The 288,358-nt window shown below is 46.0% G+C and overlaps 3 protein-coding genes, 3 long non-coding RNA genes and 2 pseudogenes across 13 annotated transcripts; 6 read left to right on the top strand and 2 right to left on the bottom strand.

Moving 5' to 3' along the window:
* Positions 1-24,023: 24,023 nt before the first annotated feature.
* LOC137349283 (zinc finger protein 235-like) lies at positions 24,024-28,287 on the bottom strand. 4 transcript variants are annotated; one of them, XM_068014822.1, is made up of 2 exons: positions 27,923-28,287; positions 24,024-26,389 (listed from the first exon to the last, which is right to left on the bottom strand). In XM_068014822.1, the coding sequence occupies exon 2, from the start codon at positions 26,033-26,035 to the stop codon at positions 25,193-25,195; it is 843 nt and encodes a 280-aa protein (XP_067870923.1). In that variant the 5' UTR covers positions 26,036-26,389; positions 27,923-28,287; the 3' UTR covers positions 24,024-25,192. The 4 variants fall into 4 exon arrangements, with proteins under 4 accessions (XP_067870923.1, XP_067870921.1, XP_067870922.1 ...); XM_068014820.1 differs by having other exon boundaries at positions 24,024-27,081; XM_068014821.1 differs by having other exon boundaries at positions 27,270-28,287.
* Positions 28,288-28,604: 317 nt separating this feature from the next.
* LOC137349313 (uncharacterized) lies at positions 28,605-32,265 on the top strand. The gene is made up of 2 exons (XR_010969323.1): positions 28,605-28,843; positions 30,971-32,265. It is a non-coding gene; the product is annotated as an uncharacterized lncRNA (long non-coding RNA).
* Positions 32,266-44,241: 11,976 nt separating this feature from the next.
* Positions 44,242-226,433, bottom strand: LOC137349297 (zinc finger protein 585A-like; annotated as a pseudogene).
* On the top strand, positions 84,806-92,788 carry LOC137349322 (uncharacterized). The gene is made up of 3 exons (XR_010969336.1): positions 84,806-85,047; positions 85,426-85,549; positions 89,283-92,788. It is a non-coding gene; the product is annotated as an uncharacterized lncRNA (long non-coding RNA).
* LOC137349286 (zinc finger protein 551-like) lies at positions 137,349-167,425 on the top strand. 5 transcript variants are annotated; one of them, XM_068014827.1, is made up of 3 exons: positions 137,349-137,402; positions 141,149-141,273; positions 150,914-153,922. In XM_068014827.1, exon 3 carries the CDS (start codon positions 151,666-151,668, stop codon positions 152,470-152,472), a length of 807 nt encoding a protein of 268 aa, XP_067870928.1. In that variant the 5' UTR covers positions 137,349-137,402; positions 141,149-141,273; positions 150,914-151,665; the 3' UTR covers positions 152,473-153,922. The 5 variants fall into 5 exon arrangements, 4 of the variants coding, with proteins under 4 accessions (XP_067870928.1, XP_067870926.1, XP_067870927.1 ...); XR_010969307.1 differs by lacking the exon at positions 150,914-153,922 and adding an exon at positions 165,861-167,425 and having other exon boundaries at positions 137,355-137,904; XM_068014825.1 differs by having other exon boundaries at positions 137,355-137,904.
* On the top strand, positions 183,829-189,542 carry LOC137349326 (uncharacterized). Its single transcript, XR_010969341.1, has 3 exons — positions 183,829-183,996; positions 187,701-187,846; positions 189,246-189,542. It is a non-coding gene; the product is annotated as an uncharacterized lncRNA (long non-coding RNA).
* A 19,183-nt stretch (positions 226,434-245,616) lies between the features above and the next one.
* Positions 245,617-252,684, top strand: LOC137349288 (zinc finger protein 436-like). Its single transcript, XM_068014830.1, has 2 exons — positions 245,617-245,823; positions 250,374-252,684. Exon 2 carries the CDS (start codon positions 250,672-250,674, stop codon positions 251,224-251,226), a length of 555 nt encoding a protein of 184 aa, XP_067870931.1. The 5' UTR covers positions 245,617-245,823; positions 250,374-250,671; the 3' UTR covers positions 251,227-252,684.
* Positions 252,685-257,709: 5,025 nt separating this feature from the next.
* On the top strand, positions 257,710-278,035 carry LOC137348749 (zinc finger protein 585A-like; annotated as a pseudogene).
* The last annotated feature ends 10,323 nt before the right edge of the window (positions 278,036-288,358 follow it).

Below are 288,358 nucleotides of genomic sequence, written 5' to 3' on the forward strand. Positions count from 1 at the left end.
ATCATAGCCAGCCCATCCACTATCTCTGCACCTATTCCCTTTTAGAACCCGAGGGTGTAGATAGACCATCAGGTCCTGAGAGTTTGTCGGATTTTAGTCTTGAATTTCTCCAGTAATTTTTCTCAGCTGATATTAATGACCTTAATTTTCTTGATCTTATTAGCCCCCAGGTTACCCTCTATTTCTGGTAATTAACTTGTGTCTTCTACTGTGAAGACAGACACAAAATATTTGTTCAATGTCTCTGCCATTTCCTCATTCCCCATGATAATTTTGGCTGATTCTGCTACTAAGGGACCAGTGTTTACTTTAGCCTTCCTTTTTATATGTGTGTAAAAGCTCTGACAATCTGTTTTTATATTGCTGGCTAGTTTACTCTCATGTTCGATTTTTTACCCATACCATAAATTTTTGGTGGCCCTTTGCTGGTTTCTAAATCACTCCCAATCCTCACACTTACTACTATTCTTTGCAACATTATAGTCTCTTCTTTTAATCTAATACTATCCGTAACCTCCCTAGTGAGCCACGGATGGATTTTTCTCACTGAGTTTTTGTTTTTCAATGGAATGTTTTTTTGTTGAACATTTTGAATTGTTTTAAAAATGTTTCCCACTGTTTATTTACAGCCAGACCTTTTAGTCTGTTTAGTCAATCAACCTTAGCCAGTTCTCTCCTCATACCTGCATAATTGGCTTTGTTTAAGTGTAAGATTCTTGTTTGTGATTGGAGTATGTCGTTTTCAACTTAAAGTGAAATTCAGTTGTACTCTGATCACTATTTGCCAGTGGATCTTTCACTCTGACATTACTCTGCCTCATTGCACAACACTAGATCTAAAATACCTTTATGCCTAGTTGGTTCCACGACATATTGCTCCAGAAAACTGTCATGAAAGCTTTCTACAAACTCATCTTCCAGACCACCTTTACCAATTTGATTGGTCCAGTCCATATGAAGATTAAATCTGCCGCAATCATTACATTGCCTTTGTTACAAACTCCAATAACTTCTTGTTTAATGTTCTGTCGAACAGTATAACTACTGTTCGGGGGCCTATAAACTCCTCCCACCAGTGTTTTCTGACCCTTATTATTCCTAATCTCTACCCCTGATTCTACTTCCTGATTTTCTGAGCCAAGATTCTTTCTCATTAATGTCCTTTACGACCAGGGCTACCCATCTTCCTTTTCCATTCTGCCTGTCTTTGAAACATCGTGTACCCTGGAATATTTATTTCCCAGCCTTGGTCACATAGTGCGGCGCAGTGGTTAGCACTGCAGCCTCGCAGCTCCAGCGACCTGGGTTCAATTCTGGGTACTGCCTGTGTGGGGGTTGCAAGTTCTCCCTGTGTCTGTGTGGGTTTCCTCCGGGTGCTCCGGTTTCCTCCCACATGCCAAAGACTTGCATGTTGATAGGTTAATTGGCCATTATAAATTGCCCCTAGTATAGGTAGGTGGTAGGGAAATATAGGGACAGGTGGGGATGTGGTAGGAATATAGGATTAGTATAAATGGGTGGTTGATGGTCGGCACTGACTCGGTGGGCCGAAGGGCCTGTTTCAGTGCTGTATCTCTAAACTAACCAGATCTCTGTAATGGTGATTAGATCTAAACCATTTATCTCTATTTATGCCACTAGTTCATCTATCTTATTGCGGATGCTCCGCGCATTCAGAAAAGTGACTTCAATTTTATTTTATTATGACAATTCCCTGCATGGACCTTACTCTCTGATACACTATGAATGTTAAACTCTCTGTCCCTTCCTGTCCCACTCAGCTTGTCTTTACCCACATCGATATACTTTTCTATTGCCTCAACTTTTATCTTTGGATTTCTAAGTCTTTCACCCAAACCCTCCTCCTCTGTTAGTTCAAAGCCATTTTTCCCGACTCTGACCATGTTTACTGCTGCACTCCGATGTTTGTACACTCTGTCCCTTCCTGTCACACCTTGGTTACCATTACCTATATCGCTACCCTGCACTATTGCCTTGTCCTTCCTCTAACATTTCAAATCTCCCCTCATGGTAACCGACACCACCCCCTTCCTCACCTCACTATATAGTTTAAAGCCCTCTCTACAGCCCTAGCTATACAACTCAACAGGCCTCCAGTCCCAGCATGGTTCAGGTGACGACCTTCGCAACGGTAGAACTCCCTCTGAATCAAAATCTTTGAGCCATGCATTCAACTCTCTGACCTTATTAACCCTAAGCCAATTTGCTGGTGGCTCAGGTACTAATCCAGAGATTATCAGCTTTGTGGTTTTCCTGTTTAATTTCATCCCCAGCTGCAGCAGAACCTCTTTCTTAGTCCTACCTATGTCAATGGTACCTACATGTACCACGACAACTGGATCCTTCCCCTCCCGCTCCAAGTTTCTCTCCAGCCCTGAGAAGATGTCTTTAACCCTGGCTCTGGGCAGGCAACACAGCCTTCGGGACTTATGCTCTCGGCTATCTATCGCCCTAACTATACTGTCCCCTACTACAACTACAGTCCCTTTCACTCCTCCCCCCACCCCGCCCCGTTGACTTGAATGGCCCCCTACACCACAGTGCTGTGGTCAGTTTGCTCATCCACCTTGCAGTCCTTGCTCTCGTCCATACCAGCTGCAAGAACCTTGAACCAATTGGACAATTGCAGGGACGAATGCTCCTACAGTGCTACCTTCTGGATCCCCATACCTGCCTCACTCACAGTCACACCCTCCTGTCCCTGACCACGGACCAAGTCTGAAGTACCGAGCCTCAGGGGTGTGACTGCCTCCTGAAAGTCCAGGTGACTTTCCCCTTCGCTGATGTGTCTCAGAGTCTGAATCTCAGACTCCAGCTCAACAACTCTGAGCTGAAGTTCCTCGAGCTACATCCACCAGCTCCCACCAGCTACAACTGCAACACATCACCTGACCTGCCATCGCTATTGTGTTTTATTTAACTAATTTGCTTTCAGGTTTAGAAACATAACTGATAATTTATAGTTATATAGCTTTCGTGCAGAGAGATCGACCGCTGACCTGCTGTTCTCCCTTCGTCAGATACAGGAGAAATGCCGTGAACAACAGATGCCCCTCTACATTGCTTTCATTGATCTCACCAAAGCCTTTGACCTCGTCAGCAGACGTGGTCTCTTCAGACTACTAGAAAAGATTGGATGCCCACCAAAGCTACGAAGTATCATCACCTCATTCCATGACAATATGAAAGGCACAATTCAACATGGTGGCTCCTCCTCAGAGCCCTTTCCTATCCTGAGTGGCGTGAAACAGGGCTGTGTTCTCGCACTCACACTTTTTGGTATTTTCTTCTCCCTGCTGCTTTCACATGCGTTCAAGTCCTCTGAAGAAGGAATTTTCCTCCACACATGATCAGGGGGCAGGTTGTTCAACCTTGCCCGTCTAAGAGCGAAGTCCAAAGTACGGAAAGTCCTCATCAGGGAACTCCTCTTTGCTGACGATGCTGCTTTAACATCTCACACTGAAGAGTGCCTGCAGAGTCTCATCGACAGGTTTGCGGCTGCCTGCAACAAATTTGGCCTAACCATCAGCCTCAAGAAAACAAACATCATGGGGCAGGATGTCAGAAATGCTCCATCCATCAATATTGGCGACCACGCTCTGGAAGTGGTTCAAGAGTTCACCTACCTAGGCTCAACTATCACCAGTAACCTGTCTCTAGATGCAGAAATCAACAAGCGCATGGGAAAGGCTTCCACTGCTATGTCCAGACTGGCCAAGAGAGTGTGGGAAAATGGTGCACAGACACGGAACACAAAAGTCCGAGTGTATCAGGCCTGTGTCCTCAGTACCTTGCTCTACGGCAGCGAGGCCTGGACAACGTATGTCAGCCAAGAGCGACGTCTCAATTCATTCCATCTTCGCTGCCTCCGGAGAATACTTGGCATCAGGTGGCAGGACCGTATCTCCAACACAGAAGTCCTCGAGGCGGCCAACATCCCCAGCTTGTACACACTACTGAGTCAGTGGCGCTTGAGATGGCTTGGCCATGTGAGCCGCATGGAAGATGGCAGGATCCCCAAAGACACATTGTACAGCGAGCTCGCCACTGGTATCAGACCCACCGGCCGTCCATGTCTCCGCTATAAAGACGTCTGCATACGCGACATGAAATCCTGTGACATTGATCACAAGTCGTGGGAGTCAGTTGCCAGCGTTCGCCAGAGCTGGCGGACAGCCATAAAGACAGGGCTAAATTGTGGCGAGTCGAAGAGACTTAGTAGTTGGCAGGAAAAAAGACAGAGGCGCAAGGGGAGAGCCAACTGTGCAACAGCCCCGACAAACAAATTTCTCTGCAGCACCTGTGGAAGAGCCTGTCACTCTAGAATTGGCCTTTATAGCCACTCCAGGCGCTGCTTCACAAACCACTGACCACCTCCAGGCACGTATCCATTGTCTCTCGAGATAAGGAGGCCCAAAAGAAAAATATTAAGCAATTTAATTAGTTAACCTACAAATTTAATACATATATCTCCCCAGTACCAGTCTAAACTACTGCCCCCATTTAGAAAGGGAAAAAAACTTCAAACTGACCAATCACCTACCTCATCAAACTGATGCCTCTGGACTTCAGCTCTCACTGTCTCCAGCTCCCTCTCTTGGATCACTGCTTGTTCTGTAAAAGACCAGAACAGCATCTCCTCCCTCACTGCACCAAATTCCCCACACTTAAGCACTCAGTCCAGCAGAACTTTGTGTTACTTATTTTGTGCATTAGCAAAACCTCCTGTATTTATACTAGCTAGAATTCCAGAGACCCAAGTCAGGCCCTGCTGTCTAGGGAACCAGTTCTAACTAGCTACCTAAGGAACAAACTGAGTGGCTGAAACAAGCAAGCAGCTTGTTTACCACTAAGACTGAAAAAACTACAATTTAATGCTAAAGTTAAATGCTAAATGCAAACTTGACTACACTTTAGAAAGAGATCAAACCTTGAAGTTCCCACACTTACCAAATTCCTGGCTAAGCACTCTGTCTCGCAGCACTCAACTGAGCAGAACTTGGTGCTACTAATGGTTCTGTTTCTTTAATCCAAAGGCCGAGAGTTCGAATGCTACCATGATAATTTGAGAATTGGAAGTCAAAATCTGGAAATAAAAAAGCTGGTTATCAGTAGAAGTGACCATGAAGCTGCTGGACTGCCTAAGAACGTGTATTTATATAGCACCTTTCCCGACCTCAGGGCGTTCCAAAGCGCTTTACAGCCAATTAAGCATCTTTAAAATGTGTTTTCACTCTTGTAATGTAGGATCACGTGGGCAGCCCAAACTCTGCACAGCAAGATCCCACAAACAGCAAAGGGATAAAGGACCAGATAGTCCATTTTTCACAATTGGCGTAAAATTGGTTCGTTAATGCCCCTCGAGAGATGGAAACCTGCCGACCTTACCCGGTCTGGGGCTGGATAGGTGACTGAGGTCTTACACTAACATGGTTGACTATTAACTGCCCCTGAAGTGGCCAAACGAGCTACTCAGTCGTATGAAACCAGTTCAAGGAGGCGGCTGCGCACCACCAGCACTTTTTCAAGGAGGGACTAGGTTCAGGGTAATAAATACCAGCTTTGCCAGTGATGCCCACATACCAAGAATGAATTAGTAAAAACTTGCAGCCAATCCTTTCCTCAAAGGGACTGGTGGAAAATCTGAAGCTCACCCACTGGAGACACCAAAACCCATCAAAGACCAGTCATTATCAACCAGGTTTTCTCGCACCCATTGCCTTCCCCTCAGAGGCTGACATTAAAATCTCTGTGTTTCAGTGTTTGTGGTGGCCTCCCCTGGTAAGAGGCCGGCCTGCCTGCCGCCTCCCACTCGAGCCCCAGGCTCTCTCCGCGGCCTTGCTCCTGGCTGTTCAGCTCGATGCTCCACCTGTGCCCGCGCAGCCATGGTAGCGCCGACGACCGTTAACCGATTCCCGCCCAAACTTCCCGAGGCGGCAAAAAACATCCTCTGCGCGCCTCTACAATCCCGGTCGGGGGTAAAATGTCAGACCCCGCCCCCATCGTCATCTTTGTTAGGAGCAGACCTACTTTAATGTTGATAGTTAGGTGAAATGAAGTGCTACTGCCCCATAAAATATAAGAACAATACACAACATTGCTTGTTTTGTATAAACATTATTTACATTTTACAAGCTGGGATGAACATCATTTGCAGTTATTTTGGGGAAAAATATTATGCAGGTATATTTTAATCTTAATGTTAGTTTACTTGTACCGCTTTGTCTCCCCTTACAAAGATGCCGACATCTCTCAGCCTGTCCCTGGACTTTCAATGGCGGGGCTAATACCCAACATTCAACGTGGTATTGAATGTGCCCTATTCACACTGCACGAGCCCAGCGGGCAGGCGCAGTGCTGGATCGTAGCTGGAGCATGCGCAATGTTACATTGATCGGAGGTGTCCGACGGCTGGAGGCGCTTTTGTGGGCATGTAAGAGTCGGCGGATTGCAGTGAATCACAGCATTACCGGAGGGTGGGCGTTGCGGCTTCAGAAACACCTGGGCTAGGCTACAAGCCCAGACTAAAAACCTCCAGGTCTCGCGCGCGTTTGCAGCTCCAGGGCCTGTTCCTGTGAACACGGGTTAACGGCCGCCATCTTGATTGAGCGGGAAGATGGGCGCATGCGCGGCCGTCTTGGTGACGCCACAGAGAGTGGGCGGGGCTTCAGGGTCCCAGTGACCAGGAGAGAAAATCATTGACTCATTGATTTGATTCTCACTCTGCACACAGGGTCTGGAGAACTGAACCCAGCCAGACTAGAGGGAGGGAGAAAACTGGCAATGGAGGAAAGAAATGTGCAATAGGTTTGGATTTCAGCACAGGGAGGAGGGAGACTGTGTGGGATGGGGATTTACAGCTTTGGGGGAACAAGAGAAGAAAAAATGTTACACACAAGCTCGAATTGTCTGTTCTGAATTTCTATCCTGTAACTTACAGTGATGACTTTTGAAAGCTCTTTTTACAGGATATTAGAAGGGGAGGATTTGCAGATAGGAGAGTCAAATCAAACATCACATCAAGATCTGACAGAGTCATGCGATTCATCAGGACCTGACTATCATCAGCCTTTGAATGCGGAAGGAGAAATGTTTGTTTGTTCTGTCTGTGGGAAATGATTTCAAACATCAGTGTGACTGGAAACACACCAAGACACACACACCCGAATGAGAGCTTTAACCAGTTACACAGCCTGGAAAAACATCACACCATTTACAGCGGAGAGAAACCATACACGTATTCTATGTATAGACGAAACTTCAACTGATCATCCAACATGGAGAAACACAAGAACACCTGTAGCACCACAAAACCCTGGAAATGTGGGGACTGTGAGAAGGGATTCAGTTGCCCAACCCTGCTGGAAATTCATCGGCGTACTCGCTGGGGAGAGGCCATTCACCTGCTCTGTATGTGGGAAGGGATGTGCTTCTTCATCCCACCTCACTACACACCAACTTGTTCATTCTGATGTGAGACCTTTGAAATGTTTTAATTGTGAGAAGAGCTTTAAAAGCAACAATGATCTGCTGAGACATCAACACACTCACACTGGGGAGTGGCCGTTCATCTGCTCTGTGTGTGGGACGGCATTTAAGCAATCGTCCAACCTTCTTGCACACCAGAGAGTGCACACTGGAGAGTGACCATTCACCTGCTCCGAGTGTGGGAAGGGATTCACTGAAGAATCCAACCTTCTGAGACACCAGTGAGTTCACACTGGGGAGAGGCTGTCAACCTGCTCCGTGTGGGAGAAGGGATTCACTCAGTCATCCCACATGCTGTCACGCCAGCGAGTTCACAAGTGACTGCAAGGGTTGAATTCTGTTATTGCTGTTAATCACATCCAGGACTGAACCATCTTCATTCTGACAGATTAGTTTTGTTTCTGCTGATAAACTCCAGTAGGAGTTATTAATGTTCTGGATATATGTCAAATAAATCTTCAAGGGATTTCTTCAAGGGAGGGAGACTAATTGATCAGCAAGGATCGAAATTTCTTGGTGCAGCAGCCTCGACGGGCTGAATGGCCTACTCCAGTTCCAATGTAGTTTCTTCCCAGACTCCCCCCACTCTCTAACTCTGCTCAAGTACTGCTTTCCTGTTGAAGTGCCTTTTCCCCAGTTCTCCCATGACTTTCCATTCATCAGCTGTGTTTGAGCCCAAGTTTATTGAGGACATGGGAACAGGAAACGGCCATTCAGCCCTTTGAGCCTGTTCTGCCATTCAATGAGATCATGGCTGATCTGCAAACTAACTCGTGTACCCAGATGTTATTTTAGTACCATCTTCCCCAGTCTGTTGTAATGTGATTTTAAAAACAACTATCATCTACACTGCACCTTTAAGGTAGCAAAGCACCCCAAGGCACATCTCAGAAACTTAAACTGACAAGTCAGACAAAAATTGACACTGAACTAAAGAAGGGTAATTAGGAGGGCTGACTAAAAACTTGGTCAAAGACGTAGTTTTTTAGAAGGGTCTTAAAGGAGGAGAGATGTGGACTGGCAGAGAGGTACAGGGAGGGAGTTCCAAAGCTTAGGGCTGGTGGCTGAAGGCACATCCAATGGGACGGAGAGAGTGACTGTTTCCAATGTCAGTTAGCACGAGGGCCAGGAAGGGAAGTTGGTTGATCAGTTTAGTGGGAATGGGGGTGAGAGAGAAGGAGGTGGGTCTCATGGATAAGATGAGCTTGGAGAGGACATGATGGGAGAGAAACTAGACAAAGACACAAGTTCAGGGCAAGGAGAGAAGGAACCTGGGGGATGTTTGCTTTGGTGGAGAAGAGGAGGATGCAGCTGAATGGATGGTCTCAGGGTTAGTGACAAAGAAATCCACGAGCCCCTGCACACACACTTTGCCTTTGTCCCAAGACAGCTTTGTTATTTAATCTCTCCTGCCCTTTGCCTTATCACACACCTTCCCTTTTGTTCTCTCCACCCTCCCCCCAACCCCCGACCACTTGCTTAAAACCTAATTATTTTCTAACCTTTGCCAGTTCTGATGAAAGGTCACAGAGCTGAAACGTTAACTCTGCTTCTGCCTCTGCAGATGCTGCCTGACCTGCTGAGTATCTCCAGCAGTTTCTGTTTTTATTTTAGCTCCTTACACTTGTTTGAGGTCAGGAGAGAGTGTTTTAGGGAGATGTTAGTGGAGAAATGAAGCTGGGGTTATCTTTGCTTTCAGGAATGATCCTGAAATAGTGAGCAGCTTTGGCAGAGGAGAGCAGGGTCAGATAGAGCTTGATGTGTGGTGCAGCTGTCTCTGGCAGTGAATTCTTAAACCAATTGTACACCAGATATGTTCACATCGGAGTTACTTAGACTTGAGGAAGCGAAGATGAGAAATTGACAAGGGTGGGAGAGAGTCAGGGTTTTACTGAGAGCAAAGGCATCAGAGGTTGAGGGAGTGATTGAACAGAGCGCCAGTTGTAGTATTGTGACAAATAGACAGCCAATGGCGAGACAGTTGAGAGTTTGAAAGAGCAGTTGGAAGTGACTTGGGGAGAGTTTTTTCCAGGGTGGACGGAGAAGGAAGGGGAATGAGAGGGATGAGGGACACAAGGAAGTGAACAGAGATGGCCTTGTCTGTGATTAAGCGAATGACAAGGTCGAGATAATATTTGGGGTTTTCTGCTTTTCACTGATTTCCTGTGTTTTTGTCAAAGAAAAGAAAAGCTGATATATTTGGATAAACCTAAATGACCAAAATAAACACTGGAAATTATCAAAATTTAATAGTAAAATTTTTTACCAATACTCAATTGATCCTCGTGCTTTTTCTCAATGTTGGTTTCAACATTCTGGATATCATTAACAGTGTGACCTTCCATGAGGACTGGAGGATAGTAACTGGAGCTTGATAGAAATAATTCGATCCAGATCAATGGCCTCAGTTGTACAGAATGTGTTTGCTTTAAAGTCAATAATATTGCAGTTGTCTCCAGCAGTAGTTGAACTGCCCCATATACCACATCCAGGCCCGGAGTTTCCTCAGCATTTTCACACAGAGAGACTGCAGTCTGGACACAAACAATTTCCAAAGCTTTGAAGATGGTGTAGACTTGGGTGGAAGTGAGATTGCACTGACGAGAGGAAACTCCAGGCCCGAGTCTCAGACTGCACTCTTGAAATAAGCTGGGTATTTTTATAACTCCATCACTGAGGTCACTTTCCAGTTTGCAACGTGAGAATCAGAACCCACTGAACTGAATGTTTTTAATGTAAGATTTTCTTTTAATGCTGATTATTGCAGTGGGGAATGGTTCTGAATTGGTTACAATCAAATATCAAATCAAACTGTTATTTCTGTAATGTCACAGTGACCAACTGTAAGTTAGACGTGGTTTGTTAATAGTAAAGAGAAGAATTCTCCAGGGATCTCATCTGGGTCCCTGGTGTTTGGACAATTCATTTCAAAGTGTGAAATACAGAACAGGGAGTTTCCAGTAATCTGAAATTTACTGATTGGACCAAACTGTAGTTCGGGGACCAGCATAGGGGAATCAGAGTGACTTAACTGATGGATAGATTCATCTATTAACATGGACTGAACAGTCAATGTGAAATATATAAATACAAGAAAGAATTGAATTGAAGAAAAGATGGTTTAGGATCGGTCTGATCCCATTCTTGTACAACACAACACAGTGAGACAGCTTCAAGAGTCTTCTCCGCCCTCAGGTAATGTAACTGTCAACTCTGACTTGGAGTTGATGAAGTGTCTGTAAGGCTTTGCAAAACTGTCATATATCTTAAGATTTTCAGAAGGAAAAAGACAGGAATTTTAATCCGTGTTAACTTCAGGAAACACCTGCTCTGATCACAGTTTCCAAGTCACATGCACAGAGGCCACAGCAGTCATGTGACCGGATTTACCTGTTCTTCACCCTCCGTCCCCCTCCCTCCAATTTCACACTGACACTCCTTCCCCCTCCCTCCAATTTCACACTGACACTCCTTCCCCCTCCCTCCAATTTCACACTGACACTCCTTCCCACTCCCTCCAATTTCACACTGACACTTCTCCCCCCCTCCAATTTCACACTGACACTCCTTCCCCCCCTCCAATTTCACACTGACACTCCTTCCCCCCCTCCAATTTCACACTGACACTCCTTCCCCCTCCCTCCAATTTCACACTGACGCTATAAAGGCCAATTCTAGAGTGACAGGCTCTTCCACAGGTGCTGCAGAGAAATTTGTTTGTCAGGGCTGTTACACAGTTGGCTCTCCCCTTGCGCCTCTGTCTTTTTTCCTGCCAACTACTAAGTCTCTTTGACTCGCCACACTTTAGCCCCTCCAAAAGAGCTGGAAAATTGGCGGCTGTTAACCCCGGGCCTGTCACTGGGAGAAGCCCCGCAGCTAAAGGTCTGTTCAGGTCAGGAAAAAAAATGCCACCAGAAGCCGAAAGAACCACATCTGACCCGAGCCCGACCCGGCCCAAGTCCTTCCAGTTTTTTCCCACCCCTGAGCCGACCCGAACCCAACCAATCCCAACCTGACCACTGGAATGTTCACTTTACCTACCTTCCAAATCCGTTTTTCACTTTTTCAGTTTGTGCAGATAAGCAACAAAAACTGTAATTGGACTTGAAAGGTTGTTTAAAAAGATGAAGATTGGAGCCATGAAGTCAGTGATTGTTTGGTCACGGGTTAAACAGAAACCCATGGAGATGTGCCCAGACAGGTTGTCCCACACTGTATTGCTTAAAATAAACACAGCAATTGCCCGAAGGCTCAGAAAATATCATTATACATCACCTAGACTCCTGCTTTACAGGTTGAAATACTCGCTGCAAGTTAATCCAGTGAACAGCTGAGATGCAAAGACGAGGAAGGTCCTGAGTGATTAATTGTTATAAAATATACAGTATTTATATAAAAAAATATACAATGATCACTGTCAGGACTCTAATCGACACATGTACAGTAATGTGGCACAACCTGTCTGGGCACAACTCCATGGGTTTCTGTTTAACTCGTGACCAAACAATCACCGACTTAGTGGCTCCAATCTTCATCTACTAGTGTGTGTGTCTGACCCGGACCCAACCCGAGCCAGAAAGCTGGACCCGGAAGAGCCACCCGATCCGAACCGGACACGTCGTCGGGTCCCGTTGGGTTGGGCAGCAGGCCTTTAGAAGGGACACTGACCTGAAGCGTTAACCCTGCTTCTCTCTCCACAGATGCTGCCAGACCTGCTGAGTATTTCCAGAATTCTTGCTTTTATTTCGGATTTCCAGCATCCGCAGTATTTTGCTTTTAGCAGCAGCTGCCACCCTGCTCGGTGCAAAAGTGCCACCTAGTGGTTGCGTTGACAGCAAACACGGCCCTATTTTAATGCAAGGAGTCTTACTAGTAAGGCAGATGATTTGAGGGTGTTGATTAGCACATGGTAATATGATATCATTGCTATCACAGAGACATGGTTGAGGGAAGGGCAGGACTGGCAGCTCAATATTCCAGGGTATAAAATCTTCAGGCATGACAGGGGAGGGTGTAAAAGAGGAGGTGGCATTGCACTATTGATCAAAGAGTCAATTACTGCAGTAAGGAGGGATGTTATCTTAGAAGGTTCCTCAAATGAGGCCATATGGGTAGAACTTAAAAATAAAAAGGTGGCAATCGCTTGACTGGGAGTGTACTACAGGCCTCCAAATAGTCAGGGAGAGATAGAAGAGCAGATATGTAGGCAAATCTCAGAGAGGTGTAAAAATAATAGGATAATAATAGTAGGGGATTTCAACTTCCCCAATATCAACTGGGTTAGTATTCGTGCAAAAGGCTTACAGGGGGCAGAATTCTTAAAGTGCATCCAAGAGAGCTTTTTGAGCCAGTACGTAGAAAGTCCTATAAGGGGTGGTACTGTATCTAATCCTAGGGAATGAAGCCAGACAAGTGGCAGAAGTGTCAGTGGGGGAGCATTTCGGGGATAGTGAACATAACTCTGTAGGATTTAACGCAGTTATGGAAAAGGACAAAGAGGGACCGGAAATAAAGGTACTGAATTGGGGGAAGGCCGATTTCAATATGATAAAACAGGATCTGGCCAAAGTGGACTGGGAGCAGCTGCTTGTAAGAAAGTCTACATCAGTCCATTGGGAGTCATTCAAAAAGGAAATAGTGAGAGTTCAGGGCCAACATGTTCCTGTAAAGGTGAAGGGTAGGACCAACAAGTCCAGGGAGCCCTGGATGTCAAGGGATATAGAGGATTGGATAAGGAAAAAAAAAGGAGGCTTATGGCAGATTCAGAGTGCTGAAAACAGCGGAGGCACAAGAGGAATATCGAAAGTGTTGGGAGGTACTTAATAAAGTAATTAGGAGAGCAAAAGGGACATGAAAAAACACTGGCAGGCAATATAAAGGAAAATCTCACAGCGTTTTTAAGTATATTAAGGACAAGAGGATAACCAGGGAAATAGAAGAACCCATTAGGGACCAAAGTGGCAATGTGTGTGTGGAGCCGGAGGACATAGGTGAGGTTTTAAATGATTACTTTTCATCTGTGTTCACTATGGAGAAGGACGATGTAGGTGCAGAGATCAGGGAGGGGATTGTGATATACTTGAACAAATTAGCATTGAAAGGGAGGAAGCATCAGCTGTTTTACTGGGCTCAAAAGTGGATAAATCCCCAGGCCCAGACGAGATGCATCCCAGGCTGTTATGTGAGGCAAGGGAGGAGATAGCAGGGGCTTTGACACAAATTTTCAAATCCTCTCTGGTCACAGGAAAGGTACCAGAGGACTGGAGGACAGTGAATGTGGTACCATTATTCAAGAAGGGTAGCAGTGATAAACCAGGTAATTACAGGCCAGTGAGTCCAACATCAGTGGTAGGGAAAATATTGGAAAAAATTCTGAGGGACAGGATTAATCTCCACTTGGAGAGGCAGGGATTAATCAGGGATAGTCAGCATGGCTTATTCAGGGGGAGATCATGTCTAACAAACTTGATTGAATTTTTCGAGGAGTTGACTAGATATGTGGATGAGGGTAAAGCAGTTGATGTAGTCTACATGGACGTCAGTAAGGCTTTTGATAAGGTCCCGCATGGGAAATTGGTTAAGAAAGTAAGAGTCCATGGGATCTAGGGCATTTTGGCAAATTGGATCCAAAATTGGCTTAGTGACAGGAGGCAGAGGGTGATGGTTGAGGGTTGTTTTTGCGAGTGGAAGCCTGTGACCAGTGGTGTACCACAGGGATCGGTGCTGGGACCCTTGCTGTTTGCAGTGGAGATCAATGATTTAGACGTGAATATAGGAGGTATGATCAGTAAGTTGGCAGATGACACGAAAATTGGTGGTGTTGTAAATAGTGAGGAGGAAAGCCTTTGATTACAGGATGATATAGACGGGCTAGTAAGATGGGCGGAGCAGTGGCAAATGGAATTTAATCCTGAGAAGTGTGAGGTGATGCACTTTGGGAGGACTAACAAGGCAAGGGGATATACAATGGATGGTAGGACCCTAGGAAGTACACAGGGTCAGAGGGACCTTAGTGTACTTGTCCATAGATCACTGAAGGCAGCAGCACAGGTAGATAAGATGGTTAGAAAGGCATATGGGATACTTGCCTTTATTAGCCGAGGCACAGAATATAAGAGCAGGGAGGTTATGATGGAGCTGTATAAAATGCTAGTTAGGCCACAGCTGGAGTACTGTGTACAGTTCTGGGCACCACACTGTAGGAAGGATGTGATTGCACTGGAGAGGGTGCAGAGGAGATTCACCAGGATGTTGCCTGGGCTGGAGCATTTCAGCTATGAAGAGAGACTGGATAGGCTCGGGTTGTTTTCCTTAGAGCAGAGACGGCTGAGGGGGACCTGATTGAGGTATACAAAATTATGAGGGACATTGAGAGGATAGATAGGAAGAAACTATTTCCCTTAGCGGAGGGGTCAATAACCAGGGGGCATTGATTTAAGGTAAGGGGCAGGAGGTTTAGAGGGGATTTGAGGGAAAACTTTTTTACCCAGAGGGTGGTTGGAATCTGGAACACATTGGCCGAAGAGGTGGTAGAAACAGGAACCCTCACGACGTTTAAGTAGTATTGAGATGAGCACTTGAAACACCATAGCATACAAGGCTACGGGCCAAATGCTGGAAAATGTGATTAGAACGGATAGGTGCTTGATGACTGGCACAGACACGATGGGCCAAAGGGCCTGTTTCTGTGGTGTATAACTCTATGACTCCATGACACAGAGCAGATGAATGGCCTCTGCCTCGTGTGAATGAGCTGGTGTGTGAGTAAGTGGGATGAATGAGGAAATCCCTTCGCACTCTCAGCACAGGTGAATGGCCTCTCTCCAGTGTGAACTCGTTGGTGGGCTAGCAGGTTCGATGAACGGCTGAATCTGTTCCCACACTCAGTGCAGGTGAAAGCCTCTCCCCAGTGTGTGTGCGTTGGTGTGTCACCGTTTCAAGGTCTTCTCACATTCAGAACATTTGAAAGGTCTCGTGTCATTAGGAGTGCTCTGGTCTGTCAGCAGAGAGGATGAGCAAATGAATCCCTTCTCACATACAAAGCAGGTGAATGGTGTCTGCCCTGTGTGAGTGCGTTGGTGTACAGTGAGGTCAGATGATTGCCTGAACTCAGTCCTGCAGTGAGAGCACATGAACAGTCTCTCGTCAGTGTTAACACGCTGATGGAACATCAATTCCCTGGAACTTTTATAGCAATTCCCGAAGTCCAGACATTTAAAAGGTCTCTTGTCAGCGTAAACTTGCTGGTGTTTCTGTAGGGTGGATGAATGAGTAAATCCCTTCCCACACGTGGAGCAGGTGAATGGCCTCTCCCCAGTGTGACTGCATCAATGAATTTCCAGCTGGGAAGTGTAACTGAATCCCTTCCCACAGTCCCCACATTTCCAGGGTTTCTCCGTGGTGCCAGTGTCCTTGTGTCTCTCCAGGTTGGATGATCAGTTGAAGCCTCGTCCACACACAGAACCTGTCTATGATTTCTCCTGACTGTCAATGGTGCATGATTTCTTCTGACTGTGTGACTGGTTTAAGCTCTTTCCACAGTCAGTGCACTGGAACACTTTCACTCAGGTGTGTGTGTCTCGGTGCTTTTCCAGTCACACTGATGTTTGAAATCTTTTCCCACAGACAGAACAGACAAACATTTCTCCTTCCACATTCAAATAATGATGGCATTCAGGTTCTGATGAAATCGAGTGACTCTGCCAGGTCTTCACACGATGCTTGGTTTGAGTTTCCCGCCTGCAAATCCTCCCCTTCTAAAGTCCTGTAAAAGGAGTTTACAAAAGACATCACTGTAAGTACAAAATAGAAATTCAGAACAGACAATTCTAGTTTGTCAGGAACATTCTTCCCTCTCTTGTCTCCCCAAACGTTTGGTCCAATCAAACTAAAATAAGCCAAAATAAGCAACAAAGTCCCAACAATAGCAAAGGGAACCTTCCTAATTCGACCAGAATGTTGTCACCAGTGTCTATGAAATACTCCATACCCTGGGGTACTCACTGGTCATGGAGGATATCAAGTGTTCACTCTCTCCATGGCCACTGGGTCTCAGAGAAGACCACAGAAGACAGGTTGGCAGTCAAAGTGACCCCACCCACCCCCCCCCACCCCACCCCACATCCACCCCCCCCACCCCCCCCACATCCACCCCCCCACCCCCACCCCCCCACATCCACCCCCCCCACCCCCACCCACCCCCCCCCCAATCTTCTGTGATCGGATTGTAATGAAATTATTGAATAACGCATACAGAAACCCAAGTGCATGGGCCCTCTGCAATCATTGAGTCCTGAATGTGATTAATAACAACTTTAGATATATTTTTCTGAGAGGGATTACGAAGAAGCCTCTCTGGACTGATTCTACGGTTGTCTTATAATACTGTGATACTTGACAGAGTAGATGCTGGGAAGATGTTTCCCCTGGCAGGTGAGTTTAGAACTAGAGGTCAAAGTCTTAGCAAAAGAGTTCAGCCATTTAGAGATTTTTTTTCACCAAAAGGATTAACACTCTGTACCCCAAAGGGCTGTGGATACTCAGTCACTAAGTGTAGTCAACACAGAAATTAATAGATACGTAGATACTAAGGGCATCAAGGAATATGCGGATAGTGCGAGAAGGTGATGTTGAGGTAGAAGATCAGCCATGATCTTATTGAGTGGCAGAACAGACTCTTAGGGGTGTGTAGACTACTCCTGCTCCTATTTATCTTTCTACGTTCCTTTCTTGAAGGTGCTGATGCTGGCTGGGATACAGAGTAAAGCTTCTTCTATACTGTATCTGCAAACACTCCCATGGCAGGTACAACACAGGTTAGATACAGAGTAAATCTCCCTCTACACTGTCCCCATCAAACACTCCCAGGACAGGTACAGCACGGGGTTAGATACTGAGTAAAGCATAAACATTCTCAAAACAGACTAAGACAGAGGGGGAATAAAGACTCAGGCACAGCACCAACTTTGAAAAGCTGGACTCCTATGCAGGCAAACATGAACTGAAGCAGTGTTGTGACGATCATGATGTTTTTAAAAAATGAGTCAGATGCACTGCCAGCCTGTAATGAGCAGTGCTCAGGGAGGTTCGTTACTAAGCAATGCAGCGATCCCATAAAGAAACGACTTTCAGCCCAGCTGGTTCTCTCCTTGACCCTTTAAAGGTGGAGAGCTGGGACATCCTGTCTCCAAACACATCCCACCCTGTTCATACTGAGAATCCCAGGGTGGAGAGCTGGGACATCCTGTCTCAAAACACATCCCACTCTGTTCATACTGAGAATCCCAGGGTGGAGAGCTGGGACATCCTGTCTCAAAACACATCCCACCCTGTTCATACTGAGAATCCCAGGGTGGAGAACTGGGACATCCTGTTTCAAAACACATCCCACCCTGTTCATATTGAGAATCCCAGGGTGGAGAGCTGGGACATCCTGTCTCAAAACACATCCCACTCTGTTCATACTGAGAATCCCAGGGTGGAGAGCTGGGACATCCTGTCTCAAAACACATCCCACTCTGTTCATACTGAGAATCCCAGGGTGGAGAGCTGGGACATCCTGTCTCAAAACACATCCCACTCTGTTCATACTGAGAATCCCAGGGTGGAGAACTGGGACATCCTGTTTCAAAACACATCCCACCCTGTTCATATTGAGAATCCCAGGGTGGAGAGCTGGGACATCCTGTCTCAAAACACATCCCACTCTGTTCATACTGAGAATCCCAGGGTGGAGAGCTGGGACATCCTGTATAAAAACACATCCCACCCTGTTCATACTGAGAATCCCAGCGTGGAGAGCTGGGACATCCTGTCTCAAAACACATCCCACCCTGTTCATATTGAGAATCCCAGGGTGGAGAGCTGGGACATCCTGTCTCAAAACACATCCCACTCTGTTCATACTGAGAATCCCAGGGTGGAGAGCTGGGACATCCTGTCTCAAAACACATCCCACCCTGTTCACGCTGAGAATCCGAGGGTGGAGAGCTGGGACATCCTGTCTCAAAACACATCCCACCCTGTTCATACTGAGAATCCCAGGGTGGAGAGCTGGGACATCCTGTCTCAAAACACATCCCGCTCTGTTCATACTGAGAATCCCAGGGTGGAGAGCTGGGACATCCTGTATAAAAACACATCCCACCCTGTTCATACTGAGAATCCCAGGGTGGAGAGCTGGGACATCCAGTCTCAAAACACATCCCACCCTGTTCATACTGAGAATCCCAGCGTGGAGAGCTGGGACATCCTGTCTCAAAACACATCCCACCCTGTTCATACTGAGAATCCCAGGGTGGAGAGCTGGGACATCCTGTCTCAAAACAGATCCCACCCTGTTCATACAGAGAATCCCAGGGTGGAGGACTGGGACATCCCGTCTCAAAACACACCCCACCCTGTTCATACTGAGAATCCCAGGGTGGAGAGCTGGGACATCCTGTCTCAAAACAGATCCCACCCTGTTCATACGGAGAATCCCAGGGTGGAGGGCTGGGACATCCTGTCTCAAAACACATCCCACTCTGTTCATACTGAGAATCCCAGGGGTAGAACCAAGGCCTGGAGTATGGAACAAAACCAAGGGGGGAAAGCGGAGGAACAATAGCGAATAAATCAAGGAATAGGGACTGTGAGAGTCCAGGCTTCAGTTTTAGAACCTGTAGACTTCAGGAGGGGAAGACTGAGTTCAGTAGATTTAAGATTCAGGGAGGGACAAGGTGTAGACGGGGTGACTCATGTGGACTCCAGCACTGTGAGGATGTCGGGGGAGGGCGATTGTGTCGGGCTGTGTATTAGAGGCGTCAGAGAGACAAGAGAGGAATGATCAGAGGAGAAATTACTACAGCAGTGTCTATAAATGAGAGACAAGAGGATGAGGGTTAGAGTGGACCATGGACAGTCTGTTAAACTGTCTGTTTGCTGTGACCAGTTTTTTTCCTGTTAAAAATAGCCTCCTGCAGCCCGGTGACACAAACAAGCCATTAAACTGCACCATTGTCCTTTGGTCTGGTGAGGTATCCCTTGGTGAAACATCGGCTGTTGTTAAAGCCTTTCATTCTGACACACTTACGGTGTGAAATGAGCTGCAGAACTGCCGACACCATCTGTTTAATGGAGACGTTTTCCTTTGCCGATCAGATTGCTCATTGAATTTGATCATGGAGATATTGGACAGGAAGCACACAGTACGGACATTACACTGTAGCTGGGATATGTGAGAATGTTACAGTGAAGCTTTCAGGCACTTTATTAAACACACACAAAGCAGAAGCACATTAGAGGCAGTGTCGAGCCTCCGGAGAGTCCGATCCCTTTACAGCCAGTATTTACAGGAGCTGGAACTTGGAAAAGAGTCTAATTGAAATCAGGGATATATTTGTTTCACACAAACCAACCTCCCAAAATTACTGACTTAGTTCCCTTTCATTTACAGAAACTCCGGCTGCCCAGCCCAGGTGATTGACGGGAGTTCCGACCAAAAGAAGAGCAGGAATGGACTGAAGGCGCGACCAGGTGGTTGTTCCTTCAACCAATCGGAGTGAATGAGGGGGCGGAGCCTGCAGCACAGAGTGGGCGGGGCTGAGCCCAGATCGCCCTCATTGGCTGAAACTCTGCATCATTTTGAGAGCTGATTTCTCTCAGATTCCAGGAGCAAACTGGCCCTTTTCTGTTGTGGCTTTAAACAGATAAAACCCTGTGGATGTGGAGCAAACATTTCAAACATTTGTGAGTGAAATGGTTTCATTCAGGACAGACAGCAGGGATTATTTCAGGGAATATCATTGAGTAGTGAGAAAGGAAATGCAGTGCATGTTGTGTAGATGGATTGTCAAAAGGTGTTTCATAAGGTGCCAGACAGGAGGCTTGTTGATAAAATTAAAACTCATGGTATTAAATCGACTGTGTCAGTGTAGATAGGAAGTTGGAGGGACTGAGGACAGAACATAGAAACAGTCCATTCAGACCCTCGAGTGCTGTACCATTCTGTTAAATCATTCCTGATCTGCACCTGAACTCCATTTTCCCACCTTGATCCATTTCCTTTGATGTCTTTACTGAACAAGATTCTCTCGATTCGTGTCTTAAGAATTTCAATTGATCCCCAGCATCCACAGCACTTTGGGGAGATTGGTCCAGATTTTCATGACCTTCCGTGTGAACAAGTTGTTTATAATTTAACTTAAAGCTCGAATATTGAAATTGCACCTCCATGTTCTGGATTTCCCAGCAGAGAAAATAGTTTTTCTGTATCTACCTTGACAAGCAACTTTGTCATTTTAAAGTCCTCCATTACATCACACTGAACCTTCACAATTCAATGAAATACAAGCCAAGTTTCTGCAGCTTGTTTTCATAATTTAACCCGTTTCGCCCTGGTGAATCTGTGCTGGACCACTTCCAAGGCCAATATATCATTCCTCAGGTTTGGTGCCAAAATGGAATACAGTTCCTGCTGGAAAATAAATGTTCTTCTATACAGATTGTGTTTCAAACAATGAATTCATGACTTATGCAGGAATCAGGGGCACAATCAAGTTACCCTGAGAGAATGCATGCAGCTGGACAGGTCGCTGAACTCAATTCTGAGCACAGCAAGTTCAATCCAGCAAAACCAGAATGAACAGGATGATAAGGTGGAAAAAGAAGCAGATGTGATAGATCACCATTAACCACAATGCAAATTGAATTGGAATAAACATTGGACCAGCTTGATTGGGATTCAGAATGCATCATCAATAATAAAGTGACACAGATGGTATAAGGGCAATGGAAATACTGGACAGAGATGGGGAAGGTTTGATTGGGAGAGGATGAGACAGGTGTGAGATAGGATAAATAAGGATGTGGTTTCTAAAGTTTGGGAGATGATACATAAGGTGGTTTCTGCAGGTTGATGGATAGATAAGGATGTGAATTTTGCAGTTTGGGAGAAGATAAATAAGGGGCTCGATTCTTGACATTGGGAGGGGATAGATAAGGATGTGGTATCTGCAGTTTGGGAGAGGATTGAGTTCCGAAGAAGGGTCACTGACCCGAAACGTTAACTCTGCTTCTCTTTCCACAGATGCTGCCAGACCTGCTGAGTGATTCCAGCATTTCTTGTTTTTGTTTGTGATTTCTGCAGTTTGGGAGAGGATAGATAAGGATGTGGTTTCTGCAGTTTGGGAGAGGATAGATAAGGACGTGGTTTCTGCTACTTCTGCACTCTCACAAGGAGTATTTCGATGATGTAAGTGCCAACATTAAGCTGTGGAAGATAAAGTCAAGACCTTATTTGTACTGAAGTGGATATACAAATGAAGGTAAATATTCATTAAGTGACATGATATTTTTCAGTGTTTATTAATAAAAAAATGACTCTTAACATTCCTTTCTCTGTCCGAACCTGACTCCAGACAATCCCGGTGAGTGGAGATGGCTCTCCAACTCATAATGGATGCATATCAGGCAGGATAGGTGTATCTGGTGGGTGAGGCTCTTTATCCACATTGTGAGAGTTGTGGAAGCTGATCAAACTCTCCCAGTTAAAGACTGACCAATAGATTCGCTGGAGTCAAATGGTTCCAGCCATTGCAGGAGTGTTAAACAACCTTTGAATCCTTCCACTAATTCACACTCTTCTTCCCTTCGTGCACATTATATCAGACATTTGATGTGAATGTATTTTAAACATGATTTTAAAAAATCACAAATGATAGGAGTTCAGCTACACAAACCTTTAAAAATGGGAGGACAAGTCACAAAGTGGTTAAAAAGCACATAGGATGCGAGGTTTTATAATTCGGGATGCAGAGTACAAAAGGACAGAGCTCATGTAAACCTGTACAAATCATTGGTTAGGCTGCAGTTAGAATATTGGGTCAAGTTTTGGGATCTTACACCAGGCAGGATGTCAAGGCCATGGAGAGGGTGCAGAAGAGATTCACTGAGATGATACCAGGGAAGAGAGGCTTTAGTTATCAGGAGAGATTAGAGGAACTGGGACAAAAACAAGAAATGCTGGATTCACTCAGCAGGTCTGGCAGCATCTGTGGAAAGAGAAGCAGAGTTAACGTTTCGGGTCAGTGACCCTTCTTCGGAACTGACCCGAAACGTTAACTCTGCTTCTCTTTCCACAGATGCTGCCAGACCTGCTGAGTGAATCCAGCATTTCTTGTTTTTGTTTCAGATTTCCAGCATCCGCAGTATTTTGCTTTTATTTTAGAGGAACTGGGGCTCCTTTCATTAGAACAATGGGTCATTGGAGATCTGAGGGAGGGATTTAAAATTTCATCAGGTAAATGAGGGAAAAACTATTTCCACCAGTTGGTGAGTCAGTAATTAGAGGACATCAAATTCAAATCATCACCAAAAGACTCAGACCCAGGGATGAAATATTGAGCAGAATGCACAAAAATATCCGGGACACTCACTGTCCCTCCAAGTCTATGTTCGGGGGAGAAACTGACGGGTTTCTCTTTTCTCTGGGTTCAACATTGTTCCCAAAGGCGATGGATGTCAGGGCTGGGGGAATGAGGAATTCTGAGCACTGAGTGTCTGCTAGAAGCATTCTCCAGTCAGATACTGCACAGGTTAGATACAGAGTAATGCTCCCTCTGCACTGTCCCATTAAACACTCCCAGGGCAGGTGCACAGGTGTGTTACCAAAACCCTCCCTGGATACTAACTAAGACTGGGAGAGGCACTGGGGAATGTATGGGGAGCTGGGACTTGTCCATGAAAATATCCAAAGTCAGAGAACTGAAATAATAAGTCATGAAGAGGTGGTTGAATTCCCATTGCTAAGTCAGTCAGTTGTGGGTTCAGATCTACCTCCAGAAACTTGATGACAAACTCTACACTGATATTCTGATGCAGTACTGATGGAGCACTCCACTGTCAGACGTCCAGCCTTTCAGTTGAAACCTCATCTGCCCTCTCAGGTGGATGTAAAAGATCCCATGAAGTTATTTCAAAGAGCAGGAGAGTTCTCCCTGGTGTCTCGTTTTATCCCTCAAACGCATCACTAAACAGATTACCTGGCCAGACGCACATTTCAGTCTGTGGGAGCTTGCTGTGCACAATTTGGCTCCAGCATCTCCGACATTGAGGTTATTTTGATGTGTAGTCACTGCTGCATTGTCTGTAAAACACTTTGGGACGTTCTGAAGTTGTGCAAGATGCTACCTGAATATAATTCTTCCTTCAACAAAGGAGAAAAAGCCCAAAAATGGAACAGTTGGGAACATGACTTCAACCAATCTCCTCCTATCTGATGGATATAGGCAACATTTCTCTTTTTAATCAAGTCTTTCTCACTGTTAACCCTGGTCCTGAAAAGACTGTGACCAATATGGGTGATGTAGTAATTAAGGAAAACTTTATTAAGAAATAACAAGTTATACTGAACAAGCTTTACAGCTCACACAGTTGCACTTTCTGATTGAGTTTTGGTTGCAGACGACGAAAAGACGCTTTCTCAATCTGCCTGGTCTCTGCTGGTTTTTCACGTGCTAGAATTCTTTGACTTCTGTGGATCTTCTCGGGAAGCTGCACGACGAGGCATCGCGGACCCAGACTTTTAAGCCATTCTGGCCATCGGGCCACCTTCTGCTTGGCCTGATGGTTGGTTCAGACCCTGTGGTGTCAGTTGCCAGCCGACTCTAATTGGAACTTAAGTGAGAGCTTCTTCATATACTTACTGGCGGGTATCCTATAAAGAGCTCTACTCATTTTAGTTATTATCTCCTGATGCTGACAATATGGAATTTGGACAGAAACTGTTAGCTTTAAGCTGGTGAACGTGATCAGTTCACAATGCCTTCGTGCGATATATCTGCATTACAGTGAGTTACAGAAAATGATTTAAGCATTTTTAAAGCTACATGATTAAGACAGACACAAGTTAATACATTTATAACTCAATCAAGATTTAGGATTAATTGTGACTGATAACATTTAATACATTAGTGTAAAATATAAAGTATTCATTAATATGTTGGTATCAGACTAAAGGATAAAGTCAAGCTAATTCTAACCACCCTAAAACTATCTACAAAGACGCCAAGGACTTGAACACTGTGGGCTGAATTTTATGGGCCCCCGCGGAGCGTGAAGGGAATCGGGGTCCCATAAAATTGCGTTGGGGATTGGAGACGGCAGAGGAGTCCAACGCCGCATGGAGACATCTGGCGGCCTCCTAGAGGGATCAGGGTCAGGGGCTGGTCCCTCCTTTTGGGGGTAATGGATAATATATAGCTGCCAACCTCCTCCCCTCCCACATCGCCACCGGGGCCTGCCTGAATGCAGTACTGGCAGTGGTCACCACTCCCAGTGGCGCTGCCGGTACTGCAGAGCTGCCAATCTTGGAGACGGGAGCGCGTCCCTTAAAGGGGTGGCGTTCCCGATGGCTTGCAGGTAAATGGCTTCCCGCCATGGAATTGCAACGGGGTCTGACACAGGGCCGAGGCAGAGTTTCCCCCACCTTCCAGCCCAGCACCAGGACCCCCGTCGCCAGAACAAAATTCAGCCCTGTGTGTTTGACGCAAAGCTGGTTTATTGGACATTTATCCAGAATATTAATCCCTGTAACTGGGCTGGAGTTTGTCAACTGAAATAAAAACCCAGCTCTCACAATGAACATTGGTCCGTCTTGCATGTGATTAACAGCAGCAATAACAGCAGAATCCAACCCCAGCTGTCACTTGTGAACTCGCTGGTGCGTCTGCAGGGTGAACGAACATGTGAATCTCCTCTCACACACTGAGCAGGTGAACGGCCTCTCCCCAGTGTGAATGCGCTGGTGTCTCAGCAGGTCGGATGAACGTGTGAATCTCTTCCCGCAAACGGAGCAGATGAATGGCTTCTCCCCACTGTGAGTGCGTTGGTGTCTCATCAGATCATTTCTGCTTTTGAAGCTCTTCTCACAGTCAGAACATTTGAATGGTCTCTTATCGGTGTGAACAAATTTGTGTTCCCTGAGCTGGGATGACCATGTGAATCTCTTCCCACACACAGGGCAGGCAAAAGGTTTCTCCCCAGTGTGAATGCGCTGGTGACCCAGAAGGTGAGATGAATTAGTGAATCGCTTTCCACACTCAGTGCAGGTGAACGGTCTCTCCCCAGTGTGACCCCGTAGGTGTCTCAGATGGTGGGATGTTTTAATAAATCCTTTCCCACACAAGGAACAGACGAATGGTTTCTCCCCGGTGTGAATACGTTTGTGGTCAGTGAGGTGGGAAGAACAAGTGTATCCCTTCCCACACACTGAGCAGATGAATGGCCTCTCCCCAGTGTGAATACGTTGGTGTTCAATAAGGGTGGATGACTGACTGAAGCTCTTCCCACACTGAGAGCAGCTGAATGGCTTCTCCCCAGTGTGAACTCGCTGGTGTGATGCGAGGCTGGATGGCCAAGTGAAACCCTTCCCACACACGGAGCAGGTAAAGGGCCTCTCCCCAGTGTGACCACGTCGATGGGTTTCCAGTTCAGACGGACATTTGAATCCCTTTCCACAGTCCCCACATTTCCATGGTTTCTCCATGGTGTGGGTGTCCTTGTGTCTCTCCAGATTGGATGATCAGTTGAAGCCTTGTCCACACACACAACACGTGTACAGATTTTCCCCGCTGTGAATGGCGTTATGTTTTTTCAGGCTGTGTAACTGGTTAAAGTTCTTTCCAGTCAGTCACTGGAACACTCACTCGGTTGTGTGTGTCTTGGTGATTTTCCAGTCACGCTGATGTTTGAAATCTTTTCCCACAGAGAGAACAGACAAACATTTCTCCTTTCACATTCAAAGTCTGACAATCAGATCCTGATGAATCGAGTGACTGCCAGGTCTTGACATGATGTTTAGTTTAAGTTTCCAGTCTGCAAATCCTTCCCTTCTAAGCCCCTGTAAAAGGAGTTTACAAAAGTCATCACTGTCAGTCCAGGATAAAATTCACAATATTCTCTTCTCCTGACCGAGGACGACCATGCATGCGCCCTGCTGCACATTGTCCTGAGGTAACACTTCTTAAAACTCTGATCAAGCTTTTGGTCATCTGCCCTAATATCACCTTATGAGGCTCAGTGTCAAATGTTGCTTTATAAACACTCCTGTGAAACACCTTGGAACATTTTATTACATTAAAGGTGCTATATAAATAAAAGTTGTTGTTAACTTGGACATATATCACCATTCCTTCATTATCAAAGGGTGAAAATCCTGTAACTCCATCCCTAACACCATTGTGGGAGCACCTTCACCACACGGACTGCAGTGGTTCAAGAAGAAGGCCCACCATCACCACCTCAATGGGTAGCTGGGGATTGGCAATATTTGCTGGTCTGGCTAGTGATGCCCATATCCCAGGAATGAAGTAAAAAAAAAAAAATCAATATCTGTAAAATGGATTAAAAGCCTCTACTGAAATACTTATGAAAACGATGTTCTTTTACATTGAATGGTTGGTGTCCAATTAGCAACCTCATCTCCCCTGGAATCGACCTCCTTTGACAGTCTCAATTGTTGAGCCCGACTGGACTCAAAGGTCAGCGGGGTTAAAACCAGCAGCTGCTCCTCCATCTCCACTCCAGCTCAAACTGATGCAACAAAAAAGACCAACACAGGAGGTCAGGGACCGACTTCCACATCCAACACCCACCCTGATACAAACCGGCTCTGAATTGGTCCGTCTGTGTTTCTCAATTCAATTCTGTGAGCAATCCTGCAATAAAGCTACAGCAAAATACTGCAGATGCTGGAAATCTGAAATAAATGGAGAAAATACCAGTAATACTCAGCATGTCTGGCAGCATCTGTGGAGAGAGAGACAGCGTTCATGTTTCAGACACATTGAGCCGCCGGAGCCCGCAGCCTGGAACTCCCTGGAGTGGGTGATGGAGGAAGAATGAGGAGAGGCAATATAGTTCAACATTCGCAGCAACCTACAATCCATCTACATTACCGGGATAGGGAGACAGAGTTTAGAAACACTCAGCAACACGACTCCAGTAGAACATCCCAGGAAGAAAAGGGGGAGCAGTGTGTGTACCTGCCCTGATATCCCCCTCCCCAGGCCTGTCAATCAAACCCTTCCCCACTCCTCCCAGTCCACAGCTCAGCCTTGCAGCTTGCTGCACCTTGAGCCAGCTCTGCCCAGGTGTGGCCCAGTCCAAGGGGAATCTTTGTAGAACTAGGAAATGGGGGAGGGGGGACCTCCTGCCCTGTGCTGTGTCCCAAATGGTTCCTCCCCTCCCCCAGGCCCCTTTATAACTGAACTAAGCTTCCTTTAAAGTTTTGCCCTTTGATGTTTCAGTCTGTTGATCCATATTCCTCCAAAAGTGCTGGAAATCTGGCGGCCGTTAATCCAAGCCTGTCATCGGTAGAAGCCCCGCAGCTAACGCCCCGCTCGGTGCAAACACAGGACCGGGAGCTTCTTACTGGGGGTGTTGAGGCCTACACCGGGTGTTTCTGAAGCCTCGAGGACCATCCATCGCTGCTCACCGACTGCAACTACAATTAACAATGCGCAAGCTCGAGGTAATGCTCACAACTGCGCCTGCTCCAAATGCTGGCTTTGAAGGGCGCCTGCGCATTGGTTTCCACCGCCGAGAATGTTGGGTAAGGCCCTGCTCCCTTTGATGTTGAATAATAGGAGAAGCAGGAGGGAGCACGGCCGGCAATTCAGCGGGCAACTGAACGCAGCAACTGAAGCGACGATCGAGGGAGGTAGCGGGGACCTGAATACGGCGAGTGAGGCGGCGATGCCGGCCGTTTGGGTTTAATTTGGTTTATTGTGGCATTGAGCAGCGCCATCTTTATTACTGGCAGCTGCAGACAGTGACGTTTCAGTCAGTGAGGCTGCATTTGCGCATGTGCCAGTGGTGCACCCCCCCTCGTGGTTACGTTGCCAGCAAACGCATCCTTAATATATGTTGGCTCTTTTATACTATCGTATTTTTCTGAGTATGAAACATAAGCTTTCTGTTCCTTCTATTACGGATAAATGGCAGACTATCCTGCCCAGAATGCTCGGCGCGAAAGAATACGGCCTATCTCCATCAGAAGGGTCGCAACGCGCAAGCGCAGGAAGGCCCCGCCCTCCGCTTGTCTGTGCAGAGCATACGTCGTGCGGCTCCAGGAAGCTGAGCGGGGCCGAGCGCAGTCTCAGCAACACCGAGTCTCAGCGGTCCTCAGGCCCCCAATCAGAGCCGGCGGACGTGTGGCGAGGGCTCTGGGGGGAAGGGGGAGGGAGAGGGCACCATTAAAGTGATGGTGCAGTGTCTCCCTCATCCGAGCCGCCGCTTCCCAGTTTCCTCCCTCTTTTCCACTGAGTCAGGAAGCCTGTGAGTTAATTGGCTAGTAAGTATTGTAGCTTTGTTTCCCTTTCTTCAAAGTTAGGAAGTTAGTCCAATGAGCTGGAAATTATACATTCCAGTTTTCATCAGAATATGGGGAGCTTCCCGAGATTTAAGTGACACCTGGAGATGAGATGCTGTCAACAATAAGGAAAGCGGAAGAGGATGGAGTCAGTCAGTTAGTGTTACTTCAGATATTGTGTTGCCAGGATCTTGTAACCTGATGATGTACAAATAAATAGCTGATTAGGCATTGGAAATTCTTTGATGCAGGATATGTGAACTTTAACACTTGAGGCAAGGCGATATCTCGCAAAGTTTGGAAAAAGCTGCAACGTGTTGTTGGATGCTAGGGACGGAGCACCTCATGGTATGGGATTTTTCCCTCCGCTACTTTGACGCATTAGCTGGGTTCAAATAACAGGGGAAGGAATGTCTTTGGGATCATAGAAATGCATGGAAGGAGGCCATTTGGCCCATCGTGTCCACGCCGGTCCAGCCGAATCCCACTTTCCAGCTCTTGGTCCATTGCTCTTGGTTACGGCACATCGAGTGAATATCCAAGTAATTTTTAAATGTTATGAGGGTATCTGCCTCTGCCACCCTCCCAGGCAGTGAGTTCTAGATAGACATATGGATGAAAATGGAATAGTGTAGGTCAGATGGTTTCACAGGTCGGCGCAACATCGAGGGCCGAAGGGCCTGTACTGCGCTGTAATGTTCTAATTCTCACTACCCTCTGGGTGAAACCATTTCCCTTCGAATCCCCTCTAAGCTCCTACCTCCTATTATAAATCTATGACCCCTGGTTATAGACCCCTCAACCAAAGGCAATAGGGCCTTCCCATCCACTCTATCTAGACCCCTGATAATTTTATACACTTCAATTAGGTCACCCCTCGGTCTCCTCTGTTCCAAAGAAAACAGCCCTAATCTATCCAATCATTCCTCATAACTAAAATGCTCCAGACCTGACAATATCCTCGTAAATCTCCTCTGTACTCTCTCTAATGCAATCGCGTCTTTTCTATAATGTGGTGCATGCAGTATCCAGCTGTGTCCTAACCAGTGTTTTATACGGTTCCAGAATAACCTCCCTGCTCTTATATTCTGTGCCTTGGTTAATAAAGGCAAGTATCCTGTATGCCTTCTTAACCACCTTCTCAACCTGCACAACCACCTTCAGGGGTTTGTGGACAAGCACACTAAGGTCCCTCTGTCCCTCTATACTTCTCAGTGTCCTACCATATATATTGCTTATTCCCTTGACTTGTTAGCTGTCCCCAAATGCATTACCTCACACTTCTCTGGATTGAATTCCATTTGCCTCTGTTCTGCCCACCTGACTGGTCCATTGATATCTTCCTGCAATCTACAGCTTTCTTCTTCATTATCAACCACACGGTCAATTTTTGTATCATTTGCAAACTTCTTATACCCCCTACAATCCAATTCAAGTTATTGATATATACCACAAAAAGCACCCTACTGAACCCCACTAACAACAGCCTTCCAGTCACAGAAACACCATAGACCATTACCCTTTGCTTCCTGCCTCTGAGCCAATTCTGACTCCAGCTTGCCAGTTTGCCTTGGATCCCATGGGCTTTTACTTTTATAATCAGTCTGCCTTGTGAGACCTTATCAAAAACCTTGGTTATACTTTAGCCCCACTCTCCTAATCTTTGACCACTCAGTGTGGAGAGGGATGGGTAAGTCGGAGGATCTTCTCCTGGACCTGCTCTTGAGCCTGGTTAAAACAGCAATGTGTAGTTCCAGGTTGTGCGGGGTCTATGGTGGGGGTGGGGGGGGGTCACTCTGGATGCCAGCCTCTCTCCCTTGGTTTTGTCTGGGTGGCCCTTGAGAGGGAGCACGCTTGATAGCTTCTGTGACTGGTGAGCACTTCAGGATATAGAGTGTCTCATAGACACTGGTAACAACATTCTGGTTTAGTTGGGAAGGTTCCCTTTGCTTCTGTTGTGACTTTGTGTTGATTTTAGCTTTTATTTTGAATGGACCTCATGTTTTGAGAGAACGAGAGATGAAAGAATGTTCCATAGAAACTAGAATTGTCTGTTCTGAATTTCTATCCTGGACTGACAGTGATGACTTTTGTAAACTCCTTTTACAGGGTATTGGAAGGGAAGGATTTGCAGATGGGAAACACAAACCAAACATCACATCACGATCTGAGAGTCACTCTATTTATCAGGATCTGAATATCATCGGCCTTTGAATGTGGAAGGAGAAATGTTTGTCTGTTCTGTCTGTGGGAAAGATTTCAAACATCAGTGTGACTGGAAAAGCACCGAGACACACACACACCTGAGTGAGAGTGTTCCAGTGACTGACTGTGGAAAGAGCTTTAACCAGTTACACAGCCTGAAAAAACATCACCATTCACTACAGGGAGAAATTGTACACGTGTGCGGACGAGGCTTCAACTGATCGTCCAACCTGGAGAAACACAAGGACACCCGCACCACGGAGAAATCATGGAAATGTGGTGACTGTGGGAAGGGATTCAATCATCCCATCAGAACTGGAAACTCATCGATGCAATCACAGTGGGGAGAGGCCCTTCACCTACTCCGAGTGTGGGAAGGGATTCAGTCGATCATCCAACCTCACTGAGCACCAACCTGTTCACACAGATAAGAGACCATTTAAATGTTCCAGCTGTGAGGAGAGCTTTAAAAGCAGAAATGATCTGCTGAAACACCAGTGAATTCACACTGGGGAGAAGCCGTTCACCTGCTCCATGTGTGAGAAGCGATTCACTCAGTCAACCCACTCGCTGCAACACCAGTGAGTTCACAAGTGACTTCAGGGCTTGTATTCTGCTGTTATTGCTGCTGTTAATCACATCCAGGACTGAACCATGTTTACTCTGACAGCTGGGGTTTATTTCAGTTCATGTTAATCCCTGTAACTGTGCTGGAGTTTATTAACATTCTGGATATATGTCAAATAAATCAGCTTTGCATCAAACACACAGTGTTGGCGTCCTTGTTTCCTCTAAGGTATGAGGAGACTGATGTTCTGTTACTGTCTCTTCAATTTTTGGGCTTTTTCTCCTTTATTAATGGAAGACTTGTATTTGTAAAGTGCCTTTCATAACATCAGGATGTTCCAGAGTGTTTTACAGGAAATGAATTTCTTTTGATGTTTACTCAGTGCTGTTGTCAGCTGTGACTCAGTGGGTAACACTCTCACCTCTAAGTCAGAAGGTTGTGGGTTCAAGTTTTCTCCAAAACTTGAGCACAAAAATCAATCTCCAGGGACTTGAACCCACAAACTTCTGACTGAGAGGTGACAATGGTAACAACTGAGTCACAGTCAGGGTTCATTTCTGTTGATGTGAACTGGTGTTAGGATCACTGGACCTTGTAACATGATTATATCTTATAGATTGTGATTTTTTTTTTTAAAGTACACGATGGAATCCAGGGGGTCAGCTGACCTCACCTCCACTCTGTAAAAGATTACCAGGACAACAGAGGGAACAGATCAAAGAGTGTTTTCTGAAGAACAGAGACGACAGCACTAACACCTGATGAACAATGGGTTTCACCCTCCCAGACTTTTGGATTGTAAAATAAGGAGTCAGCTATTGAGAACATGTAAATGAACCGGCAGGTGGTAACACCTGGGGGCAATGGAAAGGCTGAGTAGCCTTGTGAAACTAGACTTCTGGTCTTTGTACTTTGGAGAAGAACAATCAACTATTGAATTCTAGGACCAGATAAATTCAACCGACTTTCTGGAGTAAAACAGGCTGTAAGGAATGAACCATCACGTTATGGCTTCAAGCAGGGTGTAAGAAGAGAATCCATCGGGGTGAGGCCTCAAGGGAAACTGTAAGAGAAGGCACCCAGAAGGGGCAGCTGGAGAGAGAGAGAGAGCGAGCGAGCGCCTGCTATCTGAAGATGTACAGCGAAAGGCTGTTGTGACGGAAACCACACCTGCCAAATGGAAACGTGCTAATTTTGTCAGATGGAACACTACTTGAACCCTTTTGCTGGACATTGCACAGAATTTGTTTTTAAAAAAGACCAGAGAATTGAACAGCTGGAACATGGCTGCACATTTGCATTCTGGGAGACAATTGAATAGAGAGACAATGGAAATGCTCACTGATTTTAACAAGACCGGTCTGGGCAATCATAACATCAACCTCTGTCTAAGAGCCAGAACTCCACACCCCACCGAGTGTGACTGGAGAACTTTGAGAATCCACAACCATCGCAGACGATAATGTTTCAAACAAAGAGCTGGTCACATGACTTACCTGCTGGCCCGACTGGGAACTGTTTGAATTGTGCCTCACAGAAAGGTTTGGGCAGATTACAATTTGCAGACAAAAGAGAAGAAAGGTCTCTCCCTGTCTCTCTCTCTCAAGCAAAGTCTCAGTGACCCACAGAAGCAGCTTAAACCTCAAGACGGGGGACCCCATTCACCTTTCTGGTACCAGAGAAGCAAGTTTGAAAGTGTGCACTGGGCCCCGGTGAGAACACCAACCAAGCACTTTATATCAAAACTGAAAGACAGTAACTGAATTCTATTTATTGCAAACCCTACTTAAACCTCCCCCTTTAATTATTTCACCCCGTCTGTATCTATTTGCGTGTGTGCTTATCTGGCATGGTTGAGTCACGTATTCTTAGTAATTTTAACCAAGTTAGAGTATTAAGGCGAATAAACTTACATCTTCCTTGTTTAAACCTAAGAAAAGCTGTCTGATTTGTTCATTTGAAATCACAATTAGAGAATTGTGAGCAAAGACTCACTGAGGTGGAGCTTAAAAACATTGTGTTTTAAAAGTTAAACCCTCTTACAGCCAAACCAGGAAAAGGGCGAAAGGGGAGCCTGAGACCCCTTCCTCACCCAGTCGTAACAGAAATTTTGAGACTAGCATCCGGATTGGACCTACAGACAAACGAGAAATTGGAAGTGGGAAGTCAAATTGATCCCAATCAGAAAAGAGAAAAGATTTCACTACGGGTTCCCTTGTGGTTGTGTGTGCTAGAATACGAACACGTCCGTGACTGAAGCCAGTACACCCCCAAGCCAGGGTGAAGTAACTTGGCATAAGTTAAAGGCACTATCTATAGAGGAGTTGAGGAATATGGCTGAGCAGTGTGGGATCACTTTCCGCGCCAAAGCTAGAAAGTTGGAACTCCTAAGACTAACGGGCAACCATTTTTCCCTCTCATCTGAAGAATCAGGGGCAGGGTTAGAATTCAAGTCAGACAGTGTAATATTGGCAAAGATACAATTGGAACAGAGGAAACTTGAATTCGAAGAGAGAGAGAGAGAACCTTCTGGAGGGAACAGGAGGAAAGAGAGCTGAGGCGGCTTGAGTTAGCTAGGGGGTGACAGAGTAACCCCAGTGAAAGCATGGAGAATACAAGTAATGCGGGGCTGTATGCTGAGTTTTTAAAATTATCCCAATTGATTCCAAAATTCAATGAGGGAGACGTGAGGCTTTTTTTTTTGTATTTTGAGAAACTTGCAAGGCAGTTAAAATGACCAACTGAGAACTGCTACAAAGTAAGCTAACAGGAAACACCAATGATATTTATTCCCTGTTGCCGGATGAGAGTTCATCAAATTATGAATGGACAAAAAATGCTATCCTTGGGGCAGATGAGCTCTCTCCCCCTCTCCATAAAGACCCATGTGGAGGAACAAAAAGTACATAGAGTGAGGCAAGCCGCAGTTCTGGCTGATGAGTTTGCTCTCATATACAAGTCGGTTCCCCAGGGGAAAACCTTTCCGAGTCACCCGCCACAAATCCAAAAAGGACAAAGGGTGGGAAGGTGATAGGAGCCCAAGCAGAACTTGGAGAGAAAGAAAATTTGGACACACAGGGGGCCCTCCTCCAGCCAAAAAAGATAGTACTGAAAGTAGGAGTGAGACCCGGAGGCCTGTGTGCTTCAATTGTAATAAGGCAGGTCATCTAAGAGCTAACTGCTGAAAATTATGGGGAAAGCCTGTAGGGTTAACCAGGGCACACCTGCTCAGTGAAATTGAAGGGACCCTGATGGAAAACACAACTGAGAAGTACAGCAGCAATAAGACCCAGAAAAAATACTTCTGCGGGTGCAGGAAAATTTAATAGGATATTTGAAGGCTATCAGGAATTTAGCATCTAAAGGGAGAGTAACCCCATACTCCTCGAGTGGGGCAAACAAGCCCATAGTAACCTTCAGGGAAATAGGGGCCACGAGATCCCTTTTGCTGGGAAAAAGCCTGACCTTTCCCCCAAAGTGTGCAGTAAATGCCAGAATGATATTTGAGGGCAGTGTATGCCTGTACCTTTACACTGCGTGCACTTGGAGTGCGACCTAGTTTCGGGACTAGTGACCATAGGGATTGCCCCTAGTTTGCCAGTGGATGGGGTTAACCTGGTCCTAGGTAATAATCTGGCAGAGGCGAAGGTGGTAGCTTCCCCAGTAGTGATAGAGAGACTGAAGGAGGTCAGAGAAACAGGGCAGTGGCAGGACACGGTCCGCTGAAGTTCCCCTGAATGTGTAGTGAATCGGACCATAACCAAACCAGCTCTCCCAGAGGAGACTGTATCAGCATTACAGACAGATGACCATGAGGTCTGTCTGTCTGTCTGAAACTTTTTCTGAAAAGTTAGAGAACCCAGGGAATGGATTAAATGAACCTTCCCTAGTTGAGGCTTAGTGAGCCGACCCAGTATTGGAAAAATTAGCACAGGCTGCCCAGTCTGAAATTGAAGCAGAGGGAGTCCCTGATTGCTATTATTTAAAGAATGAGGTACTGATGAGGAAATGGAGTTCTCCTCACAGACTTGACAGAGAGTGCACAGTGGTTTACCAGTTAGTGGTGCCACAGAGGTACCGGAGGGAAATATTAAGAATGGCCCATGAGATTACAGTGACTGTACATGTCAGTATACAAAGAACCAAAGCCCGCATAAGACGGTAGTTTGACTGGCCAAAACTCCACAAAGATGTGATGGAGTACTGCAAGAGTTGCCACATGTGCCAGGTTGAGGGGAAACCACAACCGGCAGTGAAATCTGCACCCCTAAGTCCTGTATCGGCTTTTGGGAAATCCTCCAGCAGCGGTCTGGTGAATTGTAAGGGATCCCTGTCAAGAACAAAAAGGGACAGAGAGGCATGGGGCTGGCAAAAGTTTAGAGAGGAAAGGGGTAAAAGGGACAAAGAGGGCAGGTTAAAGGCGGTCCGGGAGGATTCCCAAATGATAACCCCTACTGTCCGGTCAGCCAACCTCGAAATGTTGGAAAAATTAGACCCTGCATCCCCCTATGTAAAGGCAGACACCAGAAGCATCCCACCAGGATTTCGAACAGCATTTACAGAAACCTTCAGGGGCAAAGAAAATCCTCAGAAGGGCAGAGAAACTGTGAGGGTGATGCCTCGCCTAGTCGGAGTGCCACAGGGAGGTGCAGTAGAATCTGGCCAAATACCTGCAAGCAGAAACATCCCAGAGGATAAAAGGGAAGATTAGCGAAGAATCCGCCCCCACAGACATGAGAAAAGGGATCCAACAATACCCTGAAGTGAGCAGCACGTGGATGACTCACCAGGGAACTGAAAGGGAGGTGGATCCACCCACTGCCGCCTCCCGTAATCAGAGCTCCAACCCAGAGTTAATTAAATCAAACCATCCCGAGACAATAATAGAAATGTGCAATAAAAACAAGAAAGTGCTGGAACCACTCAGCAGGTCTGGCAGCATCTGTGGAAAGAGAAGCAGAGTTAACGTTTCGGGTCAGTGACCCTTCTTTGGAACTGACAAATATTAGAAATGTCACAGGTTATCAGCAAGTGAGGTGGGGGTGGGGAAAGAGATAACAAAGGAGAAGGTGTAGATTGGACAAGGCCACGTAGCTGACCAAAAGGTCATGGAGCAAAGGCAAACAATATGTTAATGGTGTGTTGAAAGACAAAGCATTAGTACAGATAAGGTATTAATGGACTGAATATTGAACAGCAGCTAGTGCAAACATGAAAAAAATAGAAATGTGCAAACTGCAAACCTCCCCAAAAATCACATATTTATTGGGATGCCCATTTCCAATGTGTTGCAGGCTGATAGTGAAGAAACTTTACACCCCTTGGGCAACACATAACTATCTCAGACCCATCTCAACAAAAGGGGCAGTTTAAAGCAGCACTGCTACAAAGGAAAGACAGGCTGTAACAATTCAGAATGAATGAGAGAAATGCATATGTGTTTTCCTGTACTTTCTCTTCCTTCTAATTTATAATGAAATGCTCCCCGAATGTAGTATTTCATTCGGTGAGAGGTGGAGGTGTGATGGAAACCACACCTGCCAAATGAAAAAACATATTAATTTCGTCATATGGAACACTATTTGAACTTCTTACTGGACATTGAACATAACTTGTTTAAAAAGACCACAACGCTGAATAGCTAAAACATGGTTGTACATTTGCATTCCGAGAGACAGTTGCATGGAGAGACAATGGAAGTGCTCACTGATACAATTAATTTCGAGTCGGGGTGATATTTACAGCATGGACGGAGGCTATTCGGTCCATCGAGTCCATGTCAGCTCTCCACAAAGCTATGCAGTCAGTTCCACCCCTTGGCTCGATTCCTGTAGCCCTCCAAGTCTATTTCTCTCAGTTGGCCATCCAGCTTCCTCTTGAAGTCATTGATCATTTCCACTTCCACCATGAGATGGGTTTTGCCAATAGTGGTGATCAAAAGATATTGAGAGCCACTGACTTTGTAAGAGACAAACCTCCACTCCACCACTGAGTGTGACTGGAGAACTTTTGAAATCAACAATCCTCGCAGACTAAGCTGTTTCAAACAAAGAGCTGGTCACACGACTAACCTGGGGACTTCTTGAATTGTGCGTCACAGAAAGATTTGGGGCAGACTGCAACTGAACTCAAAGGAGAAAGCACCGCTCCTTCTCCGTCTCTGTCTCTCTCTCTCTCAGCAAAATTCCAGGGGACTATGGAAGCAGCTTAAGCCTCAAGACAGAGGACCTCTTCAGCCTTCTGGTACCAGTGAAACAAGTTTGAAAGTGTGCATTGGGCCCCAGCAAGAACTACAAGACTGCAACTCCAATCAAAGACTTTACAGCAAAACTAAAGACAGTAATTGAATTCCAGCTACTACTCCAAACTATCCCTCTTTAATTCTTTTCTCCTCCTCTGTCTTTATTTATCTCGTATGCATGCTAGCATGGTTGCGTTGCATATTCTCAGTAATTTTAATTGAATTATAGTGATAAGGTTAATAAATTTACATGTTTCTTGTTTCAACCTAAGAAAACCTATCTGATTGGTTTATTTACAATTACAGAGAGCAGTGAGCAAGGACTCACTGAGGTGTCAAACCAGGAAAGCAGCCAGAGGGAAGCCTGAGGCCCCTTCCTCACCCGGACGTAACAGAAGGAAAATATTGTTTTTTGAAAAGTATGGGAGATCCAGCCCATTGAACTGGAAGGAATTTGAGACTTTTAACAGCAAAGGATTTTATCATCAAAAAGGACTGCATAATTTATCAGTGTTCTGTGAGAAAGTCAAGTATTGAATAAGTAAAGATTTGATTGTAATTTGGGGTGTCAGCTATTTACAAAGTGTATTTGGGGATTTCTTTTAGTTTAGTTGTTCTAATAAAGGACTTAAAATGTGAAATCTTGTGTATTTTGTCATATTGTTCTGGGGTTCATATCTCATATTTTTCACGTTGACGATCTCTCTGAGGTCCTGACAACTGGAAAGTAGGATTAAGCTGGATGCCTCTTTTTCAGCTGGCACAGACACAATGGGCTGAATGGCCTCCTCCTGTGCTGTAAATTTTCTGTTTCTATTCTGAGAGTTGGGGTTTGTTTCTGCTGATATGAATAACCCTGTAATTTGGCTGGAGTTTAATATTCTGAATAAATTTCAAATAAATCAGCTGTTTTAAGCACACTGTTGTAGATTTTTGTCTTTCCCACCTGAGTGTTTAGCATCACCTGGCTGGAGCTCAGAAAGGACAATCTGGGGGGAGGATCGTACGGCAGGAACAGAACTTCAGTCTGAACACAGTCCTTCAGGATCACACTGAGAGGGACAAACGGCACTTTGGTCTTTCTCGTCTCTCTTCACTGACAGCAAAGTCCCCGTGTGGGTTAATCCTGAGGCCTGTAAGAAATATGTCCCAGCCACACTCTTCCATGGTTCAGAGATCCTGGGCACGGAACAGAAGGCTCCTTTACAACTGTGTTTAGAGTCAGGAAGAACAACGGTGAATGCTGGAAACGTGCTGTCAAATCAGAGATTGGTGTAAAACTGTGATCTGTTCCTGACTGAAAGTGAAACAGCAGGTTTAAGTTTCCAGTCTGAAAATGACTGTGGTAATTATTGTGCAAAGGTTTAACATGTTTGGGTGATAGTCCCGAGTCTACCATGTTAAGGCAGGTATTAACTCATTTAAAATGCTCCTGTTGAAAATGAATTCTGCCTGGTAGCTGCTGGTACAATTATACAACAGTCACTTAATCTGCAGATAAAGAGGGATCTGCAGTGCATTTCCAGGAATTCCCTGCTGATGTTTTAGTGTTAGACAGCAGGATACACAACCTGGAACATCCATAGGAGATGTGATCCTGACAGTTATTCTGGGATCACGCCCGCTGTGAAACTCCACCACTGATCCTGCTGAAGATTGCAGACTCTGAGGTTTTCTTCATTCTTTCCTGGGATGTAAATGTAGTTGACAAACTCGCATTTTTTTCCATCCCTAATTGCCCTTGAGAAGGTGGTGGTGAGCTGCCTTCTTGAACTGCTGCAGTCCATGTGGTATAGATACACCCACAGTGCTGTCAGGAAGGGAGTTCCAAGTTTTTGACCCAGTGACAGTGAAGGAATGGTGATATAGTTCCATGTCAGGATGTTGTGTGGCTTGGAGGGGAACTTGCAGGTGATGGTTTTTCCATGCATCAATTGCTGTTGTCCTTCTAAGTGGTACAGGTTGCAGTTTTGGAGAGTGCTGTCAGAGGGGGCTTGGTGAGTTGCTGCAGTGCATCTTGTGTATGGTACACACTGCTGCCATTGTGCGCCAGTGGTGAATGGGGTGTGAATCAAGTGGGCTGCTTTGTCCTGGATGGTGTCGAGCTTCTTGAGTGTTGTTAGAGCTGCACCCATCCAGGCAAGTGGAGAGTATTCCATCACACTCCTGACTTGTGCCTTGTCGATGGTGGACAGACTTTTGGGAGTCAGGAGGTGAGTTACTCGCAACAGAATTCCCAGCCTGTGACTTGCTCTTATAGCCACAGTATTTGTACGGCTGGTTCAGTTAATTCTCTGGTCAATGGTAACCCCCAGGAGGTTGAGGGTGGGGGATTTATTGATGGTAATGCCATTGAAAGTCAAGAAGATGGTTTGATTCTCTCTTGTCGGAGATGGTCATTGCCTGGCACTTGTGTGGCAAGAATGTTACTTGGGAGTGGGACCTCCAGGAGTGGAATTTAAGAAAGCTGGGTTTCAGTATTCTGACAAATACATAGAAACATAGAAAATAGGAGCAGGAGTAGGCCATTCGGGCCTTCGAGCCTGTTCCACCATTTATTATGATCATGGCTGATCATCCAACTCAGTAGCCTGTTTCTGCTTTCGCCCCATACCCTTTGATCCCTTTAGACCCAAGAGCTATATCTAACACCTTCTTGAAAACATACAAGGTTTTGGCCTCAACAGCTTTCTGTGGTAGCGAATTCCACAGGCTCACCACTCTCTGGGTGAAGAAATTTCTCCTCATCTCAGTCCTGAAAGGTTTACCCCGTATCCTTAGACTATGACCCCTGGTCCTGGACTCCCCCACCATCGGGAACATCCTTCCTCTTTCTACCCTGTCAAGTCCTGTTAGAATTTTATAGGTTTCTATGAGATCCCCCCTCACTCTTCTGAACTCCAGAGAATATAATCGTAACCGACTCAAACTCTCTTCATACGTCAGTCCCACCATCCCAAGAATCAATCTGGTAAACCTTCGCTGCACTCCCTCAATAGCAAGAACATCCTTCCTCAGATAAGGAGACCAAAACTGCACACAATATTCCAGGTGTTGCCTCACCAAGGCTGTATAATTGCAGCAAGACATCCCTGCTCCTGTACTCGAATCCTCTCACTATGAAGGCCAACATACCATTTGCCTTTTTTACCACCTGTTCCACCTGCATACTTACCTTCAGTGACTGGTGTACGAGAACACCCAGGTCTCGTTGCATATTCCCCTCTCTCAGTTTATAGCCATTCAGATAATAATCTGCCGTCCTGTTTTGCTACCAAAGTGGATAACCTCACATTTATTCACATTATACTGCTTCTGCCATGCATTAGCCCACTCACTCAACTTGTCCCAATCACCCTGAAGCCTCTCTGCATCCTCCTCACAACTCACCCTCACACCCAGTTTTGTGTCATCTGCAAATTTAGTTCCCTCATCTGAATCATTAACGTATATTGTGAATAGCTGGGGTCCTGGCATTGATCCCTGCGGTACCCCACTAGTCACTGCCTGCCATTCAGAAAAAGACCCATTTATCCCTACTATTTGTTTCCTGTCCGCTAACCAATTTTCTATCCATCGCAATACACTACCCCCAATTTCATGTGCTTTAATTTTACATGCTAATCTCTTATGTGGGATTTTGTCAAAAGCCTTCTGAAAGTCCAACTACACCACATCCACTGGCTCCCCCTCATCAACTCTACTCGTTACATCCTCGAAGAATTCTAGTAGATTCGTCAAGCAAGATTTCCCTTTCATAAATCCATGCTGACTCTGCCCGATTCTACCACTGTTCTCCAAGTGCTCTGCTATAAAATCTTTAATAATGGACTCTAGAATTTTCCCCACTACCGATGTCAGGCTGACTGGTCTATAATTCCCTGCTTTCTCTCTACCTCCCTTTTTAAATAGTGGGGTTACATTAGCTACCCTCCAATCTGTAGGAACTGTTCCAGAGTCTATAGAATCTTGGAAGCTGACCACCAATGCTTCCACTATTTCTAGGGCCACATCCTTAAGTACTCTGGGATGCATACCGTCAGGCCCTGGGGATTTATCGGCTTTCAATCCCATCAATTTCCCCAACACCATTTCTCTACTAATACTGATTTCCTTCAGTTCCTCTCTCTCACTAAGCCCTGTATTCCCCAACATTTCTGGTATGATATTTGTGTCCTCCTTTGTGAAGACAGAACCAAAGTATGCATTTAGTTGATCAGCCATTGCCTTATTCCCCATAATAAATTCCCCTGTTCCTGATTGTAAGGGACCTACAGATTTGTCTTCACCAATCTTTTTCTTTTCACATACCTTTAGAAACTTTTCCAGTCAGTTTTTATGTTCCCCGCAAGTTTGCTCTCGTACTCTATTTTCCCCTTCTTAATCCCTTGGTCCTCCTTTGCTGAATTCTAAACTGCTCCCAATCCTCAGGTCTGTTGTTTTTCCTGGCGAATTTATATGCCTCTTCCTTGGATCTAATGCTATCTCTAATTTCCCTTGTAAGCCATGGTTTGGCTACGTTTCCCGTTTTACTTTTGCGCCAGACAGGGATAAACAATTGTTGCAGTTCATCCATGCGCTCTTTAAATGTTTGCCATTGCCTATGCACCGTCATCCCTTTAAGTAACGTTTCCCAATCCGTCATGGCCAACTCACGCCTCATACCTTCGTAGTTTCCTTTACTAAGATTCAGGACCCTAGTCTCAGAATCAACTACGTCACTCTCCATCTTGATGAAGAATTCTATCATATTATGGTTGCTCATCCCCAAGGGGTCTCGCACCACTAGATTGCCAATTATTCCTCTCTCATTACACAATACCCAGTCTAGGATGGCCTGTCCTCTTGTTGGTTCCTCAACGTATTGGTCCAGAAAACCATCCCACATACACTCCAAGAATTCCTCCTCTACGGTATTGTGACTAATTTGATTTGCCCAATCTATATGCAGATTAAATTCACCCATAATTATAGATGTTCCTTTATTGCATGCATCTCTAATTTCCTGTTTAATGCCATTCCCAGCATCACCACTACAGTTTGGGGGTCTATATGCAACCCCCACTAACGTTTTATGCCCCTTAGTGTTTCTCAGCTCTACCCATACAGATTCCACATCGTCAGAGCTAATATCTTTCCTCACTATTGTGTTAATTTCCTCTTTAACCAACAATGCAACTCCACCGCCTTTTGATTTTCATCTGTCCTTCCTAAATACTGAATACTCCTGGATGTTCATTTCCCATCCCTGGTCACCTTGCAACCATGTCTTCGTAATCCTGACTCTATCATACCCGTTTACATCTATTTGCGTGATTAATTCATCCACTTTATTGTGAATGCTCCGCGCGTTGAGGCAGAAAGCCTTAAGGCTTGTCTTTTTAACATTACTTGCCCTCTTCTCACTATTTTTCATTGTGTCCCTGTTTGATTCTGGCCCTTGATTTCTCTGCCTATCACTTTTCTTATTCCCCTTACTGTCTTTAGTTCTTGTCATTGATTCCCCCCACCCCGACTGCTTGCAAAGGTTCCCATCCCCCTGCCATTTTAGTTTAAACCCTCCCCAACCACTCTAGCAAATACTCCCCCTAGGACATCAGTCCCGGTCCTGCCCAGGTGTAACCTGTCCAGTTTGTACTGGTCCCACCTCCCCCAAAACATGGTGAGGAACCAGAGGAATCCTTACTAAGGAACTGTCTGGGGTTTTACTTGTCAGCTTAGATCTAGGGATGAATGTTGCCTGGCTCCCTGAACTGTCTTAAACTGAACCCAGTTTAGAACAAGATGGATTCTGTTTCTAGGAGAATAGGGACAAATATCACTGCCAATTGAGGGAGACAAAAGAAGCCATCAGAGAGAAAAGAAAATGGTGCAAAATTCATCCAATCCGATCAGCATATCCTTCCATTCCTTTCTCCCTCATGTACTCATCTAGCTTCTCCCTAAATGTATCTCTGCTGTTCACCTCAACTACTCCCTGTGGTAGCATGTTCCACATTCTTCCCTCTCTTTGAGTAAAGAAGTTTCTCCTGAATTCCCTATTGGAGTTATTGGTGATTATCTGTCTGTCCTTGTTCCAGCCACATGTTGAGATTTGGATGGTTCCCACTGTTCAACTCCCACCTGACTACAGCAAGTGTGTTTTGTTATTAGGGTTGAACCCCTTTGTCTTTTATTTGTCAGATAAACGGACAGCGACAGGTTTTCTTGTAGGTTTAAAACAGAAAATCAAGTATTTATTGATCAAAAAAATAAAAGCAAAATACTGCAGATGCTGGAAATCTGAAATAAAAACACAGGAAATGCTGGAAATACTCAGCAGGTCTGGCAGCATCCGTGGAGAGGTCAGGTCAGGTGACCCTAAATGTTAACTCTGCTTCTCTCTGCACAGATGCTGCCAGACCTGCTGAGTATTTCCAGCATTTCTTGATCTTATTTATTGATCACGATGCCTTAACCCCAAATTGTCACATTTGCATCCCCTGACGCATTTGCTTGCACACGCACACAAACAAGAACATAAATCAGAAATGAAAAAGAGGTAAGTATAATAAGTTGGGGGGTGGGGGGAGGGGGGGCTGCAAGTGGCAAGGTAAACTTGTTGAATTCTCTTGGAGGTCAAGTTCTCATTTGCAGACCTGAGGCTTTTTTTGTAGCTGTCTCTCTTGGTTAAAATTTCAGTTGGAGACAGTGAGTCACTTCTACTTCATTGCTGTATAAATTGTAGACGTAGAATTGTAAAGCAGGGCGCTTCCCTTCTGGTTTACTGGAGACAAGCTTCTTGGATGCTGCTTTCTGGGTGTCTCTTTCTCTCTCTCTCTAGACTGCCTTTTAAGGTAAGGATGTGTTGCATCTCACCTCCTGGTAGGAAACAATTTGGTCTGTTTTCCCCATGGTGCTTGCACAATGGCCTAGGACGTGGCTACTTCACACCCTCTTCATTTCAGAAGAACCCATTCAATACTGGAATATTTTAGGACGGGTGCAATTCACAACACTTAGCTTTGAAGATTTGCCTTTGTCCCTGTCAGACTGTTTGAATATACAAAAGCCAAGTCTTTTTACCCTGGTGGCCATTTTGGAGCACATTGTTCACTTTTTAAAAGTATAGCTGAAAACAGAGACATTTTAATCGAATCTTTTCATCTTGCACTCGTCAAGACAATTCACAAGAATAGCAGTGTAAGGAAAACAACAAATTTATACCGTATGGGAAGAGATTGCTGATTGGTAGAGGCGTTGCCATAGAGAATGCACCAGTTATTGGTGACTGACAGTTAACTGCCAAGCTTCGTTTGAAATTTAACCAGGTAGCTTGACTCTGATTGGTCAAGGCATTGCCCTGAGGAACAAACCAGTGAATGGCTGTCACTTATTTTGTTTAGCTGAAACAGGCACCATGTGTATACATGTTCTTTCTGTCTGCAAAGAGCAGGACCCTGTGTATTAATATATGACACCTTCCCAAATTGATATGCCTGCAGGTTTATTTCTCTCAACTGCCCATCCAATTTCCTTTTGACATCATTCACCATATCCCCTACCACCACCCTTGTTGGCCGTGAGTTCCAGGTTATTACCAGTCATTGTGTAAAGAAGTTCTTCATCACATCCCTCTCTGTATCTCTTGCCCAAAACCTTAATCTGTGTCCCCTAGTCCTTGTACCATCAGCTAATGGGAACAGCTTTTCTTTGTCTACCTTATTTAAGTCTGTCGTAATCTTGTACACCTCAATCAAATCTCCCCTCAATCTGCTTTGCTCTAAGTGACCTGTCACTTCTGTGTAAACAACTTCTCCAGGTGTCTGAAGTTCTCTGTTGTTTATTGAGCTTGAAGTCAGGTGGTTTCCCAGAAAGACTTGCTGTTGTTGCTTGAAGTCAGGTGGTTTCCCAGAAAGACTTGCTGTTGTTGCTTGAAGTCAGGTGGTTTCCCAGAAAGACTTGCTGTTGTTGCTTGAAGTCAGGTGGTTTCCCAGAAAGACTTGCTGTTGTTGCTTGAAGTCAAGTGGTTTTCCGGAAAGGCTTGTTTTCCTCACAAGGCCTCTCAGTGCCCCTTTTAAAAAACATTTCCAGGGACTGTTTTGACAAAGTCCAGTGGCCTTTACATGACCCCCTCTGAAAAGCCCGAAGTTTAACATTTCTTCATTCTTTCAAAAACAAATCCTCAAAAAACGTATCTAACAAAATACAGAGGCACTTTCGTAACACGTGGGCAGTAGAGTTTTGCATGATCTCAAGTTTACAGACGGTAGAATGTGGAAGGCCAGCCAGATGTGCACTGGAATAGTCACATCTGGAGGTAACAAATACATGGATGAGGGTTTTAGCAGAAGATGAGCTGAGACAAGGGCAGAGCCAGACAACATACAGAGGTGGAAACAGACCGTCTTAGTGTTGGCACGGATTTGTGGTCGGAAGCTCATCTTGGGGTCAAATAGGGCTCCAAACATCTGGTTTAGTCTCAGACAGCTGTCAGGAAGAGGGATGGAGTTGGAGGCTAGGAAATGGATTCTGGAGTGAAGACTGAAGACAATGGCTTCAGTCTTCCCAATATTTAATTGGAGGAACTTTCTGCTCATCCACCACTGGATATCAGACAAGCAGTGTGATAATTTAGTCAAGAGAGGTGGTGGTGAGATACAGCTTGGTGTAAATCTGAAAACTAACTGTGTTTTCAGAGGGACAGCATGTAGATGAGAAATAGGAGGAGGCCAAGGATAGATCCTTGGAGGAGACCAGAGGTAACTGTGCAGGAGTGGGAAGAGAAGCCATTGCAGGTGATACACTGGTTATGATTAGATAAGAATGGAACCAGGAGGGTGCAGTCCCACCCAGCTGGATAACAGTGGAGAGGTGTTGGAGGAGGATGGTGTGGTCAATGTATCAGAGACTGCAGACAGGTCGAGAAGGATGAGGAGGGATAGTTGACCTTTGTCTCAGTTACATAGGATGTCATTTGTCACTTTGATAAGAGCTGTTTCTGTCCCGTGGCAGGGCGGAAACCTGATTGGAGGGATTCAAACACGAAGTTCTGGGAAAGATAGACTTGGATCTGGGAAGCAAAAACATTTAAGGATAAAAGCAAAACACAATGGAGGTGCTGGAAATCTGAAATAAAAACAGAACGTGCTGGAAATACTCAGTGTGTCAATCAGCACCTGTGGAAAGAGGAACAGAATTCATGGACTTTGGAGAGAACAGGGAGGTTGGAGATGGGTCTTTAGTTTGCAAAGACAGTGGGGTTAAGGATTTTTTTCTTGAGGATGGGTACCTGAAGAGTGAGAACCGTTAACAATATCAGCGAACATGGGGAAGCTGGCTGGTCAGCAGTTTAGTGGGAATAGGGTCGAGTGAGCAGGAGGGGGGTCTCATGGACAAGATGAGCTCAGAGAAGGCAGGAGGAGAGATAGGAGAGAAACTAGAGGAAGATGTGGGTTCAGGGCTCGGGTAGGGGGGATCATTAGAGGCAGTTTGACGTGGTGGGCTAGTGGAAGAGAGGAAAGCAGCAGAGGGAACTCTGATAAGTTCTGATGAACAGTCACTGACTTGAAACGTTAACTCTGCTTCTCTCTCCACAGATGCTGCCAGACCTGCTGAATATTTCCAGCACTTTCTATTTTTACCCCAATGAACGTAGTTCAATTTTGGATGTGATTAACAGGGGAATCCAACCATTGTTACTGTTACTTGTGAACTCGCTGGTGTTTCAGCAGGTGGGATGACCGAGTGAATCCCTTCCCACACTCTGAGCAGATGAATGGCCTCTCCCCAGTGTGAACTCGCTGGTGTGTCAGCAGGTGGGATAGCTGAGTGAATCCCTTCCCACACTCTGAGCAGATGAATGGCCTCTCCCCAGTGTGAACTCGCTGGTGTGTCAGCAGGTGGGATAGCTGAGTGAATCCCTTCCCACACTCTGAACAGGTGAACGGCCTCTCCCCAGTGTGAACTCGCTGGTGTGTCAGCAAGGCAGATGAAGTAGCGAATCCCTTCCCACACTCTGAGCAGGTGAACGGCCTCTCCCCAGTGTGAACTCGCTGGTGTCTCAGTAGGTTGGATGAATCAGTGAATCTTTTCCCACACACGGAGCAGGTGAACGGCCTCTCCCCAGTGTGAACTCGCTGGTGTGTCAGCAGGGGGGATGAGTGAGTGAATCCTTTCCCACACTCAAAGCAGGTGAATGGCCTCTCCCCGGTATGAACTCGCTGGTGTGTCAGAAGGCTGGATAACTGAGTGAATCCCTTCCCACACTCTAAGCAGATGAATGGTCTCTCCCCAGTGTGAAGTCGCTGATGTGTCAGAAGGCTGGATAACTGAGTGAATCCCTTCCCACACTCGAAGCAGATGAATGGTCTCTCCCCAGTGTGAACTCGCTGGTGTGTCAGCAGGTGGGATGACTGAGTGAATCCCTTCCCACACTCTGGGCAGGTGAACGGCCTTTCCCCAGTGTGAATGCGCTGGTGTATCAGCAGGTCGGATGAAGTAGTGAATCCCTTCCCACATTCTATGCAGGTGAATGGCCTCTCCCCAGTGTGAACTCGTTGGTGTGCCAGTAGCTTGGATGACCGAGTGAATCCCTTCCCACACTCTGAGCAGATGAATGGCCTCTCCCCAGTGTGAACTCGCTGGTGTCTCAGCAGGTTGGAAGAAGCAGTGAATCCCATCCCACACTCTGAGCTGGTGAAAGGCCTCTCCTCGGTGTGAATACTCTGATGTACAATGAGTTCAGATGATTGCTTGAACCCACTTTCACAATGAGAACACCTGAATGGTCTCTCGTCAGTGTCAACATGTTGATGGATCATCCGCTCAGCAGAACTTTTATAGCAATTCCCACAGAATGGATATTTAAAAGGTTTCTTGTCCGTGAACTCGCTGATGTCTCAGAATGAATCAGTAAATCCCTTCCCACACTCAGAGCAGGTGAACGGCCTCTCTGGGGTGTAACTGCATTGATGAGTTTCCAGCTCAACTGGATAATTCAATCCCTTTCCACAGTCCTGATATTTACATGGTTTCTTCCCCAGTGTGACTGTGCTTGTGTTTTGACAGGCCGGATGATTGGCTGAAACCTCATCCACACACAGAACACGTGTACAGTTTCTCTCCACTGTGATCGGTGTTTTTTCCTTTCACGTTCCAACTCCGGTGATATTCGGGTTACGATAAACTGGGCGACTCCTTCAGATCCTGATCTGACATTTGCTTTGCATTTCACGGCTGCAATTCCTCCCCTTCTAAAACCCTGTGAAATTGGTTCAAAACAGAAAAAAAGTGTGTGAGAGAACCCACAAAAACACAAAGACAGGTTGTGAAATGGAGCTGAATGAATCTGGTAATTTATGGGGCCAGCACTAAGAAAAAGTGACCATGAAAGCTGCTGGATTGATGTACAACCCCAACTGGTTCATTAATGTCCTTCAGGGAAGGGAACCAAGACTCTGCCCTCATTCAGAGAGAGAGGGGCAGGGAGAGGAGAGGGATTTTATATATATAGAATTCAATCAGTACTTTGACAGAACCTCCCAAACCCTCAACTTCCATCATCTAGAAGGACCAGGGTAGCAGGTGTATGTGAACACCATCACCTCCAAGTTCCCTTCCAAGTCACACACCATCCTGACTTGTCTGACATCCAGTACTGGATGAACAGAAATTTCCTCCAATTAAATATTGGGAAGTCTGAAGCCATTGTCTTCAGTTCTTGTTACAAACTCCACTCCCTAACCACCAACTCTGTCCCTCTCCCTGGCAACTGTCTGAGGCTAAACCAGACCATTCATAACCTTGGTGTCTATTTGACCCCGAGATGAGCTTCCGACTGCATATCAGTGCCATCACTCAGACTGCTTATTTCCACCTCAGTAACATCACCAGACTTCACCACTGCCTCAGCTCATCTGCCTCTGAAACTTACATCCATGTATTTGTTACCTCTCAACTTGACTATTCTAACACACTCCTGGCCGGCCTCCCACATTCTACCCTCTGTAAACTTGAGATCATCCAAAACTCTGCTGCCTGTGTCCTTACTCGGACCAAGTCCTGTTCACCCATCACCACTGTGCTCACTGACCTACACAGGCTCCCAGTTAAACAGCACCTCAATTTTAAAATCCTCATCCTTGTTTTCAACTCCCTCCATTCCCTCGCCCCTCACTATCTCTATAATCTCCTCCAGTCCTACAACCCTCCGAGAGATCAGGGATCATCTAATTCTGGCATCTTGAACATCCCTGATTTTCATTGCTCCATCACTGGTGGCCGTGCCTTCAGCTGCCAAGGTCATAACCTTTGGAAATCCCTCCCTAATCCTCTCCGCCTCTCTACCTCAACTTCCCTGATTCAGACACTGATTAAAACCCACCTCTATCAAGCTTTTGGTCATCTGCCCTAATATCTCCTTACGTGGCTCAGTGTCAAATGTTACTTTATAAACACTCCTGTGAAACACCTTGGAACATTTTATTACATTAAAGATGCTATATAAATACAAGTTGATGTTAACTTGGACATTTATCACTGTTCCTTCTTCACTGGGTGAAAATCCTGTAACTCCTTCCCTAACACCATTGTGGGAGCACCTTCACCACACGGACTGCAGTGGTTCAAGAAGAAGGTCCACCATCACCTTCTCAATGGGCAACAGGGGATTGGTAATATATGTTGGTCTTGCTAGTGACACCCATATCCCAAGAATGAAGTAACAACAAAATATGTATATGTAAAATGGATTAAAAGCCTCTACAGAAATACTTGTTACTGAAACAATACTATTTGACATTGAGTGGTTGGTGTCCGTTTAGCAACCTCAACTCCCCTGGAATCTACATCCCTTGACAGTCTGACACTGGAAATTGCCGGGCCCGACTGGGCTCAAAAGTTCACCCCAGGAGCTTCTCCTCCATCTCCACTCCAGATCAAACTGATGTAACAAAAAAGACCTAAACAGGAGGTCAGGGACCGATTTCCACATCCAAACCAGATTTGAATTGGTCCGTGTGTTTCTCGACTCAGTTCTGTCAGCAATGTCTGCAAAGAAGCAAAAGCAAAATACTGTGGATGCTGGAAATCTGAAAGAAAAGGAGAAAATACTAGAAATTCTCAGCAGGTCACGCAGCATCTGTCGAGAGAGAAACAGAGTTAATGTTTCAGGCGCGTCGGAGTGGGAGAAGGAGGAAGAATGAGGAGAGGCAATATAGTCCAACGCTCACAGCAATCTACAATCCACCGACATTACCAGATAGGGAGACAGAGTTTAGAAACACTCAGCAACACGACTCCAGTGAAACATCCCAGGAGGAAAAGGGGGAGCAGTGTGTGTACCTGCCCTGATATCCCCCTCCCTAGGCCTGTCAGTCAAACCCCCCACTCCTCCCAGTCCACAGCTCAGCCGAGCAGCTTCCTGCACCTTGAGCCAGCCCTGCCCAGGTGTGGCCCAGTCCAAGGGGAGTCTTTGTGGAACCAGGGAGTGGGGGAGGGGGGACTTCCTGCCCAGTGCTGTGTCCCAAATGGTTCCTCCCCCAGGCCCCTTTATAACTGAGCTCAGTTTCCTTTAAAGTTTTGTCCTTTGATGTTACAGTTTATTAATCTTGAATTCCTCCAAAAGAGCTGGAAATCTGGCGGCCGTTAACCCCGGGCCTGTCACCGGGAGAATCCCCGCAGCTGCCGCCCCACTCTGTGCAAACGTGGGACCAGGAGCTTCTTATTGGGGTTGTTGAGGCCGACACCGGGTGTTTCTGAAGCCTCTCCGCTTAACTGCCAGCTCCATTCCTCTCCTGCACTTGACAGTTTCTCACCCACTGCGGATCCAACATGACTGCCTCTGTCCACCGGCACTACGCATGATCCAGTCACTGCCCGGCACCAGGCCTGCGCGGAGGCTCCTGTGGTGAGGATAGGGTACATTCTGACCCCCGGGGAATGCTGGGTAACAGCTCTGCCATTGAAAGGCCATATTGTGAATAGGAAATGTTGCCCGGGGTATATGAATCCGCTCCTTGCAGGATCCTCCTTCCATTTCCTGTAAATTTTCTCTAACTCCTTCCCAGAAGCACGATATAGTTCCCCTGGTCCTCACCTTCCACCCCACCAGCCTCTACATTTAACACATCATCCTCCATAATTTCCCACACTTCCAGTGTGATGCCACCACCAAACACACCTTCCCCTTCCCTTGCAGTATTCCGGAGGGACCATTCCCTCTGCGACACCCAGGTCACCATTCACTGTCATACGCACAGAATCATACCTGACAGACAATGTCCCAGACACTGCCATCACCATCCCCGGGTATGTCCTGTCCCACCGGCAGGACAGACCCACCAGAGGTGGCGGTACAGTGGTATACAGTCGGGAGGGAGTTGCCCTGGGAGTCCTCAACATCGACTCCGGACCCCATGAAGTCTCATGGCATCAGATCACACATGGACAAGGAAACCTCCCGCTGATTGCCACCTACCGCCCTCCCTCAGCTGATGAGTCAGTACTCCTCCATGTTGAATAGCCCCATGTTGGGGGAAGCACTGAGGGTGGCAAGGGCACAGAATGTACTCTGGGTGGGGGTCCTCAATGTCCAACACCAAGAGTGGCTCAGTAGCACCACTACTGACCGAGCTGGCCGAGTCCTAAAGGACATATCTGCTAGACTGGGTATGCGGCAGGTGGTGAGTGAACCAACAAGAGGGGAAAACATACTTGACCTCATCCTCACCAATCTGCCTGCCGCAGGTGCATCTGTCCATGACAGTATTGGTAGGAGTGACCACCGCACAGTCGTTGTGGAGACGAAGTCTCGCCTTCACATTGAGGATACCGTCCATTGTGTTGTGTGGCACTACCACCGTGCTAAATGGGATAGATTTCGAACAGATCTAGCAATGCAAAACTGGGCATCCATGAGGCGCTGTGGGCCATCAGCAGCAGCAGAATTGTACTCAACCACAATCTGTAACCTCATGGCCCAGCATATCCCCCACTCTACCATTACCATCAAGCCAGGAGACCAACCCTGGTTCAATGAAGAGTGCAGGAGGGCATGCCAGGAGCAGCACCAGGCATACCTCAAAAAAAGGTGTAAACCTGGTGAAGCTGCAACACAAGACTATCTGCATGCCAAACTGTGTAAGCAGCATGTGACAGACAGAGCTAAGTGATCCCATAACCAACGGATCAGATCGAAGCTCTGCAGTCCTGCCACATCCAGCCATGAATGGTGGTGGACAATTAAACAACTAACTGGAGGAGGCGGCTCCACAAATAGCCCCATCCTCAATGATGGGGGAGCCCAGCACATCAGTGCGAAAGAAAAGGCTGAAGCATTTGCAACAATCTTCAGCCAAAAGTGCCGAGTTGATGATCCATCTCGGCCTCCTCCTGAAGTCCCCAGCATCACAGATGCCAGACTTCAGCCAATTCGATTCACTCCGCGTGATATCAAGAAATGACTGTGGCACTGGATACTGCAAAGGCTGTGGGCCCTGATAATATTCCGGCAATAGTACTGAAAACCTGTGCTCCAGAATGTGCCGCACCCCTAGCCAAGCTGTTCCAGTATAGCTACAACACTGACATCTACCCTGCAATGTGGAAAATTGCCCGGGTATGTCCTGTACACAAAAAGCAAGATAAGTCCAACCCAGCCAATTACCGCCCCATTAGCCTACTCTCAATCATCAGTAAAGTGATGGAAGGTGTCATCAACAGTGCCATCAAGCAGCACATGCTTATCAATAACCTGCTCAGTGACGCTCAGTTTGGGTGCCGCCAGGGCCACTCAGCTCCTGACCTCTTTACAGCCTTGGTTCAAACATGGACAAAAGAGCCGAACTCAAGAGGTGAGGTGAGAGTGACTGCCCTTGACATCAAGGCAGCATTTGACCGAGTATGGCATCAAGGAGCCCTAGCAAAACTGAAGTCAACGGGAATCAGGGGAAAACCCTCCGCTGGTTGGAGTCATACCTAGTGCAAAGGAAGATGGTTGTGTGTGTTGGAGGTCAATCATCTGAGCTCCAGGACATCACTGCAGGAGTTCCTCAGAGTAGTGTCCTCGGCCCAACCATCTTCAGCTGCTTCATCAATGACCTTCCTTCGATCATAAGGTCAGAAGTGGGGATTTTCGCGGATGATTGCACAATGTTCAGCACCATTAGTGACTCCTCAAATACTGAAGCAGTCCGTGTAGAAATGTAGCAAGACCTGGGCAATATCCAGGCTTGGGCTGATAAGTGGCAAATAACATTCGCTCCACACAAGTGCCACGAAATGACCATCACCGACAAGAGAGAATATAACCATCTCCCATTGACATTCAATGGCATTGCCATCGCTGAATCCCCCACTATCAACATCCTAGGGGTCACCATTGACCAGAAACTGAACTGCAGTAGCCATATAAATACCATGGCTACAAGAGCAGGTCAGAGGCTAGGAATCCTGTGGCGAGTAACTTACCTCCTGACTCCCCAAAGCCTGTCCACCATCTACAAGGCACAAGTCAGGAGTGTGATGGAATACTCTCTACTTGCCTGGATGTGTGCAGCTCCAACAACACTCAAGAAGCTCGACACCATCCAGGACAAAGCAGCCTGCTTGATTGGCACCCCATCTACAAACATTCACTCCTTCCACCACCGACGCACAGTGGCAGCAGTGTGTACCATCTCCAGGATGCACTGCAGCAACGCACCAAGGCTCCTTAGACAGCACCTTCCAAACCCGCAACCTCTACCAACTAGAAGGACAAGGGCAGCAAATGCATTGGAACACCACCACCTGCAAGTTCCCCTCCAAGTCACACACCATCCTGACTTGGAACTAACGCCGTTCCTTCACTGTCGCTGGGTCAAAATCCTGGAACTCCCTTCCTAACAGCACTGTGGGTCTACCTACCCCAAATGGACTGCAGTGGTTCAAGAAGGCAGCTCACCACCACTTTCTGAAGGGCAATTAGGGATGGGCAATAAATGCTGGCCTAGCCAGCAATGCCACATCCCATGAATGAATTTCAAAAAGTCTGAACGTCTATCACATCCAACCACCCCCCCCCACTCCTTCCCATACAAGCACAGGAGATGTAACACCTGCCCTTTTACCTCCTCCCTTCTCACTGTCCAAGGCCCCAAACACTTCCTCAAGATGAAACAGCAATTTCCTTGTTCTCCTTTCAAGTTAGTATACTGTATTCACTGCTAATGTTGCAGTCTCCTTTAAAAAGGGGAGATAAAAGCATATTAGGTGACCGCTTTGCAGAACCTCTCTGTTCAAACTGCAAGCGTGACCCTGAGCTTCTGATCACCCAACATTTATAATTTTCCACCTTGCTCCCAAACTAACTTCTCTGTCCTCAGCCTCCTACACTGTACTAACAAAGTTCAACTGAAGCTTGAGGAACAGCACCTCAGCTTTCGATTCGGCACTTTACAGCCTTCCAGACTCAACACTGAGTTCAACAATTTCAGATCATAATCACCACAGTTTTTCAAAGAGCAGTTGTTGGGAATGGTTCTGCTATTCACATTTAAACCTCATCTGGACACATCATCTATTTACTAGTACCATTACCATCTGCTTTTGCCTTGTGCCATTCTCCCTTTGCCAGTCTCTTCTGTTCTTTCCTCTCCCTCTTTACTTGCTTAAAACCTGTGACATCATCTCTAACTTTTTCTAGTTCTGACGAAAGGACCATGATCTGAAACACTAACTCTGTTTTTCTCTTCACAGATGCTGCCTGACCTGCTGAGTATTTCCAGCATGTTTTTATTTCAGATTTCCGTCATCTGCAGTATTTTATTTTTGGTTTAAAGATTAGTTCTGAGTTACAAGGGGCCTAAATCTGGGGCCCTTCTGTTGCAATGGTGTAGGATGTAAACAGTAACCTTAACAGTAACACTTACCAGCACCTTGAGGAGAGATGGTGAAATAGCCCCGAATGCACAGTGAGAATAAAATCAATGTCTGTAAATCTTTTCCTTCTAATACCCTGTGAAAGCAGTTTACAAAAGTCATCACTGTTAGTACAGGATAGAAATTCAGAAGAGACAAACATTTCTCTTGATTTGAGTTTGCCTGGTGTAAATCCTCCCTTTCAAATACTCTGTAAAGGCAGTTTATAAAAGTCATCATTGTCAGTACAGGATAGAAATTCAGAACAGACAATTCTAGTTTCTGTGAAAGATTTTATCCTCTCTTGTTCTCCCAAAGATGTAAATCCCCGTCCAACACACTCTCCCTCCTCCCTGTACTGAAATTCAAACCCATGGCACCATCTGCACCATTTCTTTCCTCCACTTCCAGTTTTCTCCCTCCCTCTCCTCTGACTGGGTTCAGTTCTCCAGCCCCTGTATGCAGACTGAGAATCAAATCAATGACTCAAAGATTTCCTCTCCTGCTCACAGGCCCCTTGAAGCCCCGCCCACTGTGTCGTCACCAAGATGGCGACGCATGCGCTCTGCTCCCTGCTCAAGCAAGATGGCGGCCCACCAAACGCCTTCCTCTCCAAAGAGGTGGCCATTAACCTAGGCCTGCTCCCGGGAAAAAGCCCCGGAACTGCAAACGGAGAATCTGGAGCTTCTATCCGGGATTTACAACCTGCACCAACTGTTTCGGAAGCCTCCCCACACACCCACCAGCTCCATCCCTCCCCTGCGCCCCGCCACCTCTCACCTGCTGTAGAAGGACCTCCAACACTTGCACTGATCTGATCACAGTGACACTGCGCATGCTCCAGATGCAGGCCCGTACTGCGCCTGCGCTTGGGGCGCCTGTAGCGGGAATAGGGCATATTCACTTCCGCCGGGAATTCTGGGTTTTATTTCAGGTTTCCAGCCGCTGCAGTATTTTGCTTTTATTACTATGCTGGGTAGCAAACCTGCCATTGAAACTTCTCACTAGGGAACAGCAAATGATTTTCTGCGATCAAATTGAGTGGAAACTAACAAATTACTCATACAGAAAATCAATTGCATTGGTGCTCTTTGATTGTTGAGCCGTGGATGTGATTAATAACAGCTTTGGATATACTTGCCTGAGAGGGAGTGCAATGAAGTCTCACTAGGCTGATTCTCTGACTGTCTGATGAGAAGCGATTGAGTACACTAGGCCTCTATTCTATCGAGTTTTCAAGAATTCGATGTGATCTCATTGAAGTAATCATGCCACACACAGCAACATGTCATTTTTCAAATGCTTAGACAGAAACATTTCGTAGCATATTTTAATTAAGATTACATCTGCCACAGAGTAATTTATAGCATAGGAGTCCATGCAGCCCATCAAGTCCATGCCAGCTCTCAACAGATCTATGCTGTCAGTTCTACTCCAAGATTCGATCCCTGTAGCCCTGCAAGTCTACTTCTCCCCAGTGGTCATCCAACTTCCTCTTGAAGCCATTGATTTTCACCACCCTTGTGGGCAGTGAGTTCCAGGTCATCACCCGCTGCATAAAAAAGTGCTTCCTCATGGAGAGATAGAGAAAAAGAGGGAGAGATAGAGAAAAAGAGAGAGAGAAATGAATAGGGAGTGAAAGAGAGATTGAGAAAGAACATTCAAATATGAACGTATGAATTAGGAGCAGGAGTAGGCCATTCAGCCCCTTGGGCCTGCTCCGCCATTCGATAAGATCATGGCTGAACTGGTTGTGGTCTCAACTCCATTTTCCTGTCTGCTCCCCATAACCCTTGACTCCCTTGTCAATCAAGAATCTATCTAACTCAGTATATAAAAACTCCAGTGGATTCAGGCCCAATCTGTCCAACCACAGCTCCAGCGACCCGGGTTCAGTCCTGGGTACTGCCTGTGTGGAGTTTGCAAGGTCTCCCTGTGACCATGTGAGTTTCCACCGGGTGTGCCAGTTTCCTCCCACAGCCAAAGACTTGCAGGTTGATAGGTAAATTGGCCATGGTAAATTGCCCCTAGTGTAGGTAGGTGGTAGGAGAATCGTGGGGATGTGGTAGGGAATATAGGATTAATGTAGGATTAGTATAAATGGGTGGTTGTTGGTCGGCACAGACTCGGTGGGCCAAAGGGCCTGTTTCAGTGCTGTATCTCTCTATGATTCTAACATTTCCTCATAAGATAACCCCTTCATCCCAGGAATCAGTCCAAACTGCTTCTAATGCAATTATATCCTTTCTTAAGTAAGGAAACCAAAACAGTATACAGTACTCCAGATGTGGTCTCACAAATGCCCGGTATAACTGTAGTAAAACTTCCCTACTTTTACATTCCATTCTCCTTACAATAAACTGCAACATTCCATTTGCCTTCTTAATCACTTGCTGTACCTGCATACTAGCTTTTTGTGAATTATGTACCCGAACACCCAGGTCCCTCTGTACTGCAGAGTTTTGCAATTTGTCTCCATTTAAATAACATACTGCTTTTCTATTTTTCCTGCCAAAGTGTAAAAGTTCACATTTTCTCACATTATACTCCATTGGCCAAATTTTTGCCCACTCGCTTAACCTATCTCTATCCCTTTGTGGACTCTTTATGTCCTCTTCACAATTTACTCTCCTACCTATTATTGTGACATCAGCTAATTTAGCAATCATAAATTCAGTCGCTTCACCAAGTCATTGAGATTGATTGTAAATAATTGAGGCCCCAGCACTGGTCTTTGTGGTACTCCACTAGTTACAGCTTGCCAATCTGAAAATGACCCATTTAAACCTACTCTCTGTTTCCTGTTAGCTAACCAATCCTCTATCCATGCTCATATGTTTCCCCCTACACTATGTGCTCTTATATTGTGTAGTAGCCTTTGATGAGGCACCTTATTAAATGCCTTCTGGAAATCAAAGTACACCACATCTATAGGTTCCCCTTTATCCAGCTTGCTAGTTGCTTCCTCAAAGAACTCTAATAAATTGGTCAAACACGAATTCCCTTCCACAAGACCATGCTTACTCTGCCTGAACACATTAAGAGTTTCTAAGTGCCCTGCTATAACTTCCTTAATAATGGATTCTAGCATTTTCCCTATGACAGCTGTTAGGCTAACTAACCCCTATTTTCCTGCTTTCTATCTTCCCCCCATCCACCACCTTTCTTGAATAGAGAAATTGCATTCACTATTTTCCAATCTGATGGGACCTTTACAGAATCTAAGGAATTTTGGAAAATTACAACTGTGGAAGTGAGCAGAAAGGCATGGCACTATGCTTAATGGGAAATATAGCCAAGTTAGGAATAGTAGCTTTGCTGAGCTTTGATTTTAAGTGGCAGAAACCACAATGAAATAGTTAAAAGTAAAGGCAGAGTGTGTGAGACTGTAAAGACTAGCCGACACTGGTAATTGCAAAGACATCTGTTCTTTATGGCCTGATTGTGTGACTCCCTGTGGTTTGGAACAAATGGACTCCTGTGAATCAAATGATGTCCATCCCTGTGTGAGTGATAAGGAGTGCTAGGCCCCTCTTATCTTCATGAACTGCCACTACTTGTAGCTGCAGACTGCACGAAACACTCAGGAATGCAAACCTAATAGAGATAGCAGGATGCAGAACTCATGATCCATGTAGGGAGTGAGACCAGCATGGTTATTGATGATTCCTATGCTCTTGCTAATTAGCTTGCTTGTCCGCTTTGTTTTATCTTGCTGGTACAAAACAATATTTTATTAGTAACAAGTATGTATTGAGAATGGAGTGTATTGTAACCTCAGTAACAGATGTACTGCATGTCACCACGTGGGTGAAGTCGAATTGTACCGCACTGATTGGTTAAACAAGGAGGTGTAGCATGAATCTTAATGTATAAACAGTAGTACCTGTATCACAAACTTCACTTACTCTGGGGGGGGGACCCGACAGACTCTGGTGGAGTCAGTGCCGCTGTTCTCAGAGTAAGTCCACCGGCGACTGCGCAAATAAAGTAATTGATTTTACCTACACATCCGACTCGGTATATTTACTGAACCAGACTGAAGGCAAAAAGAACTCAGATTTACACAACCAATGCATCTATTATTTCAGCAGCTACTTCTTTTAAGACCCTCGGATGCATCAGGTCCTCAGGACTTGTCAGCTTTACTTCTAATAGTTTTCTCAGGAACCTTTCCCTGGCGATTGTAATTGTTTTAAGTTCCTCCCTCCATTTCACCTCCTTATTTACAAGGATTTCTGGGATGTTATTTGTGTCTTCTACAGTGAAGACAGATAGAAAATATCTATTCAACGCTTCTGCCATTTCCTTATTTCCCATTATTAATTTCCCAGACTCTCTCTCTAGAGGACCAATGCCCACTTTAGTTATTCTTTTCCTTTATAAATACTTATAGAAACTCTGACTATCCATTTTTATATTTCTAGCTAGTTTTCTCTCAAACTCTAATTTCTCCCTCCTTATTATTTTTTCATCATTCTTTGCTGTTTTGTAAATTTATTTATTTATTTAGAGATACAGCACTGAAACAGGCCCTTCGGCCCACCGAGTCTGTGCCGACCATCAACCACCCATTTATACTAGTCCTACATTAATCCCATATCCCTACCACATCCCCTCAATTCCCCTACCACCTACCTACACTAGGGGAAATTTACAATGGCCAATTTACCTATCAACCTGCAAGTCTTTGGCTGTGGGAGGAAACCGGAGCACCCGGCAAAAACCGACACGGTCACAGGGAGAACTTGCAAACTCCGCACAGGCAGTACCCAGAATCGAACCTGGGTTGTTGGAGCTGTGAGGCTGCGGTGTTAACCACTGCGCCGCCCAAATTCTGTCCAATCTTCTGACCTACCTGATTTCCCAGTTCACTTCCTATCCTTGTAATTGCCTTTATTTATGTTTAAAATACTAGTCTTAGACGCACATTTCTCACCACAAACTGAATGTGATATTCAATAATGTTATGATCACTGCTACCGAGAGGCTCCCTTACTATGAGGTCATTAATTAATCCTGTCTCATTGCACATTACAAGGTTTAGAATAGCCTGCAGTCTGGTTGGCTCTAGAATGTACTGCTGTAAGAAATTGTCCCAAATACACTCTATCAACTCATCTTCCAGGCTACCTTTGCCAATCTGATTTGTCCAATCAATATCAAGATTAAAATCACCCATGATTACTACAGTGACTTTCTTACAGGCCCACATTTTTTCTTCCTGTATACTCTGTCCTACAGTGTTAGACGGCCTATAAACTACTCCCACAAATGACTTCTTACCTATGCTATTTCTTATGTCTACCTAAACTGATTCTGCATCTTGATCTTTAGAACTAAGGTCATCCCTCATTATTGTATTAATGACAGAACACAAAAGTCCAAGTGTATCAAGCCTGTGTCCTCAGTACCTTGCTCTACGGCAGCGAGGCCTGGACAACGTACATCAGCCAAAAGTGACGTCTCAATTCATTCCATCTTCACTGCCTCCGGAAAATCCTTGGCATCAGGTGGCAGGACCGTATCTCCAACACAGAAGTCCTCGAGGCGGCCAACATCCCCAGCATATACACCCTGCTGAGCCAGCGGCGCCTGAGATGGCTTGGCCATGTGAGCCGCGTGGAAGATGGCAGGATCCCCAAGGACACATTGTACAGCGAGCTCGTCGCTGGTGCCAGACCCACCGGCCGTCCATGTCTCCGCTTTAAAGATGTCTGCAAACGTGACATGAAGTCCTGTCACATTGATCACAAGTCGTGGGAGTCAGTTGCCAGCGATCGCCAGAGCTGGTGGGCAACCATAAAGGCGGGGCTAAAGAGTTCTGCGTCGAAGAGACTTAGCAGTTGGCAGGAAAAAAGACAGAAGTGCAAGGAGAGAGCCAACTGTGTAACAGCCCCGACAACCAATTTTATCTGCAGCACCTGTGGAAGAGCCTGTCACTCTAGAATTGGCCTTTATAGCCACTCCAGGCGCTGCTCCACAAACCACTGACCACCTCCAGGCGCTTACCCATTGTCTCTCGAGACAAGGAGGCCAAAGAAAGAAAGAGAAAGAAATTAACAGAGCTATCCCACCATCTTCTCCTAGCTTCCTGTCCTTCTGAAATGTTAAATATCCTTGAATATTCAGGTCCCAGCCTGGGTCACCTTGCTGCCATGTCTCTGTAATGGCTATCTGGTCATACATATTTATTTCTATTTGTGCTGACAATTTATTCATTTTGTCATGAATGTTGTATACATTCAAATACAGAGCCTTTAGTTCTGTCTTTTTCCTGTTTTTGCAAACTCTGGCCTTATCTGCTGGTGCACTTCTAAGTTTGTGATCTCTGTCCCTTCCTGCCATGCTCTGATTATCATTACCTTATTGCTACCTTGCTCTCTTGCCTTCTCCTCTCCCTCTCAATTATCACATCTTCCCTCGCTTGATCCCTTGTCCCCACTATTTAGTTTAAAGCCATCTCTACTGCCCTAGTGATATGACTCGCCAGAACACTAGTCTCAGTACGGTTCAGGTGCAGACATCTCAGTGGTACAGCTCCCACTTTCCCCAGTACTGGTGCCAGTGCCCCATGAATCGAAACCTATTTCCCCCACACCAATCTTTGAGCCACACATGCATCTCTCTAATCTTATTTACCAAATTTGCTTAATCAAGAGATTATTACCTCTGTGGTTCTGTGTTTTTTTTTTACTTTAGCCCCTAGCTGCTCATACTCCATTCGGATAACCACTTTCTTAGTCCTATCTATATCATTGGTACCTACGTGGACCACAGCAACTGAATCATCCCCCTCCCATTACAAGTTCCTCTCCAGCCCTGAGCAGGTGTCCCAAACTCTGGCACTGGGCAGGCAACACAGCCTTCTGGACTCTGGCTCTTAGCTTCAGAGAAATGTGTCTATCGTCCTGACAATACTGTCTCCTGTTACCACTACATTCCTATTTACTCCACCCACTTGAATGGCTTCCTATACCAGAGAGCCATGGTCAGTTTGTTCATCCACCCTGTAGCACCTGCTCTCATCCAAACAAGCTGAAACAGCACTGTGGGAGTACCCGGACTACATTGGTTCAAGAAGGCAGCTCACCACCACCTTCTCAAGGGCATTTAGGGATGGGCAACAAATGCTGGGATCTTGCTGTGCACAAATTGCCTTCAGCATTTCCGACTTAGCAACAATGCCTGTGTTTCAAATATTAATAAATTGTCTCATGCCACCTTGTCAGGAGGTCTTTCACAAAGTTTGTTATAATTCCTGAATAATGCTTGTGTTTTAGGCGGTGAGATGAATTTTGAGGTTTAACTGCAATGTGCAGCAGCCATTTTAGCTCATTTTACGGAGTTTCTTATTGTGGATCTCTCTAGCTATCTATCTCTATCTTTCTTTCAATGGGAAAAACAGGAGAGGGACATAGAGAGAGAAGGGAGAGAGTGAGGGAAAAAGTGGGAGGGACTGCAAAACAGAAGGGCAGGATGATGCAGAGAGACAGGACCTGGGGGTCTCCAGTGTGTCATCACTGCCCAGCTCCCAGTCTGTGGACTAAATCGCCTCAGTCACATTCTTCCAGAAGGTCTTATTTTAAAAATTAAATCCTGGGACGGTGATTTTAAAAGGTCTCCTGAAGGAATCAGCAGCTTCTTCCCACTGTAACATTGAATGTAGAAAACACCAATCCTGGGCTGAGTGGGTACGGGGACAGTAAAGAGGAGAGGGATGGGGATTCACCAGTGTTTGTGTTTTTACAATGAGGCATCAACAGATGGTGAGACACAGAGAGAAATAGAGGGAGAGAGAGAGATTGAAATAACAAGTTAAACACAGAGGGAGAGAGACAGGCTCTGGGGGTCTCCAGTGTTTAGTGACTGCCCAGCTCCCAGCCTGTGTAGAAAACCACCCTCACCCCCTTTCCAAAGGTCTGATGTGTAAAGATAAATCCTAGGACAATGATAAGGAATTAGCACCTTAACGTCAGTTTTAAAGAGAGTTGAGCAGCTTCTGGACAGACTGGGGCCTGGTCATGTCACTGTCCCCCTGTAGATTCACTGAAAGATGCAGCAAATGTTCTCAACAATGGCCTTGTATGGATAAGTTCACACATCATCAAAAAGCAGCTCCCTGGAATGTTTCTGGTCAAAAGCAGCCATGGTACCTGGATTAACATGACAATGGGCAAGATCTCCACACCTAATAGGTTCTCTCACATTATAAATCTGTTCCCTCTTTCCAGTCCCTGGGTTTATAGTGGGGGATGTGTAAATGATGCTGAGATTGTCCATGTTAGTGAGTGACAGAGAGAAAAGGAGCCCTGGGCTATTGATGTGTCTTCTATTTTAAAAAGTCTTTGCTTTGTTTTCATCAATGTTTCATTTCTCTCTCGCCAGGAGATTTTTCGAAGCTGTAACATGTCGATGCAGAGAGACAGTGTGTGTTTTGACAAGAGGAATCATTGGACAAGAGCTTCCTTCAGTGGTGAATAATAATAAAAATAAAAACAAGAAATGCTGGAAATACTCAGCAGGTCAGGCAGCATCTGTGGAGAGAGAAGCAGAGTTAACGCTTTAGGTCTGTGAACTTTCACCACCTCCTTTCAGTTCTGATGAAAGGTCACTGACCTGAAACGTTAACTCTGCTTCTCTCTCCACAGATGCTGCCTGACCGGGTGAGTATTTCCAGAATTTCTTGATTTTATTTCAGATTTCCAGCATCTGCAGTATTTTGCTTTTATTATAATAATAAAGATATATGTTTCTCTGTGTCACTCATTCTTACCTACAGAAAAAAAGTCTTGTGTTTTAGGGGGTTTGAGATATTTTTTACAACAAGGTGGAGGGGGAGGGGGGCTCAGAAACACAAAGGTTGAGAACCGCTGCTCCAGAGCACCCAATGTAACCTGCATATTTCACCCTCTCTATCTCTTCCTGCAACTTTATCTCTGCACCTCCCTCGCTCTCAGTCTCTCTATGTCTGCTTTTATATCTCAGTATCTTTCTTTAAATCCCTATCTGTTGTCATGGGAGTTTCCATTTTTGTATTGAAACTTGAGAATCTATATTTTTTTCAAAATACTTAAAAGGATTGCAGTTACATTGAATCATCTGAAGGTCAACAGAAGGTTGCCTAGTAAACAACTCTTTTAACTGGAAGGTACCTGTTTGCAAGGAACACAGCAGGGAGATTGTGTGCTGACCTCAAGAGCTAGTTGCTTAATGACAGACCACGATTTATGGCGATTGGGATTTAATGCTGAACAGTTTCTGTTTCATTTTTAAACTGTTAAAAAGCCAGTGTGTGTTTGGTTAGACAGAAAGAGGTTTGCCAGCAGGAGAAGACAACTAATATCTCTCTCTCTCTTTGAAGAATCCCTGCTCTTGAAAAGCAAAACCCTGAATGCTTGCAGAAATCTTGCATTTTTAAAAGGACTTTTGCATCAAATGTGTAACAGAGAACTGATACCTATACTCAGCAGGTCTGGCAGCATCTGTGGAGAGAGAAGCAGAGTTAATGTTTCAGGTCAGTGACCCTTCATCAGAACTGAAAGGAGGTGGTGAAAGGTCACAGACCTAAAACGTTAACTCTGCTGCTCTCTCCACTGATGCTGCCTGACCTGCAGAGTATTTCCAGTACTTCCTCTTTTTATTTCAGATTTCCAGCATCTGCAGTATTTTCCTTTTATTATACCTGTTGTTGCACACCTGATGAAAGACCTGTGTGACGCCTGCTGCAGTTGAATTTCCTTGAACGCCTACACAAAAGAGACGCTTCATCAACCTTGCCTGGAAAGAATCTGAGTGGCACCCAACTATTCAACTATGGGACAGCTCGCCAAACCAAAGGACTTCCTTCTGTATCTTTTCAGTAAAAGATTTATTTTCCTTTTATACCTTTCAGAGAGCTGTAAACAAAAAATATCTTTTTTTCCCAGAGAACCAGTTTTTGGATGAATGTGAGTGTACGTGAGGGCTAAGGTAAATAATACAGGGCTTTAATATTTCGATTTTAATATCTATTTACTTCATGATTGGTTAAGTCTTAGTTATAATAAATGGATAACTTTGTTGTTTATTAAAGAGACCTGGTGGTGTTTTATTCTGGGGACAAACAGAGTATTTAATTGGCTATTTCAGTAAGTGGGAAAACTTATTGACGTGTTGTGACCTGTGGAGAAGCGGGACTGAATTAACAGTGCACCCCTCCCACCTCGATAGTAACACTGTGCATCGCCATCTCTCGACATCCTTTATATCTCTGACTGTTTAAAAGTTAAAGATAGCATCAAACTTAAAGAAAAAAACATATAATTATGCAAAAGTGGGTGGCAAGTCAGAAGATTGGACAAAATATAAAAAATAGCAAAGAATGACTAAAAGATTAATAAGGAGAGGAAAATTAGAGTATGAGAAAAAGCTAGCAAGAAATATAAAAACAAATAGTAAGAGTTTCTATAGATATTTAAAAAAGAAAAGAGTTAACAAAGTGAGCAATGGTCCTAAAGAAAGTGAGTCTGGGATATTAATAATGGAAAATAAGGAGACGGTAGATGAATTAACAGGTATTGTGCATCAGTGTTCATTATAGAAGATACAGGTAACATCCCAGAATTAGCTGTAAGTCAATGAGGTGAGAGAGACTGCCCTTGACATCAAAGCAGCATTTTACCGAGTATGGCATCAAGGAGCCCGAGCAAAACTGAAGTCAATGGGAATCAGGGGGAAAACCCTCCGCTGGTTGGAGTCATACCTAGTGCAAAGGAAGATGGTTGTGGTTGTTGGAGGTCAATCATCTGAGCTCCAGGACATCACTGCAGGAGTTCCTCAGGATAGCGTCCTAGGCCCAACCATCTTCAGCTGCTTCATTAATGACCTTCCTTCAATCATAAGGTCAGAAGTGAGGATGTTCGCTGATGATTGCACAATGTTCAGCACCATTCGTGACTCCTCAGATACTGAAGCAGTCTGTGTAGAAATGCAGCAAGACCTGGACAATATCCAGGCTTGGGCTGATAAGTGACAAGTAACATTCGCGCCACACAAGTGCCAGGCAATGAACATTTTGATAGTAAATAAATAAATAGGTTGATAGGTAAATTGGCCATTATAAATTGCCCCCAGTATAGGTAGGTGGTAGGGGAATTGAGGGAAGGTGGGGATGTGAGAGGGATTAATGTAGGATTAGTATAAATGGGTGGTTGATGGTCAGCACAGACTCGGTGGGCCAAAGAGCCTGTTTCAGTGCTGTATCTCTAAATAAAAATAAAACAATAAATAAAATCTCCAACAAGAGAGAATCTAACCATCTCCCCTTGACATTCAATGGCATTACCATTGCTGAATCCCCCACGATCAACATCCTAGGGGCTAACATTGACCAGAAACTGAACTGGAGTAGCCATATAAATACCGTGGCTACGAGAGCAGGTCAGAGGCTAGTAACTCACCTCCTGGCTCCCCAAAGCCTGTCCACCATCTACAAGACACATGTCAGGAGTGTGATGGAATACTCTCCATTTGCCTGGATGGGTGCAGCTCCAACAACACTCAAGAAGCTCGACACCATCGAGGACAAAGCAGCCCGCTTGATTGGCACCCCATCCACAAGCATTCACTCCCTCCACCACTGACTGACGCACAGTGGCAGCAGTGTGTACCCTCAGTTTCCTGGCTCCGGGGCCTTTCCGCACCTGTGCATTGCGAGCCCAATGATGGCGATAGGCCGTATTCACCTTCGCCTAGCATTCTGGGCAGAGTTGTCCGCCATTTATCTGTAATACAATGGAGAGGAAGTTCATATTTCATACAAAGCAAAATACAATGGGAAAAAACAGTTAAAATTATATTAAAGACGCTTTTGTTGGCAACGCAATCACTGGGGTGGCGCACTACTGGCATATGCGTAAATGCAGCCTCACCGACTGGAATGTCATTGACTGCGAAGTCGCGGACAGCTGCGAGTAATAAAGATGGCACTGCTCAATTTGACACAAAACAACAACTCTCGCGCGTTATGCGATGACTCATCTACGCATGCGTGTAACAGACCTGGCAATTTACACGATGACATCATCCGCGCAAGCGCCAAACCATCCTGGCAATGCGGAACGCATCGCACGCACAGAGAGCAGGAGCCCGTCTGCGCAGGTTGGCGCAATTGGGTGACGTCACCGGCCAACTGCGTTGTCAAGAATCACTTTGTGTTAATAAAGCCCGGGGCTCACAGGCTGCAGACACACCGAGTGCGGAGCCAGGAGACAAGCTAAACAGCGAGATCACAACAAACAACAAGATCAACCCCCAGCTGCGGCTTCCACCACTTCCCTCCGGCCCCAATCTCAACAAAGAGCCGAGAGCAGAGACGGTCCCAAAATCCAGGAGAGGCAGGGAGCGTCTCTAAATGGAGGAGAAATGGAGACTGGTCAGGGAGTGTCTCTAAATGGAAGGGAAATGGGGACTGGGCAGGGAACGTGTGAAATGGGGAATGGTTAGGGCGATTCTGTAAATGGACAAAGTGGAGGCTCGTCAGGGAGTGGCTCTAAATGAAGGAGAAATGGCTGTTCAGGGAGTATCTGTAAATGGAGGAGAAAGGGAGACTGGGTAGGAAGCATCTGAAATGGAGGAGAAATGGTGACTGGTCAGGTGGTGTCTTTAAATAGTGGTCAAATGGGGACTCCTCGGGGAGTGTCTGTAAATGGAGGAGAAATGGGGAGTGGGGTAGTGGGTGGGTGGGGAAGCTTCAGAAACACCCGGTGTAGACGGAATCCTGTTTAAGAACCTCCAGTTATCACATTTGCAACTGTGGAACTTTCTCTTGGTAACAGGCCCAGGTTAACGGCCACCATTCCGGTAAAGGAGCGGAAAGTACAATTTGCGGCAATCTTGGCACAGGAAGACCGAGAGGGCGAGGCCTCAGTCCCTGTTCCCAACTGTTCCTAACGCCCAGGACAGAAAACCATTGGAGTCACTTGTGTGTCCAGAGGGGACAGTGACTGGAGCCTGTGAAATGTGGATACTGGATCTGGACAGAGGCAAATGTATCAGATCCACAGCAGGTGAGTGACCGCTGAGTGCAGGAGAGGAATGGAGCCGGCAGGGAGGCTTCAGAAACACACGGTGCAGGCCTCAACACCCCCAACAAGATGCTCCCAAGCAGGGCGGCAGCTGCGGGGCTTCTCCATTCCTACAGTGCGGTGACCAGAACTGCGTGCAGTATCCAGCTGTGTCCTAACCAGTGTTTTATACATTTCCAGCATAACCTCCCTGCTCTTATATTCTGTGCCTCGGTTAATAAAGGCAAGTGTCCCATATGCCTTCTTAACCACCTTATCTACCTGCTCAGCCACCTTCAGGGATCGATGGACATGCACTCCAAGGTGTCTCTGTTCCTCTATACTTCTCCGTATCCTCCCATTTATTGTGCGTTCTCTTGCCTTGGTCATTTTCCCAAATAGATTACCTCACACTTCTCCGGATTGAATTCCATTTACCATTGTTCTGCCCTCCTGACTAGTCCATTGATATCTTCCTGCAGTCTACAGCTTTCTTCTTCGTTATCAACCACACGGTCAATTTTTGTATCACCTGCAAACTTCTTACTCATACCCATTAAAGTCCAAATCATTGATATATACCACAAAAAGCGAGGGACCTCGTACTGAGCTTTGCAGAACCCCACTGAAAACAGCCTCCACTCACAAACAAAACCATCAGCCATTACCCTTTGCTTCCTGCCTCTGAGCCAATTTTGACTCCAACTTGCCACTTTGCCTTGGACTTTTACTTTTATGATGAATTAACCATGTAAACCTTTGGTTACACTTTAGCCCCACTCTCCTAATCTTTGGTCGCTCAGTGTGGAGGGGGGTGGGTAAGTTGGATGATCTTCTCCTGGACCTGCTCTTGGGCCTGGTTGAAACAGCGATGTTTAGGTCCAGGATGTGCAGGGACTGTGTTGGGGATGAGGGTGTCTCTGTGCCTGCTGGTCTCTGTTTCGTGGTCTTGTCCATGCCCGGATGGCCCAGGAGAGGGAGCTCGCTTGATATCTTCTGTGTTTGGGTTGTACAGAGGGTCTCATAGACACTGGTAACAACATTCTGGTTGAGTTCGGACGGTTCCCTTTGCTTTTGTTGGGACCTTGTTGCTTATTTTGGCTTCTTTTAGTTTGAATGGACCATATGTTTGGGGAGAACAAGAGAGGAAAGAATGTTCCATAGAAACTAGAATTGTCTGTTCTGAATTTCTATCCTGGACTGACAGTGATGACTTTTGTAAACTCCTTTTACAGGCTTTTAGAAGGGGAGGATTTACAGATGGGAAACTCAAAGTAAACATCATGTCACACAATTCATCAGGATCTGAATATCATCGGCCTTTGAATGTGGAAGGAGAAATGTTTGTCTGTTCTGACTGTGGGAAAAGATTTCAAACATCAGTGTGACTGGAAAAGGAGTGAGACACACACACACCCGAGTGAGAGTGTTCCAGTGACTGACTGTGGAAAGAGCTTTAACCAGTTACACAGCCTGAAAAAACATCTCCATTCACAGCGGGGAGAAACCATACACGTGTTCTGTGTGTGGACGAGGCCTCAACTGATCATCCAACCGGGAGAGACACAAGGACACCCGCACCATGGAGAAACTGTGGAAGTGCGACGACTGTGGGAAGAGGTTCAATTACTCATCAGAACTGGAAATTCATCAACGCAGTCACACTGGGGAGAGGCCGTTCACCTGCTCCAGGTGTGGGAAGGGATTCACTTGGTCATGCAACCTGCTGACACACCGGAAAGTTCACACTGCAGAGAGACCTTTTAAATGTCAAAACTGTGAGAATTGCTATAATTCTGCTGAACTGATATCCCATCAACGTGGTCACACTGACGAGAGACCATTCAGGTGTTCTCACTGTGGGACTGGGTTCAAGTAATCATCTGATCTCACTGTACACCAGCGTATTCACACTGGGGAGAGGCCGTTCACCTGCTCTGTGTGTGGGAAGGGATTCACTCGGTCTTGCACCCTGCTGAGACACCGACACATTCACACTGGGGAGAGGCCATACACCTGCTCTGTGTGTGGGAAGGGATTCACTCGGTCTTGCACCCTGCTGAAACACCAGCGAGAGGCCATACACCTGCTCCGAGTGTGGGAAGGGATTCACTGATTCATCCGCCCTGCTGAAACACCAGCGAGTTCACACTGGGGAGAGGCCATTCACCTGCTCAGTGTGTGGAAAAGGATTTTTCAGTCATCCAACCTGTTGAAACACCAACGAGTTCACAAGTGACTGCAGGGATTGGATTCTGCTGTTATTGCTGCTGTTAATCACATCCAGGACTGGACCATGTTGGGATTTATTTCAGTTTCTAATCCTGGGCTGGAGTTTACTATTCTGGATATATATCAAATAAATCAGTTTTGCATCAAACAGAGTGTTTGAGTATTTGATTTCTCTAAGATAAGACAGGATGTCCTGTTACTGACTGTACCATTTTTGGGCCTTTTCTTCTCTGTTTATGGATGACTTGTATTTGGATAGTGCCTTTGATGACTTCAGGATGTCCCAGAGTGTTTTACAGCTAATAAAGTTCTTTTGATGTTTACACAGTGCTGTTGGCAGCTGTGGCTCAGTGGGTTGTGTTTCCTACATTATAACAGTGACGACACTTCAAAAGAACTTCATTGGCTGTAAAATGCTTTAGAATATCCTGAGGTCATGAAAGGCGCTATAAAAATGCAAGTCCTTCTTTTAATGTCTGAAATACAGCAGAAGAATTGTGCACAGCAAAGTCCCACAAACAGAAAGTTGGCTACGACCACATAATCTTTTCCTAGTGTCACACACACGAGAGGTGCAATGATATAAATTATGGACCAAATCTGAAGAGTTATAAAAACTGATTTAGTCTTTTAAAAAATGGACCTTTCTTTAAAAAGTGAACAATGCTCCAAAATGCTGCTGAAGGAAAAAGACTTGGACTCTGTATATTCAAACTGTCTGACAGAGACAAAGGACAATCTTCAAAGCTAAGAGGTGTCAATTGCAACCATCCTAGAATATTCCAGAATTGAATGGGTTCTTCTGAAACAAAGAAGGTGTGAAGTAGCCACGTCCTGGGCCATTGTGCGATCACCACTGGGGAGAGACCAAAGCGTCTCCTACCCGGAGGTGAGAAGTAATACAGCTTTACCTTAAAAAGCAGCCGAGAGAGAGACACCTGAGAAAAAAGAAGGCAGAATCCAGAAGCTTGTTTCCATCAAACCAGAAAGCACATGCCCTGCTGCAGAATTCTGTATCTACGCTATACAGCAGTGAACTAGAAGTGATCCACTGACTTCAACTGAACTTTCAACCAAGAGAGAAATCTAAACACACCTCAGGCCTGGAACCAATGAGAACTGGATTTCCAAGAGAATTCAACAGGTTTACCATGACCTCCCCCGAAATCTACCCCCCCTCCACTTATAATTGCTTTGCCCTTTTGCCCTCTCTATCTGTCTCTTGTGTCTGTGTGTGTGTGAATGCGTGAGTGAATGTGGTGACGACAATTTCAGGATAAGGTGTATAGATCAATAAACAATTGATTTTCTGTTTTAAAACCAACAAGAAATCCTGTCACTGTCTGTTTATTTGACAAATAAAACACCAAGGGGCTAAACCCTTATAACAAAACACACTTGCTGTGGTCAGGTGGGAGTTGAACAGTGGGAACCAACCAAATTTCACCACATGGCCGTAACATTAGTGATGTGGTTTGAAGGATAAATATTGACAGCAAACTGAGGAGAACACCTCTGCTCTTCAAAATAACTTAATGGGATCATTTGTGTCCATCTGAGAGGACAGATGAGATCTTGGTTGAAGGTGTCATGTGAAAGACAGGACCTCTGACAGTGCAGTGTTCCCTCAGTGCTGCAGTGGAATATCAGCCTCGATTTTGTGCTCAATACTCTGGATGTGGATTTGAACCCACAATCTACTGACTCAGAGATGAGAATGTAACCACTGAGCCACGACTAACACCTCATCATTACTCTCGATTATTTTAGTTCTCAGATCTTCGGTTATTCTCATGGCCAGGTCCCAGCTCCCTGTATATTGCAGAGTGCCTCTCCTAGGCTTGGTATCCAGGGAAGGTATTGGTAACATACACATGTATCTGTCCTTGGAGTGTTTGATGGGACAGTATAGAGGGAGATTTACTCTATATCTAACCCATGCTGTATCTGACTGGAGAGTGCTTGAAGCAGACACACAGTGCTCTGAAAGTCTCATTCCTGGGCACTGACATCAATAAGAATAACACTGAACCCAAAGATAAGAGAAACCCATCAGTTTCTCTCCTGGACACACTTCCAGAGGGACAGTGAGTGTCCAGGACATTTTTGTACATTCTGCTCGATATTTCCTCCCTGGGTCTGAGTCGTTTGGTGATGGTTTGAATTTGATGTCCTCCAGTTACTGACACGGAACACAAAAGTCCGAGTGTATCAAGCCTGTGTTCTCAGTACCTTGCTCTATGGCAGCGAGGCCTGGACAACGTATGTCAGCCAAGAGCGACGTCTCAATTCATTCCATCTTCGCTGCCTCCGGAGAATACTTGGCATCAGGTGGCAGGACCGTATCTCCAACACAGAAGTCCTCGAGGCGGCCAACATCCCCAGCTTATACACACTACTGAGTCAGCGGCGCTTGAGATGGCTTGGCCATGTGAGCCGCATGGAAGATGGCAGGATCCCCAAAGACACATTGTACAGGGAGCTCGCCACTGGTATCAGACCCACCGGCCGTCCATGTCTCCGCTTTAAAGACGTCTGCAAACGCGACATGACGTCCTGTGACATTGATCACAAGTCGTGGGAGTCAGTTGCCAGCGATCGCCAGAGCTGGCGGGCAGCCATAAAGGCAGGGCTAAAGTGTGGCAAGTCGAAGAGACTTAGCAGTTGGCAGGAAAAAAGACAAAAGCGCAAGGGGAGAGCCAACTGTGCAACAGCCCCGACAAACAAATTTCTCTGCAGCACCTGTGGAAGAGAATTCTAGAATTGGCCTTTATAGCCACTCCAGGCGCTGCTTCACAAACCACTGACCACCTCCAGGCGCTTACCCATTATCTCTCGAGACAAGGAGGCCAAAGAAAGAGAACAGTTACTGACCTACCGATTAGTGGAAATAGTTTTTCCTCATTTATCTGATGAAATTTGTAGCCCTCCCTCTGATCTCCAATCACCCTTTGTTCTAATGAAAAGAGCCCCAGTTTCTCTAATCTCTCCTGATAACTAAAGCCTCTCTTCTCATCTCAGTGAATCTCTTCTGCACCCTCTCCATGGCCTTGACATCCTTCCTGGTGTAAGACACCTAAAACTTGACCCAATATTCTAACTGCAGCCTAACCATGTTAAAACAAATTTCTCTGCAGCACCTGTGGAAGAGCCTGTCACTCCAGAATTGGCCTTTATAGCCACTCCAGGCGCTGCTTCACAAACCACTGACCACCTCCAGGCGCGTATCCATTGTCTCTCGAGATAAGGAGGCCCAAAAGAAAGCCTAACCAATGATTTGTACAGGTTTACATGACCTTTGTCCTTTTGTATTCTACATCCTGAATTATAAAACCTAACATCCCATGTGTTTTTTAACCACTTTATCAACTTGTCCTCCTACTTTTAAAGGTTTGTTTCTCTGAACCCCTTGTAGGTTTGAGATATTAACATAACATGGCTAAATTACATTGACATCAAGTGTCTGATATAATGTGTATTATGGGTTAGAGAAGTTTAGTCTGAGTTAGAAACTCAAAACAGGCGCTTCACTGCAGACAGGTTGTCATGGCAACAATGAAGGCATTTAATTCCAGAGAATCAGCTCATTGGAAACTCTAATCAGATCGGGGGAAAGTACAGAGTTTGTCTGTTATTAACCACAATATAAACTGAAACCAGATTGAATAATACAATAGATTATAATGTGTGAAGTTTACGGGTCTAATTGTAAAACTACAAGAAATAACAGAATTAACAGTAGTCAGGGTAGTTTAGGGATAATGAGAAAATTACTGAAGAAAGGTAACTGCTGGGAACCAGGGAAAGTGTCCTTGTAAGTCACAGATTAGAGACGTTCCAGCTGTCTTTTCCTCACTTCCTGACAAAACCCAGCAGAGAAGACAAAGAAGAGTCAGGTGCCAGAGCTGGATCACTGCAGGGTATAAAAGTGAGGGGATACTGATGTAAGGGGGCAGTCGGGACTGGAGACACCGGAGATCAAGCTCAGGGTGCCCGAGGTTCCATCCAGGGGTTTGACCTCATGTAAGTGACTGTGGACATGCAGGACTTGCAGGTTTTGTTTGATGGATCAATATAAGATACAGTAGAGGACAGAGAATCTGCTCATCTTATATTTCTTAGTAAGTATTGAAGATGCTGCCACTAGACTTCTGGACCTATTAATAATGTGGATATCACTCACAAAGCCCAGCGTTTATTGTTCATCCCTTTGAGATGGTGGTGGTGAGCTGCCTTGTTAATCCATTGCAGTACACCTACAGTGCTGTTCAGAAGGGAGTTCCAGGATATGAGAGAAACTACAGAAAGATGTGGGTTCAGGTCTCGGGTTACGGGAAATTTAGAGGCAGCTTGACCTGGTGGACTAGTGGAAGGGAGGGAAGCAGCAGAGGCAGATACTCTCAATCAGAGTGACAAAGACCAACATGAGCTCCTCATACTTGTTGTTGGAGGTGAGGATGGAGGAGACGGAGAGGGAGAACACTTCAAAAGGAACTAACTTGTGTCACAGATATTAAAAAGACTTGACACACAGTGTGGTTAACACAAAACTGATTTATTTGACTTTTCTCCAGAATATTAACCCCTATAACTGGGCTGGAGTTTATTATCAGCAGAAACAGACCCCAATGAACATAGTTCAGTCTTGGATGTGGTTAACAGGAGAATCCAACCAGTGTAGTTAGTTGTGAACTTGCAGGTGTGTTCGCAGGGTAGTTGACTGAGTGAATCCCTTTCCAAACATTCACAGCAGGTGAACGGCCCCTCCCCAGTGTGAACTCGCTGGTGTCTCAGCAGGGTGGTTGACTGAGTGAATCCCTTCCCACATTCTGAGCAGGCGAACGGCCTCTCCCCAGTGTGAGTGTGCCGATGAGTTTCTAGCTGGGATGGGTAATTGAATCCCTTGCCACAGTCCCCACATTTCCAAGGCTTCTCCCCAGTGTGACTGCACTTGTGTTTCGACAGGTCAGATGATCGGCTGAAACCTCGTCCACACACAGAACACGTGCACAGTTTCTCCCCACTGTGATCGCTGATTTCTCCTTCCATGGTCAAAATTCTCTGATATTCAGGTTATGATAAATTGGGCGACTGTCCGATCCTGATGTGATGTTGGTTTGAGTTTCCGACTGTAAATCATCTCCTTCAAATTCCCTGTGAAATTGTTTCAACACGGAAAAAAGGGAGTGTGAGAGAACCAACAAAACGGGGTTGTGAAATGGAGCTGAATGAATCTGGGAATTTATGGGGCCAGCATTAGGAAAAAGTGACCATGAAAACTGCTGAATTGTTGTAAAAACACAACTGATGTCCATCAGTGAAGGGAACACACCATCCAGTCTGAGCTTACACAAGACTCTGGCCTCAATGGGGGGCAGAGACAGACAGAGAGGGAGAGACAGAGAGACAAAGAGACAGACAGAGAGACAAAGAGACAGACAGACAAAGAGACAGACAGACAAAGAGACAGACAGATGCAAGCAGCAGGGGGGACAAAGGAGAGGGATTTTCTGTCTTTACAACTCAACCAGAACTCCCAAACCCTCAACTTCCATCATCCAGAAGGACCAGGGTCGCAGGTGTGTGTGAACACCATCACCTCCAAGTTCCCCTCTAAGTCGCACACCGTTTTGACTTGTCTGACATCCAGTATTGGATGAGCAGAAATTTCCTTCATTTAAACACTGGGAAGTCTGAAGCCATTGTCTTCTGTCCCTGCTGCAAACTCCACTCTCTAGCCATCGACTCCATCCCTCTCCCTGCAAAGCATCTGAGGTTAAACCAACTGCTCATAACCTTGGTGTCATATTTGACTGCGTTGAGTTTCTGACCATGTATTCGCACATCGCCAAGACCACACTGGCTCTCGGTTAAGCAGCACTTCAATTTGAAAACAATGATCCTTGTTTTCAAATCCCTCCATCCCCTCGCCCCTCACTATCTCTATAATCTCCTCCAGCCCAACAACCTTCCGAGAGATCAGGGTTCATCTAATTCTGGCATCTTGAGCATCCCTGATTTTCATTGCTCCATCACTGGTGGCCGTGCCTTCAGTTGGCAAGACTATAATCTTGGAAATCCCTCCCTAATCCTCTCTACCTCACTTTCCTCATTAAAGAACAATATAGCACAGGAACAGGCCATTCGGCCCTCCAAGCCTGCGCCGATCTTGATGCCTGCCTAAACTAAAACCTTCTGCACTTCCGGGGTCCGTATCCCTCTATTCCCTTCCTATTCATTTATTTGATAAGATGCCTCTTAAACGTCGCTATCGTACCTGCTTCCACCACCTCCCCCGGCAGCAAGTTCCAGGCACTCACCACCCTCTGTGTAAAGAACTTGCCTCGCACATCCCCTCTAAACTTTGCCCCTCGCACCTTAAACCTATGTCCCCGAGTAACTGACTCTTCCACCCTGGGAAAAAGCTTCTGACTATCCACTCCTCAATCTTCAGCCAGAAGTGCAGAGTTGATGATCCATCTCGGCCTCCTCCTGAAGTCCCCAGCATCACAGATGCCAGACTTCAGCCAATTCGATTCACTCCACGTGATATAAAGAAACGACTGAAGGCACTGGATACTGCAAAAGCTATGGGCCCTGACAATATTCCGGCAATAGCACTGAAGACCTGTGCTCCAGAACTTGCCATGCCCCTAGCCAAGCTGTTCCAGTACAGCTACAACACTGGCATCTACCCTGCAATGTGGAACATTGCCCAGGTATGTCCTGTACACAAAAAGCAGGACAAGTCCAACCCGGCCAATTACCGCCCCATCAGTCTACTCTCAATCATCAGTAAAGTGATGGAAGGTGTCATCAACAGTGCCATCAAGCGGCACTTGCTTAGCAATAACCTGCTCAGTGACGCTCAGTTTGGGTTCCGCCAGGGCCACTCAGATCCTGACCTCATTACGGCCTTGGTTCAAACATGGACAAAAGGGCTGAACTCAAGAGGTGAGGTGAGAGTGACCGCCCTTGACATCAAGGCAGCATTTGACCCAGTATGGCATCAAGGAGCCCGAGCAAAACTAAGGTCAATGGGAATCAGGGGGAAAACCCTCCGCTGGCTGGAGTCATACCTGGCACAAAGGAAGATGGTTGTGGTTGCTGGAGGTCAATCATCTGAGCTTCAGGACATCACTGCAGGAGTTCCTCAGGGTAGTGTTCTAGGCCCAACCATCTTCAGCTGCTTCATCAATGACCTTCCTTCAATCATAAGGTCAGAGTGGGGATGTTCGCGGATGATTGCACAATGTTCAGCACCATTCGTGACTCTTCAGATACTGAAGCAGTCCGTGTAGAAATGCAGCAAGACCTGGACAATATCCGGGCTTGGGCTGATAAGTGGCAAGTAACATTCGCGCCACACAAGTGCCAGGCACAGTGGCACAGTGGTTAGCACCGCAGCCTCACAGCTCCAGGTACCCGGGTTCAATTCTGGGTACTCTATGTGTGGAGTTTGCAAGTTCTCCCTGTGAACGCGTGGGTTTTCGCCGGGTGCTCCGGTTTCCTCCCACCGCCAAAGACTTGCAGGTTGATAGGTAAATTGGCCATTGTAAATTGCCCCTAGTGTAGGTAGGTGGTAGGGAATATGGGATTGCTGTAGGGTTAGTATAAATGGGTGGTTCTTGGTCGGCACAGACTCGGTGGGCCGAAGGGCCTGTTTCAGTGCTGTATCTGTAAATAAATAAATAAAGAGAGAATCTAACCATCTCCCCATGACATTCAATGGCATTACCATCGCTGAATCCCCCACTATCAACATCCTAGGGGTTACCATTGACCAGAAACTGAACTGGAGTAGCCATATAAATACCGTGGCTACAAGAGCAGGTCAGAGGGTAGGAATCCTGAGGTGAGTAACTCCCCTCCTGACTCCCCAAAGCCTGTCCACCATCTCCAAGGCACAAGTCAGGAGTGTGATGGAATACTCTCCACTTGCCTGGATGGGTGCAGCTCCAACAACACTCAAGAAGCTCGACACCATCCAAGACAAAGCAGCCCGCTTGATTGGCAACCCATCTACAAACATTCACTCCCTCCACCACCGACGCACAGTGGCAGCAGTGTGTACCATCTACAAGATGCACTGCACCAAGGCTGCTTAGACAGCACCTTCCAAACCCGCGACCTCTACCAACTAGAAGGACAAGGGCAGCAAGTACATGGGAACACCACCACCTGCAAGTTCCCCTCCAAGTCACACACCATCCTGACTTGGAACTATATCGCCGTTCCTTCACTGTCGCTGGGTCAAAATCCTGGAACTCCCTTCCTAACAGCACTGTGGGTGTACCTACCCCACATAGACTGCAGCGGTTTAAGAAGGCAGCTCACCACCACCTTCTCAAGGGGAATTAGGGATGGGCAATAAATGCTGGCCTGGCCAGCGTCGCCCACATCCCATGAATGAATAAAAAAAAACTCTGTCCATGCCGCTTATAACTTTGTAAACCTCTATCATGTCGCCCCTCCACCTCCGTCGTTCCAGTGAAAACAATCCAAGTTTATCCAACCTCTCTTCATAGCTAATGCCCTCCAGACCAGGCAACATCCTGGTAAACCTCTTCTGTACCCTCTCCAAAGCCTCCACGTCCTTCTGGTAGTGTGGCGACCAGAATTGCACGCAATATTCTAAGTGTGGCCTAACTAAGGTTCTGTACAGCTTCAGCATGACTTGCCAATTTTTATACTCTATGCCGCGACCGATGAAGGCAAGTATGCCGTATGCCTTCTTGACTACCTTATCCACATGTGTTGCCACTTTCAGTGACCTGTGGACCTGTACGCCCAGATCTCTCTGCCTGTCAATATTCCTAAGGGTTCTGTCATTTACTGTATACCTCCCACCTGTGTTAGACCTTCCAAAATGCATTACCTCACATTTGTCCAGATTAAACTCCATCTGCCATTTCTCTGCCCAAGTCTCCAACCGATCTATATCCTGCTGTATCCTCTGACAATCCTCATCAATATCCGCAACTCCACCAACCTTTGTGTCGTCCGCAAACTTAAGAATCAGACCAGCTACATTTTCCTCCAAATCATTTATATATACTACAAACAGCAAAGGTCCCAGCACTGATCCCTGTGGAACACCACAAGTCACAGCCCTCCATTCAGAAAAGCATCCTTCCACTGCTACTCTCTGTCTTCTATGACTGAACAAGATCTGTATCCATCTTGCCAGCTCACCTCTGATCCCGTGTGACTTCACCTTTTGTACCAGTCTGCCATGAGGGACCTTGTCAAAATGAAGTCCATATAGACAACATCCACTGCCCTTCCTTCATCAATCATCTTCGTCACTTCCTCAAAAAACTCAATCAAGTTAGTGAGACACTACCTCCCCTTCACAAAACCATGCTGCCTCTCGCTAATAAGTTCATTTGTTTCCAAGTGGGAGTAAACCCTGTCCCGAAGAATCCTCTCTAATAATTTCTCTACCACTGACGTAAGGCTCACCGGCCTATAATTTCCTGGATTATCCTTGCTACCCTTCTTAAACAAAGGAACAACATTGTCTATTCTCCAGTCCTCTGGGACCTCACCTGTAGCCAATTAGGATACAAAGATTTCTGTCAAGGCCCCAGCAATTTCTTCCCTTGCCTCCCTCAGTATTCTGGGGTAGATCCCATCAGGCCCTGGGGACTTATCTACCTTAATGCTTTGCAAGACGCCCAACACCTCCTCCTTTTTGATAACGACATGACCCAGACTATCTACACTCCCTTCCCTAGACTCATCATCCACAAAGTCCTTCTCTTTGGTGAATACTGATGCCAAAGTACATATTTAGTACCTTGCCCATTTCCTCTGGCTCCACACATAGATTACCTCCTCTGTCCTTGAGTGGGCCAACCCTTTCCCTGGTTACCCTCTTGCTCTTTATATACGTATAAAAAGCCTTGGGATTCTCCTTAATCCTGTTTGCCAATGACTTTTCATGACCCCTTTTAGCCCTCCTGACTCCTTGCTTAAGTTCCTTCCTACTTTCTTTATATTAAGACACTTCTTAAAACCTGGAGGTGGGTCATTGAATATTTTGAAGGCCAAGGTAGATAGATTCTTGTTAGGCAAGGGAATCAAAGGTTATCGGGGTCGATGAGAGTGTGGAATTCGAGACACAAACAGATCAGACATGATCTTATTGAATGGCGGAGCAGGCTAGAGGGGCCGAATGGCCTACTACTGCTCCTAATTCGTGTGTACCTCTTTGACCAAGCTTTTGCTCATCTGCCCTAATATCTCTATGTGGCTCCGTGTGAAATGTTGCTTTATAACACTGCTGTGAAACACCTTGTATTTATATAACACCTTTAATGCATCAAAGTATTTCAAGTTGCTGATGTTGATGTGGACATGAATAAGCGTTCGTTCATCATCACTGGATGAAAATCCTGTAACTCCTTCCCGAATATCATTGTGGGAGCACCTTCACTACACCGACTTCATCACCTAAAATCATAGCATCATAGAATGGTTACAGTACAGAAGGAGACCATTCGGCCCATCATGTCTGTGCCTGATCTCTGTAAGTGATACTCAGCAAGCTCCACTGTCCTGCCTTTTCCAAAGAGCCCAGCAAATCTCTGCTCTTCAGATAATTACTCAAATCCCTTTCGAAAGCCAGTATTGAGTCTTCCTCCACCACACTCTCATGCAGTGACGTCCAGATCCTAACCACTCACTGCGTAAAAAGATTTTCACTCATCTCGACATTGGAAAGCGAGTTGCACTCAGGGGACTCCTGTACTGCATGCCTGATCCTCTTTGACTGTCAAGTGGTCACCCACTGCCTCTCTCCTGCTCACTCTTAAGCTGTGGGGTGACCACATCCATAAACATACTATCTACATAACTCTCAGCCTTACAGGAGATCCGCAGTGACACCAGTTGCTGCTCAAGCTCTGAAACCCAGAAGTCAAGCTGCTCCAGCTGACAATACTTTCTACACGTGCAGTTATCCAGGTCACAAGAAGTTTACTGGAGTTCCCACATGGAACAGGATGAGCATCTAACGGGACTGAGGTGCCCTGCCATTACTCTATTCATTAGACTATTAACTACTTCCATTCTGCTGACATCACTTTATTTTATAGGGAGGTTATTTTAAATAATACACAAGACTTACTTCACCTTAAGCTGACTTAAACATAAGTAATTTAAATAATGCCAAACTTAAAAACATATCAGGCAATTTACTGAAGTCCTTCGTTTAGCCCAAAGCCCGAACTTACAGAAATAAAGTCAATGGTAATACTCACCGACCAAACACTTAAATGTTGTATTGTAACATCACTTGTTATTTTTTCGCTGAATGCATGTTGTCATCAGTCAGATGCCCAGGGTCCTGCAAAAGGAGTTAGAAAAGCCATCACTGTCAGTCCAGGATAGAAATTCACAACATTCTCTCCTCCTGCTTCCTAACCCAGGATGACCATGCGTGCGCCCCGCTGCACATCGCCCTGAGGAGAGGCAATGTAGTCCAACACTCACAGCAACCTACAATCCACCTACATTAGCTGGATAGGGAGACAGAGTTTAGAAACACTCAGCAACACGACTCCAGTAAAAGATCCCAGGAGGAAAAGGCGGAGCAGTGTGTGTTCTTCTTTTGGGCCTCCTTATCTCGAGAGACAATGGATACGCGCCTGGAGGTGGTCAGTGGTTTGTGAAGCAGCGCCTGGAGTGGCTATAAAGGCCAATTCTGGAGTGACAGGCTCTTCCACAGGTGCTGCAGAGAAATTTGTTTGTCGGGGCTGTTGCACAGTTGGCTCTCCCCTTGCGCCTCTGTCTTTTTTCCTGCCAACTACTAAGTCTCTTCGACTCGCCACAATTTAGCCCTGTCTTTATGGCTGCCCGCCAGCTCTGGAGAATGCTGGCAACTGACTCCCACGACTTGTGATCAATGTCACACGATTTCATGTCGCGTTTGCAGACGTCTTTATAGCGGAGACATGGACGGCCGGTGGGTCTGATACCAGTGGCGAGCTCGCTGTACAATGTGTCTTTGGGGATCCTGCCATCTTCCATGCGGCTCACATGGCCAAGCCATCTCAAGCGCCGCTGACTCAGTAGTGTGTATAAGCTGGGGGTGTTGGCCGCTTCAAGGACTTCTGTGTTGGAGATACAGTCCTGCCACCTGATGCCAAGTATTCTCCGAAGGCAGCGAAGATGGAATGAATTGAGACATCGCTCTTGGCTGGCATACGTTGTCCAGGCCTCGCTGCCATAGAGCAAGGTACTGAGGACACAGGCCTGATACACTCGGACTTTTGTGTTCCGTGTCAGTGCGCCATTTTCCCACACTCTCTTGGCCAGTCTGGACATAGCAGTGGAAGCCTTTCCCATGCGCTTGTTGATTTCTGCATCTAGAGACAGGTTACTGGTGATAGTTGAGCCTAGGTAGGTGAACTCTTGAACCACTTCCAGAGCGTGGTCGCCAATATTGATAGATGGAGCATTTCTGACGTCCTGCCCCAAGATGTTCGTTTTCTTGAGGCTGATGGTTAGGCCAAATTCATTGCAGGCAGCCGCAAACCTGTCGATGAGACTCTGCAGGCACTCTTCAGTGTGAGATGTTAAAGCAACATCGTCAGCAAAGAGGAGTTCTCTGATGAGGACTTTCCGTACTTTGGACTTCGCTCTTAGACGGGCAAGGTTGAACAACCTGCCCCCTGATCTTGTGTGGAGGAAAATTCCTTCTTCAGAGGATTTGAACGCATGTGAAAGCAGCAGGGAGAAGAAAATCCCAAAAAGTGTGGGTGCGAGAACACAGCCCTGTTTCACACCACTCAGGATAGGAAAGGGCTCTGATGAGGAGCCACCATGTTGAATTGTGCCTTTCATATTGTCATGGAATGAGGTGATGATACTTAGTAGCTTTGGTGGACATCCGATCTTTTCTAGTAGTCTGAAGAGACCACGTCTGCTGACGAGGTCAAAGGCTTTGGTGAGATCAATGAAAGCAATGTAGAGGGGCATCTGTTGTTCACGGCATTTCTCCTGCATCTGACGAAGGGAGAACAGCATGTCAATGGTCGATCTCTCTGCACGAAAGCCACACTGTGCCTCAGGGTAGACGCGCTCGGCCAGCTTCTGGAGCCTGTTCAGAGCGACTCGAGCAAAGACTTTCCCCACTATGCTGAGCAGGGAGATTCCATGGTAGTTGTTGCAGTCACCGCGGTCACCTTTGTTTTTATAGAGGGTGATGATATTGGCATCGCGCATGTCCTGGGGTACTGCTCCCTCGTCCCAGCACAGGCAAAGCAGTTCATGTAGTGCTGAGAGTATAGCAGGCTTGGCACTCTTGATTATTTCAGGGGTAATGCTGTCCTTCCCAGGGGCTTTTCCGCTGGCTAGGGAATCAATGGCATCACTGAGTTCCGATTTGGTTGGCTGTATGTCCAGCTCATCCATGACTGGTAGAGGCTGGGCTGCATTGAGGGCAGAGGCGGAGCAGTGTGTGTACCTGCCCTGATATCCCCCTCCCCAGGCCTGTCAGTCAACCCCCACCCCCACCCCCACACTCCCACTCCTCCCACTCCACAGCTCAGCCGAGCAGACCGGACTCGCTGTGGGTCCTGCAAGCAAGTCGGAGCGAGTGAGGGGCGGGGCGACGGCGCCCTCCACGCCCGCCCCCTCTTGCTATTGGTCAGGACCTTCCGCCAATCACCCGGACATTGCGGTCAGAGGTCGCGTCATTGTGTTCGGAGCATGCGCACTGCGGAACAGGTTTGTTTCGATCTGCTCGCTGCCTGGTCCCACAAAGACTCCCCTTGGACTGGGCAACACCTGGGCAGGGCTGGCTCAAGGTGCAGGAAGCTGCTAGGCTGAGCTGTGGACTGGGAGGAGTGGGGGGTTTGACTGACAGGCCTGGGGAGGGGGATATCAGGGCAGGTACACACACTGCTCCCCCTTTTCCTCCTGGGATCTTTTACTGGAGTCGTGTTGGTGAGAGTTTCTAAACTCTGTCTCCCTATCTGGTAATGTCGGTGGATTGTAGGTTGCTGTGAGTATTGAACTATATTGCCTTTCCTCATTCTTCCACTCCTCCTTAGACAGCACCTTCCGAACCCGCGACCTCTTCCACCTTAAGGAGCATAGATTTAAAGTGATTGGTAGAAAGATTCAAGGGAAGATGAGGATGGTCAGTGTCTGGAACTAACTACCAGAAAGGGTAGTAGAGACTGAAACCCTCAACTCATTTGAAAGGTGGCTGGATATGCACCTCAGGTGCTGTAACCTGCAGGGCTATGGACCAAATGCTGGAAGGTGGAATTAGGCTGGGTGGCTCATTTTTCAGTCGACACAGACACGATGGGCCAAGTGGCCTCTTTCTGTATCATAAACTTTCTATGACTCATGATTCTCTAAACTCCTTTTACAGGGGCTAAGAAAGGGAGAATCTGCAGATGGGGAAACTCAAACCAAACATCACATCAAGATCTGACAGAGTCACTCCATTCATCAGGACCTGAATATCATCGACCTTTGAATGTGGAAGGAAAAAGGTTGGTCTGTTCTGTCTGTGGGAAAAGATTTTAGGTATCCGTGTGACTGGAAAAGCACTGAGGTACACAAAGCCCTGGTTAGACCACACCTGCAGTATTGTGTTCAGGTTTGAGGACCCTATCTTAGGAAGGATATATTGGCCTTGGAGGGAGTGCAGTATAGATTTACCTGAATGATATTTGGACCCCAAGGGTTAAACTATGAGGAGAGATTACACAAATGAGTCTTAGAGTCGTTACGACAGACAAGGAGGCCATTCATCCATCGATTGCATGCCAGCTCTCTGTAGAGCAATCCAGTCAGTCCCATTCCCCCCGCTCTATCCCCGTCGTCCTGCATGTTTATTTCCCTCAAATGCCCATCTAATTTCCCATTGAAATCATTGATGCTCTCAGCTTCTACCCCTCGTAGGCAGCGAGTTCCAGGTCATTAACACTTACTGTGGAAAAAAAAAGTTCTTCCTCGCATTCCTTAATCTGTGTCCCCGAGACCTTCTACCATCAGATAATGGGAAAAGCTTTTCTTTGTCTACCTTGTCTAAACCTGTCATAACCTTGTACACCTCGATCAGATCTCCCCTCAATCTCCTTTACTCCAAGGAGAACAACCCCAGCTTCTCCAGCCGAACCTTGTAGCTAAATTCCCTCATCCCTGGAACCATTCTGGTAAATCTCCTCTGCACCCTCTCAAGGACCCTCACATCCTTCCTAAAGTGTGATGACCAGAACTGGACACAGTACTCTAGTTGTGGCTGAGCCAGAGATTTATAAAGATTCAGCATAACTTCCTGCTTTGCATTCAGTACCTCTATTTATGAAGTCCAAGATACCAAATGCTTTGTCACCTACTCAATATGTCCTGCCATCTTCAATAATCTGTTCACCTGAACCCCCGGGTCCCTCTGTCACTGCACACTCTTTATAACAATCATTAAGTGTATATTGCCTTGCTCTGTCCCCTCTGCCTGAATGCATCACCTCTCTACGAGGGTTGTATTCCCTGGAATTTAGAAGATTAAGGGGTGATTTGATCAAAGTTTTCATGTTTTTATTTGGAACTGATCGGGTAGATGGAGAGAAACTATTTCCGTTAGTTGGGGAATCCAGTATTCGGGGCACAGTCTAAAACCTAGAGTCAGACCTTGCATTGTACTCCATCTGCTCATTTTCCCCACTTACTTAACTATCTGTTTCCCTTTTGCAGACACTTTGTTTCCTCCTCACAACGTGCTTTCCTACCTACATTTGTATCGTCAGCAAGTTTGACTATAATCCACTCTGTCCCTTTATCCATGTCATTAATATAGTTCAGAAGTAGTTGAGACCCCAGCACTCATCCCTGTGACACTCCACTAGTTACAGTTTACCAATCTGAAAATGCCCCATCTATCCTGATTCTGTTTCCTGTTAATTAGCCAGTCCTCTAATCATGCTAATACATTACTGCCAACACCATCTTGTGTAATAACCGTTTCTGTGACACCTTATTGAATGCCTTTGGGAATCCAAATACACTACATCTGCTGGTTCCCCTTTATCCACCCTGTTCATTACATCCTCAAATAGCTGTAATAAGTTTGTCAAACATGATTTCCCTTTCATAAAACCACGGTGCCTCTGTTTTATTGTATTATGATTATCTAAACAAAGTGACTCCTGACAACGCAGTGGCCTGCTGACATCATCAGCGCGCTCCAAGCTGCGCACAGGAGCAAATGTGGAAACGGTCTCCTGCACTCGGATGCCGCACATGCGCAGCCGACATGATTAGATTAGATTAGATTAGATTAGAGATACAGCACTGAAACAGGCCCTTCGGCCCACCGAGTCGTTGCCGAACATCAACCACCCATTTATACTAATCCTACGCTAATCCCATATTCCTACCAAACATCCCCACCTGTCCCTATATTTCCCTACCACCTACCTACACTAGTGACAATTTATAATGGCCAATTTACCTATCAACCTGCAAGTCTTTTGGCTTGTGGGAGGAAACCGGAGCACCCGGAGAAAACCCACGCAGACACAGGGAGAACTTGCAAACTCCACACAGGCAGTACCTGGAATCGAACCCGGGTCCCTGGAGCTGTGAGGCTGCGGTGCTAACCACTGCGCCACTGTGCCGCCCTAATCTTTGTGTTGACAGGACTAACTGGCGCATGCGCAGGAAAACGCTCTCCCCGCTCAGCCACTCACTCCAGGCAACTCACTCCTCTCTCCTCCCCTCCTCCCCCACCCCCCACTCCGGCTGCTCGCTTCCCCCCCTCCCCATTGCCACTCCTTCCACCTGCCCAGCTTCATTTCCTAAAACTAAGTCTAAAACTGTGCCCTCTCTTGTTGGACTTGCTACATACTGGGCAAAAAGGTTCTCCTGAATGCACCTCAAGAATTCTGCTCTCTCAATTCCTTTCACACTAAAACTATCCCAGTTAATATTGGGGTACTTAAAATCCCCTACTATTACTGCCCTATTGTTCTTGCACTTCTCAGAGATTTGCTTACATATCTGCTCTTCTATCTCCCTCTGACTGTTTGGGGGTCTATACACTCCCAGCAGTGTGATTGCCCCTTTTTTGTTCCTTAGCTCAATCCATATGGCATTATTTGATGAACATTCCAACGTATCGTCCCTCCTCACAGCTGTAATAGTTTTCTTGACCAAAATTGCCACTCCCCCTCCTTTCTTATCCCCCTCCCTATCACGTCTGAAAACCCTGTAACCAGGAATGTTGAGCTGCCATTCCTGTCCCTCCTTAAGCCATGTTTCTGTGATAGCTATGATATCATACTGCCACATGTCTATCTGTGCCCTCAGCTCATCTGCTTTATTTGCAATACTCCTTGCATTGAAATAGATACCCTTGAGCACTGCCAAACTTAAAAAAAAAAAATTTCCAGCCTTTGTTTCCTCTGTCCTCCAGACTCATCCATTAATTTTCTGCCTTCCATTTTCATTTCTGATTTTGTCCAAACTGAGTCTACCCTCAGGTCCCCATCCCCCCGGCCAAACTAGTTTAAACCTGTCCCTTCTGCTGTTTGCAATGGGCAAGGTACAGGCCGTACTCAACCAGCCCGTGCTTTCAAAACTCAAAATGCAGTGTCCAAATTTTAGATGTGATTCTGCGATTGGCGACATTAGCGAAATAATCTGCAGTGTGTTAAAAATTACGCTGACAACCAATTTACGATTGTCAGTAGGTTTCGCAGTGTGGTGCATTTACACGTACTGGAAGTTACATATATTAATACACAGGGCCCTGCTCTTTCCGGACTGAAAGAAGATGGACAAACCATGTGCTGTTTCAGCTAAACAAAATAAGTGACAGCCATTCGCTGGTTCATTCCTCAAGCAAATGCCTTGACCAATCAGAGACAAGCTCCCTAGTTTAAATTTCAAACAAAGCTTGGCAGTTAACTGTCAGTCACCATTAACTGGTGCATTCTCCATGGCAACACCTCTACCAATCAGAGTTCACTTGCCAACCAATCAGCACTCCCCTCATGCAGTATGAGTTGTTATTTTCTCTTACGTTGGTTATTCTTGCGAATGTCCTGATGAGTGCAAGACAAAAAGCTTCGACAACATGTCTGTATTTTCAGCAATACTTCCCCAACAGCACTAGCAAAATATCCCACGTCATGTCACTTATATTGTACCTATTTGCTTACTGGTGAGACTATTTTTTATCAATCTGACATTGTTAAATATTCTTTATTTTGTATTAAATAGAATTATTTAGTTGCCATGATCGCTGTGGTGTTGTCCCCTTCTGAATGTCTTACCGAAGAAATTCATAAACAACAGTTCTCCGATTGAAGGAAAAATCCCTGGGAGAAATCCTGATCTATTCCACCAGATGGCAGCAAAACTTCAGGAATTATCGCGCAGCCTCTGTCTGGAAAAGCCGATGTCTGCCAGGATTATACAGGTCACAATAACTGAAACTTTCATTCACTCTCACACTAGTTTAGAGGGTCTTGCAACACCGCAGTGTTTCAGTCTCTGTGGTGCAATCGGCTAGCACATTCGGCTGTTAACCGAAAGGTTGCTGGTTCGCGGCCACCCAGGAGAGTAACCTCTCACTGATTTTCTCCCCTTCAGCATTCATTGCCAGTTGCCACATAGTTCTGGGTTGTCAATGTGTACTTTCCTGCAGGAGCTGTTCTTCAAGCATTATCAGCTCTGCTCTTATGCATTAAATTCTCAAGGGGAGATGGTTAGATTCTCTCTTGTTGGAGATGGTCATTGCCTGGCACTTGTGTGGCGCGAATGTTACTTGCCACTTATCAGCCCAAGCCCGGATATTGTCCAGGTCTTGCTGCATTTCTACACGGACCGCTTCAGTATCTGAGGAGTCACGAATGGTGCTGAACATTGTGCAATCATCAGCGAACATCCCCACTTCTGACCTTATGATTGAAGGTAGGTCATTGATGAAGCAGCTGAAGATGGTTGGGCCTAGGACACTACCCTGAGGAACTCCTGCAGTGATGTCCTGCAGCTCAGATGATTGACCTCCAACAACCACAACCATCTTCCTTTGTGCTAGGTATGACTCCAGCCAGCGGAGGGTTTTCCCCCTGATTCCCATTGACCTTAGTTTTGCTCGGGCTCCTTGATGTCATACTCGGTCAAATGCTGCAATGATGTCAAGGGCGGTCACTCTCACCTCACCTCTTGAGTTCAGCTCTTTTGTCCATGTTTGAACCAAGGCTGTAATGAGGTCAGGAGCTGAGTGGCCCTGGCGGAACCCAAACTGAGCGTCACTGAGCAGGTTATTGCTGAGCAAGTGCCGCTTGATGGCACTGTTGATGACGCCTTCCATCACTTTACTGATGATTGAGAGTAGGCTGATGGGGCGGTAGTTGTCCGAGTTGGACTTGTCCTGCTTTTTGTGTACAGGACATACCTGGGCAATTTTCCACATTGCCGGGCAGATGCCAGTGTTGTAGCTGTACTGGAACAGCTTGACTTGGGGCGCGGCAAGTTCTGGAGCACAGGTCTTCAGTACTATTGCCGGAATATTGTCAGGACCCATAGCTTTTGCAGTATCCAGTGCCTTCAGTCGTTTCTTGATATCACGCAGAGTGAATCGAATTGGCTGAAGTCTGGCATCTGTGATGCTGGGGACTTCAGGAGGAGGCCGAGATGGATCATCAACTCGGCACTTCTGGCTGAAGATTGTTGCAAATGCTTCAGCCTTATCTTTCGCACTGCTGTGCTGGGCTCCCCCATCATTGAGGATGGGGATATTTGTGGAGCCACCTCCTCCAGTTAGTTGTTTAGTTGTCCACCACCATTCACGGCTGGATGTGGCAGGACTGCAGAGCTTAGACCTGATCCGTTGGTTATGGGATCGCTTAGCTCTGTCTATCTCATGCTGCTTACGCAGTTTGGCACGCAGATAGTCCTGTGTTGTCGCTTCACCAGGTTGACACCTCATTTTGAGTTATGCCTGGTGCTGCTCCTGGCATGCCCTCCTGCAGTCTTCATTGAACCAGGGTTGGTCTCCTGGCTTGATGGTAATGGTAGAGTGAGGGATATGCCGGGCCATGAGGTTACAGATTGTGGTTGAGTACAATTCTGCTGCTGCTGATGGCCCACAGCACCTCATGGATGCCCAGTTTTGCATTGCTAGATCAGTTCGAAATCTATCCCATTTAGCACGGTGATAGTGCCACACAACACGATGGACGGTATCCTCAATGTGAAGGCGGGACTTCGTCTCCACAAGGACTGTGCCGTGGTCACTCCTACCAATACTGTCATGGACAGATGCATCTGCAGCAGGCAGATTGGTGAAGACGAGGTCAAGTATGTTTTTCCCTCTTGTTGGTTCTCTCACCACCTGCCGCAGACCCAGTCTAGCAGCTATGTCCTTTAGGACTCGGCCAGCTCGGTCAGTAGTGGTGCTACCGAGCCACTCTTGGTGATGGACATTGAAGTCCCCCACCCATGTATATTCTGCGCCTTTGCCACCCTCAGTGCTTCCTCCAAGTGCTGTTCAACATGGAGGAGTACTGACTCATCAGCTGAGGGAGGGCGGTAGGTGGTAATCAGTAGGAGGTTACCTTGCCCATGTTTGACCTGATGCCATGAGACTTCATGGGGTCCGGAGTAGATGTTGAGGACTCCCCGGGCATCTCCCTCCCTACTGTATACCACTGCCCCGCCACCTCTGCTGGGTCTGTCCAGCCAGTGGGACAGGACGTACCCGGGGATGGTGATGGCCGTGTCTGGGACATTGTCTGTAAGGTATGATTTCGTGAGTATGACTATGTCAGGCTGTTGTTTGACTAGTCTGTGGGACAGCTCTCCCAACTTTGGCATAAGCCCCCAGATGTTAGTAAGGAGGAATTTGCAGGGTCGACAGGGCTGGGTTTGCCGTTGTCGTTTCCGGTGCCTAGGTCGATGCCGGGTGGTCCGTCCGGTTTCATTCCTTTTTATGGACTTCATAGCGGTTAGGTACAACTGAGTGGCTTGCTAGGTCATTTCAGAGGGTGTGTAAGTTAACCACATTGCTGTGGGTCTGGAGTCACATGTAGGCCAGACCAGGTAAGGACAGCAGATTTCCTTCCCTAAAGGGCATTCGTGAACCAGATGGGTTTTTACAACAATCGACAATGGTTTCATACATCATTAGACTAGCTTATTTTAAATTCCAGATTTATTAATTAAATTCAAATTCCACCTTCTGCTGTGGTGGGATTCAAACCCATTTCCCCAGAGAAATACCCTGGGTCTCTGGGTTACAAGTCCAGTGATAATACCACTACGCCACCGCCTACCCTATCGACATCAAATCACTTCATTTCTGTTGATGTATACTCAGAGTCCCTGGCTGTATTTATTCCAGTCCCACTGCTAACAGGTGACGAAAGTGGGTGTGGAATTGTCACTGAGAGCTGAACACTGAGCTCTGAATTTCCTTTCGCTTTCAAATCCAATTCCTCACACCGAGTCCCAGAATCATCACTCCGAATCACCGCAATGAAAGTAGGAAACTACTCCAAATATACAACAGGGCGGGCAGCTGGTGAAAAACTTTTCAACTTTTAGTGTGTAGGCTTTTCCCAGAACATCAAGTCGAACCGTATGACATTATAAACTGTGAGTGTATGTATGTGGCTGTCATGTTTCCGTATAAACTGTGAGTGTTTATGTTCTGAGTGCGATCCTTTGTATGTGTGTCACTTGTAAATTAACTTTTATTTTTATCATATAAATCAGGTTCTAAATATATAAATATTTATGATTGATACTGTAATACTTGTAAATGTATTGTTTGTGTATATGTGTGCTGCATCTGAATAAATATGTACATTATTTCTGAATGTATTTGTGTGCATCTGTGTTGTGTATCAATGTATTTAGGTGTAAATGAAGAAAGAAAGAAATAGGCAGAAAATACTTTCCTAATGAAAACAGATACAGCCGAAAATTGAATGAAGAACACAGACAGGTTTGTAAGCAGCAGATTATGAAGTGGATTTATATCCATTCCAAAATTCACAGTCAAATTAACACCGATACCTTCAATTATATCTACAATGGCCGCGAAGCTTGCATTCAGCATTTCTTGGTGGTCTAGTGGTTAGGATTCGGTGCTCTCTCCGCTATGGCCCAGGTTCGATTCCCGGTTGAAGCAGGACATCTTACGAAGCAGTTTATCCATCAGATGAAGGATAGTCGTGTTTATCACTGTTAATGAACCAACAACATCCTGTTCTACACTGAATGAAAGTGACTAGGGACCTTTCCTGTGTCAGGTGAATCTGATATCCACCACACTACATAAACATCGAAATTCTTGACCTCAGGTCAGAGGAGAGTGTTGAGAAAGAAGGTGAAATACTGAATCCTCTGCACTCGCTCGAACAAACATTTCGCCATTCCAAACCACACATGTCACAAGGGGAAAATATCCATTACAAAGTCATGAAAGTCCCGAAGGAGCTTCCTAATTTCCTTCCCTGAATCTTCGGAATCCGATCACTCTCGTTAGGATCTGTTTGAATTGAAACCAGCTGCCCTGTGCCTCTGGGAAATGCAACTCTGATCCTGTGGATGGGGAGAGTTTTGTTTGGAAAGTGGATTTTGTGTTGTCTCAACCGCACGTTCTCGAAATCACATCTCCAGGATGTGAGATTCACAGACATATTCAATATGTTTCAGTTCTGACAACAGAAGCTGGTCAGGGATAGAGAGGAAACCAGCACTGCGGGGCAGGTATACCCAGGAACCAGCACTGCGGGGCAGGTATACCCAGGAACCAGCACTGCGGGGGTAGGTCTACGCAGGAACTAGCACTGCGGGGCAGGTATACCCAGGAACCAGCACTGCAGGGTAGGTATACCCAGGAACCAGCACTGCGGGGCAGGTATACCCAGGAACCAGCACTGCGGGGCAGGTATACCCAGGAACCAGCACTGCGGGGCAGGTATACCCAGGAACCAGCACTGCGGGGCAGGTATACCCAGGAACCAGCACTGCGGGGCAGGTATACCCAGAAACCAGCACTGCGGGGCAGGTATACCCAGAAACCAGCACTGCAGGGTAGGTATACCCAGGAACCAGCACTGCGGGGCAGGTATACCCAGGAACCAGCACTGCGGGGCAGGTATACCCAGGAACCAGCACTGCGGGGCAGGTATACCCAGGAACCAGCACTGCGGGGCAGGTATACCCAGAAACCAGCACTGCGGGGCAGGTATACCCAGGAACCAGCACTGCGGGGCAGGTATACCCAGGAACCAGCACTGCGGGGCAGGTATACCCAGAAACCAGCACTGCGGGGCAGGTATACCCAGGAACCAGCACTGCGGGGCAGGTTTACGCAGGAACCAGCACTGCGGGGTAGGTATACCCAGGAACCAGCACTGCGGGGCAGGTCTACGCAGGAACTAACACTGCAGGGCAGGTATACCCAGGAGCTAGCACTGCAGGGCAGGTATACCCAGGAACTAGCACTGCAGGGCAGGTATACCCAGGAGCTAGCACTGCAGGGCAGGTATACCCAGGAGCTAGCACTGCAGGGCAGGTATACCCAGGAACTAGCATTGCGGGGCAGGTATACCCAGGAGCTAGCACTGCAGGGCAGGTATACCCAGGAGCTAGCACTGCAGGGCAGGTATACCCAGGAACTAGCACTGCAGGGCAGGTATACCCAGGAGCTAGCACTGCAGGGCAGGTATACCCAGGAACTAGCACTGCAGGATGGGGGATACATAGGGATTTGCAATGTTGCACAGGGATACTCAGGACCTAGAACTAGGGAACGGGGCTACCCAGGGAGTAGCACCGCTGGGCAGGTCTACATAGTGTCACATGGTGTGTGTTGTGAGTGGTTCCCACTGTTCAACTCCCACCTGACCACAGCAAGTGTTTTTGCCATTGGGGTTTTTCAAATAATCAGACTGCGACCATTTTTATTTGTACATATAAAAACTGAAGATGAATTATTTATTGAACAATATGCCTCATCACAGCAACAGCACCCACTCATGCACACAAACACGCATACACAGGAAGAGATGGATAGAGAGGAAAAGAGGTAAGTGGTCCGAAGCGGGGTTGGCTTTCGTGGTTCATGGTAAACCTGTTGAACTTTCATGGAAGTCAATTTCCCTTTACTTGCAAGCCTGAGGTGTTTGTAGATTTCTCTGTTGGTTGAATGTTCAGTTTGAAGACAGGGGATCACTTTCAATTCTCTGCTGCACATATTGAAATGTAGAATTCACAGCAGGGTGCCTTCCCTGCTGGATTTTCTCCCAACTCTCAGCTGGACAAGCTTAGTTTAGAGATACAGCACTGAAACAGGCCCTTCGGCCCACCGAGTCTGTGCCGACCATCAACCACCCATTTATACTAATCCTACACTCATCCCATATTCTTACCACATCCCCACCTGTCCCTATATTTCCCTACCACCTACCTATACTAGGGGCAATTTATAATGGCCAATTAACCTATCAACCTGCAAGTCTTTGGCATGTGGGAGGAAACCGGAGCACCCGGAGGAAACCCACGCAGACACAGGGAGAACTTGCAAACTCCACACAGGCAGTACCCAGAATTGAACCCGGGTCGCTGGAGCTGTGAGGCTGCAGTGCTAACCACTGTGCCGCTTTGGATGTTTTTTCCTGGGTCTTCTTTCTCTCTCTCTCTCTCTTTCCATTGAGCTACCATTTAATCTAGAAGTCTCTCACATCTTGATTCTGTTGGAAGACGCAGATCTTCCTCCCTGTGGTGACCGAAAATGGCCCAGGGTGTGGCTACTTCAACCTTCTTTGTTTCAGAAGAATCCATTCGATTCAACCACGTCTCTTGATGGGTTCAGGATGGGTGTAATTGACACCTCTATGGAATGTATCCTTCTGGCCTTGCCAGAGAGTAGACAGTTTGAATATACAGAGGATGATTCAAGGCAAAAGCTTGTTAATGGAGCAAGTAAAGAAAGCAAAGATGGGAGACCTGTTCTGAATCAGGCATTTGTATCTGCTCTTGTTGGGAATGTGTTGCTTCTCCGGCCAATCATCTCACTTCTGTCCCACACTGAAAATCTCAATCCTTCTCTTCCTTTGTCTTTTACAAACATTTCATTGATCAAACCAACACAAATGACACAAGATAAATGTCTTCATTGTGATGTGAATGACAGTCAGGAGGAGTTCCCTAATATCTCCCCCTAATCTAATTAATCAGATCATTCTCGTTGGGATGCCTTTCGATGTGATCCCTTCGCTATCCGTCCTATAGATGTGGCCATTCTAATTCTGCAACTCTGCGCAGTTTTCTTGCGACAGGAATAAAAACAAAAAAGTGCTGGAAATACTCAGCAGGTCTGGCAGCAGCTGTGCAGAGAGAAGCAAAGTTAACGTTTCAGGTTTGTGACCTTTCATCAGAACACGGACCTGAAACGTTAACTCTGCTTCTCTCTCTCCACAGCTGCTGCCAGACCTACTGAGTATTTCCAGCAGTTTTTGTTTTTATTTCAGATTTCCAGTGTCTGAATTATTTTGCTTTCATTTTGGTGGGACGGTGTTTGACTGGAAATTCACATTTTTAAAGTGTCATCATTCATTGCACATACAAATCTGTCTCTCGCACTTCCACTGAAGTGGAGGGCAGGTTTCACTGGTGAATTGGCAATTGTGATATTAACAAAAGCCTGTGGGAGAAAGATTCAGTTTCAGTGTGGGGAGAGTGCCGGAGGAATGGAGAGCTGGGTTCACCCTTAAAAAGGCAAATTTTAAAGTCACCGAATGTGGGGTTTGAACCCACAACCGTATGATTAACGGTCACATATGCAATAAACTGAGCGAGTTAGGCATGTGCAGCATGTTGTTCCATATCTTATATCATGTGAGAGGACGTTTGGTTTCCACCTGGTGTCTCAGTTTGCTCTGGATTCCAAGGTGGAGAAGGAAATCGACTGAGGGTGCGATGCGTTCCTCTCAATCATCAATAACATCATTCACATCTTCCACTTCTTAGCTGCACCTCCTTCCAAACATTGCAATCCATTTTACTGAGGATTTCTTCCTGCATTTAATGGTTACCTACATTGTGCCCTCATCCTGAATTGAGTTTCTCTTCAATATCCAACACGTATTGAATTGCAAACCTGATGGACAAACAATGAAAAACAAATCCCGAGATAACATAAATCCCGTGGTGCTGACCGTTATCTGTGCAGCAGGCAAGGCTGCGGGGATAAAGCAATGGAACAAAGTGCCCCGCGACAACCTCCTTAATAATAGATTCTAGCATTTTCATTATGACAGATGTTAGACTAACTGGCCTGCAGTTTCCTGCTTTCTGTCACCTTCTCTGCAATGAGGAGACACATAAGATGCTGATACGTTGTTTCCCGTGGCCGGAGAGTCGAGAACTAGGGCAGAGTATCAGTGCCCAGACTACCCAAATCACCCCTCGGTGGGCTGAAGGGCCTGTTTCAGTGCTGTATCTCTCTATGACTCCAATGGTTATTTGTGATTTTGTATGAAAAACATTGCTTGTTGTTAGCCGTGTGTAGTCATGGATGAATAGTCATGGCGCTGGGCTAGAAACCCATTGGGGTTTCCCTGTGCAGGTTCGAGTCCTGTTGACTACACTCCTGGTTGTATCTAAATTTAGTTGGATTTTTCCAAACAAGTCACCGGCTGTGTGGAAAGAAAATTCTCAGGGTGTTTCTCATTTCGATGCAGCTGCAAGCATTCATGAAACTTGCCGTCACAAATGGAACAAAGAAGAGCCGTAATAATAAAAGCAAAATACTGCAGATGCTGGAAATCTAAAATGAAAACTGTTGTAAATACGCAGCAGATCTGGCAGCATCTGTGGACAGAGAAGCAAAGTTAACGTTTCAGATCAGTGACCTTTCATCAGTGGATCAGTGGATGGGGTAGCTGTTGAACAGGCAGATACCGAGTGCAGAGAGTCTGTGAGGAAGGTTAGACAATTGACACGACAAAGTTGCAGCCAGTATGATGGGTTGAAGTGTGTCTATTTTAACGAAAGAAGTGTCAGGAATAAGGGTGATGAACTTAGAGCATGGATCAGTACTTGGAGCTACGATGTTGTGGCCATTACGAAGACGTGGATATCACAGGGGCAGGAATGGATGTTCCGGGGGTTAGATGTTTCAAAAGGAATAGGGAGGGAGGTAAAAGAGGTGGGGGAGTGGCATTGCTAATCAGGGATAGTATCACAGCTGCAGAAAGGGAGGTCGTCGAGGAGGGTTTGTCTACTGAGTCATTATGGGTGGAAGTCAGAAACAGGAAAGGAGCAGTCACTTTGTTGGGAGGTTTCTCTAGACCCCCCAATAGCAACAGAGACACGATTGGGAGGCAGATTTTGGAAAGGTGCAGAAGTAACAGGGTTGTTGTCATGGGTGACTTCAACTTCCCTAATATTGATTGGAACCTCCTTAGTGCAAATAGTTTGGATGGAGCAGTTTTTGTCAGGTGTGTCCAGGAAGGTTTCCTGACTCAATATGTAGATAGGCCGACTGGAGGGGAGGCTATGTTGGACTTGGTGCTTGGCAACAAACCAGGCCAGGTGGCAGATCTCTCGGTGGGAGAGCATTTCGGTGATAGTGATCACAACTCCCTGACCTTTACTATAGTCATGGAGAGGGACAGGAGCAGACGGGATGGGAAAATATTTAATTGGGGGAGGGGGAATTACAATGCTATTAGGCAGGAACTGGGGAGCATAAACTGGGAACAGATGTTCTCAGGGAAATGCACGACAGAAATGTGGAGGTTGTTTAGGGAGCACTTGCTGCGACTGCTGGATAGGTTTGTCCCGATGAGGCAGGGAAGGGATGGTAGGGTGAAGGAGCCTTGGATGACAAGAGATGTGGAACAGCTAGTCAAGAGGAAGAAGGAAGCTTACTTAAGGTTGAGGAAGCAAGGATCAGACAGGGCTCTAGAGGGTTACAAGGTAGCCAGGAAGGAACTGAAGAATGGACTTAGGAGAGCTAGAAGGGGACATGAAAAAGTCTTGGCGGGTCGGATTAAGGAAAATCCCAAGGCATTCTACACTTATGTGAGGAACAAGAGGATGGCCAGAGTGAGGGTAGGGCCGATCAGGGATAGTGGAGGGAACTTGTGCCTGGAGTCGGAGGAGGTAGGGGAGGTCCTAAATGAATACTTTGCTTCAGTATTCACTAGTGAGAGGGACCTGGTCGTTTGTGAGGACAGCGTGGAACAGGCTGCTATGCTCGAACAGGTTGAGGTTAAGAGGGAGGATGTGCTGGAAATTTTGAATGATATGAGGACAGATAAGTCCCCGGGGCCAGACGGGATATACCCAAGGATATTACGGGAAGCGAGGGAAGAGATTGCTGCGCCTTTGGCGATGATCTTTGCGTCTTCACTGTCCAGTGGAGTAGTACCAGATGATTGGAGGGTGGCAAATGTTGTTCCCTCGTTCAAGAAAGGGAATAGGGATAACCCTGGGAATTATAGACCAGTCAGTCTTACGTCAGTAGTGGGCAAATTATTGGAGAGGATTCTGAGAGACAGGATTTATGATTATTTGGAAAAGCATGGTTTGATTAGAGACAGTCAGCATGGCTTTGTGAGGGGCAGGTCATGCCTCACAAGCCTTATTGAATTCTTTGAAGATGTAATAAAACACATTGATGAAGGAAGAGCAGCGGATGTGGTGTATATGGATTTTAGCAAGGCGTTTGATAAGGTTCCCCATGGTAGGCTCATTCAGAAAGTGAGGAGGCATGGGATACAGGGGAAGTTGGCTGTCTGGATGCAAAATTGGCTAGCCCATAGAAGACAGAGGGTGGTAGTATTTGGAAAGTATTCAGCATGGAGCTCGGTGACCAGTGGTGTTCGGCAGGGATCTGTTCTGGGACCTCTGCTCTTTGTGATTTTTATAAATGACTTGGATGAGGAGGTGGAAGGCTGGGTTAGCAAGTTTGCCGATGACATGAAGGTTGCTGGAGTTGTGGAAAGTGTGGAAGGCTGTTGTAGTTTGCAACGGGGCATTGACAGGATGCAGAGCTGGGCTGAGAAGTGGCAGATGGAGTTCAACCTGGAAAAGTGTGAAGTGATTCATTTTGGAAGGTCGAATTTGAATGCAGAATACAGGCTTAAAGACAGGATTCTTGGTGGTGTGGAGGAACAGAGGGATCTTGGGGTCCATGTCCATAGATCGCTCAAAGTTGCCACCCAAGTTGATAGGGTTGTTAAGAAGGCGTATGGTGTGTTGGCTTTCATTAACAGGGGGATTGAGTTTAAGAGCCGCGAGGTTATGCTGCAGCTCTATAAGGCCCTGGTTCGACCACACTTGGAATATTGTGTTCAGTTCTGGTCGCCTCATTATAGGAAGGATGTGGAAACTTTAGAGAGGGTGCAGAGGAGATTTACCCGGATGCTGCCTGGACTGGAGGGCATGTCTTACGAAGAAAGATTGAGGGAGCTAGGGCTTTTCTCATTAGAGCGAAGAAGGATGAGAGGTGACTTGATAGAGGGGTACAAGATGATGAGAGGCATAGACAGAGTGGATAGTCAGAGACTTTTTCCCAGGGTGGAAAGGGCTATCACCAGGGGGCATAATTTTAAGGTGATTGGAGGAAGGTTTCGGGGAGATGTCAGAGGTAGGTTCTTTACACAGAGAGTGGTGGGTGCGTGGAATGCGCTGCCAGCGGTGGTAGTAGAAGCAGATACATTAGGGACATTTAAGTGAATCTTGGATATGTACAGGAATGATAGTAGTATGAAGGGTAGTTAGTTAGTTTGATCTTAGTGTAGGTTAAAGGTTCGGCACAACATCGTGGGCTGAAGGGCCTATACTGTGCTGTACTGTTCGATGTTCTATAGAACTGGCAAAGTTTAGGAAAGAATTAGGTTTTAAGCAAGTGAAGGGGAGGTGGGGTGGGGAAGAGAACAAAGGGGAAGGTGTTTGATAGAGCAGGAGAGATTAAATAACAAAGCTGTCCTGGGACGAAGGTAAAGAGCGTGTTAACGCTTGTGAAAGACAAAGCATTCGTCCCGGAGAGAGTTTTAATAGCAGAATAATGAGCAGTTCTGACTGCATGAAAAGCAGGCACACGGTTAAAAAATAAAATATTTTTAAAAGGCCAGTCATGCTCGAAATGATTGAACTCAATGTTCAGTCTGCAAGGTTGGAGAATGCTTGTTCGAAAGATCAGGTGCTTCTCCTCAAGCTTATGTTGATGTTAACTGGAACACTGGAGCAGGCCAAAGACAGAAATGTCTATCTGTCAGTCTGTCTCTCTTTAGCCCTCCGTCACTCTCAGTGTGTGTCTTTGTGTTTTGCTCTATGTGTCTCCGTGTCTTTCAGTCCCCCGAGGGGGGTGAGCACATTTTTACCATCTCAGCCTGTATTTGTATTTGTGTAGTTTCATTTTAAAATATTACGGAGGAAAATAGCAGGATTAAAAGATACATGAGCAGATGGCCTATTTCTGTATTTTCTTCAGTGCAGACTATTCAGTGTCTCTGCTGCAAAGTGGATGATGGTTGAAATTGTCACTGAGCAACATTCAAACAGACTGAGACCGAGTAGTTGTGATCCATTGCCTTTGTTACAAGCTCCAATAATTTCTTGTTTTAATGCTCTGTCCAATGGTATAACTGCTTTTAGGTTCCTATAAAGTACTCCCACCAGTGTTTTCTGATTCTTGCTATTCCTAATTTCCACCCATCCTGATTCTACTTCATGATCTTCTGAGGCCCGATCCAGTCTCACTAATGTCCTTAATTCATCCCTTATCAGGGCTACTCCTCCTCCTTGTCCATTCTGTCTGTTTTTCTGAAATATTGTGTATGCTGGAATATTTATTTACCAACCTTGATCACCATGTAACCATGTCTCTGTAATGGTTATTAGATTGAAATCATTTACCTCTATTTGTGCTACTTGGTCATCTGTCTTATTGCAGATGCTTCACTCATTCAGATAAAGAACACTTCATTTCTTTTTTTTTTAAACTTCTATTCCCTGCAATGACCTTATTCGCTGATGTACAATTTTCGTTAAACTCTCTTTCCCTACCTGTCCCATTCTGCTTGTCTTTACCCACAATGCTATACTGTTCCAGGGACTAGATCTGTGGTCAGAGGCTCATCTTGGGGCCAAATAGGGCCCCAAGGTTGCAAAACATCTGGTTTAATCTCAGGGAGAGGGGAGGGATGGTGAAGTGGAGACCAAAGACAATGGCTTCAATCTTCCCGATACTAAATTGGAGGAATGTTCTGCTCATCCACCAATAGATATCAGACAAACAGTGTGATAATTCAGTCAGGAGAGATGGTCGTGAGGTCGAGCTGGGTACGATCAGCATACATGTGAAAACTAACACTGTGTTTTCAGCTGGTGCTGTTGAGGGACTGCATGTAGATGAGAAATAGGAGGAGGCCAAGGATAGATCCTTGGAGGAGACCAGAGGTAACTGTGCAGGAGTGGGAAGAGAAGCCATTGCAGGTGATACTCTGGCTATGATTGGATAAGAATGGAACCAGGAGGGTGCAGTCCCACCCAGCTGGATAACAGTGGAGAGGTGTTGGAGGAGGATGGTGTGGTCAATGTATCAGAGACTGCAGACAGGTGGAGAAGGATGAGGAGGGATAGTTTACCTTTGTCTCAGTTACATAGGATGCTATTTGTCACTTTGGTAAGAGTAATTTCTATACTGTGGCAGGATCGGAGACCTGATAGAAGGGAGTCAGACATGGAGTTCCAGGAAGATGGGCATGGATTTGGGAGACAACAAAATGTTCAACGATTTTGGAGAGAAATGGGAGGTTGGAGATGGGGCTTCAGTTTGCAAGGACGGTGAGGTTAAGGGTTGGTTTTCTTGAAGAGGGGATGATGAAGAAAGATTTAAAGCAGCAATGTACAGTACCTGAAGAGAGAACCATTCACAATATCAGCGTACATGGGGAAGTTTAGTGGGAATAGAGTCGAGGGAGCAGGAGGTGGGTCTCATGGACGATATGAGCTCAGAGAGGACATGAGGGAGATAGGAGAGAAACTAGAGAAAGATGTGGGTTCAAGGCTCGGGCAGGAGGATCTTTAGAGGCAGTTTGACCTGGTGGGCTAGTGGAAGGGAGGGAGCCAGCTGATCCTCACACTTGGAGGAGAGGGAGGAGGAGACAGGGGAGAGGGAAAGCACTTCAAAGAGAACTAACTTGTGTTTGAGTTATTAAAAAGACTCGACACACTGTGTTTAACACAAAACTGATTTATTTGACCTTTATCCAGAATATTAACCCAACAACTGGGCTGGAATTTATCAGCAGAAACAGACCCCAGTGAACATGGTTCAGTCCTGCACGTGATTAACAGCAGAATCCAATCACCGTAGTTACATGTGAACTTGCTGGTGCTTCAGAAGGCTGGATGACTGAGTGAATCCCTTCCCACACACGGAGCAGGCAAACGGCCTCTCCCCAGTGTGAACTCGCTGGTGTTTCAGCAGGTTAGATGAATTAGCAAAACCCTTCCCACATTCGGAGCAGGTGAACGGCCTCTCCCCAGTGTGAATGCGCTGGTGTACAGTGAGGTTTCCCAATCGTCTGAACCCAGTCCCGCAGTAAGAGCACCTGAACGGTCTCTCATCAGTGTGAACACGTTGATGGGACATCAGTTCAGCGGAACATTTATAGCAATTCCCACAGTCTGGACATTTAAAAGGTCTCTCCCCAGTGTGAACTCGCCAGTGTGTCAGAAGCTGGGATGACCGAATGAATCCCTTCCCACACTCTGTGCAGGTGAACGGCTTCTCCCCAGTGTGAACTCGCTGGTGCACACTGAGGTTGTTTGGTCGTCTGAACCCAGTCCCGCAGTGAGAACACCTGAACGGTCTCTCGTCAGTGTGAACACGTTGATGGGACTTCAGTTCAGCGGAACTTTTGTAGCAATTCCCACAGTCTGGACATTTAAAAGGTCTGTCGTCCGTGTGAACTTGCTGATGTCTCAGCAAGTGGGATGACTGACTGAATCCCTTCCCACACTCGGAGCATGTGAACGGTCTCTCCCCGGTGTGACTGTGTGGATGAGTTTCCAGCTCATTTGGAGAACTAAATCCCTTTCCACAGTCCCCAGTGTGACTGCACTTGTGTTTTGACAGGCCAGATGATCGGCTGAAACCTCGTCCACACACAGAACACGTGTACGGTTTCTCCCCACTGTGATCAGTGCTTTTTCCTTCCATATTGAAAATCCGGTGATATTCGGGTTTCGATAAACTGGACGACTCCTTCAGATCCTGATCTGACGTTTGCTTTGCACTTCACAGCTGCAATTCCTCCCCTTCCAAAACCCTGTGAAATTGATTTAAAACAGAAAAAAAAGTGTGAGAAAATCCAAAAAAGCACAAAGGCCGGTTGTGAAATGGAGCTGAAAGAATCTGGTAATTTATTGGGCCGACACTAGGAAAAAGTGACCATGAAAGCTGCTGGATTGATGAACAACCCCAACTGGTTCACTAATGTCCTTCAGGGAAGGGAACCGGTCACCCAGTCTGGACCTACACAAGACTCTGCCCTCGATGGGAGGAGAGAGAGAGGAATGGAGGGAGAAAGGGAGAGGTGCGAGGGGCAGTGAGAGGAATGGGATTTTATATATCTACAAAACTTTGACAGAACCTATTAAACAATCAACCTCCACCACCTAGAAGGACCAGGATAGCAGGTGTATGTGAACACCATCACCTCCAAGTTCCCCTCCAAGTCACACGCCATCCTGACTTGTCTGACATCCAGTACTGGATGAACAGAAATTTCCTCCAGTTAAATATTGGGAAGTCTGAAGCCATTGTCTTCAGTTCCTGTTACAAACTCCACTCCCTAGCCACTGACTCCATCTCACTCCTGGCAACCATCTGAGGCTAAACCACATCATTCATAACCTTGGGGTCATACTTGACCCTGAAATGAGCTTCCAACTACATTTCGGTGCCATCACTCAGACTGCCTATTTCCACCTCAATAATATTCCTCAACTTCGCCACTGCCTCAACTCATCTGCCTCAAACGTTTTGTTTTATTTGTTGAGGGGAACATGGGCATCGTTGACAAGGCCAGCATTTATTGCCCATCCCTAATTGCCCTTGAGGTGGTGGTGGTGGTGAGCTGCCTTCTTGAGCCACTGCAGTGCTTGGGGTGTAAGTACACCTACAGTGCTGTTAGGAAGTTGCAGGATTTTGACCCAGCGACAGTGAAGGAACGGTGATATAGTTCCAAGTCAGGATGGTGTGTGACTTGGAGGGGAAGTTCCAGGTGGTGGTGCTCCCATGTATCTGCTGCCCTTGTTCTTCTAGGTGGTAGAGGTCGTGGGATTGGAAGGTGCTGTCAAAAGAGCCTTGGTGCATTGCTGCAGTGCATCTTGTAGATGGTACACACTGCTGCCACTGCGCATCAGTGGTGGAGAGAGTGAATGTTTATGGATGGGGTGCCAATCAAGCGGGCTGCTTTGTCCTGGATGGTGTCTAGCTTCCCGAGAGTGTTGTTGGAGCTGCACCTGTCAAGCAAGCGGAGAATATTCCATCACACTCCTGATTTGTGCCTTGTAGATGGTGGACAGGCATTGGGGAGACAGTAGGTGAGTTATTCGCCACAGGATTCCCAGCTTCTGACCTTTTCTTGTAGCCCAGCATTTATGTGGCTGGTCCAGTTCAGTTTCTTGTCAATGGTGACCCACAAGAGGTTGATAGTGGGGGATTCTACAATGGTAATGCCACTTAATGTCTTGTTTGAGATGGTTATTGCCTGGCACTTGTGTGGCGGAAATGTTACTGCCACTTATCAAGCCTGGATGTTGCAATCCATGCATTTGTTACCTCTCAACTTGACCATTTTAATGCACTCTTGGCCGGTCGCCCACATTTTACCTCCGTTACTTGGATCAGAATCCTGGAACTTCCTTTCTAACAGCACTGTGGGTGTACCTACATCTCAAGGGCTGCAGCAGTCCAAGAAGGCAGCTCACCACCACTTTCTCAAGGGATGGGCAATAAATGTTGGCCTAGCTAGCAAACAAATTAAAAAAAAAAACAACTCTCTACTGCCTGTATCCTTACTCAAACCAGGTCCACCCATCAGCACAAGAACACAAGAAATAGGAGCAGGAGTAGACCATAAGGCCCATCGAGCCTGCCCTGCCATTCAATACAATCATGGCTCATCTTGGGCTTCAATTCCACTTTCTTGCCCGCTCCCCATATCCCTTGATTCTCTGTGAGATCAAAACTCTCTCTATCCCAGTCTTAAATGTGTTCAATGATGGAGCATCCAGAACCCTCTGGGGGAGAGAATTCCAAAGATTCACACCCCTTTGAGTGAAGTAAAGAACTGTACTCATTGACCTACACAGGCTCCCAGTTAAGCAGCACCTCAATCTGAAATTCTCATCCTTGTTTTCAAATCCCTCCATTCCCTCGCCCCTCACTATCTCTATAATCTCCTCCAGTCCTACAACCCTCAGAGATCAGGGCTCATCGAATTCTGGCATCTTGAGCATCCCCGATTTTCATTGCTCCAGCAATGGTGGCCATGCCTTCAGCTGCCAAGCTCATAAACTTCTCAATGGGCAACTGGAATCGACATTATATGCTGGTCTTGCTCGTGATTACCATATCCCAACAATGGCGTAAAACAAAATCTGCATATGTAAAAGAGATTCAAAGCCTCTACGGAAATATTTGTTACCAAAACAATACCCTTTTATATTAAGTGGTGGTGTCTGTTAAGCAACCACGTCGCCCGTGGAATCGACCTCCCTTGACAGTCTCACATTGGAAATTACTGGGCCCGCCTGGGCTCAAAAATACTCGGGATTAAAGCCAGCAGCTGCTGCTCCATCTCCACTCCAGATCAAACTGAGGGAACAAAAACGACCGACACAGGAGGTCAGGGACTGACTCCCACATCCAACACCCACCCCTATACAGACTGGATCTTAACATAGAACAGTACAGCACAGTACAGGCCCACGATGTTGTGCCGAACCTTTAACCTACCCTTCATTCTACTTTCATCCATGTACCTATCCAAGAGTCGCTTAAACGTCCCTAATGTATCTGCTTCTGCTACCACCGCTGGCAGTGCATTCCACGCAGCCACCACTCTCTGTGTAAAGAACCTACCTCTGACCTCTCCCCGAAACCTTCCTCCAATCACCTTAAAATTATGCCCACTGGTGATAGCCCATTCCGACCTGGGAAAAAGTCTCTGGCTATCCACTCTGTCTATGCCTCTCATCATCTTGTACCCCTCTATCAAGTCACCTCTCATCCTTCTTCGCTCCAATGAGAAAAGCCCTAGCTCCCTCAATCTTTCTTCTTAAGACATGCCCTCCAGTCCAGGCAGCATCCTGGTAAATCTCCTCTGCACCCTCTCTGAAGCTTCCACATCCTTCCAATAATGAGGCGACCAGAACTGAACACAATATTCCAAGTGTGGTCAAACCAGGGCCTTATAGAGCTGCAGCATAACCTCGCGGCTCTTAAACTCAATCCCCCTGTTAATGAAAGCCAACACACCATACGCCTTCTTAACAACCCTATCAACTTGGGTGGCAAACTTTGAGCGATCTATGGACATGGACCCCAAGATCCCTCTGTTCCTCCACACTACCAAGAATCCTGTCTTTAAGCCTGTATTCTGCATTCAAATTCGACCTTCCAAAATGAATCACTTCACACTTTTCCAGGTTGAACTCCATCTGCCACTTCTCAGCCCAGCTCTGCATCCTGTCAATGTCCCGTTGCAACCTACAACAGCCTTCCACACTATCCACAACTCCAGCAACCTTCGTGTCATCAGCAAACTTGCTAAACCAGCCTTCCACTTCCTCATCCAAGTCATTTATAAAAATCACAAAGAGCAGAGGTCCCAGAACAGATCCCTGCCGAACACCACTGGTCACCGAGCTCCATGCTGAATACTTTCCATCTACTACCACCCTCTGTCTGCATACAAAATTGGCTGGCCCATAGAAGACAGCCAACTTTCCCTGTATACCATGCCTCCTCACTTTCTGAATGAGCCTACCATGGGGAACCTTATCAAACGCCTTGCTAAAATCCATATACACCACATCCACTGCTCTTCCTTCATCAATGTGTTTTGTCACATCTTCAAAGAATTCAATAAGGCTTGTGAGGCATGACCTGCCCCTCACAAAGACATGCTGACTGTCTCTAATCAAACCATGCTTTTCCAAATAATCATAAATCCTGTCTCTCAGAATCCTCTCCAATAATTTGCCCACTATCAATGTAAGACTAACTAGTCTATAATTCCCAGGGTTATCCCTATTCCCTTTTTTGAACAAGGGAATAACATTTGCCACCCTCCAATCATCTGGTACTACTCCACTGGACAGTGAGGACGCAAAGATCATCGCCAAAGGCACAGCAATCTCTTCCCTCGCTTCCCGTAATATCCTTGGGTATATCCCGTCTGGCCCCGGGGACTTATCTGTCCTCATATCATTCAAACTTTCCAGCACATCCTCCCTCTTAACCTCAACCTGTTCGAGCATATCAGCCTGTTCCACGCTGTCCTCACAAACGACCAGGTCCCTCTCACTAGTGAATACTGAAGCAAAGTATTCATTTAGGACCTCCCCTACCTCCTCCAACTCCAGGCACAAGTTCCCTCCATTATCCCTGATCGGCCCTACCCTCACTCTGGCCATCCTCTTGTTCCTCACATAAGTGTAGAACGCCTTGGGATTTTCCTTAATCCTACCCGCCAAGACTTTTTCATGTCCCCTTCTAGCTCTCCTAAGTCCATTCTTCAGTTCCTTCCTGGCTACCTTGTAACCCTCTAGAGCCCTGTCTGATCCTTGCTTCCTCAACCTTAAGTAAGCTTCCTTCTTCTTCTTGACTAGCTGTTCCACATCTCTTGTCATCCAAGGTTCCTTCACCCTACCATCCCTTCCCTGCCTCATCGGGACAAACCTATCCAGCAGTCGCAGCAAGTGCTCCCTAAACAACCTCCACATTTCTGTCGTGCATTTCCCTGAGAACATCTGTTCCCAGTTTATGCTCCCCAGTTCCTGCCTAATAGCATTGTAATTCCCCCTCCCCCAATTAAATATTTTCCCATCCCGTCTGCTCCTGTCCCTCTCCATGACTATAGTAAAGGTCAGGGAGTTGTGATCACTATCACCGAAATGCTCTCCCACCGAGAGACCTGCCACCTGGCCTGGTTCGTTGCCAAGCACCAAGTCCAACGTAGCCTCCCCTCTAGTCGGCCTATCTACATATTGAGTCAGGAAACCTTCCTGGACACACCTGACAAAAACTGCTCCATCCAAACTATTTGCACTAAGGAGGTTCCAATCAATATTAGGGAAGTTGAAGTCACCCATGACAACAACCCTGTTACTTCTGCACCTTTCCAAAATCTGCATCCCAATCTGTTCCTCCGTGTCTCTGTTGCTATTGGGGGGTCTATAGAAAACTCCCAACAAAGTGACTGCTCCTTTCCTGTTTCTGACTTCCACCCATAATGACTCAGTAGACAAACCCTCCTCGACGACCTCCCTTTGCAGCTGTGATACTATCCCTGATTAGCAATGCCACTCCCCCACCTCTTTTACCTCCCTCCCTATTCCTTTTGAAACATCTAAACCCCGGAACATCCAACATCCATTCCTGCCCCTGTGATATCCACGTCTTCGTAATGGCCACAACATCATAGCTCCAAGTACTGATCCATGCTCTAAGTTCATCACCCTATTCCTGACACTTTATGCGTTAAAATAGATACACTTCAACCCATCATACTGGTGCAACTTTGCCTGTTCAACAGCTACCCCATCCACTGATCCGTAGCTCCGGTTCCCATCCCCCTGCCAAACTAGTTTAAACCCTCCTGAAGAGCTCTAACAAACCTCCCGCCCAGGATATTGGTGCCCCTCCAGTTCAGATGCAACCCGTCCTTCTTGTACAGGTCCCACCTTCCCCAGAAGGTATCCCAATGATCCACATATCTGAATCCCTCCCTCCTACACCAGTTCTGTAGCCACGTGTTCAGCTGCACTCACTCCCTGTTTCTAGCCTCACTAGCACGTGGCACCGGTAACAATCCTGAGATTACTACTCTGCTCGTGCTGCCTTTCAGCTTCCAACCTTTTCAGGTCCTCATCCCTTTTCCTAGCTATGTCATTGGTACCGATGTGTACCACGACCTCTGGCTGCTCCCCCTCTCCCTTAAGAATCCTGTAGACTCGATCCGGGACATCCCTGACCCTGGCACCCGGGAGGCAACATACCATCCGGGAGTCTCGTTCGCGACCACAGAATCTCCTGTCTGTTCCTCTAACCATTGAATCTCCTATCACTATCACTCTCCTATTCTACCCCCTTCCCTTCTGAGCCAGGCTCAGTGCCAGAGACCTGGCCACTGTGGCTTTCCCCTGGTAGGTCGTCCCCCCCAACCGTATCCAAAACGGTATACTTATTATTGAGGGGAACGGCCACAGGGGATCCCTGCACTGTGCGCATATTACCTTTCCCTCCCGAGTGTCACCCAGCTCCCTTTATCCTGTAACTTAGGTGTCACTACTTCCCTATAACTGCTCTCTATCACCCCCTCAGCATCCTGAATGATCCGAAGTTCATCCAGCTCCAGCTCCCTAACGCGGTCTGCGAGGAGCTGGAGTTGGGTGCACTTCTCACAGGTGAAATCAGCAGGGACACAAGTGGTGACCCTCACCTCCCACATCCTGCAAGAGGAGCATGCAACTGCCCTAGCTTCCATCCCCTCTGCAATAAATTAACAGAGATTAAAAAAAAAGGAAAACCTTACCTTACCAAACCCTCCACACAAGAGTCCTTTTTTTTTGGTTAGAGGAGGAAGATGGGTGGGAGACACTACATGTGTAGTGTTTCGGGTTTAGCCATTGCCCAAATATATAAGTTTACTTACCCAGCAGTCCCCGTGTACGCCGAAACAAAAGGTAAGTTAATTTAAACTGAAACTCACCTTCCCAGTTGCCACCTCGCTCGCACTATGGCTGCTTCAAAAAAGATCTTAATTGCTCCTTCTGTGTTTCCCAACTCAGGCCTGAAATAAAGCAAAAACAAAATACTGCGGATGCTGGAACTCTGAAATAAAAGGAGAAAATGCTAGAAAGCATTTGTGGAGAGAGAAACAGAGTTAATGTTTCAGGCGCATCGAGTCACCGGAGCCTGCAGCCTGGAACTCGCAGTGTGAGAAGGAGGAAGAATGAGGAGAGGCAACATAATCCAACACTCACAGCAACCGACATTACCGGGATAGGGAGACAGAGTTCATAAACACGGTTCCAGTAAAACAACCCAGGAGGAAATGGGGGAGCAGTAAGTGCACCTACCCTGATATCCCCAGATGTAATTCACAAGGGCCGGGCCACCGCCATCACTAGCACTGCGCATGCTCCAAACACTGCTAGGCAGTGCGCTTGCGCCAAACGCTGTTCGGCAATGCGCATGCCGCAAATACTACAGTACTGCGCCTGCGCATTGGACTCCTGTGGTGTGACGAGAGAGCGCCGACAATGTTGGGTAGAAGCTCCGCCATTTGCACCTCCCAATGTGAGCGGCAAGTAGTCGGGAATGGGGAAGAGAAGCGGTGATTGAGCGGGGAACTGAATGCGGCGATTGCGACCATTGAGGTGGTTTGGGTTTAAATCGCGTCTTTGTGTCAAATTGAGCAGCGCCATCTTTATTCCTGGCAACTGCCTCGGACGTAGCAGATAGAGATGTTTCGGTCGATGAGCATGTATTTGCGCATGTGCTAGTGATGCACCATCTAGTGGTTACGTTGCCAGCAAACGCGTCCTTAATATTTGTTCGCTGTTTTTTCCATTTTATTTCTGAGTATGAAACATGAACTTGCAATCCATTCTATTAGATGTAAATGGCAGCCTATACTGCCCAGAATGCTCCGCGCGGAAGAAGGCAGCCTATCTCCAATAGAAGGGCCGGAACGCGCAGGTGCAGAAAGGACAACCCCGGGGCCCGCCTGTGTACGCAAAGCATATGCACTGGGACTCCAGGAAGCTGAGCGGGGGTGAGTGCAGCCTTATTGACACTGAATCACCGCGGTTTTCATGCCTTGAATTAGAGCCGCCGGGTCCAGCGGACATGGGCGAGGGCCCCTTGGGGAGCACCATTAAAGCGATGGTGTAGCGCCTTCACCATCCCCGCCGCTTCCAGGTTTCTTCTCCTGTTTCCAATGAGTCAGGGAGTCTGAGTTGATTGGCTGGTAAGTATTGTAACTTTATTTCCCTTTCTCCAAAGTTAGTCCAAGGAGCTGGAAATAAAACATTGCAGTTTTCTGCAGAATAACGGGGAGCTTCCTGAGATTGAAGTGACACCAACCGGAAGGAAATGAGTAACTAGTGAGTCTTCTCTTTTGTATTTAAGTAGTGAGGTTTATTATCAAATAGGTAGGGCAGCTGCAGCCTCTACAGTGTACATCCTGTGCTGTAGAAAATTTATGACACAGGAGGCCGTTCAGCCCATTGTGTCTGTACCAACTGAAAAAGATGTATCCAGATTAATCTCACTTTCCAGTTGTTACGACCTCGAAGATATCGTCAATGTGAAAAATACGAGATATGAACACCTATTTAACAAATTGCAGGAGATTTCACGTCATAATAAGACTTGAAACAAATAAATGAAATCCCCAATTAACTCAAAGAATTTGGTAACGAGCTGACACCCCAAGTTACAGTCAGTTATTTTCTTTACTTATTCAACACTTCAATATCTCACACCACACTGATACATTACACAATCCTTTTTGATAACAAATTTGTTTGTGGTTAAAAGTCCCAAATTTCTCCCAGTTGCAATGTGCTGGATCTCCCAGACTTTTCAAAAGGCAATATTTTCCTTCGCTCCCTTCTCCAAGCACCTCCGACCTGGACATCTGTGGATAATGCGATTTCTGATGATGCTGTGAACCCTTTACTCCTCCGCAAACTTCGACTGTCAAAAAAAAGGTTCAAGTTTCCACAGCCTTTTGCTGTATATCTTCAGAGAGCAGGCGTTCTCTCTCTCTCTCTCTCTCTCTCTCTCTCTCTCTCCAGCTGCTCCTGCTGGCTGCCTTCTCTTACAGCTTCCCTTGAGGCCTCATCCCGATGGGTTCTCTTGTTACAGCCTGCTTGAAGCACATCCTGTGAGATGTTAGAATTCCAGAACACTTCCTGTGTCCTGGATAACCATTTATGCAGGAAGTGCTGTCAGTTGCAGCAGCTCGAGCTCTGGGTTTTGGAGCATGAGCAACAACTGGTGTCAGAGCCAAGGCCATGGCAACACGAGTGGCTCAGCTGCACAGGGGGGCAACAGAGAAGACTGGAAGAGCAATAGTGATAGGAAATTCAACAGTTAAGGGAACAGACAAGTGTTTAGAAACATAGAAAATAGGAGCAGGAGTAGGCCATTCAGCCCTTCATGCCTGCTCCACTATTCATTATGATCGTGGTTGATCATCCAACTCAGTAACCTGTTCCCGCTTTCACCCCATACCCTTTGATCCCTTTAGACCCTAGAGCTATATCTAACTCCTTCTTGAAAACATAGTGGTTTGGCCTCAACTGCTTTCTGTGGTAGCGAATTCCACAGGCTCACCACTCTCTGAGTGAAGAAATTTTCCTCATCTTGTCAAAAGCCTTCTGAAAGTCCAAATAAACCACATCCACTGGCTCTGCCTCATCAACTGCACATCCTTGAAGAAGTCCAGTCGATTTGTCAAGCATGATTTCCCTTTTGTAAATCCATGCTGACTCTGTCCGATTCTACCACTGTTCTCCAAGTGCTCTGCTATAAAATCTTTAATAATGGATTCTCGAGTTTTCCCCATGTCAGGCTGACTGGTCTATAATTCCCTGCTTTCTCTCTACCTCCCTTTCTAAATAGTGGGGTTACATTAGCTACCCTCCAATCTGTTGGAACTGTTCCAGAGTCTATAGAATCTTGGAAGATGACCACCAATGCATCCACTATTTCTAGGGCCACTTCCTTAAGTACTCTGGGATGCATACTGTCAGGCCCTGGGGATTTATCGTCCTTCAATCCTATCAATTTCCCAACACCATTTCTCTACTAATACTGATTTCCTTCAGTTCCTCTCTCTCACTAAGCCCTGTGTTGCCCAACATTTCTGGTATGATGTTTGTGACCTCTTTTGTGAAGACAGAACCAAAGTATGCATTTAGTTGGTCAGCCATTTCTTTATTCCCCATAATAAATTCCCCTGTTTCTGACTGTAAAGGACCTACATTTGTCTTCACCAATCTTTTTCTCTTCACATACCTATAGAAACTTTTACAGTCAGTTTTTATGTTCCCCGCAAGCTTGCTCTCATACTCTGTTTTCCCCTTCTTAATCAATCCCTTGGTCCTCCTTTGCTGAATTCTAAACTGCTCCCAGTCCTCAGGTCTGTTGTTTTTCCTGGCGGATTTATATGCCTCTTCCTTGGAACTAATGCTATCTCTAACTTCCCTTGTAAGCCATAGTTTGGCTACCTTTCCCGTTTTACTTTTGCACCAGACAGGGATAAACAATTGTTGCAGTTCATCCATGCGCTCTTTAAATGTTTGCCATTGCCTATGCACCGTCATCCCTTGAAGTAACGTTTCCCAATCCGTCATGGCCAACTCGCGCCTTATACTTTCGTAGTTTCCTTTACTAAGATTCAGGACCCTAGTCTCAGAATCAACGACGTCACTCTCCATCTTGATGAAGAATTATATCATATCATGGTCGTTCGTCCCCAAGGGGTCTCGCACCACAAAATTGTCAATTATTCCTCTCTCATTACACAATACCCAGTCTAGGATGGCCTGTTCTCTAGTTGGTTCCTCAACGTCTTGGTCCAGAAAACCATCCCGTATACACTCCAAGAATTCCTCCTCTACAGTATTGTGACGAGTTTGATTTGCCCAATCTATATGCAGATTAAAGTCACCCATAATTACAGATGTTCCTTTATCACATGCATCTCTAATTTCCTGTTTAATGCCATTCCCAACATCACCACTATTGTTTGGGGGTCCTGTATACAACCCCCACTAATGTTTTTGCCCCCTAGTGTTTCTCAGCTCTACCCATACAGATTCCACATCGTCAGAGCTAATATCTTTCCTCACTATTGCGTTAATTTCCTCTTTAACCAGCAATGTAACTCCACCGCCTTTTGCTTTTTGTCTGTCCTTCCTAAATACTGAATACTCCTGGATATTCATTTCCCATCCCTGGTCACCTTGCAGCCATGTCTCCGTAATCCTGACTATATCATACCCGTTTACATCTGTTTGCGCGATTAATTCATCCACTTTATTGCGAATTTTCCACGTGTTAAGGCACAAAGCCTTAAGGCTTGTCTTTTTAACATTACTTGTCCCCTTCGCACTATTTTTCACTGTGTCCCTGTTTGATTCTGGCCCTTGATTTCTCTGCCTATCACTTTTCTTATTCCCCTTACTGTCTTTTGTTCTTGTCTTTGATTCCCCCTCCTCTGACTCCTTGCAAAGGTTCCCATCCCCCTGCCATTTAAGTTTAAACCCTCCCAACCACTCTAGCAAATACTCCCCCTAGGACATCAGTCCTGGTCCTGCCCAGGTATAACCCGTCCAGTTTGTACTGGTCCCACCTCCTCCAGAACCGGTCGCAATGTCCCAGGAATCTAAAACCCTCCTCCTCACACCATCTCTTCAGCTACGTATTCCTCCGATATTTCCTGCTATTTCCACTGTGATTAGCACGTGGCACTGGTAGTAATCCTGAGAGACCTTTGAAGTCCTACTTTTCAACTTACGTCCTAGCTCCCTATATTCTACTTTTAGGACCTCGTTTTTTTTTAACCTATGTCATTTGTACCAATGTGTACCACGACCACTGGCTGTTCACCTCCCCCTTCAGAATGTCCTGTAACCGCTCTGAGACATCCTTGACCCTAGCACCAGGGAGGCAACATACCATCTTGGAGTCTCTTTTGCAGCCACAGAAATGCCTATCTATTCCCCTGACAATTGAATCCCCTATAACTATTGCATTCCCACACTTTTTACTCTTCCCCTGTGCAGCAGAACCAACCGTGGTGCAATGAATTGGGCTGTTGCTGCTTTCCCCCCCAACAGTATCCAAAGCAGTATACCTGTTTTGCAGGGGAATAGCCACAGGAGATTCCTGCACCGCCTGCCTAGTCCTCTTGCTCTGCCTGGTGGTCACCCATTCCCTTCCTGCCTGTGGAGTCTGAGCCTGCAGTGTGACCACCTCTCTATACGTGCTATCCACGATACTCTCCGCCTCGTGAATGCTCCACAGTGTCCCCAGCTGCCGCTCCAGCTCCGAAACCCGGATATATTTCCTGCACGCTTGCTGGTCCCGGGCACTGGAATTGTTCCCGGCTTCCAACATGGAGCACGAGGAGCACATCACGGCTTTGAGCTCTCCTGCCATGACTTAACCCTTTTAAATTAAATTAAAGCTTCTGGAAGATCTTGATGTCCAATAATATCAGTTACTCTAGGGCCCTTCTTTCCTGGTCCTTGTTACTACAGAACTCCCTAAAGAAAAACACTACTTACTATATTTGAAATAAACTTTAAACTTTTCTTACCTGAGATACTTACCCAGCTATTTAGAGCTATTCCCTAACAGCAATGACCCGCCAACCAATCACCTTGCAGCTCTCCTGTGACGACACTGTTGGCTTTTTTTCTCAAAACTCCGGCGTACTGCCGCTGCTCTTTTAAACTCTGCCAGTCTCACTCAGTCTCGCTCCTTCCCGCTGCCGCTGCTCTTTTAAACTCTGGCGGTCTCACTTAGTCTCACTCCTTCCTGCTGCTGCAGATGTGTATCTAGGATGGTGTGTTTCCTCCCTAGTGCCAGGGTCAAGAATGTCACTGAAAGGTGCAGAGCACCCTGAGTAGCGGGGGGGGGGGGGGTGGTGCGGGGAGGGTGGTGCGGTGCGGTGTGGTGTGGTGAACAGCCAGCAGTCATGGTCCACATTGGCACCAACAACATAAGCAGAAAGAGGGATGCAGTCGGAACGTAGGGAGCTGGTAGGAAATTGATAAGCAGGATCTCAAACGTAGTAATGCTCCTGTGAAGAAGGCTTTTGACGAGGTCCCACATGGCAGACTGGTTAAAAAAATAAAAGCCCATGGGATCCAGGGAAATGCAGCAAGATGGATACAAAATTGGCTCAGTGACAGGATGCAGAGGGTACAAAGGGTAGTTGTTGACTGGTGTTTTAGCGACTGGAGGTCTGTTTCCAGAGGTGTTCCGCAGGGCTCAGTACTGGGTCCCCTGCTTTTTTTGGTAACAATTTGGACATAAATGTAGGCGGCATGTTGAAAAAGGTTGCAGAAGACACAAAAATTGGCCGTGTGGTAGATAGCGAGGAGGATCGCTGTCGTTTGCAGGAAGATATTGATGGTCTGGTCAGATGGGTCGAAAAATGGCAAATAGAACTCAATCCAGAGAAGTGGGAGGTGATGCATTTGGGGAGGTGAAAAAAGGCAAAGGAATACACGATTAATGGGAGAATACTGAGAGGGGTAGAGGAAGGAAGTGACCTTGGAGTGAATGTCCACCAATCCCTGAAGGTATCAGCACAGGTCGATAAGGTGGTTAAGAAATCATATGGAATCCTTTCCTTTATTAGCCGAGGTATAGAATACAAGAGCAGGGAGGTTATGCTGGAACTGTATAAATCATTGGTTAGGGCACAACTTGAGTACTGTGTGCAGTTCTGGTCACCCCATTACAGAAAGGATGTAATTTCACTCGAGAGGGTACAGAGGAGATTTATGGGGATGTTGCCAGGACTGGAAAAATGCAGCTCTGAGGAAAGATTGGATAGGCTGGGGTTATTCTCCTTGGAACAGAGAAGGCTGAGGGGAGATCTGATTGAAATGTACAAAATGTTGAGGGGCCTGGATAGAGTGGAGGTGAAGGGCCTATTCACCTTAGTAGAGAAGGTCAGTGACGAGTAGGAATAAATTTAAAGTGATTGGTCGAAAGATTAGATGGTAGTTGGGGAAACACTTTTTCACCCAGAGGGTGATGTTGGTCTGGAACTCACTGCCTGCAAGGGGAGTTGAGGCAGAAACCCTCAACTGATTCAAAAAGAGTTTGGATATGCACCTCAAATGCCGTAAGCTGCAGGGCCTTGGACCAAATGTTGGAAGGTAGGATCAGAATAGATGGATCGTTTTCTGTCCAGCACAGACACACTGCGCCAAGTGGCCTCCTTCTGTGCCTTAAATATTCTATGACTTTGAGTCTCTGGATGATTTTACGATGTTAAAGGTGCTATATAAATGCACATTGTTGTTGTTGACTGTGGGCAGGGATTCAGTTCCAGTCTGAGCTGGAAACTCCTGGGTGCAGTCACGTCGGGGAGAGGGTGTTCACCAGCTGCATGTGGAAATGGATTCACTCAGTCATCCCATTTACTGATAGACCATCACAGTCACACTGGAGAGAGACCGTTCAGATACTTCACCTGTGTGAAGGGATTTACTCAGTTTTCCCACCTGTTAACATCCCAGCTTTCAAAGTTCAAAGGATTTGATTCATAATCAGCACATTCTTACTGGAGAGAGACTGTTTAAATGTTGTGTGTGTGTGAAGAGATTCACTCATTCATCCCACATACTGACACACCACTGAGTTCACATGTGACTGGAGGGGTTGGATTCTGCTGTTATTGCTGCTGTTTTGGGGAATCTGGATTGGTCTCAGTTCCCATTCCCCTTCTTTCTGGTGGATCATGGGGAGTCCATGCACTTGGGTTTCTGTGTAATTTATTTCCTTAATTTATATTGGTCTGGCCCATTTATCACCCCATTACAGCAAAAAACAATCACAGTTCACTTGGTGGGGCTTCAATGACGGAGCTTTTACCCAACATTCCACATGGTGAGGAAGGTTCCCTATTCACACCACAGGAGACCACTGTGCAGGCGCGGTGCGGAACAGTGTTTGGAGTGGGCATGGTGCAAGTCACATCTGCAGCTGGTAGTGGTGGAGGGTGGACAGGGAGGCTTCAGAAACACCCGGTGTCGGCCTCAACACCCCCGATAAGAAGCTCCCAATGCCGCGTTTGCACCGAGCGGGGCGGCAGCTGCGGGTCTTCTCCCGGTGACAGTCCCGGGGTTAACAGCCGGCAGATTTCCAGGGGACAATGTGCAGCAGGGCGCATGCGCAGTCATCCTGGACCAGGAAGCAGGAGGAGGGAATGTTGTGAATTTCTATCCTGGACTGACAGTGATAGATTTTGTAAACTCCTTTTACAGGGAAGGGAGAATACACAGACGGGGAATCTCAAACCAAACATCACATCAAGATCTGACAGAGTCACTCGATTCATCAGGACCTGAATATCATCGGCTTTTGAATGTGGAAGGAAAAAGGTTTGTCTGTTCTGTCTGTGGGAAAAGATTTCAGGTATCAGTGTGACTGGAAAAGCACTGAGATACACAAAGCCCTGGTTAGACCACACCTGGAGTATTGTGTTTAGTTCTGGGCATCACACCTTAGGAAGGATGTATTGACCTTGGAGGGAGTGCAGTGTAGACTTACCTGGACTCCAAGGGTTAAATTACAAGGAGAGATTACACAAATGAATCATAGAGTAATTACGGCACAGAAGGAGGCCATTCAGACCATCGATTCCATGCTAGCTCTCTGTTGAGGAATCCAGTCAGTCCCATTCCCCTGCTCTATCCCCTGCAGGTTTATTTCCCTCAACTGCCGATCCAATTTCCTTTTGAAATCATTGCTTGTCTCAGTTTCCACCACCTTCATAGGCAGCGAGTTCCAGGTTATTATCACTCACTGTGTGAAAAAGTTATTCCTCACGTCACCCCTGTATCACTTGCCCAAAACGTAAATTCCGTGTTCTCTACTCCTTGTACCATCAGCTAATGGGAACAGCTTATCTTTGTGTGCCTTGTCTAAACCTGTTGTAATTTTGCACACCTCCATCAGATCTCCCCGTCCACCTGCTTTGCTGCAAGGAGAACAGTTTTTCCTAATCTAAGCCTGTCATAATCTTGTATACTTCTATTAAATCTCCCCTCAATCTCCTTTGTTCCAAGGAGAACGATCCCAGCTTTTCCAGCCGAACCTTCTTGCCAAATTCCCTCGTCCCTGGAACCATTCTGGTAAATCTCCTCTGCACCCTCTCAAGGACATTCTCATCCTTCTTAAAGTGTGATGACCAGAACAGGACACAATACACTAGTTGTGAACTAAACAGAGCTTTATAAAGGTTCAGCATAACTTCTCAGACTTTGAAATTATGTTGAAGGTGTATAGATCACCAGTTAGGCCATAGCTGGAGTACTGTGTACAGTTCTGGGCACCACACTACAGGAAGGATGTGATTGCACTGGAGAGGGTGCAAAGGAGATTCACCAGAATGTTGCCTGGGCTGGAGATTTCAGTTATGAAGAGAGACTGGATAGGCTCGGGTTGTTTTCCTTGGAGCGGAGAAGGCTGAGGGGGGACCTGATTGAGGTATACAAAATTATGAGGGGCATTGATAGGATAGATAGGAAGAAACTTCTTTTTCTTCCTTGGAGTGGAGGGGTCAATAACGAGGGGGAATAGATTTAAGGTAAGGGCAGGAGGTTTAGAGGGGATTTGAGGAAACATTCTTTCACCCAGAGGGTGGTTGGATTCTGGAACACACTGCCTGAAGAGGTGGTAGAGGCAGGAACCCTCACAACATTTAAGAAGTATTTAGATGGGCACTTGAAACGCGATAGCATACAAGGCTCCAGGCTAAGTGCTGGAAAATGGGATTAGATTGGCCGGGTGCTTGATGGTCAGCTCAGGTATGTTGGCCCAAAGGGCCTGTTTTTGTGCTGTAAAACTCTATGACTCGATGATCCTCGGGTCCCCCGTCCCTGCAAACCTTTTATAAATGTGCCATTTAGTTTATATTGCTTCTCCCTTTTCCTTTTTGCCAGAATGCATCACCTCACCATAAGAGTTGTATTCCCTGGAATTTATAAAGTTATGGGGTGATTTGATCAAAGATATTAATTAGAACTGTGAGGGTAGATAGAGAGCAAATATTTCCACTGGTTGGGGAATCTAGGACGAGAGGGCATGGTCTAAAACGTAGAGCCAGATCTTTCATGAATCCACTCCTGGGCCCTGTAAACCCGAACATTAATGGAGGTGAGGTGAGAATGACTGCCCTTGACATCAAGGCAGCATTTGACCGAGTATGGCATCAAGGAGCAAAACTGAAGTCAATGGGAATCAGGGGGAAAACTCTCCGTTGGTTGGATTCATACCTAGCCGAAAGGAAGATGGTTGTGGTTGTTGGAGGTCAATCATCTGAGCTCCAGGACATCACTGCAGGAGTTCCTCAGGGTAGTGTCCTCGGCCCAAACATCTTCAGCTGCTTCGTCAATGATCTTCCTTCAATCATAAGGTCAGAAGTGGGAAGTTCGCTGATGATTGCACAATGTTCACCATTCGCAACTCAAATACTGAAGCAGTCAGTGTAGAAATGCAGCAAGACCTGGACAATATCCAGACCTGACTGATGAGTGGCAAGTAACATTCATGCCACACAAGTGCCAGGCAATGACCATCTCCAACAAGAGAGAATCTAACCATCTCCCCTTGACATTCAATGGCATTACCGTCGCTGAATCCCACACTATCAACATCCTGGGAGTCACCATTGACCAGAAACTGAACTGGAATGCTGTGGCAGGTCAGGGGCTGGGAATTCTGTGGTGAGTAACTCACCTCCTGACTCCCCAAAGCCTGTCCACTATCTACAAGGCGCAAGTCAGGAGTGTGATGGAATACTCTCCACTTGCCTGGATGGGTGCAGCTTCACCAACACTCAAGAAGCTCAACACCATCCAGGACAAAGCAGCACGCTTGATTGGCACCCCATCTACAAACATTCACTGCCTCCACCACTGACGCACAGTGGCAGCAGTGTGTACCATCTACAAAATGCACTGCAGCAATGCACCAAGGCTCCTTCGACAACACCTTCCAAACCCGCGACCTCTACCAACTAGTAGGACAAGGGTAGTAGATACGTGGTAACACGATCACCTGCAAGTTCCCCTCCAAGCCACACACCATCCTGACTTGGAACTACATTGCCATTCCTTCACTGTCACTGGGTCAAAATCCTTGAGCTCTCTTTCTGACAGCACTATTGGTGTACCTACACTACGTGGACTGTAGCGGTTCAAGAAGGCAGCTCATCATCACCTTCTCAAGGGCAATTAGGGATGGGCAATAAATGTTGGCCTAGCCAGTGACGCCCACATCCCATGTACGAATACAAAAACGCATCCAGGCCCTGTAAACCCGAGCATTAATCCACCCCTGGGCCCTATAAAGCCGAGCATTAATTCACCCCTGCTGTATGTACGCAGAATTGCAGCCTAGAAACTGGCCATTCGGCCCCACTAGTCTGTGCTGGTGTTTATAATCCACATGAGCCTCCTAACAATCTAATTACTTCGTCCCACCCTGTCCCCATATCCCTCTATTCCCTTCTCCCTCATAAATGTATTGAGCCTCTCCTTAAACACATCATTGCTATCTGCTTCAACCACTCCACGTGGCAGTGAGTTCCACATTCTCACCACTCTCTGAGTAGAGAAATTCCTCCTAAGTTCTCTATTTGACCTGTTAATGTCTGTCTTATATTGCTGCTCCCTTGTTCTGACTGACTGATAATTTTAAAGACCTCTATCAGATCTCCTCCTAGTCTTCTCTTTTCCAGAGAAAGGAGCCCCAGCCTGCTCAATCTTGCTGGATAGTAACATCCTCTCTGGTGACATCTTTGTAAATCTATTCTGCACTTACTTCAGTGTTTCAATATCCTTTTTAAATCTGGAGACCAGAACTGCTCACAGTCCTTCTAAGTGAGGTTCTCTATAAATTTAACATTCCCTCCCTGCTGTTACATTGTATTCCTCTCGAAAAGAACATCAGCTCTTTCTTTGCTCTCTTATCCACTTGTGTTGCTCCTTTTAGTGATTTATGTGACTCTGTTCCCAGATCTCTTTGCTCCTCTGCTCCATTTAATTTCTTACATTCTAACCAATAACTGGCCTCCTTATTCCTCCTCCCAAAATGAACCAGCTCACATTTCACTATGGTGAATTTCATTTCCCATTTATCTGTCCAGTCTGCCAGCCTGTTTGTCTTCCTGGATTTCAGTGCAGTCTCCACATTATTAGTTCTGCCACCCAATTTAGTGTCATCTGCACATTGTGAAAACACCCTTCTAATTCCTGAGTCCCAATGTAGGTAATGAACAGAAGTCCTATTGTACTTCACACCATAGTTGATGGCCCGGGCACTTGGATATCTGTATAATTTATTTAATAATTTCGTTCATTGCTTTTCCAGCCCCAATCTCAATGGGATGACACAAAAATAAGCCTCGATTCAACAATTGGAACGTTCAATGGTGGATTAATTACCCAGGACTCCCCATGGGTCAGAAAGTCCCCTATCAATGACTGCAGGAACATAGTGGCCTGGCGCAAGATCGTGTTGTGCTCTGAGGATGTGCAGTGCGGGTCCTGAACAAATCCATTTCACTAACAAATGTTGAAATATTTGCTCTGCATCCGTAGGGTTTCATCTGTTTAAAGCCACAGAAAAGGGCCAGTTTGTTCCTGGAGTCTGAGAGAAATCAGGTTTCAAAATGATGCAGAGTTTCAGCCAATGAGGGAGATTGGCGCCTCAGGCTTCGCCCCTCACACTCCCAATTGGTAGGCAGACTGCTCAGAGAATGTCTGAAAATGGAGTAGAAATGGAGACTGGTCAGGGAGTGTCTGTAAATGACAGAGGAGTGGTAAACAGTGAGAAGGAAGGGACCAGATCTCTGGAGGATATTGACAGAATGGGCAGAGACATGGCAGATGAAAATTAATGCATAAGAGTGTAAAGTAATGCAGTTCAGAAAGAAGAATGAGGAGAGACAATATAAATTAAATGGGGAGATGGTGGCATCGTGTTAATGTCACCAGACTAGTACTCCAGATGCCCACACTAATGTCCTGGCACACAGGTTCAAATCCCAGCATAGCAGCTGGTGAATATAAATGTAATTAATAAAAGTCTGGAATTGAAATCTAGTCTTAGTAATGGTGCCAGGAATCTATAATTGATCCCATCTGGTCACTATTTTCCTTTAGGAAAGGAAATCTGTCCTTACCTGGTCTGGCCGACATGTGATTCCTGGTGTATAGCAATGTGGTTGATTCTGAAATGACCGAGCAAGTCACTCAGTTGTATCTAACCGCTACAAAGTCAATAAAGGGAATCCATAAATGGAGGGGAAATGGAGACTGGTCAGCGAGTGTCTGTAAATGACAGAGGAGTGGTAAACAGTGAGAAGGAAGGTACCAGATCTCTGGAAGATATTGACAGACTGGTGCAATGGGCAGAGACATGGTAGATGAAATTTGATACAGAGAAGTATAAAGTAATGCATTTTGGAAGGAAGAATGAGCATAGACAATGCAGACTAAATAATACAATTTTAAACCGTGTAGGATCAGTGACCTGGGGCTGCCTGAACACAAATCTTTGAAGGTGACAGGACAAATTAGTAAAGCTGTTTAAAAAGCAGACCAGATCCTTGCTTTGTAAATAGAAACCTCGAGGAGAGAGGCAAAGAGTATCTGCTAAACCTTTATAAATCACTAGTTAGATCTCATAGGAACGGAGGAAACAGGAGCAAGAGTAGGCCATTCAGCCCCTTGAGCCTGCTTAACCATTCTAACTAGCTCATCGCTGATCTACCTCAACACCATGTACATGCACTGTCCCCATATTCCTTGATATCTTTAACATCTAGAAAGCTAACGATCTCTCTCTCAAACATACTCAATAACAAAGCTTCACAGCAGACTCAGCTAGAGTATTGTGTTCAGTTCTGGGCACCAAACTTTGGAAAAGAATCAAGGCCTTTGAGAAGGTGCAGAGGAGATTTACTAGAATGATACCAGGGATGAGGGGTTTCAGTTCTCTGGAGAAGCTGGGATTGTTCTCCTGAGAGCAGAGAAGGTTAAGGGGCGATTTAATAGAAGTGTTCAAAATGATGAGGGATTTTCATTGAGTAGAGAGGGAGACACTGTTTCCACTGGCAGGAGGGTCAGTAACCAGAGGACAGAGATTTAAAATAATTGACCAATAAAGCCAGTGGGAGGAGGTGAGGAGAAATGTTTTTAGGCAGCGAGTTGTTCTGATCTGGAATTCACTGCCTGAAAGGGTGGAGGAAGCAGATTCAATAATAACTTTCAAAAGGTAATTGGATAAAAACTTCAGAGGGGAAATTTTCCAAGGCTATGGGGAAAGTGTAGGGGAGTGGGATTAATTGGATAGTACTTTGAGAGCCAGCACAGACATGATGGACTGAATGGCCTCCGTCTCTGCTTTTTGATTCTATGAAATGGTGACATCCTGCATAAGAAGGAGAAATGGAGAGTGGTCAGTGAGAGCCCATCACCAGATCTGGGGGATGTTACAATGGACAGGGAGGGCCAGAGTGTCGGAGGAGGGGGAGAGAGCATGGACACACAGAGTCAGCACCTTCAGGGAAGGAGAGAGAGGAACGAGTGAGTGTGGAACCGAACCCAGTCAGAGTCAGTTGTTACACTCTCAGACGGAGCAAGGATAAAAAATGAAGTGAACTGGAGCAGTTATATAGAAACATAGAAAATAGGAGCAGGAGTAGGCCATGCGGCCCTTTGAGCCTGTTCCACCATTCATTATGATCATGGCTGATCATCCAACTCAGTAACGTGTTCCCGCTTTTGCCCCATACCCTTTGATCCCTTTAGACCCAAGAGCTATATCTAACTCCTTCTTGAAAACATACAATGTTTTGGCCTCAACTGCTTTCTGTGGTAGCGAATTTCACAGGCTCACCCACTCTCTGGGTGAAGAGATTTACCTCATCTCAGTCCTGAAATGTCTACCCCATATCCTTAGACTATGAGCCCTGGTTCTGGACTCTCCCACCATCGGAAACATCCTTCCTGCATCTACCCGGTCAAGTCCTGTTAGAAATTTTATAGGTTTCTCTGAGATCCCTCCTCACTCTTCTGAACTCCAGCGAATATCATCCTCACCGACTCAATCTCTCCTCATACGTCAGTCCCGCCATCCCAAGAATCAGTCTGGTAAACCTTCACTGCACTCCCTCTATAGCAAGAACATCCTTTCCTCAGATAAGGAGACCAAAACTGCACACAATATTCCGAGTGTGGCCTCATCAAGGCCCTGTATAATTGCAGCAAGACATCCCTGCTCCTGTACTCGAACCCTCTCGCTATGAAGGCCAACATACCATTTGCCTTTTTTACCGCCTGTTGCACCTGCATGTGACTGGTGTATGAGAACACCCGAGTCTCGCTGCATATTCCCCTCTCTCAGTTTATTGCTGTTCAGATAATCTGTCTTCCTGTTTTGCTACCAAAGTGGATAACCTCACATTTATCCATTATACTGCATCTGCCATGCATTTGTCCAACTGTCACTCAACTTGTCCAAATCACCCTGAAGCCTCTCTGCATCCTCCTCACAACTCACACCCCCCACCCAGTTTTGTGTCATCTACAAATTTGGGGATATTATATTTAGTTCCTTCATCTAAATCATTAATATATATTGTGAATAGCTGGGGTCCTAGCACCGATCCCCACGGTACCCCACTGGTCACTGCCTGCCATTCCGAAAAAGACCCATTTATCCCTACTCTTTGTTTCCTGTCTGTCAACCAATTTTCTATGCATCGCAATACACTACCCCCAATCCCATGAACTTTAATTTTACATGCTAATCTCTTATGTGGGACTTTGTCAAAAGCCTTCTGGAAGTCCAGATAAACCACATCCACTGGCTCCCCCTCATCAACTCTACTAGTTACATCCTTGAAGAAGTCTAGTAGATTTGTCAAGCATGATTTCCCTTTCGTAAATCCATGCTGACTCTGCCCGATTCTACCACTGTTCTCCAAGTGCTCTGCTATAAAATCTTTGATAATGGACTCTAGAATTTTCCCCACTACCGACGTCAGGCTGACTGGTCTATAATTCCCTGCTTTCTCTCTACCTCCCTTTTTAAATAGTGGGATTACATTAGCTACCCTCCAATCTGTAGGAACTGTTCCAGAGTCTATAGAATCTTGGAAGATGACCACCAATGCATCCACTATTTCTAGGGCCACTTCCTTAAGTACTCTGGGATGCATACCATCAGGCCCTGGGGATTTATCGGCCTTCAATCCCATCAATTTCCCCAACACCATTTCTCTACTAATACTGATTTCCTTCAGTTCCTCTCTCTCACTAAACCCTGTGTTGCCCAACATTTCTGGTATGATATTTGTGTCCTCCTTCGTGAAGACAGAACCAAAGTATGCATTTAGTTGGTCAGCCATTTCTTTGTTCCCCATAATAAATTCCCCTGTTTCTGACTGTAAGGGACCTACATTTGTCTTCACCAATCTTTTTCTCTTCACATACCTATAGAAACTTTTACAGTCAGTTTTTATGTTCCTCACAAGCTTGCTCTCATACTCTATTTTCCCCTTCTTAATCACTCCCTTGGTCCTCCTTTGCTGAATTCTAAACTGCTCCCAGTCTTCAGGTTTATTGGTTTTTCTGGCAAATTTATAAGCCTCTTCCTTCGATCTAGTGCTATCTCTAATTTCCCTTGAAAGCCATGGTTTGGCTACCTTTCCCATTTTACTTTTGCACCAGACATGGATAAACAATTGTTGCAGTTCATCCATGCGCTCTTTAAATGTTTGCCATTGCCTATCCACCATCATCCCTTTAAGTAACGCTTCCCAATCCGTCATGGCCAACTTGCACCTCATACCTTCATAGTTTCCTTTACTAAGATTCAGGACCCTAGTCTCAGAATCAACGACGTCACTCTCCATCTTGATGAAGAATTGTATCATATTATGGTCGCTCATCCCCAAGGGGTCTCGCACCACTAGATTGTCAGTTATTCCTCTCTCATTACACAATACCCAGTCTAGGATGGCCTGTTCTCTAGTTGGTTCCTCAATGTATTGGTCCAGAAAACCATCCAGTCTACACTCCAAGAATTCTTCCTCTATGGTATTGTGACTAATCTGATTTGCCCAATCTACATGCAGATTAAACTCACCCATAATTACAGATGTTCCTTTATCGCATGCGTCTCTAATTTCCTGTTTAATGCCATTCCCAACATCACCACTACAGTTTGGGGGTCAATATACAACCCCCGCTAATGTTTTTTACCCCTTCGTGTTTCTCCGCTCTACCCATACAAAAACATAACAAATGAACTGGTGAGTTAAACTCCAAAACATGGACACATTGCTGCAGACAAGATTGGGTAGGGTTCAGGTGACTCCCCTCCTGTAATATAAAATACATCTGGGCTGTTGGAGACCAAAACCCATCATCACATCTGGTCCAGTCCTGGGAAGACATTAAAATGGGAAACAGGCAATTCAAAGCAAAGCAGCTCCTATCTTCAACAATTGAGTTATCAAAGACCCTGGCAGAGAGGGAGACTGTGGATTCAAAAACCAAAATAATAGGTGTGACCTAACACCACGGTATCATGATGAGCCATCTTCAAACCCCATTTTTAACAATGGTGAACGTTCAAAGACATTGTATAAACCCTGCAGGGGAGAGTATTCTTTGATCACATGACTGAAACCAAGCTGATAAGACTTTTTCCTTGAGAGATAGAGAGAGACTGAAGGCCATACTTCCAGCCAGAGAAGCTGTGAGGCCGACCAGCTGAGCAAAGGTGCCCTGTCTGCAAAAACAGTTTCAAACCATCTTTGAACAACTGAGGCAGAGAGAAATTGCAAGGTGACTTTGAATTCTCCAACACCAGAAGCAAACCAGAAATCTGCAACACTTCAGCAAGTTCAAGATTACAAACATCTAGGCCTGCACCTTTGAAAAGACTTTCCTCCCGAGATGATTCAACAGGTTTTTGCAAACCACAAAACTCTTACATCACTTGGGACTTCACATGCATCTTACCGTTTCCTTTCTATCTCTCCTTGTGTATTTTTGTGTGTGAGAATGTGTGAGTGGGTGAAGGTTGTGAACAATTCGGTTTTTGTGGAAAAAAGTTATCTTTTTTAAACCTACAAGAAAACCTGTCGTTGGTCTGTTTATTTGACCCTTAAAACACTTGGGCTGAAACAAAAACACTATCTGTGGTCAGTTGGGAGGTGAAAAGTGGAAGCCAGTCACCCCATTTCCTACCTGTCTGTAACAGGGGACTGAGTGTAATGTATCCATGTTTACTGATGATACAGAGTTAGGTGGGAAAGTAAAGTGAGGAGGACACAAACAGGCTGCAGAGGAATATAGACAGGTCGGCTGAGTGGGCAAGAACATGGCAGATGGAATACAATGTGGTGAAGTGTGAATTCATCCACTTCCACAGGAAAAATGAAAAAAATCAGTTTTTTTTATGAATGGTGAGAGACTGAGAAATGTTTGCATTCAGAGGGACCTGGAGTCCTCGTACATGAATCACAGAAAGTTAACATGCAGGTACAGCAAGCAATTAGGAAGGCAAATGGTATATAAAAGGGATTGGGGTATTGGAGATTGAGAAGTCTTAGTACAATTATACAGGATATTGGTGAGGCCCCGCCTGGAGTAGTGTGTGCAGTTTTGTTCTCCTTACCTAAGCAGGGATACTTGTCCTCGAGGGAATGCAGTGAAGGTTCACCAGTCTGGGTCCTGGGATGAGGTGATTGTTCTATTTATTCACGGAATGTGACTATTGCTGGAAAGTCCAGCATTTATTACCCATTCCTAATTGCCCTTGAGAAGGTGGAGGTGAGCCACCTCCTTGAATATAACTGAGTGACTTGCTCAGCTGTTTCATAGGGCAGTTAAATCAACCACATTTCTGTGGGTCTGGAATAACAGAGACCAGATCGGGTAAAGACAGCAGATTTCCTTCCTTAAAGGACATTAGTGAACCAGGTGGGTTTTTAGGACAATTTGGTAGTTTCATGGTCACCATTACTGATACTAGCTTTTTTATTCGAGATTTGTTTGTTTGATTGAGTTTAAATCCCTAAACTTGCTTTCATGTCTCTGCATCATTAGTCCAGGCCTCTGGATTACTAGTTCAGTAACATAACCACTCTGCTACAGCACTCCCACTATGATCCATCTCCTCCTGTGAGGAGAGATTGAGTAGACTAGGCCTATATTTCCTGGAGTTTAGAAGAATGAGAGGTGATCTGACAGAAACATAATAAATTCTTAAGGGACTTGACAGGGTAGATGCTGAGAAAATGTTTTCCCTGTCTGGGGAATCTAGAACACCGGTTCATAGTCTCAGGATAAGGGGTCGGTCATTTAGGACTGAAATGAGGAGAAATGTCTTCACTGAAAGGGTTGTGAATCTTTGGAATTGTCTACCCCAGGGAGCTGTGGATGCTCAGTCGTTGAGTATATTTAAGACAGAGATTGATAGATTTTTGGGTACTGAGTGAATTAAGGGATATGGGGATAGTGCGGGAAGGTGGAGTTGAGGTAGAAGATCAGCCATGATCTTGGTGAATGGGAGAGCAGGCTCGAAGGGCCAAATGGCCTCCTCCAGCTCCTATTTCTTATGTTCATTAAACCTCAGTCTGGTTCCTCTCAAGCTGCTGAGTGAGTGAATTAAATCTTTCTGAACAAATCACCAAGATACCAGATTACAAGTCATGCCCAAAACATCATTTATTGGTTACAAATCACAACTTAGTTAAATCTGGGCACACAGACACTTTATAGACATGTATAAACACATAGAAATGTAATCAGAGTTATCCAGCAGTTGACACTAATAGGGAGAGTATTTCACAAAAACAAGTAACAAATGCAGGGGTGAGAGTGGACAAAGACCAAAAGGTCTGAAAATTAGTGGCCGAAGACAAAATAGTCTGAATTTTTTTGACAAGGAATTATGTAATTATAGCACTGTTATTGAAGCAAACTAGTTGAGTAATGGTAATTTTGTACAATTTTGCATCTGTAATGAATAAAATTGCACTGTACTCAGAATACAATTTCATGAGACTTACCTGACAGCTGATAATTGGTTTTACAGAGCTTCATGTTCTCAATGTCCTGCTTCTGCCTATTTATAGCTTGTTCATGTAAAAGGTGTTCTGTGAAGATGTGTCAACTTTAATGGAAAGCAATATATATAAACATACCAGATGGCACGTTCTGGTACCTTGGTAAGTGATGGCACAAATCAGTAGGTATATAAATGAATAAAAAGTAAACATTTCAGAGACATTGACAATCCAGAAACTTGAACATAAGTGGGAGTCATTTTTCTTATTTTGTGCTGTGACATCATCACCTGAACGAAGCAGAAAGTAAAACCAGGTAGGGAGGATTGTATACCAGTTATACAGCCTGTCCAATTTACTGTCCATTAACTTAAATGGACAGGAATATCACATCCATTCTGTTAGGAGCATGTGATACTCCCGACCCAATTTTCTTTTAGACAATTATTTACCTCCAAGAACAAAAGAGGAAAATAACCTGTTTAACTTTAGCAAATGTGGTGCCTCTATAGATAGAATGCTTGTTTTTAAATATCATGATTCATGGTAGATTTTCCATTTTAAAATTATTAGTCACATTATAAAGATTCTCAGGTAAAATAATCTTGTTTGCAGTGCAGATCTCATTATAATAATGAAAACGAATTTATAAATGTGGTTTTCCTCTTCAACTGCAATGTGAAAATTGTATCAGATCTTGCTAGTGACAGTGGAAAAGTAATGAGACTAGTGTTGTACCTTTAGGAAGCAAATCCTGCACTCCGGGTCCCACTACCTGGTGGGAAAGGCATTAAAATTTATCTTATTCCTAATAAAAACAAAGATGCATTTTTGTGAAAAAGCTTTAAATAATTTATTGACTTACTCTCTGGTCACTATGTTGGACACTGTTTAGTGAGATACCTGGCACTTTTGTGCCTGCACAAGTAGTCAATGTTTGCCTGTCGACGAGCTGTAGTGATGCAGGTATTCTAGATATGTCATTCTGTCAGGAGTGATCTTTATGACTCTGTCTTCCTCTCTCTCTCTGCCCCTCTTCTCTCCACTCTCTCCCTCAGTCCACACTCTCTATTTGCCCTCCTCGCTATCTATTTCTGCCCCACCCCCCTCTCTCTGCCAACGCTCTGTCTCTCCCTGCCCCTCTCTTTATCTCTCGCTACCCCTCACTCTTTGCCCCTTCTCTCTCTCTTTCCCCTCTCTCTTTCCGCCTCCCTGATTCTCTCTCTCTCTCTCTCTCTGCCTCCCTGATTCTCTCTCTCTCTCTGCCTCCCTGATTCTCTCTCTCTCTCTCTCTGCCTCCCTGATTCTCTCTCTCTCTCTCTCTGCCTCCCTGATTCTCTCTCTCTCTCTCCCTCTCTGCCTCCCTGATTCTCTCTCTCTCTCTCCCTCTCTGCCTCCCTGATTCTCTCTCTCTCTCTCCCTCTCTGCCTCCCTGATTCTCTCTCTCTCTCTGGCTCTCGCTCTCCCTCTGCGCCTCCTTGACGCGCTCTCGCTCTCCCTCCGCCTCCCCGACGCCCTCTCCCTCTCCGGCTCCTCGACGCCCTCTCCCTCTCCGCCTCCCCGACGCCCTCTCCCTCTCCGCCTCCCCGACGCCCTCTCCCTCTCCGCCTCCCCGACGCCCTCTCCCTCTCCGCCTCCCCGACGCCCTCTCCCTCTCCGCCTCCCCGACGCCCTCTCCCTCTCCGCCTCCCCGACGCCCTCTCCCTCTCCGCCTCCCCGACGCCCTCTCCCTCTCCGCCTCCCCGACGCCCTCTCCCTCTCCGCCTCCCTCTCCCTCTCCGCCTCCCCGACGCCCTCTCCCTCTCCGACGCCCTCTCCCTCTCCGCCACCCCGACGCCCTCTCCCTCTCCCTCTCCGCCTCCCCGACGCCCTCTCCCTCTCCGCCTCCCCGACGCCCTCTCCTCTCCGACGCGCTCTCCCTCTCCGCCACCCCGACGCGCTCTCCCTCTCCCTCTCAGCCTCCCCGACGCGGTCGCCCTCTCCGTCTCCCCGACGCCCTCGCCATCTCCGTCTCCCCGACGCCCTCGCCCTCTCCGCCTCCCCGACGCCCTCGCCCCCTCCCCGACGCCCTCGCCGCCGCCGCCTCCCCGACGCCCTCGCCGCCTCCGTGGTTCCTGATGTCAAGATCTGTCAGCTTTGAAACTCCGCGTGATTTTTTTTGAAAGCCAGTCTACAAGAAGGCCACAAAGGGAAATTTCTCATCTCCAATTACGGACCCCTGATGAGGATGAGGAACGGCTCTGGGTATGGTGTACACCCGAGGGCTGGATGGAAACCTTTGGCAGGCTGAATTCTGGCCCCCAGGCTGTATGTTGGACAACCCAGGTTTACAGTGTGGGGCAGCAGACAGTGAAAGTGGAGATGAACAATGAATGGAATTCAGCCATACACCTGAGCAAACCGATAAGTGGAAATTCCAGATCACTTCAGTTGCTGTAAAGCACAGGACATATTCAGTTTATACAGTTCATGCTCACTGCAGGATATTCACATTCAGTAACCAGTTTGTGCAGAGTTTTCAGAAATTATTTCAGACACACACTGCTGTGTAAATGGAAGCAAGTTTCAAATTCCTATTGAGAGACCAATGTTTTTGCTGCAGACCAGCGACTTGCCAGCTACTGATCCTGCACCATTAATTTTAAACCATGTCAAATGAGTTGTGTCAGTTCTCAGGAGGTCTCTGCTAAGATATCCCATGAAGGCAAAAACAAACATTGGGAATTGCTCATACATACAAATATACGAATTAGGAGCAGAAGTCGGCCATTCGGCCCCTCTAGCCTGCTCCGCCATTTAATAAGATCATGGCTGATCTGTTTGTGTCACGAATTCCACACTCCCATCTACCCCTGATAACCTTTGACTCCCTGGTCTAACAAGAATCTATCTACCTCTGCCTTAAAAATATTCAATGACCTCGCCTCCACCACCCTCTGCGGCAGAGAATTCCAAAGTTGCACAACCCTCTGAGAAAAAAGATACTCATCTTTAGGGGGGCCCCTAATTTTAAAACAGTGCCTCCTCATTCTGACTGACCCCTAAGAGGAAACATACTCTCAACATTCACTCTGTCAAGACAGTTCAGGATCTTGTGTATATCAATCAAGTCTCCCCTCACTCTTCTAAACTCCAGTGAAAACAAGGCCAGTCTGTCCGCATAAGACAACCTGCTCATTCCAGGTATCAGTTTAGTAAACCTCCTAAAAAACCACCTCGAACATATTTACATCCATTCTTAAATAAGGAGACCAAAACGGCCCACAGTATTCGAGATGTGGCCTCACCAATGCTCTGTATAACTGAAGCACAACATCCTTGCTTTTATTTTCAATTCCTCTCATAATGAAGGATAGCATTCCATTAGCCGCCTTTATTACTTTGTGTGACTCATGCACTAAAATACCTAGATCCCTCTGCACTTCGGAGTTCTCCAGTCGTTCTCTGTTTAAGTAATACTCCTTTTTTATTCTTCCTGCCAATGTGAACAACTTCACATTTTCCAACAGTATACTCCATCTGCCAGATTTTGCCCATTCAGTAAGACTCTATCGGTCTTATCCTTATGTCCTCTTCACAGCATACTTTCCTGCTTATCTTTGTGTCATCTGCAAATTTAGCTACCATGCCATCACTCCCCTCATCTAAGTCATTGATATAAATTGTAAAAGGTTCAGGCCCCAGCACAGACCCCTGCAGGACTTCACTCATCACATCCTTCCACTCAGAAAAGGACCCATTTATGCAGACTGTTTTCTGCCAGCCAGCCAATCTTCTATTCATGCTAATATGTTGCCCCCTACACCATGAGTTTTCTACTTTGTGCAGTAATCTTTTATGTGACACCTTCTCAAATACCTTCTGCAAATCCAAGTACATTATGTCGACGGGTTCCCCTTTATCCACAGTGTATGTTACTCCTTCAAAGAACTCCAATAAATTGGTTAAACATGATTTCCCTTTCACAAAACCATGCTGACTATTCCCGATTACCTTCAGTTTTTCTAAGTGCCCAGCTATAGCCTCCTTAATGATCAATTCTAACACTTTCCCAATGACAGGTCTGTGTATACACACACCTCCTTTTTAGCCATTTACAGAAGACTGACACACTGAAGTTGTGAAGGAGTATGCAGTTCCACCCACTTGCTTTCCTGGTTTATTTTATTTAGAGATACAGCACTGAAACAGGCCCTTCGGCCCACCAAGTCTGTGCCGACCATCAACCACCCATTTAGACTAATCCTACATTAATCCCATATTCCTACCACATCCCCACAATTCTCCTACCTATACTAGGGGCAATTTACAATGGCCAATTTACCTATCAACCTGCAAGTCTTTGGCTGTGGGGTAAACCGGAGGACCCGGTGAAAACCCACGCAGTCACAGGGAGAACTTGCAAACTCCGCACAGGCAGTACCCAGAATTGAACCCAGGTCGCTGGAGCTGTGAGGCTGCGGTGCTAACCACTGCGCCACTGTGCTGGTTGAAGTTCATTTCCACTGAGGTGTAAGAAAATAAAAAAATAAAGATGACTTAAAAACAGCTTTGTGGTTGTCCATCAAAAATGTTGGAAAGGGAGATGCCAACAGTGGATTTCCGAAACCCCAGTGTCGGAAATCCACCATTTGGCAGAAACTTCCCATCCCGAATTACTTGTGAACTCACTGATGTTTCAGCAGTGTGGATAACTGAGTGAATCCCTTCCCACACTCTGAGCAGGTGAACGGCCTCTCTCCAGTGTGAACTCGCTGGTGTGTCAGCAGGTTCGATGACCGAGTGAATCCCTTCTGACACATGGAGCAGGTGAACGGTTTCTCCCCACTGTGACTGCGTCGATGAGTTTCCAACCAGATGGGCAATTAAATCCCTTCCACAGTCACCACAGTTTCTCCGTGGTACGGGTGTCCTTGTGTCTCTCCAGGTTGGATGATCAGTTGAAGTCTCCTCTACACACGAAACACCTCAATGGTTTCTCCCTGCTGTGAATGATGTGATGTTTTTCAAACTGTATAACTGGTTAAAGCTCTTTCCACAGTCAGTGCACTGGAACACTCTCACTTGGGTGTGCGTGTCTCAGTGTGTTTCCAGTCTCTCTGATGTTTAAAATCTTTTCACACAGTCAGAACAGACAAACATTTCTCCTTCCACATTCAAATGCTGATATTCAAGTCCTGATGAATTGAGTGGCTCTCTGAGATCTTGACATGATTTTTGGTTTTGCATTCCCATCTGCAAATCCTCCCATTCCAACACTGTAAAAGGAATTTACAAAAACCATCACTGACAGTCAGGATAGAAATTCACAACATTCTCCCCTCCTGCTTCCTGACCCAGGATGGCCGTGCGTGTGCCCTGCTGCACATTCCCCTCCAATCTACCTCCCTTCACAATCTCTCATTGGAAACTGTTGGACCCGACTGGGCTCAAAGGTACTCGGGGTTAAACCCAGCAGTTTCTCCTCCATCTTAACTCCAAATCAAACTATGCAACAAAAAGGACCTGCACAGGATTTCAGGGACAGACTTCCACATCCAACACTGACCCAGATACAAATGCCTCTTATTTGTCCATCTGTGATTCTTCACTCAGTTCTCTGAGCAACACCTGCATTAAAACAAAAGCAAAATACTGCAGATGCTGGAAATCTAAAATAAAAACAAAAAGTGCTGGAAATGCTCAGCAGGTGTGGCAGCATCTGTGGAGAGAGAAGCAGAGTTAACGCTTCAGGTCTGTGACCTTTCATCCAAGTCTCAGTGTCTTCGAACCAAAGAAAGATTACAGCACAGAAGGAGACCATTCAGCCTGTCGTATTCATGCCAGCTGCAACATCTGGTCACCCATCTAATCTTTCGATCCTGCCACCTTCATAAACCTGTGGACATGCACTCCGAGGTATGTTTGTAACACTGTTCGAACTACGCATGCTCCAAAAGCAGTGCCCGAACGTTCCCTTCAGCGACCTCTCACCTGACAGTTCACAATGTCCGGGTGATTGACGACAGCTGCCGACCATTAGCAACAGGGGGCAGGACTGGAGGGCAGCATTGTGGCCCCGCCCCCTCACTCTGATTGGAGCACCCAGCACCACATCAGTCCTGCAGTCCCGCCCCCACTGTTCCTATTGGTCCGGAGCAGCCGCCATTCAGCCGGGCGGTGTGAGCTGAGCATGCGCGGCCGGCAGGGGCTGAGGCGGAGAGCGCGGTTGCAGCAGGTGAGAGGGAGGCGGGTTAATAAAAGCCCGAGGCTCGCAGGCTGAGTATCACAGCTGCTGAAGCGGAAACGCACTTCTCAACATCGGACAGATTCAGGGTTTTCCGGCCGGCTTTTCAAAAAAGGCCCCGCCTCTCGCTCGACTCGGATTGCTTGGAGGCCCGCGCTCCCGTTAGGTCCTCCAGCCCCGCCCCCACTCTTCCGATTGGTCGGAAGCTGCCGTCAATCAGGCGTGCATTGTGAGCTGCCAGGTAAGAGGTGTGGAGGGAGCGGCTCCCGGGTTCAGTCCAGCCGGAAAGCGCAGTGTAAGCGACAAACTCTGGGAGGATCAGCAAGAGCTGGAAACTCTCAGGGATCGGCTGTAAATAGAGAGGAAATGAAGACTGGTCAGGGAGCGTCTGTAAATTAAAGCGATGGTGCAGCGCCTCCCCCATGCTAGCTGCCACTTCCCGGTTTCTTCTCCCGTTTCCACCGAGTCAGGAAGTCTGTGAGTTGATCGGCTGGTAAGTATTGTAGCTTTGTTTCCCTTTCTCCAAAGTTAGTCCAAGGAGCTGGAAATTAAACATTCCAGTTTTCATCAGAATAAGGGGGAGCTTCCCTAGATTTAAGTGACACAAACAGAAGGGGAATGGGTAGCTGGGTGACTCTTCTCTTTTGCTTTTAAGTCGTGAGGGTGAAAGTATTAGTAAGGTGATCGAATAGCTAGCTAGAGGAGTGGTCGGGCTGCTCCAACCTCGACAGTGCACATCCACTGCCATAGAAAATTTATGGCACAGAATGAAGCCATTCAGCCCGTTGTGTCTGTACTAGCTGAAAAAGAGTTATCAGATTAATCCCACTTTCCAGTTGTTTTGACCTCAGAGATCGTCAACATGAAAAATACAAGATATGAGCACCTATTTAACGATTTACACCAGATTTCACTTTTTAATTCTTTTATTACAACAGATAAAAGAAATTCTCAATTTAAAAAATAGAACTTTGTAAATAGCTGACACCCCAAATTACAATCAAAGTTATTTTCTTTACTTATTCACACTTCAATATCTCACACCACTCTGATACATTACACAATCCTTTTTTGATAAAATTGTTTTCCGTTAAAAGTCCCAAATTCCTCCCAGTTGCAATGGGTTGGATCTCCCAGACTTTTCAAAAACAAACAATATTTTCCTTCGCTCCCTTCTCCAAGCAACTCTTTCCAGGACATCCATGGATAATGTGATTTCCACTGATCCTGTGGGGCTCTTTACATCTCTGCAAACTTCAACTCTCAAAAATTGTTCAAGTTTCCACAGACTTTGCTGTATATCTTCAGAGAGCAGGTATTTACCCTCTCTGTCTGTCTGCCTGTCTCTCTCTCTCTCTCTCTCTAGTGATAGGAAATACAATAGTTAGGGAACAGACAAGTGTTTCTGCTGCTGCAGATGTGAATCCAGGATGGTGTGTTTTCTCCCTAGTGCCAGGGTCAAGAATGTCACTGAAAGGTTGCAGAGCACTGGGGTGGGGGGTGGGGTGGTGGTGGTAGAGGGTCAACAGCCAGCAGTCATGATGGTCCACATCAGCACCAACAACATAGGCAGGAAAAGGGATGTGATCCTGCAGTCAGAATTTGGGGAGCTGGTAGGAAATTGACAAGCAGGGCCTCAGAAGTAGTAATGCTGCTGTGAAGAAGGCTTTTGATGAGGTCCCACGTGGCAGACTGGTTGTAAAAAAAAAAGCCCATGGGATCCAGAGAAATGCAGCAAAATGGATACAAAATTTGCTCAGTGACAGGATGCAGAGGATACAAAGGGTAATTGTTGACTGGTGTTTTAGCGACTGGAGGGCTGTTTCCAGTGGTATTTCGCAGGGCTCAGTACTGGGTCCTCTGCTTTTTGTGGTATATGTGAACAATTTGGACATGAATGTAGGGGGCATGTTCAAGAAGTTTGCAGAAGACACAAAGATTGGCCATGTGGTAGATAGCAAGGAGGATCGCTGTAGGTTGCAGGAAGATATCGATGGTCTGGTCAGATGGGTCGAAAAATGGCAAGTGGAATTGTAGAGCAAGTAAGGGACCTTGGAGTGAAGGTCCACCAATCCCTGAAGGTATCAGCACAGGTCGATAAGGTGGTTAAGAAATCATATGGAATCCTTTCCTTTATTAGCTGAGATACAGAATACAAGAGCAGGGAGGTTATGCTGGAACTGTATAAATCATTGGTTAGGGCACAACTTGAATACTTTCTACAGTCACCTCATTACAGAAAGGATGTAATTTCACTCGAGAGGGTACAGAGGAGATTTACGAGGATGTTGCCGGGACTGGAGAAATGCAGCTCTGAGGAAAGATTGGATAGGCTGGGGTTATTCTCCTTGGAACAGAGAAGGATGAGGGGAGATTTGATTGAAATGTACAAAATTTTGAGGGGCCTGGATAGAGTGGAGGTGAAGGGCCTATTCACTTTAGCAGAAAGGTCAGTGACGAAGTGGAAATAGATTTAGTGATTGGTAGAAAGATTAGAGGGTAGTTGGGGAAACACTTTTTCACCCAGAGGGTGGTGAAGGTCTGGAACTCACTGCCTGAAAGGGTAGTTGAGGCAGAAACCCTCAACTGATTCAGAAGGAGTCTGGATATGCACCTAAGTGCTGTAATTTGCAGGGCTGTGGACCAAATACTGGAAGATGGGTTTAGAATAGGTGGGCCAAGTGGCCTCTTTCTGTGCTGTAAACATTCTATGATTTTAAGAGTCTCTGGATGATTTTACGATGTTAAAGGTGCTATATCAATGCACATTGTTGTTGTTGACTGTGGGCGGGATTCAGTTCCAGTCTGAGCTGGAAACTCCTGGGTGCAGTCACGTCAGGTCGAGGGTGTTCACCAGCTGAATGTGGAAATGGATTCACTCAGTCATCCTATTTACTGATAGACCATCACAGTCACACTGGAGAGAGACCGTTCAGATACTTCACCTGTGTGAAGGGATTTACTCAGTTTTCCCACCTGTTAACATCCCAGCTTTCAAAGTTCAAAGGATTTGATCCATAATCAGCACATTCTTACTGGAGAGAGACTGTTTAAATGTTCTGTGTGTGTGAAGAGATTCACTCATTCACCCCACATACTGACACACCACTGAGTTCACATGTGACTGGAGGGGTTGGATTCTGCTGTTATTGCTGCTGTTTTGGGGAATCTGGATTGGTCCCAGTTCCCATTCCCCTTCTTTCTGGTGGATCATGGGGAGTCCATGCACTTGGGTTTCTGTCTAATTTATTTCCTTAATTTATATTGGTCTGGCCCATTTATCACCCCATTACAGCAAAAAACAATCACAGTTCACTTGGAGCTTCAATGACGGAGCTTTTACCCAACATTCCACATGGTGAGGAATGTTCCCTATTCACACCACAGGAGACCACTGTGCAGGCACGGTACAGAACAGTGTTTGGAGTGGGCATGGTGCAAGTCACATCTGCAGCCGATAAGCGGCGGCAGGTGGGCGAGGGAGGCTTCAGAAACACCCGGTGTAGGCCTCAGTAGCTCCGATAAGAAGCTCCCCGTCCTGCATTTGCACCGAGCGGGGCGGTAGCTGCGGGTCTTCTCCCGGTGACAGGCCCGGGGTTAACGGCCGGCAGATTTCCAGCGGACAATGTGCAGCAGGGCGCATGCGCAGTCATCCTGGACCAGGAAGCAGGAGGAGGAAATGTTGTGAATTTCTATCCTGGACTGACAGTGATGGCTTTTGTAAACTCCTTTTACAGGGGGTTAGAAAGGGAGAATACACAGACTGGGAATCTCAAACCAAATATCACATCAAGATCTGACAAGAGTCACTCGATTCATCAGGACCTGAATATCATCGGCCTTTGAATGTGGAAGGAGAAAGGTTTGTCTGTTCTGTCTGTGGGAAAAGATTTCAGGTATCAGTCTGACTGGAAAAGCACTGAGATACACAAAGCCCTGGTTAGACCACACCTGGAGTATTGTGTTCAGTTCTGGGCACCACACCTTAGGAAGGATGTATTGGCCTTGGAGGGAGTGCAGTGTAGATTTATCTGAATGATACCTGGACTCCAAGGGTTAAATTACAAGGAGAGATTACACAAATGAATCATAGAGCCATTATGGCACAGAAGGAGGCCATTCGGACCATCAATTCCATGCTAGCTCTCTGTTGAGGAATCCAGTCAGTCCCATTCCCCTGCTCTATCCCTCTAGTCCTGCAGGTTTATTTCCCTCAACTGCCAATCCAATTTCCTTTTGAAATCACTGCCCGTCTCAGTTTCCACCACCCTCATAGGCAGCGAGTTCCAGGTTATTATCACTCACTGTGTGAAAAGGTTATTCCTCACGTCACCCCTGTATCACTTGCCCAAAACTTAAAATCCATGTTCCCTAGTTCTTGTACCATCAGCTAATGGGAACAGCTTTTCTTTGCCTTATGTAAACCTGTTGTGATTTTTCACGCCTCTATCAGATTTCCCTCTCCACCTTGGTTGCTGCAAGTGTTTTTCCTTATCTAAGCCTGTCATAATCTTGGATACGTCTATTAAATCTCCCTCAATCTCTTTTGTTCCAAGGAAAACAACCCCAGCTTCTCCAGCCTAACCTTGTAGCTAAATTCCCTCATCCCTGGAACCATTCTGGTAAATCTCCTCTGCACCCCCTCAAGGACACTCTCATCCCTCCTAAAGTGTGATGACCAGAACTGGACACAATACTCTAGTAGTGAACTAAACAGAGCTTTAAAAAGGTTCAACATAACTTCTCAGACTTTGAAATTAGTACTCTGTTTATGAAGCCCAAATCCCATACACTTTGCTAACTAGGTTTGCTAGTGTCACTCGGGAGGATTTAACTAGTGTGGCAGCAGGGTGGGAACCAGAGCAGTAGGACAGCAAGTGAAATAAATGAAGGGGAACGAGTAAATAAGGCCAGTAAGACTAAGAGGAAGAGCAGGCAGGGAGATGTTGCGGAGCACAGCGGGACTGGTGGTGTGAAGTGCATTTGCTTCAATGCGAGGAGTATAACAGGGTAAGGTAGATGAACTTAGAGCTTGGATTAGTACTTGGAACTATGAAGTTGTTGCTATTACAGAGACTTGGTTGAGGGAAGGACAGGATTGGCAGCTAAATGTTCGAGGATTTAGAAGCTTCAGGCGGGATAGAGGGGGATGTAAAAGGGGTGGGGGAGTTGCATTACTTGTTAAGGAGAATATCACAGTTGTACTGCGGGAGGACACCTCGGAGGGGTCATGCAGCGTGGCAATATGGGTGGAGCTCAGGAATAGGAAGGGTGCAGTCACAATGTTGGGGGTTTACTACAGGCCTCCCAACAACCAGCGGGAGGTAGAGGAGCAGATATGTAGACAGATTTTGGAAAGATGGAAAGATAACAGGGTTGTAGTGGTGGGTGATTTTAACTTCCCCTATATTGACTGGGACTCACTTAGTGTTAGGGGCTTGGATGGGGCAGAATTTGTAAGGAGCATCCAGGAGGGCTTCTTGAAACAATATGTAGATAGTCCAACTAGGGATGGGGTCGTACTGGACCTGGTATTGGGGAATGAGCCCGGCCAGGTGGTCGAAGTTTCAGTAGGGGAGCATTTCGGGAACAGTGACCATAATTCCATAAGTTTTAAGGTACTTGTGGATAAGGATAAGAGTAGTCCTCGAGTGAAGGTGCTAAATTGGGGGAAGGCTAATTATAACAATATTAGGCAGGAACTGAAGAATTTAGATTGGGGGCGGCTGTTTGAGGGTAAATCAACATCTGACATGTGGAGTCTTTCAAATGTCAGTTGATTAGAATCCAGGACCAGCATGTTCCTGCGAGGAAGAAGGATAAGTTTGGCAAGTTTCGGGAACCTTGGATAACGCGGGATATTGTGAGCCTCATCAAAAAGAAAAAGGAAGCATTTGTAAGGGCTGGAAGGCTAGGATCAGACGAATCCCTTGAGGAATATAAAGACAGTAGGAAGGAACTAAAGCAAGGAGTCAGGAGGGCTAAAAGGGGTCATGAAAAGTCATTGGCAAACAGGATTAAGGAAAATCCCAAGGCTTTTTGTATGGAGATAAAGAGCAAGAGGGTAACTAGGGAAAGGGTTGGCCTGCTGAAGGACAGAGGAGGTAATCTATGTGTGGAGCCAGAGGAAATGGGCGAGGTACTAAATGAGTACTTTGCATCAGTATTCACCAAAGAGAAGGACTTGGTGGATGATGAGCCTAGGGAAGGGAGTGCAGATAGTCTCAGTCATCTCATTATCAAAAAGGAGGAGGTGTTGGGTGTCTTGCAAAGCATTAAGATAGATAAGTCCCCAGGGCCTGATGGGATCTAGCCCAGAATACTGAGGGAGGCAAGGGAAGAAATTGTTGGGGCCTTGACAGAAATTTTTGCATCCTCATTGGCTACAGGTGAGGTCACAGAGGATTGGAGAATAGCCAATGTTGTTCCTTTGTTTAAGAAGGGTAGCAAGGATAATCCAAGAAATTATAGGCCGGTGAGCCTTACGTCAGTGGTAGGGAAATTATTAGAGAGGATCCTTCAGGACAGGATTTACTCCCATTTAGAAACAAACAAACTTATTAGCGAGAGGCAGCATGGTTTTGTGAAGGGGAGGTCGTGTCTCACTAATTTGATTGAGTTTTTTGAGGAAGTGATGAAGATGATTGATGAAGGAAGGGCAGTGGATGTTGTCCATATGGACTTCAGTAAAGCCTTTGACAAGATCCCTCATGGCAGACTGGTACAAAAGGTGAAGTCACATGGGATCAGAGGTGAGCTGGCAAGATGGATACAGAACTGGCTCTGTCATAGAAGGCAGAGGGTAGCAGTGGAAGGGTGCTTTTCTGAATGGAGGGCTGTGACTAGTGGTGTTCCGCAGGGGTCAGTGCTGGGACCTTTGCTGTTTGTAGTATATATAAATGATTTGGAGGAAAATGTAGCTGGTCTGATTAGTAAGTTTGCGGACGACACAAAGGTTGGTGGAGTTGATAATGATGAGGATTGTCAGAGGATACAGCAGGATATAGATCGGTTGGAGACTTGGGCAGAGAAATGGCAGATGGAGTTTAATCCAGACAAATGTGAGGTAATGCATTTTGGAAGATCTAATGCAGGTGGGAAGTATACAGTAAATGGCAGAACCGTTAAGAGTATTGACAGGCAGAGAGATCTGGGCGTACAGGTCCACAGGTCACTGAAAGTGGCAACGCAGGTGGATAAGGTAGTCAAGAAGGCATACGGCATGCTTGCCTTCATCGGTCGGGGCATAGAGTATATCATGCTGCAGCTGTACAGAACTTTAGTTAGGCCACACTTAGAATATTGCGTGCAATTCTGGTCGCCACACTACTGGAAGGCTTTGGAGAGGGTACAGAGGAGGTTTACCAGGATGTTGCCTGGTCTGGAGGGCATTAGCTATGAGGAGAGGTTGGAAAAACACGGATTGTTTTCACTGGAACGACGGAGGTGGAGGGGCAACATGATAGAGGTTTACAAAGTTATGAGTGGCATGGACAGAGTGGATAGTCAGAAGCTTTTTCCCAGGGTGGAAGAGTCAGTTACTAGGGGACATAGGTTTAAGGTGAGAGGGGCAAAGTTTAGAGGGGATGTGCAAGGCAAGTTCTTTTACACAGAGGATGGTGAGTGCCTGGAACTTGCTGCCAGGGGAGGTGGTGGAAGCAGATACGATATCGACGTTTAAGAGACATCTTGACAAATATATGAATAGGAAGGGAATAGAGGGATATGGGCCCCGGAAGTGCAGAAGGTGTTAGTTTCGGCAGGCATCAAGATCGGCGCAGGCTTGGAGGGCCGAATGGCCTGTTCCTGTGCTGTACTGTTCGGGGCAGGTACATTGGCCCGAAGGGCCTGTTTTTGTGCTGTAAAAGTCTATGACTCGATGATCCTCGGATCCCCCTGTCCCTGCAAACCATTTATAAATGTGCCATTTAGTATATATTGCTTCTCCCTTTTCCTTTTTGCCAGAATGCATCACCTCATTATAAGGGTTGTGTTCCCTGGAATTTATACGGTTAAGGGGTGATTGATCCAAGATATTAATTAGAACTGTGAGGTTAGATGGGGAGAAAGTCTTTCCACTGGTTGGGGAATTTAGGACAAAAGGGCATGGTCTAAAACATAGAGCCAGATCTTTCATGAATCCACTCCTGGGCCCTGTAAACCTGAGCATTAATGGAGGTGAGGAGAGAGTGACTGCCCTTGACATCAAGGCAGCATTTGACCGAGTGTGGCATTAAGGAGCCCGAGCAAAACTGGAGTCAATGGGAATCAGGGGGAAAACTCTCTGCTGGTTGGAGTGATACCTATCACAAAGGAAGATGGTTGTGGTTGCTGGCAATCAATCATCTCAGCTCCAGGACATCACTGCAGGAGTTCCTCAGGGTAGTGTCCCGGGCCCAACCATCTTCAGCTGCTTCATCGATGACCTTCCTTCAATCATAAGGTCAGAAGTGGGGATGTTTGCTGATGATTGCACAATGTTCAGCACCATTCGCTACTCCTCAGGTACTGAAGCAGTCTGTGTAGAAATGCAGCAAGACATGGACAATATCCAGGCTTGGGCTGATGAGTGGCAAGTAACATTCACGCCTCACAAGTGCCGGGCAATGACCATCTCCAACAAGAGAGAATCTAACCATCTCCCCTTGACATTCAATGGCCGTATGATCGCTGAATCCCCCACTATCAACATCCTGGGGTTATCATTGACCGGAAACTGAACTGGAGTGGCCATATAAATGCTGTAGTTACAAGAGCAGGTTAGGGGCTGGGAATTCTGCGGCGAGTAACTCACCTCCTGACTCCCCAAAGCCTGTCCACTATCTACAAGTCAGGAGTGTGATGGAATAATCTCCACTTGCCTTGGAGGGTGCAGCTCCAACAACACTCAGGAAGATCGACACCATCCAGGACGAAGCAGCCCGCTGGATTGGCACCCCATTCACAAACATTCACTCCCTCCACCACCAAAGCACAGTGGCAGCAGTGTGTACCATCTACAGGATGCACTGCAGCAACGCACCAAGGCTCCTTGGACAACACCTTCCAAATCCGTGACCTCTACCAACTAGAAGGACAAGGGCAGCAAATGCATGGGAACACCACCACCTGTAAGTTCCCCTCCAAGCCACACACCATCCTGACTTGGAACTATATCGCCGTTCCTTCACTGTTGCTGGCTCAAAATCCTTGAGCTCCTTTCCTAACAGCACTGTGGGTGTATCTACACCACCTGGACTGCAGCGGTTCAGGAAGGCAGCTCACCAACACTTTCTCAAGGGCATTTAGGGAGGGGCAATAAATGCTGGCCTAACCATTGACGCCCATGTCCCAGGAACGAATACAAAACAAAATGCACCCTGGGTCCTGTAAACTCGAGCATTAATCTGCTCCTGGGCCCTCCAAACCCAGGCATTAATCAGCCCCTGCGCCCTGTAAACCCAAGCGTTAATCCTTGGTCCTGTCTTCACAAAGGAGGACACAAATATCATACCAGAAATGTTGGGCAACACATGGCTTAGTGAGAGAGAGGAACTGAAAGAAATCAGTATTAGTAGAGAAATGGTGTTGGGGAAATTGATTGGATTAAAGGCCGATAAATCCCCAGGGCCTGACGGTATGCATCCCAGAGTACTTAAGGAAGTGGCCCTAGAAATAGTGGATGCATTGGTGGTCATCTTCCAAGATTCTATAGACTCTGGAACAGTTCCTACAGATTGGAGGGTCGCTAATGTAACCCCACTTTTTAAAAAGGGAGGTAAAGAGAAAGCAGGGAATTATAGACCAGTCAGCCTGACGTCGGTAGTGGGGAAATTTCTAGAGTCCATTATCAAAGATTTTATAGCAGAGCACTTCGAGAACAGTGGTAGAATTGTGACGAGTCAGCATGGATTTACGAAAGGGAAATCATGCTTGACAAATCTACTAGAATTCTTCGGGGATGTAATTAGTAATGTTTGAGGGGGAGCTCGTGGATGTGGTTTATTTGGACTTTCAGAAGGCTTTTGACAAAGTCCCACAAAAGAGATTAGCGTGTAAAATTAAAGCGCATGGGATTGGGGGTAGTGTATTGCAATGGATAGAAAATTGGTTGGCGAGCAGGAAACAAAGAGTAGGGATAAATGGATCTTTTTCCGAATGGCAGGCATTGACTAGTGGGGTACTGCAGGGATTGGTGCTAGGACCCCAGCTATTCACCATATACATTAATGATTTAGATGAGGGAACTAAATGTAATATCTCCAAATTTGCAGATGACACAAAACTGGGTGGGGGGTGAGTTGTGAGGAGGATGCAGAGAGGCTTCAGGGTGATTTGGACAAGTTGAGTGAGTGGGCTAATGCATGGCAGATGCTGTATGATGTGGATAAACGTTATCTATTTTGGTCGCAAAAACAGGAAGGCAGATCATTATCTGAACGGCTATAAACTGAGAGAGGGGAATATGCAATGAGACCTGGGTGTTCTCATACACCAGTCGCTGAAGGTAAGCATGCAGGTGCAACAGGTGGTTAAAAAAGGCAAATGGTATGTTGGCCTTCATAGCGAGAGGATTCGAGTACAGGAGCAGGGATGTCTTGCTGCAATTATACAGGGCCTTGGTGAGGCCACACCTGGAATATTGTGTGCAGTTTTGGTCTCCTTATCTGAGGAAGGATGTTCTTGCTTTCAAGTGAGTGCAGTGAAGGTTTACCAGACTGATTCCTGGGATGGCGGGACTGACGTATGAGGAGAGATTGAGTTGGTTAGGATTATATTCGCTGGAGTTCAGAAGAGTGAGGGGGGATCTCAGAGAAACCTATAAAATTCTAACAAGACTTGACAGGGTAGATGCAGGAAGGATGTTCCCGACGGTGGGGGAATCCAGAACCGGGGTCATAGTCAAAGGATACGGGGTAAACCATTCTGGACTGAAATGGGGAGAAATTTCTTCACCCAGGGAGTGGTGAGCCTGTGGAATTCGCTACCACAGAAAGCAGTTGAGGCCAAAACATTGTATGTTTTCAAGAAGGAGTTAGATATAGCTCTTGGGTCTAAAGGGATCAAAGGGTATGGGATGAAAGCGGGAACAGGTCACTGAGTTGGATGATCAGCCATGATCATAATGAATGGCGGAGCAGGCTCGAAGGGCCGAATGGCCTACTCCTGCTCCTATTTTCTATATTTGACCCCTGGGCCCTGCAAACCCGAGCATTAATCCACCCTTGGGCGTATAGGATTAAACATTAATCACCCTGCTTTACAGAGGCAGAATTGCAGCCCAGAAACAGGCTGCTCAGCCCCACTGGTCTGTTGTGGTGTTTCTAATCCACTTGAGCCTCCTCCCAATCTAATTACCTTGTACCACCCTGTCCCCATATCCCTCCATTCCCTTCTCTCTTATAAATGTATTGAGCCTCCCCTTAAACACATCATTGTTATCAGCTTCAACCACTCCACGTGGCAGCGAGTTCCACATTCTCACCACTCTGAGTAGAGAAATTCCTCCTAAGTTCTCTATTTGACCTGTTAATGTCTGTCTTATATTGCTGCCCCCTTGTTCTGACTGACTGATAATTTTAAAGACCTCTATCAGATCTCCTCCTAGTCTTCTCTTTTCCAGAGAAAGGATCCTCAGCCTGCTCAATCTTGCTGGATAGTAACATCCTCTCTGGTGACATCTTTGTAAATCTATTCTGCACTTTCTTCAGTCTTCAATATCCTTTTTTAATCTGGAGACCAGAACTGCTCACAGTCCTTCTAAGTGAGGTTCTCTATAAATTTAACATTCCCTCCCTGCTGTTACATTGTATTCCTCTAGAAAAGAACATCAGCTCTTTCTTTGCTCTCTTATCGACTTGTGTTGCTCCTTGTGACTCTGTTCCCAGATCTCTTTGCTCCTCTGCTCCATTTAATTTCTTACATTCTAACCAATAACTGGCCTCCTTATTCCTCCTCCCAAAATGAACTATGTTGAATTTCATTTCTCATTTATCTGTCCAGTCTGCCAGCCTGTTTCTGTCTTCCTGGGTTTCAGTGCAGTCTCCACATTGTTAGTTCTACCACCCAATTTAGTGTCATCTGCACATTGTGAAAACATCCTCTAATTCCTGAGTCCCAATGTAGGTAATGAACAGAAGTCCTATTGTACTTCACACCATAGTTGATGGCCCTTGTTTTTCTGTATAATTTATTTAAAAATTTTGTTCATTGCTTTTCCGGCCCTGATCTCAATGGGATGACACAAAAATAAGTCTCGATTCAACAATTGGAATGTTCAATGGCGGATTAATTACCCAGGATTCCCCATGGGTCAGAAAGTCCCCTATCAATGACTGTCGGGGCCCAATGGGCTGGCATGGGATCATGCTGTGCTCTGAGGATGTGCAGTGCGGGTGGTGGAGACGGACGGGATGCGGGAGGAATTGTGGGCGCAAGGGAGTAATTGGAGCTGTGGGTGGGCTGGGGAACTTCATAAACACCTGGGGTCGGCCTGAGGCTCCGAATAAGAGGCCACAGGCCCCGTGTTTACCCTGTGATGACAGGCCTGCTGGAGTAGGGTCTCTGTTCCCAACTGGGTCCTAGTGCCCAAGAGATGGAGCATCCTGGACAACAGGGTTTTCAGCAGCTTCACCCATTCCCAGGCTGCATATGATGTTTGCAGCCTGGAGGAGTCCATGGGCCATGTAGATATTCAGTGTGAGAGGTGACAGTCTTCCCTCCTGTGGACGTGTCCGATCCACCAAAGCTGCCTCTGTTTCATTTGTGCCAACACACTTGGAAGCTCCACCTTTGAGAGGATGGCTACATTTGTGATTTTGTCCTGCGAGGATATAGCCAGAATGTGCCACAGACAGTGAAGATGTAAATTATTGAGCTTCTATTCCTGGTAGCTGTAAGTCGCCCATGTTTCACAGGCATACAGTAAGGTGCTGAGAGCACAGACCTTATAAACCATCAGCTTGGTCCTAAGAGTCAGCTTGGTGTTATCCCATGTGCGTTTTGTGAGTTGGCCAAAGGCGGTAGCTGCTTTCCCTATGTGTGTATCGAACTCTGCATCAAGGGACAGATTGTCTGTCACCTTGGATCCCAGGTAGCAGAACCTGCCAACCACTTCCAGTGAGGTGTTATTTATTGTGATCAGTGGTGGAGATGCAACACCCTGTCCCATGAACCCGGTTTTCTTGACACTTATAGTCAAGGAGAAGCAGTTCCAGGCATTGTCACTAACTAGACCTAGTCGTCATAAGGAGACACAATCTACTCCATGTTCTTCACACCCACAGCTACCAGAGAGCAGATTGCGAGTATTTCCAGCACTTTTTGTTTTTATTTCAGATTTCCAGCATCTGCAGTATTTTGCTTTTGTTGCTGACTTTGGCTTCTTTTACTTTGAATGGATCACATGTTTGGGGGGAACAAGAGAGGAAAGAATGTTCCGTAGAAACTAGAATTGTCTGTTGTGAATTTCGATCCTGTGCTGACAGTGATGACTTTTGTAAACTTCTTTTCCATGGTGTTAGAAGGGGAGGATGTACAGAGGGGAAACTCAAACCAAATATCACATCAAGATCTGACCATCACTCGATTCATCAGAACCTGAATATCATCAGCCTTTGAATGTGGAAGTAGAAATGTTTGTCTGTTCTGTCTGTGGGAAAAGATTTCAAACATCAGTGTGACTGGAAAAGCACCGAGACACACACACCGGAGTGAGAGTGTTCCAGTGCACTGACTGTGGAAAGAGCTTTAACCAGTTACACAGCCTGAAAAAACATCCCACCATTCACAGAGGGGAGAAACCGTACACGTGTTCTGTGTGTGGACGAGGCTTCAACTGATCATCGAACCCGGAGAGACGCAAGGAGACCTGCACCACGGAGAAACTGTGGGAAGGGATTCAATTGCTCATTCCAGCTGGAAACTCACACTCACACACTGGGGAGAGGCCATTTACCTGCTGTGTATGGGAAGGGATTCATTCATTCATCCACCCTGCTGACACACCAGCGAGTTCACACTGGGGAGAGACTTTTTAACTGCTCGGACAGCAGGAAATGCTATAGAAGTTTCGGGGCACTGACATGCCATCAATGTGCTCCCATTGATGAGACCTGTCAAGTGCTCTTACTGCGGGACTGGGTGCGAACAATAATTTGGCCTCGCTGTGCATCAGCATATTCACACTGGGGAGAAGCTGTTCACCTTCATTTACTTATTCATCCACCCTGCTGACACACTGGTAAAAGACCTTTTTAAATGTTCCGAATGTGAGATGAGCTGTAAAAGCGAATGTGAAATGGCGACACACCAGCGTACACACACTGGGGAGAAGCCATTCCCCTGCGCTGAGTGTGGGAAGAGATTTCCCTGTTCGTCCACCCTTCTGAAACACCAGCAAGTTCACACTGGGGAGAAACCATTCACCTGTTCTGTGTGTGGGAAGGGATTTTCTCAGTCATCAAACCTGCTGACACACAAGAACATTCACAGTGATAACAGACCTTTTAAATGTTCTGAATGTGAGAAGACTTTTAAAAGCAGATGTGAAATGGTGGAACACCAACACATTCACACTGGGGAGAGGCCATTCACCTGCAGTGAGTGTGGGAAGGGATTCACCCGTTCATCCAAACTTCTGACACACCAGCATGTTCACACTGGGGAGAGGCCATTCACCTGCTCTGTGTGTGGGAAGGGATTCGTTAGTTCGTCCAACCTGCTGACACACCAGCGAGTTCACACTGATGAGACACCTTTCAAGTGCTCTCACTGTGGGATTGGGTTTAGGCGATCGTATGATCTCATTGTACACCAGCGAGTTCATACTGGGGAGAGGCCATTCACCTGCAGTGAGTGTGGGAAGGGATTCACTCAGTCATCCAACCTCCTAACACACCAGCGCGTTCACACTGGTGAGAGGCCGTTCACCTGCCCTGAGTGTGGGAAGGGATTCACTACTTCATCCTCTCTGCTGATACACCAGCGAGTTCACACTGGGGAGAGGCCGTTCACCTGCTCTGTGTGTGGGAAGGGATTTATTTGTTCGTCCAAACTGCTGACACACCAGCGAGTTCACTAGTGACTGCAGGGGTTGGATTCTGCTGTTATTGCTGCTGTTAATCACATCCAGGACTGAACCATGTTCATTTTGATGATTAAAGAAAGATCTGCATGTATACAGCACCTTCCACTGCCTCAGGACATGTCTAAACACTTTACAGCCAATGAAGTAGGATTGAAGTGTAGTCACTGTTGTAATGTAGGAAACACAGCAGCCAATCACACACAGCAAACTCTTTGGAGCGGGACTTGAACTCACAACCTTTTGACTGAGAGGTAACAATGGTAACAACTGAGTCACAGTCAGGGTTCATTTCTTGTTGATGTGAACTGGTGTTAGGATCACTGGACCTTGTAACATGATTATATCTTATAGATTGTGAATTTTTAAAAAAAGTACATGATGGAATCTAGGAGGTCAGCTGACCTCCCCTCCACTCTGTAAAAGGTTACCAGGACAACAGAGGGAACAGATCAAAGAGTGTTTTCTGAAGAACAGAGACTACAGCACTAACACCTGAAGAACAATGGGTTTCACCCTCCCAGACTTTTGGATTGTAAAACAAGGAGTCAGCCATTGAGAACATGCAAATGAACCGGCAGGTGGTAACACCTGGGGGCAGTGGAAAGGCCGAGTAGCTTTGTGAAACTAGACTTCTGGTCTTTGTTTTTCTCCAAAATACAATCAACTATTGACTTCTAGGACCAGATAAATTTAACTGACTTTCTGGAGACTAACAGGCTGTAAGGAATGAACCATCATGTTGTGGCCTCAAGCAGGCTGTAAGAAGAGAACCCATTGGGGTGAGGCCTCAAGGGAAGCTGTAAGAGAAGGTATCCAGCAGGGGCAGCTAGAGAGAGAGAGAGAGAGAGAGTGAACAGTGAAAGGTTCATGTTTCCAGAGCCTGTGTTTTTTTTTGAGTTGAAGTTTGTGGAGGAGTAAAGGGCCCACAAAATCACGGGAAATCACATTATCCATGGATGTCCAGGTCAGAAGTGCTAGGAGAAGTGGGCAAAGGAAAATATTGTGTTTTTGAAAAGTCTGGGAGATCCAACCCATTGAACTGAGGAATTTGGGACTTTTAACCACAAATGATTTTGTCATCAAAAAGACTATGCAATGTATCAGTGTGGTGTGAGATATTCAATTGTTGAATAAGCAAAGAAAATATCTTTGTAATTTGGGGTGTCAGCTATTTACAAACTGTATTTAGTTATTAGGGATTTCTTTTAGTTTAGTTGTTATAAAAGAACTAAATGTGAAATCTGCTGTAACTTGTTGTTATATTGGTCTGGGGTTTCATATCTTGTATTTTTCATGTTGATCTCTGGAAAGTGGGATGGAGCTGATGCCCCTTTTTCTGTTGGTACAGACACAATGGGCTGAATGACCACCTTCTGTGCTGTAAATTTGCTATATTGACAGTTCGGGTTTGTTTCTGCTAATATTAATTACCTTGTGACTTGGCTGGAGTTTAATATTCTGAATAAATCAGCTTTTGTTTAAACACACTGTTGTAGATTTTTGTCTTTCCCGCCTGAGTGTTTAGTACCTGGCTGGAGCTGAGAAAGGACAATCTGGGGGGGAGGATCGTACGGCAGGAACAGAACTTCAACCTGAACACAGTCCTTCAGGATCACAGTGAGAGGGACAAATGGCACTTTGGTCTTTCTCATCTCTCTTCACTGACAGCAAAGTCCCCGTGTGGGTTAATGCTGAGGCCTGTAAGAAATGTGTCCCAGCCGCTCTCTTCCATGGTTCAGAGATCCTGGGCACGGAACAGAAGGCTCCATTACAACTGCGTTTAGAGTCAGGAAGAACAACGGTGAATGCCGGAAACGTGCTGTCAAATCAGAGATTGGTGTATAAGTATGATATGAATGATGCCTGATTCCCTGAACTGTCTTACATTGAACCCAGTTTGGAACAAGATGGATTCAGTTTCCAGGAGAAGCGGGACAAATATCACCCACATTTGAGGGAGACAAAAGCAACTATTAGAGAAGCTGAGAGATCTTTGGAAAAGAAGTTAATGCACAATTCATTGAACCCGATCAGCATCTCCTTCCATTCCTTTCTCCCTCATCTACTTATCTAGCTTCCCCTCAACTACTCTCTGTGGCAGCAGGTTCCACATTCTTCCCTCTCTTTGGATTAAGACATTTCTCCTGAACTCCCTGTTGGATTTATTAGAGACTTATCTGATAATTATGACCACTAGTTTTGGAATCCCCCACAAGTGGAAACACTTTTCTCTACCGCAGCTCTGTAGAATCTTTGAATCATCTTAAAATCTCCATCAGATCACACATCAACCATCTCCTTTATCTGGAGAAAAGAGCTCCAGACTCAGCCTTTTTGATAAGTTTATCTTCTCAGTTCGAGGACCAACCTTGCAAATCTTCTTTGCACTTTTCCCAGAGCCTCCATATCCTTTTTTAATAATATGGAGACCTGAACTGTTCACAGTTCTCCAAGTGTAAAGTAACCCAGGTTCAATACAAGTTTTACATAACTTCACTTCTACCCTTCTGGAAATGAACGCCAGTGCTTCATTTGCTTCTTTTATTGTCCTATTAACCTGTGTGTTACTTTTAGCGGTATCTGCATCTGTACGCATCCTCGATCCCTTTGCTCCTCTGCCCTATTTAGACTCTTATTTTCCAAGTAGTAGTTATTCTTCCTACAAAAATACATCATCTCACACTTATCTATATTGAAATTCATTTGCTAATTACATTCTGATTCTGCAAGTTTCTTAATGTCTTTGTGCATTTGGTCACAGTTTTCCTCAGGAATTACTCTATCGCCCAATTTGCTGTCATCCACAAATTTTGAAATTGTACTTCCGATTCCCGAGTTGAAACCGTTTATGTAAATAGTGATTAACAGTGGTCCCAGCACCGATCCCTGTGGAACACCACCTTCCACCAGTCTGTGTAGATACTCTTAACCCCTACTCTCTGTTTTCTGTTTTGTAACCAGATTGCTATCCATAACAGTTTGTACAGTCTGCAAGGAGACCAAGATCAGGCTGTGTGGAGTGAAGGACCAGGCAGCAGAATGGATGGAAAGATGGTTACAACACAGAAATCAGAGGGTTGGATTTACAGGGAGTTCATAGCCGTGTCTGGTGAGTGTGACTGTCCACACCCATTGTGTGAGCTGTCAAACTCTCCCAGTTAAAGACTGACGAACAGATCAGCTGGAATCAAATGGTTCCAGTCATGGAAGGAGTGTTAAACAGCCTGTGAATCCTTCCACTAATTCACACTGTTCTCCAAGGGAAGAGTTCAAAGAGAAACACTCAGTGCACTGTGTTATTTCCTGAAATAATCCCTGCTGTCTGTCCTGAATGAATCCATTTCACTCACAAATGTTGAAATGTTTGATCCACATCTACAGGGTTTCATCTGTTTAAAGCCACAACAGAAAAGGGCCAGTTTGCTCCTGGAATCTGAGAGAAATCAGGTTTCAAAATGAGGCAGAGTTTCAGCCAATGAGGGACAATGGTGCCACAGGCTCCGCCCCTGACACTCCCTATTGGTGGGCAGACTGCTCAGGGAGTGTCCATAAATGACCAAGGATTGATAAACAGTGAGAAGAATAGTACCGGATCTCTGGAGGATATTGACAGACTAGTGCAATGGGCAGATACATGGCAGATGAAATTTAATGTACAAGAGTGTAAAGTAATGCAGTTCAAAAAGAATGAGGAGAGACAATATAAATTAAATGGGGAGATGTTGGCATAGTGTTAATGTCACCAGACTAGTAATCCAGATGCCCACACTAATGCCCTAGCACACGGGTTTTCAGAAATTACTTCAGACACACACTGCTGTGTAAATGGAAGCAAGTTTCAAATTCCTATTGACAGACCAATGTTTTTGCTGCAGACCAGCGACTTGCCAGCTACTGATCCTGCACCATTAATTTTAAACCATGTCAAATGAGCTGTTTAAATTCTAAGGTCGTCTCTGCTAAGGTCGTCTTTGCCATGAAGGCAAAAACAAACATTGGGAATTGGTCGTGCATGCAAACATACAAATTCGGAGCAGATGTCAGCCATTCGGCCCCTTTAGCTTACTCTGCCATTCAATAAGATCATGGCTGATCTGTTTGTGTCACGAATTCCACACTCCCATCTACCCCCGATAACCTTTGATTCACTTGTCTAACAAGAATCTATCTACCTCCATCTTAAAAATATTCAATGACCAAGTCTCCACCACCCTCTGAGGCAGAGAGTTCCAAATTTGCACAACCTTCTGAGAAAAAAAGATTCTCCTCATCTCTGTCCTAAAAGGGTGACCCCTAATTTTAAAACCGTGCCTCCTAGTTCTGACTCATCCACAAGAGGAAACATCCTCTCCACATTTACCCTCTCAAGACCGTTCAGGATCTTATATACTTCAATCAAGTCTCCTGTCACTCTTCTGAACTCCAGTGAAAACAAGCCCAGTCTGTCCAACCTTTCCTCATAAGACAACCTGCTCATTCCAGGTATCAGTTTAGTAAACCTCCTCTGAACTGCCTCCAACATAGTTACATCCTTCCTAAAATAAGGAGACCAAAACAGCCCACAGTATTCGAGATGTGGCCTCACCAATGCTCTGTATAACTGAAGCACAACATCCTTACTTTTATTTTCAATTCCAACTCGTAATAACGGATACCATTCCATTAGCCTTCTTTATTACTTTGTGTGACTCGTGCACTAGGATACCTAGATCCCTCTGCGCCTCGGACTTCCGCAGTCATTCTCCGTTTAAGTAATACTCGACTTTTTTATTCTTCCTGCCAAAGTGAACAACTTCACATTTTCCCACATTATACTCCATCTGCCATATTTTATCCACTCACTCAAACTATCTCTATCGTTCTGCAACCTCCTTATGTCCTCTTCACAACATACTTTCCTGCCTATCTTTGTGTCATCTGCAACTTTAGCTGCCATGCCATCGCTCCCCTCATCTCAGTCATTGATATAAATTGTAAAAAGTTCAGGCCCCAGCACAGACCCCTGCAGGACTTCACTAGTCACATCCTGCCAATCAAGAAAGGACCCATTTATGCAGACTGTTTTCTGCCAGCCAGCCAATCTTCTATTCATGCTAATATGTTGCCCCCTACACCATGAGTTTCTACTTTGTGCAGTAAGCTTTTATGTGGCACCTTCTCAAATACCTTCTGCAAATCCAAGTACATTATGTCGACGGGTTCCCCTTTATCCACAGTGTATGTTACTCCTTCAAAGAACTCCAATAAATTGGTTAAACATGATTTCCCTTTCACAAAACCATGCTGACTATTCCCGATTACCTTGAGTTTTCTTTGTGCCCAGCTATAGCCTCCTTAATGATCGATTCTAACACCTTCCCCATGACAGGTCTGTGGAAACACACACCTCCTTTTTAGCCATTTACAGAAGACTGACACACTGAAGTTGTTGAAGAGTATGCAGTTCTACCCACTTGCTTTCCTGGTTGAAGTTCAATTCCACCAGGGTGTAAGAAAATAAAAAATAAAAACGACTTAAAAACAGCTTTGTGGTTGTCCGCTGTTAAAAAACAACGGAAAGGGAGAAGCCAATAGTGGATTTCCGAGACCCCAATGTCGGAAATCTGCCATTTGGTAGAAACTTCTCATCCCGAGTTACTTGTGAACACGCCGGTGTGTCAGCAGGGTGGATAACTGAGTGAATCCCTTCCCACACATGGAGCAGGTGAATGGTCTCTCCCCAGTGTGAACTCGCTGGTGTGTCAGCAGGGTGGATAACTGAATGAATCCCTTCCCACACATGGAGCAGGTGAACAGTCTCTCCCCAGTGTGAACTCGCTGGTGTGTCAGCAGGGTGGATAACTGAGTGAATCCCTTCCCACACATGGAGCAGGTGAACGGTCTCTCCCCACTGTGACTCTGTTGATGAGTTTCCAACCGGATGGGCAATTAAATCCCTTCCACAGTCACCACATTTCCACAGTTTCTCAAGTGTCCTTGCGTCTCTCCAGGTTGGATGATCAGTTAAAGCCTCGTCTACACACGAAACACGTCAATGGTTTCTCCCCGTTGTGAATGGTGTGATGTTTTTTCAGGCTGTGTAACTGGTTAAAGCTCTTTCCACACTCAGTGCACTGGAACACTCTCACTCGGGTGTGTGTGTCTCAGTGTGTTTCCAGTCTCACTGATGATTGAAATCTTTTCGCACAGTCAGAATAGACAAAAATTTCTCCTTCCACATTCAAAGGCCTCTGATATTCAAGTCCTGATAAATTGAGTGACTCTCTGAGATCTTGACATGATTTTTGGTTTTGCATTCCCGTCTGCAAATCCTCCCATTCCAACACTGTAAAAGGAGTTTACAAAAACCATCACTGACAGTCAGGATAGAAATTCACAACATTCTCCCCTCCTGCTTCCTGACCCAGGATGGCCGTGCGTGCGTCCTGCTGCACATTCCCCTCCAATCTACCTCCCTTCACGATCTCACATTGGAAACTGTTGGACCCGACTGGGCTCAAAGGTACTCGGGGTTAAACCCAGCAGCTTCTCCTCCATCTTAAGTTCAGATCAAACTATACAACAAAAAAGACCGACACAGGATTTCAGGGACAGACTTCCATATCCAACACTGACCCAGATACAAATGCCTCTTATTTGTCCATCTGTGATTCTTGACTCAGTTTTCTGAGCAACAACTGCAGTAAAACAAAAGCAAAATACTGCAGATGCTGGAAATCTGAAATAAAAACAAAAAGTGCTGGAAATACTCAGCATGTCTGGCAGCATCTGTGGAGAGAGAAGCAGAGTTAACGTTTCAGCTCTGTGACCTTTCATCCAAGTCTCAGTGTCTTCGAACCATAGAAAAACTATGGCACAGCAGAAGGCCATTCAGCCTGTTGTGTCCTTGCCGGCTGAAAAATCTAGCCGCCCGTCTAACCCCACGTTCCAGCACCTGGTCCATAACCTTGCCAGTTTCAGCACTTCAGGTGCATGTCCGGGTTCCTTTTAAAAGAATAAAATAATTCCAGACACCCACCACCGTCTGGGTGAAAAAATTTTTTCCTCATGTTCCCTCTAATCCTTCTACCAATCACCTTAAATCTGTGTCCCCCGGTAAATCACCTCTCTGCTCAGGGGAAACAGATCCTTCCTGTCCACTCTATCTAGGCTCCTCATAACTTTGTACACCTCAATTAAGTCACCCCTCAGCCTCCTCTGTTCTAAGGAAAACAACCCGAGCCTATCCAATCTTCCTCAAAGCTGCAACTTTTGAGCCCTGGCAATATTCTTGTAAATCTCCTCTGTACTCTCTCCAGAGCAATTGTGTCCTTTCTGTAATGTGGCGACCAGAATTGTATGCAATACACCAGCTGTGGCCTAACCAGCATTTTATACAGTTCCAACATTACATCCCTGCTTTTGTATTCCATTCCTCGGCCAATAAAGGAAAGTATTCCATACGCTTTCATTGCCACTCTTTCTACCTGTCCTGCCATCTTCAGGGACCTGTGGACATGCACTCCAAGGTCTCTCGCTTCTACCCCTCTCAATATCCTCCTGTTTATTGTGTATTCCCTCGCTTTATTTGCCCTCCCCAAATGCATTACCTCACAGTTATCTGGATTGAATTCCATTTGCTTTTCTTCACAAACAGGCCTGGAAGTTTCTCTAATAACTCGGAATGGGAGAAGGAGGACGAACGAGGAGAGGCAAGATAGACCAACACTCACAGCAACCTACAATCCACCGACATTACCGGGATAGGGAGACAGAGTTCAGAAACACTCAGCAACACGACTCCAGTAAAACATCCCAGGAGGAAAAGGGGGAGCAGTGTGTGTACCTGCCCTGATAGCCCCCTCCCCAGGCCTGTCAGTCAAACCCCCCACTCCTCCCAGTCCACAGCTCAGCCTATCAGCTTCCTGCACCTTGAGCCAGCCCTGCCCAGGTGTGGCCCAGTCCAAGGGGAGTCTTTGTGGAACCGGGGAGGGGGGACCTCCTGCCCTGTGCTGTGTCCCAAATGGTTCCTCCCTCCCCCAGGCCCCTTTATAACTGAGCTCAGTTTCCTTTAAAGTTTTGTCCTTTGATGTTACACTTTATTAATTCCTCCAAAAGAGCTGGAAATCTGCAGCGGTCAGATTCAGACTTTCAAAAAAAGCCCCGCCTCTCACTTGAGTAAATCTCCCGCTTGGTCCTCCAGTCCCGCCCCCACTCTTCCTATTGGTCGGAAGCTACCGTCAATCAGACGTGCATTGTGAGCTGCCAGGTAAGAGGTGCAGAGGGAGCGGCTCCCGGGTTCAGTCCGGCCGGAAAGCGCAGTGCAAGTGGCAAACTCCAGGAGGATCAGCAAGAGCTGGAAACTCTGGGGATCGGCTGGAAATAGAAAGGAAATGGAGACTGGTCAGGGAGCGTCTGTAAATGGAGGAGAACTGGAGACTGGTCAGGGAGCGTCTGTAAATGGAGGAGAACTGGAGACTGGTCAGGGAGCGTCTGTAAATGGAGGAGAACTGGAGACTGGTCAGGGAGCGTCTGTAAATGGAGGAGAACTGGAGACTGGTCAGGGAGCGTCTGTAAATGGAGGAGAACTGGAGACTGGTCAGGGAGCGTCTGTAAATGGAGGAGAACTGGAGACTGTTCAGGGAGCATCTGTAAATGGAGGAGAACTGGAGACTGGTCAGGGAGCGTCTGTAAATGGAGGAGAACTGGAGACTGGTCAGGGAGCGTCTGTAAATGGAGGAGAACTGGAGACTGTTCAGGGAGCGTCTGTAAATGGAGGAGAACTGGAGACTGGTCAGGGAGCGTCTGTAAATGGAGGAGAACTGGAGACTGTTCAGGGAGCGTCTGTAAATGGAGGAGAACTGGAGACTGGTCAGAGAGCGTCTGTAAATGGAGGAGAAATGGAGACTGGTCAGGGAGCGTCTGTAAATGGAGAACTGGCGAGTAGTCAGGGAGCATCTGTAAATAGAGAAGAAATGGGGACTAGTTACGGAGCAAGTGTAAATGGAGGAGAAATGAGGACTCATTAACGAGGGTCGGTATATAAAGGAGCAATGGTGACTGGTCAGAGAACGTCTGTAAGTGGAGGATTGTTTTTCTTTTAAAACAAGCCTTGCATTTCTCTTGTGCACTTCATGACCAAAGGTCGTCCCAAAGTGCTTTAAAGCCAATCAAGTAATTTTCAAGAGTAATCATTGTAATGTTGGAATCACAGCACAATATGCACACAGCAAGACCTCATAAACAGCATTGTGATAATGACCAAATAATCTCTCTCTCTGATGTTTAATGTGATGCTAAATATTAGCCAGGATACTGGGAATATCCCTCTGTTCTTTGAAATAGTGCCATGGGATCTTTTACATCTACCTGAGAGAGAGGCCAGGCCTCAGTTTAATGACCTGTCTGAAAGACGGCACCTCCGACAGTGCAGCAGTCCCTCAGTCCTGCATTGTAGCGCCTGCCTCGATTTTTGTGCTCAAGTCCTTGAGTGCGTCTTGAACCCACATCCTTCTGACTCAGAACCCAGAGTGTCTTCAACTGAGCCCTGACTGAGAAATGGGGTCTGGTCAGAGAGTATCGATAGAGAAAGGAGAAATGGGACTGGTTAGAGAGAGTCTGTAAATGAAGGAGAAATGGAGTCAGGTTGGGGCATTTGTAAATCGAGAGAGAGACAGAGAGAGGGTGGGGAATGAGAGACTGACAGTGAGAGCCAGACAGAATGAATTTCAAAACTTGAGATTGGCATATTTCTACTGGGTGAGGTTATAGAAACATAGAAAAATAGGAGCAGGAGTAGGCCATTCGGCCCTTCGAACATGCACCGCCATTCAATACGATCATGGCTGATCATCCAAACTCAGTAACCTGTTCCCACTTTCTACTTTCTCCCCGTATCCCTTGATCCCTTTAGATCCAAGAACTAAATCTAACTCTTCCTTGAATATATTTAATGATTTGACCTCAACTGCTTTCCGTGGTCGAGAATTCCACAGGTTCACCACTCTCTGGGTGAAGAAATCCCTCCTCATCTCAGTCCTAAATGGCTTACCCCTTATCCTTAGACTGTGACCCCTGGTCCTGGACTCCCCCGCCATCGGGAACATCCTTCCTGCATCTAGTCTGTCCAGTCCTGTTAGAATTTTGGAGGTTTATATGAGATCCCATCTCATTCTTCTAAACTCGAGCGAATACAAGACTAATCGACCCAATTTCTCTTTAAAGGTCAGTCCTGCCATCCCAGGATTCAGTCTGGTAAACCTTCGCTGCACTCCCTCCATAGCAAGAACATCCTTCCTCACATAAGGAGACCAAAACTGCACACAATATTCCAGATGTGGTCTCACCAAGGCCTTATATAATTGCAGCAAGACATCCTTGCTCCTGTACTCGAATCCTCTCGCTATGGAGGCCAACATACCATTTGCCTTCTTAACTGTCTGCTGCACCTGCATGCTTCCTTTCAGCAACTGTTGCACAAAGACACCCAGGTCTCACTGCACCTCCCACTTTTCCAATCTAGCACTGTTCAGACAATAATCTGCCGTTCTGTTTTTGCCACCAAAGTGGATAACCTCACATTTATCCACATTATACTGCATCTTCCATGTATTTGCCCACTCACTCAACCTGTCCAAATTACACTGGAGCTTCTCTGCATCCTCCTCACAGCTCACACTCCCATCCAACTTTGCGTCGTCTGCAAACTTGGATATATTACATTTAATTCCCTCATCTATATCATTAATATACATTGTGAATAGCTGGGGCGTAGTGCTGATCCCTGCGGTACCCCACTAGTCACTGCCTGCCACTTGGAAAAAGACCCGTTTATTCCATGTTTTTTTTAACTCTTTGTTTCCTCTCTGCCAACCAGTTCTCTATCCACGTCAGTACCTTACCCCCCAATCCTATATGCTTTAATTTTGCACGCTAATCTCTTATGTGGGACCTTATCGAAAGCTTTCTGAACGTCCAAAGGCACCACATCCACTAGTTCTCCCTTATCTAGTCTACTAGTTACATCCTCAAAAAATTCCAGTAGATTTGTCAGGAATGGTTTCCCTTTTATAAATCCATGTTGACTTTGTCCGATCTTGTCATTGTTTTCCAAGTGCTCTGCTATCACATCTTTTATAATAGATTCTAGCATTTTCCCCACTACTGATGTCAGGCTAACCGGTCTACAATTCCCTGTTTCTCTCTACCTCCTTTTTTAAATAGTGGGGTTACATTAGCTACCCTCTAATTCGTTGGAACGTTCCAGAGTCTATAGAATCTTGAAAAATGACCAGCAATGCATCTACTATTTCTGGGGCCACTTCCTTAAGTACTCTGGGATGTAGATTATCAGGTCCGGGGGATTTATCGGCCTTCAATCCCATCAATTTTCCTAACACCATTTCCCTACTAATACTGATTTCATACAGTTCCTCCTTCTCACTAGACCCTTTGCTCCCCAACATTTCTGAGAGGTAATTTGTGTCCTTCTTTGTGAAGACAGAACCAAAGTATGTATTTAATTGGTCTGCCATTTCTTCCTTCTCCATTATAAATTCCACCGTTTCTGACTGTAAGGGACCCACATTTGATTTCACTAATCTTTTTCTCCACATATCTATACAAGCTTTTCCAGTCAGTTTTTATGTTCTCTGCAAGCTTATGCTCATACACTATTTTCCCCTTCTTAGTCAATTCCTTTGTCCTCCTTTGCTGAATTCTAAACTGCTCCCAATCCTCAGGTTTGCTGCTTGTTCTGGCCATTTTATATTTCTCCTCCTTGGATCTAATACTATCCCTAATTTCTTTTGAAAGCCATGGTTGAGCCACCCTTCCTGTTTTATTTTTGCACCAGACAGGAATGAACAATTGTTGTAATTCATCCATGTGCTCTTTAAATGCTCGCCATTGCCTATCCACTGTCAACACTTTAAGTAACACTCCCCAATCTATCATAGCCATCTTGCACCTCATACCTTCACAGTTTCTTTTATTTAGATTCAGGACCCTAGTCTCAGAATCAACTCTCTCACTCTCCATCGTAATGAAGAATTCTATCATGTTATGGTCGCTCTTCCCCAAGGGACCCCGCACAACAAGATTGTTAACTAATCCTTTCTCATTAAACAATACCCAGTCCAGGATGGCCTGTTCTCTAGTTGGTTCCTCAACTTATTGGACAAAAAACCATCACGTAGGCACTCCAGGAATTCCTCCTCTACTGTATTATTGCTAATTTGGTTTGCCCAATCTACATGTAGATGAAAATCACCCATAATTACAGTTGCACCCTTATTGCATGCGTCTCTAACTTCCTGTTTAATGACATCCTCTACATCACCACTGTTGTTTGGGGGTCTATATACAACCCCAACGTTTTCTGCCCCTTGGTGTTTCTTAGCTCCACTCATACAGATTCCACATCAGGATTCTCTGAGCTAATATCCTTCCTCACTATTGTATTGATTTCCTCTTTTACTAACAACGCTACTCCACCTCCTTTCCCTTTTTGCCTGTCTTTCCTAAATATTGAATACCTTTGGATGTTCAGTTCCCATCCTTGGTCACCCTGCAGCCATGTCTCCGTAATTGCAACTATATCGTATCCGTTTACATCTATTTGCGCAGTTAATTCGCCTACCTTATTGCGAATACTCCGCACATTGAGACAATATGCCTTTAGGGCTTGTCTTTTTAACATTCTTAGTCATCTTAGTATTATTTCGTACAATGGTCCTCTTTGTTTCTTGCCCTTCATTTCTATGCCTTCCACTTTTGCCTTTTTGTTTCCAGTCTTTCGTTACTATCCTTATTTCCTCCTCCTCAGTCTCCCCACTCAGGTTTCCATCCCCCTGCCATTCTAGTTTAAATCCTCCCCAACAGCATTAGCAAATGCCCCTGCGAGGACATCGGTTCTGGTCCTGCCTGGGTGGAACCCATCCTGCTTGTACAGGTCCCACCTTCCCCAGAACCGGTCCCAATGTCCCAGGAATCTAAATCCCTCCCTCCTGCACCATTTCTCCAGCCACGCATTCATCTGGTCTATTCTCCTGCTCCTATACTCACTAACACATGGCACAGGAAGTAATCCTGAGATTACTGCCTTTGAGGTCCTGCTTTTTAATTCAGCTCCTAACTCCTTAAATTCATCTTGCAGGACCTCATCCCTTTCTACTAACATGTACCACAACCACTGTCTGTTCACCCTCCCCCTTCAAAATGTCCTGCAGCCGCTCCGAGACATCCTTGACCCAAGCTCCAGGGAAGCAACATACCATACTGGAGTCTCGTTTGCGGCCACAGAAACGCCTGTCTGTTCCCTTTACAATTGAATCTCCTATCACTATGGCTGTCCCAGTCTTTTCCCCCCACTGCTCCCACTCATGTGTTCCTCTATTTTACAGGAACACCGAGACTGATGCCCTGAGGCTCCTCCCACAATCCCAGGGCCTTCTGTTCCTGACAGTTATGGAGAACGGGTATTCAGGGTGGTCTAGACAGGACAACAACCTCCCCTTCATAGACACATGATCCTGACTGTGAGGTAATGGTGCGTGCGTCTGGGAGAACGATGGGTGGACACAGTGTATGTTGTCATTTTAATGAGAATCCTACCCTCAAGAAATAAACTACACCCAAAAGTGAAATTAGGACATTCAATTAAACATGAAATTTAATTTGGAGCAAATCAGATCTGGGATTGTCTTTCTCACACATGGATGTTGAGATGGTCCATGTTTTTGGGGCTGGTGGAACTGCACAGGCCCACTGGGAGGTGACAGAAAGCCGAATTAAACACAAATGTATAATTTTCATTACTTAATTAATTTTACAATGAGACTCAGTGGATATTTCCTGTCGAGTTACCGTTCAGCTGAAGGGAAGATAAGTTTTCACATCACCAATCACATCAACGTTCACTATATCAAACAGTCCTGCTAAACTTTCCTGCAAGTTCCTTTAACAGGACACTGATGAACTTTACATTCAGAAATGTAAATGTACAAGGAGTTTAGAGTATAATTTAGGTGGGGGTGGGGAGGGTCTGTGATTACTAATCCATTTGAAAAGGGGTCCTTCAAGCAAAAAACTGTGAATCACTGCTGTAGATTTGATGTGACTGTATGTACTCACTGTAATTCTCTGTAACTCTATGTACTCACTGTAATTCTCTGTAACTCTATGTACTCACTGAAATTCTCTGTAACTCTATGTACTCACTGTAATTCTCTGTAACTCTATGTACTCACTGTAATTCTCTGTAACTCTATGTACTCACTGAAATTCTCTGTAACTCTATGTACTCACTGAAATTCTCTGTAACTCTATGTACTCACTGTAATTCTCTGTAACCCTATGTTACTCTCTATGACTCCTGACGTAGCTGGAAAAGATTCCGCTATTATCACCACAATGGTGAACCATCTTTTCCAAAGATCTCTCAGCTTCTCTAATGGCTGCTTTTGTCTCCCTCGGTTGTGGGTGATATTTGTTCCTATTCTCCTGGAAACTAAATTCATCTTGTTCCAAACTGGGTTCAATGTAAGACAGTTTGGGGAGTCAGGCAGAATTCACCCCTAGACCTACACTGGCAGGTAAAACCCCAGACAGTTTCTTATTAAGGATTCCTCTGGTTCCTCACCATGTATCTGTCAGGATTCTGTTACAATCAGGTGAGAAAGATGTCCAGGGGTCCCTCTCAACCTTCACCTGGTCTTACCTCAACAGGGTTTCATTTTTAAAAACACCGTGGTTTTAGCTCCTCCTTGGTGAAACATTTGTTCATCACTTTCCAATTATAAGGCAAAGAAACCAGCAGAAACAGGTTTTCTTAGATTGAAAGAAAGGTTGAAATTTATTAAACTTAAACTCCAATTTTGTTAATGCCTACGGATACATGATGCGACCACGCTAGTATGCGTATGTGATACACACATGCAGATAGAGACAGAAAAGAGCAGAAGAAAAATAAAGTGGAAAAGTTTGAGACAATCTCTGAAGAGGGTTTTTGTTATGGTTCTTCAAGCTCACTGTAGAGTCTTTGGTTGCAGGTAGATCTTGATTTTCGTTGGGGCCCTGTATTCTTCTTAAACCTTGTTCGCTCTGGGAGAATTTTCTCTCTTGGGATTCATGTGTCTTCAGTGGATTTGGAGTTCCGTGAGAAAGAGATGGCAGCAGACAGGAGAGGCTGTGGCGAGCCAGCCAGGAGAGGTCTTTTCAGTCCAGGAGCAAACAGACACTCTGAATTCAAACTGTTTGTACAATTCAGAAAAACCCAGGTTGCCAAGCAGGTTAGTCATCTGACTAGCTGGTCTAACCATGTCTGTTTGTGGATTCTCTGGTCTTAGCCAACCCTGGAATGTCTCTTCTTACACACAATACCTGGTGTTCAAAGTCCATTGTGGATTAAATTGGAGCAGGGAAAAACCCCTTTGTATTCCAAGCACTGGCTGTTAGTATGCCAAAAAAAAATTTCCAGCCAAGGACCTGGTGATTTTTTAAACAAGTCCTTTCTTCACTTCAGCAACAGTTTGAAATTTAATGTCCATTTGGCAAAATAAATATGTCTCATTCTTGGCAGCTGGCGGTTCAGCATGACAATATTGAAACCCAGCTTTCTTACCGTCCACACCTGGAGGCCCCACTCCCTGAGCCTACAACCTTCAGCAGGATTAGTGGTGGAGTTCCACAGTGGGAGTGATCCCAGAGTAACTGTCAGGATCACACACCCCGTGGATGTTCCAGGTTGTGTATTTTTAGTTATCCTGGTGTCTAAAACTCACACATCAATAAAACAGGGAGTTCCTGGAAACACGCTGCAGATCCTTCTTTATCTGGAGATCAAATGTCTGTTGTATAATTGTACCAGCAGTTAACAGGCTCCTGTGAACTCCTCCGTCTGCTACTTCAATGCAGACTTTAACCAATTAATTTTAAACAGGTATATTTTAAATGAGTTAACACCTGCCTTAAAATGGTAGACTCAGGACTGTCACACAAACACATTAAAGATTTGGAGAATAATTACTGCAGTTATTTTCAGACTGGAAACTTAAACCTGCTGTTTCACTTTCAGTCAGGAACAGATCCCAGTTTTACACCAATCTCTGATTTAGAACATAGAACATTACAGCGCAGTACAGGCCCTTCGGCCCTCGATGTTGCGCCGACCTGTGAAACCATCTGACCTAAACTATTCCATTTTCATCCATATGTCTATCCAATGACCACTTAAATGCCCTTAAAGTTGGCGAGTCTACTACTGTTGCAGGCAGGGCGTTCCACGCCCCTACTACTCTCTGAGTAAAGAAACTACCTCTGACATCTGTCCTCTATCTATCACCCCTCAACTTAAAGCTATGTCCCCTCGTGTTTGCCATCACCATCCGAGGAAAAAGACTCTCACTATCCACCCTATCTAACCCTCTGATTATCTTATACGTCTCTATTAAGACAGCACGTTTCCAGCATTCACTGTTGTTCTTCCTGACTCTAAACACAGTTGTAAAGGAGCCTTCTGGACCGTGCCCAGGAGCTCTGAACCATGGAAGAGAGTGGCTGGGACACATTTCTTTCAGGCCTCAGGATTAACCCACACGGGGACTTGTCTGTCAGTGAAGACAGACGAGAAAGACCAAAGTGCCGTTTGTCCCTCTCAGTGTGATCCTGAAGGACTGTGTTCAGGCTGAAGTTCTGTTCCTGCCGTAAAATCCTCCCCCCAGATTGTCATTTCTGAACTCCAGCCAGGTGATGCTAAACACTCAGGTGGGAAAGACAAAAATCTACAACAGTGTGTTGAAAACAATGTTGATTTGTTTCACGTTTATCCAGAATATTAAACTCCAGCCACGTTATAGGGATTAGTCTCATCAGCAAAAACAAACCCCAAATGTTCAACAGAAACATAGAAAAGTTATAACACAGAAGGAGGCCATTCAGCCCATCATGTCTGTGCTGACCATTAAGAGTTATCCAGTCTAATCCCACTTTGCAGCTCTTGGTCTGCGGCCTCGTAGGTTACGGCTCCTCAATTGCATATCCAAGTACTTTTTAAATGTGATGAGGGTTGCTGCCTCGATCACCCTTTCAGACAGTGAGTTCCAGACACCAAACCCCCAACCCTCTGGGTGAAAAGATTTCTCACTGTCTTCCAATCCTTCTGCCAATTACTGTAAATCTATGTCCCCTGGTTATTGACCTCTCTGATAATGGAAATATCTCCTTCTGACCCACTCTATCTCAGCCCCTCAATTTTATACACCTCAGCCTCCTCTGTTTCAAAGAAAACAACCCTAGCCTAACCAATCTTTCCTCACAGCTAAAATTCTCCAATCCTGGCAACATCCTTGTAAATCTCCTCTGTACCCTCTCTAATACAATCACATCCTTCCTGTAATGTGATGACCAGAACTGCACAGAGTACTCCAGCTGTGTCCTAACCAGTGTTTTATACAGTTCCACTATAACATCCCAGCTCTTATATCCTATGCCTCACCCAATAAAAGAAAGCATCACGTATGCCTTCTTAACCACCTTATCTACCTGTCCAGCCACCTTCAGGAATTTGTGGACATGCATTCCAAGATCCCTCTGTTCCTCTGCACTTCTCAGTATCCTATCATTTATTGTGTATTCTCTGGCTTTTTTTGTCCTCCCCAAATACATTACCTCTCACTTCTCAGGATTGAATTCCATTTGCCATAATCTGCCCACCTGACTAGTCCATTGATATCTTCCTGCAGTCGACAGCTTTCTTCCTCACTGTCAATCACACAGTCACTTTTTATCTCATCTGTAAACTTCTTAATCATGCCCCCTACATTCAAGTCTAAATCACTGAAATATACCACTGTGGAACCCCACTGGAAACAGGCTTCCAGTCACGATTCAGTCCTGGATGTGATTAACAGCAGCATCCAACCCCTGCAGTCATTTGTGAACTCGCTGGTGTTTCAGCAGGGTCGATGTCTGAGCGAATCCCTTCCCACACATGGAGCAGGTGAACGGCCTCTCCCCAGTATGAACTCGCTGGTGTCTCAGCAGGCTGGATGACTGAGTGAATTCCTTCCCACAGTCTAAACAGGTAAACGGCCTCTCCCCAGTGTGAACGCGCTGGTGTGTCAGCAGGCTGGATGACTGAGTGAATCCCTTCCCACACTCGGAGCAGGTAAACAGCCTCTCCCTAGTGTGAACTCGCTGGTGTTCCAGCAGGTGAGATAACTGAGTGAATCCTTTGCCACACTCAGAGCAGGTGAACGGCCTCTCCCCAGTGTGAACCCGCTGGTGTGTTAGAAGATGGGATGACTGAGTGAATCCCTTCCCACACTCAGAGCAGGTGAACGGCCTCTTCCCAGTGTGAACTCGCTGGTGTGTCAGCAGGTGGGATGACTGTATGAATCCCATCCCACATTCTGAGCAGGTGAACGGCCTCTCCCTAGTGTGAACTCGCTGGTGTGTCAACAGATTAGATGAGCGAGTGAATCCTTTACCACACTCAGAGCACGTGAACGGCCTCTCCCCAGTGTGAACTCGTTGGTGTGTCAGCAGGCTGGATGAAGTAGTGAATGCCTTCCCACACTCTGAGCAGGTGAACGGCCTCTCCCCCAGAGTGAGCTCGCTGGTGTATCTGAAGATTAGATAACTGAGTGAAACCCTTCCCACGCTCAGAGCAGGTGTGCAGCTTCTCCCCAGTGTGAACACGCAGGTGTTTCAGCAGGGTGAATGAACAGGTGAATCCCTTCCCACACTCACAGCAGGTGAATGGTCTCTCCCCAGTGTGAGTGCGTCGATGAATTTCCAGCAGGGACGGGTAACTGAATCCCTTCCTGCAGTCCCCGCATTTCCACGGTTTCTCCATGGTGAGGGTGTTCTTGTGTGTCTCCAGGTTGGATGATCAGTTCAAGCCTCGTCCACACACAGAACACGTGTACGGTTTCTCCCCGCTGTGAATGGTGCGATATTTTTTCAGGCTGTGGAACCGGTTAAAACTCTTTCCAAGGTCAGTACACTGGAACACTCTCACTCGGGTGTGTGTGTCTCAGTGTGATTCCAGTCACACTGATATTTTAACTCTTTTTGCACTGTCAAAATAGACAAACACTCCTCCCACATTCAAAAGCCAATGATGTCCACATCCTGATGTATCGAGTGACTCTCACAGATCTTGACGTGATTTTTGGCTTGACATTCCCATCTGCAAATCCTCCCATTCATATATCCTGTAAAAGGAGTTTACAAAAGCCACCACTGTCAGTCAGGATAGAAATTCAGAACATTCTCCCCTCCTGCTTCCTGGCCCAGGATGGCTGTGCATGCACCTGCTGCACATTCCCCTTCAATCTACCTCCCTTCACAATCTCACATTGGAAACTGTTGGACCCGAGGGGCCTGGATAGAGTGGAGGGAAGGGTCTCTTCACCTTATCACAGAGGTCAGTGATGAGGGGGCATAGATTTAAAGCAATTGATAGAAACATTAGAGGGGAGATGAGGAAAAACGTTTTCACCCAGAGGGTGGTGATGGTCTGGAACTCACTGCCTGAAAGGGTAGTTAAGGCAGAGACCCTGAACTCATTCAAAAGGAGTCTGGATATGCACCTAAAGTGCCTTAATCTGCAGGGCTGTGGACCAAATGCTGGAAGGTGGGATTAGAATGGGTGGATCATTTTTCGGCCAGCACAGACACGATGGGCCAAGTGGCTTCTTTCTGTGCCATAAACGTCCTATGATTTCTCTGACTGGGCTCAGAAGTACTCGGGGTTAAACCCAGCAGCTTCTGCTCCATCTTCACTCTAACTCGAACTGATGCAACAAAAGAAGACCTACACAGGTCAGGGACCAATGTCCACATCTGACACCCACCCAGAGACAAACCGGCTCTTAATTGGCCCGTCTGTGTTTCTGAACTCAGCTCGGTGAACAATGCCCGCGATAAAATAAAAGCAAAATGCTGCAGATGCTGGAAATCTGAAATAAAAGGAGAAAATGCTGAAAATACTCAGCAGGTCAGGCAACATCTGTGGAGAGGGAAACAGAGTTAATGTTTCAGGGGCATCGATCTGCCGGAGCCTGCAGCCTGGAACTCAGAGTGGGAGAAGGAGGAAGAATGAAGAGAGGCAATATAGTCCAACACTCACAGCAACCTACAATCCACCTACATTACCGGGATAGGGAGACAGAGTTTAGAAACACTCAGCAACACGACTCCAGTAAAACATCCCAGGAGGAAAAGGGGGAGCAGTGTGTGTACCTGCCCTGATATCCCCCTCCCCAGGCCTGTCAGTCAAACCTCCCCCCCCACACTCCCCACTCCCCACTCCTCCCAATCCACAGCTCAGCCTAGCAGCTTCCTGCACCTTGAGCCAGCCCTGCCCAGGTGTGGCCCAGTCCAAGGGGAGTCTTTGTGGAACCAGGGAGTGGGGACCTCCTGCCCTGTGCTGTGTCCCAAATGGTTCCTCCCTCCCTCCCCTCCCCCAGGCCCCTTTATAACTGAGCTCAGTTTCCCGCAGCTGCCGCCCCGCTCGGTGCAAACGCGGGACCGGGAGCTTCTTACTGGGGGTGTTGAGGCCGACACCGGGTGTTTCTGAAGCCTCCCCGCCCCCAACTCTTACCGACTGCAAATCCGACTCTCACTGCGCATATTCCAAACACCTCTAACTTGACGGCTCATTATCGCAAGAGGGGGCGCGACTGGGGGACGGGGAGGAGGTGGGGCCGCACCTTGACGCACGCCACGCCCCTCACTTGATCCGGTTGGTTGGAGGATCGTCAACTCGCACGGACCTCCAGCCCCGCCCCCTCTTCCTATTGGTCCGCAGCCGCCGCCAATGAGTCGGGTAGCCAGGAGGTGTGAGCTGAGCATGCGCGATGGCACGGTCTGAGACAGAGAGCGCGGTTGCAGCAGGTGAGAGGGAGGCGGGTTAATAAAGCCCGGGGCTCGCAGGCTGCAGACACACCGAGTGTGGAGTCAGGAGACAATTTAAACAGCAAGATCACAACAAACAACAAGATCAACCCCCAGCCGCGGCTTCCACCGCTTCCCTCCGGCCCCAATCTCAACAAAGAGCCGAGAACAGAGACTGTCCCAAAAATCCAGGAGAGGCAGGGAGCGTCTCTAAATGGAGGAGAAATAGGGACTGGTCAGGGAGCGTCTCTAAATAGAGGAGAAATGGAGGCTGGTCAGGGAGCGTCTCTAAATGGAGGAGCAATGGGGACTGGTCAGGGAGTGTCTCTAAATGGTGGAGAAATGGAGATTGGTCAGGGAGCGTCTCTAAATGGAGGTGAAATGGAGACTGGTCAGGGAGCGTCTCGAAATGGAGGTGAAATGGAGACTGGTCAGGGAGTGTCTCTAAATGGTGGAGAAATGGGAACTGGTCAGGGAGCGTCTCTAAATGGAGGAGAAATGGGGACTGGTCAGGGAGTGTCTCTAAATGGAGGTGAAATGGAGACTGGGCAGGGAGTGTCTTTGAATGGAGGAGAAATGGGGACTGGTCAGGGAGTGTCTCTAAATGGTTGAGAAATGGAGATTGGTCAGGGAGCGTCTCTAAATGGAGGTGAAATGGTGACTGGGCAGGGAGTGTCTCTAAATGGGGACTGGTCAGGGAGCATGTGTAAATGGAGGAGAAATGGAGACTGGGCAGGGAGTGTCTCTAAATGAGCAGAAATGGGGACTGCTCAGGGGGCATCTCTAAATGGAGGGGAAATGGAGACTGGGCAGGGAACGTGTGAAACGGGGACTGCTCAGGGAGTATCTGTAAATGGAGGAGAAATGAAGACTTGGTAGGAAGCGTCTGAAATGGAGGAGAAATGGTGACTGATCAGGGAGATACTGCAATTGAATGAGAAGTGGAGACTGTTAAGGGAGCATCTTTAAATGAGGGGAAATGGGGATTGGTCAAGGAGCACCTTTCAATGGAGGGAAATGGGGACTGGGCAGGGAGTGTCTGCAAATGGAGGAGAAATGGGGAGTGGGTGGGCGGGGAAGCTTCAGAAACACCCGGTGGAGAGGGAATCCTGTTTAAGAACCTCCTGGTATCACATTTGCAACTGTGGAACTTTCTCTTGGTAACAGGCCCAGGTTAACGGCCACCATTCCGGTAAAGGAGGGGAAGGTACAATTTGCGGCAATCTTGGCACAGGAAGACCAAGAGGGCGAGGCCTCAGTCCCTGTTCCCAACTGTTCCTCGCGCCCAGGACAGAAAAGCATTGGAGTCACTTGTGTGTCCAGAGGGGACAGTGACTGGAGCCTGTGCAATTTGGATACTGGAGCTGGACAGAGGCAATTGTATCAGATCCACAGCAGGTGAGTGACCGCTGAGTGCAGGAGAGGAATGGAGCCGGCAGGGAGGCTTCAGAAACACACGGTGCAGGCCTCAACACCCCCAATAAGATGCTCCCAAGCAGGGCGGCAGCTGCGGGGCTTCTCCATTCCTATAGTGCGGTGACCAGAACTGCGTGCAGTATCCAGCTGTGTCCGAACCAGTGTTTTATACATTTCCAGCATAACCTCCCTGCTCTTATATTCTGTGCCTCGGTTAATAAAGGCAAGTGTCCTGTATGCCTTCTTAACAGCCTTATCGACCTGCTCAGCCACCTTCAGGGATCTATGGACATGCATTCCAAGCTGTCTCTGTTTCTCTACTCTTCTCAGTATCCTCCCATTTATTGTGTATTCCCTTGCCTTCTTCACTTTTGCCATATGTATTACCTCACACTTCTCTGGATTGAATTCCATTTGCCACTGTTCTGCCCTCCTGACGAGTGCATTGATCTCTTCCTCCAGTCTACAGCTTTCTTCTTCGTTGTCAACCACACGGCCAATTTTTGTATCGTTTGCAAACTTCTTACTCATACTGAGGCAAAGAGTGCGGTTCCAGCAGGTGAGAGGGAGGCGGGTTCACAGAATTGTTACAGTGCACAATGAGGCCATTCAGTCCATGATGAATGCACCAGCTCTCTGACAGAGCAATTCATTCTGTTTCATTCCCTCCCCCTCCCACAGTGACCCTGCACATTCTTCATTTTCATATCACAGTCAAATTCCCTTTTGAATGCTTCAGTTGAACCTGCCTCCACCACACTCTCAGACAATGCATTCAAGACCTTAACCACTCTCTGCATGAAAATAGTTTTTCCTCATGCTACTTTTGCTTTTGCTTCTCTTAACAAATTCTTCAAATCTGTGCCCTCTCGTTCTCGATCCATTCGCGAGTGGGAACAGTTTCTCTCTATCTACTCTGTTCAGACTCCTCATGATTTTGAATACCTCTCTCAAATCATCTCTCAGCCTTCTCTTCTCCAAGGAAAACAGTCCTAACTTCTCCAATCTATCTTCAACAACTGTGTTATCAAAAACCCTGGCAGAGAGGGATTCAAAAGCCAAAATAATAGGTGTGACCCAACACCACGGTATCATGATGAGCCACCTTCAAACCCCATTTTTAACAATGGTGCACATTCAAAGACATTGTATAAACCCTGCAGGGTAGAGTATTCTTTGGTCACATGACTGAAACCAAGCTGGTGAGACTTTTTTCTTACAGTGAGAGAGAGAGAAATAGAGAGAGACTGAAGGCCATACTTCCATCCAGAGAAGCTGTGAGGCCAACCAGCTGAGCAAAGGTGCCCTGTCTGCAAAAACAGTTTCAAACCATCTTTGAACAACTGAGGCAGAGAGAAATTGCAAGGTGACTTTGAATTCCACAACATCGGAAGCAAACCAGAAGTCTGCAATACTTCAGCGAGTTCAAGATTACAAACATCCAGGCCTGCACCTTTGAAAAGACCTTTCTCCCAAACAAGTCAACAGGTTTTTGCAAACCACAAAACACTTACATCACTTGGGACTTGAACCGCATCTTACCTTTTCCTTTCTATCGACCTATCCTTATATGTGTGAATGGGTGAGTGGGTGAAGATTGCAAACAATTCAGTTATTGAGGAAAAAATAGTTATCTTTCTTTCTTTAAACCTTTGAGAAAACCTGTCGCTGGTCTGTTTATTTGACCCTTTAAACACTCAGGGGCTGAAACACTAGTTTAACAAAAACACTATCTGTGGTCAGTTGGGAGGTGAAAAGTGGAAGCCAGTCACCCCATTTCCTACCTGTCTGTAACAGGGGACTGAGTGTAATGTATCCAGGTTTACTGATGATACAGAGTTAGGTGGGAAAGTAAGCAGTGAGGAGGATACAAACAGGCTGCAGAGGGCGATAGACAGGTTGGCTGAGTGGGCGAGAACATGGCAGATAGAATACAATGTGGTGAATAGAAAGTCATCCACTTTGATAGGGAAAATAAAAAATCATTTTTTTATGAATGGTGAGAGACTGAGAAATGTTTGCATTCAGAGGGACCTGGTGTCCCTGTATGTGAATCACAGAAAGTTAACATGCAGGTACAGCAAGCAATTAGGAAGGCAAATGGTATGTTAGCTTTTGCTGCAAAGGGATTGGGGGATTAGCGTAAAGATGTCTTACTACAATTATACAGGACATTGGTGAGGCCCCACCTGGAGTACTGTGTGCAGTTTTGGTCTCCTTACCAAAGGAGGGACATACTTGCCCTTGAGGGAATTCAATGAAGGTTCACTAGTCTGGGTCCTGGGATGAGGAAATTGTTCTATTTATTCACAGAATGTGGGCATTGCTGGAAAGGCCAGTATTTATTGCCCATTCCTAATTGCTCTTGAGTAGTTGGTGGTGAGATGCCACCTTGAATATAACTGAATAGCTTGCTAGGCTGTTTCATAGGGCAGTTCATTCAACCACGTTTCTGTGGGTCTGGAGTCACATATAGGCCAGATCGGGTAAAGACAGCAGATTTCCTTTCCTAAAGGAAATTAGTGAACCAAGTGGGTTTTTCGGACAATCCGGTAGTTTCATGGTCACCATTACTGATACTAGCTTTTTAAAATTTAATTAATCGAATTTAATTCCCTAAATGACCGCGGTGGGATGTGAATTCGTGTCTCTGCATCATTTGTCATACAAATCTATGAATTAGGAGCAGGAGTAGGCCACTCGGCCCCTCGAGCCTCCTCCGCCATTCAATAAGATCATGGCTGATCTGATTGTAACCTCAACTCCACATTCCCACCTGCACCCTGATAACCTTTCGTCCCATTGCTTACCAAGAATCTATCTAGCTCTGCCTTAAAAATGGTCAAAGACTCTGCTTCCAGAGCCTTTTGAGGAAGAGAGTTCCAAAGACTCACATAAGAACATAAGAAATAGGAGCAAGAGTAGGCCATTCAGCCCCTCAAGCCTGCCCCGCCATTCAATAAGATCATGGCTGATGTGTCCCAGGCCTCAACTCCTCTTTCGAGCCAGCTCCACATACCCATCAACTCCCCGAGATTTCAAAAATTTATCTACCTCCTCCTTAAATACATTAAGTGACCTGGCCTCCACAACTCTCTGAGGTAGAGAATTCCAGAGATTCACCACTCTCTAAGAGAAGAAATTCCTTTGCATCTCAGTTTTAAATGTGTGCCCCCTTATTCTGTAACTATGTCCCCCAGTTCGAGATTCCCCCACTAGTGGAAACATATTCTCAACATCTACCCTGTCAAGCCCCCTTAGAATCTTATATGTTTCAATAAGATCACCTCTAATTCTTCTAAACTCCAATGAATAGCGGTCTAACTTGTTTAGCCGTTCTTGATAAGACAGCCCCTTCATCCCAGGAATCAGCCGAGTGAACCTTTTCCGAACTGCTTCCAATGCTAGTATATCCTTCCTTAAATACGGGACCAAAACTGTACACAGTACTCCAGGTGTGGCCTCACCAACACCCTGTACAGTTGTAACAAGACTTCCCTATTTTCAAACTCTAACCCACGAGTAATAAAGACCAAAATTGCATTTGCCTTCCTAATTACTTGCTGCGCCTGCATGCTAACTTTTTGTGTTTCATGTACAAGAACACCCAGATCCCTCTGTACTGCAGTATTTTGTGGTCTTTCTCCATCTAAATAATAATCAGTCTTTTTATTCTTCCTACCAAAGTGGATAAACTCACAATGTCCCACATTGAACTCCATCTGCCAAGTTTTTGCCCACTCACTTAACCTACCGATATCCCTTTGCAGATTCTTTGTGCCCTCTTCACAACATGCCTTCCCACTTATTTTTGTATCATCAGCAAATTTGGATACACTACACTCTGTCTCTTCCTCGATGTCATTAATATAGATCGTAAATAGTTGAGGCCCTAGGACCAATCCTTGTGGCACCCCACTAGTTACAGCTTCCCAAACTGAAAAAGACCCATTAATCCCGATTCTCTGCCTTCTGTGTGTTGGCCAATCCTCGATCCATGCCAACACATTACCCCCAATACCCTGAGCTCTTATTTTGTGCAATAAACTTTTATGTGGCACCTTATCGAATGCCTTCTGAAAATCCAAATACACATAATCTACTGGTTCCCCTTTATCTATTCTGCTTGTTATATTCTCAAAGAACTCTAACAAAGTTTTCAAACATGATTTCCAGTTCATAAAACCATGTTGACTCTGTTTGATTGCATTATGCTTTTCTAAATGTCCTGTTATTTCTTCCTTAATAATGGACTGTAGCATTTTCCCAATGACAGATGTTAAGCTAGCTGGTCTAGTCTATAGTTTCCTGCTTTCTGTCTCCCTTCTTTCTTGAATAGGGGTGTCACATTAGCGGTTTTCCAATCCGCTAGTACCTTACCGGAATCCAGTGAGTTTTGGTATATTATGACCAATGCCTCCACTATCTCTGCAGCCACTTCTTTTAAAACCCTTGGGTGCAGGCCATCAGGTCCTGGCGACTTGTCTGTCTTTAGACCCATCAGCTTGTCAAGCACCTTTTCCTTCGTGATTATTACAAGTTCCTCCCTCCCATTTACACCTTGCTCATCTATTATTGTCGGGCTGTTTATAGTGTCCTCCACTGTACAGACCGATGCAAAATATTGGTTTAAATTATCTGCCATTTCCCTGTTCCCTGTTATTAATTCCCCAGTCTCATCCTCTAAGGGTCCCACACTTACTTTAGCTACTCTCTTCCTTTTTATATACCCATAGAAGCTCTGACCGTTTGTTTTTATATTTCTTTCCAATTTACTCTCATCATCAATTTTCTCTCTCTTTAACAGTTTTTTAGTCATCCGCTGCTGGTTTCTAAACAATTCCCAATCCTCTGGCCTACCACTAGCTTTCTCCGCTTTGTATGCCTTTGTTTTTTGATTTGATACTCTCCTTAGTTCCTTTGTTATCCACGAGTGGTTCATCATTCTCATTGAGTCCTTCCTTCTGACCAGAATAAATGTTTGCTGAGTGTTATGAAGTATCTGCTTAAAAGTCTGCCACTGCTCATCTACTGACTTCCCCTGTAGTCTATTTTCCCAGCCCACTTTAGACAACTCTTTCTTCATACCTCTGTAATCGCCCTTGTTTAAGTTGAAGACACTGGTTTGAGACCCGAGTTGCTCACCCTCAAACTGAATTTGAAATTCTACCATGTTATGATCACTTCCCCCTAGAGGATCCTTAACTACAAGATCTCTTATTAATCCTACCTCATTACACAGGACCAAATCTAAAATAGCCTGTTCCCGGGTAGGTTCTGCAACATATTGTTCTAAGAAACAATCCCTGATGCACTCTACAAATTCGTCTTCCATGTTACCCTTGCCAATTTGATTTGTCCAGTCTATATGCAGATTAAAATCTCCCATGATAATTGTAGTGCCCTTCTTACACGTCTCCATTATTTCCTGATTAATACTTTGTCCTACAGAGAGGCAACTCCTTGGGGGCCGATAGACCACTCCCACCCATGATTTCTTTCCCTTGCTATTCTTTATTTCCACACAAAGTGATTCTACATCTTGATCTATTACACCTATATCATTACTCACAACTGCACTGATCCCTTCCTTTAATAATAAAGCTACCCCACCTCCTTTTCCTTTCTGCCTATTCTTGTGGAATGTCGAATATCCTTGAACATTGAGTTTCCAGTCCTGGTCATCCTGCAACCACATCTCTGTGATAGCTATCAAATCATATTCATTTATTTCTATCTGTGCCGTCAGCTCATCTATCTTGTTACAAGTGCTATGTGCATTCAGATAAAGAGTCTTAAGCTTTGACTTATTACCATTTTTACCTACTCTGGTTCTAATTTCTGATGTACTCTTATGCTTGTATTCTCTGTCCCTTCCTGTCACTCTCTGATTAATGTATGCCCCTTCACTACCCTGCACCTCTGCTCTCTCATTACTTTTCAACTTTTAAAATTTCCTTTCAATTGAACTCTCCCCCCGCCCCCCTCACTATTTAGTTTAAAACCTTATCTACAGCCCTTGTTATACAATTCGCCAGGACACTGGTCCCAGCATGGTTCAAGTGAAGCCCATCCCAATAGAACACCCCTCTCTTTCCCCAGTACTGGTGCCAGTGTCCCATGAATCGGAACCCATTTCTCCCACACCAATCTTTGAGCCACACATTTACCTCTCTGATCTTATTTACCCTACGCCAATTTGCATGTGGCTCAGATAGTAATCCGGAGATTATTACCTTTGCGGTTCTGCTTTTTAATTTAGCCCCGAGCTGCTCAGAGTCCCTCAGCAGAACCTCTTTCCTAGTCCTACCTATGTTGTTGGTACCTACATGGACCACGACAACAGGATCCTTCCCCTCCCACTCCAAATTCTTCTGCAGCCCAGAAGAGATGTCCTTAACCTTGGCACCAGGTTGGTAACACAGCCTTCGGGACTCTCTATCTTTGCTGCAGAGAACAGTATTTATTCCCCTAACTATGCTATCCCCTTTTACTATTACATTTCTCTTTTCTCCCCGCACTGAATGGCACTCTGAACCACGGTGCTGTGGTCAGTTCACTCATCCTCCCTGCAGTCTGTGCCCTTGTCCACACTGGGAGCAAGAACCTCGGAACCTATTGGATAAGGGCACTGACTGAGGCTCCTCCAAAGCTAAATTCTGGATCCCCATACCTTCCTCACTCGCAGTCACACCCTCCTGTCCCTGACTACGGTCCAGATTTGATGTAATTAATCTAAGGGGTGTGACTGTCTCCTGAAACACAGTGCCCAGGTAACTCTCCTTCTGCCTGATGTGTCGCAGTGTCCGCAGCTCAGACTCCAGCTCATCAACTCTGAGCTGAAGGTCCTCGAGCAGCCAACACTTGCTGCAGATGTGGTCACCGTGGATCACACCGGTGTCCACCAGCTCCCACATACTACAGCCGTAACACATCACCGGCCCAGCCATCTCTACTCTATTTAATTAATTCATTTGGATCTCAGTATTTAAAAAATGAGTTGTTTAAGTGTACTCTTAACCTGTAATGACATCTCCTGATTGAAATCACTTGGCCAAAACAAAAGAGACACGAAAGAAATACCCACCAATCACTTACCAGCTGTCCTGTGACGGTCACACTTGGATTTTTGTTGGTCGAGCAGGTCCACTGTTCCCACACTCGCCGCCACCACTTCTGTTTTCTCTCTCTCCCACTCTCTCTCTGGTCTCCAACTCTGTTCCTTTTGGTGTGCTTTTGAAAGCTCTGCTCCCACTGTGTTTTTTCTCTCTCTCTGTTTTAAATGGGCGACCCCTTATTTTTAAACAGTGACCCCTAGTTCCTGATTCTCCCTCAAAAGGAAACATCCTTTCCACATCCATCCTGTCAAGAGCCCTCAGAATCTTATATGTTTCATTCAAGTCACCTCTTACTCTTCTAAACTCCAGTGGGACAAGCCGAGCCTGACCAACCTTTCATTCAGAAGACAACCTGCTCATTCCAGGTATTAGTTGAGTAAACCTTCTCTGAACTGGTTTCAACACATTTACATCCTTCCTTAAATAAGGAGACTAATACTGTACACAGTACTCTGGATATGGTTTCACCAATGCCCTGTTTCCAGGCCCCTAGATTGCTGGTTCAGTAACATACCTACTCTACTCCATCACTTCCTATGAGGAGAGATTGAGTAGACTAGGTCTATATTCCCTGGAGTTTAGAAGAATGAGAGGTGATCTGACTGAAACATAATAAATTCTTAAGGTACTTGTCAGGGTAGATGCTGAGAAAATGTTTCCCCTGTCTGGGGAATCTAGAACACCGGGTCACAGTCTCAGGATAAGGGGTCGGCCATTTAGGACTGAAATGAGGAGAAATGTCTTCACTGAAAGGGTTGTGAATCTTTGGAATTGTCTACCCCAGGGAGCTGTGGATGCTCAGTCGTTGAGTATATTTAAGACAGAGATTGATAGATTTTTGGGTACTGGGGGAATTAAGGGATATGGGGATAGTGTGGGAAGGTGGAGTTGAGGTAGAAGATCAGTCATGATCTTGGTGAATGGCAGAACAGGCTCGAAGGGCCAAATGGCCTCCTCCAGCTCCTATTTCTTATGTTCATTAAACCTCAGTCTGGTTCCTCTCAAGCTGCTGAGTGAGTGAATTAAATCTTTCTTGACTAATCACCAAGATACCAGATTACAAGTCATGACCGAAACATCATTTATTGGTTACAAACCACAACTTAGTTAAATCTGGGCACACAGACACTTTATAAACATGTATAAACACATAGAAATGTAATCAGAGTTATCCAGCAGTTGAGCACTAATAGGGAGAGTATTTCACAAAACAAGTAACAAATGCAGGGGTGAGAGTGGCCAAAGACCAAAAGGTCTGAAAATTAGTGGCTGAAGACAAAAAAAAGTCTGAATTTTTTTGACTCAGAATCATGTAATTATAGCACTGTTATTGAAGCAAACTGGTTGAGTAATGGTAATTTCATACAATTTTGCATCTGTAATGAATAAAATTACACTGTACTCAGAATACAATTTCATGAGACTTACCTGACAGCTGATAATTGGTTTTATGGAGCTTCATGTTCTCAATGTCCTGCTTCTGCCTATTTATAGCTTGTTCATGTAAAAGGTGTTCTGTGAAGATGTGTCAACTTTAATGGAAAGTAATATATATAAACATACCAGATGGCACGTTCTGGTACCTTGGTAAGTGATGTGCACAAATCAGTAGGTATAGAAATGAATAAAAAGTAAACATTAAAGAGACATTGACAATCCAGAAACTTGAACATAAGTGGGGTCATTTTTCTTATTTTGCGCTGTGACATCATCACCTGAACGAAGCAGAAAGTAAAACCAGGTAGGGAGGATTGTATACCAGTTATACTAAACTAAAATGATCCTTTTTGCAGTGCAGATCTCATCACCATCTTAATGAAAATGTGTTTTTTCCTCTTCAAAGGATTCAGATCTTAAGCAACATAAAAATTGCACCAGATCTTGCTAGTGACAGTGGAAAAGTAATGCGACCTGTGTTGTATCTCTAGGAAGCAAATCCTGCTCTGTGGGTCCCACTGCCTGGTGGGACGTCCTGCCTCATGTGCCCAAGGATCTGCGGGTCAAGAATCGGCCTGTTCAGTGACCTGAAGACCCGTGGCAGAAACTCACGACATTGAGTAGATGTCATCCTCGAATCAAGGGACAGCCGACGACAACCTCTACGGTAACAAGTTTGAGGTTCTGTTGCATCATCCCCAATCAGGCTCAAAAGTTTGGTAATGGCCCTGTGACAATGCAGCAGGTCCAATGGACAGCTGTATATCCCAACAGTGATGAACACTTCTGGCTCCTGTTCTACTGCATCAATTGGTCCAGTGACAGCTGCATTTAACAGCAAGGTGAGCTGAAAATCATAACTATTGTGTTAGCTTGGAGAAAGGCAGCACTCTGTATATACATATTCATACATGTTCAGAGTATTGTGCCATCAGCCTCAGAAACCTAGTGACCATTTATAGTGACTGCAGAGAGCTCACAGGATAGTTGTACTGTAGCCAATGCACAGCACTTGTGATGCAGGACAGTCTTTTCCAGATAATCTTAAGCAATATCAAACCACACATTGAAGAAAGATGGCCAGAGTTATACTCCTTGCCTTGCATCACGATGGCTTCACACTGACTCCTGGTTTACAGTGTGGATCAGTAGACAGTGAAAGTGGAGATGAACAATGAATGGAATTCAGCCATACACCTGAGCAAACTGATAAGTGGAAATTCCAGATCACTTCAGTTGCTGCAAAACACAGAACATATTAAGTTTATACAGTAAAATAAAAGCAAAATACTGCGGATGCTGGAAATCTTAAATAAAAACAAGAAATGCTGGAACCACTCAGCAGGTCTGGCAGCATCTGTGGAAAGAGGAGCAGAGTTAACGTTTCGGGTCAGTGACCCTTCTTCAGAACTGACAAATATTAGAAATGTCACAGGTTATAAGCAAGTGAGGTGGGGGTGGGGCAAGAGATAACAAAGGAGAAGGTGCAGATTGGACAAGGCCACGGAATAACTGACCAGAAGGTCATGGAGCAAAGGCAAACAATATGTTAATGGTGTGTTGAAAGACAAAGCATTAGTACAGATAGGGTGTTAACAGACTGAAGATTAAACAGCAGCAAGTACAAACATGAACAAAAACAGTGGGTAAGCAAACTGAACAAACTAAAATGAAATAAACTTTTAAAAAAAATTGTAAAAAAGAAAAAAATAACTAAAAATAAAAGTAAAATGGGGGGGCCTGTCATGCTGTGAACTCACTGGTGTGTCAGCAGGGTGATGACTGAGTAAATCCCTCCCCACACTCTGAGCAGGTGAATGGCCTCACCCCGGTGTGAATGCACTGGTGTACACTGAGATCAGACGATTGCCTGAACCCAGCCCCACTGTGAGTGCACCTGAACCGTCAGTGTGAGCACGTTAATCAATCATCAGTTCAGCTGAACCTTTGCAGCAATTCCCACAGTCTGGACATTTAAAAGATCTCTCCCCAGTGTGAACATGCTGTTGTCTCAGCGGAGGGCTTTCCCCCTGATTCCCATTGACCTCAGTTTTGCAAGGGCTCCTTGATGCCATACTCGGTCAAATGCTGCCTTGATGTCAAGGGCAGTCACTCTCACCTCATCTCTTGAGTTCAGCTCTTTTGTCCATGTTTGAACCAAGGCTGTAATGAGGTCAGGAGCTGAGTGGCCCTGGCGGAACCCAAACTGAGCGTCACTGAGCAGGTTATTGCTAAGCAAGTGTTGCTTGATGGCACTGTTGATGACACCTTCCATCACTTTACTGATGATTGAGAGTAGGCTGATGGGGCGGTAAATGGTTGGGTTGGACTTGTCCTGCTTTTTGTGTACAGGACATACTTGGGCAATTTTCCACATTGCAGGGTAGATGCCAGTGTTGCAGCTGTACTGGAACAGCTTGGCTTGGGGCACGACAAGTTCTGGAGCACAGGTCTTCAATACTGTTGCCGGAATATTGTCAGGCCCCATAGCTTTTGCAGTATCCAGTGCCTTCAGTCGTTTCTGATATCATGCGGAGTGAATCAAATTGGCTGAAGTCTGGCATCTGTGATGCTGGGGACTTCAGGAGGAGGCCGAGATGGATCAACAACTCGGCACTTCTGGCTGAAGATTGTTGCAAATGCTTCAGCCTTATCTTTCGCACTGATGTGCTGGGCTCCCCCATCATTGAGGATGGGGAAGTTGTGGAGCCACCTCCTCCAGTTAGTTGTTTAATTGTCCACCACCATTCACGGCTGGATGTGGCAGGACTGCAGAGCTAAGATCTGATCCATTGGTTATGGGATTGCTTAGCTCTGTCTATCGCATTCTGCTTACGCAGTTTGGCACGCAGATAGCCCTGTGTTGTAGCTTCACCAGGTTGACACCTCATTTTGAGGTATGCCTGGTGCTGCTCCTGGCATGCCCTCCTACACTCTTCATTGAACCAGGGTTGCTCTCCTGGCTTGATGGTAATGGTAGAGTGGGGGATATGCCGGGCCATGAGGTTACAGATTGTAGTTGAGTACAATTCTGCTGCTGCTGATGGCCCACAATGCCTCATGGATGCCCAGTTTTGCATTGCTAGATCTGTTTGAAATCTATCCCATTTAGCACGGTGATAGTGCCACACAACACAATGGACGGTATCCTCAATGTGAAGGCGGGACTTCGTCTCCACAAGGACTGTGCAGTGGTCACTCCTTCCAATACTGTCATGGACAGAGGCATCTGCGGCAGGCAGATTGGTGAGGACGAGGTCAAGTATGTTTTCCCCTCCTGTTGGTTCCCCCACCACCTGCCGCAGACCCAGTCTAGCAGATATGTCCTTTAGGACTCGGCCAGCTCGGTCAGTAGTGGTGCTACCGAGCCACTCTTGGTGATGGACATTGAAGTCCCCCACCCAGAGTACATTTTGTGCTCTTGCCACCCTCAGTGCTTCCTCCAAGTGCTGTTCAACATGGAGGAGTACTGAGTCATCAGCTGAGGGAGGGCGGTAGGTGGTAATCAGCAGGAGGTTTCATTGTCCATGTTTGATCTGATGCTATGAGACTTCATGGGGTCCAGTGTCAATGTTGAGGACTCCCAGGGCAACTCCCTCCCTACTGTATACCACTGCCCCGCCACCTCTGGTGGGTCTGTCCTGCCGGTGGGACAGGACAAACCCGGGGATGGTGATGGCAGAGTCTGGGACATTGTCTGCAAGGTATGATTCCGTGAGTATAACTATGTCAGGCTGTTGCTTGACTAGTCTGTGGGACAACTCTCCCAACTTTGGCACAAGCCCCCAGATGTTAGTCAGGAGGACTTTGCAGGGTCGACAGGGCTGGGTATGCTGTTGTCGTTTCCGGTGCCTAGGTCAATGCTGGGTGGTCCGTCCGGTTTCATTCCTTTTTATTGACTTTGTAGTGGTTAGGTACAACTGAGTGGTTTGCTAGTCCATTTCAGAGGGCATGTAAGAATCAACCACATTGCTGTGGGTCTGAAGTCACATGTAGGCCAGACCAGGTAAGGAAAGCAGATTTCCTTCCCTAAAGGACATTAGTGAACCAGATGGGTTTTTACAATAATCGACAATGGTTTCATGGCCATCATTAGACTAGCTTTTAATTCCAGATTTATTAATTGAATTCAAATTCCACCTTCTGCTGTGGTGGGATTTAAACCCATGTCCCCAAATCAATACCCTGGGTCTCTGGGTTACTAGTCCAGTGATAATACCACTACGCCACCGCCTCCCCTATTAAGGGAACATGGAACCAAACTGGGGAAATGTAGCTGAGATACAGATCAGTCATGATGTAATTAAATGGCAGAACAGGCTGAAGGGGCTGAATGGCCTCCTCCCACTCATGTGTTCCTCTATTTTACAGGATCATTGAGACTGTTTCCCCAAGACTCCTCTCACAATCCCGGGGCCTTCAATTCCTGACAGTTATGGAGCAAGGGTATTCAGGGTGGTCTCGACAGGACAACAACCTCCCCTTCATAGACACATGCTCCCGGCTGTGAGGTGATGGTGAGTCTGGGAGAATGATGGGTGGACACAGTGTGTGTTGTCATTTTAATGATAATTTTAACCTCAGGAAATTAAAACACCCCCAGAAGTGAAATGAGGCCCTTCAATTAAACATGAAATTTAATTTGGAGCAAATCAGATCTAGGATTGTCTTTCTCACACATGGATGTCGAGATGGTCCATGTTATTGGGGCTGGTGGAACTGGACAGGGCCTGACCCAGCAGTGACAGGACAGGTCAGGCCCACTGGGAGGTGAGAGAAAGCTGAATTAAACACAAATGTATCATTTTCATTATTTAATTAATTTTACAATGAGACTCAGTGGATATTTCCTGTCGGGTTACCTTTCAGCTGAAGGGAGGATAAAAGTTTTCACATCATCAATCACATCAATGTTCACTATATCGAACAGCCCTGATAAACTTTCCTGCAAGTCCCTTTAACAGGACACTGATGAACTTTACATTCAGAAATGTAAATGTACAAGGAGATTATTGTATAATTTAGGTGGGGGTGGGGAGGGGTCTGTGATTACTAATCCATTTGAAAATGGGTTCAACCAAAAATCTTTGAGAACCACTGCTGTTGATTCGCTGTGACTCTATGTACTCACTGTAATTCTATGTAACTCTATGTTACTATGTCTCTGACTCCTGACGTAGCTGGAAAAGCTTTCACTATTCTCCACAATGGTGAACCATCTTCTTTTCCAACGATCTCTCAGCTTCTCTAATGGCTGCTTTTGTCTCCCTCAATTGTGGGTGATATTTGTCCCTATTCTCCTGGAAACTGAAATCATCTTGTTCCAAACTGGGTTCAATGTGAGACAGTTTGGGGAGTCAGGCATCATTCACCTGTAGACCAACACTGACAGGTAAAACCCCAGACAGTTCCTTCGTAAAGATTCCTCTGCTTCCTCTATCAGGATATTTAAACCCAGATTTCTTACAGTCCACTCCTGGAGCCCTCCAGACTCCCTGAGCCTTACAACCTTCAGCAGGGTCAGTGGTGGAGTTCCACAATGGGAGTGATCCCAGAGTAACTGTCAGGATCGCACCCCTGTGGATATTCTGGGTTGTGTATTTTTAGTTATCCTGGTGTCTAACACTCAAACATCAATAAAACAGGGAATTCCTGGAAACACGCTGCAGATCCTTCTTTATCTGGAGATCAAATGTCTGTTGTATAATTGTACCAGCAGTTAACAGGCTCCTGTGAACTCCTGCATCTGCTATTTTAATGCAGACTTTAACCAATTTTTATACAAAAGGTTTATTTGAAATGAGTTAACACCTGCCTTAAAATGGTAGACTGTCACACAAACACATTAAAGTTTTGTAGAATAATTACCCCTGTCCTTTTCAGGCTGGAAACTTAAACCTATCGTTTCACTTTCAGTCAGGAACAGATCCCAGTTTTACAACAATCTCTGATTTGACAGCACGTTTCCAGCATTCACCGTTGTTCTTCCTGACTCTAAACACAGTTGTAAAGGAGCCTTCTGTTCCGTGCCCAGGAGCTCTAAACATGGGAGAGCGCGGCTGGGACACATTTCTTACAGGCCTCAGGATTAACCCACACGGGGACTTTGCTGTCAGTGAAGACAGACGAGGAAGACCAAAGTGCCGTTTGTCCCTCTCAGTGTGATCCTGAAGGACTGTGTTCAGGCTGAAGTTCTGTTCCTGCCGTACGATCCTCCCCCCAGATTGTCCTTTCTGAGCTCCAGCCAGGTGATGCTAAACACTCAGGTGGGAAAGACAATAATCTACAACAGTGTGTTTAAAACAAAGCTGATTTATTTGACATTTATCCAGAATATTAAACTCTATCTAAGTTACAGGGATTATTCACATCAGCAAAAACAAACTGCAACTGTCATAACAGAAACACAGAAAAGTTATGGCACAGAATGAGGCCATTCAGCCCATCATGTCTGTGCTGACCATGAAGAGTTATCCAGCCTAATCCCACTTTCCAGCTCTTGGTCTGTAGCCTCGTGGGTTACGGCTCCTCAATTGTATATCCAAGTACTTTTTAAATGTGATGAGGGTTGCTGCCTCGATCACCCTTTCAGGCAGTGAGTTCCAGACACCAAACCCACCAACCCTCTGGGTGAAAAGATTTCTCAACAGTCTTCCAATCCTTCTGCCATTTACTGTAAATCTATGTCCCCTGGTTATTGACCTCTCTGATAATGGAAATATCTCCTTCCTATCCACTCGATCTCAGCCCCTCAATTTTATACACCTCAGCCTCCTCAGTTCCAAAGAAAACAACCCCAGCCTAACCAATCTTTCCCCACAGCTCAAATTCTCCAATCCTGGCAACATCCTTGTAAATCTCCTCTGTACCCTCTCTGATGCAATCACATTCTTCCTGTAATGCAGTGACCAGAACTGCACACAGAACTCCAGCTGTGTCCCAACCAGTGTTTTATACAGTTCCAGTACAACCTCCCAGCTCTTATATCCTATGTATCAGCCAATAAAAGAAAGAATCACATATGCCTTCTTAACCACCTTACCTACCTGTCCAGCCACCTTCAGGAATTTGTGGACATACACTCCAATGTCCCTCTTTTCCTCTACACTTCTCAGCATCCTACAATTTATTGTGTATTCCCTTGCTTTTATTGCCCTCCCAAAATGCATTATCTCACACTTTTCCGGATTGAATTCCATTTGACATTTTCACAATTGTTACAATGCAGAAGGAGGCCATTCGGCCCATCGTGTCTGCACCGGATCTCTGGAAGAGTTCATCTAGTGTCATTCCTCACCTTCTCCCCGTAACCCTACACATTCTTCCTTTTCATAGAACTGTCTAATTCCCTTTTGAATACTTCAATTGAACCTGCCTCCACCACACTCTCCATCAGCACATTTCAGAGCTTAATCACTCGCTGTGTGAAAAAGTATTTCCTCATGTCACTTTTGCTTCTCTTAGCAAACACTTTAAATCTGTGCCCTCTCGTTCTCGATCCTTTCACAAGTGGGAACAATTTCACCCTACCTGCTTTGTTCAGACTTTTCATGATTTTGAATACCTCTATCAAATCACCTCTCAGCCTTAACTTCTCCAATCTATCTTCATAACTGAAATTACTCATCCCTGGAACCATTCTCGTGAATCTTTTCTGCGCTCTCTCCAATGCCCTCACATCTTTCCTAAAGTGCAGCACTTAGAATTGGACGCAATACTCCAGCTGAGGCCGAACTAGTGTCTTGTATATGTTCAACATAACCTCCTTGCTCTTGTACTCTATGCCCCTATTAATAAAGCCCAGGATACTGTATGCTTTATTAACTGTTCTCGCAACCTGTCCTGCCACCTTCGATGACTTATGCAAATATACACTCAGGTCACTCTGCTCCTGCACCCCCTTTAGAATTATACCCTATATTTTATAATGTCACTCCATGCTCTTCCTACCAAATTGAATCACTTCACATTTCACTGCATTGAACTTCATCTGCCACCTGTCTGCCCATTCCACCAACTTGTCTATATCCTTTTGAAGGTCTACAGTATCCTCCTCACAGTTCACAATGCTTCCAAGTTTCACATCAACTGCAAACTTTGAAATTGTGCCCTGTACACCAAGGTCTAGGTCATTAATATACATCAGGATCCCTGGGGAACTCCACGACAAACCTTCTTCAAGCCCGAAAAACATCTATTAACCGCTACTCTTTGTTTCCTATCATTCAGCCAATCTCGTATCCATGTTGCCACCATCCCTTTTATTCCATGAGCTACAAGTTTGTTCACAAGTCTGTTGTGTGACACTGTATCAAATGCCTTTTGAAAGTCCACGTACACAGCAACTGCATTACCCTCATCAACCCTCTCTGTTACCTCCTCAAAAAACTTCAGAAAGTTAGTTAAAAATGATTTTCCCTTAAGAAATCCACACTGGCTTTCTTTAATTAACCCGGCTGCCTACCTGACCAGTTCATTGATATCTTCCTGCAGTTTACAGCTTTCTTCCTCACTGTCAACCACACGGCCACTTTTTGTCTCATCTGCAAACTTCTTCATCACACTCCCGGTATTTAAGTCTAACTCATTGATATATACCACAAAAAGCAAGGGACCTGGTACTGAACACTGAGGAACCACACTGAAAACAGGCTTCCAGTCATGATTCCGTTCTATAAGTGATTAACAGCAGCAACAGCAAAATCCAACTCCTGCAGTTATATGTGAATTCGCTGGTGTGTCCGCAGGTTGGATAACTGACTGAATCCCTTCCCACACTCACAGCAGGTGAATGGCCTCTCCCCAGTGTGAGTGTGTTGGTGTGTTTGTAAATCACTTTTCCTTTTAAAGCTCTTCTCACAGTCAGAACATTTAAACGGCCTCTCCCCAGTGTGAACTCGCTGGTGTGTCAGCAGGTGGGATGACTGACTGAATCCCTTTCCACACACTGAGCAGGTGAATGGCCTCTCCCCGGTGTGAACTCGCTGGTGTTTCAACAGGGTGGATGACTGACTGAATCCCTTCTCGCACACGGAGCAGGTGAACGGCCTCTCCCCAGTGTGAACTCGCTGGTGTGACAGCAGGTTGGATAACTGAATATATCCCTTCCCACACTCTGAGCAGGTGAACGGCCTCTCCACAGTGTGAGTGCGTTGGTGTGTCTGTAGATCACTTTTCCTTTTAAAGCTCTTCTCACAGTCAGAACATTTAAATGGCCTCTCGCCAGTGTGCACTCGCTGGTGTGTCAGCAGGTCAGATGACTGAGTGAATCCCTTCCCACACTCGGAGCAGGTGAACGGCCTCTCCCCAGTGTGAACTCGCTGATGTGTCAGCAGGCTGGTTAACTGAATGAATCCCTTCCCACACACGGAGCAGGTGAATGGCCTCTCCCCAGTGTGACTGCGTCGATGAGTTTCAAGCCGGGATGGGCGATTGAATCCCTTCCCACAGTCCCCACATTTCCATGGTTTCTCCGTGCTGTGGGTGTCCTTGTGTCTCTCCAGGTTGGATGATCAGTTGAAACCTCATTCACACACTGAACACGTGTATGGTTTCTCTCCGCTGTGAATGGTGATGTTTTTTCAGGCTGTGTAACTGGTTAAAACTCTTCCCACAGTCAGTCACTGGAACACTCTCACTCGGGTGTGTGTGTGTCTCGCTGCTTTTCCAGTCACACTGCTGTTTGAAATCTTTTCCCACAGACAGAACAGACAAACATTTCTCCTTCCACATTCAAAGGCCGATGATATTCAGGTCCTGATGAATCGAGTGACTCTCAGATCCTGATGTGATGTTCAGTTTGAGTTTCCTGTCTGCAAATCCTCCCCTGTAAATAATACCCTGTAAAAGGAGTTTACAGAAGACATCACTGTCAGTCCAGGATAGAAATTCAGAACAGACAATTCTAGTTTCTATGGAATATTCTTTCTTCTCTCGTTCCCCCCCAAACATGTGGTCCATTCAAAGTAAAAATGGCAAAAATAAGCAAAGGGAACCTCCCTAACTCAACCCGAATGTTGTTACCAGTGTCTATGAGACACTCTGGACCCTGAGGTACCCCACCGCACCACCTGGACGCAGAAGATATCAAGCGGGCTCCCTCTCCAGGGCCACCCGGGCACGGACAAGACCATGGAAGAGAGACCGGCAGACACAGAGACACCCTCATCCCTAACAGTCCCTGCACATCCTGGACCTAAACATCGCTGTTTTAACCAGGCCCAAGAGCAGGTCCAGGAGAAGATCATCCAACTTACCCACCCCCCTCCACACTGAGCGACCAAAGATTAGGAGAGTGGGGCTAAAGTGTAACCAAGGCGTTTGATAAGGTCCCGCATGACAGACTGGTCATAAATGTAAAAGCCCAGGGGATCCAAGGCAAAGTGGCAAGTTGGAGCCAAAATTAGCTCAGAGGCAGGAAGCAAAGGGTAATGGTCGATGGTGTTTGTGTGACTGGAGGCTGTTTTCAGTGGGGTTCTGCAAAGCTCAGTATTCGGTCCCTTGCTTTTGTGGGATATATCAATGATTTGGACTTTAATGGGTAGGAGTAGGAAGTTTACAGATGAAACAAAAATTGCCATTATGTTTGATAATGAAGAAGGAAGCTGTAGACTGCAGGAAGATATCAATGGACTAGTAAGGTGGGCAGAACAGCGGCAAATGGAATTCAATCCAGAGAAGTGTGAGGTAATGCATTTGGGAAAAGCGAACAAGGTAAAGGAATATACAATAATTGGGAGGATACTGAGAAGTATAGAGGAATTAGAAGCAGGAGTAGGCCACTTGGCCCCTCAGGACCTTCGAGTGCATGTCCACAGATCCCTGAAGGTGGCTGGGCAGGTAGATAAGGTAGTTGAGAAGGCAGACAGGACACTTGCCTTTATTAGTCGAAGCACAGGATACAAGAGCAGGGAGTTTATGCTGGAACTGTATAAAACACTGGTGAGGACACAGCTGGAGTACTGTGTGCAGTTCTGGTCACCGCACTATAGGAAAGATGTGATTGCATTAGAGAGGGTATGGAGGAAATTTAAGAGGATGTTGACTGGACTGGAGAATTTTAGTTATGAGGAAAGATTGGATAGGCGAGGGTTGTTTTCTTTGCAACAGAGGAGGCTGAGGGGAGATTGAAATGAAGTCTATAAAATTATGAGGGTCTAGATAGAGTGGATAGGAAGGACCTATTCCCCTTGGTTGAGGGGTCTATAGCTAGAGGGCATAGATTTGGTATAAGAGGTAGGAAGTTGAAAAGGGATTTGAGGGGAAATGTTTTCACCCAGAGGGCAGTGGGACCTGGAACTCACCTGGGAGGGTGGTAGAGACAAAAACCCTCAAAACATTTAAAAAGTACATGGATATGCAGGTGAAGTGCCCGAACCTACAAGGCTATGGACCAACAGCTGGAAAGTGGGATTAGGCTGGATGGCTCCTTGTCAGCCAGCACGGACGCGATGGGCCGAATGGCCTCCTTCCGTGCTGTAAATTTCTATGATACTAAGTTGAGGAGCAGCCCCTTCAGGTAACTGTACAGGAACTGTAACCTCTCACACGGAATATATACACGGCCCATAAACTCCTCCAGGCTGCAAACATCACATGCAGCCTGGGAGTGGGTGAAGCTGCTAAAAACCCTGTTGTCCCGGATGATCCATCTCCTGGGCACTAGGACGCAGGTGGGCACAGAGACTGTGAAGACCCGTCCACTCTCTGTGCCCTCACTAAGATGGCCGCACATGTGCCTTGACCCCACTCTGTCCAAGATGGCAGCCAGTGACCCCTCCCCCCACCGGACCTGTCACCAAGAGGTAAACACGGGGCCTTTGGCCAATCCTAGGTGGCTATGAAGCCTCCCAGCCCACCCACTGCTCTAATTCCTCCCCTGTACCCTCCTACCTCCCGAGCCACCTGGTCCATCTCAGTCCGTCGCCACAGTCTGACACCACGCTGGTGCACTGGGCTCCCGTGGTCATTGATAGGGAACTTTCTGGCCCACGGGGAGTCCTGGGTAATGAATCCACCATTGAAAGTTCCAAATGTTGAATGGATGATCTTGTGTCATCCCATGGAGATTGGGGCCGGAGAGGCAATGAAAAAAATAAAAATAAATTATACAGAAACCAGAGTGCCCGGGCCAGCAACTATACTGAGTGTAGGCTGGGACTTCTGTTCTTCAGCCATGTTTGGACTCAGGAATTAGAGGTTGTTTTCACAATGAGCAGATGACACCAAACTGGGTGGTAGAACTAATAATGAGGAGGACTGCACTGAAATCCAGGAAGACATAAACAGGCTGACGGACTGGACAGATAAATGGGAAATGAAATTCAACATGGTGAAATGTGAGCTGGTTCATTTTGGGAGGAGGAATAAGGAGGCCAGTTATTGGTTAGAATGTAAGAAATTAAATGGAGCAGAGGAGCAAAGAGATCTGGAAACAGAGTCACATAAATCACTAAAAGGAGCAACACAAGTCGATAAGAGAGCAAAGAAAGAGCTGATGTTCTTTTCTAGAGGAATACAATGTAACAGCAGGGAGGGAATGTTAAATTTATAGAGAACCTCACTTAGAAGGACTGTGAGCAGTTCTGGTCTCCAGATTAAAAAAGGATATTGAAGCACTGAAGAAAGTGCAGAATAGATTTACAAAGATGTCACCAGAGAGGATGTTACTATCCAGCAAGATTGAGCAGGCTGGGGCTCCTTTCTCTGGAAAAGAGAAGACTAGGAGGAGATCTGACAGAGGTCTTTAAAATTATCAGTCAGTCAGAACAAGGGGGCAGCAATATAATACAGACATTAACAGGTCAAATAGAGAACTTAGGAGAAATTTCTCTACTCAGAGAGTGGTGAGAATGTGGAACTCACTGCCACGTGGAGTGGTTGAAGCAGATAGCAATGATGTGTTTAAGGGGAGGCTCAATGCATTTATGAGGGAGAAGAGAATAGAGGGATATGGGAGCAGGATGGGACAAGGGAATTAGATTGGGAGGAGGATCATGTGGATTATAAACACCAGCACAGACTAGTGGGGCTGAACGGCCTGTTTCTGGGCTGTGATTCTGTGTATGTACAGCAGGGGTGGATTAATGCTTAAACCTACAGGGATTAATGCCCGGGTTTACAGGGCCCAGGGGTGGATTAATGAAAGGTCTGGCTCTAAGTTTTATACTATGACCCCTGGTATTAGGTTCCCCAAGCAGCAGAAATAGTTCCTCTCTATCCTACCTGTTCCAATTAATATCGTGAAAACTTTATTAAAAGCACCCCTTAATTTTCAAAATTCTAGGGAATATAATTGTGAGGTGATGCATTTTGACACAAGGCACAGGGAGAGGCAATATATACTTAATGGCACATTTAGAAAGAGTGTGCAGGGACAGAGGGACCTGGAGGTTCATGTGCATAGATCTTTGAAGATGGTAGGACATATTGAGAGAGTAGTTAGCAAAGCATTTGGGATTTTGGGCTTCATAGATAGAGGTATTGAGCAGAAAATCTGAGAAGTTATGCTGAACCTTTATAAAGCTCTGGTTCAGCCACGACTAGAGTATTGCATCCAGTTCTGGTCACCACACCTTAGGAAGGAGGTGATGGTCCTTGGGAGTGTGCAGAGGGGATTTACCCAAATGGTTCCAGGGATGAGGGAATTTAGCTACAAGGTTAGGCTGTAGAAGCTGGGGTTGTTATCCTTGGAGGAAAGCAGGTGGAGGGGGAGATTTAATAGAGATGTACAAGATTATGACAGGTTTAGATAAGGTAGACAAAGAAAAACTGCTCCCATTAGTTGATGGTACAAGGACTAGAACACAGATTAAGGCGGCACAGTGGCGCAATGGTTAGCACCGCAGTCTCACAGCTCCAGGGACCCGGGTTCGATTCTGGGTACTGCCTGTGTGGAGTTTGCAAGTTCTCCCTGTGTCTGCGTGGGTTTCCTCCGGGTGCTCCGGTTTCCTCCCACATGCCAAAGACTTGCAGGTTGATAGGTAAATTGGCCATTATAAATTGCCCCTAGTATAGGTAGGGGAATTGAGGAAAGGTGGGGACGTGAGAGGGTAATGGGATTAATGTAGGATTAGTTTAAATGGATGGTTGATGGTCAGCACAGACTCGGTGGGCTGAAGGGCCTGTTTCAGTGCTGTATCTCTAAAAATAAAAATAAAGGTTTTGGACAAGAGATACAAACATACGAATTAGGAGCAGCATCGGCCACTCGACCCCTCGAGCCTGCTCTGCATTCAATAACTTCATTGCTGAACTGATTACTCCACATTTACACCTACCCCCGATAACCTTTCATCCCCTTGCTTATCAAGAATCTATCTACCTCTGCCTTAAAAATATTCAAAGACTCCAGTTCCACCGCCTTTTGAGGAAGAGAATTCCAAAGACTCACGACCCTCATCTCTGTCTTAAATGGGTGACCCCTCATTTTTAAACAATGACCCCTAGTTCTAGATTCTCCCACAAGGGGAAACATCCTTTCCACATCCACCCTGTCAAGACCCCTCAGGATCTTACATGTTTCAATCAAGTCGCCTCTTACTCTTCTAAATTCCAGTGGATACAAGCCCAGCCTGTCCAATCTTTCCTCATAAGACAGTTCACCCATTCCAGGTATTCGTCCAGCAAACCTTCTCTGTACTGCCTCCAACACATTTACATCCTTCCTTAAATAAGGAGACCAGTACTGTCCACAGTGTTTCAGATGTGGTCTTACCAATGCCCTGTGTAGCCGAAGCATAACCTCCCTACTTTTGTATTCAATTCCCCTCGCGGTAAATGATAACATTCCATTAGCTTTCCTAATTACGTGCTGTACCTGCATACTAAGCTTTTGCGATTCATGCACTAGGACACCCAGATCCCTCTGCATCTCAGAGCTCTGCTATCTCTCACCATTTAGATAATATGCTTCTTTTTTTATTCTTCCTGCTAAAGTGAACAATTTCACACTTTCCCACATTATACTCCATTTTCTAGGTCTTTGCCCACTCACTTAACCTATCTATATCCCTTTGTAGCCTGCTTATGTCCTCTTCACTATTACTTTCCTACCTATCTTTGTGTCATCAGAAAATTTAGCAACCATACATTCAGTGCCTTCATCTAAATCATTTATATAAATTGAAAAAGGTTGATGCCCCAGCACAGATCCCTGGGACACACCACTCGTTACATCTTGCCAACCAGAAAATGACCTATTGAAGCCTACTCTCTGTTTCCTGTTAGCTAGCCAATCTTCTATCCATGCCAATATGTTACCCCCTGCACCATGAGCTTTTATTTTCTGCAATAACATTTGATGTGGCACCTTATCAAATGCCTTCTGGAAATCTAAGAAAAATACATCCACCGGTTCCCCTTTATCTACAGCACATGTAACTCCCTCAAAGAACTCCAATAAATTGGTTAAACATGATTTCCCTTTCACAAAACCATGTTGACTCTGCCTGATTACCTTGAATTTTTCTAAATGCTCTGTTATAACATCTTTAATAATAGCTTCTAACATTTTCTCCAAGACAGCTGTCAAGCTAACTGGCCTGTAGTTTCCTGCTTTCTGTCTCCCTCCATTTTTGAATAAAGGAGTTACATTGGCTATTTTCCAATCTAAAGGAACCTTCCCCGAATCTAGGGAATTTTGGAAAATTAAAACTAACGTATCAACTATCTCACTAGCTACTTCTTTTAACACCCTAGGATGAAGTCCATCAGGACCCGGGGACTTGTCAGCCTGCAGCTCCAACAATTTGTTTAGTACCACTTCCCTGGTGATTGTAATTTTCTTGAGTTCCTCCCTCCCTTCCATTTCCTGACTTACAGCTAATACTGGGATGTTACTTGTATCCTCAATAGTGAAGGCTGATGCAAAATATCTGTTCAATTTATCTGCCATCTCTTTATTATCCATTATTAATTCCCCAGACTCACTTTTTATTGGACCAATGCTCACTTTGTTAACTCTTTACTTGTTAAAATATCTACAGAAACTCTTACTATCTGTCTTTCTATTTCCAGCTAGCTTTCTCTTGTAGTCTAATTTTACCTTCATCAATCTTTTAGTCATTTTTTGCTGTTTTTTATATTCTTTCCAATCTTCTGACCTGCCTCCCATCTTTACGCAATTATAGGATTTTTCTTTAAGTTTGATACTATCTTTAACTTTGTTAGTTAACCACGGATGACAGGTCCCACTCTTGGAATTTTTCTTGTTCGTTGAAATGTATCTATTCTGTGTATTCTGAAATATCCCCTTAAATGTCTGCCACTGAATCTCTATTGACCTATCCCTTAGGGCGGCACAGTGGTGCAGTGGTTAGCACCGCAGCCTCACAGCTCCAGGGACCCGGGTTCGATTCTGGGTACTGCCTGTGTGGAGTTTGCAAGTTCTCCCTGTGTCTGCATGGGTTTTCTCCGGGTGCTCCGGTTTCCTCCCACAAGCCAAAAGACTTGCAGGTTGACAGGTAAATTGGCCATTATAAATTGTCACCAGTATAGGTAGGTGGTAGGGAAATATAGGGACAGGTGGGGATGTTTGTTGGGAATATGGGATTAGTGTAGGATTAGTATAAATGGGTGGTTGATGTTCGGCACAGACTCGGTGGGCTGAAGGGCCTGTTTCAGTGCTGTATCTCTAATCTAATCTAATCTTAACCTGATCTGCCAGTTCACTTTAGCTAGCTCTGCTTTCATGGATACAGAAAGGATGTGAGGAAGAAGTTTTTTTTACTCAGCGAGTGGTAATGACCTGGAACTCGCTGCCTACGAGGGTGGTGGAAGCGGAGACAATCAATGATGGCAAAAGGAAATTGGATGGGCACTTGAAGGAAATAAACCTGCAGGACTACGGGGAGAGAGCAGGGAATGGGACTGACTGGAATCCAAAAACTGAATGTCCTCCTTCTGTGTTGTAATGACTCTATGACTCATTTGTATAATTTCTACTTGTAATTTAACCCTTGGAGTCCAGGTATCATTCAGGTAAATCTACACTGCACTCCCTCCAAGGCCAATACATCCTTCCTAAGGTGTGGTGCCCAGAACTGAACACAATACTCCAGGTCTGGTCGAACCAGGGCTTTGTGTATCTCAGTGCTTTTCCAGTCACACTGATACCTGAAATCTTTTCTCACAGACAGAACAGACAAACCTTTTTCCTTCCATGTTCAAAGGCCGATGATATTCAGGTCCTGATGAATCGAGTGACTCTGTCAGATCTTGATGTCATGTTTGGTTTGAGTTTGCTGTCTGCAAATCCTCCCCTTCTAACCCCCTGTAAAAAGAGTTTACAAAAGCCATCACTGTCAGTCCAGGATAGAAATTCACAACATTCTCATGCGCCCTGCTGCACATTGTCCCCTGGAAATCTGGTGGCCGTTAACCGGGCCTGTCACCAGGAGAAGCCCTGCAGCTGCCGCCCCGCACAGTGCGAAATGCGGGACCGGGAGCTTCTTATTGGGGGCGTTTCTGAAGCCTCCCCACTCACCCGTCAGCTTCATCACCCCCTCTGCCACTTACCGGCTGCAGATACGACTCACAAGCGTCTCTCCATCGCCATCACTCACTCTGCAACCTCTCCAAACACTGCTTGGCACTGCACTTGCTCACTGGTCTCCTGTGGTGTGAATAGGGAACATTCTCCACTGTGGAGAATGTTGGGTAAAAGCCTCGTTATTGTAACCCCAAATAAATGTAATCGTGTTTTTGCTGTAATGTGGTGAAGACTGGGGCCCGACGACCAATCAATAAAATTAGGAAAAAAATTATACAGAAACCCAATTGCACAGACTCCCCATGATCCACCAGAAAGAAAGGGAAATGGGAACTGGGACCAATCCAGATTCCCCAAAACAGCAACAATAACAGCAGAATCCAACCCCTCCAGTCACATGTGAACTCAGTGGTGTGTCAGTACGTGGGGTGAATGAGTGAATCTCTTCACACACACAGAACATTTAAACAGTCTCTCTCCAGTAAGAATGTGCTGATTATGGATCAAATCCTTTGAACTTTGAACGCTGGGATGTTAACAGGTGGGAAAACTGAGTAAATCCCTTCACACAGGTGAAGTATCTGAACGGTCTCTCTCCAGTGTGACTGTGATGGTCTATCAGTAAATGGGATGACTGAGTGAATCCATTTCCACATTCAGCTGGTGAACACCCTCTCCCCGACGTGACTGCACCCAGGAGTTTCCAGCTCAGACTGGAACTGAATCCCTGCCCACAGTCAACAACAACAATGTGCATTTATATAGCACCTTTAACATTGTAAAAGCATCCTGAGATTCTTCACAGGAGCATTACTACTTTTGACATCCTACTTATTAATCTCCTACCAGCTCCCTAAATTCCGACTGCAGGACCACATCCCTCTTTCTGCCTATGTTGTTCATACCAATGTGGATACGACTGCTGGCTGTTCACCCTCCCCTCACAGGGTGCTCGACAGCCGTTCAGTGACCTCCTTGACCCTGGCACAAGGGAGGCAACACGTCTGCAGCTGCAGAAACACCTGCCTATTCTCCTATTGAATCTCCTATCACTACTGCTCTTCCAGTCTGCTTTGTGCCCCCCTGTGCAGCTGAGCCACCTGTGGTGCCACAGACTTGGCTCTGGCTGCATTCCCCAGATAAACCATCACTCTCATGGTTATTCAGAGCTGAATACTAGTTGGAGAGTGAGATGCACTCAGGGGACTCCTGCACTACCTGCCTATTTCTTCATGACTGTCTGTTGGTCACCCATCGCCTCTGTCCCTGCATACTCTTAAGCTGCGGGGTGACCACATCTATAAACATGCTATCCACGGAGCTCTCAACCTCACAGATGCACCGCAGTGACACCAGTTGCTGCTCATGCTCCAAAACCCGGAGCTCGAGCTGCTGCCACTGATGACACTTCCTGTACAAATGGTTATCCAGGACACGGGAAGTATCCTGGTGCTCCCACATGGCACAGGATGTGCCTCAAGCAGGCTGTAAGAAGAGAACCCATCGGAGTGAGGCCTCAAGGGAGGCTGGAAGAGAAGGCACCATGCAGGGGCAGCTGGAGAGAGAGAGAGAGAGAGAGAGAGAGAGAGAGAGAACGCCTGCTCTCTGAAGGTATACAACAAAAAGCTGTGGAAACTTGAACCTTTGTTTTGAGAGTTGAAGTTTACAAAGGTGTAAAGGGCCCACTGGGTCACCGGAAATCACATTATCCACAGATGTCCAGGTCAGAGGTGCTTGGAGAAGGGAGCAAAGGAAAATATTTTTGTTTGAAAAGCCTGGGAGATCCAGCACATTCCAACTGGGAGGAATTTGGGACTTTTAACCACAAACAATTTTGTCATTCAAATCACTGACCAACACAAACAAATGGACCGCTGGGTTGAGCACTACCTAGAACTGTACTCCAGGGAGAATGTTGTCACTGAGACTGCCCTCAATGCAGCCCAGCCTCCACCAGTCATGGATGAGCTGGACATACAGCCAACAAAATCGGAACTCAGTGATGCCACTGATTCTCTAGCCAGCGGAAAAGCCCCTGGGAAGGATAACATTACCCCTGAAATAATCAAGAATGCCAAGCCTGCTATACTCTCAGCACTACATGAACTGCTTTGCCTGTGCTGGGACAAGGAAGCAGTACCTCAGGACATGCGCGATGCCAATATCATCACCCTCTATAAAAACAAAGGTGACCGCGGTGACTGCAACAACTACCGTGGAATCTCCCTGCTCAGCATAGTGGGGAAAGTCTTTGCTCGAGTCGCTCTAAACAGGCTCCAGAAGCTGGCCGAGCGCGTCTACCCTGAGGCACAGTGTGGCTTTCGTGCAGAGAGAGATAGACCTGCTGTTCTCCCTCCGTCAGATACAGGAGAAATGCCGCGAACAACAGATGCCCCTCTACATTGCTTTCATTGATCTCACCAAAGCCTTTGACCTCGTCAGCAGACGTGGTCTCTTCAGACTACTAGAAAAGATTGGAAGTCCACCAAAGCTACTTAGTATCATCACCTCATTCCATGACAATATGAAAGGCACAATTCAGCATAGCGGTGCCTCATCAGATCCCTTTCCTATCCTGAGTGGCGTGAAACAGGACTGATTTCTTGCACCCACACTTTTTGGGATTTTCTTCTCCCTGCTGCTCTCACATGCGTTCAAGTCCTCTGAAGAAGGAATTTTCCTCCACACAAGATCAGGTGGCAGGTTGTTCAACCTTGCCCGTCTAAGAGCGAAGTCCAAAGTACGGAAAGTCCTCATCAGGGAACTCCTCTTTACTGACGATGCTGCTTTAACATCTCACACTGAAGAGTGCCTGCAGAGTCTCATCGACAGGTTTGCGGCTGCCTGCAATGAATTTGGCCTAACCATCAGCCTCAAGAAAACGAACATCATGGGGCAGGACATCAGAAATGCTCCATCCATCAACATTGGCGACCACGCTCTGGAAGTGGTTCAAGAGTTCACCTACCTAGGCTCAACTATCACCAGTAACCTGTCTCTAGATGCAGAAATCAACAAGCGCATGGGAAAGGCTTCCACTGCTATGTCCAGACTGGCCAAGAGAGTGTGGGAAAATGGCGTACTGACATGGAACACAAAAGTCTGAGTGTATCAAGCCTGTGTCCTCAGTACCTTGCTCTATGGCAGCGAGGCCTTGACAACGTATGTCAGCCAAGAGCGACGCCTCAATTCATTCCATCTTCGCTGCCTCCGGAGAATCCTTGGCATCAGGTGGCAGGACCCTATCTCCAACACAGAAGTCCTCGAGGCGGCCAACATCCCCAGCTTGTACACACTACTGAGTCAGCGGCGCTTGAGATGGCTTGGCCATGTGAGCCGCATGGAAGATGGCAGGATCCCCAAAGACACATTGTACAGCGAGCTCGCCACTGGTATCAGACCCACCGGCCGTCCATGTCTCCGCTATAAAGACAACTGCAAACGCGACATGAAGTCCTGTCACATTGATCACAAGTCATGGGAGTCAGTTGCCAGCATTCGCCAGAGCTGGTGGGTAGCCATAAAGGCGGGGCTAAAGTGTGGCGAGTCGAAGAGACTTTGCAGTTGGCAGGAAAAAAAGACAAAAGCGCAAGGAGAGAGCCAACTGTGTAACAGCCCCGACAAACAAATTTTTCTGCAGCACCTGTGGAAGAGCCTGTCACTCTAGAATTGGCCTTTATAGCCACTCCAGGCGCTGCTCCACACACCACTGACCACCTCCAGGCGCTTACCCATTGTCTCTCGAGATAAGGAGGCCAAAGAAGAGATATTCAAATGTTGAATAACTTTGAGTGTAATTTGGGGTGTCAGCTATTTTCTATTCAGTCGCCTCATTATAGGAAGGATGTGGAAGCTTTAGAGAGGGTGCAGAGGAGATTTACCCGGATGCTGCCTGGACTGGAGGGCATGGCTTACGAAGAAAGATTGAGGGAGCTAGGGCTTTTCTCATTGGAGTGAAGAAGGATGAGAGGTGACTTGATAGAGGGGTACAAGATGATGAGAGGCATAGATAGAGTGGATAGCCAGAGACTTTTTCCCAGGGTGGAAAGGGCCATCACCAGGGGGCATAATTTTAAGGTGATTGGAGGAAGGTTTTGGGGAGATGTCAGAGGTAGGTTCTTTACACAGAGAGTGGTGGGTGCGTGGAATGCGCTGCCAGCGGTGGTAGTAGAAGCAGATACATTAGGGACATTTAAGCGACTCTTGGATAGGTACATGGATGATAGTAGAATGAAGGGTGGGTAGTTAGTTTGATCTTAGTGTAGGTTAAAGGTTCGGCACAACATCATGGGCCGACGGGCCTGTATTGTGCTGTACTGTTCTATGTTCTATAATTGGGGATTTCTTTTAGTTGTTATAATAAATGACTTGACACATGAAATCTGGTGTAATTCGTTAAATAGGTGCTCATATCCTGTATTTTTCATGTTGACGATCTCTCTGAGGTCGTAACAACTGGAAAGAGGGATTAATTTGGATACCTCTTTTTCAGCGGGCACAGACACAATGGGCTGAATGGCCTCATTCTGTGCCACAAATTCTCTTTGCTTTATATAGCACAGGATGTGTACTGTAGAGGTCGGAGCAGCCTCGCCATTCCTCTATCTATTCAGTAATAAACCTTTAAACATAAAAAGACTGACCAACTACTCACTTCCCTTCTGTTTGTGTCACTTAAATCTCAGGAAGATGCCCCTTATTCTGATGAAAACTGGAATGTTTAATTTCCAGCTCCTTGAACAAAGTTACAATACTTACCAGCCAATCAACTCACAAGCTTCCTGACTCGGTGGAAACGGGAGAAGAAACCAGGAAGCGGCGGCTAGGATGGGGGAGGCGCTGCTCCATCGCTTTCATGGTGCTCCCTCCCTCGCGCACATTTGCCGGATTCAGCAACACTGATTCGGGGCCTGAGAGCCGCCGAAACTCGGTGTTACTGAGGCTGCGCTGGACCCCACTCAGCTTCCGGGAGCCGCACGGCACATGCGCCGCGCAGACTGGGGGGGGGGGGGGGAGAGGGCCTCATTGCGCCTGCGCGTTTCTGCCCTTGGGCTGATGATAGGCCGTATTCATCCGCGCTCAGCATTCTGGGTCCTATCGGCTATCATTTACAAGCCAGCAAACGGACAGGCATTCATGCGTCATACAAAAATAAAATGGTAAAACTCAGCGAACATATATTAAGACGCGCGTTTGCTGGCAACGTAACCACTAGGTGGTGCACCACTAACACATGCGCAAATGCGGCCTCATCAACTGAATTGTCACTGTCTGCAGCTGCCAGGACTAAAGATGGCGCTGCTCAATTTGACACAAAAGCACGAATTAAACCCAAACCGCCTGGATGTTTACGATCGCCGCCTCAATCGCCGCATTCAGCTCCCCGCTCAGTCACCGCTTCTCTTCCCCGCTCCCTTTGGCGCCCGTCTGTTCGTCATTCCCGACGACTCGCCGCTACCCCGCTTGTCACTTCCATCCGCCACTCGTATTGGGAAGTTCAATGGCGGAGCTTCAAACCAACATTCTCGGCGCGAGAAAATGTTCCCGACTCACAGCACAGGATTCCAGTGCGCAGGTGTTCTGCGGTACAGGGTTGGATGCATGCGCAGTACCAGTAATGGAGGTGGACAGTGGCTTGTGAGTTACATCTGGGAATATCAGGGCAGGCACACACACTGCTTTCCCATCTCCTCCTGGGATGTTTCACTGGAGTCGTGTAGGTGAGTGTTTCTAAACTGTCTCCCTATCTCGGTAATACTGCGGATTGTAGGTTGCTGTGAGTGTTGGACTGTATTGCCTCTCCTCATACTTCCTCCTCCCACTCCGAGTTTCAGGCTGCAGGCTCCGGTGGCTCAATGCACCTGAAACGTGAACTCTGTTTCTCTCTCCACAGATGCTGCCTGACCGGCTGAGTATTTCCAGCATTTTCTCCTTTTATTTCAGATTTCCAGCATCTGCAGTATTTTGGTTTTGTTTTAATGCAAGCATGGCTCACAGGACTGAGTCGAGAAACACAGACAGACCAATTAAGAGCTGGTTTGTATCTAGGTAGGTGTTGGATGTGGAAGTTGGTCCCTGACCTCCTGTGTCGGTCTTTTTTGTTCCATCAGTTTGATCTGGAGTGGAGATGGAGGAGCAGCTGCTGGCTTTAATCCCGAGTACTTTTGAGCCTAGTCAGACCCTGCAATTTTCAATTATAAAATAAAAACAAGAAATGCTGGAACCACTCAGCAGGTCTGACAGCATCTGTGAAAAGAGAAGCAGAGTTAACGTTTCGGGTCAGTGACCCTTCTTCGGAACTGCAATTTTCAATGTGAGGCTGTCAAGGGATGTAGATTCTGGGGGAGATGAGATTGCTAAACAGACACCAACCACTCAATGTCAAATAGTATTGTTTCAGTAACAAGTATTTCTGTAGAGGCTTTTAATCCATTTTCCACATTCAGATTTTTTTTAACTTCATTCCTGGGATATGGGCATCACTAGCCAGACCAGCATATATTGCCAATACCCAGTTGCCCATTGAGAAGGTGATGGTGGACCTTCTTCTTGAACCACTGCAGTCCGTGTGGTGAAGGTGCTCCCACAATGGTGTTAGGGAAGGAGTTACAGGATTTTCACCCAGTGATGATGAAGGAACGGTGATATATGTCCAAGTTAACATCAACTTGTATTTATATAGCACCTTTAATGTAATAAAATGTTCCAAGGCATTTCAAAGGAGTGTTTATAAAGCGACATTTGACACTGAGCCACGTAAGGAGATATTAGGGTAGATGACCAAAAGCTTGATCAGAGAGGTGGGTTTTAATCAGTGGCTGAATCACGGAAGGTGAGGTAGAGAGGCGGAGAGGATTAGGGAGGGATTTCCAAAGGTTATGGCCTTGGCAGCTGATGGCACGGCCACCAGTGGCGGAGCAATGAAAATCAGGGATGCTCAAGATGCCAGAATTAGATGAGTCCTGATCTCTCGGAGGGTTGTAGGTCTGGAGGAGATTATAGAGATAGTGAGGGGTGAGGGAATGGAGGGATTTGAAAACAGGGATTTGACTTACCTTCCGGGAGCAGAGTGGACCTGTGGGGAGAATGCCAAGCGAGAGAAGAGGATAAATTGAGCCCAAGGATTGCGGCCCAGTCACTTACGTTCTGGGAGTGGAGAGCAGTCCAGACGCGCCGGAGTTTTGAATAAAAAGAAAAAAAAAGTCAACAGTGACATCACAGGAAAGCTGCAAAGTGTTTTGTTGGTGAGTAACTGCTGTTAGGGAATAACTCTAAATAGCTGGGTAAGTACCTAAAAGTAAAGAGAAAGGTCTACAGTTTTTTTTTAAATATAGTAGGTAGTGTTTTTATTTTAGGGAATCAAGGTCCCCAGTGTAAATAATTTAATTTTTGGGTAATTTAAGGGGATAAATTAAGGGTAAGTCATGGCAGGGCAGCTCGGCAGCGTGCAGTGCTCCTCCTGTGCAATGTGGGAACTCGGACACTTCCAGTGTCCAGGGCGAACATGTGTTCAGGAAGTGTCTCCAGCTGCAACTAATCAAAATCCACGTTTCTGATCTGGAGCGGCAGCTGGAGACATTGTGGAGCATCGGTGAGGCTGATATCATCGTGGATAGCATGTGCAGGGAGGTGGTCACACCGCAGGTAAAGACTGCTCAGGCAGAAACGGAATGGATGACCGCCAGACAGAGTAGAAGAACTAGGCAGGTAGTGCAGGAGTACCCTGGGTCCATCTCCCTATCTAACAGATTTTCCACTTTGGATACTGTCGGGGGAGATGGCTCTTGCTGCATTCCCCTGATAAGCTAAGTTCGTGGCACCATGGGTGGCTCAGCTGCACAGGAGGGGAGGAAAAAAGAGTGGGAGAGCTATAGTGATAGGGGATTCTATCATAAGGGGACAGACAGGCATTTCTGTGGCCGCAAACGTGACTCCAGGATGGTATGTTGCCTCCCTGGTGCTAGGGTCAAGGATGTCACGGAGTGACTGCAGGACATTCTGAAGGGGGAGGATGAACAGTCAGAGGTTGTAGTACACATTGGTACCAACGACAGGTAGAAAGAGGGATGAGGTCCTGCAACAAGAATTTAGGGAGCTCGGTAGCAGATTAAAAAGCAGGACCTCAAAAGTTGTAATCTCTGGATTACTCCCGGTGCCACGTGCTAGTGAGTATAGGAATAGGATAGAGCAGATGAATGTGTGGTTGAGCAGATGGTGCAGGAGGGAGTACTTTAGTTTCCGGGATCACTGGGTCTGATTCTGGCGAAGGTGGGACCTGTACAAGTTGGATGGGTTGCACCAGAACAAGACCAACATCCCTGCTGGGAGGTTTGCCAGTGCTGTTGCGGGGGGCAGGTTTAAACTAATTTGGCAGGGGGATGGGATACAGAGTGGAGGTCCAGTAGGGGATGATGCACAGTCAAATATAGAAGAGAAACTGAGTCAGTCTGGAAGGCAGAGCAAATTTAGACCTGTTAAGGCACAAGTGAAAAATGCAAGGCTGGATTGCATCTATTTTAATGCAAGGAGTCTTACTAATAAGGCAGACATTTTTTTAAAATTCATTTTTGGGATGTAGGCGTCACTGGCTATGCCAGCATTTATTGCCCATCCCTAATTGCCCTTGAGAAGGTGGTTCTTGAACCGCTGCAGTCCATTTGGGGTAGGTAGACCCACCGTTAGGAAGGGAGTTCCAGGATTTTGACCCAGCGACAGTGAAGGAACGGTGATATAGTTCCAAGTCAGGATGTTGTGTGACTTGGAGGAGAACTTGCAGGTGGTGGTGTTCCCATGTATTTGCTACCCTTGTCCTTCTAGTTTGTAGAGGTCGTGGGTTTGGAAGGTGCTGTCGAAGGAGCCTTGGTGCATTGCATCTTGTAGATGGTACACACTGCTGCCCCTGTGCGTCGGTGGTGGAGGGAGTGAATGTTTGTAGATGGGGTGTCAATCAAGCGGGCTGCTTTGTCCTGGATGGTGTCGAGCTTCTTGAGTGTTGTTGGAGCTGCACCCATCCAAGCAAGTGGAGAATATTCCATCACACTCCTGACTTGTGCCTTGTAGATGGTGGACAGGCTTTGGGGAGTCAGGAGGTGAGTTACTCACCTCAGGATTCCGAGCCTCTGACCTGCTCTTGTAGCCATGGCATTTATATGGCTACTCCAGTTCAGTTTCTGGTCAATGGTAGCCCTGAGGAAGTTGATAGTGGGGGATTCAGCGATGGTAATGCTGTTGAATGTCAAGGGGAGATGGTTAGATTCTCTCTTCTTGGAGATGGTCATTGCCTGGCACTTGTGTGGTGCGAATGTTACTTGACACTAATCAGCCCAAGCCTGAGGCGTTGATTGAGGGCATTGATTAGCACAAGGGATTATGATATTGCTGCTATCACAGAGACATGGTTGAGCGAGGAGCAGGACTGGCAGCTCAATATTCCAGGGTATAGAATCTTCAGCCATGACAGGGGAGGGGGTATAAGAGGAGGTGGCATTGCACTGTTGATCAACGGGTCAATTACTGCAGAAAGGAGGGATGATATCTTTGAAGGTTCCTCAAATGAGGCCATAAGGGTAGAACTTAAAAACAAAAAGGGGCAATCACTTGGCTGGGAGTGTACTACAGGCCTCCAAACAGTCAGGAAGAGATAGAGGAGCAGATATGTAGGCAAATCTCAGAGAGGTGTAAAATTAATAGGGTAATAATAGTAGTGGATTTCAACTTCCCCAATATTAACTGGGATAGTATTAGTGCAAAAGGCTTAACGGGGGCGGAATTCTTAAAACGCATACAGGAGAGCTTTTTGAGCCAGCACGTAGAAAGTCCGACAAAACAAAGGGCGGTACTGGACCTAATCCTCGGGAATGAAGCCGGACAAGTGGTAGAAGTATCAGTGGGGGTGCATTTCGGGGATAGTGACCATAACTCTGTGAGATTTAAGGTAGTTATGGAAAAGGACAAAGATGGACCGGAAATAAAAGTACTGAATTGGGGGAAGGCAGATTTCAATATGATAAAACAGGATCTGGCCAAAGTGGACTCGGCGCAGCTACTTGTAGGAAAGTCTACATCAGACCAGTGGGAGTCATTCAAAGAGGAAATAGTGAGAGTTCACAGCCAACGTGTTCCCGTTAAGGTGAAGGGTAGGACCAAGTCCTGGGAACCCTGGATTTCAAGGGATATAGAGGATTGGATAAGGGGAAAAAAAGGCTTATGGCAGATTCAGAGGGCTGAAAACAGCGGAGGCCCTAGAGGAGTATAGAAAGTGTAAGGGAGGTACTTAAAAAAGTAATTAGGAGAGCGAAGAAGGGACATGAAAAAACACTGGTGGGCAAGATAAAGGAAAATCCTAAGGCGTTTGAGTGTAAGTGGCAAATGAATTTCAATATAGATGAGTGAGATGCAATGTTTTGGTAGGAAGAATGAGGCCACATATTACTGGGAAAATAAGAGTTTAAATGGAGCAGAGGAGCAAAGGAATCGAGGGTCCAGATACACAGAGCATTAAAAGTAGCAACACAGGTGAATAAGGCCACAGAAGAAGCAAATGAAACACTGGGTTTATTTCTAGAGGGACGGAAGTGAAGTTATGTTAAACCTGTATTGAACCTTGGTTACTTTACACTTGGAGAACTGTGAACAGTTCTGGTTTCCATATTATAAAAAAATGATATGGAGGCTCTGGAAAATGGTGCAAAGAAGATTTGCATGGTTGGTCCTGGAACTGAGAGGATATACTTATCAGGAAAAACTGAACAGGCTGGAGCTGTTTTCTCCAGATAAAGGAGATGGTTGATGGGTGATCTGAGAGAGGTCTTTAAGATTATTAAAGGTTTATACAGGATGGACAGAGAGAAAATGTTTCCACTTGTGGGGGATTCCAAAACTAGTGGTGATAAATATCAGATCATCACCAATAAATCCAATAGGGAATTCAGGAAAAATTTCTTTACCCAAAGAGAGGGAAGAGTATAGAACCTGCTGCCACAGGGAGTAGCTGAGGTAAATAGAGAATCATTTAAGGGGAAGCGAGATAAATATATGAGGGAGAAAGGAATGGAAGGAGATGCTGATCGGATTTGATGAACTGTGCACCATCTTCTTTTCCAAAGATCTCTCAGCTTCAATAATGGCTGCTTTTGTCTCCCTCAATTGGGGGTGATATTTGTCCCGATTCTCCTGGAAACTGAATCCATCTTGTTCCAAACTGGGTTCAATGTAAGACAGTTCAGGGAGTCAAGCATCAATCAGATCCCAGTTTTACACCAATCTCTGATTTGACAACACGTTTCCAGCATTCACCGTTGTTCTTCCTGACTCTAAACACAGTTGTAAAGGAGCCGTCTGTTCAGTGCCCAGGGGCTCTGAACCATGGAAGAGAGCGGCTGGGACACATTTCTTACAGGACTCAGGATTAACCCACACGGGGACTTTGCTGTCAGTGAAGAGAGACGAGAAAGACCAAAGAGCCGTTTGTCCCTCTCAGTGTGATCCTGAAGGACTGTGTTCAGACTGAAGTTCTGTTCCTGCCGTACGATTCTCCCCCCAGATTGTCCTTTCTGAGCTCCAGCCAGGTGATGCTAAACACTCAGGAGGAAAGACAAAAATCTACAACAATGTATCTAAAATAAAGCTGATTTATTTAACATTTAACCAGAATATTAAACTCCAGCCAAGTTACTGGGGGTATTAATATTGGTAGAAACAAACTCCAATTGTCAGAATAGAAACACAGAAAATTTACAGCACAGGAGGCCATTCAGCCCATTGTGTCTGTGCCAAAATACACAAGATTTCATATTTTAAGTCCTTTACTAGAACAACTAAAGTAAAAGAAATCCCCAAATAACTAAATACGCTTTGTAAATAGCTGACACTCCCCATTAAAATCAAAGGTATTTTCTTTACTTATTCAACACTTGAATATCTCACACCACACTGACACAGTCCTTTTTGATGACAAAATCGTTTGCGGTTAAAAGTCCCAAATTCCTCCCAGTTCAATGTGCTGGATCTCCCAGACTTTTCAAAAAAACCAATATTTTCCTTCGCTCCCTTCTCCAAACACTTCTGACCTGGATATCTGTAGATAATGTGACTTCCGGTGATCCTGTGGGGTCCTTTACTCCTCCACAAACTTCAACTCTCAAAAAAATGTTCAGGTTTCTACAGCCTTTCACTGTATATCTTCAGAGAGCAGGTGTTCACTCTCTCTCTCTCTCTCTCTCTCTCTCTCTCTCCTGCTGGTGCCTGCTCTTACAGCTTCCCTTGAGGCCTCATCCCAATAGATTCTCTTCTTACAACCTGCTTGAGGCCACAACCTGATGGTTCATTCCGTACAGCCTGTTATTCTCCGGAAAGTCTGTTAAATTTATCTGGTCCTAGAAGTCAATAGTTGACTGTTCTTCACCAAAATACAAAGACCAGAAGTCTAGTTTCACAAAGCTACTCGGCCTTTCCATTGCCCCCAGGTGTTGCCACCTGCCGGTTCATTTGCATGTTCTCAATGGCTGACTCCTTGTTTTACAATCCAAAAGTCTGGGAGGGTGAAACCCATTGTTCATCAGGTGTTAGTGCTGTAGTCTCTGTTCTTCAGAAAACAGTCTTTGATCTGTTCCCTCTGTTGTCCTGGTAACCTTTTACAGAGTGGAGGTGAGGTCAGCTGACCTCCTAGATTCCATCGTGTACTTTAAAACAAAAATCACAATCTATAAGATATAATCATGTTACAAGGTCCAGTGATCCTAACACCAGTTCACATCAACACAAATGAACCCTGACTGTGACTCAGTTGTTACCATTGTTACCTCTCAGTCAGAAGGTTGTGGGTTCAAGTCCCACTCCAGAGAGTTTGCTGTGTGATTGGCTGCTGTGTTTCCTACATTATAACAGTGACTGCACTTCAATCATACTTCATTGACTGTAAAACACTTTGACATGTCCTGAGGTAGCGGAAGGTGCTGTATACATGCAGATCTTTCTTTAACCATCAAAATGAACATGGTTCAGTCCTGAATGTGATTAACAGCAGCAACAACGGCAGAATCCAACCCCTGTAGTCACTTGTGAACTCGCTGGTGTCTCACCAGGTTGGACGAATAAATGAATCCCTTCCCACAATCTGAGCAGGTGAATGGCCTCTCCCCACTGTGAACTCGCTGGTGTGTCAGGAGATTGGATGACCGAGTGAATTCCTTCCCACACTCTGAGCAAGCAAACGGTCTCTCCCCAGTGTGAACGTGCTGGTGTCGCAACAGGGTGGATGAACAAGTGAATCCCTTCCCACATTCAGTGCAGGTGAATGGCCTCTCCCCAGTGTGAACTCGCTGGTGTATCAGCAGTTTGGATGAACGAGTGAATCCCTTCCCACAGTCAGTGCAGGTGAATGGCCATGCCCCAGTGTGAACTCGCTGGTGTTTCACCATTTCATGTCTGCTTTTAAAGGTTCTCTCACATTCAGCACATTTAAAAGGTCTATCACTGTGAACGTTTTTGTGTGTCAGCAGGTTGTAGAATCGAGTGAATCCCTTCCCACACTCGGAGCAGGTGAATGGCCTCTCCCCAGTGTGAACTCGCTGGTGGGTCAGCAGGGTGGATGACTGAGCGAAAGTCTTCCCACACTCAGAGCAAGTGAACGGCCTCTCCCCAGTGTGAACTCGCTGGTGGGTCAACAGGGTGGATGACTGAGAGAATCCCTTCCCACACTCTGAGCAAGTGAATGGTCTCTCCCCAGTGTGTACACGCTGGTGTGTCACCATTTCATGTTTGCTTTTAAAGCTCATCTCACATTCAGAACATTGAAAAGGTCTTTTACCAGTGTGTCAACAGGGCAGATGAACAAGTGAATGAAGGTGAACAGCCTCTCCCCAGTGTGAATATGCTGATGTACAGTGAGGCCAAATTATTGTTTGAACCCAGTCCCACTGTAAGATCACTTGAAAGGTCTCTCGTCAATGGGAACACATTGATAGCATGTCAGTGCCCCAAAACTTTTATAGCATTTCCCGCTGCCCAAGCAGTTAAAAAGTCTCTATGGAGTGTGAACTTGCCAGTGTGTCAGGTTTGATAACTGAGAAAATCTCTTCCCACACAGAGCAGATAAATGTCCTCTCCCTGGTGTGAACTCGCTGGTGTGTCAGCAAGGTGGATGAAGTAGTGAATCCCTTCCCACGGTGCCAGTGCCCTTGTGTCTCTCCAGGTTGGATGATCAGTTGAAGCCTCGTCCACACACAGAACACGTGTACAGTTTCTCTCCGCTGTGAATGGAGATGTTTTCTCAGGCTGTGTAACTGGTTAAAGCTCTTTCCAGTCAGTGCACTGGAACACTCTCACTCGGGTGTGTGTGTCTCAGTGTGTTTCCAGTCACACTGATGTTTGAAATCTTTTCCCACAGACAGAACAGACAAACATTTCTCCTTCCACATTCAAAGGCCGATGCTATTCAGATCCCGATCTTGATGCGATGTTTGCTTTGCGTTTCCCGTCTGTAAATCCTCCCTACAATCCCCTGTAAAAGGAGTTACAAAAGCCATCACTGTCAGTACAGGATAGAAATTCAGAACAGACAATTCTAGTTCCTATGGAACATTCTTTCCTCTCTAGTTCCCCTCCAAAGGTGCGCTCCATTCAAACTAAAAAAAAAAGCCAAAATCAGCAACTAAGTTGCAACAAAAGAAAAATGCTGGAAATCTGAAAGAAAAGGAACAAGCGCTGGAAATACTCAGCAGGTCAGGCAGCATCTGGGGAAAGAAAAACAGAGTTAACGTTTCAGGTCAATAACCTTTCTTCAGAACTGGTAAAGTTTAGAAATATATTCAGTTTTGAGCAAGTGAAGTGGGGAGAGGTGGGGGGGAAAGGAGAACAAAAGGGAAGGTCTATGATAGGGCAGAGGGTGGGAGAAATTAAATAACAAAGAAGTCATGGAAGAAAAGGCAAACAGAGTGCTATTAGTTGTAGTAAAAGACATAACATTTACCCAGAGAGAGAGAGTGTTAATGGCAGAATAATGAACAGCTCTGTCCGAAAGCAAAAACATGAAAAACAAGTTTAAGACCAGCACATGGTGGGAAAACAGTCAAATGGGGTTCATGGTCTGAAATAGTTGAACTCAATGTTGAGTCCTGGGATACATCAGACTCCTAGGAGTAAAGCTCACAGTAGTGTTCAGCCCAGTGAGACATCTCTTTGCTTCTGTTGGTGAATACTTCACCATCAGCCGACTTCAGGAGAGTAACTTTGGTGATGACAGGGCCAAACGCTCTCTTGATTCCTCTGTAGATAAATCATAGATTTCCTTTGTCACATGCAGTTTGGATTTCTTGACATAAGCTGATAAGTGTTTGTGCAGTATCTCCCTCACCTCTGCATGGCTGTCTTGGCTACTTTCAGGTCATACAGTGTCTTAGCTGCTGGGTTTATGTTCTGCATCATGCAGGCCTCAATGTTTACATCAATGACAGATATCATCTCAGCTGAGTAGGTCTCAAACCAGCCCTTGTTGCAGGTTCTGCCTTTACCAAATGATGCTTCTGCAGCCACCACCTTCGGCCAACTTGCGAAACGTGCATGGGATAACACCAAACTGACTCTTAGGACCAAGCTGATGGTTTATAACGCCTTGCTGTATGGCTGTGAAACATGGGCGACTTATAACTACCAGGAAAAGCAGCTCAATAATTTACATCTTCACTGTCTGCAGTGCATTGTGGGTATATTCTGGCAGGACAAAATCACAAATGTGACAGTCCTCTCAAAGGCAGAGCTCCCAAGTGTGTTGGCACGAATCGAACAGAGGTGGCTTCAGTGGATCAGACATGTCCGCAGGATGGAAGATGGTCACATACCCAAGGACCTTCTGTATGGTGAGGTAGCCGGGGCCAGATGACCAGTGGGGCACCCAAAACTCCACTTCAAGGATGCTTGCAAGTGTGACACGAAGGCCCTAAATGTCAACTATCGCACTTGGGAGTGACGAGCTGGTGAAAGAGGGAAACGGTGACACATCCTGTGGACTGGTGTGCATTACCACAATGACCAGTTACTACAGCAGCTTGGCAACAGGCGCCAATGTCAAAACCAACAACTCTCAGCGTCACTTGGCAGCTTCACGTGCAGCACTTGTGGCAGTACCTATCTCTCAAGGATTGGCTTTCACAGCCATCAGTAAAGGTGCATCAAGAGAAGACACCCAACCTCAATGGATTGTTTGCTGCGTGTCCTTCATCTTTCAGAGATGGAAGGATGGCAACCGGCCAATGTTGAGTCCGGAAGGCTGGAAAGTGCCTAAAGCAAAGGGAAGCTTCCCAACTAAACCAGAATGTGACCAGTGTCTGAGAGACAGTCTGTGCCCTGAGCTGCCCATTGGACGCAGAAGACATCAAGTGTGCTCCCTCTTCAGGGTTCCCGGACATGGACAAAATCACGGAAGAGAGGCTGTCAGCCAGAGTGACATCCCCACCCCCAACATGGTCCCCACATCCTGGACCTATACATTGCTGTTTTAACCAGGCCCAAGAGCAGATCCAGGAGAAGATCCTCTAACTTACACACCCTCCTCCACACCGAGCGACCAAAGATTAGGAGCATGGGGCTAAAATGTAACTAAAATTAGAGGAGCAGCTCCTTTAGGTAACTAGACAGGGACTGTAACCTCTCGCACTGAATATCTACATGGCCCATGGACTCCTCTAGGCTGCAAACATCACATGCAGCCTGGGAGTGGGTGAAGCTGGTGAAAACCCTGTTGTTCAGGATGCTCAATCTCCCGGGCACTGGGACCCACTTGGGAACAGAGACCCTGAAACCCTGCCCACTTTTTCTGCCCTCACCAAGATGGCCGCACATGCACCCTGATCCCGCCCTGTCCAAGATGGCGGCCAGTACCCCCGCTCCCCCGGGCCTGTCACCGCGGGGAAAACACGGGGCCTGTGGCCTCTTATTCGGGGCCTCAGGCCGACCCCAGGTGTTTATGAAGCTTCCCAGCCCACCCACGGCTCCAATTCCTCCCCTTCGCCCAAAATCTCCTCCTGCCTCCCGAGCCGTCTGTTCCGTCTCAGTCCGTCTCCACCACCCGTACAGCTTGATCCCACACTGGCGCACTGGGCTCCTGTAGTCATTGATAGGGGACTTTCTGACCAATGAGCAGCCTGCGGTAATTTATCCACCATTGAAAGCTCCAGGTGTTAAATGGCTGATACTTTCATGTCATCCCATGGAGATTGGGGCCGGAAAAGCAATTTTCACGATGATTTTTCTCCTTAGATTAAAAACAGTGTGGGCCTTTAAGAGTGAGCACAGGGTGCCAGCTGCACCTGTCCCTAGGCCACAGCAGGAGTGAGAGAAGTCACATGGTATAATCTTTCAATTTGACTGTGTGCAAAACTGGCAAAAACTCGCTGAAACCAGTTGGTTTTGAGACACACCAGCTCGGTGTACTACTGAAAAAGAGCTGTCTATTCGCTCTCAGTAGAAATCCTACAAGGAGCTACAAGCCAGTTAATTGCCTAAGAAAAGAAAAATATGTTTTTTTCAAGAGACCTTTTGTATTGCTGAAGGTAGTGTTATGATCAGACTTTTTTTTTGAAAATGTGGTGTCTCTTTAAGCCAGAAAAGGATCAGTACTGCTTTAAAAACAAACAAGCCTAAGGAGTTAGAGAAAATGCATTCTGGTTGCTGTTGGTTACAGCCACTCAGAGACTGAGGTTAAATATACAATGTTGTGATTAACTGTTTGAAATTAGCTGGAAAAAAAACTGCCTTTTGACAGACACAGACACACACACAGACGGTCTGTGAGCAAATACTGAAGGAAATGTGAGAGAGCTCTCCCTCTGTCTGTTTAAACCCTATTTATTATACTCTCAGAATTCTGATCAGTCAAGCCAGATTAAGTTCTTTAAAAATAACTAATTACTTTAACTACTGAACTGTAATTGCTGAATTCATCGCTGGAATAGAACAGCATCACTTCAACTGCTGAACTAGAATACTGACTGTCCTACTGTTGAAGCACCTTATTTTTTCCCTATCAGACGGCTGTGAGGACTTCAAGCAACCTTGGACTGTTCCACATTGGAAGATTCCACTGCGGCAGGAGCCTAAGTCTGAAAGGACTTTAAAAAAAAATGTTTATATCTTAGTAGTGTTTAAGAGTTTAGTTTTTTCTAATAAACAGTTAATTTGTTGATCCAAAGACACCTGGTTTGGTATGCCTCATTTGGGGGTTAATTGATGAATCAATTTGGCTGTGGTTTTCTTTAATTTGGAAAAGTGATATGTTAGGTGATCTGTGGAGGGACAGGACTAAATTGACAGTGCGTTTCTCCCACCACAATCAGAATCATAAATTTTGATTGGGGGCTTTGTCTTGAGCAGTCAGTCGTAACATTAGTAAAACTCCTTTTCTTTACTTCCAAGCCAGGAAGTATTTGCTTTAAGATTGAATCTCTCTTGACTGATTGTATTTTCTGGAATTCGCCGGTGATCTTGGTGTCTGCTGCAGCCAAAGAGTTTGAATGCCGATCAAAAACAGACTGTTACATCAAATCAGTGTGAAGACTTTGAGAAGCATTTGATTATTTCTACATTAGAATACCTCACCCATCAGGAATGTAACTCACAAAGACTTACTTATTTATTTATTCTTAAAGCAACAGCTAATTTTTAAAAACATCATTTTCAAAACTGGTTAACGGTTATTTTTTGATTGTATGTGTGTGAATGGGGGAGTTACATAAAAATATACAGTTATAAGGTCTTCAGACTTGGTTTATCTTAATCGTGTTTAAGATTTAGTTTTCTAATAAATAGTTCATTTGTTGTAGTCTAAAGATACCTGGTTTGGTCTGTTTTATTCTGGGGATTATTAAAGTGTTTAATTTGGCTGTTTTGCCGGTTGTGTGGGGAAACTTTAAGAATATGCTGCGACATGTGGAGTGACGGGACTGAATTGACAGTGCGTTGCTCCTGTTGCGGTAGTAACACGATGAACAATATTATTAAATAAATTACACAGATGCCCGAGTGCCCAGGCCATCAACTATGGTGCAAAGTACAATGGGACTTCTGCTCATTACTTACATTTGGAGTCAGGAATTAGAGGGATGCAATATGCAGATGACACTAAATTGGGTGGTAGAACTAATAATGAGGAGGACTGCACTGAAATCCAGGAAGACATAAACAGGCTGACGGACTGGACAGATAAATGGGAAATGAAATTCAACATAGTGAAATGTGAGCTGGTTCATTTTGGGAGGAGGAATAAGGAGGCCAGTTATTGGTTAGAATGTAAGAAATTAAATGGAAAGAGGAGCAAAGGGATCTGGGAACAGAGTCACATAAATCACTAAAAGGAGCAACACAAGTCGATAAGAGAGCAAAGAAAGAGCTGATGTTCTTTTCTAGAGGAATACAATGTAACAGCAGGGAGGGAATGTTACATTTATAGAGAACCTCACTTAGAAGGACTGTGAGCAGTTCTGGTCTCCAGATTAAAAAAGGATATTGAAGAAAGTGCAGAATAGATTTACAAAGATGTCACCAGAGAGGATGATACTATCCAGCAAGATTGAGCAGGCTGGGGCTCCTTTCTCTGGAAAAGAGAAGACTAGGAGGAGATCTGATAGAGGTCTTTAAAATTATCAGTCAGTCAGAACAAGGGGGCAGCAATATAATACAGACATTAACAGGTCAAATAGAGAACTTAGGAGGAATTTCTCTACTCAGAGAGTGGTGAGAATGTGGAACTCACTGCCATGTGGAGTGGTTGAAGCAGATAGTAATGATGTGTTTAAGGGGAGGCTCAATACATTTATGAGGGAGAAGGGAATAGAGGGATAGGGGGTCAGGGTGGGATGAGGTAATTAGATTGGGAGGAGGCTCATGTGGATTATAAACACCAGCACAGACTAGTGGGGCCGAACAGTGTATTTCTGGGCTGTGATTCTAGGTATATACAGCAGGGGTGGATTAATGTTTAAGTCTACATGCCCAGGAGGGGATTTTCGTTGGGTTTCAGAGGACCCAGGGTGATTAATGCTCGGGTTTACAGAGCCCAGGGGTGGATTAATGCTCGGGTTAAGAGGACCCAGGGGTGGATCAATGCTCGGGTTTACAGGGCCCAGGGGTGGATTAATGCTCGGGTTAAGAGGACCCAGGGGTGGATCAATGCTCGGGTTAAGAGGACCCAGGGGTGGATCAATGCTCGGGTTTACAGGGCCCAGGGGTGGATCAATGCTCGGGTTAAGAGGACCCAGGGGTGGATCAATGCTCGGGTTAAGAGGACCCAGGGGTGAATCAATGCTCGGGTTTACAGGGCCCAGGGGTGGATTAATGCTCGGGTTAAGAGGACCCAGGGGTGGATCAATGCTCGGGTTAAGAGGACCCAGGGGTGGATCAATGCTCGGGTTAAGAGGACCCAGGGGTGGATCAATGCTCGGGTTAAGAGGACCCAGGGGTGGATCAATGCTCGGGTTAAGAGGACCCAGGGGTGGATCAATGCTCGGGTTAAGAGGACCCAGGGGTGGATTAATGCTCGGGTTTACAGGGCCTAGGGGTGGATTAATGCTCGGGTTTACAGGACCCAGGGGTGGATTAATGCTCGGGTTTACAGGGCCTAGGGGTGGATTAATGCTCGGGTTTACAGGACCCAGGGGTGGATTAATGCGCGGGTTTACAGGACCCAGGGGTGGATTAACGCGCGGGTTTACAGGGCCCAGGGGTGGATTAATACTTGGGTTTCCAGGACCCAGGCGTGGATCAATACTCAGGGTTCCAGGGCCCGCATTGGCTTAATGAATGGTCTACCTCTAAGCTTTAGACTGCGCCCCTTTATACTAGATTCCCCAACCAGTTGAAATAGGGTAGATAGAAAGAAACTATCAGTTCTAATTAATAGCTTGGAAACTTTGTTGGAATCACTCCTTCATCTTCTAAATTCCAGGGAATACCCTCATGTTGAAGTGATGCTTTTTCACAGAAGGGACAGGGAGAGGCAACATATACTTAATGGTACGGTTCTAAAGAGTGTGCAGGGACAGAGGGACCTGGGGGATTCATCCACATAAAGCAGTAAAGTGGTGGGACATATTGAGAGAGTAGTTAGCAAAGCATATGGGAGCAAATTGAGGTATTGAACACAAAATCTGAGAAGTTATGCTGAACCTTTATAAATTTCTGGTTTGTCTATAACTAGAGTATTGCATCCCAGTTCTGGTAGCCACACTTCAGGGAGTGTGTGAGGGTCCTTGAGAGGGTGCAGAGGAGATTTACCAGAATGATTCCAGGGATGAGGAAAGTTCGCTCCAAGATTAGGCTTGTTAATGGAACTCTTATTGTAATAATGGGAAAAAAAACCCTGAGAAAAGCTGACCGGAAGGGATGCCTGTATTTTGTATGCTTTCCACCTTTTGTAAGCATTCTTATGGGTTCCTCCCCATCTCCAACCACCCTGATGTAGATATATGGAGCTCCTGCATTTTTTTTTCCACTTTGGAGAAGTTGGGGTTGATCTCCTTGCAGCAGAGAAGGCGGAGGGGGAGATCTGATCAAGGTGTACAAGAACGTATCATTTTTTAAATATATTTTATTTGTTTGTGGGATGTGGGTGTCGCAGACAAGGCCAGCATTTATTGCCCATCCCTAATTGCTCTTGAACCGAGTGCCTTGCTAGGCCACTTCAGAGGGTATTTAAGAGTCAACCACATTGCTGTGGGTCTGGAGTCACATGTAGGCCAGACCAGGTAAGGACAGCAGATTTCCTTCCCTACAGGACTTGAGGGAACCAGATGGGTTTTTACAACAATCGGCAATGGTTTCAACACTACTGAGACTGGCTTCCAATTCCATTAGATAAGGTCGACAAAGAAAAGCTGTTCCCCTTAGCTGATGCTACAAGCAGTAGGGAACACGGATGAAAGGTTTAGAGCAAGAGATATAGCAGGGATGTGACAAAGCAGTTTTTTTTTTTTTACAGAGTGAGTGATAATGACCTGGAACTCGTTGCCTATGGTGGAAACAGAGATGATCAATGATTTTAAAAGAGATTGGATGGGCACTTGAGGGAAATACACCTGCAGGTGTATGGGGATAGAGCAGGGGAATGAGACTGACTTGATTCCTGGATAGAATCACAGAATAACACAGTGCAGAAGAGGCCCTTCGGCCCATCGAGTCTGCACCGATGCATTAAAGACACCTGACCTGTCTACCTAATCCCATTTGCCAGCACTTGGCCCATAGCCTTGAATGTTATGACGTGCCAAGTGCTCATCCAGGTACTTTTTAAAGGATGTGAGGCAACCCGCCTCTACCACCCTCCCAGACAGTGCATTCCAGACTGTCATCACCCTCTGGGTAAAAAGGTTCTTCCTCAAATCCCCCTTAAACCTCCTGCCCCTCACCTTAAACTTGTTTCCCCTCGTAACTGACCCTTCAACTAAGGGGAACAGCTGCTCCCTATCCACCCTGTCCATGCCCCTCATAATCTTGTACACCTCAATCAGGCCACCCCTCAGTCTTCTCTGCTCCAGCGAAAACAACCCGAGCCTATCCAACCTCTCTTCATAGCTTAAATGTTCCATCCCAGGCAACATCCTGGTGAATCGCCTCTGCACCTCCTCCAGTGCAATCACATCCTTCCCATAATGTGGCGACCAGAATTGCACACAGTACTCCAGCTGTGGCCTTATCAAAGTTCTATACAACTCCAACATGACCTCCCTGCTTTTGTAATCTATGCCTCGATTGATAAAGGCAAGTATCCCATATGCCTTTTTCACCACCCTATTAACCTGCCCTTCTGCCTTCAGAGATCTATGGACAAACACGCCAAGGTCCCTTTGTTCCTCGGAACTTCCCAGTGTCAGGCCATTCATTGAATACTTCCGTGTCACATTACTCCTTCCAAAGTGTATCACCTCACACTTTTCAGGGTTAAATTCCATCTGCCACTTTTCTGCCCATTTGACCATCCCGTCTATATCTTCCTGTAACCCAAGACACTCAACCTCACTGTTAACCACTCAGCCAATCTTTGCGTCATCCGCGAACTTATTGATCCTACCCCCCCACATAGTCATTTATATAAATGACAAACAATAGGGGACCCAGCACAGATCCCTGTGGTATGCCACTGGACACTGGCTTCCAGTCACTAAAACAATCGTCTGTCATCACTCTTTGTCTCCTACAGCTGAGCCAATTTAGAATCTACCTTATCAAGTTACCCTGTGTCCCATGTGGGACCTTGTCAAAGGCTTTGCTGAAATCCATGTAAACTACATCAACTGCACTACCCTCATCGACACCTGGTCACATGCTCAAAAAATTAAATCAAATTTGTTCGGCATGATCTCCCTCTGACAAAGCTATGCTGACTACTCAAACAAATTTTGCCTCTCCAAGTGGAGATAGATTTGGGTCAGAGCCCCTACAATCTCCACCCTCGCCTCCCACAGCATCCTGGGACACAAATCATCAGGACCTGGAGATTTGTCCACTTTTAAGCCTGCCAAAACCTCCAATACCTTGTCACTCCCTATGACAATTTGCTCAAGAACCTCACAGTCTCTCTCTCTCTGGGTTCCGTATCTACATCCTCAATCTCTTAGAGTGCTGACATGGACTCAATGGGCCAATTTTTTTTTTTTTTTAATTTAGATATACAGCACTGAAACAGGCCCTTCGGCCCACCAAGTCTGTGTCGACCAACAACCACCCATTTATACTAATCCGACAATAATCCCATATTCCCTACCACATCCCCACCATTCTCCTACCACCTACCTACACTAGGGGCAATTTACAATGGCCAATTTACCTATCAACCTGCAAGTCTTGGGCTGTGGGAGAAAACTGGAGCATGCGGTGGAAACCCACGCAGTCACAGGGAGAACTTGCAAACTCCGCACAGGCAGTACCCAGAATTGAACCCGGGTCCCTGGAGCTGTGAGGTTGCGGTGCTAACCACTGCGCCACTGTGCTGCCCAAATGGCCTCCTTCTGTGGCAAAATGACTATTTGTGTCGTCTCTCCCTCATAATTTAACACTTGGAGTTTAGGTATCATTCAGGTACATCTGCCATCCACTCCCTCTAGTCCAATATATCATTCTTTAAGTGTGGTGCCCAGGACTGAACACAATACTCCAGGTGTGGTCTAACCAGGGCTTTGTGTATCTCAGTGATTTTCCAGTCACACTGATACCTGAAATCCTTTCCCACAGACAGAACAGACAAACCTTTTTCCTTCCACGTTCAAAGGCCGATGATATTCAGGTGCTGATGAATTGAGTCCCTCTGTCAAATTTTGACGTGATGTTTGGTTTGAGTTTCCATCTGCAAATCTTCCCTTTCGAAGCCCCTGTAAAAGGAGTTTACAAAAACCATCACTGTCAGTCCAAGACAGAAATTCAACAACATTCTCTCTTCCTGCTTCCTGGCCCAGGATGGCTGTGAAAGCGCCCTGCTGCACATTGTGTTTTGGAAGGATGGCGGTAAGTCGAGGGACCTCCTGGTGAGATTGCTCCTGGGCTTGGCCAAAGTGGCCATCAACAGATCCAGGCAGCGGGCAGTCAAGGGGGCCGTCCAGCCAGACTCTGTGGCTATGTCGGTGCCCAAGTGTCCCTGGGGATGGAACACACAGTATCCGCGGGGATGCTTGAGGCCTCCTGCATCCAATGAGCATCAGGGGGACTGGAGTGTATCATCACCACTAGGAATGACATTTTAGTTTGATTTCGCCAAGTTTCCTTCATCGTTTTTGTTACTGCATATTATTGGTGTCCTTCTCTTTAAGTTATTGAAGCAACAAAAAAGACCTTCGCAGGAGGTCAGGGACCGACTTCCGCATCCAACACTCACCCCAAGACAAACTGACTTTTAATTGGGCCGTCTCTGTTCGTCGACTCAGTTAAGTGAGCAATGCCTGCAATAAAACAAAAGCAAAAATACCGCTGAAATGAAAGGAGAAAATGCTGGAAATACTCAGCAGGTCGGGCAACATTTGTGGAGAGAGAAACAGAGTTAATGTTTCAGGCGCATCGAGCCACCGCAGCCTGGAACACTCGGAGTGGGAGAAGGAGGAAGAACGAGGAGAGGCAATATAGTCCAACACTCACAGCAACCTACAATCCACCTACATTACCGGGATAGGGAGACAGAGTTTAGAAACACTCAGCAACACGACTCCAGTAAAACATCCCAGGAGGAAAAGGGGGAGCAGTGTGTGTACCTGCCCTGATATCCCCCTCCCCAGGCCTGTCAGTCAAACCCTCCACTCCTCCCAGTCCACAGCTCAGCCTCGCAGCTTCCTGCACCTTGAGCCAGCCCTGCCCAGGTGTGGCCCAGTCCAAGGGGAGTCTTTGTGGGACCAGGGAGGGGGGGGGGACCTCCTGCCCTGTGCTGTGTCCCAAATGGTTCCTCCCTCCCCCAGACCCCTTTATAACTGAGCTCAGTTTCCTTTAAAGTTTTGTCTTTTGATGTTCCAGTTTATTAATCCTTAATTCCTCCAAAAGAACTGGAAATCTGGCGGCCGTTAACCCCGGGCCTCTCACCGGGAGAAGCCCCACTGGGCGCAAACGCGGGACCGGGAGCCGACACCGGGTGTTTCTGAAGCCTCCCCGCACTCACTTACCAATGCGAGTCACAATCATCACTCGCACTGCGCCTGCGCCTGCGCCGTCCTCTATTTCTGCCAGCGAGAAATCTTCTGTCAATTGACGACAACTGCGGACCAATAGGAAGGGGCTTCAGGACTGGGGAAGAGGCCCCGCCCACTCCTGCCTCAGCCACGCCCACGCTCGCCCTGATTGGATGGAGGACCCACCGGTCACCCGGTCCTCCAGCCCCGTCCCCGCTCTTCCTACTGGCGTGGAAATGCCGTCAATCTGGCGGGAGGGCGGAACATGTGCGCGGCCGGTCGGGCTGATGTGGAGAACGGGTTCCAGCGGGTGAGAGGGAGGCGGGTTAATAAAACGTAGATGACCAAAAGCGTACATACATCCGAACATACGAGTTAGGAGCACCACCACCTGCAAGTTCCTCTCCAAGTCACACACCATCCTGACTTGGAACTATATCGCCGTTCCTTCACTGTCGCTGGGTCAAAATCCTGGAACTCCCTTCCTAACAGCACTGTGGGTCTACCTACCCCACATGGACTGCAGCGGTTCAAGAAGGCAGCTCATCACCACCTTCTCAAGGGCAATTAGGGATGGGCAATAAATGCTGGCCTGGCCAGTGATGCCCACATGCCATGAATGAATAAAAGAAAAGGAAGAGGCCACTCGGCCCTTCGAGCCTGCTCCGCCATTCCATAAGTTCATGGCTGAACTGATCACTCCACATTTCCACCTACTCCCGATAACCTTTCAACCCTTCACTTATCAAGAATCTGTCTACCTCTGCCTTAAATATTCAAAGACTCTGCTTCCACTGTCTTTTGAGGAAGAGAATTCCAAAGACTCACGACCATCAGAGAAAAAATTTCTCCTCATCTTGGTCTTAAATGGGCGACCCTTATTTTTAAACAGTGACCCCTCGTTCCAGATTCTTCCACAAGGGGAAACAGCCTTTCCACATCCACCCTGTCTCGACCCCTCAGGATCTTGTATGTTTCAATCAAGTCGCCTCTTACTCTTCTAAATTCCAGTGGATACAAGCCTAACCTGTCCAATCTTTCTTTGTGAGACAGCCGGCCCATTCCAAGTATGAGTCGAATAAACCTTTTCTGTCCTGCCTCCAACGCATTTACATCCTTCCTTAAATAAGGTGACCAGTACCGTACACAGCACTCCAGATGTGGTCTCACCAATGCCCTGTATAGCTGAAGCATAACCTCCCAACTTTTGTATTCAATTCCCCTTGTGATAAATGACAACATGCTATTAGCTTTCCTAATTACGTGCTGTACCTGCATACTATTTGTGATTCATGCACGAGGACACCCAGATACCTCTGTATCTCAGAGCTCTGCAATCTTTCACCATTTAGATAATATGCATCTTTTTTATTCTTCCTGCCAAAGTGGACAATTTCACACTTTCCCACATTATACTCCATTTGCCAGGTCCTTGCCCACTCACTTAACCTATCTATATCCCTTTGTAGCCTGCTTATGTCCTCTTCACAAGTTACTTTCCTACCTATCTTTGTGTCATCAGAAAATTTAGCAACAATACATTCAGTGCCTTCATCTAAATCATTTATATAAATTGTAAAAAGTTGAGGCCCCAGCACAGATCCCTGAGGCACACCATTCATTACATCTTGACAACCAGAAAATAACACATTTATGCCTTTTCTCTGTTTCCTGTTAGCTAGCCAATCTTCTATCCATGCCAATATGTTACCCCCTACACCATGAGCTTTTATTTTCTGCAATAACATTTGATGTGGCATCTTATCAAATGCCTTCTGGAAATTTAAGTATAATACATCCACTGGTTCCCCTTTATCCACAGCACCTGTAACTCCCTCAAAGAACTCCAATAAATTGGTTAAACATGATTTCCCTTTCACAAAACCATGTTGACTGCCTAAATGCTCTGTTATAACATCTTTAATAATAGCTTCTAACATTTTCCCTAAGACAGATGTTAAGCTAACTGGCCTGTAATTTCCTGCTTTCTGTCTCCCTCCATTTTTGAATAAAGGAGTTACATTCGCTATTTTCCAATCTCAAGGAACCTTCCCCAAATCTAGGGAATTTTGGAAAATAAAAACTAACAGAATAACTATCACACTCGCCACTTCTTTTAACACCCTAGGATGAAGTCCATCAGGACCCAGGGACTTGTCAGCCTGCAGCTCCAACAATTTGTTCAGTACCACTTCCCTGGTGAATGTAATTTTCTTGAGTTCCTCCCTCCCTTCCATTTCCTGACTTACAGCTAATACTGGGATGTTACTTGTATCCTCAATAGTGAAGACTGATGCAAAATATTTGTTCAATTCATCTGCCATCTCCTTATTATCCATTATTAATTCCCCAGACTCACTTTTTATAGAACCAATGCTCACTTTGTTAACTATTTTCTTTTTAAAATATCTATAGAAACTCTTACTATCTGTCTTTATATTTCTAGCTAGCTTTCTCTTGTACTCTATTTTTACCTTCCTTTCAATCTTTTAGTCATTCTTTGCTATTTTTTATATTCTGTCCAATCTTCTGACCTGCCTCCCACCTTTGCACAATTATAGGCTTTTTCTTTAAGTTTGATACTATCTTTAACTGTTTTAGTTAACCATGGATGGCAGGTCCCACCCTTGGAATTGTTCTTTCTCGTTGACATGTTTCTATTCTGTGTATTCTGAAATATCCCATGAAATGTCTGCCACTGCATCTCTATTGACCTGTCCCTTAACCTGATTTGCCAGTTCACTTTAGCTAGCTCTGCTTTCATGCCCTCATAATTGCCCTTATTTAAGTTTAAAATACTAGTCTTGGACCCACTCTTCTCTCCCTCAAACTGAATGTAAAATTCAATCATATTATGATCGCTGCTACCTAGGGGCACTTTAACTATGAGGTCATTAATTAATCCTATCTCGTTGCACAATACCAGGTCTAGTATAGCCTGCTCTCTGGCTGGCTCCAAAACGTATTGTTCCAAGAAATTATCCCAAAAACATTCTATATACTCCACATCCAGACTACCTCTGCCCATCTGATTTTCCAGTCTATATATAGTTTAAAATCCCCATAATTATCGCTGTACCTTTCTGACAAGCTTCCATTATTTCTTCCTTTATACACTGTCCTACAGTGTGGTTAATGTTAGATTGACTGTACACCACTCCCACAAGTGACTTCTTGCCTTTATGATTTCTCATCTCTACCCAAACTGTTTCTACATCCTGGTCTCCTGGTCATCCCTCTCTATTGTGCTAATATCATTATTAATTAACAGAGCTACCCCTCCACCTTTTCCTAGCTTCCTGTCTTTTCTAAATGTCATGTACCCTTCAATATTCAGGTCCTATGTCATCCTGCAGCCATGTCTCTGTAATGACTATCAGATCGTATTTATTTATTTCTATTTGCGCTCTCAATTCATCTGTTTTATTTCGAATGCTACGTGCATTCACATACAGAGCCTTTAGTTTTGTCCTTTTATTATTTTTGTAACCTCTTGCCTTATCTGTTGATTTACTCTTAGATTTGTATGCTCTGTCCCTTTCTGTTACAGTCGGTTTATCATTTCCCATATTAATACCTTTCTATCTTGCCTTGTCTCTACTCCTTGATTTACCATATCTTCCCAAACTTGATCCTTGCCCCCACTGTTCAGTTTAAAGCTCTCTCTACTTCCCTAGTTATTCAGCTCGCTAGAACACTGGCTCCAGCATGGTTCAGGTGTGGACTGTCCCAACTGTACAGTCACCACTTTCCCCAGTGCTGATGCCAGTGCCCCATGAACCGAAAAGCACGACTATCACACCAGTCTTTGAGCCATGCATTAATTTCTCTAATCTTATTTGCCCTATGCCAATTTGCAGAGATCCAGAGATTATTACCTTTGAGATTCTGCTTCTTAATTTGGCACCTAGTTCCTCGTACAGACTATGCAGAACCTCTTTCCTTGTCCTGCCTATGTCATTGGTACCTACATGGACCACAATGACTGGATCCTCCCCCTCCCACTGTAAGTTCCTCTCCAGCCCTGAGCAATGTCCCGAACCCTGGCACCGGGCAGGCAACACAGCCATCTGGACTCTCGCTCTTTGCTGCAGAGAACAGCATCAATCCCCCTCACTATACTGTCCCCTACTACCACTACATTCATTTTTTCTCCCTTCACTTGAATGCCTTCCTGTATCATGGTGCCATGGTCAGGTTGCTCATCCGCCCTGCAGCCCCCACTCTCATCCAAACAAGTTGAAAGAACCTCAAACCTGTTGGACAACACAAAGGCTGAGGCTCCTGCACTCCTGCCCTTTGGGTCCACTTACCTGCCTCAGCTGGAGCCACACTCTCCTGTCCCTGACCACTGACCAAATCAGAAGACCCTATCGTAAGGGGTGTGACTGCCTCCTGGAACAAAATGTCCCCTCCCTGATGTGTCGCAGTGTCTGCAGCTCGGACTCCAGTTCAATGACTCTGAGCCGAAGCTCTTTGAGTCACAAACACTGATTGCAGATGTGTTTGCCCTGGATCACACTAGCATCCAGGAGCTCCCACATGCTGCAGCCCTGACACATCACCCGTCCTGCCGTCCTTAATGTGTTTTAATTAACTACTTAATTAGTGATCAGAGAGGTGGGTTTTAATCAGTGTCTGAATCACGGAAGGTGAGGTAGAGAGGCGGAGAGGATTAGGGAGGTATTTCCAAAGGTTATGGCCTTGGCAGCTGAAGTCACGGCCACCAGTGGTGGAGCAATGAAAATCAGGGATGTTCAAGATGTCAGAATTAGATGAGCCCTGATCTCTCGGAGGGTTGTAGGGCTGGAGGAGATTATAGAGATAGTGAGGGGTGAGGGAATGGAGGGATTTGAAAACAAGGATGAGGATTTTAAAATTGAGGTGCTGCTTAACTGGGAGCCTGTGTAGGCCAGTGAGCACAGTGGTGATGGGTGAACAGGACTTGGTTCGAGTAAGGACACAGGCAGCAGAGTTTTGGATGATCTCAAGTTTACGCAGGGTAGAATGTGGGAGGCCGACCAGGAGTGTGTTAGAATAGTCAAGTTGAGAGGTAATAAATACATGGATGTAAGTTTCAGAGGCAGATGAGCTGAGGCAGTGGCGAAGTCGGGAGATGTTACTGAGGTGGAAATAGGCGGTCTGAGTGATGGCACCGATATGCAGTCGGAAGCTCATCTCAGGGTCAAACATGACACCAAGGTTATGAATGGTCTGGTTTAGCCTCAGGCAGTTTCCAGGGAGAGGGACAGAGTTGGTGGCGAGGGAGTGGAGTTTGTAACAGGAACTGAAGACAATATTTAATTGGAGGAATTTTCTGTTCATCCAGTACTGGATGTCAGACAAGTCAGGATGGTGTGTGACTTGGAGGGGAACTTGGAGGTGATGGTGTTCACATACACCTGCTACCCTGGTCCTTCTAGATGATGGAAGGTGAGGGTTTGGGAGGTTCTGTCAAAGTTCTGGCTGAGTTGCAGATATATAAAATCCCTCTCCTCTCCCTGCCTCTCCCATTTCTCTTTCTCTCTCTCTCTTTCCTCCAATAGAGGGCAGAGTCTTGTGTAGGTCCAGACTGGGTGTCAGGTTCCCTTCCCTGAAGGACATTAGTGAACCAGTTGGGGTTGTACGTCAATCCAGCAGCTTTCATGGTCACATATTCTTCGTGCCGGCCCCATAAATTACCAGATTCATTCAGCTCCATTTCACAACCCGCCTTTGTGTTTTTGTGGGTTCTCTCACACACTTTTTTTCTGTTTTAAATCAATTTCACAGGGTTTGAGAAGGGGAGGAATTGCAGCCGTGAAATGCAAAGAAAACATCAGATCAGGATCTGAAGGAGTCGCCCAGTTTATCGTAACCCGAATATCACTGGATTTTGAAAATGGAAGGAAAAAGCAGCGATCACAGTGAGCAGAAACTGTACACGTGTTCTGTGTGTGGACGAGGTTTCAGCCTTGTCAAAACACAAGCGCAGTCACACGGAAGAAACCATGTAAATGTGGGGACTGTGGAAAGGGATTGAATTATCCAGTTGAGCTGGAAACTCATCCATGCAGTCACACCCTGGAGAGGCCGTTCACCTGCTCCGAGTGTGGGAAGGGATTCACTCAATCATCCAACCTGCTGAGACACCAGCGAGTTCATACTGTCGAGAGACCTTTTAAATGTCTAGACTGTGGGAATTGTTATAAAGGTTCGGCTGAACTGATGTCACATCAACGTGTTCACACTCCTGAGGGACCATTCTCATTGTGGGACAGTGTCCAGGCGATCATCTGAGCACACTGTACACCAGCGTGTTCACACTGAGAAAAAGCTGTTCACCTGCTCAGATTGTGGGAAGGGCTTCACTCAGTCATCTGCCGTGCTGACACACCAACCAGTTCACACTGGGGAGAGGCCATTCACCTGCTCAGAGTGTGGGAAGGGATTTATTACTTCATCCGACCTGCTGAAACACCAGCGAGTTCCCAAGTAACTAGGGTGAGAAATTTAACAGATTTAACACCTAACAGATTTGCTACATTGGGATTGCGGAAATCCACCATTAGTTTCCCTCTTTCCAACCTTAACCAGAAGACCCGCTTTCAAAAAAAATTGCAACTGTCAGTTCACTGATTGTTCCAATTTTTTAAAAAGCCGGCCAACCAGAAAGCTGCCCTGTGGTCTTTTTACCTGTTTTTAAGTCGTTTTTTAAAAAAAGTTTTCCATCTCGGTGGAAATGAACTTCTACCAGGAAAGCAAGTGGGTGGAACTGCATACTCCTTCACAACTTCAGTGGGTCAGTCTTCTGTAAATGGCCGAAAAGGAGGTGTGTGTATACACAGACCAATTCCCAATGTTTGTTTTTGCCTTCATGGGATATCTTAGCAGAGACCACCTGAGAACTGACACAGCTCATTTGACATGGTTTAAAATTAATGGTGCAGGATCAGTAGCTGGCAAGTCGCTGGTCTGCAGCAAAAACATTGGTCTGTCAATAGGAATTTGAAATTTGATTCCATTTACACAGCAGTGTGTGTCTGAAATAATTTCTGAAAACTCTGCACAAACTGGTTACTGAATGTGAATATCCTGCAGTGAGCATGAACTGTATAAACTGAATATGTCCTGTGCTTTGCAGCAACTGAAGTGATCTGGAATTTCCACTTATCAGTTTGCTCAGGTGTATGGCTGAATTCCATTCATTGTTCATCTCCACTTTCACTGTCTACTGCCCCAGTCACACTGTAAACCATGAGTCAGTGTGAAGCTGTCTTTTGCAACACAGTGATGCAAGACAAGGAGTATAACTCTGGCCATCTTTCTTCAATGTGTGGTTTGAATAGAATACAAGAGCAGGGAGGTTATGTTGGAACTGTATAACTCATTGGTTAGACTACAAGTTGAGTACTGTGTGCAGTTCTGGTCACCTCATTACAGAAAGGATGTAATTGCACTCGAGAGGGTCCAGAGGAGATTTATGAGGATGTTGCCAGGACTGGAAAAATGCAGCTATGAGGAAAGATTGGATAGGCTGGGGTTGTTCTCCTTGGAACAGAGAAGGCTGAGGGGAGATCTGATTGAAATGGACAAAATTTTGAGGGGCATGGATAGAGTGGAGGTGAAGGGTCTATTCACCTTAGCAGAGAGGTCAGTGACAGGGGGCATAGATTTAAAGTGACTGGTAGAAGGATCAGAGGGGATATAAGGAAAAACTTTTTCACCCAGAGGGTGTGTGGGTGGGAGTGGGGGGTGGGGGGGGGGGGGGGGCGTGTGGGGCAGGGGGAGGGGAGGATCTGGAACTCACTGTCTGAAAGGGTAGTTGAGGCAGAAACCCTCAACTCATTCAAAAGGAGTCTGGATAGGCACCTCAAGTGCCGTAATCTGCAGGGCATTGGACTAAATACTGGAAGGTGGGATTAGAATAGGTGGATTGCTTTTCACCTGGTGCAGACACGATGGGCCCAGTAGCCTCTTTCTGTGCTTAAACTTTTTATGATTCCACGATTCTACGATTATCTGGAAAAGACTTTCCTGCACCACAAGTGCATTGGCTACAGTGCAACTATCCTGTGAGCTCTCTGCAGTCACTATAAATGGTCACTGGGTTTCTGAGACTGATGGCACAATACTCTGTACATGTATGAATATGTATATACAGAGTGCTGCCTTTCTCCAAGCCAACACAATAGTTATGATTTTCAGCTCACCTTGCTGTTAAATACAGCTGTCACTGCACCAATTGATGCAGTAGAACAGGAGCCAGAAGTGTTCATCACTGTTGGGATATACAGCTGTCCATTGGACCTGCTGCATTGTCACAGGGCCATTACCAAACTTTTGAGCCTGATTTGGGGATGATGCAACAGAATCTCTCCAACTCTTTTTCCGGTACATTGATGACTGTATCGGTGCCATTTCCTGCTCCCGCCCTGAACTGGAAAACGTTATCAACTTTGCTTCCAATTTCCACCCTTCTCTCACCTTCACGTGGTCCATCTCTGACACTTCCCTTCCCTTCCTCGACTTCTCTGTCTCCATCTCTGGGGAAAGGCTGTCCACTAATATTTATTATAAGCCCACCGACTCCCACAGCTACCTCGACTACACTTCTTCACACCCTGCCTCCTTTAAGGACTCCATTCCATTCTCCCAGTCTCTCTGTCTCTGATGTATCTGCTCTGATGATGCTACCTTCCATGACAGCGCTTCTGATATGTCTTCCTTTTTCCTCAACCGAGGATTCCCCTACACTGTGAGTGACAGGGCCCTCAACTGTGTCCGGCCCATTTCCCGTACCTCTGCCCTCGACCCTTCCCCCCACTCCCAGAACTGTGACAGGGTTCCCCTTGTCCTCACTTTCCACCCCATCAGCCTCCATATCCAAAGGATCATCCTCCGCCATTTCAGCCACCTCTAATGTGATGCTACCACCAAATGCATCTTCCCTTCGTCTCCCCTATCAGCATTCCGAAGGGATCATTCCCTCCGCGACACCCTGGTCCACTCCTCCATTACCCCCACCACCTTGTCCCCATCCCATGGCACCTTTCCCTGCAATCGTAGGAGGTGTAATACCTGCCCATTTACCTCCTCTCTCCTCACTATCCCAGGCCCCAAACACTCCTTTCAGGTGAAGCAGCAATTTACTTGTACTTCTTTCAATTTAGTATACTGTATTCGCTGCTCACAGTGTGGTCTCCTCTACATTGGGGAGACCAAACGCAGACTGGGTGACCACTTTGTGGAATATCTCCGCTCAGTTTGCAAACAGGACCCCGAGCTTCCAGTTGCTTGCCATTTCAACACTCCCCCCAGCTCTCATGCTCACACCTCTGTCCTGGGCTTGCTGCAGTGTTCCAGTGAACATCAACACAAGCTTGAGGAACAGCATCTCATTTATTGATTAGGCACACTACAGCCTGCGAGACTGAACATTGAGTTCAATAACTTCAGAGCATGACTAGTCTTTTTTTAATATTTTATTTTTTAACCATGTGCCTGCTTTTCATGCAGTCAGAGCTGCTCATTATTCTGTTATTAACACTCTCTCTGGACTAATGCTTTGTCTTTCACCACAGGCATTAACACAGGCTTTGCCTTTGTCCCAGGAGAGCTTTGTTATTTAATGTCTCCTGCCCAATCAAACACCTTCCCCTTTGTTCTCTCCCCCACCCCCTCCCCTTCACTTGCTTAAAACCTAATTCTTTTCTTACCTTTACCAGCTCTGATGAAAGGTCACAGACCTGAAAGGTTCACTTTGCTTCTCTCTCCATATATGCTGCCAGACCTGTTGAGTATTTTGAGCACTTTTTCATTTTGTTTCAGAACCTCAACCTTGTTACTGTAGACGTTGTTATTGGCTGTCCCTCAATTCGAGGATGACGTCTACTCAAAGTCGTGAGTTTCTGCCATGGGTCTTCAGGTCACTGAACAGGTCAATTCTCGACCCACAGATCTTTGGGCACATGGGGCAGGACGTCCCACGAGGTAGTGGGACCCAGAGTGCAGGATTTGCTTCCTAAAGGTACAACACCAGTCTCATTACTTTTCCACTGTTGATAGCAAGATCTGGGACAATTTTTATGTTGCATAATATTTGGACCCTTTAAAGAGGAAAACCACATTTTTAATTAGATTTCATTACAATTATGAGATCTGTACTGCAAACAAGATTATTTTAGTTTCGAGTCTTTATAATGTGACTAATTATATTAAATTATAAAATCTAGCATGAGTCATGATATTTAAAAACAAGCATTCTATCTGTACAGGCATCACATTTGCTAAAGTTAATAAGGTTATTTTCCGCTTTTGTGCTTGAAGGTAAAGAATTGTCTAAAAGAAAATTGGGTCGGGAGTATCACATGCTCCTAACAGAATGTATGTGATATTCCTGTCCATTTAAGTTAACGGACAGTAAATTGGACAGGCTGTATAACTGGTATACAATCCTCCCTACCTGGTTTTACTTTCTGCTTCATTCAGGTGATTATGTCACAGCAAAAAATAAAAACAAATTTACCCCACTTATGTTCAAGTTTCTGGGTTATCAATGTCTCATAAATGTTTACTTTTTATTAATTTCTATATACCTACTGATTTGTGCACATCACTTACCAAGGTACCAGAACGTGCCATCTGTTATGTTTGTATATATTGCTTTCCATTAAAGTTGACACATCTTCACAGAACACCTTTTACATGAGCAAGCTATAAATAGGCAGAAACAGGACATTGAGAACAGGAAGCTCCGTAAAACCAATTATCAGCTGTCAGGTAAGTCTCATGTAATTGTATTCTGAGTACAGTGCAATATTATTCATTACAAATGCAAAATTGTACAAAATTACCATTACTGAACCAGTTTGCTTCCATCACAGTGCTACAGTGACATGATTCCTTGTGTCATGGTCTCATTTTTTTTGGGCCAAGAAAGCGGTGTGCCTTTAAGGTGGTTAAAGGAGTATACTGCTTTAAGGCAGCAAGCTAGAAATACTGAGTCAAAGAATGCATTCTCGTTGCTTTGGATACAGCCATTCAGAGACAACGATTCAAAGGGTGTATTCTTGTTACCTTGGATTGAGTCACTCGGACTGAGTATCAAGAGATACATTTGTTACAGTTTAATTTTGGAACTGGCTTATAGTGCAAACAGCCTGTTCTAACAGAGGACAGAGATACGGCTGTGTGTTAGCACCTGAAAGGAGAAGCAGACCATTTAAACTGAAGGAAGATAATTTAATCTGTTTATTTATTATTCTCTCTCAAAATACTAAAAGGTCAAGCCAAAACAGCTCTGATAATTTAAACTGAAGGAAGGGAAGTTTGACTGTGACAATCTTTAATCCCTCAAAAATGCTAAAGCCAGATTGATGCTATTGAAAGTGGTTGCGAGTTGTTGATCTACTGTGGCCATCGCTGGAGAAGGAAAGCATTACTTACTGCTGGAATTAGACTATGGACTGTCCTACTGTGGAAGAACTTTTTTTCTCCACATCGAATGGCTGCGAGGATCTCAAGCAACTTTGGACTTTTTCACCTCCGGCAGGAGCATAAATTTGCAAGGACTCTAATTTTTTCTATTTTGAAATGTTGTTTATATCTCTAAAGTGTTTAAGAATTTAGTTTTTCTAATTAACTGTTAATTTGTTGATTTAGTTTGGTTAGCCTCATTCAGGGGTTCATAGATGGTACAATTTAGCTGAGTCTTTCTTTGATTTGGAAAGTTTAAAATGATACATTACTCGATAATATATATAGAACAATCACCTCATCCCAGGACCCAGACTGCTGATCCTTCTCAAGGGCAAGTCTGTCACTCCTTAAGAAAGGAGACCAAAACTACACACAGTACACCAGGTGGGGCATCACCAAAGTCCTGTATAATTGTAGTAAGACTGCTTTACTCTTATTATCCCAATCCCTTTGTAACAAAAGCTAACATACCATTTGCCTTCCTAATTTCTTGCTGTACCTGCATGTTAACTTTGTGATTCATGTACAAGGACACTGGGTCCCTCTGAATGCAACGTTTCTCAGTCTCTCACCATTCATAAAAACTGTGATATTTATTTTTCCTATCAAAGTTGATGACTTCACTCTTTGCCACATTTGAATTCCATCTGCCATGTTCTTGCCCACTCACCCAACCTGTCTATATCCCGCCGCAGCCTGTTTGTGCTCTCCTCACTGCTTACTTTCCCACCTAACTCTGTATCATCAGTAAACCTGGATACATTACACTCAGTCCCCTGTTACAGACAGGTAGGAAATGGGGTGACTGGCTTCCACTTTTCATCTCCCAACTGATCACAGAGAGTGTTTTTGTTAAACTAGTGTTTCAGCCTCTGAGTGTTTTAAGGGTCAAATAAATAGACCAACAACAGGTTTTCTCATAGGTTCAAAGAAAGAAAGATAACTATTTTTTCCCACAATGACTGAATTGTTCACAACCTTCACCCACTCACACATTCACACACATTAGGATCGATGGATCGAAAGGAAAAGGTAAGATGCATTTAAAGTCCAAAGTGATTAAGAGTTTTGTGGTTTGCAAAAACCAGTTGAATCCTCTCGGGAGGAAAGTCTTTTCAAAGGTGCAGGCCTGGATGTTTGTAATCTTGAACTTGCTGAAGTGTTGCAGATTTCTGGTTTGTTTCCACTGGTGGGGAATTCAAAGTCACCTTGTAATTTCTCTCTGCCCCAGTTGTTCAAAGATGGTTTGAAACTGTTTTTGCAGACAGGGCACCTTTGCTTATCTGGTCAGCCTCACAGCTTCTCTGGTTGGAAGCATGGCCTTCAGTCTCTCTCTATCTCTCTCTCTCAGAAAAAGTCTTATCTGCTTGGTTTTGATCATGTGACCGAAGAATACTCTCCCCTGCAGGGTTTATACAATGTCTTTGAACGTGCACCATTGTTAAAAATGGGATTTGAAGATGGCTCATCATGATACCGTGGTGTTAGGTCACACCTATTATTTTGGTTTTGAATCCACAGTCTCCCTCTCTGCCAGGGTCTTTGATAACTCAATTGTTGAAGATAGGAGCTGCTTTGCTTTGAATTGCCTGTTTCCCATTTTAATGTCTTCCCAGGGCTGGATGTGATGATTGGTTTTGGTCTCCAACAGCCCAGATGTATTTTATATTACAGGAGGGGAGTCACCTGACCCCTACCCAATCTTGTCTGCAGCAATGTGTCCATGTTTTGGAGTTAAACTCACCAGTTCATTTATTATAGTTCATACCTGCTCCAGCTCACTTCATTTTTCATCCTTGCTCCTTCTGTGAGTGTAACAGCTGAACTTGACTGGGTTCAGTTCTACACTCACTGGTTCCCCTCTCTCTCCTCCCCTGAAGGTGCTGACTCTGACTGGGTTCAGTTCTACACTCACTGGTTCCTCTCTCTATCCTCTCCTGAAAGGTGCTGACTCTGACTGGGTTCAGTTCTACACTCACTGGTTCCTCTCTCTCTCCTCTCCTGAAGGTGCTGACTCTGACTGGGTTCAGTTCTACACTCACTGGTTCCTCTCTCTCTCCTCCCCTGAAGGTGTTGACTCTGACTGGGTTCAGTTCTACACTCACTGGTTCCTCTCTCTCTCCTCCCCTGAAGGTGCTGACTCTGTCTGTGTGTACGTGCTCTCTCTCCCCCTCCCCCGACACTCTGGCCCTCCCTGTCCATTGTAACATCTCCCAGTTCTGGTGATGGACTCTCACTGACCACTCTCCATTTCTCCTTCTTATGCAGATGCTCCCTGATCATCGCCATTTCATATAATTATACAGCAGAGAAGGAGGTCATTCGGTCCATCATGTCTGTGCTGGCTCTTTGAAAGTACTATCCAATTAGTCTCACTCCCCTTCACTTTCCCCATTGCCTTAGAAAGTTTTCCCTTTGAAGTTTTTATCCAATTCCCTTTTGAAAGTTATTATTGAGTCTGCTTCCTCCACCCTTTCAGACAGTGCATTCCAGATCAGAACAACTCACTGCCTCAAAGCATTTCTCCTCACCTCCTCCCGCTGGCTTTATTCGTCAATTATTTTAAATCTCTGTCCTCTGGTTACTGACCCTCCTGCCAGTGGAAACAGTGTCTCCCTCTCTACTCAATGAAAATCCCTCGTCATTTTGAACACGTCAGTTAAATCTCCCCTTAACCTTCTCTGCTCTCAGATCGATCCCAGCCTCTCCAGAGAACTGAAACCCCTCATCCCTGGTATCATTCCAGTAAATCTCCTCTGCACCCTCTCCAAGGCCTTGATTCTTTTCCAAAGTCTGGTGCCTGGAACTGGACACAATACTATCACTGAGTCTGCTGTGGAGGTTCAGTCATTGAGTCTGTTCAAGACAGAAATCAAGCGATTTCTAGATGTTAAAGATATCAAGCGATATGGGGGGAGTGTGGGATAATGTGTGAAAATGGTCATCGAGCGACACAGCACCAAAACAGGTCCTTTGGCCCACCGAGTCCACACCAACCATCAACCACCCATTTATACTAATCCGACATTAATCCCATTTTTCCCTCTCACATCCCCACCTTCCCTCAATTCTCCTACCACCTACCAATGCTCGGGACAATTTTTTTGTACAATAGCCAATTTACCTATCAAAAAGCAAGTCTTTGGCTGTGGGAGGAAACCAGAGCACCCAGCGGAAACCCACACAGTCATAGGGAGAACTTGCAAACTCCGCACAGGCAGTACCCAGAATCGAACCTGGGTCACTGGAGCTGTGAGGCTGCGGTGCTAACCACTGCAACACTGTGCTACCGGTGCTGAGGTAAATCAGCTTGGATCTAGTGAATGGCAGAACAGGCTCAAGGGGCCAAATGGCCTACTTCTGCTACGAAACTAAAAGAAATCCTAGAATTCCGCAAGGATCTGTTTTGGGGCCACTGTGTTTGTCATTTTTATAAATGACCTGGAAGAGGGTGTAGAAGGGTGGGTTAGTAAATTTGCGGATGACACGAAGGTCGGTGGAGTTGTGGATAGTGCCGAAGGATGTTGGAGGGTACAGAGGGACATAGATAGGCTGCAGAGCTGGGCTGAGAGATGGCAAATGGAGTTTAATGTGGAAAAGTGTGAGGTGATTCACTTTGGAAGGAGTAACAGGAATGCAGAGTACTGGGCTAATGGGAAGATTCTTGGTAGTGTAGATGAACAGAGAGATCTTGGTGTCCAGGTACATAAATCCCTGAAAGTTGCTACCCAGGTTAATAGGGCTGTTAAGAAGGTATATGGTGTGTTAGCTTTTATTAGTAGGGGGATCGAGTTTCGGAGCCACGAGGTCATGCTGCAGCTGTACAAAACTCTGGTGAGGCCGCACCTGGAGTATTGCGTGCAGTTCTGGTCACCGCATTATAGGAAGGATGTGGAAGCTTTGGAAAGGGTGCAGAGGAGATTTACTAGGATGTTTGAAACAAAAACAAGAAATGCTGGAATCACTCAGCAGGTCTGGCAGCATCTGTGGAAAGAGAAGCAGAGTTAACGTTTCGGGTCAGTGAGAAGGGTCACTGACCCGAAACGTTAACTCTGCTTCTCTTTCCACAGATGCTGCCAGACCTGCTGAGTGATTCCAGCATTTCTTGTTTTTGTTTCAGATTTCCAGCATCCGCAGTATTTTGCTTTTACTAGGATGTTGCCTGGTATGGAGGGAAGTCTTACGAGGAAAGGCTGAGGGATTTGAGGTTGTTTTCGTTGGAGAGAAGGAGGAGGAGAGGTGACTTAATAGAGACATATAAGATAATCAGAGGATTAGATAGGGTGGATAGTGAGAGTCTTTTTCCTCGAATGGTGATGGCAAACACGAGGGGACATAGCTTTAAGTTGAGGGGTGAAAGATATAGGACAGATGTCAGAGGTAGTTTCTTTACTCAGAGAGTAGTAGGGGCGTGGAACGCCCTGCCTGCAACAGTAGTAGACTTGCCAACTTTAAGGGCATTTAAGTGGTCATTGGATAAACATATGGATGAAAATGGAGTAGTGTAGGTCAGATGGTTTCACAGGTCGGGGCAACATCGAGGGCCGAAGGACCTGTACTGCGCTGTAATGTTCTAAAAAAAAATTCAATAGTTGATTGTTCTTCTCCAAAATACAAAGACCAGAAGTCTAGTTTCACAAAGCTACTCGGCCTTTCCACTGCCCCCAGGTGTTACCACCTGCCGGTTCATTTACATGTTCTCAATGGCTGACTCCTTGTTTTACAATCCAAAAGTCTGGGAGGGTGAAACCCATTGTTCTTCAGGTGTTAGTGCTGTAGTCTCTGTTCTTCAGAAAACACTCTTTGATCTGTTCCCTCTGTTGTCCTGGTAACCTTTTACAGAGTGGAGGTGAGGTCAGCTGACCTCCTGGATTCCATCGTGTACTTTAAAAAAATCAAAATCTATAAGATATAATCATGTTACAAGGTCCAGTGATCCTAACACCAGTTCACATCAACAGAACTGAACCGTGACTGTGACTCAGTTGTTACCATTGTTACCTCACAGTCAGAAGGTTGTGGGTTCAAGTCCCACTCCAGAGAGTTTGCTGTGTGCAATTGGCTGCTGTGTTTCCTACATTATAACAGTGACTACACTTCAATCGTATTTCATTGACTGTAAAGCACTTTGACATGTCCTGAGGTAGTGGAAGGTGCTGTATACATGCAGATCTTTCTTTAACCATCAGAATGAACAGGGTTCAGTCCTGGATGTGATTAACAGCAGCAATAACAGCAGAATCCAACCCCCGCAGTCACTTGTGAACTTGCTGGTGTGTCAGCAGTTTGGTCGAATAAATGAATCCCTTCCCACACACAGAGCAGGTGAACGTGCTCTCCCCAGTGTGAACTCGCTGGTGTATCAGCATGGCCGTCTTGGCTACTTTCAGGTCATACAGTGTCTTAGCTGCTGGGTTTATATGCTGCGCAGAGTTTGCAAGTTCTCCCTGTGTCTGCGTGGGTTTCCGCCGGGTGCTCTGGTTTTCTCCCACAGCCAAAGACTTGCAGGTTGATAGGTAAATTGACCATTGTAAATTGCCCCTAGTATAGGTACTTGGTAGGAAAATGGTGGGGATGTGGTAGAGAATATGGGGTTAATGTAGGTTTAGTATGAATGGGTGGTTGTTGGTCAGCACAGACTCGGTGGGCCAAAGGGCCTGTTTCAGTGCTGTACCTCTAAATAAATAAATAAAAATAAAAAAATCATGCAGGCCTCAATGTTTACATCAATGACAGATATCATCTCAGCTGAGTAGGTCTCAATCCAGCCCTTGTTACAGGTTCTGTCTTTACCAAATGATGCTTTTGCTGCTTCATAGATGATTGAGCTCAGTGACTTCCAAACTTCCTCAATATCACCATTGGTGCTTCCTGTTAAGGCTCTGGTGGGTAGCAAGTGTTCTAGTGACAGTGTGAAGTGCTGGGATTTGGCATCATTGCTTATGTAAGGGATGTTGATGTGTGATGGGCCGTCATGTTGGAACTGTGGAACTTTCAGGGGTGCACCTTCACTCTGCTGCTGATCAGAGAGTGGTCGGTGTCACAACCTGCTCTCTGGTAGGTGTGGGTGTGAAGAACACTGGGTAGATTGTGTCTCCTTGTGATCACTAGGTCTAGTTACAATGCCTGTAACTGCTTCTCCTTGACTAGAAGCATCAAGAAAACCATGGTCATTGGACAAGGTGTTGCATCTCCACCACTGATCACATTAAATAACACCCCACTGGAAGTTGTGAGCAGATTCTGCTACCTTGACTCCACGGTGGTAGACAATCTGTCCCTTGATGCAGAGTTCGATATACACAGCTACCACCCTTGGCCAACTCACGAAATGCGCATGGGATAACGCCAAGCTGACTCTTCGGACCAAGCTGATGGTTTAATAAGACCTGTGTTCTCAGCACCTTGCTGTATGTCTGCGAAACACAGGCGATCTACAGCTACCAGGAAAAGCAGCTCAATAATTTCCATCTTCGCTGTCTGCAGCACATTATGGGTTTTTCCTGGCAGGACAAAATCACAAATGTGACAGCCCTCTCAAAGGCAGAGCTCCCAAGTGTGTTGGTACTAATCGAACAGAGGCGGCTTCAGTGGATCGGACACGTCCGCAGGATGGAAGACGGTCACACACCCAAGGACCTTTTGTATGGTAAGGTAGCTGGAGCCAGACAACCAGTGGGGCGCCCAAAGCTCCGCTTCAAGGATGCTTGTAAGCATGACACGAAGGCCCAAAATGTCGACTATCACACTTGTGAGTGACGAGCTGGTGAAAGAGGGAAACGGTGACATATCCTGTGGACTGGTGTGCATTGCCACGATGACCAGTTACTACAGCAATTTGGCAAGAGGCACCAATGTCAAAACCAACAACTCACAGCATCACTTGGCAGCTTCATGTGCAGCACTTGTGGTAGAACCTGCCTCTCAAGGATTGGCTTTCACAGCCATCAGCAAAAGTGCACCAAGAGAAGACACTCCACCTCAATGGATTGTTTGCTGCGTGTCCTTCACCTTCAGGAGGGGTGGGGAGGGTGGTTACTCCCTCCCCCAGGCTAACTTTCCTTTAAAGTGTTGTCCTTTGATGTTATAGTTTATTAATCTTTAATTCCTCCAAAAGAGCTGGAAATCTAGCGGCCGTTAACCCTGGGGCCTGTCACCGGGAGAAGCCCCGCAGCTACCGCCCCACCAACACCGGACCGGGAGCTTCTTATTTGGGGGTATTAAGGCCTACACCGGGTGTTTCTTCGCCACCCACCCACCAACTCCATCGATCCCTGACTCCGCCACTGCTTTCCAGCTGCAAACGATGCTTATCACAACACCTGCGCTCGAGTCTCCATTGCCGAGAATGCTGGGTAAGGGCCATTGAAGGTCTCATTCGGCGCCGCGCCATCTTTCTTACTGGCAGCGGTCGATAACTTTCAGTCGATGAAGCTACATTTACGCGTGTGCCAGTGGTGCACCACCTAGTGCCTGCGTTGCCAGCAAACGCGTCCTTATGTCTTCACTCTTCTTTATATTGTATTTTTCTGAGTATGAAACGTAAACTTTCCGTTCATTCCATTACAGATAAATGGCAGAGTATCCTGTCCAGAATGCTCGGCGCGAAGGAATGCGCCCTATCGCCATCAGAAGGGCAGCAACGCGCAGGCGCGTAAAGGCCCCGCCTATCTGTGCGAAGCATGCGCGCTGCGCTTCCCGGAAGCTGAGCGGGGCCGAGCTCAGTCTCAGTAACACCGAGTCTCAGGCACCGAATCAGAGTCGTCGGGTTCAGCAGACGTGCTGCGAGGGCCCCGGGGGAGACAGGGGCCACCATTAAAGCGATGGTGCAGTGTCTCCCCCATCTGAGCCGCCGCTTCCCGGTTTCTTCTCCCGTTTCCACCGACTCAGGAAGCTGTGAGTTAATTGGCTGGTAAGTATTGTAACTTTGTTTCTCTTTCTCCAAAGTTAGGAAGTTAGTCCAAGGAGCTGGGAATTAAACATTCCAGTTTTCATCAGAATAAGGGGGAGCTTCCCTAGATTTAAATGACACCTGGAGGTGAGATGCTGTAAACAATAAGGAAGCAGAAGATAATGGAGTCAGTCAGCTAGTGCTGCTTCAGATATTGTGTTGCCAGTATCTTGAAACCTGATGATTTTAAAAATAAATAGCTCATTGCATTGGAGATTCTTTGATGCAGGATGTGTGAACTTTAACACATGAGGCAAGGCGATATCTCCCAAAGTTTGGAAAAAGGTACAATGTGCTGTTGGATACTAGGGTAGGAGCGTCTCATGTGGTTATGGAATTCCTCCCTCTGCTGCTTTGATCGAGGCATTAGCTGGGTTCAAATAACAGGAAGAAATGTCTTTGGGATACTTTAAGCATTCCTACTGCTACATCCAATAGTGAGAATTAAAGGTACACACATTTAATTAATGAAGGCAATAAACCTGCAGGCTAGCAGAATCGAGCAGGCGAGTGGGACTGATTGGATTGCTCCGTGGACAGCTGGCAATGACTTGATGGGCCAAATAGCCTCCTTCTGTGCCATAAATGAGTCTGTGACTCTATAAGAGAAGGGAGGTGAGCAGTTGGTGAGAATTTTTTATTTTTAAGGAGTAAGATTTATGAGTATTAGTAAGCTTTATTAGTAGTAAAGTTTATTATTGAATAGATAGAGGAATGGTAAGGCTGCTCCAACCTCCAGTGTGCACATCCTTTGCTTTGTGGGAACTCCAGGACACTATCTGTGTCTTGGATAACCATTTGTGCAGGATGTATCATTAGTTGAAGCATCACGAGCTCTGGGTTTCGGAGCATGAACAGTAGCTGGCATCATGGTGGCGTATCCGTGACGTTGCGAGCTTTCTGGATTGCACGTATATAGATGTGGTCACCCCGCAGCTTAAGAGTATGCAGGTAGAGAGGCAATGGGTGGCCAATGGATAGTCAAGAAGAAACAGCAGGTAGTGCAGGAGACCCCTGAGTGCATCACACTCTCCAGCCAGTATTCAGTTCTGAACTGATGAAAGTGATGGTTCTCTGGGGATTGCAGCCAGAGCCAAGCCATGACACCATGGATGGCTCAGCTGCGCAAGGGACACAAAGATGACTGGAAGAGCAATAGTGATAGGCGAGAAGATAGTTAGCGGGACAGGAGATTCTGCAGCTGCTGAATCCAGGATGGTGTGTTGCCTCCTTCAGGACAATGTGTGGCAGGGCGCATGTGCAACCATCCTGGGCCAGGAAGCAGGAGCAGAAAATGTTGTGAATTTCCATCCTGGACTGACAGTGATGGCTTTTGTAAACTCCTTTTACAGGGGTGTTAGAAAGGGGGATTTGAAGATGGGGAATTTCAAACCAAACATGACATCAAGATCTGACAGAGTCACTCGATTCATCAGGGCCTGAATATCATCGACCTTTGAATGTGGAAGCAAAAAGATTTGTCTGTTCTGTCTGTGGGAAAAGATTTCAGTTATCAGTGTGACTGGAAAAGCACTGAGATACACAAAGCCCTGGTTAGACCACACCTGGAATATTGTGTTCAGTTCTGGGCACCACACCTTAGGAAGGATATATTGGCCTTGGAGGGAATGCAGTGTAGATTTACCTGAATGATATCTGGACTCCAAGGGTTAAATTACAAGTAGAGATTATACAAATGTGTCATAGTCATTACAGCACAGAAGGAGGACATTGAGCTTTTTGATTCCATGCCAGCTCTCTGTAGAGCAATCCAGTCAGTCCCATTCCCCCGCTCTGTAGTCCTGCAGGTTTATTTCCATCAAGTGCCCATCCAATTTCCTTTTGAAATCATTGACCTTCTCCACTTCCACCACCCTCATAGGCAGCGAGTTCCAGATCATTAACACTCTCTGAGTAACAAAAGTTCATCCTGACATCCCTTCTGTATCTCTTGCCCGAAATCTTAATCTGTCTCCCCCATTCCTTGTCGCATCAGCTAATGAGAACAGATTTTCTTTGTCTACCTTATCTAAACCTGTCATAATTTCCAACACCTCTATCAGATCTCCCCTCAATCTCCTTTGCTCCAAGGAGAACAACCCCAGCTTCTCCAACTTAACCTTGTAGCTAAATTCCCTCATCCCTGGAACCATTCTGGTAAATCTCCTCTGCACCCTCTCAAGGACACTCACACCCTTCCGAAAGTGTGGTGACCAGAACTGGATGCAATTCCCTAGTTGTGACCCAGCCAGAGCTTTATAAAGGTTCAGTATAACTTCTGGAAATACTCAGCAGGTCTGGCAGCATCTGTGGAGAGAGAAGTAGAGTTAACGTTTCAGGTCAGTGACCTTTCATCAGAACTGGCAAAAATTAGAAATGTAAAAGGTTTTAAGCAAGTAAAGTGGGTTTGGGGCAAGAGATAGCAAAAGAAAGTGTTGATAGGACAAGATCACAGAGAATAATTGACCAGAAGGTCATGGAGCAAAGGCAAATGGTATGTTAATGGTGTGGTGAAAGACAAAGCATTAGTACAGAGAGGGTGTGAATTGACAGAAAAATGAACAGCCCTGGCCCCGAGCACAAATATGGAAATAAAGGTGGGTAGGCACAGCGGAAACAAACTAAAATAGTTTATGTTTTCTTTTTTGTTTATTTTACTTGAGTTTGTTTCTCTTTTGCTATCTCTTGCCCCACCCCTGCTTTACTTACTTAAAACGTTTTACATTTCCAATATTTGCCAGTTCTGATGAAGGGTCACTGACCTGAAACGTTAACTCTGCTTCTCTCTCCACAGATGCTGCCTGACATGAGTATTTCCAGCATTTCTTGTTTTTATTTCAGATTTCCAGCATCTGCAGTATTTTTCTTTTATTTCAGTATAACTTTCTTCCTTTCGCATTAGATGCCTCTATTTATGAGGCCCAAGATCCCAAATGCTTTGCCAACTATTCTCTCAATATATCCTGTCACCTTCAATGATAAATGCACATGAGTTCCCAGGTCCCTCTATCCCTGCACACACTTTAGAACTGTGTCATTATGTATATGTTGCCTCTCTTTACTCCTTCTGCCAGAATGCATCACCTCACTATGAGGGTAGTATTCTCTGGAATTCAGACTATTAAGGGGTGATTTGATCAAAGTTTTCAGGATATTAATTGAAACTGATACTTTCTCTCTTTCTATCCTATTTCCGCTGCTTGAGTAACCCAGTACTCGGGCATACTCTAAAACTTAGAGTCAGACCTTTGATTAATCCACCCCTGGGCCCTGTTAACCCGAGCGTTAATCCACCCCTGGGCCCTGTTAACCCGAGCGTTAATCCACCCCTGGGCCCTGTTAACCCGAGCGTTAATCCACCCCTGGGCCCTGTTAACCCGAGCGTTAATCCACCCCTGGGCCCTGTAAACCCGAGCGTTAATCCACCCCTGGGCCCTGTAAACCCGAGCGTTAATCCACCCCTGGGCCCTGTAAACCCGAGCGTTAATCCACCCCTGGGCCCTGTAAACCCGAGCGTTAATCCACCCCTGCTGTCCATACACAGAATTACAGCCCAGAAGCAGGCAGTTCAGCCCCACGAGTCAATGCTGGTGTTTATAATCCACATGATCCTCCTCCCAATCTAATTCCCTTGTCCCATCCTGCTCCCATATCCCTCTATTCCTTCTCCCCCATTAATGTATTGAGCCTCCCCTTAAACACATCATTGCTATCTGCTTCAACCACTCCACATGGCAGAGAGTTCCACATTCTCACCACTCTGAGTAGAGAAATTCCTCCTAAGTTCTCTATTTGACCTGTTAATGCCTGTCTTATATTGCTGCCCCCTTGTTCTGACTGACAATTTTAAAGACCTCTATCAGATCTCCTCCTAGTCTTCTCTTTTCCAGAGAAAGGAGCCCCAGCCTGCTCAATCTTGCTGGATAGTAACATCCTCTCTGGTGACATCTTTGTAAATCTATTCTGCACTTTCTTCAGTGCTTCAATATCCTTTTTTAATATGGAGACCAGAACTGCTCACAGTCCTTCTAAGTGAGGTTCTCTATAAATTTAACATTTCCTCCCTGCTGTTACATTATATTCCTCTAGAAAAGAACATCAGCTCTTTCTTTCCTCATTGGAAAGGGAGGCGTTTGGTGGGTCACCTTCTTGCTTGAGCAAAGCGTCGTCGTCTTGGTGACGACAGAGAGTGGGCGGGGCTTAGGGTCCCAGTGACCAGGAGAGAAAATCATTGACTCGTTGATTTGATTCTCACTCTGCACACAGGGGCTGGAGAACTGAACCCAGCCAGAGCAGAGGGAGGGAGAAAACTGGCAGAGGAGGAAAGAGATGGTACAGATGGTGACATGGGTTTGGATTTCAGCACAGGGAGGAGGGAGAGTGTGTGGGACGGGGATTTACAGCTTTGGGGAAACAAGAGAGGAATAAAATGTTCCATAGAAACTAGAATTGTCTGTTCTGAATTTCTATCCTGGACTGACAGTGATGACTTTTGTAAACTCCTTTTACAGGGGATTAGAAGGGGAGAATTTACAGATGGGAAACGGAAACCAAACATCACATCAAGATCTTGATTCATCAGGACCTGAATATCATCGGCCTTGCAATGTGGAAGGAGAAATGTTTGTCTGTTCTGTCTGTGGAAAAGGATTTCAAACATCAGTGTGACTGGAAAAGCACCGAGACACACACACACCCGAGTGAGAGTGTTCCAGTGACTGACTGTGGAAAGAGCTTTAACCAGTTACACAGTTTGAAAAACATCTCCATTCACAGCGGGTAGAAACCGTACACGTGTTCTGTGTGTGGATGAGGCCTCAATTGATCATTAACCTGGAGAGGCACAAGGACACCCACAGCATGGAGAAACCGTGGAAATGTGGAGATTGTGGGAAGGGATTCAATTACCCGTCCCTGCTGGAAATTCATCAATATCGTCACACTGGGGAGAGGCCGTTCACCTGCACTGAGTTTGGGAAGCGATTCACTCGGTCCTCCAACCTACTCAGGCACCGGCATGTTCACACTGATGAGAGACCGTTCAGGTGCTCTCACTGCGGGTCTCGGTTCACAAAATCATCTGACCTCACTGTACACCAGCACCCTCACAGTGGGGAGAGGCCATTAACCTGCACTGAGTGTGGGAAGGGAATCAGTCTGTCATCCCACCTGCTGACACACAAGAACATTCACACTGATAGACCTTTTAAAGGTTCAGAATGTGAGAAGACCTTTAAAAGCAGATGTGAAATGGTGAAACACCAACATAGTCACGCTGGGGAGAGGCCATTCACCTGCTCCGTGCATAGGAAGGGATTCACTCAATCGTGCAACCTACTGAGATACCAGCGGGTTCACAAGTGACTGCAGGGGTTGGAGTCTGCTGTTGCTGCTATTGGAGATATCCAGGACTGAACCATGTTCATTCTGATGGTTAAAGAAAGATCTGCACGTATACAGCACCTTCCACTACCTCAGGATATGTCAAAGTGCTTTACAGCCGATGATGTACGATTGAAGTGTAGTCACTGTTATAATGTAGGAAACACAGCAGCCAATTGCACACAGCAAACTCTCTGGAGTGGGACTTGAACCCAGGACGTGATGAGTGATCTGAAAGTAGTCTTTAAGATTAGTAAAAGGTTATACTTCTCTCAAAGGGTCGTGAGACTGTGGAATTCACTCCCCCAGAGTGCAGTGGATGCCGGGACATTGAGTAAATTTAAAGAGGAGGTAGACAGATTTTTAATTAGTAAAGCTTTGAAGGGTTATGCAGAACGGGCAGGAAAGTGGATTTGAGGCCGAGATGAGATCAGCCACGATCGTATTGAATGGTGGAGCAGGCTCGAGGGGCTGAATTGCCTACTCCTGCTCAGAGTTCTTATGACCTTATGACTTTATACAGGGTGGACCGAGAGGAAATGTTTCCACTTGTGCGGTATTCCAAAACTGGTGGTGATGAATAGCAGATAATCACTAAAAAAAAAAAATCTCTTAGCTTCTCAAATGGCTCTTTTTGTCTTGGGGAGTCAGGCATCATTTATCCCTAGATCTATGCTGACAGTTAAAATCCTGGACGGTTCCTTAGTAAGGATTCCTCTGGTTCCTCGCCATGTATTTGTCATGATACTGAAACCCAGCTTTCTTCGAGTCCACTCCTGAAACCCTACTCCCAAGAAACATTCACACCACACAAGTGCTAGGCAATGACCATCTCCAACAAGAGGGTGGCGCAGTGGTTAGCACCACAGCCTCACAGCTCCAGCGACCCGGGTTCAATTCTGGGTCCTGCCTGTGTGGAGTTTGCAAGTTCTCCCTGTGTCTGCGTGGGTTTTCTCCGGGTGCTCCGGTTTCCTCCCACATGCCAAAGACTTGCAGGTTGACAGGTTAATTGGCCATTATAAATTGCCCCTAGTATAGGTAGGTGGTAGGGAAATATAGGGACAGGTGGGGATGTGGTAGGAATATGGGATTAGTGTAGGATTAGTATAAATGGGTGGTTGATGGTTGGCACAGACTCGGTGGACCGAAGGGCCTGTTTCAGTGCTGTATCTCTAAACTAAACTAAAAGACAGAATCTAACCATCTCCCCTTGATGTTCAACAGCATTCTCTTTGGCCTCCTTATCTCGAGAGACAATGGGTAACCGCCTGGAGGTGGTCAGTGGTTTGTGAAGCAGCGCCTGGAGTGGCTATAAAGGCCAATTCTAGAGTGACAGGCTCTTCCACAGGTGTTGCAGAAAAATTTGTTTGTCGGGGCTGTTACACAGTTGGCGCTCCCCTTGCTTCTGTCTTTTTTCCTGCCAGCTGCTAAGTCTTTTCGACTCGCCACACTTTAGCCCCGTCTTTATGGCTGCCCGCCAGCTCTGACGAACGCTGACAACTGACTCCCACGACTTGTGATCAATGTCACAGGACTTCATGTCACGTTTGCAGACGTCTTTAAAGCGGAGACATGGACGGCCAATGGGTCTGATACCAGTGGCGAGCTCGCTGTACAATGTGTCTTTGGGGATCCTGCCATCTTCCATGCGGCTCACATGGCCAAGCCATCTCAAGCGCCGGTGACTCACTAGTGTGTATAAGCTGGGGATGTTGGCCGTCTCGAGGACTTCTGTGTTGGAGATACGGTCCTGCCACCTGATGCCAGGTATTCTCCGGAGGCAGCGAAGATGGAATGAATTGAGATGTCGCTCTTAGCTGACATACGTTGTCCAGGCCTCGCTGCCATAGAACAAGGTACTGAGGACACAGGGTTGATACACTCGGACTTTTGCGTTCCGTGTCAGTACGCCATTTTCCCACACTCTCTTGGCCAGTCTGGACATAGCAGTGGAAGTCTTTCCCATGCGCTTGTTTATTTCTGCATCTAGAGACAGGTTACTGGTGATAGTTGAGCCCAGGTAGGTGAACTCTTGAACCACTTCCAGAGCGTGGTCGCCAATATTGATGGATGGAGCATTTCTGACGTCCTGTCCCATTGTGTTCGTTTTCTTGAGGCTGATGGTTCGGCCAAATTCATTGCAGGCAGCCGCAAACCTGTCAATGAGACTCTGCAGACACTCTTCAGTGTGAGATGTTAAAGCAGCATCATCAGCAAAGCGGAGTTCCCTGATGAGGACTTTCCGTACTTTGGACTTCGCTCTTAGACGGGCAAGGTTGAACAACCTACCCCCTGATCTTGTGTGGAGGAAAATTCCTTCTTCTGAAGACTTGAACACGTTAGAGCAGCAGGGAGAAGAAAATCCCAAAAAGTGTGGGTGCGAGAACACAGCCCTGTTTCACGCAATTCAATCCCCACGATCAACATCCTGGGGGTTACCATTGGACAGAAAATGAACTGGACAAGCCACATCAATACTGTGGTTACAAGAGCAAGTGAGAGACTCTACAATTCTGTGGCAAGTAACTCAACTCCTGACTCCCCAAAGCCTGTCCACCATCGACAAGGCACATGTCAAGAGTGTGATGGAATACTCTCCACTTGCCTGGAATGGTGCAAACCAGGACAAGTTCAACCCGGCCAATTACCGCCTCATCAGCCAACTCTCTATCAGTAAAGTGATGGAAGGTGTCATCAACAGTGCCGTCAAGCGACACTCGCTTAGCAATAACCTGCTCAGTGACGCTCAGTTTGGGTTCTGCCAGGGCCACTCAGCTCCTGACCTCATTACAGCCTTGATTCAAACATGGACAAAAGAGCTGAACTTGAGGTGAGAGTGACTGCCCTTGACATCACGGCAGCAGTTGACTGAGTATGGCATCAAGGAACCCTAGCAAAACTGAGGTCAATGGGAATCCGGGGGACAGCTCGCTGCTGGTTGGAGTCATACCTAGCACAAAGGAAGATGGTTGTGGTTGTTGGAGGTCAATCATCTGAGAACCAGGACATCACTGCAGGAGTTCCTCGGGGCCAAACATCTTCAGCTGCTTCATCAATGACCTTCATTCAATCATAAGGTCAGAAGTGAGGATGTTCGCTGATGATTGCACAATGTTCAGCACCATTTGTGACTCCTCAGATACTGAAGCAGTCTGTGTAGAAATGCAGCAAGATCTGGACAATATCCAGGCTTGGTCTGATAAGTGGCAATTAACATTCGCGCCACACAAGTGCCAGGCAATGACCATCTCCAACAAGAGAGAATCTAACTATCTCCCATTGACATTCAATGGCATTACTATCGCTGAATCCCCCACTATCAACATCCTAGTGGCTACCATTGACCAGAAACTGAACTGAAGTAGCCATATAAATACCGTGGCTACAAGAGCAGGTCAGAGGCTAGGAATCCTGAGGTGAGTTACTCACCACCTGACTCCCCAAAGCCTGTTCACCATCTACAAGGCACAAGTCAGGAGTGTGATGGAAATACTCTCTACTTGCCTGGATGGGTGCAGCTCCAACAAAACTCAAGAAGCTCGACACCATCCAGGACAAAGCAGCCCGCTTGATTGGCACCCCATCTACAAACATTTACTCCCTCCACTGATACACAGTGGCAGCAGTGTGTACCATCTACAAGATGCACTGCAGCAATGCACCAAGGCTCCTTCAACAGCACCTTTCAAATCTCTACCAACAAGAAGGACAAGGGCAGCAAATGCATGGGAACACCACCACCTGCATGTTCCCCTCAAAGCCACACACCATCCTGACTTGCAACTATATTGCCGTTCCTTCACTGTTGCTGGGTCAAAATCCTGGAATTCCTTTTCTAACAGCTAACAGCACTGTGGGTGTATCTACCTCACATGGACTGTAGCAGTTCAAGAAGGCAGCTCATCACCACCTTCCCAAGGGCAATTAGGGATGGGCAATAAATGCTGACCTGGCCAGTGACGCCCACATCCCATGAATGAATAAAAAAAAAAGCTCCAACGACACTCAAGAAGCTCGACACCATCCAGGACAAAGCAGCCCACTTTAATGGCACCCCATCTACAAACATTCACTCCCTCCACCACCGGCACACAATGGCAGCAGTGTGTACCATATACAAGATGCACTGCAGTAACTCACCAAACCTCCTCACACAGCCCCTTTGAAATCTGTGACCTCTACCACCTAGAAGGACAAGGGCAGCAGATGCATGGGAACACCAACACCTGTATGTTTCCCTCCAAGTCATACACCATCCTGACTTGGAACTATATCGTCGTTCCTTCACTGTCGCTGGGTCAAAATCCTGGAACTACCTTCCCAACAACGCTGTGTGTGTACCTACCTCACATGGACTGCAGCAGTTCAAGAAGGCAGCTAACCACCACCTTCTCAAGGGCAATTCAGGATGGGCAATAAATGCTAGCAATGGCAGCACCTCCCCCATCCCATGAAGAAAACTCATTCAGCCTACAACCTTCAGCAGGGTCGGTGGTGGAGTTTCACAGCGGGTATAATCCCAGATTAACTGTAGGGATCACACCTCTGTAGATACTCCAGGTTGTGTATCCTGCTGTCCAACATGAACGCATCAATAGGAAATTCTTGTAAACACACTGCAGATCTTTCTTTACCTGGAGATTAAATGACTGTTGTATAATTGTACCAGGAGCTACCATGCAGACTTAGCAATTTGTTTTAAGCAGGTCTATTTTAAAGGAGTTAATGCCTGCCTTAAAATGGTCAACTCAGAGTGTCACACAAATCTTTGTAGAATAATTACCACAGTCATTTTCAGACTGGAAACTTAAACCTGCCGTTTCACTTTCAGTCAGGAACAGATCACAGTTTTACACCAATCTCTGATTTGACAGCACGTTTCCAGCATTCACCGTTGTTCTTCCTGACTCTAAACACAGTTGTAAAGGAGCCTTCTGTTCCGTGCCCAGGAGCTCTGAACCATGGAAGAGAGCGGCTGGGACACATTTCTTACAGGCCTCAGGATTAACCCACACGGGGACTTTGCTGTCAGTGAAGAGAGACGAGAAAGACCAAAGTGCCGTTTGTCCCTCTCAGTGTGATCCTGAAGGAGTGTGCTCAGGCTGAAGTTCTGTTCCTGCTGTACGATCCTCCCCCCAGATTGTCCTTTCTGAGCTCCAGCCAGGTGATGCTAAACACTCATGGTTAAGAAGGCATATGGAATCCTTTCCTTTATTAGCCAAGGTATAGAATATAAGAGCAGGGAGGTTATGCTGGAACTGTATAACTCATTGGTTAGGCCACAACTTGAGGACTGTGTGCAGTTCTGGTCACCTCATTGCAGAAAGGATGTAATTGCACTAGAGACGGTACAGAGGAGATTTATGAGGATGTTGCCAGGACTAGAAAAATGCAGCTCTGAGGAAAGATTGGACAGACTGGGGTTTTTCACCTTGGAACAGAGGAGGCTGAGGGGAGATCTGATTGCAATATACAAAAATTTGAGGGGCCAGGATAGAGTGGAGGTGAAGGGTCTATTCATCTTAGCAGAGAGGTCAGAGACTAGGGGGCATAGATTTAAAGTAATTGGCTGAAAATTTAGAGGGGAGATGAGGAAAAACTTTTTCACCCAGAGGGTGGTGATGGTCTGGAACTCGCTGCCTGAAAGGGTAGTTGAGGCAGAAACCCTCAACTCATTCAAAAGGAGTCTGGATATGCACCTTAAGTGCTGTAATCTGCAGGGCTGTGGACCAAATGCTGGAAGATGGGATTAGAATAGGTGGATTATTTTTTGGCCGGCACAGACACATTGGGCCAAATGGCCTCTTTATGTGCCTTAGACTTTCTATGATTCTTTCTATTCTATGAAATTGGCTGAGTGACAGGAAACAAAGAGTAGTGGTTAATGGATGCATTTGGGGCTGGAGGAAGGTTTGTGGTGGAGTTCCCCAGGAGTCAGTGTTGGGACCCTTGCTTTTCCTGATATATATTAATGACCTAGACCTTGGTGTACAGGGTACAATTTCAAAGTTTGGAGATGATACGAAACTTGGAAGCGTTGTGAACTGTGAGGAGGATAGTTTCGAACTTCAAAAGGACATTGACAAGTTGGTGGAATGGGCAGACAGGTGGCAGATGAAGTTCACTGCAGTAAAATTTGAAGTGATTCATTTTGGCAGGAAGAACATGGCAAGATGATATAAAATAAAGGGTACAATTCTAAAGGGGGTGCAGGAGCAGAGGGACCTGGGTGTCTGTGCATAAGTCATTGTAGGTGGCAGGACAGGTTGAGCAGTTAAGGAAAGCATACCTGGGATTTATTAATAGGGGCATAGAGTATAAGAGCAAGGAATTTGTGTTGAACTTGTATAAGACACTAGTTCAGCCTCAGCTGGAGTATTGTGTCCAGTTCTAGGAGCCGCACTTCAGGAAAGACGTGAGGGCTTTGGCAAGAGTACAGAAAAAATCACGAGAATGGTTCCAAGGATGAACAATTTCAGTTATGAAGATACATTGAAGAAGTTAAGACTGTTTTGCTTGAAGAGAAGGCGGAGAGATGATTTAATGGAGAGATGCAAAATCATGAGTGGTCTGGACAGATAGAGAGAAGCTGCTCACACTTGTGAAAGGATTATGAATGAAAGGGCACAGATTTAAAGTATTTGTTAAGAGAAGCAAAAGTGAAATGAGGAAAAACTTTTTCGCACAGCCAGTGGTTAACGTCTGGAATGCTCTGTGTTAGAGTGTGGTGGAGGTAGGTTCAATTCAAGCATTCAAAAGGAAATTAGACTGCTATATGAAATGGAAGAATGTGCAGGGATACAGCCAGAAGGTGGAGGAATGGCACTAAGTAAATTGCTCTTTTGGAGAGACGGTGCAGACATGATGGGCCGACTGGCCTCCTTCTGCACGGTAACAATTCTGTGAATCCGCCTCCCTCTCACCTGCTGGAAGCACGCTCTCTGCCTCAGCCCCTGTTGGCCGCGCATGCTCAGCTCACACCGCTCGCCCGGCTGATTGACAACAGCTCCGGACCAACAGGAAGAGCGGGGGCGGGGCTAGAGGACCGCTCTGGGTGTGGGTCCTCCAAAGAATCGGATCAAATGTGGGGCGGGGCTTGCGCCGGGGAGGGGGTGGGGCCTGTTCGTTCTGCCATTCTTGCTATTGGTCTGGAGCTGCCGTCAATCACCCGGACATTGTGAGCTCAGAGGTCAGGTACCGAGTGCGCAGGCACATTGTGAAAGCGTGGAGCGAGTGATGGCGGTGGAGGGATGTATGTGGAGAGTTGCTGCTGGGTTTAATCCCCAGTACTTTTGAGCCTAGTCGGGCCCAACAATTTCAAATGTGAGACTATCAATGGGGGTAGATTCCAGGGGAGATGAAGTTGCTAAACAGACACTATCTACTCAATATAAAAGAGTAACAAGTATTTCTGTAGAGGCTTTTAATCCATTTTACACATTCAGATGTTACTGCATTCCTGAGATATGGACATATGCAGTTGGAAGCTCATCTCGGGGCCAAATATGACACCAAGGTTATGAACGGTCTGGTTCAGCCTCAGGCAGTTGCCAGGGAGACAGATAGAGTTGGTGACCAGGGAGTGGAGTTTGTAACAGGAACTGAAGGCAAAGGCTTCAGACTTCCCAATATTTAATTGGAGGAAATTTCTGTTCATCCAGTACTGGACGTCAGACAAGTCAGGATGATGTGTGACTTGGAGGGGAACTTGGAGGTGATGGTGTTCACATACACCTGCTATCCTGGTCCTAGATGCTGGAAGTTAAGGGTTTGGGAGGTTCTGTCAAACTTCTGGTCTTGTTGTAGATATATAAAATACGTCTCCTCTCCTCCTCCGACCTCTCTCTTCCTCTCTCTTTCCTCCCATAGAAGGCAGACTCTTGTGTAGGTCCAGACTGGGTGACAGGTTCCCTTCCCTGAAGGACATTAGTGAACCAGTTGGGGTTGTACGTCAATCCAGCAGCTTTCATGGTCACTTTTTCCTAGTGTCGGCCCCATAAATTACCAGATTCATTCAGCTCCATTTCACAACCTGCCTTTGTGTTTTTGTGGATTCTGTCACACTCTTTATTTTCTGTTTTAAATCAATTTCTCAGGGTTTCAGAAGGGGAGGAATTGCAGCCGTGAAATGCAAATCAAACATCAGATCAGGATCTGAAGGAGTCGTCCAGTTTATCATAACCCGAATATCACCGGAGTTTGAACCTGAAAGGAAAAAGCAGCGATCACAGTGGGGAGAAACTGTACATGTGTTCTGTGTGTGGATGAGGTTTCAGCCGATCATCTGGCCTGTCAAAACACAAGTGCAGTTGTGAATCTGAGTTCTTTTTGCCTTCAGTCTGGTTCAGTAAATATACCGAGTCGGATGTGTAGGTAAAATCAATTACTTTATTTGCGCAGTCGCCAGCGGACTTACTCTGAGAACAGTGGCACTGACTCCACCAGAGTCTGTCGGGTCCCCCCCCCAGAGTAAGTGAAGTTTTTGATACAGGTACTACTGTTTATACATTAAGATTCATGCTACACCTCCTTGTTTAACCAATCAGTGCGGTACAATTCAACTTCACCCACGTGGTGACATGCAGTACATCTGTTACTGAGGTTACAATACACTCCATTCTCAATACATACTTGTTACTAATAAAATATTGTTTTGTACCAGCAAGATAAAACAAAGCGGATAAGCAAGCTAATTAACAAGAGCATAGGAATCATCAATAACCATGCTGGTCTCACTTCCTACATTGATCATGAGTCTGTCTCTACCCTGTGACAAGTAATTGCGGCGCATCCTGCTATCTCTATTAGGTGTACATTCCTGAGTGTTTCGTGCAGTGTGCAGCTACATCAAGTCGTGGCAGTTCACGAAGATAAGAGGGGCCTAGCACTCCTTATCACTCACACAGGGATGGACATCATTTGATTCACAGGAGTCCATTTGTTCCAAACCAGAGGGAGTCACACAATCAGGCCATAAAGAACAGATGGCCTTGCAATTACCAGTGTCGGCTAGTCTTTACTGTCTCACACGCTCTGCCTTTACTTTTAACTATTTCATTGTGGTTTCTGCCACTTAAAATCAAAGCTCAGCAAAGCTACTATTCCTAACTTGGCTATATTTCCCATTAAGCATAGTGCCATACCTTTCTGCTCACTTCCACACAGTCACACTGGGAAGGAACCATGTAAATATGGGGAATGTGGAAAGGGATTGAATTATCCATTTGAGTTGGAAACTGATCCATGCGGTCACACCCTGGAGAGGCCGTTCACCTGCTCCGAGTGTGGGAAGGGATTCACTCAATCATTTGACATGCTCAGACATTAGGGAGCTCACACTGCGGGGAGACCTTTTAAATGTCCGGACTGTGGGAATTGGGATAAAAGTTCCGCTGAACTGATGTCCCATCAACGTGTTCACACTGATGAGAGACCATTCAGGTGTTCTCACTGTGGGACTGGGTTCAGGCAATCATCTGATCTCACTATACACGAGCGCATTCACACAGCCGAGAGACCGTTCACCTGCTCAGAATGTGGGAAGGGATTTACTCAGTCATCCACCCTGGTGAAACACCAGCGAGTTCACACTGGCGAGAGGCCATTCACCTGCTCAGAATGTGGGAAGGGATTTACTCAGTCATCCACCCTGGTGAGACACCAGCGAGTTCACAGTGGGGAGAGGCCGTTCAGTTGCTCAGAATGTGGGAAGGAATTCAGTTGATCATCCACCCTGGTGAGACACCAGCGAGTTCACAGTGAGGAGAAGCCATTCACCTGTTCAGAGTGTGGCAAGGGATTCACTACTTCATCTGCCCTGCTAAGACACCAGCAAGTTCACACTGGGGAGAGGCCATTCACCTGCTCAGAGTGTGGGAAGGGATTCTCTCGGTTATCCTACCTGCTAAAACACCAGCGAGTGCACAAGTAATCCGGGGATGAGAGGTTTCTGCCAATGACGGAATTTTGATATTGGGGTTTCGGAAATCCACCATTGGCTTCTCCCTTTCCATCTGTAACCACTGACAGTTCTGACTTCTTTAATACCGGACAGCCACAAAGCTGTTTTTAAGTCGTCTTTATTTTTTATTTTCTTACACCCCGGTGGAAATGAACTTCAACTAGGAAAGCAAGTGGGTGGAACTGCATACTCCTTCACAACTTCAGTGTGTCAGTCTTCTGTAAATGGCTAAAAAGGAGGTGTGTGTATACACAGACCTGTCATTGGGAAAGTGTTAGAATTGATCATTAAGGAGGCTTTCGCTGGGCACTTAGAAAAACTCAAGGAAGTCAGCATGGTTTTGTGAAAGGGAAATCATATTTAACCAATTATTGGAGTTCTTTGAAGGAGTAACATGCACTGTGGATAAAGGGGAGCCCGTTGACGTGCTGTACTTGGATTTCCAGAAGGCATTTGACAAGGTGCCACATAAAAAGGTTATTGCACAAAGTAGGAGCTCATGGTGTAGGGGGTAACATATTAGCATGGATAGAAGATTGGCTGGCTGGCAGAAAACAGAGAGTCTGCATAAATGGCTCCTTTTCTGACTGGCAGGATGTAACGAGTGAAGTCCTGCAGGGGTCTGTGCTGGGGCCTGAACTTTTTACAATTTATATCAATGACTTAGATGAGGGGAGTGATGGCATGGTAGCTAAATTTGAAGATGACACAAAGATAGGCAGGAAAGTATGTTGTGAAGAGGACATAAGGAGGTTGCAGACCAATATAGATAGGTTGATTGACTGGACAAAATCTGGCTGATGGAGTATAATGTGGGAAAATGGAAGAATAAAAAAGCAGAGTATTACTTAAACAGAGAACGAGTGCAGAACTCAGAGGTGCAGAGGGATCAAGGTATTCTAGTGCATGAGTCAGGCTAATGGAATGGTATCCGTTATTATGAGAGGAATTGAAAATAAAAGTAAGGATGTTATGCTTCAGTTATACAGGGCATTGGTGAGACCACATCTCGAATACTGTGTGCAGTTTTGGTCTCCTTATTTAAGGATGTCAATGCATTGGAGGCGATTCGGAGGAGGTTTACTAGATTGATACCTGGAATGAGCAGGTTGTCTTATGAGGAAAGTTTGGACAGACTGGGCTTGTTTTCACTGGAGTTTAGAAGAGTGAGGGGAGACTGGATTGAAGTTTATAAGATCCTGAACGGTAATGAAAGGTCGATGTGGAGAGGATGTTTCCTCTTGTGGGTGAGTCCAGAATTAAGGAGGCTTTGTTTAAAACTTAGGGGTCACCCTTTTAGGACAGAGAAGAGGAGAAATATTGTCTCATAGGGTTGTGCAACTTTTCAACTCTCTGCCTCAGAAGGTGGTGGAGACGGAGTCATTGAATATTTTAATGGCGGGGTAGATAGATTCTTGTTAGACCAGGGAGTCAAAGGTTATCGGGGGTAGATGGGAGTGTGGAATTCATGACACAAACAGATCAGCCATGATCTTATTGAATGGCAGAGCAAGCTAGAGGGGCCGAATGGCCGACTGCTGCTCCTAATTCGTATGTTTGTATGTATGAGCAATTCCCAATGTTTGTTTTTGCCTTCATGGGATATCTTAGCAGAGACCACCTGAGAACTGACACAGCTCATTTGACATGGTTTAAAATTACTGGTGCAGGATCAGTAGCTGGCAAGTCGCTGGTCTGCAGCAAAAACATTGGTCTGTCAATAGGAATTTGAAACTTGCTTCCATTTACACAGCAGTGTGTGTCTGAAATAATTTCTGAAAACCCTGCACAAACTGGTTACTGAATGTGAATATCCTGCAGTGAGCATGAACTGTATAAACTCAATATATCCTGTGCTTTGCAGCAACTGAAGTGATCTGGAATTTCCACTTATCGGTTTGCTCAGGTGTATGGCTGAATTCCATTCATTGTTCATCTCCACTTTCACTGTCTACTGCCCCACACTGTAAACCAGGGCTGTCCAACATAAGGCCCAGGGGCCCGGATCCAGCCTGCCAAAGGTTTCCATCCAGCCCTCGGGTGTAAACTGTACCTGGGCCATTCCTCATCCTCATCAAGGGTCCGTTATTGGAGATGAGAAATTTCCTTTTGTCGTTTTTTTGCAGACCGGCTTTTTAAAAAAATCACGCTGAGTTTCACAGCCGACAGATCCTGACATCGGGAAGAGCAGTTTCTGAACTTCAGACAGATTCAGGACTTCTTAAAAAGCCTGCTGGAAAACTCCGGATCTGTCCAAAGTTCAGAAACTGCTGTTCCCAATGTCAGGATCTGTCACCTGTGAAACTGACTTGAGATTGAAGAAAAACTGATCAACCGTCTGCTGAACATCCCTGTTCTCTGCAACTGTCAGAGAGAGGTGGGGGGGAGGCAGTGAGAGGGGGGCAGAGAGAGGGGGTGGGGCGAGACAGAGGGGCAGAGAGAAGGGGGAAGAGAGGAGGAGAAGGTCAGAGAGAGAGAGGGGGCAAATAGAGGGGCCGGAGAGTGAGAGAAAGAGGGAACAAATAGAGGGGCCGGAGAGTGAGAGAGAGAGGGGGCAGAGAGAGTGTAGATGGGGAAGAGAGGGGGGCAGAAATAGAAAGAGAGGGAGCAGAGAGGGGGGGTTGCAGAGAGAAAGAAGGGGGCAGAGAGGAGGGGGAAGAGAGGGGCCAGAGAGTGAGAGAAAGAGGGAGCAAATAGAGGGGCCGGAGAGTGAGAGAGAGAGGGGACAGAGAGTGTGTAGATGGGGAAGAGAGGGGGGCAGAAATAGAAAGAGAGGGATCAGTGAGGGGGGGGGGGGGTTGCAGAGAGAAAGGGGGCAGAGAGGAGGAGGAAGAGAGGGGGATAAGGTCAGAGAGAGAGAGGGGGCAAATAGAGGGGCCGGAGAGAGAGAGAGAGGGGGCAGAGAGTGTGTGGATGGGGAAGAGAGGGGGGCAGAAATAGAAGGAGAGGGAGCAGAGAGGGGGGTTGTAGAGAGAGAGGGGCAGAGAGAGAGGCAGGTAGAAAGAGAGAAGGGGCAAATAGGGGAGCAGAGAAAGGGAGACAGAGAGGGAGGTGGGCAGGGAGAGAGGGGGCAAATAGAGTGAGCAGGCAGAGAGAGAGAGAGGCTGGCACAGAGAGGGGGGGCAGAGAGAGCGAGAAAGGGAGGGAGGCAAATAGAGAGAGGGGCAGATAGGCGGTGCAGAGAGGGTGAGATGGGGCAGAGAGTGAGATGGTGTGGCAAAGAGAGAGGGTGGGGCGGAGAGAGATGGGGGCAGAGAGAGACGGCAGCAGAGAGAGGGAGGGGGAGAGAGAGGGGACTGAGAGGGAGGTGCAGAGAGAGAGAGTGGAGCAGAGAGAGGGGGGAGAGAGAGTGAGGGAGGCAGAGAGTGCATTAGGGGGCAGAGAGAGAGAGTGTTAGGGGGCAGAGAGAGAGAGTTGGGGGCAGAAAGAGAGGGAGTCAGAGGGAGAAAGGGGGCAAATAGAGGGAGCAGAGTGGGGTGCAGAGAGTGAGATGGGGCAGAGAGAGGGTGGGGTAGAGAGGGAGGACGAGAGCGCGGCGGGGACGGGGGGGGGGGGGGGGGTGCAGAAGAGAAAGAGGAGGGTGCCGTGAGAGAAAGGGGGTGTAGAGAGTTAGGAGGCAGAAAGAGAGACAAGGGGGCAGAGAGAAAGAGAAGGGGGTAGAGAGAGAAAGAGAGGGGTCAGGAAGAGAGATAGATGGGGGTAGGGAGAGAGAGGGGGCAGAGAGAGGGAGAGGGGGCAGAGAGAGAGAGAGACAGTGAACAGAGAAAAAGGAGGACAGACAGAGATGGGTGGTGCAGAGAGAGAGCGGATGGGGGGTGGGGGGGGGCACCGAGAGAGGGAGAGTGATCAAGATCACTCTTGACAGAATTACATCCATCCAGAGTACTCTGCATCACTACAAGTGTGTGGGCTAACATTGAGTACTTGTGCAGGCACAAAAATGCCAGGTGTCTCACGAAATTAATGACCAACATAGTGACCAGAAAGTAAGTCAATAAATTAGTCTCCTCATTTAAAGTTTCCTCACAAAAATGCACCTTTGTTGTTGTTTTGATTAATAAATACATTTTAATGCCTCTATCTTCCCGAAATTGGCTCATCTGCCCTCCATGTAAGACAAAAATTGTAATGTGGCCCCCCACTCAAAGGTTGGACAACACAGCTGTAAACCTTGAGTCAGTGTGAAGCTGTCTTTCGCACCATATTCATGCAAGGTAAGGAATATAATCTGGCCATCTTTCTTCAATGTGTAGTTTGGCATTGCTTCAGATTATCTGGAAAAGACTGTCCTGCACCACAAGTGCTGTGTCTTGGCTACAGTACAACTATCCTGTGAGCTCTCTGCAGTCACTATAAATGGTCACTGGGTTTCTGAGGCTGATGGCACAATACTCTGTACATGTATGAATATGTATATACAGAGTGCTGCCTTTCTCCAAACCAACACAATAGTTATGATTTTCAGCTCACCTTGCTGTTAAATGCAGCTGCCACTGCACCAATTCATTCAGTAGTACAGAAACCAGAAGTATTCATCACTGTTGGGATATACAGCTGTCCATTGGACCTGCTGCATTGTCACAGTGCCATTACCAAACTTTTGAGCCTGATTTGGGGATGATGGAACAGAACCTCAAACTTGTTACTGCAGAGGTTATCATCGGCTGTCCATCGATTCGAGGATGATGTCTAGTCAAAGTCATGAGTTTTTGCCATGGGTCTTCAGGTCACTGAACAGGCCGATTCTCGACCTGCAGATCTTTGGGCACATGGGGCAGGACGTCCCACCAGGTAGTGGGACCCGGAGTGCAGGATTTGCTTCCCAGAGGTACAACACTAGTCTCATTACTTTTCCACTGTCACTAGCAAGATCTGGGACAATTTTTACATTGCATTTGAAGAGGAAACCATATTTATAATTAGTTTTCATTAAAATTATAATGAGATCTGCACTGCAAACAAGATTATTTTAGTTTAGAATCTTTATAATGTGAATAATTATTTTAAATTATAAAATCTACCATGAGTCATGATATTTAAAAACAAGCATTCTATCTCCAGAGGCACCACATTTCCTAAAGTTAATAAGGTTATTTTCTTCTTTTGTTCTTGGAGGTAAATAATAGTCCAAAAGAAAATTGGGTCGGGAGTATCACATGTTCCTAACAGAGTGTATGTGATATTCCTGTCTATTTAAGTTAATGGACAGTAAATTGGACAGGCTGTATAACTGGTATACAATCCTCCCTACCTGGTTTTACTTTCTGCTTCGTTCTGATAACTATATATGTCATAAGAAAAATTACCCTGCTTATGTTCAAATTTCTGGATTGTCAATGTTTCCAAGTGTTTACTTTTTATTAAATTTATATACCTACTGATTAGTGCACATCACTTACCAAGGTACCAGAACGTGCCATCTGGTATGTTTATTTGTTTTGCTTTCCATTAAAGCTGACACATCTTCACAGAACACCTTTTACATGAACAAGCTATAAATAGGCAGAAGCAGGACATTGAGAACATGAAGCTCTGCAAAAACCAATTATCAGCTGTCAGGTAAGTCTCATGAAATTGTATTCTGAGTACAGTGCAATTTTATTCATTACATATATAAAATTGTATGAAATTACCATTACTCAACCAGTTTGCTTCAATAATAGTGCTATAATTACATGATTCCTGGTGGAAAAAAAATAGACTTTTTAAGTCTTCGGGCACTAATTTTCAGACCTTTTAGACTTTGTCCACTCTCACGCCTGCATTTGTTACTTGTTTTTGTGAAATACTTTCCCGATTAGTGCTGAACTGCTGGATAACTCTGATTACATTTCTATGTGTTTATACATGTTTATAAAGTGTCTGTGTGCCCAGATTTAACTAAGTTGTGGTTTGTAACCAATAAATGATGTTTTGGGCATGACTTGTAGTCTGATATCTTGGTGATTTGTCAAGAAAGATTTAATTCACTCACTCAGCAGCTTGAGAGGAACCAGACTGAGGTTTAATGAACATAAGAAATAGGAGCTGGAGGAGGCCATTTGGCCCTTCGAGCCTGTTCTGCTATTCACCAAGATCATGGCTGATCTTCTACCTCAACTCCACCTTCCCGCACTATCCCCATATCCCTTAATTCACTCAGTACCCAAAAATCTATCAATCTCTGTCTTAAATATACTCAACGACTGAGCATCCACAGCTCCCTGGGGTAGACAATTCCAAAGATTCACAACCCTTTCAGTGAAGAAATTTCTCCTCATTTCAGTCCTAAATGACCGACCCCTTATCCTGAGACTGTGACCCGGTGTTTTAGATTCCCCAGACAGGGGAAACATTTTCTCAGCATCTACCCTGTCAAGTCCCTTAAGAATTTATTATGTTTCAGTCAGATCACCTCTCATTCTTCCAAACTCCAGGGAATATAGACCTAGTCTACTCAATCTCTCCTCATAGGAAGTGATGGAGTAGAGTAGGTATGTTACTGAACCAGTAATCTAGACGCCTGGAAACAGGGCATTGGTGAAACCATATCCAGAGTACTGTGTACAGTATTAGTCTCCTTATTTAAGGAAGGATGTAAATGTGTTGAAACCAGTTGAGAGACGGTTTACTCAACTAATACCTGGAATGAGCAGGTTGTCTTATGAATGAAAGGTTGGTCAGGCTCGGCTTGTCCCACTGGAGTTTAGAAGAGTAAGAGGTGACTTGAATGAAACATATAAGATTCTGAGGGCTCTTGACAGGATGGATGTGGAAAGGATGTTTCCTTTTGAGGGAGAATCAGGAACTAGGGGTCACTGTTTAAAAATAAGGGGTCACCCATTTAAAACAGAGAGAGAGAAAAAACACAGTGGGAGCAGAGCTTTCAAAAGCACACCAAAAGGAACAGAGTTGGAGACCAGAGAGAGAGTGGGAGAGAGAGAAAACAGAAGTGGTGGCGGCGAGTGTGGGAACAGTGGACCTGCTCAACCAACAAAAATCCAAGTGTGACCGTCACAGGACAGCTGGTAAGTGATTGGTGGGTATTTCTTTCGTGTCTCTTTTGTTTTGGCCAAGTGATTTCAATCAGGAGATGTCATTACAGGTTAAGAGTACACTTAAACAACTCATTTTTTAAATACTGAGATGCAAATGAATTAATTAAATAGAGTAGAGATGGCTGGGCAGGTGATGTGTTGTAGCTGTAGTATGTGGGAGCTGGTGGACGCCGGTGTGATCCACGGTGACCACATCTGCAGCAAGTGTTGGCTGCTCGAGGACCTTCAGCTCAGAGTTGATGAGCTGGAGTCTGAGCTGCGGACACCGCAACACATCAGGGAGAAGGAGAGTTACCTGGACACTGTGTTTCAGGAGACAGTCACACCCCTTAGATTAATTACATCAAATCTGGACCGTAGTCAGGGACAGGAGGGTGTGACTGCGAGTGAGGAAGGTATGGGGATCCAGAATTTAGCTTTGGAGGAGCCTCAGTCAGTGCCCTTATCCAATAGGTTCCGAGGTTCTTGCTCCCAGTGTGGACAAGGGCACAGGCTGCAGGGAGGATGAGTGAACTGATCACAGCACCGTGGTTCAGATCGCCATTCAGTGCGGGGAGAAAAGAGAAATGTAATAGTAAAAAGGGATAGCATAGTTAGGGGAATAAATACTGTTCTCTGCAGCAAAGATAGAGAGTCCCGAAGGCTGTGTTACCAACCTGGTGCCAAGGTTAAGGACATCTCTTCTGGGCTGCAGAAGAATTTGGAGTGGGAGGGGAAGGATCCAGTTGTCATGGTCCATGTAGGTACCAACAACATAGGTAGGACTAGGAAAGAGGTTCTGCTGAGGGACTCTGAGCAGCTCGGGGCTAAATTAAAAAGCAGAACCACAAAGGTAATAATCTCCGGATTACTATCTGAGCCACATGCAAATTGGCGTAGGGTACATAAGATTAGAGAGGTAAATGTGTGGCTCAAAGATTGGTGTGGGAGAAATGGGTTCCAATTCATGGGACACTGGCACCAGTACTGGGGAAAGAGAGGGGTGTTCTATTGGGATGGGCTTCACTTGAACCATGCTGGGACCAGTGTCCTGGCGAATCGTATAACAAGGGTTGTAGATAAGGTTTTAAACTAAATAGTGGGTGGGGGTGTGAGGGAGAGTTCAATTGAAAGTAAATTAAAAATGTTGAAAAGTAAAGAGAGAGCCGAGGTGCAGGGTAGTGAAGGGGCATACATTAATCAGAGAGTGACAGGAAGGGACAGAGAATACAAGCATAAGAGTACATCAGAAATTAGAACCAGAGTAGGTAAAAATGGTAATAAGTCAAAGCTTAAGGCTCTTTTATCTGAATGCACATAGCACTTGTAACAAGATAGGTGAGCTGATGGCACAGATAGAAATAAATGAATATGATTTGATAGCTATCACAGAGATGTGGTTGCAGGATGACCAGGACTGGAAACTCAATGTTCAAGGATATTCGACATTCCACAAGAATAGGCAGAAAGGAAAAGGAGGTGGGGTAGCTTTATTATTAAAGGAAGGGATCAGTGCAGTTGTGAGTAATGATATAGGTGTAATAGATCAAGATGTAGAATCACCTTGTGTGGAAATAAAGAATAGCAAGGGAAAGAAATCATGGGTGGGAGTGGTCTATCGGCCCCCAAGGAGTTGCCTCTCTGTAGGACAAAGTATTAATCAGGAAATAATGGAGACGTGTAAGAAGGGCACTGCAATTATCATGGGAGATTTTAATCTGCATATAGACTGGACAAATCAAATTGGCAAGGGTAACATGGAAGACGAATTTGTCGAGTGCATCAGGGATTGTTTCTTCGAACAATACATTGCAGAACCTACCCGGGAACAGGCTATTTTAGATTTGGTCCTGTGTAATGAGGTAGGATTAATAAGAGATCTTGTAGTTAAGGATCCTCTAGGGGAAGCGATCATAACATGGTAGAATTTCAAATTCTGTGATTCACATACGGGGGACACCAGGACCCTCTGAATGCAAACATTCCTCAGTCTCTCACCATTCATAAAAAAATGATTTTTTATTTTCCCTATCAAAGTGGATGACTTTCTATTCACTACATTGTATTCTATCTGCCATGTTCTTGCCCACTCAGCCAACCTGTCTATATCCCTCTGCAGCCTGTTTGTGTCCTCCTCACTGCTTACTTTCCCACCTAACTCTGTATTATCAGTATCCTTGATACATTACACTCAGTCCCCTGTTACAGACAGGTAGGAAATGGGGTCTGAGAGTGTGGTGGAGGCAGGTTCAACTGAAGCATTCAAAAGGGAATTTGACTGTGATATGAAAATGAAGAATGTGCAGGGTCACTGTGGGAGGGGGAGGGATTGAAACAGAATGAATTGCTCTGTCAGAGAGCTGGTGCATTCATCATGGGCTGAATGGCCTCATTGTGCACTGTAACAATTCTGTGAACCCGCCTCCCTCTCACCTGCTGGAACCGCACTCTTTGCCTCAGTATGAGTAAGAAGTTTGCAAATTATACATAAATTGACCGTGTGGTTGACAACGAAGAAGAAAGCTGTAAACTGGAGGAAGAGATCAATGCACTCGTCAGGAGGGCAGAACAGTGGCAAATGGAATTCAATCCGGAGAAGTGTGAGGTAATACATATGGCAAAAGTGAAGAAGGCAAGGGAATACACAATAAATGGGAGGATACTGAGAAGAGTAGAGAAACAGAGACAGCTTGGAGTGCATGTCCATCGATCCCTGAAGGTGGCCGAGCATGTCGATAAGGCTGTTAAGAAGGCATACGGGACACTTGCCTTTATTAACCGAGGCACAGAATATAAGAGCAGGGAGGTTATGCTGGAAATGTATAAAACACTGGTTAGGACACAGCTGGATACTGCACGCAGTTCTGGTCACCGCACTATAGGAATGGAGAAGCCCCGCAGCTGCCGCCCTGCTTGGGAACATCTTGTTGGGGGTGTTGAGGCCTGCACCGTGTGTTTCTGAAGCCTCCCTGCCGGCTCCATTCCTCTCCTGCACTCAGCGATCTCTCACCTGCTGCGGATCTGATACAATTGCCCCTGTCCAGCTCCAGTATCCACATTGCACAGGCTCCAGTCACTGTCCCCTCTGGACACACAAGTGACTCCAATGCTTTTCTGTCCTGGGCGCTAGGAACAGTTGGGAACAGGGACTGAGGCCTCGCCCTCTTGGTCTTCCTGTGCCAAGATTGCCGCAAATTGTACTTTCCCATTCTTTACCGGAATGGTGGCCGTTAACCTGGGCCTGTTACCAAGAGAAAGTTCCACAGCTGCAAATGTGACACCTGGAGGTTCTTAAACCGGATTCCGTCTACACCGGGTGTTTCTGAAGCTTCCCCGCCCACCCACTCCCCATTTCTCCTCCATTTGCAGACACTCCCTGCCCAGTCCCCATTTCCCTCCATTGAAAGGTGCTCCTTGACCAATCCCCATTTAAAGATGCTCCCTTAACAGTCTCCACTTCTCCTTCAATTGCAGTATCTCCCTGATCAGTCACCATTTCTCCTCCATTTCAGATGCTTCCTACCAAGTCTCCATTTCCCTTCCATTTAGAGATGCCCCCTGAGCAGTCCCCATTTCTGCTCATTTAGAGACGCTCCCTGCCCAATCTCCATTTCTCCTCCATTTGCACTCGCTTCCTGACCAGTCCTCATTTCGCCTCCATTTAGAGACGCTCCCTGCTTCTCCTGGATTTTGGGACAGTCTCTGTTCTTTGTTGAGATTGGGGCCGGAGGGAAGCGGTGGAAGCCGCGGCTGGGGGTTGATCTTGTTGTGATCTCGCTGTTTAAATTGTCTCCTGACTCCGCACTCGGTGTGTCTGCAGCCTGCGAGCCCCGGGCTTTATTAACCCGCCTCCCTCTCACCTGCTGCAACCGCGCTCTCTGGCTCAGACCCTGCCGGCCGCGCATGCTCAGCTCACACCTCCTGGCTACCCGCTGATTGGCGGCGGCTGCGGACCAATAGGAAGAGGGGGCGGGGCTGGCGGACCGTGCGGACTGACGGGCCGAACCGGATCAAGTTAGGGGCGTGGCGAGCAGGCGGCCCCACCCCCTCTTTCTCTGACGGGGCGTCAGGTCAGAGGTGTTTGGAGTATGCGCAGTGAGAGTCGGATCGACAGTCGGTAAGCGTGTGGGCCTCAACACCCCCAATAAGAAGCTCCCGGTCCCGCGTTTGCACCGAGCGGGGCGGGAGATGCGGGAAACTGAGCTCAGTTATAAAGGGGCCTGGGGGAGGGAGGGAGGAACCATTTGGGACACAGCACAGGGCAGGAGGTCCCCCCTCCCCCCCTCCCCGGTTCCACAAAGACTCCCCTTGGACTGGGCCACACCTGGGCGGGGCTGGCTCAAGGTGCAGGAAGCTGATAGGCTGAGCTGTGGACTGGGAGGAGTTGGGGGGTTTGACTGACAGGCCTGGGGAGGGGGATATCAGGGCAGGTGCACACACTGCTCCCCCTTTTCCTCCTGGGATGTTTTACTGGAGTCGTGTTGCTGAGTGTTTCTAAACTCTGTCTCCCTATCCCGGTAATGTCGGTGGATTGTAGGTTGCTGTGAGTGTTGGACTATATTGCCTCTCCTCATTCTTCCTCCTTCTCCCACTCTGTGAGTTCCAGGCTGCAGGCTCCGGCAGATCGATGCCCCTGAAACATTAACTCTGTTTCCCTCTCCACAGATGCTGCCTGACCTGCTGAGCATTTCCAGCATTTTCTCCTTTTATTTCAGATTTCCAGCATCTGCAGCATTTTGCTTTTATTTTACCGCGGGCATTGTTCACCGAACTGAGTTCAGAAACACAGACGGGCCAATTAAGAGCCGGTTTGTCTCTGGGTGGGTGTCAGATGTGGACATTGGTCCCCGACCTCCTGTGTAGGTCTTCTTTTGTTGCATCAGTTGGAGTTAGAGTGAAGATGGAGCAGAAGCTGCTGGGTTTAACCCCGAGTACTTCTGAGCCCAGTCATAGAAATCATAGGACGTTTATGGCACAGAAAGAAGCCACTTGGCCCATTGTGTCTGTGCTGGCCGAAAAATGATCCACCCATTCTAATCCCACCTTCCAGCATTTGGTCCACAGCCCTGCAGATTACGGCACTTAAAGTGCATATCCAGACTCCTTTTGAATGAGTTCAGGGTCTCTGCCTTAACTACCCTTTCAGGCAGTGAGTTCCAGACCATCACCACCCTCTGGGTGAAAACGTTTTTCCTCATCTCCCCTCTAATGTTTCTATCAATTGCTTTAAATCTATGCCCCCTCATCACTGACCTCTGTGATAAGGTGAAGAGACCCTTCCCTCCACTCTATCCAGGCCCCTCGGGTCCAACAGTTTCCAATGTGAGATTGTGAAGGGAGGTAGATTGAAGGGGAATGTGCAGCAGGTGCATGCACAGCCATCCTGGGCCAGGAAGCAGGAGGGGAGAATGTTCTGAATTTCTATCCTGACTGACAGTGGTGGCTTTTGTAAACTCCTTTTTACAGGATATATGAATGGGAGGATTTGCAGATGGGAATGTCAAGCCAAAAATCACATCAAGATCTGTGAGAGTCACTTGATACATCAGGATGTGGACATCATTGGCTTTTGAATGTGGGAGGAGTGTTTGTCTATTTTGACTGTGCAAAAAGAGTTAAAACATCAGTGTGACTGGAACCACACTGAGACACACACACCCGAGTGAGAGTGTTCCAGTGTACTGACTGTGGAAAGAGTTTTAACCGGTTACACAGCCTGAAAAAATATCGCACCATTCACAGCGGGGAGACACCATACACGTGTTCTGTGTGTGGACGAGGCTTCAACTGATCATCCAACCTGGAGAGACACAAGGACACCCTCACCATGGAGAAACTGTGGAAATGCGGGGACTGCAGGAAGGGATTCAATTACCCATGTGAGCTGGAAATTCATCGACGCACTCACACTGGGGAGAGCCCAGTCACCTGCTGTGAGTGTTGGAAGGGATTCACTCAGTCATCCACCCTGCTGAAACACCGGCGGATTCACACTGGGGAGAGGCCGTTCACCTGCTCTGAGTGTGGGAAGGGATTCACCTGTTCATTCACCCTGCTGAAACACCAGCGGGTTCACACTGTGGAGAAGCTGCACACCTGCTCTGACTGTGGGAAGGGTTTCACTCAGTTATCTAATCTTCAGATACACCAGCGAGCTCACTCTGGGGAGAGGCCGTTCACCTGCTCAGAGTGTGGGAAGGGATTCACTACTTCATCCAACCTGCTGACACACCAACGAGTTCACACTAGGGAGAGGCCGTTCACATGCTCTGAGTGTGGGAAGGGATTCACTCAGTCATCCCACCTTCTGACACACCAGCGAGTTCACACTGGGGAGAGGCCGTTCACGTGCTCCGAGTGTGGGAAGGGATTCACTCAGTCATCCAGCCTGCTGACACACCAGCGAGTTCACACTAGGGAGAGACCGTTCATGTGCTCAGAGTGTGGGAAGGGATTCACTCAGTCATCCAGCCTGCTGACACACCAGCGAGTTCACACTGGGGAGAGGCCGTTCACCTGCTCTGAGTGTGGGAAGGGATTCACTCGGTCATTCCTCCTGCTGACACACCAGCGAGTTCACACTGGGGAGAGGCCGTTCACCTGCTCTGAGTGTGGGAAGGGATGCACTACTTCATTCGACCTGCTGACACATCAGCGAGTTCACACTGGGGAGAGGCCGTTCACCTGCTCAGAGTGTGGGAAGGGATTCACTCGGTCATCCAGCCTGCTGACACACCAGCGAGTTCACACTGGGGAGAGGCCGTTCACCTGCTCTGAGTGTGGGAAGGGATTCACTCAGTCATCCAGCCTGCTGAAACACCAGCAAGTTCACACTGGGGAGAGGCCGTTTACCTGCTCTGAGTGTGGGAAGGGATTCACTCACTTATCCCACCTGCTGACACACCAGCGAGTTCACACTGGGGAGAGGCCGTTCACCTGTTTAGACTGTGGGAAAGGATTCACTCAGTCATCCAGCCTGCTGAAACACCAGCGAGTTCACACTGGGGAGAGGCCGTTCACCTGCTCCATGTGTGGGAAGAGATTCACTCAGTCATCGATCCTGCTGAAACACCAGCGAGTTCACAAATGACTGCAGGGGTTGGATTCTGCTGTTAATGCTGCTGTTAATCACATCCAGGACTCAATTGTGACTGGAAGCCTGTTTTCAGTGGGGTTCCACAGTGGTATATTTCAGTGATTTAGACTTGAATGTAGGGGGCATGATTAAGAAGTTTACAGATGAGATAAAAAGTGACTGTGTAGTTGACAGTGAGGAAGAAAGCTGTCGACTGCAGGAAGATATCAATGGACTAGTCAGGTGGGCAGATTATGGCAAATGGAATTCAATCCTGAGAAGTGAGAGGTAATGTATTTGGGGAGGACAAAAAAGCCAGAGAATACACAATAAATGATAGGATACTGAGAAGTGCAGAGGAACAGAGGGATCTTGGAATGCATGTCCACAAATTCCTGAAGGTGGCTGGACAGGTAGATAAGGTGGTTAAGAAGGCATACATGATGCTTTCTTTTATTGGGTGAGGCATAGGATGTAAGAGCTGGGATGTTATACTGGAACTGTATAAAACACTGGTTAGGACACAGCTGGAGTACTCTGTGCAGTTCTGGTCATCACATTACAGGAAGGATGTGATTGTATTAGAGAGGATACAGAGGTGATTTACAAGGATGTTGCCAGGATTGGAGAATTTTAGTATTGTGGAAGGATTGGTTAGGCTAGGGTTGTTTTCTTTGGAACAGAGGAGGCTGAGATAAAGTGGATAGGAAGGAGCTATTTCCATTATCAGAGAAGTCAATAACCAGGGGACATCGATTTACAGTAATTGGCAGAAGGACTGGAAGACAGTCGAGAAATCTTTTCACCCAGAGGGTTGGGGGTTTGGTGTCTGGAACTCACTGTCTGAAAGTGTGATCGAGGCAGCAACCCTCATCACATTTAAAAAGTACTTGGATATGAAATTGAGGAGTCGTAACCTACGAGGCTACAGATCAAGAGCTGGAAAGTGGGATTGGACTGGATAACTCTTAACGGGCAGTGCAGACATGATGGGCTGAATGGCCTCCTTCTGTGCCATACCTTTTCTATGTTTCTGTTGAACATTTGGGGTTTGTTTTTGCTGATGAGACTAATCCCATTAACTTGGCTGGAGTTTAATATTTTGGATAAACGTGAAACAAATCAGCTTTGTTTTAAACACACTGTTGATTTGTTGTCTTAACCACGAGTGTTTAGCATCACCTGGCTGGAGCTCAGAAAGGACAATCTGGGGGGAGGATCGTACGGCAGGAACAGAACTTCAGTCTGAACACAGTCCATCAGGATCACACTGAGAGGGACAAACGGCACTTTGGTCTTTCTCGTCTCTCTTCACTGACAGCAAAGTCCCTGTGTGGGTTAATCCTGAGGCCTGTCATAAATGTGTCCCAGCCGCTCTCTTCCATGGTTCAGAGCTCCTGGGCACGGAACAGAAGGCTCCTTTACAACTGTGTTTAGAGTCAGGAAGAACAACGGTGAATGCTGGAAACGTGCTGTCAAATCAGAGATTGGTGTAAAACTGGGATCTGTTCCTGACTGAAAGTGAAACGGCAGGTTTAAGTTTCCAGTCTGAAAATGACTGTGGTAATAATTTTACAAATCTTTAATGTGTTTGTGTGACACTCCTGAGTGTTACCGTTTTAAGGCAGGTGTTAACTCATTTAAAATAAACCTGTTTAAAATTAATTGGTTAAAGTCTGCATTAAAATAGCAGACGGAGGAGTTCACAGGAGCCTGTTAACTGCTGGTACAATTATACAACAGACATTTGATCTCCAGATAAAGAAGGATCTGCAGTGTGTTTCCAGGAATTCCCTGTTTTATTGATGTGTGAGTGTTAGACACCAGGATAACTAAAAATACACAACCTGGAACATCCACGGGGTGTGTGATCCTGACAGTTACTCTGGGATCACTCCCACTGTGGAACTCCACCACTAATCCTGCTGAAGGTTGTAGGCTCAGGGAGTGGGGCCTCCAGGTGTGGACGGTAAGAAAGCTGGGTTTCAATATTGTCATGCTGAACCGCCAGCTGCCAAGAATGAGACATATTAATTTTGCCAAATGGACATTAAATTTCAAACTGTTGCTGAAGTGAAGAAAGGACTTGTTTAAAAAATCACCAGGCCCTTGGCTGGAGATTTTTTTTTTGGCATACTAACAGCCAGTGCTTGGAATACAAAGGGGTTTTTCCCTGCTCCAATTTAATCCACAATGGACTTTGAACACCAGGTATTGTGTGTAAGAAGAGACATTCCAGGGTTGGCTAAGACCAGAGAATCCACAAACAGACATGGTTAGACCAGCTAGTCAGATGACTAACCTGCTTGGCAACCTGGGTTTTTCTGAATTGTACAAACAGTTTGAATTCAGAGTGTCTGTTTGCTCCTGGACTGAAAAGACCTCTCCTGGCTGGCTCGCCACAGCCTCTCCTGTCTGCTGCCATCTCTTTCTCACGGAACTCCAAATCCACTGAAGACACGAGTCCCAAGAGAGAAAATTCTCCCAGAGCAAACAAGGTTTAAGAAGAATACAGGGCCCCAACGAAAATCAAGATCTACCTACAACCAAAGACTCGACAGTGAGCTCGAAGAACCACAACAAAAACCCTCTTCAGAGATTGTCTCAAACTTTTCCACTTTATTTTTCTTCTGCTCTTTTCTGTCTCTATCTGCATGTGTGTATCACGTACGCATACTAGCGTGGTCGCATCATGTATCCGTAGGCATTAACAAAATTGGAGTTTAAGTTTAATAAATTTCAACCTTTCTTTCAATCTAAGAAAACCTGTTTCTGCTGGTTTCTTTGCCTTATAATTGGAAAGTGATGAACAAATGTTTCACCAAGGAGGAGCTAAAACCACGGTGTTTTTAAAAATGAAACCCTGTTGAGGTAAGACCAGGTGAAGGTTGAGAGGGACCCCTGGACATCTTTCTCACCTGATTGTAACAGAATCCTGACAGATACATGGTGAGGAACCAGAGGAATCCTTAATAAGAAACTGTCTGGGGTTTTACCTGCCGGTGTAGGTCTAGGGGTGAATGACGCCTGACTCCCCAAACTGTCTTACATTGAACCCAGTTTGGAACAAGATGAATTTAGTTTCCAGGAGAATAGGAACAAATATCACCCACAACCGAGGGAGACAAAAGCAGCCATTAGAGAAGCTGAGAGATCTTTGGAAAAGAAGATGGTTTACCATTGTGGTGATAATAGCGGAATCTTTTCCAGCCACGTCAGGAGTCATAGAGAGTAACATAGGGTTACAGAGAATTACAGTGAGTACATAGAGTTACAGAGAATTAGTGAGTACATAGAGTTACAGAGAATTACAGTGAGTACATGCAGTCACATCAAATCTACAGCAGTGATTCACAGTTTTTTTCTTGAAGGACCCCTTTTCAAATGGATTAGTAATCACAGACCCTCCCCACCCCCACCTAAGTTATACTCTAAACTCCTTGTACATTTACATTTCTGAATGTGAAGTTCACCAGTGTCCTGTTAAAGGAACTTGCAGGAAAGTTTAGCAGGACTGTTCGATATAGTGAACGTTGATGTGATTGGTGATGTGAAAACTTAATCTCCCTTCAGCTGAACGGTAACTCGACAGGAAATATCCACTGAGTCTCATTGTAAAATTAAATAATGAAAATTATACATTTGTGTTTAATTCGGCTTTCTGTCACCTCCCAGTGGGCCTGTGCAGTTCCACCAGCCCCGATAACATGGACCATCTCAACATCCATGTGTGAGAAAGACAATCCCAGATCTGATTTGCTCCAAATTAAATTTCATGTTTAATTGAATGTCCTAATTTCACTCTTGGGTGTAGTTTATTTCTTGAGGGTAGGATTCTCATTAAAATGACAACATACACTGTGTCCACCCATCGTTCTCCCAGACGCACGCACCATTACCTCACAGTCAGGATCATGTGTCTATGAAGGGGAGTTTGTTGTCCTGTCTAGACCACCCTGAATACCCGTTCTCCATAACTGTCAGGAATAGAAGGCCCTGGGATTGTGGGAGGAGCCTCAGGGCATCAGTCTCGGTGTTCCTGTAAAATAGAGGAACACATGAGTGGGAGCAGTGGGGGGAAAAGACTGGGACAGCCATAGTGATAGGAGATTCAATTGTAAAGGGAACAGACAGGCGTTTCTGTGGCCGCAAACGAGACTCCAGGATGGTATGTTGCTTCCCTGGAGCTTGGGTCAAGGATGTCTCTGAGCGGCTGCAGGACATTTTGAAGGGGGAGGGTGAACAGACAGTGGTTGTGGTACATGTTAGTAGAAAGGGATGAGGTCCTGCAAGATGAATTTAAGGAGTTAGGAGCTGAATTAAAAAGCAGGACCTCAAAGGCAGTAATCTCAGGATTACTTCCTGTGCCATGTGTTAGTGAGTATAGGAGCAGGAGAATAGACCAGATGAATGTGTGGCTGGAGAAATGGTGCAGGAGGGAGGGATTTAGATTCCTGGGACATTGGGACCGGTTCTGGGGAAGGTGGGACCTGTACAAGCAGGACGGGTTCCACCTAGGCAGGACCAGAACCGATGTCCTCGCAGGGGCATTTGCTAATGCTGTTGGGGAGGATTTAAACTAGAATGGCAGGGGGATGGAAACCTGAGCGGGGAGACTGAGGAGGAAGAAATAAGGATAGTAACGAAAGACTGGAAACAAAAAGGCAAATTGATGTAAATGGATACGATATAGTTGAAATTACGGAGACATGGCTGCAGGGTGACCAAGGATGGGAACTGAACATCCAAGGCTTTTCAATATTTAGGAAAGACAGGCAAAAAAGGAAAGGAGGTGGAGTAGTGTTGTTCGTAAAAGAGGAAATCAATACAATAGTGAGGAAGGATATTAGCTCAGAGAATCCTGATGTGGAATCTGTATGAATGGAGCGAAGAAACACCAAGGGGCAGAACACGTTGGGGTTGTATATAGACCCCCAAACAGCAGTGGTGATGTAGAGGATGTCATTAAACAGGAAGTTAGAGACGCATGCAATAAGGGTGCAACTGTAATTATGGGTGATTTTAATCTACATGTAGATTGGGCAAACCAAATTCGCAATAATACAGTAGAGGAGGAATTCCTGGAGTGCTTACGTGATGGTTTTTTGTCCAATAAGTTGAGGAACCAACTAGAGAACAGGCCATCCTAGACTGGGTATTGTTTAATGAGAAAGGATTAGTTAATAATCTTGTTGTGCGGGGTCCCTTGGGGAAGAGCGACCATAACATGATAGAATTCTTCATTACGATGGAGAGTGAGAGAGTTGATTCTGAGACTAGGGTCCTGAATCTAAATAAAAGAAACTGTGAAGGTATGAGGTGCAAGATGGCTATGATAGATTGGGGAGTGTTACTTAAAGTGTTGACAGTGGATAGGCAATGGCGAGCATTTAAAGAGCACATGGATGAATTACAACAATTGTTCATTCCTGTCTGGTGCAAAAATAAAACAGGAAGGGTGGCTCAACCATGGCTTTCAAAAGAAATGAGGGATAGTATTAGATCCAAGGAGGAGAAATATAAAATGGCCAGAACAAGCAGCAAACCTGAGGATTGGGAGCAGTTTAGAATTCAGCAAAGGAGGACAAAGGAATTGACTAAGAAGGGGAAAATAGTGTATGAGCGTAAGCTTGCAGAGAACATAAAAACTGACTGGAAAAGCTTGTATAGATATGTGGAGAAAAAGATTAGTGAAATCAAATGTGGGTCCCTTACAGTCAGAAACGGTGAAATTTATAATGGAGAAGGAAGAAATGGCAGACCAATTAAATACATACTTTGGTTCTGTCTTCACAAAGGAGGACACAAATTACCTCTCAGAAATGTTGGGGAGCAAAGGGTCTAGTGAGGAGGAACTGTATGAAATCAGTATTAGTAGGGAAATGGTGTGAGGAAAATTGATGGGATTGAAGGCCGATAAATGCCCCGGACCTGATAATCTACATCCCAGAGTACTTAAGAAAGTGGCCCTAGAAATAGTAGATGCATTGCTGGTCATTTTTCAAGATTCTATAGACTCTGGAACATTCCAACGAATTAGAGGGTAGCTAATGTAACCCCACTATTTAAAAAAGGAGGTAGAGAGAAACAGGGAATTGTAGACCGGTTAGCCTGACATCAGTAGTGGGGAAAATGCTAGAATCTATTATAAAAGATGTGATAGCAGAGCACTTGGAAAACAATGACAAGATCGGACAAAGTCAACATGGATTTATAAAAGGGAAACCATTCCTGACAAATCTACTGGAATTTTTTGAGGATGTAACTAGTAGAATAGATAAGGGAGAACTAGTGGATGGGGTGTATTTGGACGTTCAGAAGGCTTTCGATAAGGTCCCACATAAGAGATTAGCGTGCGAAATTAAAGCATATAGGATTGGGGGGTAAGGTACTGACATGGATAGAGAACTGGTTGGCAGAGAGGAAACAAAGAGTTAAAAAAAAACAAGGAATAAACGGGTCTTTTTCCAAGTGGCAGGCAGTGACTAGTGGGGTACCGCAGGGATCAGTGCTACGCCCCAGCTATTCACAATGTATATTAATGATATAGATGAGGGAATTAAATGTAATATATCCAAGTTTGCAGATGACGCAAAGTTGGATGGGAGTGTGAGCTGTGAGGAGGATGCAGAGAAGCTCCAGTGTGATTTGGACAGGTTGAGTGAGTGGGCAAATCCATGGAAGATGCAGTATAATGTGGATAAGTGTGAGGTTATCCACTTTGGTGGCAAAAACAGAACGGCAGATTATTGTCTGAACAGTGCTAGATTGGAAAAGTGAGAGGTGCAGTGAGACCTGGGTGTCTTTGTGCACCAGTTGCTGAAAGGAAGCATGCAGGTGCAGCAGACAGTTAAGAAGGCAAATGGTATGTTGGCCTTCATAGTGAGAGGATTCGAGTACAGGAGCGAGGATGTCTTGCTGCAATTATACAAGGCCTTGGTGAGACCACATCTGGAATATTGTGTGCAGTTTTGGTCTCCTTATGTGAGGAAGGATGTTCTTGCTATGGAGGGAGTGCAGCGAAGGTTTACCAGACTGAATCCTGGGATGGCAGGACTGACCTTTAAAGAGAAATTGGGTCGATTAGTCTTGTATTCGCTCGAGTTTAGAAGAATGAGATGGGATCTCATATAAACCTCCAAAATTCTAACAGGACTGGACAGAGTAGATACAGGAAGGATGTTCCCGATGGCGGGGGAGTCCAGGACCAGGGGTCACAGTCTAAGGATAAGGGGTAAGCCATTTAGGACTGAGATGAGGAGGGATTTCTTCACCCAGAGAGTGGTGAACCTGTGGAATTCTCGACCACGGAAAGCAGTTGAGGCCAAATCATTAAATATATTCAAGGAAGAGTTAGATTTAGTTCTTCGGTCTAAAGAGATCAAGGGATACGGGGAGAAAGTGGGAACAGGTTACTGAGTTTGGATGATCAGCCATGATTGTATTGAATGGCGGAGCTGGTTCGAACGGCTGAATGGTCGACTCCTGCTCCTATTTTTCTATGTTTCTATAACCTCACCCAGTAGAAATATGCCAATCTCAAGTTTTGAAATTCATTCTGTCTGGCTCTCACTGTCAGTCTCTCACTCCCCACCCTCTCTCTGTCTTCTCTGTCTGTCCCTGGATTTACAAATGCCCCAACCTGACTCCATTTCTCCTTCATTTACAGACTCTCTCGAACCAGTCCCATTTCTCCTTTCTCTATCAATACTCTCTGACCAGACCCCATTTCTCAGTCAGGGCTCAGTTGAAGACACTCTGGGTTCTGAGTCATAAGGATGTGGGTTCAAGACGCACTCAAGGACTTGAGCACAAAAATCGAGGCAGGCGCTACAATGCAGGACTGAGGGACTGCTGCACTGTCAGAGGTGCCGTCTTTCAGACAGGACATTAAACTGAGGCCTGGCCTCTCAGGTCGATGTAAAAGATCCAATGGCACTATTTCAAAGAACAGAGGGATATTCCCGGTGTCCTGGCTAATATTTAGCATCACATTAAACATCAGAGAGAGAGATTATTTGGTCATTATCACAATGCTGTTTATGGGGTCTTGCTGTTTGCATATTGTGCTGTGATTCCAACATTACAATGATTACTCTTGAAAATTACTTGTTTGGCTTTAAAGCACTTTGGGACGACCTGTGGTCATGAAGTGCACAAGAGAAATGCAAGGCTTGTTTTAAAAGAAAAACAATCCTCCACTTACAGACGTTCTCTGACCAGTCACCATTGCTCCTTTATATACCGACCCTCGTTAACGAGTCCTCATTTCTCCTCCATTTACACTTGCTCCGTGACTAGTCCCCATTTCTCCTCCATTTACAGACGCTCCTTGACTACTCGCCAGTTCTCCATTTACAAACGCTCCCTGACCAGTCTCCAGTTCTCCTCCATTTACAGACGCTCCCTGACCAGTCTCCAGTTCTCCTCCATTTACAGACGCTCCCTGACCAGTCTCCAGTTCTCCTCCATTTACAGACGCTCCCTAACCAGTCTCCAGTTCTCCATTTCCAGACGCTCCCTAACCAGTCTCCAGTTCTCCTCCATTTACAGACGCTCCCTAACCAGTCTCCAGTTCTCCTCCATTTACAGACGCTCCCTGACCAGTCTCCAGTTCTCCTCCATTTACAGACGCTCCCTGACCAGTTTCCATTTCCTCTCTATTTACAGCTGATCCTCCTGGAGTTTGCCACTTACACTGCGCTTTCCGGCCGGACTGAACCCGGGAGCCGCTCCCTCTGCACCTCTTACCTGGCAGCTCACAATGCCCGCCTGATTGACGGTAGCTTCCGACCAATAGGAAGAGTGGGGGCGGGACTGGAGGACCAAGCGGGAGATTTACTCAAGTGAGAGGCGGGGCTTTTTTTGGAAAGTCTGAATCTGACCGCTGCAGATTTCCAGCTCTTTTGGAGGAAATAAAGATTAATAAAGTGTAACATCAAAGGACAAAACTTTAAAGGAAACTGAGCTCAGTTATAAAGGGGCCTGGGGGAGGGAGGAACCATTTGGGACACAGCACAGGGCAGGAGGTCCCCCCTCCCCGGTTCCACAAAGACTCCCCTTGGACTGGGCCACACCTGGGCAGGGCTGACTCAAGGTGCAGGAAGCTGATAGGCTGAGCTGTGGACTGGGAGGAGTGGGGGGTTTGACTGACAGGCCTGGGGAAGGGGATATCAGGGCAGGTACACACACTGCTCCCCCTTTTCCTCCTGGGATGTTTTACTGGAGTCGTGTTGCTGAGTGTTTCTAAACTCTGTCTCCCTATCCCAGTAATGTCGGTGGATTGTAGGTTGCTGTGAGTGTTGGACGATATTGCCTCTCCTCATTCTTCCTCCTTCTCCCATTCCGAGTTATTAGAGAAACTTCCAGGCCTGTTTGTGAAGAAAAGCAAATGGAATTCAATCCAGATAACTGTGAGGTAATGCATTTGGGGAGGGCAAATAAAGCGAGGGAATACACAATAAACAGGGGGATATTGAGAGGGGTAGAAGTGAGAGACCTTGGAGTGCATGTCCACAGGTCCCTGAAGATGGCAGGACAGGTCGATAGAGTGGCAATGAAAGCATATGGAATACTTTCCTTTATTGGTAGAGGAATGGAATACAAAAGCAGGGATGTAATGCTGGAACTGTATAAAATGCTGGTTAGGCCACAGCTGGAGTATTGTATACAATTCTGGTCGCCACATTACAGAAAGGACACAATTGCTCTGGAGAGAGTACAGAGGAGATTTACAAGAATATTGCCAGGGCTCAAAGGTTGCAGCTTTGAGGAAGATTGGATAGGCTCGGGTTGTTTTCCTTCGAACAGAGGAGGCTGAGGGGTGACTTAATTGAGGTGTACAAAATTATGAGGAGCCTAGATAGAGTGGACAGGAAGGATCTGTTTCCCCTGAGCAGAGAGGTCAATTACCGGGGGACACAGATTTAAGGTGATTGGTAGAAGGATTAGAGGGAACATGAGGAAAACATTTTTTCACCCAGACGGTGGTGGGTGTCTGGAATTCTTTTATTCTTTTAAAAGGTACCTGGACATGCACCTGAAGTGCTGAAACTGGCAAGGTTATGGACCAGGTGCTGGAACGTGGGGTTAGACGGGTGGCTAGATTTTTTGGCCGTCAAGGACACGACCGGCTGAATGGCCTTCTGCTGTGCCATAGTTTTTCTATGGTTCGAAGACACTGAGACTTGGATGAAAGGTCACAAACCTGAAATGTTAACTCTGCTTCTCTCTCCACAAATGCTGCCAGACATGCTGAGTATTACCAGCACTTTTTGTTTTTATTTCAGATTTCCAGCATCTGCAGTATTTTGCTTTTGTTTTACTGCAGTTGTTGCTCAGAGAACTGAGTGAAGAATCACAGATGGACAAATAAGAGGCATTTGTATCCGGGTCAGTGTTGGATGTGGAAGTCTGTTCCTGAAATCCTGTGTAGGTCTTTTTTGTTGCATAGTTTGATCTGGACTTAAAATGGAGGAGAAAGTGCTGGGTTTAACCCCGAGTACTTTTGAGCCCAGTCGGGTCCAACAGTTTCCAATGTGAGATTGTGAAGGGAAGTAGATTGGAGGGGAATGTGCAGCAGGGCGCACGCACGGCCATCCTGGGTCAGGAAGCAGGAGGGGAGAATGTTGTGAATTTCTATCCTGACTGTCAATGATGTTTTTTGTAAACTCCTTTTACAGTGTATCGGAATGGGAGGATTTGCAGATTGGAATGCAAAACCAAAACACATGTCAAGATCTCAGAGAGTCACACAATTTATCAGGACCTGAATATCATCAGCCTTTGAATGTGGAAGGAGAAATGTTTGTCTGTTCTGTCTGTGGGAAAAGATTTCAAACATCAGTGAGACTGGAAAGGCAGCGAGACACACACCCGAGTGAGAGTGTTCCAGTTACTGACTGTGGAAAGAGCTTTAACCAGTTACACAGCCTGAAAAACATCACACCATTCACAGCAGGCAAAAATCATTGAGGTGTCTCATGTGTAGACGAGGCTTCAACTGATCATCCAAACTGGAGAGACGCAAGGACACTTGCGAAACTGTGGAAATGTGGTGACTGTGGAAGGTATTAAATTGCCCATCTGGTTGGAAACTCATCGACGCAGTCATAGTGGGGAGAGACCCACTATGCAACAAAAAAGACCTGCACAGGATTTCAGGGACAGACTTCCATGTGTGGGAAGGGATTCACTCAGTTATCCACCCTGCTGACAAACCAGCGGGTTCACACTGGGGAGAGGCCGTTCACCTGCTCCATGTGTGGGAAGGGATTCACTCAGTTATCCACCCTGCTGAAACACCAGCGAGTTCACAAGTAACTTGGGATGCGAAGTTTCTGCTAAATGGCAGATTTCCGACATTGGGGTCTCGGAAATCCACCATTGGCTTCTCCCTTTCCATTTTGTTTTTAACGCCGGACAACCACAAAGCTGTTTTTAAGTCGTTCTTATTTTTTATTTAATTACACCTCGGTGGAAATGAACTTCAACCGGGAAAGAAAGTGGGTGAACCTGCATACTCCTTCACAACTTCAGTGTGTCAGTCTTCTGTGAATGGCTAAAAAGGTGTTTGTATACACAGACTTGTCATGGGGAAGGTGTTAGAATCGATCATTAAGGAGGCTATAGCTGGGCACAAAGAAAACCTCAAGGTAATCGGGAATAGTCAGCATGCTTTTATGAAAGGGAAATCATGTTTAACCAATTTATTGGAGTTCTTTGAAGGAGTAACATACACTGTGGATAAAGGGGAACCCGTCGACATAATGTACTTGGATTTCCAGAAGGCATTTGAAAAGGTGCCACATAAAAGGTTACTGCACAAAGTAGCAACTCATGGTGTAGGGGGTAACACATTAGCAAGAATAGAAGATTGGCTGGCTGGCAGAAAACAGTCTGCATAAATGGGTCTTTTCTGATTGGCAGAATGTGACGAGTGAAGTCCTGCAGGGGCCTATGCTGGGGCCTGAACTTTTTACAATTTATATCAATGACTTAGATGAGGGGAGTGATGGCATGGTGGCTAAATTTGAAGATGACACAAAGATAGGCAGGAAAGTATGTTGTGAAGAGGACATAAGGAGGTTGCAGACCAATATAGATAGGTTGATTGACTGGACAAAATCTGGCAGATGGAGTATAATGTGGGAAAATGCGAAGGTGTTCACTTTGGCAGGAAGAACAAAAAAGCAGAGTATTACTTAAATGGAGAATGACTGGAGAACTCCGAGGCGCAGAGAGATCTAGGTGTTCTAGTGCCCTAGTCACAAAATGTAATAAAGAAGGCTAATGGAATGCTATCCTTTATTACGAGTGGAATTGAAAATAAAAGCAAAATACAGTGGATGCTGGAAATCTGAAATAAAAACAAGAAATGCTAGAAATACTCAGCAGGTCTAGCAGCATCTGTGGAGAGAAGCAGAGTTAACGTTTCGGGTCAGTTCCGAAGAAGGGTCACTGACCCGAAACGTTAACTCTGCTTCTCTCCTCAGATGCTGCTAGACCTGCTGAGTATTTCCAGCATTTCTTGTTTTTATTATAAAAGTATGGATGTTGTGCTTCGTTTATACAGGGCATTGGTGAGGCCACATCTCGAATACTGTGGGCTGTTGTGGTCTCCTTATTTTAGGAAGGATGTAACTATGTTGGAGGCAGCTCAGAGGAGGTTTACTAAACTGATACCTGGAATGAGCAGGTTGTCTTATGAGGAAAGGTTGGACAGACTGGCCTTGCTTTCACTGGAGTTCAGAAGAGTGACGGGAGACTTGATTGATGTATATAAGATCCTGAACGGTCTTGAGAGGGTGAATGTGGAGAGGATGTTTCCTCTTGTGGATGAATCAGAACTAGGAGGCACTGTTTTAAAATCAAGGGTCACCCTTTTGGGACAGAGATGAGGAGAATCTTTTTTTTCTCAGAAGGTTGTGCAAATTTGGAACTCTCTGCCTCAGAAGATGGTGGACACATTGTCATTGAATATTTTTAAGATGGAGGTAGATCGATTATTGTTAGACAAGGGAATCGAAGGTTATCAGGCGTAGATGGAAGTTTGGAATTCGT

The sequence above is a fragment of the Heterodontus francisci genome, chromosome 34 (assembly GCF_036365525.1).
Source record: "Heterodontus francisci isolate sHetFra1 chromosome 34, sHetFra1.hap1, whole genome shotgun sequence".
Taxonomy (NCBI): domain Eukaryota; kingdom Metazoa; phylum Chordata; class Chondrichthyes; order Heterodontiformes; family Heterodontidae; genus Heterodontus; species Heterodontus francisci.

Coding starts and splice junctions, on each gene's coding strand:
- LOC137349283 (XM_068014822.1), bottom strand. CDS start 26,035: ATGGAGAAACCATGGAAATGTGGGGACTGTGGAAAGGGATTCAAATGT.
- LOC137349286 (XM_068014827.1), top strand. CDS start 151,666: ATGAGCTGTAAAAGCGAATGTGAAATGGCGACACACCAGCGTACACAC.
- LOC137349288 (XM_068014830.1), top strand. CDS start 250,672: ATGAGGCCTCAATTGATCATTAACCTGGAGAGGCACAAGGACACCCAC.